Source organism: Amblyraja radiata, chromosome 11 (assembly GCF_010909765.2).
Source record: "Amblyraja radiata isolate CabotCenter1 chromosome 11, sAmbRad1.1.pri, whole genome shotgun sequence".
Classification (NCBI taxonomy): domain Eukaryota; kingdom Metazoa; phylum Chordata; class Chondrichthyes; order Rajiformes; family Rajidae; genus Amblyraja; species Amblyraja radiata.
Window position 1 is genome coordinate 25,645,731 of NC_045966.1, and position 288,358 is coordinate 25,934,088.

Genomic DNA, 288,358 nt, shown 5'->3' on the forward strand with positions numbered 1-288,358 from the left:
ATAAAATACATCAGCTATTTCCAAACAGTTTCACAAATTTTTGTGCCAGGTTTGAGGTCTTGAGATTCAACAATCTGTTCTTCAGACAGTTCAAGCCGTACCGACATGCTGGAGGTGATTGTGTATTTCTTCACCAAGGTCTGCCTTAAAGGTGATTCAGAAATAAGAAATGGCCCACATTTCCAAATTAGTGGAGGATCCTTGTTGGTGTTTTGCTTTGAGGTCCATGCTTGAGTATGCTTGAGTGAATGAGGTGATCACTTGGCCATTCTAACTAATTTGGGACAATATATAGTAGCCAACTAACCCATTAAATTGCATGTCTTTAGATTAAAGAACAAAATCAGAGAAAATGCAAATTCCACACAGTTAGCACTGGAATTCAGGATTGAGCCCGGGTCACTGGAGCTGTATGGCATCTGCACTATTAGCTGCGCCATTGTGCCATGCAGTGAAAGTGCATACTGGAGCTGGATAGGTTGCGTTGACCCTGGTTCTGGAGTGATGGTGATATAAATTGAACAACCTCCCATTTATTCTGTAGATAAACTCTACTCCTACAAGTTATATTCCTCCTTCTGCTCAACGGTACTATTCAAAGAACAATTTAATAATACATTTCTCCGTTATCATCTTACAGATTGCTAGGCAAATATTACAGTGTTGGAGCTGTGGATAGTTGGAGAGTCTAGGACTAGAGATCTCAGAATTAAAGGACGTTATTTTAGGAAGGAGATGAAGAAGAATTTATTTAGTCAGAGGGTGATAAATCTGTGGAATTCTTTGCCACAGAAGGCTGTGGAGGCAAAGTCAGTGGATACATTTAAAATAGAGATAGATAGATTCTCAACTAGTGCAGGCGTCGGAGGTTATGGGGACAAGGCAGGAGAATGGGGTTAGGGGGAGAGATAGATCAGCCATGATTGAATGGCAGAGTAGTCTTGATGGGCTGAAAGACCTAATTCTATTCCTATCACTTATGATCATGATAGTTTACAACTGTGATTGGGATTTCCTAGAAACAGACTCTCAAGATGAGAAAAAACCCAATGATCCACCAAATGAATAAAAATATATCTCTGGAGATGTCACTTCAAACTACTGAAGCTGCCTCTGGAAATCCAGTGTCCTAGAAATGTCTTTTGTATTTTCTCTGCTTTGAGCAATTAAGAAAAAGCCAATAGAATAAAACCTTTGCAGAAAAATCAAGCTGAGTTTTGAAAGGTGTTCCTTCCTTTGGAGTTTTGGCTGAATAAGGAATACTATCCAGAGTGCAATTTAATAATAAATACTTTATCAAATATTTGTCATTCTTCTGCAATGGTGGCTGAACAATGTCCAGTTGTTGCAAAATAAACCATACAAGTTGAAGTTTTACACATGAGCATTGTGGGATCATGATATATCATCAGCAGGACATTTATGGCATTGTTCATGATGTAGCAATGTTACAAAATTTTGAGATTTAAAAAATCAAGTCTGCAATTTATCTCATCATATAAAGCATAAAAAGAAGTTTGATTTGACACCTAATTCACTTTCATATCTTCAGTATTTAAAAAGTTATGGCCATTTTCATACTCGGAAATTAGCATCTTGTTCCCTATTGCTTTTCCATTGACTTAACACAAAAGCTATGATCGAGGACAGTCAAAAGCCCAAAACTTTCTTAAAAATCGAGAACTTAAATAAATTTTCAGTTATTATAGATTTAAGCATTCTGAAACAAATATAAAACATCTTACTTGGATGACCTGAAATTAAAGCATATAATTAGTTAATTACCTAATTGTAGCTAATTCCAAAATTGACCGTTGTGACGGAAATAATAATAAACACCCAGACTGCCTTGAAAATTTAAAAATGTGATATTCTCAAGATCAGAACTTTAATATTATTGTATAATATGCTGTAGGTCCGTAACAGATAGGTAAATAAATTACAATTTCCAGCAATAGACCAAGTCTTTATGGAGAAGATCAGTTGCTAGCTGGTACATTGGCATATCATAATCAGTAGCATCATCATACTCCTCAGATTATAACCAATAAGCAACTCTGTACACCTTGTATTTCCTCAACTTTTCAATTTTGGCTTTGTAAACTACAAGTTTTTGCTCTTCAAACCACACATGACATGCCTTTCTGCCCACTACTTTCCCATTAAGAATGTCCTGTAGATTCAATTTCTTAAGAAAAGGATATATTTTTTAAATAGTCTAAGTATCCAAATAACAAACTAATCCCATTCACACAAGAGTTCACAATATAACATGATTTTTTTAATCTCAATATCACATGAATTTATGTGCCAGATGGAAGGAATTTAATGTTTAATTCCCATAAATTAATCTAGAAACATCCACAATATAATTAAAATAATTATTTTTTTGCACAATACATGGGACTAAAACTGATATTTAGTATAAAAATATTGACTATAGATCGACAATTACACAAAATATAGACGATTTAGATGCTCTTTTGACATGATTGTCCAAAAAAAAGAGCATTTAAATTATCTTGCGAGTGGGTTTTTCTGGAACGCGATCGATTGGAACGTTGCATTTGCGGTGAATTTGAACTCCATATTGGCAGGAAAAACACTGCCGGTTCGTATGGGGCCCAAATCACATTTTCGCAATGTAAAATTAGATTAAAGCCATCCCAAGAAGCAAGTTTATATGTAAACATAGAAAATAGGTGCAGGAGTAGGCCATTCGGCCCTTCGAGCCTGCACCGCCATTCAATATGATCATGGCTGATCATCCAACTCAGTATCCTGAACCTGCCTTCTCTCCATACCCACTGATCCCTTTAGCCACAAGGGCCACATCTAACTCCCTCTTAAATATAGCCAATGAACTGGCCTCAACTACCTTCTGCGGGAGAGAATTCCAGAGATTCACCACTCTCTGTGTGAAAAAAGTTTTCCTCATCTCGGTCCTAAATGATTTCCCCCTTATCCTTAAACTGTGACCCCTTGTTCTGGACTTCCCCAACATCGGGAACAATCTTCCTGCATCTAGCCTGTCCAACCCCTTAAGAATTTTGTAAGTTTCTATAAGATCCCCCCTCAATCTTCTAAATTCTAGCGAGTACAAACCGAGTCTATCCAGTCTTTCTTCATATGAAAGTCCTGACATCCCAGGAATCAGCCTGGTGAACCTTCTCTGTACTCCCTCTATGGCAAGAATGTCTTTCCTCAGATTAGGAGACCAAAACTGTACGCAATACTCCAGTTGTGGTCTCACCAAGACCCTGTACAACTGCAGTAGCACCTCCCTGCTCCTATACTCAAATCCTTTTGCTATGAATGCTAACATACCATTCGCCTTCTTCACTGCCTGCTGCACCTGCATGCCTACTTTTAATGACTGGTGTACCATGACACCCAGGTCTCGTTGCATCTCCCCCTTTCCTAATCGACCACCATTCAGATAATAATCTACTTTACTGTTTTTGTCACCAAAGTGGATAACCTCACATTTATCCACATTGTACTGCATCTGCCATGCATTTGCCCACTCACCCAGCCTATCCAAGTCACCTTGCAGCCTCCTAGCATCATCCTCACAGCTAACACTGCCCGTGTTAACAGCTTTGTGTCATCCGCAAACTTGGAGATGTTGCATTCAATTCCCTCGTCCAAATCATTAATATATATCGTAAATAGCTGGGGTCCCAGAACTGAGCCTTGCTAGTTCTTACTAGCCCCACTAGCCTTGCTAGTTCTTACTAGCCCCACTAGTCATTGCCTGCCATTGTGAAATACACGACTTACCCTTTGTTTTGTCCCATTCTTGCGATCCGTCACGTTGTAGGCGTTGAGGGCATTAGAAGTCGCTTTTTATTTTAATCTAATTATTAAATTGTCTCGCGATTAAAAAAAAAAAAAATCGGGAACGGAAGTCGGATCGATTTTTCTTCAGCAGCTAGCAGCCCGAGGAAATCCGCAGCCGACAGGCAGTAGAAAACTGGATTTTAATCCAGCCCGCCCCCCTCAAAGGCGCCAAGGTCGCGCACATTGCCAGTGGCAGAACTGCAGCGCCGTTGAAGGTAAGTTTTGTAACATCGCTACGTGATGCATCAATGAATTTATAGAATTGGAAAGCTGTGTCATCAGTATTATCAATATTGGAAAGGAACTGAAAGTATTCAATTTCATTACATTTGCAATTTTCATGTAACATGCCTCCGTTTCAGAATTGAAAGATGTTTCAAATATGTTTTTCAAAGATGTTTTTTTTAATCACGAAGAATAAGTTAAAAATTGACAAGTATGATGTTGAGGGATTTACAGAGACATGGCTGCAAGAGGACCAGGGATGGGAACGGTTGCAAGAGGACCAGGGCTGGGAACTGAATATTCAGAGGTATATGGCCTATCAAAAAGATAGACAGGAGGCAGAGGTAGTGCGGTAGCTCTGTTGGTAAGGAATGAAATTCAATCCCTTGCAAGGGGTGACATAGAATCAGGAGATGCAGAGGCAATATTGATAGAACTGAGGAATTGTAAGGGTAAAAAGACCCTTATGGGAGTTATCTACAGGCCCCCAAACAGTAGCCTGGATATTGGGTGCAAGTTGAATCAAGAGTTAAATTTGGCATGTCGCAAAGGTAATATTACGGTGGTTATGGGAGATTTCAACATGCAGGTAGACTGGGAAAATACAAGATACAAGATACATATATTTGTCACATGTGCCAGATGGCACAGTGAAATGTGATAACCATACAGCCATACAATAAAAATAAAGAACACAACACACGATAGAGTTCAACATAAAAACATCCCCACAGAGCAGAATCAAAGTTTCCCACTGTGAAGGAAGGCACCAAAGTCAGTCATCTTCCTCTAATGTTCCCCAATGTTCACCCGTGGTCGGGGCCTCCCCGAGCCATCCGCTGTCGCCGCTACGGGCGGCCCGATGTTAAGGCCCACTTGCCGGGGTGATGTAAGTCCGACATCGGGGCTGGTGGACATCCTCTGCGGCCTAGACATCAGAGTCGGCCACCTCCTCTGGTCCGCGGCTCCCAAAGTCAGCAGGCCGCGCTGGGCGGAGATGCAACACTGGCGGTCCTCAGCAAAGGGCCCCAGGACTTTGCGATGACGGTCAGCGCCGCCCGCGTTGGAAGCTCTCCCAAACCGCAGCTCCACGATGTTGGAGCAGCGGCCCAAAGCTCCGGAGCTCCAAACGGTGATCAAGGTATGCATCGCCCGCTCCGCGGTGAATTCAGCGCTGCGCAGCCGCTGTTGTAGCTCTGGTCCGGTTCCCGGTCCCCGGCAGGAAAGGCCGCTCCGATCCAGCTGGTAGGCCGCGAGGATGGGGGCGAGGACGCAACTCGGACTGGGAAACAGTTTCCCCCTTACCCTGCTCCCCTCCCCCACATAGAAAAGTTAAAGTTTCCCTCAAAAACAGACTTTAAACTAACTAAAAATAAAAAAAAGATTGAAAAGACAAACAGGCTGTAGGCAGAGGCTGCCGTCAATGCGGCGCCCCTAGTGGCAAAATCAGGTTGGTACTGGACCCCAAGAAAGGGAGTTTTTGGCGTGCCTCCGAGATGGATTCTTAGAGCAGCTTGTGCTGGAGCCTACCAGGGAGAAGACAATTGTGGATTTAGTGTTGTGTAATTAACCTGATTTGATAAGGGAACTCAAGGGAAACATAGAAACACAGAAACATAGAAACATAGAATATAGGTGCAGGATCAGGCCATTCGGCCCTTCGAGCCAGCACCGCCATTCAATATAATCATAGCTGATCATCCAAAATCAGTACCCCGTTACGGTTTTTTCTCCATATCCCTTGATTCCCTTACCCTAAGAGTTAAATCTAACTCTCTCTTGAAATAGTCATTAAGAGGTAGTGACCATAATATGATAAGTATTAATCTACAATTTGAGAGGGAGAAGGGAAAATCAGAAGTGTCAAGGGCCTGTCCCACTGTACGAGGTAATTCAAGAGTTCTCCCTAGTTTCCCCGATTCGAACTCGTAGAATTACGGTAATAGCCGCTCGTAGGTACTCGGGGCTCTCGTGGACATTTTTCAACATGTTGAAAAAACTTCACGAGCTTGCCGCATTTCCCAAGTAACTGCCGTTAGCGTTACGAGCCGCTAAGAGACGTCCCGAGCACCAATGTACCCGCTACGTACATTCTATGTACTTACCATGAGTTTGATTTTTATTTAAACTCGGGAGAGCTCTTCGGTAAAGTCGTATCGTGGCTCAGGCCCTTCAGTATTACAGTTGAGCAAAGGGGACTAGGAAGGCATGAGGGAGGAGCTGACCAAAGTTGACTGGAAAGAAACCCTAGCAGGGATGACAGTGGAACAACAATGGCAGGTATTTCTGGGAATAATACAGAAGGTGCAGGGTCAGTTCATTCCAAAGAGGAAGAACGGTTCTAAGGGGAGTAAGAGGCGACCGCGACTGACAAGGGAAGTCAATGACAGTATAAAAATAAAAGAGAAGAAGTATAACATAGCAAAGATGAGTGGGAAGCCCGAGGATTGGGAAACTTTTAAAGAGCAACAGAAGATAACTAAAAAGGAAATATGGGGAGAAAAGATGAGGTACGATGGTAAGCTAGCCAAAAATATAAAGGAGGATAGTAAAAGCTTCTTTAGGTATGTGAAGAGGAAAATATTACTTAAGATAAATTTGGGTCCCTTGAAGTCAGAAAGGTGAATTTATTATGGAGAACAAGGAAATGGCAGACGAGTTGAACGGGTACTTTGGATCCGTCTTCACTAAGGTAGACACATGGCCATGATCAACCATGATGACAATGAATGGCGGTGCTGGCTCGAAGGGCCGAATGGCCTCCTCCTGCACCTATTTTCTATGTTTCTAATTACTAGTGGCCAGAGGACCTAGGGTGATGGAGGAACTGAAGGAAATCCACATTAGGCAGGAAATGGTGTTGGGTAGACTGATGGGACTGAAGGCTGATAAATCCCCACGGCCTGATGGTCTGTATCCCAGGGTACTTAAGGAAGTGGCTCTAGAAATCGTGGAAGCATTGGTGATCATTTTCCAATGTTCTATAGATTCAGGATCAGTTCCTGTGGATTGGAGGGTGGCTAATGTTATCCCACTTTTTAAGGAAGGAGGGAGAGAGAAAACAGGGAATTATAGACCAGTTAGCCTGACATCGGTGGTCGGGATGACGCTGGAGTCAATTATAAAAGATGAAATTGCAACACATTTGGATAGCAGTAACAGGGTCGGTCCGAGTCAGCATGGATTTACGAAGGCCTTCGATAAGGCCTTCGAAAAGGTCCCATATAGGAGATTAGAGCGCAAAATTTGAGCACATGGTATTGATGGCAGGGTACCGACATGGATAGAAAATTGGTTGGCAGACAGGAACCAAAGAGTAGGGATTAACGGGTCCCTTTCAGAATGATAGGCAGTGACTAGTGAGGTACCACAAGGCTTGGTGCTGGGACCGCAGCTATTTACAATATACATTAATGATTTAGGTGAAGGGATTAAAAGTAACATTAGCAAATTTGCAGATGACACAAAGCAGGAAAGAAAGAACAAAATGGGCTTAGCTTCCTTTGAATATAAAAATATAAAACAGTAATGTTACACCTTACTGCCCAGCAAATAGTAAACTAAATGTATAAGAACATAGAATGCTGAGATCCTCTGTTACCTAATTGATTCAAGTACCACCACACTGTTACTTGAATACCAATGATTGATACTCAAAACATTTTTCCTATGGTAGAAATGTCAAAGACTAGAGAACCTAGCTTTAAGGTGAGAGGGGTAAAGTTTAAAGGAGATGTGCGAGGCAAGTTTTTTACAAGGAGGGTGATGGGTATCTAGACCATGCTACCAGACATTGTAGTATTGGCGGATATGAGAGTGGCATTTAAGAGGTTTTTAGATGGACATATGGACAGATAGGGAATGGAGAATTGTGGATCATGTGCAAGTAGATGAGATTAGTTTATCTTGGCATCATGTCTTGGAGCTGAACATTTTGGACTGAATGACCGGTTCCTGTTCTATATTCTATGTTCACATTGCTGAATTGTATTATTAACTGTTTGGACATATATAAGAAACCAGCTCTGAGATAAAATAAAGTAAATACTACATGATCACATTTGGGCAATGGGTGGTGAGTCCATTGATTACCTTTTTGTGCTGTGATAGGTTTAAGCCCCAGGTCCAACATTTAGATCCCAGTGTTTAGTGGCACACCCAGGTTCGATCCTATCTTCGGGTGCTCTCTGTTTGGAGTTTGCAGGTTTTCCATATGACCACGTGGGTTTCCTCTGGGTGCTCAAGTTTCCTCCCCCATCCCAAAGATGTGAGTGTTTGTGGATTAATTAGCTCTCTATAAATTACCTTTGGTGTATAGGGAACTGATGAGAAAGCGGGATAACATAGAATTCTTTTTTTTCCTTTCATTTTTTTAAATATTTACTTTATTTATTTATTTATTTATTTTATTTTTATTAGAAGTACAATAAGTTACAGTAATACACACCACATATATCTTATTACATTTGTTGTACCCCTTCATTTTTTGAGCTTTAAGAGAGATAGAAATAAAAGAAGTAAGGAAAGTGAGAAAGAGTCGTGATAGTGTTGGGAAAAGAAAGCCCATTGGAAAGAGAGTTAGAGAAGAAAGTTAAGAAATAGACCCTAGAAAAGAAAGAAAGAAAGCAAAACAATCGCTCTATTATAAAAAAACTCCGCAAAAGGGGATATACCAACCATATTTTTCACCCCCCGTTACCAGATCCTGGCACCATTTATTTTTTTAATTACTATTGCACCTTATGCTTGTAGTAAGTCCATAAATGCAGACAACGTCTTTTGGAAGTGGTCTTCTTTGCCTGCGAGGAGGAGTCTCATATCTTCCAGGTGTAATGTTTCGATCATGTTTGAAATCCACATTTTTATTGTTGGTGTAGGAGCGTTTTTCCAGAATTTGAGTATAAGCTTTTTTCCCGTTATTAGCCCGTAATTAAATAAATTCTTTTGAAACACGTTTAGTTCAGGACTACCTTCCATTATTCCAAAAAATAATCCATTCTGCTTTTGGTATCAGTTTTATTTTAAATAGTTTTGTGAAGATTTCAAATATTTCGTTCCAAAATTTTTGGATTTTTATACAAAAAACAAGAGTGCGCTATGGAAGCTTCTTGAGTGACATTTATCACAAATGGGTGAGACGTTAGGGAAAAGTTTATTTATTTTGGTTTTTGAATAGTATAGTCTATGTAATGTTTTGAATTGAATTAGAGTGTGTCTTACGTTGATCGAGCATTTATGCACATATAGTAAGTGTTTATCCCAGCTCTCTTTTTAAAATTTTATAGCTAGTTCTTGTTCCCAGTCTTTTCTAATACCGTCAGTTGTAGGTATTTCTATATTTAAAATAGTGTTAGATCAGTATGATATTAGGTTTGCTGATTCGGCCTTTGTCTTCATTGCTTCATCCAGTAAGTCTGGAGGCATGTTATGATAGTCTTTTGTGTATTTTTTCAGATAGTCACACATTTGAAGATATTTAAAATATTGATTATTTCTCAAATTATATTTCAGTTGTAATTGTTGAAATGATAGTAATTTTCCAAATTCATACAAGTCTTCGAGCGTTTTAATTCCTATTCTTTCCCATTGTGTAAATGATTTATCTATAGTAAAAGGTTTAAACGATGGATTATTGACTATTGGCGATAAAAGAGATAGATTTCTTAATTTTAGATTCTGTTTTATTTGTTTCCAAGTTCTAATTGTGCTATGTATAATTGGATTTTTATTGTAATTTTTGTTATTCAGATTAATTGGTGAGAGGAGAGTCGCTCCTATATTGCACGGAGAGCAGTCCTCTCTCTCCATTACAATCCAGTCCAGCTGCTGGGCAGAATTGTCCAGCAGGTGAATCATATTTTTAATATTTACTGCCCAATTATAGTACATAAAGTTAGGGAGTGCTAGACCACCCAGCTCTTTGGGTTTACTCAGGTGTGTTCTTTGTATTCCATGGGATTTATAGTCCCATATAAAATTTGTAATGTCTGAATCCAGTTTTTTGAAAAACTTTTTTGGAAGGTATATAGGGATTGATTGAAATAGATATAGGATTTGTGGTAGAATGATCATTTTTATAGCATTTATTCGACCTATTAAAGACATCGGGAGCGTTTTCCAGAATTTGATTAGAGTATTTAGTTTCTTAAGTAAGGGAATATAATTGGCATTAAACATAGCATGACAGTTTCTAGTAATTTCAATTCCCAAATATTTAAATTTTTCTGTGGCTATTTTAAAGGGGAATTTTAAGAGATGTGTTGAGCCTTTCGGTTTTATCGACATAATTTCACTTTTGTTCCAGTTTATTCTGTATCCTGAGAAAGATCCAAAGTCCTCAATTAGATTTAGTATGTTTGGTATACTAATTTGGGGGTTTGTGATGTACAGTAGTACATCATCTGCATATAAAGATATTATGTTATTTGAATATTTTGTATTATAACCGTAAATATCCGGGTGTGTTCTGATACTTTCAGCTAAGGGTTCAATTACCAGAGCAAATAACAGCGGTGATAATGAACATCCTTGTCTATTGCCCCTTGATAATTGGAATTTCGTAGATAGTATATTATTAGTTAATATTCTAGCCGTAGGTTTGTTATATAATAATTTTATCCATGCGATGAAGTTCTCTCCAATTTGAAATTTTTGCAATACTTTAATCATATAATCCCATTCTACTTGATCAAATGCTTTTTCTGCGTCCAGTGAAATTATTGATAACTCTTGTTCTTGAGGTTTGTGTGAATGCATTATGTTAAGCAGACGTCTCAGGTTATTAAATGAGTGCCTCTTGGGTATAACATAGAATTAATGTAAACGGATGGTTACTATGGACTCGGCTCGAGACCCTTCATCAGTCTGAAGAAGGGTCTCGACCCGAAACGTCGCCTATTCTTTCTCTCCATAGATGCTGTCTCACCCGCTGAGTTTCTCCAACATTTTTGTGTACCTTCGATTTTTCCAGCATCTGCAGTTCTTTCTTAAACAAAACGTCACTATGGACTCGGTGAGCTGAAAGATATCTTTTTCTTTGCTGTATCTCTAAAAAAAAATCAATGAAATAATATAATTGCTAGGTTCTTATTCTGAATGGTACCATCTTTATACCATTCTCAGCATCTGCCTGCATATGATTCTGATGCAGCAGCTGAAAGTTTTTCAAATGTTAGTGCCCTCCAAAGATATCTTATTTCTGCACAATCTATCCATCAGCAGTAGACACAAGGTCACAATTCACAGCTTTTTTTAAAGCACCATCAGTGCATTGCTTCTTAACACTGCAGTTAAATGCCTATCAGCTAACCTGAATTGTTGTAATTCCTGGCTCTGATTGAGCTAGCTGTTATAGTATCTAACATTTGCACGTATATATTTTTGATTATGTCCTCCAATTTATTGATAGGAAATCTAGACAAAACACGGGCAAATTTTCATTATTATCGGCCTATTTCTTACAGTCGGTGTATCACCAATTCGTGATTCTCAGAATGTATAATGGGTCGCCTCAGTCACTAACATGCACAGGCATTGCATTCCTTGCTCAGCACTGAGGTTACAGCTATGGCAACGTCAGCTGCCTTGCTTTAGTGAGAACATGGTTATAAATACGCAGACTTCTCACACTTTGCTTGTTGTTGAAAGTCAGGTCATGGAAAACACTGGGTGGTAATGATTTCCTGCTAAGAATGTCCTCCCCTCTTCCAAAATCTTACCTTGCTCTGCATGTCTGCATGCACAAATGCCTACCAATGAGCCCATCTCCAGAAGCAACTCTCATTCAAATGTCAATGTTAGCATAGGGTGCATCAGCACCTGCTAACTTTTGCCTGTGAACCTCTGCAAGTCTGGGGAGCAATAGATGTTAGTGTAAAATTCACTGCCACAACAAAACAAAACCACCAGCAACCTACCTGCAAGTAATTGATGATTACTGGTGTTGGGAGGTAGTGCTTAACTTTCAACTAGAGTTATAGTCCCAAAAGGCAGTTTTGCAATCAGATCTGTAACCTTCAAACTCCAGTGGCACTTTAGACTTTAAGACTTTAAATTTTAGAGATACAACGAGCAAACACAGGCTATTCAGACCACCGAGTCTGTTCCGACCAGCAATCACCCGTAAACTAACACTATCCTACGCTAACATTATCCTACACACTAGGGACAATTTACATTTTTTACCAAAGCCAATTAACCTACAAACCTGAAAGTCTTTGGAGTGCGGGAGGAAACCGGAGCTACGGGAGAAAACCCACGTGGTCACAGGGAGAATGTACAAACTTCGTACAGACAGTACCCGTAGTCAGGATAGAACCTGGGTCTCTGCCGCTCTACTATGTATGGAGGCAAAGCCTTCACTACAATAGGATGTTTGGTATTACTCACACAACAACTTTGTGCACACTTCTTCTTCTTGCGTATGGCGTGCACAGCCTAAAGTTGTAAGACAACTTGTTCTGTTTGATCTTCTGTTTGTGCACGCCAGGTTGATTGCATTCGTTGAAACAGGGTGGACCACGTGAAGGTTGCAATCTCCCACCCCAACTTTGTGCACACTAAAGAACACAAAGCACTGGAGTCATTCAGCAGGTCAGACAGCATCTCTGGAGAACATGCTGCCTTACAGCAAAAATGCAGCGCCGGAGTTCCGGGTTCGATCCCGACTACGGTTGATGTCCGTATGGAGTTTGTACGTTCTCCCCATGATCTGTGTGGGTTTTCTCCGAGATCTTTGGTTTCCTCCCACACTCCAAAGACGTACAGGTTTGTAGGTTAATTGGCTTGAGAAATTGGCTTGACAAAATGTTAAAATTGTCCAGTATAAAATTGTCCAACTTCCAGTGTAGTCCCTGGTGGACTCTTCGGAAGTAATGACCACAAGGTACAAGGATAGTGTTTTGCAATCAGATCTGCAAGCTTCAAATACCTTCAGTAGCACCTTTAGACGTTAGACTTTAGAGTTACAGGGCAGAAACAGGTCCTTTGGCCCACCGAGTCCACGCCGGCTAGCAATCACCCATACATTAGCACTATCCTATGTCTTGTCCCAAAACATCACCTATCCATGTTCTCCAGAGATGTCTGACCTGCTGAGTTAGTCCAGCACTTTGTCTCCTTTTGTGTATTATCCAACATCTGTAGTTCATTGTTTCTATACTTTGTGCACACAAACACAGGCCTTAGTTTTAATTGCTGTTGAACAATGCAAAAAAGTTGTAGTAGCAATTTTGCTGTATTAACATATCAATAAATGTCAATTCTTTCATTCTTTAAGAAAAACTATCAAGAAGAGCATATGTTAAAATACATTGGCTGATAAAGTTCCTGAAAAAAGAAATATGAAGTCAATGGAAAAGTTCCAAGTATACTTCCAATTATATAAATATTAACTACAAGCAGAGTTAATAGCTCTTGGACTATAAATTTACCACTGCAAGCAGTACGTCTGAATCCTTTTAGTTACAATTTTTAAAGATATAATTAAAATGGGAATTTTTAAATGAATATTTTTTTCTTTGTCCTGATTAATTTGACCTTTCCTTTTCTCTTTTGCTCTATGTGATTGATTAATCTTTGAATTCACGTGTTCTATTAACACTTCCTTTTGAGTGCTAGGGTTGGGTTTCGCTGCCCTTCAACCTGATTAGTCAAGCCTATGCACATGGATCTCGGGCACACTGCAGATGGCGCCCCCTCATTGTCTCCTTCAGGCTGTCAAGAAGCCTTGAGTGTGACATCTTTCACTCGAATTACTTCAGTGTTGTTTCCCAATTCTTTGTAATTTCACATGCCGTTCATACTTTTGTTTTGACCTTTTTTTAAGTGATTCGAATGATAGCAAGCCTGATAGAAGTATACAAAATCGAGGGACATAGATAAGGTAGACAGTCAGAACCTTTCTCCCAGGGTGGAAATGTCAAAGATGAGAGGGCATAGCTTTAAAGTGATAGGGGAAAATTTTTAAGGAGATGAGTGCGACAGGTTTTTTACGGGCCTCTTTATAATGGATTTTGGTTATGGCAGATAGACCTGCCGAACTTCACTGCCAGGTCGGACTGCCGCGTCACCCCCGGCCTGTACCGCCTCCCTGCCGCTTCCAGGCCGCACCTGCTCCTGCCATGACTCCGCTGAATCACGTCTCTCCCCTGGCTGACAGCAGGCTGGGGCCGTCAACTCACCTGGATTCCAGGCCCTGTTACATTACGAGAGTCTGAAGGGCACTGACCCGAAACGTCACCTACCCATGTTCTCTAGAGATACTGCCGGACCTGCTGAGTTTCTACAGCACTTTGTGTCTTTTTGTGTATTGACTAGCATCTGCAGATCCTTGTTTCTACGACTTATAGACTTACAAATGATAATCCCTTAGTTATAGTGGACAATCAGCAATTATGGACACCATTCCCCCCCCCCCCCCCCATGGTCCATTATAATGAGGGTTTATATTCCAAATTCTCTATGCTCTATATTCCAGATGATTCTGAATATTTGAGAGTCCTAACCAAGCTGCTTGTTTTTTTTTTCTTGCTTTCTGTGGGCAGGGCTTCTTTGTTTGTCCAATTTAATTGCAGTATTGCACAGAAGACTAATTCACAGTATAAGATATCACCACCAAGGACCCCTTCCAGCCGTTTCCGTGAAGTTCCTGCAGGGAGTATCGTGAAAGTTACATTCAGATTTATTTTCCACAAAATCCAGGTTATGGTTACGAAAGTATTCAAATTAATATTTGTCGGAGTATATGCCCCAACCAAGATCATTGGTGCTAGTGGAAATGGTTGAGAGCTTCAAATTTCATGGTGTTAATATTACCAATGATGTGTTGTGGACCAACCACATGGATGCGACTGCCAAGATGGTTCCCAACGCCTTTACTTCCTTAAGAGACTGAGGAAATTTGGCATGTCTCCAATGACTCTTACAAACTTCTACAGACACACCATGGAAAGCATACAGTTGGGTCGCATCACTGTTGGGAACAGCTCTGCCCAAGACCTCAAGAAATTACAGAGAGTTTTATATGTAGCCCAGTCCATCACAGACCAGACTTCCCACCTTTGATGCCATCTACAATTCACACTGTCTTGGAAAACATAATCAAAGACATATCTCACTCCATTCATTCCTTCTTCTCCCTGTTCCCATCTGCCTGAAGGTATAGAAACAGCAGGCATCAGGACTAGCTTCTTCCCCTCGGTTATCAGGCTTCGGAATAGTCCTTCCATAAGTTAGAATACTGTCAAATTTGATCTGTACTGCATTGCAGATATTGGACATTGTCTATGAAACTGGTGCGCTACAATGCTGAGAACTATATTCTGCATTCCATGTCCTGCACTTTGCACTATCTATTGTACTTGAGTTTGACGATTGTATATATGTGTAGTATTATCTCATCTGATTAGAAAGTATGCAAAACAAAGCCTTTCACTGCACCTCGATCGGTACACATGGCACCGATAAAACGAACCTAAACCTAAACCTAGCAGGATGGACATTGAAAAAAACATTTGGAAGTCATTAGTGATGTTCGGAGCACATTAAATCCAGGCTACTGAGATTAGTGTTCTCAAATTAATAATATTTGTTAAAGGGGAGGAATTCAGCTTTACCCATTGACACTAAAAACTTGAAGTCAGCAGCAATGAGTTTTTACAGGTGAGTACAAATAGTCTCAATACTAGAGTTACAGAGTGGAGAAAAAGACCCTTTGGCCCTTTATATACATGTACATTGTGACAATATCCATGTAATTTATGCATAGGAGCTGTACTCATTCTTGCACATGCTCAGTAAATCAGTGACCTTTGATTTGGAAATAAATCATTCCTGTTTTTGATTCCAACATGAGTGTGTGTGCAGCCATCTTGCTCTGTATATTATGTACTAGTTTACCTATTTTATAAGCAGACAGATATCAAAACATACGTCATCATTATCCATCTCAATCCTATTTACAAACACTTGAATATTTTCTCCAGCATTTATTGTTATCAACTGCAGACACATTACTCCATCTTGGTTTCTATTTTATGACTTCATCTCCACTTCACAGAGAGATAGTATCATCCAATTCCAACTAAGAAAGGAGGTCATTTATAGGGCAACTTTTTGTTTCCAAATTATCTGTGGGATATTTTAATTGATGGGTTCTGCAGGCACAGTGATATAATTGAGGTTTGCAACCTTGACTTTTATTTTGATGCGCTTTGCAGCTGGGGAAGTCAGAGTATCGTCTTTCATGCCAGATCAGTTCCTATTTTCCATGTTATGTTAATCGTTGAATAGATATGCCTGCTTTTTCCATCTCCCTCTTGCAGATGTACCTATACAAATGTGCTTTCACAAAGCATCTTGACTGCCTTTTTGAAAGCCAGCCAGTCACCATCATAACTGACGCCAGTGACTAATGTAGGTCTATTGCTGTGGCAGAGAGCCAGCTGCTGCATTTATATATAAACACATCACTGTTCTGAAAAAGCATATTACCAGTTCCTTGAGTCTGAACATGTCTTTCTTTTTCTAAAATCAATGCCATTACATGCTGACTTCTGCAGCGACAATTTTGTAGCTTTCATTGGGTGGCAATTAGTATCCAAAGCTGAACTGAAAATAGTATGGCTTAAATGATTTTTAATTAACCCACTCAACTATTTGCATCACAAATCTATACCATGGTGCTATGGCAACAAAACCAAAATAAGCACCGACAAGTTTACCACACTGACATTCTAAGACCTTGGTGGAAACCTAATTCATGGAAACTGAAACATGAAGTTCTATCTGTGCTGCAGGAGTATCGTAACGACAAGCATTAGAAGGCCACTACATCATTTATTAATGCTCAGCTTGGTGGCAAAGTGTTCCTTCCCATTCCTCCCACCTTCCCAGACAAACAATAAAAGAAACACATTCTGAGCCAAAAGATCCACCACAACCATATTACAGGCAGAAAGCATATTCCCACTCCAGCATCTCATCAAAACCGATTGCTTGCAAATAACTACCTAAACATATTCATTTTCCACCTGACAAAAGGGCAGTACATCCCTGATTATCTGAGACTGTCTATGCACATAAAACAGAGACTGAATTAGGGGCCGCTTGCTAGAGTACACCTTTGTGAAATGAAGCTGAGCTGAAATGCTGTGTACACACCTCACCCTTAGTTACCAGAAAAATAATTACAATCTATTAGCCCCATATGTTTCTTTCCTTCCAATAGCATGTTTATATACACACTGAGGAGTCATTTTCTGTGGGCCCTCTCGTGACTCACCATATCACACACATGAGAGAAACAGGTAAGAGAAATAGGACAGCATCTCCAGTATATACACGGTGTCTCAGTCATTCCTTGGGGTGGAAGATTGCAACCTATATGTGTTCCGCCTGTTTCGACAAATGCAATCAAACCGGCATGCACAAGCAAATAATATCAAATAGAACAAGTTGTCCTCCATCTTTAGGCTGCGCACGCCATGCGCAAGAAGAAGAAGAAGTCATTCCTTCCAGTAATTATCTATGCCAAAATAGTTACTTGTGAACGAAGGGACCAAGGAACTCCCAGGTTAGGCAGTTGGTGCACTACTGGTTAGTCAATGTATATCTGACTACCCTGTAATGGTAACCTATTAGGAATTATCCTACTAAAAATAACTTGAGAATCTGCATCCATTATAGGATTTCAGTGTGGGGGCCTCCACTGGAATATTCATTTATCCTCATTCTTGATTCTTGATAATGGTAGATAGTTGTAAAGAAGGCATATGTCATGCTTGCCTTCATCGGTCAGGGCAGTGAGAATAAGAATCAGGAAGACATGTTGAAGCTTTTTATGACTTTGGTTTTGGAGTAATGGGTACAGTTCTGTTCACCCATTAGAGGCTTTAGAACGTATGCTAATGAGGTTTACCAAGATGATGACTGGGTAAGAGGGTATTTGCTTTTTAAGAAGAACTTGGACAAACATTGATTGTTTTCTCAGGAACATCGGAAATTGAGGGGAGACCTGGAAGAATGAGGACAGATATGAAAGTAGCAATGTTACAAAATTTTGAGATTTAAAAAATCAAGTCTGAAATTTATCCCATCAGATAAAGCATAAAAAGAAGTTTAATTTGACACCTAATTCACTTTCATATCTTCAGTATTAAAAAAGTTATGGCCATTTTCATACTCAGAAATTAGCATATTTTTCCCTATTGCTTTTGCATTGACTTGACACAAAAGCTGTAATCGAGGACAGTCAATAGCCCAAAACTTTCTTAAAAATAAAGAGAACGGAATGAAATTTTCAGTTATTATAGATTGAAGCATTCTGAAACAAATATAAAACATCTTACTTGGATGACCTGAAATTAAAGCATATAATTAGTTAATTACCTAATTGTAGTTAATTACAAAATTGACCGTTGTGACGGAAATAGTAATAAACACCCAGACTGCCCTGAAAATTCAAAAATGTGATATTCTCAAGATCAGAACTTTAATATTATTATATTATATGCTGTAAGTCCGTAACAGATAGGTAAATAAATTACAATTTCTAGCAAAAGACCAAGTCTTTATGGAGAAGATCAGTTGCTAGCTGGTACATTGACATATCATAATCAGTAGCATCATCATACTCCTCAGATTGTAACCAATAAGCAACTCTATACACCTTGTTTTTCCTCAACTTTTCAATTTTGGCTTTGTAAACTACAAATTTTTGCTCTTCAAACCACGTATGACATGCCTTTATGCCCACTACTTTCCCATTAAGAATGTCCTGTAGATTCCATTTCTTAAGAAAAGGATAGATTTTTTTAATAGCCTAAGTATCCAAATAACAAACTAATCCCATTCACACAAGAATTCACAATATAACATGATTTTTAAATCTCACTGTCATGAATTCATATGCCAGATGGAACAAATTTGATGTTTAATTCCCATAAATTAATCTAGAAACATCCACTCAATATAATTAAAAAAAAAATTTTTTTGCACAATACATGGGACTAAAACTGATATTTATTATAAAAATATTTACTATGGGTAGACAATAACACAAAATATAGACGATTTAGATGCTCTTATGACATGATTGTCCAAAAAAAAGAGCATTTAAATCATCTTGCGAGTGGGTTTTTCTGGAACGCGATCTATTGGAACGTTGCATTTGCCGTGAATTTGAACCCCATATCGGCAGGAAAAACACTGCCGAATCGTAAAATTAGATTAAAGCCATCCCAAAAGAAGGTTTATATGTAAAATAAATGACTTACCCTTTGTTTTGTCCCGTTCTTGCGATCCGTCATGTTGTAGGCGTTGGGGGCGTTAGAAGTCGCTTTTATTTTAATCAAATTATTAAATTCTCTCGTGATTAAAAAAAAAAATCGTGAACGGAAGTCGGATCGATTATTCTTCAGCAGCTCGCAGCCCGAGGAAGACTGCCTCCGACAGGCAGGAGAAAACTGGATTTTAATCCCGCTCCCCCCCCTCAAAGGCGCCAAAGTCCTGTACACGGCCAGTGGCAGAACTGCAGCGCCCCTGAAGGTAAGTTTTGTAACATCGCTAATGAAAGTGGCTTTTAGGAGGCTTTTAGATAGAATATGGACATGCAGAGAATGGAGTGATATGGATCACGTGCAGGCAGACAAGAGTAGTTTAATCATGTTTGGCACAGACATTGTGGGCTGAAGGGCTTGTTCATGTGCTGTGCTACTTTATGTTGAGTCCCATTATGTGCCCAGGGTGCATCCAATAGGGTGCAGTACCCATGAGAAATATTCAAATAGAGAACGTTCGCCTTGATCTTGCCTCCTGTGGTCAGTAGGGAGCGAAAGTCCCAATAACTAAACTGAGATAAAAGAGGCAACAACTTGGTCAGAATGCATAAAACATTCCTTACAGTTTCACAACAGCTGAACATGGATGGAATTCAATTCCTTGCAATGGATGAATGTCCCTGGTTGATCTGATGCCACTTTTTTTTATCACAAGTCTGTGCTGGCCTAATGGAAGGAACCAAATAAAAAACAACAGGTTCAACAGTAGCTTTCCTAGCATGTTTTGTGTATGACTCCATACTGTATCTAACAGAGGGCAAGGCTTTTTCTAAGAGCTTGCTATTGTCTGAGACAAACAGACTTGACTATCTCAACAATCAGAAGCACTATTCTTCCAAATAGATTGAGTGTTTGATTGCACATTATGTTACCTGGGTGCTGCCATTTGCAAATATGACCACTCATTTGCTCCATTCTTTGCATCTGCCTGGGTGTACCTTCACGTTATGGACCTTCAATTATATATTCTGTTTGTCTTTCCCTTCTAAAGTCCAATCAAATGTAGCAATATCACAGCTTCACCAAGTGCACATTTCCGAATTACACAACATGAATGTTTCACAAGTACATTTTCCAGAGGGAATTGAATAAGCAGCTGTGAGCACTTAGCTTTCATTGGAATCAGGATTCCTGACTTCTAATCATCTTCATGTCTCACCTCCACTTTAATGGCGAGATTTCTGCTCCCACAAAAACACATATTTGAAACATTCCCACAAAATCACATATTTGAAACATTCATTTCAACTTACTATCAATGTTTCCAGAAAGAAACTTCACCAACTATGCATCATGATGGACCCGTCTCTCCAGAGCACGTAGCCAGGATGCAACAATAGTTTTTTGTAGGACGTGAGTGTGGGCAGGATTGGGGTTTGCATGTTTAACATTTATAACTAGTGAACACTTAGACCTTCTCCCTTTTCTTATCTATTGAGATGGTTAAAATCAATTCTCCCTGCAACCCTTCCTCCCAACCCAACAGTCTTTCAATGCGTGTGATTTACAAAATCTTGCCAGGAATCCATGTACCTGTTTAAAAAAACATTTAGATGGGTACTTGGATACAATAGGTTTAGAGGGATCTTGGCCAAATGTCAGTAGATGGGACAAGTGCAGATGAGACATGTTAGTCAGCATGGGGAATTTGGGCCGAAGTGCTGCTTCCATGCTGTATGGCTCGATGACTCTAAGAATCTGACAAGAGATGGCTGAACGCCTACTAACTGCAGTGATGTAACTGTATAAAAATAAAGCAGGAAAACATGCAACAGACTTGTGCAACAAACTAGTTTTCACACAGACTGAAGATGCATGTTAGCTCTTGTACCAAAAGCAGTGAATTACTGTAATGTATTTGGGACAGGTTTCTATGACAATATGCTTTAAAAGCAACACGGAAATTGACCCTACTAATTTAGTAATGAACCCGAATTAGTCAACAATCTGATAGGGAAGGAATATCCTGCATATGGTGATAATGAAATTAATTAATTTTAAATTAAATTTTGGAGGAAAAAGGGCAGTGTCAACGTTTCAAATTTAAGAATGGTAAGCGTTGAAAGCTTGAAGGATGAACCCACCATTATCAGTTAAATTGTTAACGGATAAACCCACTGACAAACCCAGGGATACATGTCAAGGAGTATCTAGTTTAATTCAAAGTTAGTAAACAATCACAGAAGGCAAATGTTTCCTGTGCTTCTATGTAATCATGGTCAACAACTGAATTAAGAGATGGCGCCAAACTGAAGGAGACGATTCACAAAAATACAAGGAAATGTGGAAATCGGCAAACTTGGAAAATTTTGAAACAAAAGAAGCTGCAAATATTCTTGTGCGCTATTAATGAGGGCAAAGGGAAAATATGAAGAACATCCAAGAATGATAGGAAACAGCAAATGTTTTGATAAATATATTAACAGAAAAAGTAGACCAGATGAATGCAGGTGGATTAGGAACAGATATAGATGGCAACATAATAGTTATTAAAAAAATGGAGATCTGTTAAATGATAAATTTTGAATTTATTGTCACAGCTAAACCAAAAAAAATGCATAAAATTGAGGTATTTAGTGGACATTTAGAAGCAAACAAAAATAGGGGAATAGACGATTACAGGACAGTTGATGGGAACTGTAAGGTATTGAGGCTGTTGAGTTGAATAAACCTTGGAAATGGGAGCGGTGATTGAAATGCAATAACCAATGCCCCAATCATTACAATACAGGAAATGTAACATGCATAAATGCACATGCCCATTTACTGTATACACTTTTTTTCAATGTTAATGTATCTTGCAAAGCTATGAAGAATGGTTAATGGAGAAAACGTGCCATCAATGATTTTAGCTAATGTGTTGAGAGAGATGAAGGAGAAACATCACCTATACACATAGAGGCCAGCAGGCTCTCCAATCACATGCGTAAGAGCAGTGAGTACATGTTGCACAAATGTTGTCAATGTCAGGAGAGCTGCTTCGGAAATGTGTATGAAGCAAAGGATGGATCTCAAAAATAAAGTAATTACAGCCCAATTAGTTAACGTCAATCGAGTATGGTTTATCCCATTTTTCTGCTTTTGTCACATATTAATTTCTATTCATTTCATTCCATTCAAAAAGTATTCAGATTAATTTCTTGTCTACATACCTGTCCAAATGCTTTTTTAAACACTGCAATTGCATCTGCTTCTACCATCTGGCAGCTTGATCCATATACCCACCACATTTTGAGGTTATTTTTTTGTTTTGTGATAAACCTGCCTCTCAGATGTCCTTTCAATACTTCCCTATCTTAAACCTAGATAAACCTAACTGATCTGATTGGGAACCATTCAAAAGAAAGCTTTTCACTGTAGTCAGTACACGTGACAATATCAAACCTAAATCTAAACCTTACAGCCAATACCCGTTCCAGTAAAGTCAAACAAGAAATCAATGTTAGACACAAAGTGCTGGAGTAACTCAGAGGGTCAGACAGCATCTCTGGAGAAGAAGGATGGGTAATGTTTCTGTTTGGGGCTCTGAAGACTGACATCCTATTTCTCCAGTGATGTTGCCTGACCTGCTGAGTTACTCCAGAACCTTGTGTCTATCTTTGTTTTTCACAAAGGGCATCAATGTCTTCACTACCCTATTACCTGCGAAACCAGTTTCAGAAAACAATGCACCATATGATCCTTTTATATGTCAATGCTTTTAAAACCCCTCATTTACTTTATGTCAGGCCAGTATGTGATGACCCAAAATATCATATCTTACTAACTAAATGACTAGTCTTGCCGACTGCTTAATTTATCACTCCCCCAACAATCATCTGCGATCAATCCCCATCATACAACTCTATGATTTACATGCCTTACTATTTCTTCATATTATCAACAATATTGTAAACTTCATATCCACAACCCACAGTCTGCATGTAATGGTATATTTTTTTAACAACGGGATCTAAAGTAAAACTCACTGGTGGACTTTCCTCTCTAATGCAAGGCAATTTTGCCCACAGCAGGATGCATAAACATCTTACCAGAGGGCAAACAAGAGCATGTATTTGTCTTAACCCAGGGAGGAGATTGCAATGGCCATCATTTAGATGTTGAATGGTTAGGCAAGTGATATAGATGAAACCATAGAGATGATATCTAATCTTCTTTCTCAAAGCTGGATCCCTCTCATCCCTTGTCTCTTCTGAGTTTGTACACAAACACCAGCATACAAATATTATATACAAAAATACAGCAATATTTTGTCTACCTTTATCAACATTCTAAAACTAACAATATATCTTGCACATAGATAATTAGATCTCATTGCTCCTGGTTTATCCTATTGACATTTTTCCCCTAAGATCAGGCATCACTCGAAGCTCATTTATTGTATGTCCTTATATAAATTTTTATAGTCATAAGATCATATAGGGCGGAACCAAACCCTTTGGCCCAACTTGCCCACACCGACCAACATGTCCCATCTACACTAGTCTCACCACCTGCATTTGGCCTATATCCCTCTAAACCTGTCCTATCATGGACCTTCGAAATGTTTCTTCGAAATGATAGTGCCTACCTCAACCACCTCCTCCGGAAGCTCTTTCCTGTGTGATAAAGTTACCCCACAAGTTCCTATTAAATCTATAAAATCTTTCCTCCTTCACCTTAAACCTGTCTTCTAGTTCTCGATTCCCGTACTCTGGGCATATACCCGATCTATTCCTCTCACGGTGTGTACACCTCTATAAGATCACCCCTCATCCTCCTGCGCTCCAAGGAATACCGTGCCCAACTTCTCCCCATAGCTCAGGCCCTCGAGTTCTGACAACATCCTTGTAAATCTGCTCCTTTCCAGCTTGACACATCTTTCCATTAACATGGTGCCCAGAACTGATCACCATGCACCCTCACCAATGTCTTATATAGCTGCAGCATGACCTCCCAACTTCTTTACTCTACACTCAGACTGATGAAGGCCAATGTGCCAAAAGCCTTTTGGACCACCCTATCTACCAGTGATGCCACTTTCAACGAACTATGTGCCTCGACTCCTAGATCCCTCTGCTCTACAACACTCCCCAGAGCCAGACCATTCCCTCTGTAGGTCCTGCTCTTTGACGTTCCAAAATGCAACACCTCACACTTCTCCGTATTAAATTCCATCAACCATTCCTCAGCCCACCTGATCAAGACCATGAGCTTTGTCTACCTTCATACACATCAGGACCTTCAGCATCTCCTCAAAGCAAAAGGATTTGAGTATAGGAGCAGGGAGGTGCTACTGCAGTTGTACAGGGTCTTGGTGAGACCACAACTGGAGTATTGCGTACAGTTTTGGTCTCCTAATCTGAGGAAAGACATTCTTGCCATAGAGGGAGTACAGAGAAGGTTCACCAGACTGATTCCTGGGATGTCAGGACTTTCATATGAAGAAAGACTGGATAGACTCGGCTTGTACTCGCTAGAATTTAGAAGATTGAGGGGGATCTTATAGTAAATTACAAAATTCTTAAGAGGTTGGACAGGCTAGATGCAGGAAGATTGTTCCCGATGTTGGGGAAGTCCAGAACAAGGGGTCACAGTTTAAGGATAAGGGGGAAATCTTTTAGGACTGAGATGAGAAAAAAAAATTCGCACAGAGAGTGGTGAATCTCTGGAATTCTCTGCCACAGAAGGTAGTTGAGGCCAGTTCATTGGCTATGTTTAAGAGGGAGTTAGATGTGGCCCTTGTGGCTAAAGGTATCAGGGGTTATGGAGAGAAGCAGGTACAGGATACTGAGTTGGATGATCAGCCATGATCATATTGAATGGCGGTGCAGGCTCGAAGGGCCGAATAGCCTACTCCTGCACCTATTTTCTATGTTTCTATGTTTCCTCGGCTGTAATACTGATTGCTCTCCAGACACTTCCAGTGAATGTCCCAAGTTCCTCAGTCCTGTCTATTTCAAGGTTACAGACTACTCATTTCATTTCTCACTGCTTAAAATGGATCTGAATAATTGTATAATAATTCTGGCTACATTTCAGCTATCAATTTTCATTGTGATCTTTACCCTTTGCAAATTAAATATTTTGATGCTCCTGTTTTAGTTATTGCAGCAACTTTTCTGCATTATTTTAATGGAACAGTAATGTTGCAGTTCATCCTTTGTATACACTTTGCTACCATTGTTATTACCATATAACTAACTGATTTTTTTTATTTGTTCCCAACAATAAGCTAAGTCACAGGCATACACAGACCTTTATTTTTCTAATGCTATTAGTTGTTCAAAAAACATTTATTTTAACTTTTATTCCTATCACCCTTCGTTTCTGCTAAATAACAAATTATGTACTATATGATATATGTATATCAAGCTCAAGATAATATCGAATACATTTTAAAATTGGCCATGTTTATATATGATGTTACTATTACAATTGAGGGGAAAGGTGTTTATGTATTCATAAATTCATAGTAAGACTCATTTTTGAAAGCAAGTACCAATCCTTCCAATTACTTGTTACAGATGCTCCTTGGAAAGACGACTACACCATCAGATGCTTTTATTATCTATTTAATCACAGGTTGGCAAGTGTTAGAAATAGAAACAGATTGTCAAAGAAGCTTTATAATCTATTGCATCAAAATGATGAACTCCAGCAAATGTATCATAAATACGGACTGTATATATCCAGTTTCCACACAAAACGTATTTGGTGGTTCAGGTAGAAAGAGATCTACTGGCAATTCCCATCTTCGGTATTTTATGTTGGAAATGCATTGTTAAACTGGATGGTGCATCTGCAGAACTGTGATTGCACAACCCTATAAACAAAGACATAAATTGTATTTTATCTGAAGACCACCAGGACAAATCCACCTGTCTAACTCTTCCTTCTCACCCCACGGAACTTGAAATAGTAAATCCTTTTTGTTTACAAGCATCACAGTTACCTTCCCTACACATGACTAAACTCCTTCCTCCACCACTGTTAACAAATCTTCACAACATCATTGAGCAATTGTCTAGCAGAAGATGTGCTCTGTGAATTTTTATTTCCTCAAATAAAGTCCATGTCATATTATTTTACTCAACAAATGTGAAAGCGTTCTTAAAATGAAGGGGCCATGAAGTAAAATAATATAATTTTTTATTATATTTTAATTTAGTGCAAGTGCAAGAATTACTATTTTTTACTCAGGTTACATTCTGGTAGCCTTGGTGGAAAATAAAAGAAGACATAATTTACAAGTCAGAAGATACTGTTTTACTAACTAAACAGCCACAAACTGTTTCGAGTTTTGTGGACCAGGGAAGCTATAGAAGTATAATTCCTCTAAGAAATCAAGACAACGCATATACAGAAGGGATCACGAGGGCGTCAAAGATTACTGGGAGAAGGGAAGAGAATGGGATTGAGAGGATAAAATAGTTTAGCCATGATTGTATTCCAGAGAGAGTTAGATATGGCTCTTAGGGCTAACGGAATGAAGGGATATGGGGAGAAAGCAGGAACGGAGTACTGATTTTGGATGATCAGCCATGATCATATTGAATGGCGGTGCTGGCTCGAAGGGCCAAATGGCCTACTCCTGCACCTATTTTCTATGTTTCTATGATTGAATGGCATTGCGGACTCAATGGGCCGAATAGCCTAATTCTGCTCCAATGTTTTACGGTCTTATGATTTAAATGAAAGACCTGCCAGTCTTGACCACTTTGTATTGTGCATGGAAATAACATTTCCTTAACAATCAGATAATCATTAGCTTGATTGATTCACTTGCGAAGTCCAGAAGTAAATATTGATATTTAGATCAGTTTATGTTCATATAACAGGGTGTAATAATATTCCTTGTTCATGTGAAGTTTATAGAGCAAACAGTGTACACACAGAAATGATAAAAAAAAACAACAATAAATACAATGAGAAGTGCAAAATAGCAGAATGGTGCAAAATTGTCGTGTGAAATATAGTGCAAAAGCATATTGATGTGCAAAAACAGAATAACTGAATGAGATAGAGTTTAGAGTAAGAGGCTGTGAAAGAAGTGATTGGTTCAGGAGAGGACCAAAAGTGCTGTCACTCGGTAGGTCAGGCAGTATCTCTGGAGAACATGGATATGTGATGTTTCAGGTTGAGACACTTCTTCAAGATTCAATCTGAAACTGAATTCACTGAACTAGAAACTGACTCATTTGGTTCAGGAGTCACATAGTTGGTTCAGAAGGTTCAGGGGATGCAGCTGTTCTTAGGTCTGAACATCTTGGGTTTCAACCTCCTGTATCTTCTCCCAGAAGGTAGGAGAGAGAAAAGGGAATAGCATCCTTAACAATACTTCCAGCCTTCCTGATACAATACACTGTGAAGATGGTCTGGATGGAAGGAAGTGGTGACCCTGTCAAGGCAGTCAAGGGCAGAATATCTGCCTTACCAGGCTGAAAGGCATCCCCTCAGAATACTTTCGATAGCACATCTGCAGAAGTTTGAGAGAATGCTAATGGCATCCTGAACCTTTTCAAACATCAAAGAAAGTAAATATGCTGATGGGCTCTCCTGTATGAACTGACCAGGTGATATGAATGCCTATGATTGAAACTGTCGACCATCTACTGAATCTACTGAATCTAATGAAGCTTTATTGATGAGGACAGGGTTGTGTTCACCCCTTCATTTCCTTAGGTCAACAAGCAACTCTTTCATCTTGCTAACTTTAAAGGATAGGTTATTTTCCTGACTCCGAAGACCCAGGTTCTTGATCTATTTCCTACATTTCATCTCTTTGTTGCTGTAGATCCAGAAAACAATAATTTGAAGTGACAATTGTGGACCAGAGCAGCTATAGAAGTATAGTGATTATAATTTGATGTGAACATTCCAAATGAAAATGGAGGTTTGCCAGGAAAATGGCTCCTTATTATTCACTGATTTATCATAACTATTGGTTCCATTTTGTATCAATGTAAAGATGGAAAAAAATTTCAAATGATGGACACATTTATTCGTGTTGTAAAAGCAGAACATGCTGAAAATACTCAGGAGGTCAAGCAAACAACAAGAGGCACAGTGATAAACCTTTAGATTGTTGGCCTTTCACCAGAACTGGTAACATTTGGAAATATACTGCCTTTAAGATGAATAAAAAGCTGATGGGAAGCTTGCAATGGAGTTACATGCAGGACACAGAAAATAAATGAAATAAATGGCAATGCAAGGTATAATGGGGCTCTGAGAATAAAGAGCAAGAACTTAAAATTCTCAAAGGAAATTAGTAATGCTGGATATTTGGAATAAAAATGTTAGAAATGCTCATTATCTGAAATTATTAAAGTCAGTGTTATGTGGTATAACAGAAGGCTATAAAATGCCAAGTCAGAAGAGGAAGTACTATTACTTGAGCACATTGATTCTTGATGGAACAATGTAGGAACCTGAGATCAGAGCTCAGAATGACGATGAAATAAGGGATTAAAGTAACTGGTGTCTCAGGATCCCACATGTGAATTGAATGGAAGTGCTGTAAAATGGTCACTCAATCTATATTTAGTTTCCCCATTTGCAGGAAACCACATTGTAAACAATGAGTGCATAAAGGCATAAGGACAAAAGGAATAGTAGTTTTAGGCCATTCGGCCCATCAAGTCTACTGCCATTCTCCTGCCTTTTCCCCCATAACCTCTGACACCTGTACTAATCACAAATCTATCCATCTCTGCCTTACAAAAATATGCACTGGCTTGGCCTCCACAGCCTTCTGAGGCAAATAATTCCACAGATTCACCACCCTCTGATCAAATAACTTTTCTTACATTGAATTGAAAGAAGTAGAAGAAAATTGCTGCTTCATGTGGAAAGTATGCTTGGGGTCTGGATGGTGTGAAAGAAAGTTTTAAAAAGACACGCATTGGGAAGGGTAGTGAGCATTGTTGGAGATGTAAGAGTGAACCAAGGGTACTGGTGTTGTTGGAATGCTGGGAAGAGAGGAGGGAGGAAGTGACCTCTGGAGGGCCATCACATTCCAGGAGGAAAGGGGGATGACCCATTGAACATCGTGAGAAGGGAACGCACTTTTGATTCTGGTTGAGGGAAGAGAGGGGGAGACCAGCAATGCAGTAAGTGGAGCAGGGATGTTTGTCACCTGTGGAGAAGGGAAAGGAAAATAGATTGGATACCCTGGTACAGAATCAACAGAACAGATATAACAAATATGGAGAACTGAAATGGAGTCCTTACAGAAGTAAGGTAGAAGGAAGTGTAGTTAGGAATATTGTGTACATATGTGGGCTTGTGGTAGATACTAATCATTAACCTATCCTCTTAAATAATAATAATAATAATAATAATAGGAAACACTAGAAAAGGAAGCAAATTGTTAAGAACATGATGAACAGAGTGGAAAATGTGGAAAGGTGATAGGGTGATTACGTTAATCCTTTCAATAAAGTTTTATAAAAACTGGAGGGGAAAAGGATATGAGTATAGGAAAACATAGAATATTTTAAATTACCCACAAAGAAATGGGGATACTTTGGTTCCTTATAGGCCCATAGCAACATTTCTTATTCGAAGGAAGTGAATACGTTCAAAGAAGAAGTTGTTCTTTTTGTGAGCAAGTCCGCAATGCAGTTTGAGGTGTGTGGTAGAAAATGCCTGGGCTTCTGTTTAAAGAAGAAGTGAAGGGCGCTCAGTTCTCTGTGGGTGGCATAAAAATGATTGGCAAAAGTGATCAAATTGGTAGATATTAGATAGATGGGCCAGGAAACTGGAAACAGTTAAAATGGCTCAGCTGTCAGAAGTATTACTGATGTAGGTGAACGGAGACTGGACTAGGAGTGAAAAGTAAAACCAAAATAAAAAGGTCTGTTTTCTAAGGTAAGAATGGGCACAAATAATATGTTTCTCCAGACAGTCCTACCTAGGAGATGGGGGAGAGAGTAACTTGATACAGTAACTTGAAACAGTAACTTAACTTAGTTGCAACATAGCAATAAAAGCTACTGTGAACCATAAAGAACAGAAGAAACAGTTCTGATGAGAGTTCATTGAGCTGAACATTAACTTTGCTTCTCTCTCCACAGAAGCTGCCTAACCTGTTGAGTATCTTCAGCAATTTTTTTGTTTTTATTTTAGGTTTTCAGCATCTGCACTCTTTTGCGTTCCCAGCTAACAAAATAGGCTAAAAATTCCATCTCAATGTGAATAAAGGTTTATTATACATATTTACGGCAATTGCATATGATTAAAATACATGCAGTTATGTGTGAAATAGTCTGCATAAAAACATGGGCTGGATTGCCCTGAATCTCGGCTCCCGCACCAACTATTTTTGGATATTGAGTGGCAACTATACTAACCCCCTGTGTCTAAGCGACATCTAACAATGTGTTGTGGGCTCCGTTCTTTGAGCACGCCTGGAGCCCTGGATCCTGGAACTCTGTCCCAGCAGCCCTCTGGCAGCCTTTTGACGTAGTGATGTGTGTCTAACAGTTAGAGATACTTAAAAACAGTCCAAGCAGAATTAAATAAAAACAATATTTGTAAATCTCAATTACAAATACAAGAGAAAACATTAGTATGAACATTAATATAACCTTTAATAAAACAAAAATAATAAATCATTTAACAGTGCGTTAAATGAAGCAAAATAAATAAAGCAGCATTACAATGGGATTGCAGCGGAATTGGCAATCAGTTGCCCTGGCTTCCATCCTCCAGCTTGTTTCCCATTTAAATGCTACAATATTGTTAGGGCAGAATTGAAGGCTAAGTGGCAGATAACAGTTATCTACTCCTGCAGTTCTAATAATTCATTTTAACATATTTGGCAAAAACAGAGACAACCCTTGAAACAGGGCTGGTAATGTAACATAGTTCAACACATTGAAAAAAAAATCACCCGTGTCTAATCTCAAATTGTTATTGGTAAGTGGCAGAGTTGAAGTTAAAATCAAATTGAATGCACTGCTGGGGGGAAATGACCACAGAGTGATTAACTTCAACATAATCTGAGATTTAGGTCTAAAAACTAAGAATTGAGCACTTAATTTTAATGTGAAAGAAATGAGGGGCCATATAATCAAATAGTTTGGGAAAGATTGTCCAATAACATTTTAGTACAGGAAAACATAAACATATTTAATAGCATTGATGTGAGATAAGTATATATTTAAAACCAATAGGACTAGAATAAAAAGTTCAGCCCCTCAAGGGATCAGTAAATAAATAAAATATAAAACTCTTCTGCAATAAGAAATTGAATTTTTGTTGGTTGAGCAGGACAACAAAAGCGGCCCAGATTTTACAGGATAATCACAGCAAAACTGTCAACTTTAAGCATTGGTACATCAAGTTTAAATTCAAGTGAGTTTATTGTCATGTGTCCCTGATAGGACAATGAAATTCTTGCTTTGCTTCAGCACACAGAACATAGCAAGCATTTACTACAAAACAGATCAATGTGTCCATATACTATATTATAAATATATACACACATGAATAAATAAAATTATAAAGTGCAAATAACAGATAATTGGTTATTAATAATCAAAGTTTTGTCTGAGCCAGGTTTAATAGCCTGATGGCTATGGCATTGCATAACTGATTGTAATTTATGGACTTCCAAGCATATGAATATGAAGTGAAAATCCACAGATTGCTGTCAGCTATTCACCATTGCAGAGTAAGCTATGATCCAAATCTAGACTCTGTGTGAAGTTTAGCATGGGAGAAAGATCTCGTTTGTTTAATTCACATGTAATAAAATTCTGAGCAAGGAAATGCAATGGGAATTCTCTCTTTGAAATGAATAGAAAGTAATATCCTTATGTGAGAGCTGGGGATGTAAAGACTCTTAGATAGAGTGTATTGATTTAAACATACACTTGCCTTCAAAGGTTTTTTAATCTCAAATGTATGTGTAAATTGTACTTTTAAAGTGGGCATAAGAGGTTCAAATGTATTTAAAAGGGGTTTGAAATGTTTAGTGTTGATATATAGGCGGTCATGGTGGCGCAGCGGTAGAGTTGCTGCCTTACAGGGAATGCAGCGCCGGAGACCACGGTTCGATCCCGACTACGGGGGCTGTCTGTACGGAGGTTGTACATTCTCCCCGTGACCCTGTGTGGGTTTTTGCCGAGATCTTCAGTTTACTCCCACACTCCAAAGACATACAGGTATGTAGGTTAATTGGCTTGGTAAATGTAAAAATTGTCCCTAGTGGGTGTAGGATAGTGTTAATATGCGGGGATCGCTGGTCGGCGCGGACCCAGTGGGCCGATTGGCCTGTTTCCGCGCTGTATCTCTAAACTAAACTAATTCCCCTTGAGGTTTCTAAAATATTTTCAACAATTTTAATTAATTGTGTTAAGTGTTTGAGAGTTCTGCTAAAACTGGGTATTTTCTGACTGGGTTTGTTTTGGCACCCTCATGTGATGGTTCATTTGATGCAGAACACTTTTATCGCGCCGGACTTTATCCCCCCCAAAATTTCCCCCACACTCATGTTGTCCACCATCCCCTAACCTCTTATGCCCACCCAATGCACTGACAATTCTAGCTTAAAGCAATGCTACCTTCTGTCTGCAAGCAAGCTGATGGACAAACTGGAAGCAGTTGCTGATAGCTGCGAAGAGACCATTCCATTAATCGTCACAATTACTCATTAACATTTCCACATTTTTTTTCTATCCATATACACAAACACACAATGATAGGAAGGATGTGGTTGTGCTGGAATGAGTGCAATCATCTAGATGTTACCTGAATCGAAGGATTAGCCATGGGGAGAGATTGGATAGGCTGAAGATAGACAAATAGTGCTGGAGTAACTGAGCAGGTCAAGCAGCATTTCTGTAGAGAAATGATAGGTGATATTTTGGGTCTGAAGAAGGGTCCTGACCCTAAAAGTCACATATCCTTTCTCTCTAGAGATGCTGCCTGACCCGCTGAATTACTCCAGCACATTGTGTCGATCTGTGGTATAACAGGGCTGCCAACATTGGGTGAGAGTTGAGAGTGAGAAATTGCGAGGGAGCGTAGCGACCGATGGGGGGAGGGTGTGTTCCCCCTCCCATAGTAGGCTCCGGAGGTGGCACCAACGCCCCAACTCACCCGGTCCGCTCCTGGCTCCGGGCCTGGGCTAAAACTCCACGGCGTGTGGACAGAGCGGTCGACGGACATAGAGCCACCGGAGGTGAGGGTGGGAGGTGTGTGCCGTGCCTCAGGGGGGAAGGGGGAGGGGGGTTGGTGCTGGGACCACCGCCGCCGTGTCTCACCTATCACACCATCTGTATGGAATAAACTAAACTACTTTTTTTCCCCCCAAAATCATCCCGCAGGCTAGGGACGCAGGCTCTGCTTTAAACCAATCCCCTCTAGTGCTTGAATCACATATCTTGGGAAAAAGACTGCATTCACCTGATATTCCCCTCATGGTTTTTACTCACCTCTCAAACAATATTTGCTTTATTTTGAACTTTCAGCACCCGCAGATATTTGAGCATGAGAAATTTTGTGATCAGCGTGAGAGCATGAGAATTTTGTGAAATGCGTGAGTCTCACTCTCAGTGCGTGAGAGTTGGCAGTCCTGCTAATAATGCAAACATTTTATGCAAGTTCCAATTGTTTGGACAAAAATCACTTATTACTGCTTTATAACAGTTAAATTACTTTAAGACCATTTCAGAAATGATGGCACTCAACAAACAATCAACTAACAAATTAAAGCAAACTAAAAAGAAATAACATGTTCCCTTTCCTGACTCGACCTCATAAGTACTTTAACGCTGTTAACAGAGCAAAGGGATATTAATCTCAAGAATCAAAATGGGGAAAGTGGGGGCAATTTTGCATAAATGGTCATTCTAAGCCCATTCAGATTTTCATAGAGTCAGAGTTATACAACATGTACGTGGCTGTCCCAATTTGTCCATAATGATCAAGTTGGCATTCTGCGTGCCCAGGGACTGGCTGCCATTCCCAGATCAGCTCGCGTCCCAGGGACTGGCTGCAGTTCTCAGGTCGGCTCGCCTGCCCCAACCCAGCGAAGATGAATTGAAAAAAAACGTGGTTTTTCGGGTTACGGGCCGGATTCAGCCCGTGTGCCGTAGGTTGCCGAACCCTGTCCTAGATGTTTGGCCTCATTGTGGTCCTCCCCATGTTTTACAACCGATTCACCTGGTTAGTTTTATCTCCGGCTGCTTCATGTTGTCGGCGGCTGCACATCCAACCAAGAAAGAAGAGAAGAGAAGAGATTCGACGTCACTCACAGCCGCCAACTGACGCGCTTCCCCAGATCGCACAGATTGTTCTGATATAGCGCAAAAAGACGAACTGTGCAGGGACTGAAGACAGCGTGAGAATTCTGTCATCAGTGTGAGAATTGGCTGAAATGTGTGACTCTCACGCTCAAAGCATGAGAGTTGGCAGCCCTGTCTAAGGCCAGGATGTGACAACAGACGCACAGGGAGACACATACACAAAGGAAGACACACACACACACACACACACACACACACACACACACACACACACACACACACACACACACACACACACACACACACACACACACACACAGGGAGACAGACACACACACACACACACAGGGAGACAGACACACACACACACACACACAGGGAGACAGACACACACACACACACACACAGGGAGACAGACAGACACACACACAGGGAGACAGACACACACACACACACACACACACACACAGGGAGACACACACACACACAGGGAGACACAGACACACACACACAGGGATACACACACACACACACACACACACACAGGGAGACACAGACACACACACACACAGACACAGAGGGATACACACACACACACACACACAGGGAGACAGACACACACACACAGGGAGACAGACACACACACACACACACAGGGAGACACACACACACACAGGGAGACACACAGAGACACACACACACACACACACACACAGGGAGACACACACAGGGAGGCACACACACACACACGGGGAGACACACACACACACACACACACACACACACACACACACACAGGGAGGCACACACATACACAGGGAGACACACACACATACACACACACACACACACAGGGACACACACAGGGACACACACACACACACACACACACACACACACACACACACACACACACACACACACACACAAACACACACACACACAGGGAGACAGACACACACACACAGGGAGACACACACCCACACAGGGAGACACACAGAGACACGCACACACACAGGGAGACACGCACAGGGAGGCACACACATACACACAAGGGGAGACACACACACACACACAGGGAGACACACACAGGGAGGTACACACACACACGGGGAGACACACACACACACACACACACACACACACAGGGAGGCACACACACACACAGGGAGGCACACACACACACACAGGGAGGCACACACACACGCACACACACAGGGAAACAGACACATACACCTTTCCTTCCCCCCCCTCCCCCCTCCCCCTCCCCCTCACTCTCTTTCCTCCCCTCCCTCTCTTTCCTCACCCTCCCTCTTTTTCCTCACGCTTCCTCTTTCTCCCCTTTCTCCTTCCCTTCCTTCATCCCCTTTCTACATTCCCTCCACCTGTTTCTCTTTGCCTCCATCCCTCCCTTTTTTTCTTTCTCTCTCTCTCTTTCTCCCCTCCCTCTCTTTCCCGGGCACGGTGTAGCGTGGATTGGCGGCGCTGGCGTTGCCGTGTGAGTTGAAGGGCAGGAGCAAAGATCGTATAGCGGAGTTATAAGATCTTTGGGCAGGAGGGAGGGAGGGAGGAAGCGAGGTTGCCGCGGCAGCCGGAAGGGCAGCGCTCACAGACGGCTAACAAAAGCGCTGGCACCCGCTGCCGGGGACCGACGCGCTTCCCCAATCCGTGCAGATCGCTGTCATGTGGCGCAAAGAGACAAACTGTGCAGCAAAGATCCTATAGCTCCGCTATAGGATCTTTGCTGTGCAGTGACTGAAGACAGCCTGTCAGCGTGAGAATTCCGTCTTCAGCGTGAGAATTGGCTGAAATGCGTGAGTGTCACGCTCAAAGCGTGAGAGTTGGTAGCCCTGGGTATAATCCACCAGTTCTTTGTTTCTACAGATCGGATAGGCTGAACTTGTTTTTCTGGAGCGAAGATGGCTAATGAGTAACCAGATGGAGGCATGTAAAATTATAAGAAGCATAGATAAGGTAGATAATCAGAATCTTTTTTTTTTCATGGTAGGAGTATCAAAATAGGGCATAGATTTATGGGGCTTCCTCACGGGGCGACTTGACGCAAGAGGTAACCAGAGTTGAACATCGTGGGAACCTCGTACGATAACCATACAGCATTCGTGGACCACCGTGGCGCTAACGGCAGGTACTCGTGTAACTCGTTGACTCGGAAGAAAATTTAAGCAAGCTTGAATTTCTCCAAGAGTGACTTGTACACTTGTGGTTGAACATTGAAACATTATATGGACGTAGTGGCCAGTGCGATATCCGTAATAACTCTTGCGTTTACCGTGGGAACTCTTGCGAACGGTGAACCCGGAAGCTGGACAGAGGGGACAGAAGGTGAGTAAAAAAGGTGGTCTCAATATCGCCAATCGAACATGTGTCCATCGAGGACGTCCCACCTCATTGTCATTGTTGGAGAATCTTTTTCACTGGAACACTTGCAGAGATGGCTCCCAGAAAAGCTCAAAGAAAGGGGGTAAAGCATGTCAGAAAGGTTTTTGCCATGCAGGAGAATGAGGAGGAGACGCAGCAAGAGAGACAGGTGGAGAGGCAACAGGAGATGCCACAGATAACACTGCCTGTGGGCTCCTTGGAGCAGGGAGAGGGTGAGCAAGGTGGATTTCAGATTGCCTCCCCAGTAGCCGTTGTAGGAATAGCCTCAACAGACGCGTATATAAAGGGAAGATGGCAGAAGGTAAGGCCATATAACTTCACCAGGGAACAAGAGGGGGAACTTGTAGACCAAGTAGCGGAGGGTGATTGCTATGCGCAACCCTGGTTCCAGTGCCTTTCTCATTACAGTGTCAGTCTTCTTCAGCAGAGGTCCCAAATTATTCTTCAGCTCATTAAAGAGCTTGGGTGAAATTCTGACAAAGTTTGTGAATGCACTTTTATCCTCTTCGCACAGCACATTAAGCAGTTTATCATAATGTCCAAATAGAGGTCTCCGTTGAAAGATGGGCTTCACCCAGTGAGACTTCCTCTTAATTCTCTTTTTAATTAATCTCACCCTTCTGCCTTCACGCAAGCGTCCTCGATTCACATAGAGGGCTGCTGCATACAGCGCGTCAATGAAAAACATCACCATCCTGTACTCGAAACTACTTAGTACAGGCATGTCTCCAAATGAGCCAATTCAACCAAGGGAGGTTATTTATAGTGTGTGAAAAAAAAAGTGACATCATTTGTGCCACGTGATGATTTAACAACACTTCACAGTTCACAATGTTCATTCAAGATTTAACGGGAAAGCTCGGGAGACGGACAAGTCACTCGCACAAATAACAGAAATGCCGAGTACCCGTGGGAACTCTTTATCTACCCCCCGTTATATCGTGTGATATCGTGCTAGACCACGACCAGTTCACTCTGGTTACATCTTGCGTCAAGTCGCCCCGTGAGAAAGCCCCATAATAGGTGAGAGAAATAGGGGACCCCACCTTTCTTTTTCATCTTTCTGTACCACATAAATCTGAACCATCGCTTGTACATTCACTCCACAGATGCTGCCCGACCTGCTGAATTCCTCCAACACTCCAGTACTTTTCTTAAGTTTTAAGTCATCTAAAGTTCCACGAAGCTTAACCCACATTTTAAATTCCAACTATAAGGAAAGATTGGTAACATTTTGGATTTTTGGTTCAAAGGGAGGATGTTTTATTGAGGTACGCAGTTGCAAAACCCTTTTATGAATGATAAACCTAATAATTAAGAACAGAAGCAAAAATATTTCTTTTAATTAATAATAGTTTTTCTTTACACTTTTGTATTGCAAAAAGGAATTTCATTCCAAAATGAAATATGTACTGATCGTGCACGTAAAAGATTTAGTCAAAATATATACCTACTCTTTCCATTGAACAGTAACATAGAAACATAGATGCAGGAGGAGGCCATTTGGACCTTCGAGCTAGTACCGCCATTCATTGTGATCGTGGCTGATCGCCCCCTATCAATAACCCGTGCCTGCCTTCTCCCCATATCCCTTGACTCCACTAGCCCCTAGAGCTCTATCTAACTCTCTCTTAAATCCATCCAGTGACTTGGCCTCCACTGCCCTCTGTGGCAGGGAATTCCATAAATTCACAACTCTCTGGGTGAAAAAGTGTTTTCTCACCTCAGTCTTAAATATCCTCCCCTTTATTCTAAGACTGTGGCCCCTGGTTCTGGACATGCCCAACATTGGGAACATTTTTTCCTGCATCTAGCTTGTCCAATCCTTTTATAATTTTATATGTTTCTATAAGATGCCCCCTCATCCTTCTAAACTCCAGTGAATACAAGCCTAGTCTTTTCAATCTTTCATCATATGACAGTCCCGACATCCCAGGGATCAATCTCGTGAACCTACGCTGCACTGCCTCAATCACAAGGATGTCCTTCCTCAATTTAGGAGACCAAAACTGTACACAATACTCCAGATGTGGTCTCACCAGAGCCCTATACAACTGCAGAAGAACCTCTTTACTCCTATACTGAAATCCTCTTGTCATGAAGGCCAACATTCCATTAGCTTTCTTCACTGCCTGCTGTACCTGTAAGCCAACTTTCAGTGACCGATGTACAAGGATGCCCAGGTCTCGCTGCACCTCCCCCTTACCTATCCTAACCGCATTGAGATAATAATCTGCCGACAAAGTGGATAACCTCACATTTATCTATATTATACTGCATCTGCCCACTCACTCAACCTGTCCAGGTCACCCTGCAATCTCCTAACATCCTCTTCACAGTTCACGCTGCAACCCAGCTTTATGTCATCCGCAAACGTGCTAGTGTTGCTCCTAATTCCCTCTTCCAAATCATTAATATATATAGTAAACAGTTGCGGCCCCAACACCAAGCCTTGCGGCACTCCACTCACCACTGCCTGCCATTCTGAAAAGGACCCGTTCATTCCTACTCTTTGCTTCCGGTCTGCCAAACAATTTTCTATCCATGTCAACACCCTACCACCAATACCATGTGCTCTAATTTTAGTCACCAGTCTCCCGTGCGGGACCTTATCAAAGGTTTTTTGAAAGTCTAGATACACTACATCTGCTGGCACCCCTTCATCCATTTTACTTGTCACATCCTCAAAAAATTCCAGAAGATTAGTCAAGCATGATTTCCCTTTCATAAATCCATGTTGACTTGGATTAATCCTTTTACTGCTATCCAAATGCCCCATTATTACCTCTTTAATAATTGACTCCAGCATCTTTCCCACCACCGGTCAGGCTAACTGGTCTGTAATTCCCCGTTTTCTCTCTCGCTCCTTTCTTGAAAAGTGGGATAACATTAGCTATCCTCCAATCCACAGGAACTGATCCTGAATCTATTGAACATTGGAAAATGATCACCAATGCGTCCACTATTTCTAGAGCCACTTCCCTGAGGACCCTGGGATGCAGACCATCAGTTCCAGGGGATATATCAACCTTCAGTCCCATTAGCCTACCCAATACTATTTCTCGCCTAATGAAAATTTATTTCAGTTCCTCTACCCCCTAAGATCCTCTGTCCTCCAGTACATCTGGGAAATTGTTTGTGTCTTCCTTAGTGAAGACAGATCCGAATTACCTATTCAACTCTTCTGCCATTTCCTTGTTGCCCATAATACTTTCACCTGTGTCTGCCTTCAAGGGACCACCATTTGACTTTGCTACTCTTTTTCCCTTAACATATCTAAAGAAGCTTTTACTGTCCTTCTTTATATTCCTGGCCAGCTTCCCTTTGTACTTCATCTTTTCAGCCCGTATTGTCCGTTTTGTTTCCTTCCTATAAAAGTTTCCCAATCCTCTGGCTTCCGACTACTCTTTGCTGTGTTATACATCTTTTCTTTTAGTTTTATTCTATCCCTAACTTCTCTTGTCAGCCACGGTTGCCTCCTACTCCCCTTAGAATAGTTCTTCATTTCTGGAATGAAATGATCCTGCATCTTCCGGTTATGCCCAGAAATTCCTGCCATTGCTGTTCCACCATCATTCCTGCTAGGATCCCTTTCCAGTCTACCTTGGCCAGCTCCCCTCTCATGCCTTCATAGTCCCCTTTGTTCAACTGCATCACTGACACTTCCGATTTAACGTTCTCCTTCTCAAATTGCAGATTAAAACGAATCATATTATGATCACAACCTCCAAGCGGTTCCTTTACCTCGAGTTCTCTTATCATACCTGGTTTATTGGACAACATTAAATCCAGAATTGCCTTTTCTCTGGTCGGCTCCATTACAAGCTGCTCTAAGAATCCATCTCGGAGACACTCTATAAACTCTCTTTCTTGGGGTTCTGAACCAACCTGATTTTCCCAGTCTACCTGCATATTGAAATCCCACATCACCATAGTGGCATTACCTCTGTTACTTGCCAGTTTTAACTCCTGCTGCAACGTACACCCTACATCTGGGCTACTATTTAGGGGGTCTGTAGATAACACCAATTAGTGTCTTCTTGCCTTTACAATTCCTCAACTCAATCCACAGTGACTCTACCTCGTCAGTCCCTATGTCTTCCCTCGCAAGGGACTGAATTCCATCCCTCACCAGCAGAACTACCCCCCTCCTCTGCCCACCCGCCTGTCCTTTTTATAGGATGTATAACCCTGAATATTAAGTTCCCAGGCCCGATCCTCCTGCAGCCAATTCTCAGTAATCCCCACAATGTCATATCTACCAACCTCTAACTGAGCCTCAAGCTCATCTACTTTACTTCTTATACTTCGTGCATTCATATACAATACTTTTAATTCCTTACGCATCTCACCTTTCACATCGATCCCCATTACACTTGGCCATACTCTCCTATCCCCTTGTGAGCTTCCTTTCCTGTTAATTCTGGGGTCATTAACTATTCCTTTACTCTCTTTCCCTTTAACTCCATCCTCGACTATCCCATTTGACACCCCATCCCCCTTATTCAGTTTAAAACCACCCGTGTAGCAGTGGCAAACCTGCCTGCCAGAATGCTGGTCCCCCACCTGTTAAGATGCAATCCATCCCTTTTGTACAGTTCCCCCTTACTCCAAAACAGATCCCAGTGATCTAAGAATTTAAATACCTGCCCCCTGCACCAGTTCCTCAGCCACACATTCAGGTCCCATAGCTCCTTGTTCCTGCTCTCGCCAGCACGAGGAACTGGAAGCAAACAGGAGATAACCACCCTGGAGGTCCTACTTTTGAGCATTTTTCCGAGCTCTCTCAAGTCACGCTGCAGAATTTTCATCCCCTTCTTTCTGACATCGTTTGTGCCGACATGCACTACCACTTCTGGCTGTTCACCTTCGCCCTTGAGGATTTTCTGCACTCTGTCCGTGACATCCTGGATCCTGGCACCAGGAAGGCAGCACACCATCCTCGAATCCCGTCTGTTCCTGTCCGTACCTCTCACAATGGGGTCTCCAACTACAATGGCGTTGCCTGACGTTGGCCTCTTTGGTTTTGGCTCGACAGCCTTTTTTGCTTTGCATGCCAGTCCGCCGCTCATTGTGATATCATCTTCTGTCCCGACAGCTTCTAAGTGGGTGAACCTGTTCTTTCGTATTATATTTTTAGATTGTTATTGTAAATTTGTTTATTGTTTAATTTGCTAAAACTGGAAAATATTTGCATTTCAAAATGCAAAGGTTACAGATGAGAACACTAGTGTCAATGTTTTGGAGTATACATGACAGTTAATATGAAGCAGCCTCTGCTGTATGTATGCTGTTTGCAGAACTGGATTTCAACTGTATTTCACGATCTTGCACGAGCAAAGATATTTAACCTGGAAATACCTTCAAGTTTATTATTTGGTCCCTTCATTGTCCAGTTAATAGCCAGCATAATATAAATGTTGTTAGACTTGCTCCCAGCACCCATTCTGAACATAAGTCATCAAATGGAGATGACTAGACTGAAAAACACTTCTGTTTATTTGCCTCCATAATGACATAATCAGGAGGTGCAGTCTGAGCTACTATCTCATTATCAAGATCAGTTGGAAGGCTGGTAATTTCCTAAAACATAAAAAAAACCTGCTGTTATTCAATGCAACATGCCTTGAACTTACCCAATACAGATGTACCCTCAGGTCTGTGTCAGCAAGCTCAAACCTGTGTATAGCTGAACAAAACAGTTTAAATAAACAAGTTTTAGGAGACAGAAACCACCTTGAAAAAATAGGGTTACAGTTGTCTATTTTCCTTGTATTTTACAAGGAACTGTGGTTCATCCTCATCAAATTCAACTGCTCATAGGAAATCATTCTCCATTTTCCACTGACATTTTGATTACATGCAAGCCTACAGCTTTAGGATTACAATGTGCGCTTTTAGTGTTTTTCAACTTGTTTTATGTGGGGTGTGTGGGGAGGGTGTTGGGGTAAACTTTTTCTAATCTCATACCTCAACGGAGAGTATCATTGGCACTAATATGGCTTCCTGGGAAAATACAAACTAGGCCCCATGTCTTCTCACAACCTGTTTCCATTTTATGACACCATTGTTCAAGACCCTAGGAACATGGACAACTTCCCATACCTTGACAGCTACATGTCAATGAAGACAGACAATTTTGACAAAATTCACCATTTTTGCACAGCCGTTGCATAGCCTAGATGAATCCTCTTGTATTCTTCAGTCAATAAGTCAACGATGACTTGGTTTCAGCTTTGAGAAAAATATTGCGGAACAGCAAAACATCAATACCCACACAAAACATATTGTCTATGAGGCATCAGTAAACCCTGCCCCTTTGCATGTGAATAAGATTTGGCCTACCTACAGCAATCTCAAATGCTTTCTCCATGAGATCCTCCAAATGCACAAACAAAATATTGTGTGCTCTTCCAATCCAACATCCCCAGCATCATGGTGGTGAATGTGCGGAAGTATTTGCCACAGAAGGCTGTGGAGGCCAAGTCAATGGATATATTTAAGGCAGAGATAGATAGATTCTGGAATAGGACAGGTGTCAGGGGTTATGGGGAGAAAGCAGGAGAATGGGGTTAAGAGGGAGATAGATCAGCCATGATTGAATGGTGGAGTAGACTTGATGGGCCGAATGACCTAATTCTGCTCCTATCACTTATGACTTTATGACGTTATGTAGCAAAGTCCTATTTGCACTCAATCAGTTCCATTGAGCAGGTAACATCCTTTGCATCCTGGATACTGTACTTTCAAAACAGACAGTTTTGAGTTGGGAATCATGGGAAGTGATTACTGGAAGGCAGAGGAAACAATTCACAAGTGCGCTGAAAGCAAATTTGAAAAAATGCTCCATCCACTGATACCTGGAAATCCTCTGCCCATGATCACTGAAAGTGGAAACGAAGCATTTGGGATGACATTGAAAATCTCAAGATCGTGTATTCGGAGCACACAAACCCCCACTGGAAATGTGTAAAGGAACACAGCACCAAGCAAAATAGTCATCCATCCATCTGGTCAGACGCCTGGATCTGACCATCTGTGGCAGAATCTTCAGGTACCACATCAGCTCAACAATCACCACAAACTCAACAGAACCAAAGTGGAAACAAGTCATTTTCAAAAAAGACAGAAAGTCAGAAGTAAAAGCATCTAGACTTTAGAGATGTTTGTTTGTAACACTCATTCCAATAAAAACTGGACTACTTTATGCATAAATCATGCACCCTGTGAGCAAGCAGATTTAATAGAAATTACGCAGGTGTAAGTACTGTTCGCAGTGCAACAAAGCCATATAACAGGAGTAGAAATTGTTCCAAAAAAACTTCTGAGAATTGATACAACACAGCATGTAATTTGCCTACAGTGTAAAGTTCCTCTGCATTCATATTCATGGATGAAAACTATCTGAGTTATACTTGGTTGATATGAAGGTGGAGGGTGGGGGAGGTACGGTTGGTTGGTGGCATTGAGATTGTGCAAGGAGCCAGAGAATTCTATTTAATTGACCAAAGTAAACTTCAACCTTCCCTGAAAAATTCCACTTTTAACTGATGTCAACACTTTTGCCTGTAGTCAGAAATTTCTATTACGCAAAGTCAAATATTTCTAACATAAACAAATCATTTCTTTGGCTCTATTACAGGTCCAACAGACTTTAACGCTACAGCTATGTTTCCACTCCTGATATTATCAAATGTTTGAAACTGTTTAACTTCATACAACATTTTCTTTCTGAGGATCAAACTGTATTAATGAAGAAATGCATCAGATTTTTTAATGGACGTGATCTATAGCATTGATTTACGACCAACAATACAGCTCTTAGATTAGACATTCTTTCTGCCTTTCTAAAAGTACCTGTGCAGATTTGAACATCTTAACATTTATAACAATTTTTTTTAAAGCTACGTTTAATGTATTTGTTCAGTATTGATGAGATCCTTGCTCAATGCAATGAGGTCCGAGGTTCCCACCTGCTTCAAAAGGGCATCAATTATACCAGTGCCCAAGAAGAGTAAGGTGACGTGCCTCAATGACTATCGACCAGTGGCACTAACGCCTGTGGTGATGAAGTGCTTTGAGAGGTTGATCATGGCGCAAATCAATTCCTACCTCGACAAAAACCTGGACCCACTGCAGTTCGCATACCGCCACAACAGATCAACGGTGGATGCGATCTCGCTGGCCCTCCACTCCGCTCTGGACCACTTGGACAATAAAAACTCATATGTCAGGCTGTTATTCATATGTCAGGCTGTTATTCATTAACAATCAACACGGGAGCACCTCAAGGCTGCGTGCTCAGCCCCCTGCTGTACTCACTCTATACTCATGACTGCGTAGCCGGTCAGAGTGCGAACTCCATCAACTCCATCGCTGACGACACCACTGTTGTGGGACATATCACTGATGGGGATGTCAGAGTATAGAAGAGAGATCGAGTGACTGTCCATATGGTGCCAGCACAATAAATTGGCCCTCAACACCAGCAAAACCAAGGAACTGATTGTGGACTTTGGAAGGAGTAGGATGGGGACCCACAGCCCCATTTATAACAACGGGTCGATGGTTGAAAGGGTCAAGAGCTTCAAATTCCTGGGCGTGCACATCTCTGAAGATCTTTCCTGGTCCGAGAACACTGATGCAATTATTAAGAAAGCACATCAGCGCCTCAACTTCCTGAGAAGATTACGGAGAGTCGGTTTGTCAAGGAGGACTCTCTCTAACTTCTACGGGTGCACAGTAGAGAGCATGCTGGCTTGTTGCATCGTGGCTTGGTTCGGCAACTTGAGCGCCCTGGAGAGGGAAAAGCTACAAAAAGTAGTAAACACTGCCCAGTCCATCATCGGCTCTGACCTTCCTTCCATTGAGGGGATTTATCGCAGTCGCTGCCTCAAAAAGGCTGGCAGTATCATCAAGGACCCACACCACCCTGGCCACACACTCATCTCCCTGCTACCTTCAGGTAGAAGGTACAGGAGCCTGAAGACTGCAATGACCAGGTTCAGGAATAGTTACTTCCCCACAGCCATCAGGCTATTAAACTTGGCTTGGACAAAACTCTGAACATTAATAGCTCATTATCTGTTATTTGCACTTGATCAGTTTATTTATGCCTGTGTGGATTTATGTATATAATGGTATATGGACACACTGATCTGTTTTGTAGTCAATGCCTACTATGTTCTGTTGTGCTGAAGCAAAGTAAGAATTTCATTGTCCTATCAGGGACACATGACAATTAAAAAAAAAATTGCGAAGAAAACAACAATTGCGAAGATAAATTGAATTTTCCTTTCTAAAAACAAATCAGGAGGATTGATGGAATTTAAAAACGTAAAATACTGTAGATATTGAAAAAGCAAAACCCTGTAAATCATGGAAATCTATATGTATAGAAATTGCTGGAAATACTCAATGGATCAAGCAGCATTTATTGAGAGAAACAGAATAAATGTTTCATGTAATAACAGATAACAGGCTGTTTTGAACTTGAAACAGAGAAAATAGGGAGAGAACAGAATGGAAGGAAAGTGTGGAAAATAGGTAACAGTGCAAGGTCCTTCACAAAAAGGTCCATCCTCCAAACATTTAAACTCAGATTCCTTTTGCTAAAACCCCTCAATCACAAGCACAGCCTGGCACATGGCCCAGAGGCAGAAGAAGGATAAGGCATGAGAGACCAAAAAACTGTAATATAAATAGTTCTCATATTTCATTTAGTTGGTCTTCAGAAACATGGAGATACTAGGAAATTGGCACTAAATTCTATATTCTCAAATATATATTTTTTCACAGTATAGTCTCCGAATTAAAACAAGAAATTTGATGCTGTTCATTAATTCCCATTGATTTATTCCCTGAACCTCTTCAACAAGTTATAGTTTTCCTGATTTGCACAGGATCTGAGATGGTTGGATGAGATATTTTAGTGGGCCATTTGAGGATGGAGGTGATTCATCAAAAGATCTGGACACCACCACTAAGGATCCCTCTTCTAATATCCTTTATCTTGCTTCGACAGGGTTCCTGGGCACATTCATGTACTGACACTGAACAGGACCCTATTCTCATGGGGCTCATTATATCTATCATGAGAGGCAGGATCATCTGCTAATTATTTATGGGTCACCAGTTCATGCAAATGTCAGCATGCAAATAAACACAACTGTCCCAATTAAGACCCAGAAGCCTGTGAAAATGATAGGGACGACAGATGGCACAATGGGCTAAGTGTTCGGCTGGCAACCGGAAGGTAGCTGGTTCGAATCCCGCTTGGAGTGCATACTGTCGTTGTGTCCTTGGGCAAGACACTTCACCCACCTTTGCCTGTGTGTGTCCTTGGGCAAGACACTTCACCCATCTTTGCCTGTGTGTGTGAATGTAATTATGTGAAGCACTTTGGGGTCAATGCAAGTTGACTAAAAATGTGCTATATAAATAAAATAAAAGAAAGAAAAGGTTGGCACTCACAAATACTACACTGGATCTCACCAATGAATGTAATAATGTTTTTTGCCACCTTGGCAGATCTCTCCTGGACTGTTAAGATCTTGTGTATATTCTACATGTGGCATGAATAACATTCAGTATTGAGTTTATTGAGATTAGTTTATTGTCACGTGTACCGAGATACAGTGAAAAGCTTTTGCGGCGTGCTAACCAGTCAGTGGAGACAATACATGATTACAATCGAGCCATCCACAGTGTACAAAAACGTGATAAATGTAGCAATTTTGTCCCAACAACCCACAAAACCTCTTTCTGACCAGTACAAACTCCACACAGACAGCACCCATAGTGCTCCTAAAAATGTGAAGCCCATGAGATATAATTTTTTCTCCAAACTCTCTGAAGGAACTAATAGTTCTCCATGTTCTAATGCCATTTCCCGGCTTCAATACAGTTCAGCGCTTCACATTGTAAAAGTTCATTTAACAAGCTATCTCCTTCCCCATGAGTTGGTATGACAGTCTGAAGAAGGGTCCCGACCCAAAACATGACCTATCCATATCCTCCACAGATGCTACCTGTCCCACTGAGTTACTCCAACACTTTGCATTTTGCTGAAGATTCCAACGTCTGCAGTTCCTTGTGTCACTTCTTTATTAAATGACAAGTTGGAAGATAGGGCAACATTGGGATACAGGTTCTGCAGCTTTAAAAGCCTGGTGGCTCCTTTAAAATATTTCCCTCGTTTAGCTTAGAATAGCTAAGACATACAGCCTGGAAATAGCCCCATTTGTCCACTGAGTCCAGACCAACCAGTGATCACTTATACACTAGTTCTATCCTACATACCAGGAGCAATTTACAAAAGCCAAACTAACTTACAAACCTCCAAGTCTTTGGGATGTGAGACGAAACTGGAGCACCCAGGGAAAACCTGCAGTCACAGGGACAACATACAAACTCCACACAGACAGCACCCATAGTTAGGATTGAACCCGGGTCTCTGGCACTGTGAGGCAGCAACTCTACCGCTGTGCAACTGTGCCACCCGAAGTAATGGAAGCGTGTAAATTAATTTCCTCTGAAGTTAAAAATGTGGAAGCGTGTTTATTTTAGTAAATGATCATACGGTTTCTTGAAAAAATACAACGGCTGAGTCAAATATTTTGATACTTCACAAAGAGGAACAGTATCTCCGGTTATTATTGTTGTAGGATTGGTGTAACTGCTGTGTGTTCTGTGGCAGCTTGAGTTGTGGAACTTGTATTCACTGCTTCAGCCATTCCCCTCTGTAAACTAGGTGAGAAAAGGTTCACATGCACCTCCTCCAGCCTAACCTACTGCATTTACCTCCTTTACATCGGCAACACCAGATTTAAACTAGGTGACTTTTTGCTGAACATTTACGCTCAGTCCAACAAGGTTGCTGGGTGCCAAGCATTTTGACACCCCTTCCCATACTGACCTTTCTGTCCTGGGCTCCCTCCAATGCCAGAGTTAGCCTAACCACAAACTTGAAGAACAGCCCCTCTTATTTTGCTTTGGTTGCTTGCAACTCAACGGTATGAACATTGTAGCTCCAATTTTAGGTAACTAACATGCAACTTCCCCCCTTTTTCCCCCTGTCTTATCTGTGCGCCAGCTGGATGTGCACGTATTTCTCCCTTTCCCCTCCTTCCATTTCCTTCCCTTTCCCCTCCTTCCATTCCTTCCCCAGCTTCACATTTCACATCTCTTTTATCCGTATCTTATCTCCTACTTTTTGTCTTTTCATCTCTGGTCTTTGTCCAGCTATCTGTCGATCAAAAAAGCTCACGCCTGTCTGCACCTATCAGTTGCCAGGCTTTGTCCTACCCCACACCTCTCTTCCAGTTTTGGCCCACCGAGTCCGTGCCGACTAGCGATCCCCACTCACTAACACTATCCTACACACCAGGGACAATTTACAATTATACCAAGCCAATTAACATACAAACCTGAATGTCTTTGGAGCGCGGGAGGAAACCGGAGTATCCGCAGAAAATCCATGCAGTCAGAGGAAGAATGTGCAAACTTCATACAGACAGGACCCAAAGTCAGAATCAATCCCACGTCTCTGGCGCTATCAGGCAGTAACTCAAGCGCTGCGCCACCCTGCCGCCCAGTTGCTTGTGTCTATAGCTCTGTAAACTTTTCTTTTTCTCAGCATCCAAGAGTACTGGGAGTTCATCACCATTTTGGCAGATGAAACACAACTATCCCATCACCTGCCAGTTATATGCCATGCCCAATTACCAATGGCATTGACTTCAATTGAACTGAATATTGGATGAGACATATGTCTCACACAAGTTTAATTTCATTCCCTTCACTGCTTACCCATTCATTTAAAAAATATGATGTTGACCAATAAAGTTGTTAACCTATGGGACCTACCAACCTCTATCCCCTCTCATCCAAGGCTCATACTTTGTTCTTCAACTGCTTCCATGAAACAAGACAGACCAAAAATAAACAGTAACTGGTGTTCTTAAAATACTTTGACTTTATTGTACCTTATTTTCTTCCTGAAGTGGTATATAATTCAGGAGTGAGTACTCCAGATTTCACATCTCTATTTTACTCAGAAGATAAATTACTGATGTGCTTTCTCCATACCGCTACTACAGATATGTTTTTGAGCTGGACTGATATTGTGGTGCTTCAGAGTGCCTGTAACAGATTTACATTGGTGGTTATAGTACAAAGGATGCCTTAAATGATTGAAGTCATAGAAACATAGAAAATAGGTGCAGGAGTAGGCCATTCGCCCCTTCGAGCCTGCACCGCCATTCAATATGATCATGGCTGATCATCCAACTCAGTATCCTGTACCTGCTTTCTCTCCATACCCCCTGATCCCTTTAGCCACAAGGGCCACATCTAACTCCCTCTTAAATATAGCCAATGAACTGGCCTCAACTACCTTCTGCGGGAGAGAATTCCAGAGATTCACCACTCTCTGTGTGAAAAAAGTTTTCCTCATCTCGGTCCTAAAAGATTTCCCCCTTATCCTTAAACTGTGACCCCTTGTTCTGGACTTCCCCAACATCGGGAACAATCTTCCTGCATCTAGCCTGTCCAACCTCTTAAGAATTTTGTAAGTTTGTCCAACCCCTTAAGAATTTTGTAAGTCAGACAATTTGGCCATATTAATACGACAATACCAGTTTTTAAAACTGAAGAGGGCATATCACTGGCTAGGCATATTTTTTGGGAGACATGTTTTAACCAGCTTGGGTATATTTTATCTGTAAAGTTAAGCTGTTTTGTCTTCACAGTCATCGAGCTATAGAGTGATACAGTGTGGAAACAGGCCCTTCGGCCCAACTTGCCCACATTGGCCGACAGTGTACCAGCAACACTAGTCACACTTGCCTGCGCTTGGTCGATATCCCACTAAACCTGTCCTTTCCATGTATCTGTCTAACTGTTGCTTAAACGATGGGATAGTCCCTGTCTCAACTACCTCTTCTGGCAGCTGGTTCGATACACCCACCACCCTTTGTGTGAAAAAGTTTCCCCTCGGATTCCTATTAAATTTTTTCTCCTTCACCTTGAACTTTGTCCTTGGGTAAAAGACTCTGTGCATCTACTCGATCTATTCCTCTCATGATTTTATATACCTAGAAAAGAACTCACCTCATCCTCCTACGCTCCATGGAATAGAGACCAAGCTTATTCAACCTCTCGCAATCGCTCACATCTTCGAGTCCTGGCAACATCCTCGTAAATCTTTTCTGTACCCTTTCAAGCTTGACAATATCTTTCCTATAACATGGTGCCTAGAAATGAACACAATATTCTAAATGTGGTCTCACCAGCGTCTTATACAACTGCAACATGACCTCCCAACTTCTATACTCAATACTCTGACTGATGAAGGCCAAAGTGCCAAAAGCCCTTTTTATCACGTTATCCACCTGCGACTTGACCTTCAAGGAACCATGCACCTGTACTCCCAGATCCCTCTGCTCTACAACACACTCCAGAGGCCTACTATTTACTGTGTAGTTCCTGCCCTTGTCCGCCGTCCCTCACACTTCTCTGTATTAAATTCCATCAACCATTCCTCCGCCCACCTGGCCAATCTATCGTGATCCTGCTGCAATCTTTCACAACCATCTTCACTATCTGCAAAACTACTCACTGTTGTATCATCAGCAAACTTGCTAATCTTGCCTTGTATGTTCTCATCCAAATCATTGATGTAGATGACAAATAGTACCGGCCCCAGCACCGAACCCTGAGGCACACCATTAGTCACAGGCCTATAGTCCGAGAAACAACCCTCCACCATCACCCCCTGCTTCCTTCCATGGAGCCTAATTTGCTATCCATTCAGCTATCTCTCCTTGGATCCCATGCGATCTAACCTTCCAGAGCAGCCTACCATGCAGAACCTTGTCAAATGGCTTACTGAAACGCATGTGCACAACATCTGCAACTCTGCCCTCATCAACCTTTTTGGAAAAGTCTTCAAAAAAATCGATCAGATTTGTGAGACACGACCTCCCACGTACAAAACCATGCTGACTATCCCTAATCAGACCTTGCCCATCCAAATGCCTGTATAACCTGTCCCTCAGAATACTCTCTGGTAACTTTCCAACTACAGATGTTAAACTCACTGGCTATAGCTCCCAGCATTTTCCCTGCAGCCCTTCTTGAAAAGAGGCACATCATTTGCCACCCTCCAGTCTTCTGTATTTAAAGATCCCATAAATTTCAACCAGAGCTCCCGAAATCTCTAGTTTCCGGCAATGTCCTCGGATATATCTGATCAGGCCCTGGAGATTTGTCTACTCAATAGTCAGATTTATTCATAATGTACATAATAAAGTGCAGTGAAATGAACTTGCCAGCAGCGGTACAATAAAAAAGAACACACAATACACAATAAAAATTTAACACAACCATCCACCACAGCATTCAACACAGTGGTGGAAGGTCCTTCATGCACGACAGTACCTTCAGTACTTATTCGACGGTAACACTGACTGCTCTCAAGACACTTCCATTGACTGCTCCAAGTTCCTCCGTCCTACCGTTTTTCTCCTCGGTAAATACAGAGCAGAAATACTCATTGAGGACCTTGCCCATCTCCTGTGACTCCACACAGAGGTAACCGCTTTGATTCCTGAGAGGTCCCACTCTCTAGTTACCCTTTTCCCCCTTATGTATTTATTAAATCTTTTAGGATTGTCTTTAATGCTACCCGTAGAGCTATCTCCTGGCCCCTTTTGCCCTTCTGATCTCCTTTTACAATTTACTCCTTATCTCCCGAAACTCCTCCAGGGATGCACTTGATCCCAGCTGCCTATACCTGTCCCATGCATCCTTCTTGTTTTTGACCAACGCCTCAATTTTCCTCTTCAGCCAAGCTTCCTTATGTTTGCCTGCATTTCCCTTTACTCTAACGGGGACGTACACATCCTGAGCTCTCTTCAGTACACTTTTTAAAATATCCCACTTGGCCTTTCTCCCACAAATAACCTGCTCCAGTCAACTTGAGCGAGACCTTCTCTCATACCCTCAAAGTTGGCCTTACCAGAGTTGAGCATTTTAATACGTGGACCCTCTCCGTCCCTATCGATAACTATCTTAAACCTAATCGAATTGTGGTCACTGGTCCCAAAAGACTCCTCCACAAACACTTCATTAACTTGCCCTTCCAAATTTCCCAATACTGGATCCAGCGTTGCCCCCTCACATGTGGGGACCTCTACATACAGCTTACAAAAACTCTCCTGAGCACTTTTGAGGAATTTCACCCCATTTAAACACTTCATACTATGATTTCCCCAGTCTATATTGGGAAAGTTAAAAACCCCTACTACAACAACTTTATTTGACCTGCAGCTGCCTGCAATTTCCTGGAACATTTGATCTTCTAATTCCCGTTGACTATTCGGGGGTCTGTAGTACACCCCGAACAAGGTGATCATCCCTTTTTTGTTCCTCAGCTCCAACCATATAGCTTTACTAGGATAACCGTCCATAATGTCACCTCTGATCACTGCTGTGACATCCTCCTTGATCAACAATGCAACCCCCTTCCTCTTTTTCCCTCACCCCTGTCTCTCCTGAAGCTCCTGTACCCCAAAATTGTGCTGCCAGTCCTGCCCCTCTCTTAACCAGGTTTCCATCATGGCTACAACGTCCCAGTCGCTCGTACCTATCCATGCCCTAAGCACATTAGCCATCAGGCCCCTTGCATTACAATACGTGCAGTTTAAACAACCCTCCTTCCTCACTCTCCGCATTTCACCTGCCTATTCTGTCCACTAACCTTTCCCACACCATCCTCCATACCAACTTCTAGCCTCTCACGTGCCTCTGTCCTGTACGAGATCCCACCCTCCTGCCAATCTAGTTTGAACCCTCCCGTGTAGCATTAGTAAACCTGCCCGCTCATGCTTTTAAATGAAAGCTCACTAAAGATAACCTAGTCAAATAACAATAAGGTCAGTGTAAAATCATCCCCAGTGTAAATTTACATGGTTAAAACCTTTATTATAAATCATCAGACATACTCTAACCTGAGCTGCATTTAACATAAATTTACAAGGCTGGTGTTCACAAGCATATATCATATATAATTAATTCTTGCTTGTTATCCTTTTAAATGTAAGCTGATATTTTGCAACTGTTTAGCATTCTGCATAGTTTATTACAGTATATTGCTGATGATGATTTGATAGTCACAACATGCACCATCAGTAATGCAGCCATCAAAAATATGTTCGTTTATGTCTAAGAATTCTTTAAAATAAATTGGAGAATTCAAAACATTTGAATTGATTAATAATTTAGGTCTGAAGTTTCTTCTAGATGTGAGTAGATTAGTACTGCATAATTAATGATATCGTAAAATGGGGCTTGATTTTGACTCCAAGTATTAACTCCACAACAGTTATATTTTGACTAATTCAATACTGCCGATTTCAAATCAATGTGCTGTCATATTCAATCAACGCATTGCACTGTAGACAGAAATCTAAGCTTTGACAAATTTCAAAACAACCATTTGGAAGCAGTTTTGTAATTTTTGTAACCATACTTTGTAATTATATCAATTTTAAGCAGGTTGAAGTACCAAATACTTTTCCTTATGCAAAAAGTCTAGATTGCCATTCAGAAAACCTTATGTTTAAAATGATTGATTTTTAACTTTTATCAGGAGGATGAGTGTTTCTTTGTCAATTTGCCAGCAGGAGCATTTAAAAATACCGAAGCATCTTTATCCCAGGACAAAGTTGTTTTGTTAGAAATCATAGTGAGTTTACCTCACTCTTTACATCATCAGTGCCAACAGAGACATTGTTTACAATGCTGCCTCTCCAATATTAAATAATTAAATGTACAGTGCAGTAGTGAACATCCGATTAGGTAGTCCCTTAACTATCCCTCACAATGCTGAATTACACAGTACCCTTGGAGTGCATACTGTCGTTGTGTCCTTGGGCAAGACACTTCACCCACCTTTGCCTGTGTGTGAATGTATGTGAGTGATTGGTGGTGGTCGGAGGGGCCGTAGGCGCAGATTGGCAGCCACGCTTCCGTCAGTCTGCCCCAGGGCAGCTGTGGCTACAGAAGTAGCTTATCACCACCGAGTGTGACTGAGGAATGAATGAATAATGCGATGTAAAGCGCCTTGAGTATTAGAAAGGCGCTATATAAAATCCCATCCATTATTACTCCAACAAAGTTCAATAACACCAGGGATATTTGGGAGTAAGAACATTTCTTTTTCGGGGTTTTAGGTGGCAATTTTTCATGTTAAAAAATGTGCAGCACCCTTTTGTGCTGCAGGATGAGAGCTCAAGCCATGATCGTCAACTCAGATTCAAATTTGTTAGGTGTGGCTCAGGATGCCCATTGTGGTGTGGCCCTGCCATACTTTCTGCAGATAAAGGCAGTGGACCAAGGTGACAAAATTAGCGGTTTCTGTTTCCTATGTGAATTCGGGTGCTCCAACTGAGCATTTTGTTACCCCTCTCCTCTTTGATGCCCTCCTTTGTGAACATCCATGGCCAGCTTCCAGTCATCTGTGTCAATGTTCTCCAAGTTCAAAGGGAGGGAGGGGGGGGGGGGGTTGGTTCGTGTGAATGTAAAACAGTCTGTGACTCTCTGCTCGCTTACTGCCATAAACCATGTCCAAAAACAGCTCCTGAGCAGATTTTAGAAGGCCTACCCTGCTGTATGCTTTGTAGCATTTGCCAGATGCTCCCAGGCAGAAAAGGTCAAGTGATCTGTCCTCTCCTGTGCTGATAATGCACCTCCTTCAGTTCACAAGAGATTAACATGGAACCTCCTGGCAACTGTCCTTTTTTGGAACGGAAAATTACCTCAGACATGCCCATCAACTCAAGAAAGTTCACAGCTGAGAAGTGTCTTCAGCGTTCCATGTCAATCATCTCTGGCGAAGTAAAAATATTTAAAAAATATGTTCAATACGAGGAATGGTTTCTGTCCTCATTTAATTTTGCAAAATACCTCTGCCATGTTGGGCTGGCAGTTTGGGTAAACAACGGCATAGGCGAAATTCATCAAATTCACTCCCCTCCACACTATCTCTCCAAGAAGTCATGGGCCCTGTGAGAGGACACACTCTCTCTCAGCGAGAAGCCTCTCCTCCTTCAGCCATCCAGCTGAATTGCAAAACAGCAGGAGCCACCCAGCGACATAAAATATGGGAGCGTCCACATCCTCGCAGTGCTGAGAACAGGTTTTGTAAATGAGCAGGGAGTCGACGGCTGGCAATCCTGCTGATATTACCCTTTTCTTACAGAAAATGAGGTAACTATTGGTACTTACTCCCACAGCTGCTATCTCTAGGTCAGCTCATCTGACCCTGTATCTTGTTTACAGTTGTCCTTGTTCTACATCCAGCACTACTTGTATGAACATCCAGCAGGTGATGATCCAGTAGCCAATTCACCATACGATCAATGTGCCCACAACACTGTAAAACAATTGGCTAAATGATGAATATATGCAACTGGATAGATTAATCAAGAGATGCTTAGGATGCTGATAAGAGAGTGAAAGTGAAATGGTTAACCTTTTTCTCATGTGCGTGTTGTCTAAGCCTCACAATTGCAGAGGAGTATTCTAAGGATACTGGCTTGGCACACCTGCTGTGTGTTGTCCTTGTCCGACAGTTGGTCCACATTTTTGTTTTCTCAGCTTGAACAGGACAGCTGCAGCCTTTTCAATGCACCTATTGATTTCAGCAACAAAGCACAGCTTGCTGGTGATTGCAGGGCCTAGATATGTGAAGCTGCCAACAATCTCAAGTAACACATTTTCAGTACTATTTGCTACTTGAGGATAGTATGGTACTGTCCTGGCCCATAGCATCCATCTTCCTAATACTGATTTTCAATCCAAACTCTTTATAGGCATCCAGAGAGTCTGCCTATTAACTCCTAAGATGTTCTTCAGCATGCGATGCTGGTGTGGTGCAATTTTGCTGAACACCTATCCTAATTCTGCCAAAGCCAACTAATGGTTGCTAACCATTTTAACTCCCCTCCCATTTTTCAATTTTAGGTAACCCCTCACTGTCCCCCGCCCCCTTCCCTCCTCTGTGCTCCACATGGACTCTCACCTACCTTTCTCCTACATGCCCCCCCCCCCCTCTCCTTCCTGCCACCTTTACAATCTGCAATCTTTCAAGCCTGTCTCACTCCTTCTTATCTCTAACCTTTGTCCCAACCATCTGCCTATCAACCCCCCTTCGCCTATGTCGACCTATTGCCTACCACGCTCCGTATTGCTTCTCCCTTTTTCCAGCTTTCTCCGCCCCCCATACACACAATATCCGAGGAAGGGTCTCGACCTGAAACGTCACCTATCCATGTTCGCCAGATATGCTGCCTGACCCGTTGAATTACTCCTCCTGCACTTTGTGTCCTTACTGGTATGGTATTTTTGGCATAGAGCAACTGCTATGCTGCTGCCATGATCCTTAGGCATGCAAGACTGAACAATGTAAATAGGTACCTTCTATGGATAAGCAACAGGTACATGATAGCAACTGAAGGAACTATGACAAAGAAGGTTGACTGAGGATGTGCAGGAGTTTTGATGTTTCCCCAACATTACTGACCTTACTCTTTGTGTTGTCATGCAAACCAATTTCAGTAGGCAATCAGTTGTCATTAGCAGTTTAAATGAACTGCTCCTGCTCACACAATAGAGTACTTCAGTAAGGTTGATAAAAGCAAATATGTAATGGTCAGATTAAGGTGCACCCAGTTCTAAAACCACTCTGGGACTTGGGGTGGTGAATTCAACTAAGATCTCAGGGAAGGAATTAATTATCTGGGGGTTTGCCCATGGCAAGTGAGTGGATTGCTTCATTAAACTCCTCCACTGTGGTTCAGGATCTAGCTCTCCTGTGACAGGCAGAATCTCTCTGTGCTTAGACTCTTCTCAGTGATGATGTTTCCATTGGAGAATAATTCAAGGTTGCACTCCACCTTCTCCATCTGTTTATCACGAACAGTGATGACCTCCCCTGCCTAAGCTTTTCATGAGCTGTTTCTCTGCTGTCATCTGCTGCCTTTTTGATCCCATCATACATGCACCTTGTGTTCCTGATGTCAGAGGACAACTGGATGCTCATTGGCACAGTGCCCAGCATCTGTTGGACTTTACTCTGACCAGTCTTATTGCACTCAGATTCTTCTCATTTGGGTTTCTCTTGTAGCTCTTGTGAGCAAATCACTTTCCTCAATGACATGTTCAATGGCAAGGATATTGGCTTGAGCCAGTCATAATATTTTCAGAAGAAGGGTCTGTAGATCATTGCATGTTACTTTAACATAGTGACCTCACCACTACTAACCACTCCCCATTATCTTCAGTATAATTGTAACCTCCCCACATCCAGCTCTCTCTCTAGCTCCAGTGACAGACCACGGACAGCTAGGGCACGAATGTGTATCAATATAAATGTTAGTAATAAAACCAGTTGTGAAGACATCGTGTGTTACATGGTGTCAGAAGTGCAATTTCTGCAGGAAGCTAAATCATTTTTCTGCTGCATGTCACTCCCTTGGAAAGCCTGTTCCTGCTCCCAGGAGAAGTCTAAACAACCTTGCTGAGGCTGATAGCGCAGCCGGTTCCCAGTACCAGTCAGCCGAACTCCCTGATTCTGATACCAGTTCCTCCCATGACGAATCGAGTATTTTTTCACTGTTGGGTGCACCTGCACTGATAGCTGATCCCTCAGTGCGTGTTACTGTGAATGGGACGACCTTTCTGGCGAAGGTCGACACGGGGGCGTTTTCCATTGTTATGTCAGTGAGCCTCTTCAAGCAGATAAGGTCTGGGGAGAAGGTTACTCCCAACGACTCCCGTCTTCATGCCTATGGGGGAGGCGTGCTCGTACCAGTCGGGAAGGCTACTCTTATCTGCACGGTCCTGGAGACCTCTCGGCCCCTCACTTTTCACCTGCTGCAATCTGAGAATGTCACACTGTTGGGCGCCCGTGCGTGCCAGGAACTCGGTTTGGTTTCCTTCCACCGCGGTATCCACCTGGTGCAGACCCCCCTGGACCCCATGAGTGAGTACCCTGATCGTTTTGATGACGAGCTGGGCAAGCTGCCCTGCAATTACAAGATCGCTGTGGACCCGGGTGTCGATCCGGTGATCCGCCCACCTCACCGTGTCTCCTTTGCCATGAAGGACAAGGTGGAGTCGACTCTGCGCCACATGGTGGCCGTGGGCATCCTCAAGGAGGTGAGTGATCCCACCCGGTGGGTCTCCACCATGGTTGTCACTGCAAAGAAAGACAAGAGTGAGATTCGAATTTGTATAAACCCCAAGGACCTGAACCTTGCCATTAAGCGCCCGCACTGCCCCATGCGAACGGTGGAGGACGTCGCTGCACAGGTTGGCCCGGCCACTGTCTTCTCGGTCCTTGATGCCAAGAGCTCTTTCTGGCAGATACCGCTGGATGAACGTTCCTCATACCTGACCACCTTCAGCACACCCTTCGGCAGGTTCCGTTTCCTTCGCATGCCATTCGGGATCAATTCTGCCAGCGAGGTCTTCCAGCGCACCATGGAGCAGCTGTTTGCCGGTCTGCCGTGTGCTATCATTGTCGACGACATCCTGGTGTACGGAAGGGACGTCGCTGAGCACGACCTCCACCTCCGCCAAGTCCTGGACAGGGCTCGTGAGATCAACCTCAAACTTAACTCCAAGAAGTGCCGTTTCCGCGTCCCGGAGGTCACGTACGTAGGCCACGTCTTCACGACTGAGGGTCTGAAGCCAGACCCGCAGAAGACAGCTGCGGTCTCTGAGATGTCCGCACCCGCCGACGTGCCCAGCCTGCAGCGCTTTCTGGACATGGTGAACTACCTGGGGAAGTTCATTCCCGACCTCAGCGAGCTGAGTGCGCCCCTGAGGGAACTGATCAAGAAGGACACTGCCTGGGCTTGGTTCCCGAAACACCAGACGGCTTTCGATGTCCTGAAGTCCAGACTGGTTCGCACCCCCTCCCTCAAGTTCTTCGACTTGAAGCGTCCCATCGTCCTCACCTGCGACGCCTCGAAGTTCGGTCTTGGTGCCGCCTGCCTGCAGCTCTACGATGGCCTGCAGCTGCCTGTCTCCTACGCTTCTCGCACCATGACCCCCGCTGAGCAGCGTTATGCTCAGATCGAGAAGGAGCTCCTCGCCGTGGTGTTTGCCTGCTCGAAGTTTAAAGATTACATCCTGGGCAACACCTTCACTGTCGAAACCGATCACCAGCCGCTGGTCACTATCCTGAATAAACCGATCCACGTCGCCTCATCCCGTTTACAGCGAATGATGCTGCAGCTCCAGCGCTTCACGTTTCGAATCGTGTACCGCAAGGGCAAGGACATGTTCGTGGCTGACACACTGTCCCGCGCACCGCTGGCGTCCACTGCCCGACACCCGTACGAATCGTCTGACCTGATGGTGTTAAACGTTAATATTGTGCCTTCACAGCAAATGCAGTCCCTGGTCCAGCACACTGCCAAAGATCCTGCCCAGCAACAGCTTGCCGACGTCATCCGTCGTGGCTGGCCTGACCATCGCTCATCCTTGCCGGCTGGTGCCGCACCCTACTTCCTGGTCCGGGATGAGCTTGTGCTGCACGACGGAGTGGTGGTGAAGGGCCACAAGGTTGTGGTTCCTACTGCGCTGTGGGACCACTACTTCCAAACCGCCCACAGCGGCCACCCCGGGGCGGAGTCCACTCTGTCCCAGGCCTAGAGCCAGTTCTATTGGCCCGGCATGGCACAGGACATCCGGGAGAGGGTCTCCGCCTGCAATAGCCTCTCTCCCCATCAGCAGCGCCAGCCGCTCCTGCAGCAGCCTGCCCCCGAACTGCCGTGGATGGCAGTCGCCACTGACATCTTTGAGTGGCGTGGCAAGCATTTCCTGGTCCTTGTGGACTCCTACTCCAGCTGGTTCGAGGTGGATTAGCTGCCCTCCCTCACATCTGCTGCTGTCATTGGGAAGCTGCGCCGCCACTTTGCAACCTTTGGCTCTCCTGCGAGTCTGCAGTCTGACAACGGCAGCCAATTTTCGAGCGCGAAGTTCCACGCTTTCGCTGCCACCTGGAACTTTCATCACCACACCAGCAGCCCCGAGTACCCGCAGAGCAACGGCCTTGCTGAGCGTGCCGTCTGCAGTGCCAAGGAGCTGCTGGAGCATTGTAGACTTTCTCGGTCGGATTTTTACTTGTCCCTCTCCTGCGGCATGACAAGTCCTGCCGTCCCCTTCCACGTCTATTCCCTGGCCAGGTGGTCCGGATGCAGTCCCCCTCCGGGCACTCCCGGCTGGCTGTTGTCGTCAGCTCTGCTGGCTCTCCGCGGTCTTACCACGTTGACTACGAGGGTACCATCTACCGCCGATCCCGCCAGCATTTGCTGCTGGTCAACGAGCCCGCTCCGCCTCCTGCAGCCCCTTATGCCCCGCCGGTTCCTTCCTCGCTGCCCACCGCTCCTCGCATGCCCAGGACTCTGCCTTCTCAGCTCTTTGTGCCCCGCCCTCGCCTGCCTTGCCCGCTCGCTTGCCCGCTGTTGTCCCCGTTTCCCCTCCCCGGTCACCTCATCCTCCCTCTCCTGCGCATTCTCCGGGTCGTTCACCTGCCTCTGCTCCTGCTCCTGTCCCTGCTGTTCCTGCGGAGGAGGGGGAGGGCGGGCTGCGTACCCGGTCCGGGCGGTTGGTCAAGCCGCCTGTACGTTACGGGGAATTTGCTTAGCTGTTTTAACTGTTTCCTGCCGGTGTACGCGTTTGTCTGTTCCTAGCGCATGAGTCGTGGTCGCACTGTCATTATTGTAATGCTTTGTTTTCCAAGAGGAAGGATGTAGTTCAGTGCATGTTCCTTTAACATAGTGACCTCACCACTACTAACCACTCCCCATTATCTTCAGTATAATTGTAACCTCCCCACCTCCAGCTCTCTCTCTAGCTCCAGTGACAGACCACGGACAGCTAGGGCACGAATGTGTATCAATATAAATGTTAGTAATAAAACCAGTTGTGAAGACATCGTGTGTTACAACTCCTCTTTACAGGGTCTCGACCCGAAACGTCATCTATTCCTTCTCCCCAGAGATACTGCCTGTCCCTCTGAGTTACTCCAGCTTTTTATGTCTCTGTTTGGTTTAAACCAGCATCTGAAGTTCCTTCTTACACATAATATTTTATTTTTTGTTTCCCACATATTGAGACTGCAGTGTTGTAAATAGTACAGTTATATTCAAACTTTCCTCTGCCTTCTCTACAGGATCGCCAGAGTGGAATCCAGGAACTGTTGATTTTCATCCAGCAGACAGTGTGATCAACGTTGATGTAGGGAAGGCCAGTCAAGGCACTGATGAGGAAGCTGTGACGAGAGAGACTTTGGAATCCCAAACTCTTCAAATTGCTATCTTAACAATTCAAGAATCTTATTTCCATCAGAATACAAGTATTGTTTTATATTCCATATTTCCTAAAGACATTTTCCAGACTTCCTGATGACGTGGAGTGAGGCCATTTGCCCATCAAGTCCTTTCCAGCTCACCGAACATTCTCATTCCCCCACTAATTTTCTCTCCAATTTATTTTCCTTATGTTCCCATCAACTACCATTTTCCAACACTTGGGGCAATTTACAGTGGGCAATTAGCCTTACAGTCTGCATGCCGTTGGGATGTGAAAAGAATGTGAGCAACTGGAGGAAACCCACATGGTCAGGAAAAACATTTAAACTTTATACAGACAGCATTGGAGACCAGGATCGAACCCTGATTACTGGAGCTGTGAGGCAGCAACTCTACCTATTGCTTCACATTCTCTGAACAATTTAATGAATTTCTAATGGGTTGTAAGTATTATTTCTAATGGGTTGTAAGTATTATTGGCATGAGACAAGTAATGTAGTCATGCATGATGTGGTTGAGTTTTGCATCTCATAAATTCATGAAAGTCAAACACAGGACACTTGCACCTGGCAAATTTAATTTATGTAAAATATAGACTATTCAGTATTTGGTTGAGAGAGATAATAAATAAATAGGGAATAAACATTATGTAGAGTAGGTATTACATGTAGACAGAGAAAGATTATTTTATGTTTCAGGTCAAAGACTCTTCATTTATTTTCTGGTTTTATTTAAGTTGGAAAAGACCATGGTAACTTCTAGAACACCAGGTTCTGCTGATTCTCTTTAATCCAGGTTGTTGCTTTTTTATTAACAGATAGTCAGAGGTTAATGTGAGCCGGGACATGAGGGCATTACATAGGCAAGTTAGAGATGGGAAAGATTTGCTTTACTGAACAGATTCCTGTCTGACACCAGACCAGGAGGAGTGTGACCGCACCTTCTGGCCCACAAAGAATTCATAGAGAAGGAACTATTTAAAATTTAAAGGGAACTAGACCAAGTGCAGACTCTTTGAGTCTGCTCCCCCAATGCAGCCGTCCCCTACCTGTAGCCCCCATGGGAGGCGTGGGGGGGGGGAGAGAGGGAGCTGGAGGGGGGCAGGGAGGGAGCAGGAGGGGGGAAGAGAGGGAACGGGGGGGGGGGCAGAGAGGGAGGGGAGTAGAGTTTGAGGGGTGGGGAGGACACGTCATCATAGGGGAGGGCTGGTTCCCGACCGCAATACTCCCTCGCTCCCGGCAGCAGGCTCCCTGCTGCAGGCTCTCCCCAATGCACCCATCCCCTACCTGTAGCCCCCACGGGAGGCATGGTTGGGGGGAGTGATTGGGGGGAGTGACATCACTTGCAGCGCAAGCAAGAAGACAGCAGGTTTTTTTTCAAAGTCTTTTCAGATTTTTGACCATTTTCATTAATAACTGGACAAATAAAATATGAATTTTTCAGATAAGGCGATTTTGGACTCCAGTGGAAAAATCTCTACTGGAATATGTAAACATTTCACCGTTAGTGCGTCATTTTTTCGAGAAGATATGATTATACACACACACACATACAAGATCAGAATTTTAATAGTTACTGGACCAAGTGGGATCCGTTGGGTCCCAGCCCCTCAACGCATGGCTGGGTCCCATCCCCTCAATGCGGGGGGGGGGGGGGGGCGGCCTGCGGTGTCTCACACACACTAACCACCCCACACACACACATACTAACCACCCCCATACACACGCACTAATCACCCCCCTTGATATTAAATTAATATTATTCAATGGCTCCTTTTACCCCATCCCCACCCTATCTGCTGATGCATAACCCCCAACTCGCAGGTGCATCTAGAGAGGGAGGGGGGTAGAGAGAGCGAGGGCAGAGAGAGAGGGGGGCAGAGACAGAGAGGGAGAGATGGGGGAGAGAGAGGGGGGAGAGGGGGGGAGGGAGAGGGGTAGAGAGGGGGGGAGGAGGGAGAGGGGGGAAAGAGAGGGGAGAGGGGGGAAGAGGGCGTCTTTTGAATAATGGGGGAGGAGGGAGAGGTGGGGGGGAGAGGAGGGGGGGAGAGGGGGGAGAGGAGTGGGGGAGAGGAGGGGGGAAGGGAGAGGAGGGGGAGGAGGGAGAGGTGGGGGGGTGAGAGGGCTGCGTCTTTTGAGAAGGGAGAGGTGGGGGGGACATCACTCGCAGCGCGCAGATCCATGACGGCAGCACGCAGTCCCATTGTGACGTCATCAGCGAAAGCCAGACGTTTTTGCCGATTTTTGAACATTTTCATTAATAACTCGAGAAATAAAGCACAAATTTTTCAGATAAGGCGATTTCGGACTCCACCGGATAAATCTCTACCGGAATATGTAAGAATGTAGCACGTCATTTTTATGATAAGATCTCAAAACACACACACGCACACACACAGACACACACACACACACACACACACACACACACACACACACACACACACACACACACACACACACACACACACACACACACACACACACACACACACACACACACACACACACACACACACACACACAATCAGAGTATTAATAGTTAATAGATATGATAGATGACATTTCGGGTTGAGACCTGAAGAAAGGCCAAAATGTTACTTATTCCTTTTCTCCAGAAATGCTGTCTGACCCGCTATGTTATGTTTCGATCTTTGGTTTAAACCAGCATCTGCACTTCCTTCCTACATATTTAAAAAGTATCTTGGCCTCTGTTAATTAGTTACCTCTTCCTGTCAGCTTCTGCAATTGGCAAACAATTATTTTTTCCTTATTATTAATATATCATCATGAGAATGTACGAACTCCGTACATATAGCACCCACAGTCAAGATGGAAACCGGGTCTCTGGCGCTGTAATGCAGTAACTCTACCATTACACCACTGTGCCACATTTCATCATTTTAACATATAGGAATTAAATGATCAGCTCTGTTTACTTCAACATTTGATCATCTTTCTATGTTACATGCACCTAAACACAAAAGACAACAAGCTCTTCTGCAAATATTGATTATTCTTTCCTGGAAATTATTATGATTACAGTTATTCCTAACTAATCAATACTCATTAAATTCTATATTAGCATTTAAACCAGTTTTGCTATTGCTTAGTAATACAAACCTTTATTTCTAACTATGAAATAGACACCACACACTTAATTTTATAAATTAGGTATCAATAAACAAATATGAAAAATGTAATGATATCTTCATCTTTAAAAAAAATATGGGATTACATTCCCTCATCTTTCATAATTTTTAACATAAACAAATTAAATCATCAGCTCTGTTTACTTCAACAATTGATAACAAATATGTATTTTTAGGTTGTTTTATAGGGTCTTTGAGTTAGAGAACATGAAAACCTAGCGAATGCCTATCATTAAGTGTCCATTTATACTAACGCTACACCAACCTCACATTCCCATTAACACAACACTGGGGGTCAAAGACAAATCCAAGTCACCGTGATACAGCAACTCTGCTAGCTGCAGCATTGTGCCGTTTCTGGCATCACTCCAGAAAGGAAAACAAGCACTTCCTGGTGTGACTCATGGGTGTGTGGCTGATGTGCCTTTTGCGCAGACATGCATTATATATTGTTATTTGCCATGCAACACTCCTCTTGGAGCATCAAGTTGTCTTGCAGGCAGCCAGGGATAATCAGGTCTTCTCAGCCCCAGCACCTGAATGGGACCTGTGTCAAATACGTCCTGTGTTTACATGTTATCTTTTAGATAATAGACAATAGGTGCAGGAGTAGGTCATTTGGCCCTTCGAGCCAGCACCGCCATTCAATGTGATCATGGCTGATCATTCCCAATCAGTACCCCGTTCCTGCCTTTTCCCCATATCCCCTGACTCCGCTATTTTTAAGAGCCCTATCTAACTCTCTCTTGAAAGCATCCAGAGAACCTGCCTCCACCGCCATCTGAGGCAGAGAATTCCACAGACATTCCATAAAAGTTTTGATGGACCTTTCCCAAAACAGCACCAGTGCCCATCCCACACTCATTGATCTTACACTATCTTCTACTACTCCACCCACTAATCTCTGCCTCAATAGCCCCCGACCCACAGATCTCACCTTTATTTCTACAATTAATTCAGGGTTCATTTTCCCACCCTTCTGATCGTCCCCTGCACCTCTAATATTCTTTGCAACTATTGATGTTCCTCCCCAAGCCTGACGACTCCATGAGGTTCTGGCCATACTATCTGATTGTTGAATCACCCCACCTCAGGTTTAGATTAGTTTATTGTCATGTAGACCAAGATGCAATGAAATTGCTTGTTTGCACGAAGCTAATAGAGTAAGCAGCATACAGAGAAATAATAAATACAAAAATGAGCACAAAACAACAGTATAGTGAAAAGAATAAAGTGCAGTCTGAAGTAGTGCAAAAAAAAAAAAGCAATAATGTAATAAGGGAATGAGGTAGAGTTAAGGGTAAGATTAGATAGACACAAAATGCTGGAGTAACTCAGCAGGACAGGCAGCATCTCTGGAGAGAAGGAATGGGTGATGTTTCGAGTCACGGCCCTTCCTCAGAAACTTCCAAGAGGAGGGTGTGAAAGAGGTGATTGGTTCAAGAATCTGATAGCTGAGGAGAAGAAATTGTTCATAAGTATGGGCATCCAAGCTTTGGAGCTCCTTTATCCTCTCCCAGAAGGTGGAGGAGAGAAAATGGAATGACTATCCCTTGAGAGAATGGAGCAGCTGGGCTTGTATGCTTTGGAATTTAGAAGGATGAGAGGGTATCTTATTGAAACATATAAGATTATTAAGGGTTTGGACACGCTAGAGGCAGGAAACATGTTCCCGATGTTGGGGGAGTCCAGAACCAGGGGCCACAGTTTAAGAATAAGGGGTAAGGCATTTAGAACAGAGATGAGGAAACAGTTTTTCACACAGAGAGTTGTGAGTCTGTGGAATTCTCTGCCTCAGAGGGTGGTGGAGGCCGGATCTCTGAATACTTTCAAGAGAGAGCTTGATAGGGCTCTTAAAAATAGCGGGGTCGGGGAATATGGGGAGAAGGCAGGAACGGGGTACTGATTGTGGATGATCAGCCATGATTACATTGAATGGCGGTGCTGGCTCAAAGGGCCGAATGGCCTACTCCTGCACCTATTGTCCATTGCCTACTATCATAGGCTGGAGTCCTTAAGGATTTTTCCAGCCTTCCTGATGCAACACGCCGTGAAGATGGACCGGATGGAAGTAAGTGACAAGCCTGTGATGGACTGGGCTGTGTTCACCACTCTCTGCAGGTTCATGCAGTCAAGAGCAGTTGCCATTATCAGGATGAGATGTATCCCTCTGTAGATGTTTGGGAGAATTTTTATGGACATGTCAAATCTTTTTAGATAACTAAGAAAGTGAATAAGCTGATATACTTTCTTGATTACCACATCAGTGTGAAGGGACCAAGTTAGGTCGCGGGTGATATAGATGCCTAGGAACTTGAAGCTCCTGACCATCTCTACAGCAGCTCTGTTGATGAGGACAAGGTTATGTTCAACTAGCTCCCCACTTTAGGTCCACAAACAACTCTTTCATTTTGCCAATGTTAAGGACTAGTTTGTAGTTCTGACACCATGAGACAAGGTATCCGATCACTTTCCTGTATTCTGTCTCATCATTGTTTTTGATCCGGCCGACAAGTGTGGTATCGTCTGCGAACTTAGAAATTGAATAGGCATTGCACTTGGACACACAGTCATGCACACGGAGTGGAACAGGGGACCGAGCACAAAACTATGAGGAGCACCTGTGCTGAGAGTCAGGGTGGGGGAACTGTCATGACCAATTCTAACCAACTGACGTCTGCCGGTCAGGAAGTCCAGCGACCAATTGCGGATGAAGGACCCAAGGTCCAGGGCCAGGAATTTATTGATGAGCTTGTTCAGTATTATGTTACTGTAGGCTGAGCTGTAGTTAATGAATAACATCCTGACATAAGTGTTCTTCGTGTCAGTACTGAGTGAACTGCAAGGGAGATAGCATCCTCAGTAAACCGATTTTTCCTGTATGTTAAACCGATTTTTCCTGTATGCAAATGGCAAGGGGTCTATATTATTCAGGAGAATTTTGCAGATGTGGCCATTACCAGTGCTTCAATTTTTGTCATTATGGTTGATCTTAGAGCTACTGGACAGTAGACATTGTGACAAGTAACTTTGCTTTTCTTAGGGACTGAAATGAAGAACGTTTCCTTGTTACAGATGGGATAGTAGACAGTTGAAGTGAGAGTTTGAAGACATCGGCAAAATCTGTAGCCATTTGAGTGATGCACAATTTTAGAACTCTTCCAGGACCTCCATCTAGGCCGTCCGTTCCGAGTGTTTAACGTCATGAAAGCAGATCTGACCTGACATTAAGATGTTGCAGGACAGAGCCATGAGGGATGGAAGGGCTCACCTTGGTGGAATTTTGTTTGCTTGTTTAAAATGGTCATAAAACGTAACAAGCTCATCTGGTAAAGATGCATTGTGCCAAAGGTTGCATGCAATCTTGACTTACAGCCCTTGATTGTAGTCAGGCCTTGCTACAATCCCCTGACATTCACTTCATAGAAGTGAGCCTTCACCTTATACTGGAATGGTCTCTTGACATTCCACAGTCTTACAGGGATAATACTTTGCCTTCTTGTACAATATGTGATCATAGAAACATAGAAAATAGGTGCAAGAGTAGGCCATTCGGCCCTTCGAGCCTGCACCGCCATTCAACATGATCATGGCTGATCATCCAACTCAGTATCCTGTACCTACCATTATCCATCCGGAAAGCCCAGATCTGGACCTTAGCAGAGAGTGGATCTCCCTGTTCAGCTGGCCTAGGATACCCTGCCCTCCCCATCAACTGGTGACACTATTTGCATTGCTGGCATCAGTTTCATTTAGGCTCTGAGGAACATACCAATATTGGGCATAAATCCTGGCACTATACATGAATATGTACAGTAAGACAACCCTTGCACACTATTTATGCCCAAGCCATTATCTCTACAAATGATGCTATTGATGAGATAGTGGAGGAAATATATTAAACTCTTGGGTAGATGTGGGCAGAACGATACAAAAAATGTAAATAGGTTAATGGTAAAATCAGATGATTACATGGTCAGTTGGAGAAAGGGTTTGGTTGGGTCAAAGATGATTACGGGTTGGAGGTCTGGGGTTAGTGGCTGGTGACATTAACGATTATGGATTTTAGGTTGATGAGCAATTCAACAGGGTTTGTGATTGGGGCCTACAGTGGAAGAGGGGAGAGTCGAGTTGGCAGAGTTAGGTGTACCAGTCAGAGTTGGGTCTAGAATAGTTAATAGTGGAGTGAGGGCGCCTTCTGACAGTATATTAGGAAAAATATTGGGATTTAACACTGAATAAATCACAAAGGATGAATTACTCAAAAGACCGTGGACATATTATAACTCCCTGCAGTGGTTAGGTAAGATCATGCTTAACAAATGACATGGCAGGCCTTCATTTTCCTTTTTTATAGGCAGAAGAATTTTCCATTGCTCGACATAGTGCTGTGCTTGACATGCTGAATAAGGATAAAACGACATTTGCTCATGTTTTACTTGTCTTTTAATATAAACAGTGTAGAAGTGGGGTGGTTGTGTGAGTGGTGCAACATTGGAAAGGAGAGTAACTTTGTTGCCAAAAGTTCTACTGAGTGCAAGTTGAATTTAATCATTAGATTTGCCTTATTTTGTGTCAACTACTGCGATTGGAAACATTGGCTAACTGTCACAAATATATCTTGTATCAAAGCATGATGTGATACTGGTAAAATGTATTTTTAAATGCTTTTTTTTCTACCAGTTATGCATTCTGTTTACTGTTTCAACTTGACTTGTTGCTAGCCACAGGGACACAGCTATATATTTTTATGACAGCAGGTCATTCTATGTTAATCGTTTATGTTTTCTTCTTTGTATTTATTGCAGCATTTACACATAACTGCTACTCTAGATTTGTACTTTTGATTAAACATAAGTATCTGTCAATAGCAGCTAAATTATGATTTACTAGAAATTGAAAAACACTTTTTTTTCAGGGGATATATATTTTTTTGACAGTTGGTCATTGTTACTATATATTCCATAAAAATATCAAGTAGTTTGCTGATTTAAAATGGGATATCAGTGGAATAGTCATCAACTGAGGACTTGCAACAATACTTACAGGCAGTATGTACTATCCATTGGAACAAAAAGAAGCAACTCTCCAGATCACTAGACAACATGAATGCAGAACCTACAATGGATATGTCATAAGCTCTCAAAACTGTTATGATAAAACATCCAGAAATAATTCTAATAACATTTCTCAAAAATCCCATTTAGCTTTTCCATAGGGAATTGTGGTTAAAGCACGTCTTAATTATCATTGGAAATTAACTCTGACAAGTATGAGGTGTTGAATGTCAAACTAGAGCAAGACTTGCACAGTAAATGGTAGAGTTCTGGAATAGGGAGATCTGGGAGTAAAGGTGTATGGTTCCCTGAAAGTGGCAGTTCAGGTGGACAGGATGGAGTAGTACTGGCATTCTTACCTTCATGGAAAAATTGGGCCGAAGGGCCTGCTTCCATGCTGTGTTGCTCTTTGACTTTATAACTGGTTACCTCTTGAACTCGTATCATCTCAGATTAGAGGTCAAGATCTGGTGATTATTCATTGAGCAGAAATAAAAGTGAAATCCGTGTTGGAACCTGCTTTTTACAATAGATGAACTTTGCGGCAAAATTCGTCTTTTCAAAAATCAGAACCAGAGTGCCAGACAGAGTGCCAAAACCAAACCGTCTCTCCATTTTAGCATTACTACCACTTAATCCCTGACCACAAACAATTGTGAACTAAAAATCATCCCTTCTGTTGTAACATGAACATAATTTAAAAAAAATACTTTCAAAAATACTTTAATTTGTGGTCAGATCAGAACCTTTAACACATTATCCAATTTGCTCCATTTTAACTAGAACTAGGTGGCATTCTTTTTTGCAGTAATCTGCAAATATGGTCAAATTGGTTACTTTTTGGGCTAAAATATTTCAGTTTTCTGTGTATGTGATGTTCCATCTATTACTGTTGACATGGATCTCAACCACTGCTGAAAATTCCATAGGCCTCTCATTTTTGGAAAAAAATTGTGTTTTGATTGAATAGCAGAAATGTGTAACCATGAGTTAATGCTGTATCTAATTTGCCATGCAGAATAGCATAGCAATAACTTAATTTATAGTTACAACACGCCTTAAGGAGCAAAACATCCTTAAAGGTATTTCACAGGAACATTACTCAACAAAATTTGACACTGAGCCATATGAGAAGTTATTAAAACTGACGACAAAATATTTAATCAGAGTGCCAGGTTCTAAAGTAAACCTGAAAGAACAGAAAGAGGCGATGAGAGGGAAAGTTGAGCAAAGGATTTACAAAATGTTGGGGCGATCACAATGATCACAACTGGTGTGGTAGTGGAAATCAGGAGAGCACACAAGACAAGAGATGGAGGAAAGGCACAAAACGCTGGAGTAATTCAAGAGGGTCAGGCTGCAGCCCTGGATAGGTGACATTTTGGGTCGGGACTCTTCGTCAGACCCCTGACCTGTAATGTCACCTATTGATGTTCTCCAGGGATGCTGCCTGAGGAACCCTCGTGGCAGAAGCTTCCAGAGGGCAGCAACCTACAGGGGAAGTCGAGCCAGTCCTACATGGCTGAATGCAAGATCCACTGGACCACATCCTGCAGGGAGTAGCTGCAAAGACAGACCCTGCTCGTAGGATCCAGCAGACCACGGCCTGGAATGGACAGGTAACCTTTCGGGTCGACACCAGTTCTTCAACTAATTGTAGTTGGGGGGAGGGGGGAGGGGGGTAGGGGAAACCTAGAATAGAGGGAATGCAGGACAAAGCCTGTCCTGTCCCCACCTCTTTGTAGGTCGATACAGGTGAGGAGCGTTGGATCGGCAGATGGATGGAATAAGTGACAAAAGGCTAGAGATGAAAAGGAAACCATGGAGTGTCAGATGAGAGAGATGAAATGTAAAGCCAGAGGGAGGGATATGTGGAAAGGGGGAAAGGGGGGGGGGGGGGGAGAGCAGAAAAGAGGGGCAGAATAGTGGGAGAAATGGGTGCTTTACCAGAATGTGGAGGTGTGGGGTTGGGGCACTAAAAAAAGTGTGGGGAAGGGGGGGGGGTTACTTACATTAGATAATTTAATGTTCATACCATTGGGTTGCAAGCCCCCCACTGGAGTATGATGTGCTGCTCCTCCACCATCCATGTGGTGCACTCTGGCAATGGGGACGGCCCAGGACTGAAAGGTTGGTAAGGGAATGGAAAGGGGAGGTAAAATGCACAGCAAGCGGGAAATCAGGTAGGCCTTGACCAAGCACAAGTGTTCGATGATATTGTTGCCTCACCTACTCTTGGGCTCATCAATGTAAAGGAGGCTTAGGACCAGGGGAATTGTTCCATCTGGGGGAATGGGAGCGAGTCAGAAATACAGGACACAGAGAGATGGGTGAGGGATGTATCCACAATAGCAGGGGGATAACCATGTTTATTAAAGAATGACATATTGGATGTCTCGAGGGGAAAGCTTCAATTTACGAGCAGATAAAGCGGAGATGGAGAAACTGAGACAAAGGGATGGCATTCTTGCAAGAGGCAGTGTGGATGGAGGCATAGTGCAGATAACTGTGGGAGTCAATGGGCTTGAAGTAGACATCAGAAAGGGGAGAGAGGAGTTAGAGGTCGTTCAAGTGAATTTGAAGTTAGGGTGGAAATTAGTAGTAATTAGTAGTAAAATTGATGAAATCGTCGAGCTCTGGGGGCCCGAATACAATTGTCAATGTGGCGGAGAAGGTGTTGGGGAATGGTGCTGGGGTATGTTTGGAACCGTGTGCGGACGTGGCATCGAAGGACGAGAAGCCGAAGCAAAGAAGTGGAAGCCAAATAACCGAACAGAAACGAAGCCGAAACGCCAACTAACCAAAAGGGTGGGATGCCTAAATGCAAACTAACAGAAAGGGTGGGATGCCTAAAAGCCAACTAACTGAAAGGCTGCATTGCCTAAAAGGAAACTCACCGAAAGGCCGTTCTGCCAAAACGGCAACTAACCAAAAAGCTGCGTCGCCTCCAAGCCAACTAACCGAATGGCCGCTCAGCCGAAAAGTCAATTAACAGACATGACGTCGCCGGGGGGGGGGGGGGGGGGGCGGGACTTGGCAGCGATTGGTCCAGACCCCTGCTTCCATCACATCACTGGCCGATGGAGATGGGAGGGTGGGGGTCATTTTCCCACACAAGCCATAGGTGACTGGGCACTCTGAACCAGAGCACCAAGTTGTAAGTGGTCCATGTGAAAGGACAGCACCTACCAACAATGAAGGCACTATGAAACCAGCTGCCGCAAGCCCTTCCCACAGGATGGGGTTTTAACTCGGCATTAAAAATCAAAAGAGAGTTACATTGATTTAAAAACGAAAATGTTACATATATAAATAGTTCTTAGATTCGGGAACCTGGTTAATTAAGTGGAGGGATTATTTTCCTGTCCCAACTATGCCTTTGCTTTAGCCGGTGGTTACATCCATTCCATCCCTCCCTCGCAAAGATGTGAGGTTTCATTAAGAGCACACTTGGATGAATAGATGCAAGCGGCTGTAAAGTGTCTCTTCAATGCGCGCAATACATGTAGCCGATGAAATGAGACAACTGTCACACCAAAGATAGACACAAAATGCTGGAGTGACTCAGTGGGACAGGCAGCATCTCTGGAGAGAAGGAATGTGTGGTGTTTCGGGTCGACACCCTTCAGACTCAGTCTTCAGGTCTGAAGAATGGTGTTGACCCGAAACGTCACCCATTCCTTCTCTCCAGAGATGCTGCCTGTTCCGCTGAGTCACTCCAGCTTTTTGTGTCCATCTTCGGTTAAAACAGTTTACAGATTATCTGGTGTTTTGTGCTTGGGAGCTTGTTGTGTGCATTACACAGGCAACCAGACGGTAAAGGGCCTCTCCCACGAGCATGCGACTGCATGCGGCAAGCGCGACCAAACCGGAAGCGGGGGCCGCGCGGAGGCCGAGTGATCCCCGTACAGGGTTGACGTGAAGTTCGAGCGAAGGCGTACACTGTCAAGACGCTGTGTATGGCGTCAAGGCGCTGTGTACGGCATTGAGACGCTGCGCACGCCCGTCGAGGAGGTGCGTACAGCCTCAATGCGGCTGCGAGCCGGCAGGTCGTTGCCGCGCGGAATTTTTGGACAGTGTCAGTTTTTCGGAGCCCCGCGCGATGTCGGGACCATCTCCGCACAACTCCAGACGATTCCGGCGATCGAAGTGGTACCGGCCCGGCGAGCCCGTACGGCTCAAGCGACCACGTTAGGTCGCGCTTGCTGCATGCAGTCGCAGGCTCGTGGGACAGGCCATTTAGAAATAAAACATGCTTCTTGTTGTCAAACAGGGGGGGAGAGTGGGAGGAGATAAAATTGTTTGTTGTTATGCACACTTTTCTTCGTCCCGCCAGGGGATTTGTGTCCCCCCAATGTTTTAAAAGCGATTTACTATGGCTGGCAATGCCCCGAGCCATCTGTCCTCATGGCCGGGGTGGGGGTGAATCACCCGGTGTGGTTGTCAGGGGGTAAATCACCCCGTGTGTGGGTCAGGGTCCGGGGGTCGGTGGGGTGAATCACCCTGGTGTGGGGGTTGGGGTCTGATGGCGGTGCATCGCAGTCAGTGACTCTGGGTGGGTGGAGGGGCCAGCCTGTCCCACAGCTCTGCTCCACCTGGCGCTGTTGACACACAGCCCGTCACCATGCGGCCGCATGGGGGAGAAGAGGCGGAGGGCGGCCGTGGCCGTGGGAGAGTGCGGGCTGTCCCGAGGGATGCGCTCCTTCGGCCGCTTACAACTTGGTGCTCGGGTTCAGAGTTTCCAGTCACCCAGGCTTTTAGGCATCGCGCTCTTTCGGTTTGTTTGCATTTAGGCATCCCACCTTTTCAGTTAGTTGGCGTCTCGGCTTCGTATGCTTTCGGTTATTTGGCGTTCGGCTTTGTTTCAGTTCGGTTATTTGGCTTCCACTTCTTTGCTTCGGCTTCTCATCCTTCGAAGCCACGTCCAGGTACCTTTTGGAACAATTTCCGTTCCGATATGTCTCAGAAATTGAACCCTGTAATAATCTAGGGACTTCCTGTACATGGGACATAACATGACTCAGGATTCAGGTAGCTGAGCAGGAGTTCTGGCAGGTGGAAACTCATCAGGAGAGCAATGAAGTAATCCAGCCTCAGGATATAAAAATCATAAACTAGGGTTTTCAGCAACAGATGGATTGAGACAGGACCCTGTTATAACCAATCTACATGCCTGTTTTTATTGTAGATTTCCCCCTATGTAAGTTATGGCTCATTTTTAAACACATATAATTTGGTTATTTCCATCTCCTAATTAACAGAGATTTTAAAAAGGGTCCACAAAATACAATAAAAGCAGAGATATTGAAACATTCAGTGGTTTAGGCACCATTTGTGGGAGAGAAACATGAAGTCAATGTTTCAGCTCAATCACATTTCAGCAGAACGTAAAACATGACCAAAATGTAGCATAACTCTTAGAAACTTGTGCAATTTGACAATTCAAAAATAATTGTAACAGGGAAAAACGCTATGGGAGAAAATCATTATAATTCTTAGTTACTTGTAATATTTGTTATTCTTGCATTTGCTAAGTAAAAATTCTGCAGAAGCCCTTGCTGACATTATAATTTGTTAATAAAACAAACACAGAATGTGAAGGTTTCTATTTTTCCTTTTTTTAAACATTTTGCGCAGTGACATACAGACGTACAGTATATTCAGAATGATGGATGATACATGCAGAGTGCAGTTTCAAATACTCACTCTTCTTACTTCCTGAACAGATATAAGGATGCAGCTTGAAGAGAATTTTACTGAGAAAAACCGTAAAGACATCTTAAATGTTTTCTTGCATTCTATTGTCGGTCTACAGTTAAATAAACAAAATATTTGCGACTTAATTTGCCATTTTCAACATTCGTGCAATCTATTTCTGTAGGCACTTCTGTTGATACCTAGTGCAATGTTAATATGAATCATGCAGCAGCAGTGTCCATTCCTCAGGGTGTATGATTCATCTTCATGTGAGCTGAAGATGGTTATTGCGGGTCTGTCTCTCGCTATGAGCTGTAATGCACAGTACATCCTGTTTAGGAGTACACACATTAAAACCTACCCTGGTCCTAGATTTGGTCCTACCCTGAGATATTATTGAAAATTAAACTCGGTGACAGTTGAAAGTTGAATCAAACCACAAACAGCTTGAGGCAGGCTTCTGCGTTAAGTCTGATCAAAACCATATCTAGGGATTGTTTTATAAGAGAGAGTGATGTGGAGAAAGGAGAGAAGGTGAGAGAAATAGATAGAGAGAGAAGGGAAGAGAAAGAGAGTAAGAGTGTATGTGAGAGAGAGAGTGAGAATGCGTGTGTGTGTGTGTGAGAGAGAGAGAGAAAATCACAATATTTCCTCACAATAAAGAGGAAAACCAAGGTAGCCCTATGCAAATCCTATGCTAAGACCAGCGCATTTGCAAACTGTAGAATCCCTCTCTACCTGGGGAATGGAGTCTTATCCATTGAGGCTTAAAAATGCATAAAAACCTGTTCAAGTTAAATGACTAGTTCTGTGTTTGTTGCATATGCAAGTTCTGCAACATTGCATTCTGTAAATTACCCGGAAATCAGCAACAGCATGTTTCACGTATTTAGTTTCTCACAAGCTAGCACCATATGTTACTGTTAGTTTTAGACTGTGGTGATTGTGAGGACAGATAGTTACCTAAATCACATCTGAAAATTCAGGGCCAAAGTCATCCAACATGAAAATGTATTGCCATTTGTTATGAACAGGTCCTCCCACTGAGCTAGAACTGTTCATCATATTGTCAGAAAATTATGAACCCTTAGAGAGACACCAGAAGGTGTCGGCACAAGAGATTACAATGCTGGAATGTTGAGCAAAAAAACAAAGTGCTAGAGGAACTCGGCATGTCAGGCAGCACCTGTGGAGGGAATGGGCAGATCACATTTCAGGACCATTCTCCAGACAGATGGAATGGGGAGGAAAAGCTGGAAAAGAGCAGTAGCAGTTGGAGAACCCCCTGGAAATTGATAGCGGATACAGGTGGGGAGGGGGTGATTGCCAGATGGGTGGAGATAGTGACAAATGCTAGAGGTGAAATGGAGATAAAAGGGAGTCAGATAAGGAGGGGTGAAAAATAGTTCCAGAGGGTGGGATATGGTGGAAAGGGCCAGGCTTGAGATAAAAAGGGAAATGTGGATCTTGGAGATGGGCGTGTGCTAGGTGATGAGTGTGAGGAAGGAAAAGGAACAAGGTGACTGGGTTGCTGGAAGAAATGTGTGAGTACCAGAGTGGGAAGGGTTTGGGAGGGATGGGGGGATAGAGGAAAGAGAAGGGAGGGACAGTGGGTATTACCTGGAATTGCAGGTCAATCTTCATACTGTTGGGTTGAAGATTACCCAAGTGAAATAGGAGGTGTTGTTTTTCGAGTTTGCAGGTGGACTCACTCTGGCAGTGGAAGAGGTCATGGGCAGAAAGATCGGTGTGGGAATGGGAAGTGGAAGTAAAATGGAGCTCCAGCAGGCCTTCGCTGAGCGCAAATGTTCAGCAAAACAGTCACCTAGTGTATGTTTGGCCCTGCAGACATTGTAAAATGTTTAATTGGAATTTGTATATGTAAACACGCATGTACAACGAGTAGTTGTACATATGTGTTTACATAGGAGTCATATTTCCACGAGTAGTAGCTCTACTCAATAACAAAAAAATCTGTAGCCTCCTTTTGCTCTGGTATTTTATTTAATTCACACGTTTAATCAATAATGTTTTATTATTAATGTTTAATGTTTTATGTATAATTCTTAACTGTCACTGTATGTCATGTTGTGGGCAGAGCACCAAGGCAAATTTCTTGTATGTGAATACTTGGCCAATAAACATTAATCCATTCATTCACAATGGTTTCTTTGAACGGGTTGCATAAGCAAATGGTTGAAGTTTTGTTTGTCAACTCTTACTGGTCAGATTCTTTTGAATTGTCAGCATGGAACTGCCCATTCCAATAAATTATCCATATATTGCCCAATCTATTCATGGTGCCCTTCATTGCCATGCCAATTTGTAAGTATGGTCAAGTATTGACTCATTCGTCAAACATCTTTTCTTATCTAATATGGAAACAAACATGCTCAATGCTTTATATTATTTGTGATTGTCTCTATGATTTTTCTCCCGGATTGCATGCACTAGTTTCCTAGAAACAATTCTTGGTGAGGACAATCTAGATAGTTAGCAACCCAGCCTGACACTTAATACAAGCAGCTGATGGAATTACTGTTCACTGTGGTGTATGTAAATAAACTACTTAATGGATTAAGTAGTTATGTTTGGAGACTTAATCATTTTGATGTTTTTCCAAGTGTGAATTGATTGAGGCTACTCAATGAGGAAAGATTGAGTTGAATGGGTTTAGATTCTCTGGAGATTAGAAGAATGAAACATATAGGTTTCCGAAAGGGCATGAAAGTTGAAAACTGAGAAGTGGAGACACAACAGGCTGCAGATGTTGGAATCTACAGCAACAAACATCTGCTGGAGACACAGAAGGCTGAGCAACATCTGTTGGAGGACACAGGGTGTTGGAGTAGATCCATCGATCATGCAGCATCTCAGGAGAACATTTATGTTCAGAACCCTTCTCAGTGACGTTTATGCTCTTTGCTTATCCATGTTCGCTTGAGGAAATGCTGCCTGACCCGCTGAACTACTCTAGCACTCTGTGATTTATTTTGCAAACACGCATCTACAGTTCCTTGTTTCAACTATGGGAGAACGGAATAGTTGACATTGTGGTCGAGAGCCTGGATTAGGAGCGAAACTGAGACGTGTTACCCTTAGCTAGAGAGTTTAGGATTAGACGGTCATAGTCTTAGGATGTGAAGGCAGACATTTAGTACCATCAGAAGGCATATATTCACTTAAAGGGATTGAATCTTTGGAATTCTCCATTTTAAGGAGCGAGTAGTGTGTGTGTGTAGTATATGTGTACCCTAAGGAAACTTATTTGAGTATATTGTGGTGTGGTGTATGTCCCTGACTTGATAAGTGTGCCAATGTCCACCAATATATGAAATATATGAAATGGTTCACTGACAATTCCATTTAGCAAAATGTCTCTTTGCGAGTACATGTTGGCAAACTATACTCATTTAACCGTTTCATTTTTAACTGTACTCCTATGCTCTTGCTAAGTACTTGGCTATCTTCTTAACTTTGATAGCTCAATGAAAGTGTCTTGTTTTAAGCAAACAAAAATTACTTACGAACTACGTGTACCATGTTGTACCAGGCACTGCCATCAATTGAACATTTATTAATTACTCTAGTTTTAAGGTTTGCATGAAACATGAAAAAGCTACAGACAATATGCTGTCATCAGGATTGGAATGTTGCTGCTTGAGTAGCAAGACCAGGATCCAATGTAAGGATGATAGATTTGTAGAGACATTTCTTTGAGTGGAGAAGTGATGGGGGGGGGGGGGGGAGGTATTAAATGTGGTGCATACTGTATGTCAACAACAATGAGACACATGAATGGACCCTGCAAATGAAATGAATGGAAACATTACAGAAGATGAATAACATTATTAAGGTCTCAGCAGAGAGCATAGAGAAATGCAGTCACACACAAAAGGACGGTAACATCATCAATAATAGTGATTCTATTAGTGCCATGAATTACAGATACATTTGAGACATATGAAAACCATGATGAGATACAGGTCCACCACCAATTTTCCAGCAACTGGTGGTCCAGCACCTCCTTTAATCAGGAGAAAATTATGAGAATTCCCCCCAAAAACGTGCGGCATAGGCTGAGTGAAGCAGCCGATCTCGATCCCATCAGTACTTCTGTGCCGATCGTCAGATCGAATTTGCCTCCTGGGGTCCTGGAACTCTGGCCTACTCGGAGCTGGCAGGTCCATTCATATAGCCAACATATTTGGCTGACTCTGCAGGCCAGCATCTCGGTCCACCAATGCCGTCACTTCCATTAGTTTGGCAAAACGGATAATATGGCAAGACTCTGGAGCCAAGGGCGCCGAAAAAATCAGTGGTGATCCGTATTTTTAATATGGTTTATTGAAAATCTTCAAGTTTGACGTATTACTATGGCCAAAGGAAATGGATGGTGATTATGCGGTTAAGCTGAATACATTGACAAAATGAGGTATTTTCCATTATTGTGGATTTATTAGCAAATGAAGCAATTCAGGTAAAACTATTTAACGCAAATATGCAATGGTGACATTAATGAAAGTAATATTTAATAATGTGAATCAGTTTTATTCAAGATATGATTCCAAAGCAAGCAGGAACAAGTCCACAAAGATTGGAGTGATGACATAGTCTTCAACAATGCAGCTGAATCACATGTATTCTGCATTGGATTTGGCAGGAAGCCAGTAGGTCACATGTTTGCAAAAGGCAGGAAGGCTGCTCGGCATCTGGGTGCTAAAGGTGAAAGCTTTGCTATGGATGTTATGGCCTCAAAATGCCTCAAGTAACATGTGACATAGAGTCAGGCATATTGCAGAGGCATGATGATTGATTGAAGGAACAATTTTATGTGTACACATTGAAACTGCAGCAAGTATGTTGTAGGCCTGGCATGTATTGGAAAAGCCTCATTTTGGGGCGGAGCATGACTGCAGGAAAGTCTCTCCAGGTTATGGGGAAGGTGAACTGTTGGTTTGGTGATGGAGACACTTGGGTCCAGTTATCTATAATAGACATGGGCCATAGGTATTCACCAGCAAACATGCATGTGGATTGAAGATGGACAAAAAATGCTTGAATAACTCAGTGGGACAAACAGCATCTCTGGAAAGAAGGAATGGGTAATGTTTCAGGGCAAGACCCTTCTTCAAATTCTCGACCCGAAACGTCACCTATTCCTTCTCTCCAGAGACGCTGCCTGTCCCACTGAGTTAAACCAGTCTTTGGTTTAAACCAACATCTGCAGTTCCTTCCTACATGTGGATTGGGCTGAATGACTCAAATGACAGGTCTATTTATTTGAAAGGATCTTAAAATTGTCAAGATCTAGAGCCACTGTGGTACACTAGCACCATCCAAACAGACCATTTTCCATCTCACAAATAATGGCAGACAGGCTACAGTAACAAGCTGCAGTACCAATTAAAGACTTATGGGAACATGATGGTTCAATGGCTACTCTGCAGCTATGTGGAATAGTGAGAGAAGGCAGTGAAAGACCGCTCTCCGCATGAAGCCAATTATAGTCACCAAAGAACAAGCAGTGATACACTGGCATCACAGGAGATGAAATTTGATGAGCGTCATCTGTGAGGGTTTGGTTGAATAGAGAAGCAAACAGCTAAACATGAGATCTTCGTGATAGAAGATAAGCCAAACGTTTAGCTGAAACATGCAAGTACTGCATGTTGAGGAAATTTGGAAAGGTTGTTTAATTTAAGAGCAAAGGGGTGTGGTGAAAGCACATGGCAATGATTCTCTGGAAATTAGCTTAGAAATGAATTAACAAACATCAACAAGAATATGCCTTCCCTAGAAAAATGAGAATATTGAGGGCATTTTCATGAATTCACATTGCTGGCTGTTCTTGTGTTAGCCAATTTAGGCTGATCATTTCTATTTTATCATGGATCAGCAAGTGAAGAGGGTAATTATGATGGTTGTGAGACATCAAGGCTGATGATGTTCATCACAGACGTACCTGCAGAGATCACCATGATATATTTAACCTGTGAAGTTATATAACAAGAAGACAGACACAAAAAGTTGGAGTAACTCAGTAGGCAGACAGCATCTCTGGAGAAAAGGAATAGGTGGTGTTTCAGGTCGTGACCATTCTTCAGACTTTTCAGATTGAAAATAATAAGCTGGCCAGAGAATCAGATCAGGCTGAGATATTCCAGGGAAAGGACAGGCTGAGTCTGGAGTCTATGTAAGATGTCTATTATGATTGCATGTCAAGGGCATCACTTGAACAGCAAACTGATTTTTTTCAGAACAAGGGGACTATTATAAACTTTGATGACAAGCACTTTAGAGAAAGAATCCGTTATATGTTGGAACAGAAAGACGGTGCAATTTCAAAGGAGTTTCAGCACAGCTTTGCCATTACAGAAGTCCACAAACATGGTGAGAAGCATAAGGCTCAAGATGTTCTGGAGTAATACCAAGTAAATCTGGCACAAACAATATGATGAAGGAGATTAACATATGCGTTCTGGAAAAGAGCATGGTGTCTGCAAGCCTTTTGCTATTTTCAGAAGAGCTGAATGACCTCTATCAAATATAGACTGAGATGGATACTTTAAGAAAAGACTACATTGCAATGAACAGCCAGCTCAAAAGCTCTTAAGATACTACGTGAGATGTTACAGAGATATAAACTCACATACACTGTAGCTAGAGTGCAGCGAGACAAACTGATAACAGATAAGGCAGAGATAAAAGCCTTGGAGATTATCCAGAAAGAGAAAATCAGAGATGCTTTGTGACTTTAAAAATCACCAGCTAAAAAGAGGAAAGGTCCAGTATGCATGAGTCTCAGTGGGAGTCAGGCCACAAGTTGCAATGGAAATGGATGTATGAAATAAACAGGTTTAAGAAGCAACTGAAATAAAGATGAATATGAATTAGTGTACTGTATCCAGAAATGTACGAAATATAATGTATAATTATGACTACTGTGGTAGTTGACGTTAGCTGGGTGTTGTTTTATTTAAATGGTTTGGGTTTACAAATGACACAGGAAGATGGTGGTCAAGTATGTAATTCCATGCATTCACAGTCATGAAGATGACTAATTAAAGCCATAGATGCTGAACAGGAAGTAAGACAAAGGTTTCATGAGCAAAAAAACAAAGAGCTGACGGAACTCAGCTTAGATCAGTCTGAAATAGGGTCCAGACCCGAAACATAATCTATTTATTTCCTTCCATAGATGTTGCCTACCATGCTAGCTACTGTCAACATTTTGTTTATTGTCAGAGGTTCCAGCAACAGCAGTCTCTTGTGTCTCTGGACTTTCATAAAATCCATCTGAAGAAATAATCTACTAGAATTATAGGAATATAGAGTGGATATTTCAGAGAAGTCAATACATGTTGCAGTGACAAATCCAGTCAACAAAGAGACAGAGTAATCAATTGAATGTATAGTTTGCTGAACCTCAATTATATATTAATAGAAATAGTTAATTGATTACATCCTGTTATCTGTGTAAGGAATTGATAATTTGAATGGGCTTAGTCTCTATAGTGTACTCTTAAAAACTGATTATACCATGTGGTACGACTTTTGATACGTTGTTGTAACAGATACGTTATTCAGAACTAAAGGGAACCAAGTTCAATCAATGGTGATTATACTCCAGCCCCTGGTCTCCCGAACTTCAGGAATCGAGCTGCAGAATACAGAACACACGTGTTCGTACGCACGCAGACACTGAGATCTGAGGTACTCATTCACCAGGGCAGGTAAAAGGATAGATCTTACTCTGAACATGTTGTTATCATATCGTTTATCATATTGTTTACAGTGTACTATGTTTACATATTCTGCTGTGCTGCAGCAAGTAAGAATTTCATTGTTCTATCTGGGGCATATGACAATAACACACTCTTGACTCTTGACATCAATCAGACAGAGGCTGTCTAACAATCTGTCCCTGTTGCACCCAATGTGTCTTGTCATAATAAAGCTACATGATAAGATTCTGGTAAACGTGGACATCTTCCCACATCTTAGGAGCCACCACTCAGTGAAAGCCGACATTAATGATACAATGCACCACCATAGTTTTTGGTCAACTTAGGGTTTGACAAAGCAGTATAGGGCATCAAGGTTCCTTACCTTCCTTTAAGGTTCTCTGGCATGGACAACCTACAACAGATATCTCAAAACACTGGGAAAATATAATCAACGCGTCTCTGTAAAATTCTTTAAATTCATTAGAGGGATAACACATCCAATGTTAGCATCATCTCCCTTGCCAACATCCCAAGTATTGATGGCCTAGTTACTCTCAATGTGCTACATTGGGCAGGTCTTTTAAATGCTCAATGCCAGATTCCTGAAGCATTTACTCTATTTTGAGCTCTGCCATGGGAGATTACCAAACAGAAATAAAAGACTCAAGGATGTGTTCTAAGCTTCCTTGAAGAAATGCAACATTCCCACTGACTTGTGGGAATCTATGGCTCAAAACAGCGGAAAGTGAAGAAGGAGCATTCCAGATGGTATTGTAAAGCTCAAAACCATGAACAGAATCTGACAGAAGCACAGCACAAGCGGTAGGCAAAGTGGATCACCTCACCAACTACCCACCAATCCTTGCCCATCTGAGAAAAAGTCTGCTTCGTTGTCGAGAGTATTCAAGATAATATATTATTGTGATTTAGAATTAGAGGGAAATCAGAGATATGGGGAAAAGGGAGTAAGATTGACAATTGTCTATTTTGTTAAATGCAGAATAAGCTTAATGCAAGAGTAATCTGTTCCAATTCTTTTTCCTATGTCATTAAATGCTTAGGATGCTAAGATCAGAATCTTGTAACAATTCAGATCCTCACATTTCATGCAAATGCAATTTAATTCCTTCAAGTAATCATGGTAACTCCCATTGAGAATTCTATTCTTTTGGTTTATAATGAATATCTCAAGTTTGAAAATTAGTCAAACCAAGTCTTTAATTTCTGGATAACTATTATGGGACAAGTAATCCAGCAAAACTTTTCAAAAAGCATTAAAAGAATGCAGATTCAGAAAATTCCTTCAAAGAGCACACTGAACGGTAGTGCCTCCACTCCCTTTATGGTGGCAAGTATGAAGATGCTGAAATACTACATTAAGTGTATGACTAAAATGAGCAACTGCTAACTTCCTATTTTTATTTTCCCAAAAATGGCTAGATTTTATTTTTTTAATCCATTTTATCTACCATTCCCTTTGATCTAAACATAGCTACTAACAAAAAAGCAAGATTGGCATCAATGCAACAATGTTCAAGACAGTATAAAATAGTGCAGAAGCTGGAAATGTGAACAGGAAACAAAAAATGCTTGAAATACTCACCAAATCAGGTGGCATCTATAAGGAGAGAAACAGAGTTAATGTTTCAGATCAATGATCTTTCCTCTGCTCAATAAATTATACTTACTAGATTCATTTATTTATTATTAATATTCTGATATTTATTCTGAAACCTAAATCTGGTGTTTGCTCCACTGCAGATTTATATGGCAAATTTGTTGAAGCAATGTAATACCTGACAGACACGATGTTAAAATGTTGAGGAAATTAATAATGAAGGATTCAAGTAAAACATTTACAAAACTACAAAACTTCCGTATTGTACAAAACTTCTGTGAAATGTGACATTTTTCTGATCTCTAAGAACCCAGCTCTAATATATTGATACTATTTTTTTGATCCATCTACAAACATAGAATATGAATATGCAAGTTTGTTTTAAATTTAAAAATTCAATTTCTGTGATTCTTTTGTAAATATATTTTTATTTTATTTTTCCTTTCATCTCTAAAATGTTTCTAACAGTTGTTGAAGCTGTCAATGGAGCAGCACTCTCCAAGGATATATTTAGTTTTAAAGGCCCAGTGACTGACATCTAAACAAATGAACACTTGCCTTGGTTCCGTCTGATCGACATTGGCCAAAATGTTGAGGTCAACATCAAAGTGTCACATGAACATTCTGTCATGGGCCATTGCAAATAACAACCTCGTCAGCAAGGGAAAAAATAATGTCAGTAGATATAATTCTGATAGATCTAAATGTTTTTATTTTATAAAATCTATTGCAAATATTGATTTATATATTGGAAATGTTGACATATATTTTGAATTGTGCTCCAGCAAAATCGCCTAAAAAGTTGTTATTTGCAAATACTTGGTGGCTTTATGGCATTACTGTATATTCTCAACGGCACATTTTATTCTTTTCAGCTTAACTTTTCAGTTCTCACGAAGCGTCTTTGATTGGAAATGTTCATTGTTTCTCTTTGCGCAAATGATGCCTGCCTTGCCAAGTGTTCTCTGCATTTGCTGTTTAATCTTCTGCCTTAGTGTATTAGAGAGTTGAAATGAATTGGGTGCCAGATTTGGTGGAAGGGGATGTCATCAGGGAACATTATGGGGTAAATGAGGAGAACACATGAAAGACAAAATTGTGGTTGGAAGATGGGGGATAATTTCACGTGTAGATGATGAAAATGTTTGAAAGGGTATGTAAGGAGTAGGGGAATAAAAGTTCAGACAAGGATATTACCTGAGGGTGTTGATCAGACTGGACTCATTTGGACAGAGGTTTACAGAGATGATCAGAGGGGTCATAGGAGAGATGACTGGGCATGGGAGTTGTTGGCCAGATGATAATTGAGCCTGATCAATAACCTTGGAATATTCCTCACCATCCTCCATCTGCTCCATGATGACATGTAATCCTCAGCAAATGATTCACGTCAGGCTGGTATAAACTGGATCCATATTATCACATCTGTTCTGTTCTCAATCAATTCTGATGAAGGTTCGCTGATGAGGGCGTGTTCCTCTTCTTATCGATGCTGCTTGACTTGCTGAGGCTTTTCTGTTTACGTTTCAGATTTCCAGCACTGATTTTTTTTTTAAATCTTCTTCTTAATACTGGACGTCACCTCCAACAAGCTCCATACTACAATGGAGTTAATCTACAGAACAAGAGGGAAGTGGTTCAACCTTCATCATTTCTGCTGCAGAACAATAGAGCATAGAACAGTACAGCCCAGGAACAGGCCCTTCAACCCACAATGTCTGTGCTGAACACGTTGCCAAGTTCAACTAATCTCCTCCATTTTCATGTGATGCATATTTCTCCATTCCCTGCCTATCTCTGAGCCTACCAAAAAGCCACAATTGGATCTGCTTCCACCACCATGCCTGTCAGCACGTTCCAGGCATTCACCACTCGCTGTTAAAATACTTAACTTTAAAATGTCTCACTCTAATCTTAAAGCTATGCCTTCTAATCAACCTTGGGAAATAGGTTCTCATTGTCTTACCTATCTACACTGCTCTTAATTTTATATACTTCTCACAAGTCTCTCCTCAACCTTAACCTTGGACCTACATCCACTGCTCTACCCCAATCAATCACCTTCATAACCTCCTCAAAAAACTCAAATCAAGTTTGTTACACATGACCTGCCACAGACAGTCATAATTACCCCCATCTTTTCTAAATGCAAGTAAATCCTAACCCAAAGCATCCTCTCCAATAGCTTCCCTGCCACTGAGGTTCACAGGCCTAGAATTTCCTGGATTATCTCTACTTCGCTTCCTTAACAAAGGGACAACACGGCTGCTCTCCAGTCCTCTAGGACCTTGCTTATGATGAGACAAGATACAAAGATCTTCATCAATGTCGTCAGGCCTTGAGATTTTATCCATCTTAATTTTTTTCAAGAGACCCAACACCACCTCCTCCTTGATCTCAAATTACCCTAGCATATTAGTATACCCCACACTGATCTCACTATCTTTCATATTCTTCTCCTTGGTGAATACACATGCAAAGTACTCGTTTAGTACTTTGCCTACATCCTCTGATTCCAGGCATAAATTCCCTCTTTTACCTTTAAGTGGTGTTATCTTCTCCCCAGTTACCCTCTAGTTTAAACCATATGTATAAAAAGCCTTGGGATTTTCTTGAATCTGACTTGCAAATGACACCTCTTGGCTCGTTTTGGTCTTTCTTATTCTGTGCTTGTGATCCTTGACCCAAAAACTCTGCCTAAGAAGAAGTGTGAGATAATTCTACCCATCAGTAAAGTCCTGAATTAATTAAAAAAGCTGTCCAGATTGCAGTTCCTTCCACATCCAGTTCACCAAATTGCCAACTGTATTCCTAGGAAATCTAAATTACAATTTGTCTTTGTGTACTATAGGTGTGTCTGTTTGCTTGTTGAATAGCATATTGACAGGCACACCCTTCATTATGCAAAATAGAATTTTGGGTGTTTAAAATTGATTGTTATTAAATAATAGACCTTATTGTACACCCACAATAAAAACTCAACATTCCAGAAATGCTCAGCAGACCTATCAGTACTTGTGTAAAGATGAACAAAATTACTGGTTAAGACTGGCAATTGAAAAAATATCAGCATTCAAATCTTTCACAGAGTTCACCGATCTATAATGTTACCATCGCTTCCCTCTCCAAAGCTGCTTTCTGACCTGCTGAGTATTGTATTCACAGTATTTCTAATTCTGGTTCATTTAATGTTTTATGCACAAACAAATCTAATATATACACATCTACAAACTGAAGGAATCCACCATTCTCGGCCTATAATTCCAGAAACATATCTCATCTCTTACCATTGACACAGAAACACAGGATCTCTTCAGTCACATAGAATTTTGTTTTGAGCACATTTATCGTTAGTGTTTGGTTTTGAATTATTTATTTTAGGTTAATTTACTCTTTGAATTTCTTTTTAAAATTTGTCTAGGTCTTGATATTGTGATAATGTACCCTTTTAAACGATATTGTTTGTTGACATTAACGTAATAATTTTTTCCTACTTAATTTTAAATATGACCATTCATTATTTGTCATTTGATGCCAGTGAAATGTCTGCATTGTAAACAACGTGCCCAGCCACCACAGCCATATCGTTTTTTGAAATAATATTTTAAATTAAACTTTTATATTCAATTACCCCCCAATTTTATTTATCGTAAAAATTTATTAGAGGATTTCTTCCGGTCTTTTGGAGGCCAAGATGCTTCTGAGATGATTACAAAAATAACACACAATGTTTGAATCTACAGATCGTCTTGAGTGCCTTAGGATATGTTGTTTCAATTCATATGCTTTAAATATAGTCTTAAAGCCGCGAACTTTTGTTTAATTCCCCCTGTACAATTTTATGTATGTTATTTCCTGTTGGGTTCAGTAAGCGATGTATTTTAAAGGGAGACACCTACTGATACGTGCATTTGCTTCACTCGATAATCGGAGAACATGAAGTGGAATGTTCACCTCGTCTGACAGTTACAATACTCCAGCATTTCCTCCGTTAATATCAATAGCACATCACTTCCTGCTTTTCGATATCAGAGAAAAAACAACTGTTGCACTTCCATCCGGCAACTATAACTGACTATCGTTTTTATTTACGATGCCCGCACAACAGCCTGGCACCACGAATCCCAGCCTCTTAACTGGGGAACCCCTCAGCGCACACCGAGCTGCGTTGCATTCACGACGTGCAGACTTGCAGTACCGCCACCATCCATCCACCATGGTCGGGGCAGCGGTGAGGCCACACTGCCAGCTCGGCGAGGATCGCAGCAACCGTGTCACACAGCGCGGGAAGATGGCGGATTGCTCGCTCACGGACGAAGACTTCTCCTCATTCGTCTTCAATTACCTGACAGAAAACGCAGAGTCTCAGGTAAGAAGCCGTGCCCTTGCTGGACTCGGCTGCCTGCTTGGCGACACCCCCGTCCGCCGGTCGGGCGGGTGGATGGCAACGCTTCTCCATGCAGATGCCGGGTGCCGGAGCTGGAGCGAGTTGGACCGTGCATTGCCGGTCTCTGGAAAGTCATGTGCATGTAGTGTAGTGGCGGCGAGCGGAGCACCGGCTTCACTAGTGCTGAGAACTCTGACCCGGGCGCTGCTGACCGAAGACTCGCCGCGGCTGATTGTCTTTTTGCTACATGCTTGCTACATTGTTGCAAGTGTCATTGCAGAGGGCTCGCTTCCTTCCTTCATTCATTCCGGACACGTGGGTGCACAAAGTTACAGCAAATAGCTCATATTCTTCTTACAGCGGGGCCGTGATTCGTTCCAAAGTGTGTGTGTGTGTGTGTGTTCGAGTGTGTGATGAGCCGTAGATGCAAAAATAATATACAACTTCTACTTTTTTTGCCTAAAAATCAGCCGATCGAAGCAATGCTAAAGTCGGGTTGGAATGGGGAATTAAAAACGTATCTTTCTGTTTCCTCTTTGCGGCCAATTGGAGTTGGCTTGTTTTATTTTCACAATTCTTACAGAACAGTGGGACAGATTGATTCAGCAATGTGAGAGCTTGCGTAACTCGGGATATTTCTTACTCAACAACGTTAATGCCTGTGCGATGGATCTTTGGGAAGACAGATGACTGTAACAGACTCTAGTTGTAGCCACTTTATAATTGGTGACATGTCTAAACTCGCATCGTTCGCTCAAAGAGGCGTAACTGTGAATGTCAACTGGGTTGTATAGCGGTTACAAGCCTTACTTTTCCAGCCCTACTCCTCAGCATGTTGGAAAATGCACCTCGTATAAACTTGTATAGTTTCTTGAATGCGTATTATTTTTTTAAATGTCATTGATGTTTGCGCAGGGGATTATTGTTTTTGCATTCTAATCTCCAACATTTGCGTGACCACCGCAAAAAAAATCTTGAGAAATGCTAATCATGCTTACGATATCATTTCATATCATTTATAAACTATAACTCCCGATAATGTACATTGCGTAAGAGATGCGAGCACGGGGTATGAAAGACAGTTTGATAATGTGTCACATGAGAGCTTGCTGCACCGACGAATGCTGACGTCTCTGCTTTACTACTGGGAGCTGAGAATGAACCTGATGCCACTGCATTTCTGGCACCACACGCTGCGCATCTCAAGTAGAGCGGCCACATAGTGCGTACTCTCCAATAATTAAAAACAAACCTCTTGTTTTGATTGTAGAATGTCACTATGTACGGTTATACCAGCCGATCGCGCCTGATCAGACTCCCGCAAACGTGCATGCCGTTTCATGGGTCCAGTGAAGCAGCGATGTCCTGTGCAAATTGAAAGCAAATGATTGCAGTCCCAATAAACGCAATTTTTCTGACATGTCATAACTTTCTAAGTTGTGGCTCGATATATCTAATATATTAGGACAGTGCGAAAGCTTTTTAATGGGTCACCTCAGTGTGACCCTTGACACTGCCATCTAGTGTTACAGTTATTTTTTGATGAAGGTGCATCTGGATTGTAACAGCAGCTGAGAGAAGCAACGGCAGTATTTGAAGTCTTGAAACAATCAAGCCAATATACACATTGACTGATGTGGGTACAGTAACAAAGCCGGTTGCACGAGTTCAATTTAAAGAATGTGCTTAGATGGAAAAGACTTGGAAAATTACTCTGATGTTTGGCATGGGTTATATTGAAAATATTGAGCAAATTTAGAAGTATTTATTTCAAATTGTCTCGGGTTTTATTCTGTGGTCTCAAATTCTTTAAAAGAAAAGGCCCATGAACAGACATCAGAGATGAGCAGCTTGTGTCAGTTGTTGACATGGAATAGTTGAACAGAGCAGGAAGGAACTGCAGATGCAGGTTTACACTGAAGATAGACACAAAATGCTGGAGTAACTCAGCGAGACAGACAGCATCTCTGGAGAGAAGGAATAGGTGTCATTTTGGGTTGAGACCCTTCTTCGGACTGGACAACATTTCCTCCTTTTCCAGATTCACAGCAACTACAATGATTATAGGGAAGGGCTATGATCCAACAGTTCTGTGATTAAAAAGGATACCCAATTTACAATGGTAAGGGCAATCAGAAAAATCATTCAAAACGTCACTGTCTCTTCATCTCATCATTGTATTTGTTGAATATCTTCCCTTGGAAGGTGGGGTCGCTACACTCTGACCCTTGGAATCTTGCATTTCTTACAACAATAAAATGCACTGTTGCTGCATTCATGGATTAGAGTCATAGAGTGATACAGTGTGGAAACAGGCCCTTCCAACTTGCCTGAACCGACCAAAACGTCCAAGCTACACTAGTCCCACCTGCCTGCTTTTGTTCCATATCCCATCAAACCTGTCCTATCCATGTACCTGTCCAACTGTTCTTAACAGTTGGGATAGTCCCAACCTCAACTACCTACCTGTTTGTTGCATACAACAACCACCCTTTGTGTGAAAATACTACCCCTCAGGTTCAAATTAAATATTTCCCCCTTCACCTTAAAACTATGTCCACTGGTCCTTGATTCACCTACTCTGGGCACGAGATTCTGTGCACCTTCCTGATCTATTGCTCTCATGATTTTGTACACCTCAATAGGATCATCCCTCATCCTCCTGTGCTCCAAGGAATAGAGTCGCAAGCTACGCAACCTCTCCCTATAGCTCAGACCCTCTAATCATGGCAACATCCTCGTAAATCTTCTCTTTACCCTTTCCAACTTAACAACATCTTTCCTATAACATGGTGCCCAGAACTGAACACAATACTCTAAATGAGGCCTCACCAACATCTTATACAGCGGCAACATGGCCTCCCAACTTCTGTACTCATTATAAACGTGAGCTATGTCACTGTATGTATAATCTCTATCTGAACTGTTGCCTTTCTGTGGCCAATGTAAACCTAGATATAAATGTCTACATTCATAAATTGACATAGATAAGTTTAACAAAATATATTGCATTGTCACTGAAGTGGACATCAATTTAGTTTCCAGGCAAAAATTTGAAATATCCCAGATTCATTGTTTTCTTACTTCCATTATCAAAACCACTCCTTACACTCAAAACCTGTTCATCCAATTCTAAACCTGTTTTCTTTCTTTTAACAGAACTCAATTTTGTATATTCTCGAGCTAATATTATTTGAACAATATAAGGACTCATCCTGGTATGGTGTCTACAATATGGCAGGAGATGGTGGGCTCTTGAATAGAGATAGGAAAAAAAATGTGCGGTTGCAATTGCAAAAAGAGAACGAGGAGGCTTTAGTTGAGAGATGAAATAACATGAGTTGGTTTGGAAAGAGAGTCCACTGATGTGATAGCTGATGTCTTTGTAAATTCTCCACTTTGCTCCAGCATGAATGTCCCTTTCAATGACAGAAATTGTAAGCTGGATCATGAGTTAATTATGAGTTTGGAGACATTTGTAAATAAGGGTGAGGAATTTGACTTCAGTGTGTGGGCAAAGGATTCCATTTGACAGCACTGGTACAATATGCGGGGTGGAACGAAGCACAACATTGGATATGGTGGTGGAGTTCTCAGTCACATTTTTACTCAGAGCAATGACATGACTATTGCAATAACAAATATATTTTCTCAAGAGAACATTGGCTGTCATCTCACTAAAGTTTATATGACTTTAGCTAAGCAATTGTACTGACAGCCAGTAGGTGTATTGATTACTAAAATGTGTGTAACCTTTTATCACATTGAGGTCATCTGCTTTGTGAAACAAAGTATTGATCACGTTGATCTATATTAAATCACATCAACTTCAGGTTGGTTAAGACACAGAGGATCAACGGGTTAGAAAGTGCACCAAGTAGGTTCTGCTCAAAGGTGACCTCTCATATTTAAGTAATGCAAAGAGGAAATGTTAAAGGACTCAGTTGAGCTGAAGTACAAATGTATAGTATGCTTTCTAGCATGCACTACTGGAGAATCAAATTGCTTCGCCACAGTCAGCAAGTTCTTTGCTTGCCCTACTTCATTTTCCATAAAACCTAGAACTAGCTCAAATGTAAATTACACCAGGAGGGGGGGCAAGACTCATAACATTACAGCAGGCTTATTATATAATATGGATCCAACATTGACCAAGTAGAATATCATGTTTGGACAGAAGGATTATTTTCTGATTTTGCATTCTTAAGCCATAATAAATAATAGTCCAGTGTTTTAAATGTTAGTAATATTTTAATTCAAAATTTAAGTTGTATACTTTGGATAAGCATAGCCAATACACAGCTACTGCCAATGCTTTTGTAGAATGCAAATGGAAATGTTTGAAAGAGGGGATGAAAAGGAATCGATTTGTTCATCAAATTATTTTACTACCTTCATTGTGACTGATTTTTGTTTCAAAATACAGAAAATGAATGTCACCATTTCTATTAAATGCTTGTTACATCAGTCATTTGTTTTATCCTATTGTTTTGATTAATGTTATGAAGTGTGGATGTTAATTTCTTGCTTTTATTTACCTTACATCTCTTCCATAATCAAACATATTTATTAGTTTGTTTAAGATGCCCATGTTGCTTAAGTGGTGGAAGTTATTTGGGGTTGGGGTGGTTTTATTTAGATAGCAGTTTCATTAAATAATGACATGAAGTACTATGTTACAATTGTGCATGGGTGTAGGTGCTGAAGTACAGTAAACATACTTATTAGTTTGTTTAAGATGCCCATGCCACTTAAATGGTGGAAGTTATTTGGGGTTGGGATGCTTTTATATACATACAGTAGAGAGCAGCTGGCATGTAATGGCGACATGAAGTACTATGTTACAATTGTTCATGGGTGTAGAAGTTCTGAAGAAGGGTCTCGACCCAAAACTTCACCCATTCCTTCTCTCTAGAGATGCTGCCTTTCCCGTTGAGTCTGTTCGATTTAAACCAGCATCTGCAGTTCTTTCCTATACAGTAAAGCCTCATTTTAACGGACTTCTTTGCAACAAATTTTGGTTAGATCAGAAGTACCTGCCGATGCCACCCCTAGCTCGCACCACCTCCTTGGCTGTTACAGCCCTGGTTTCTGACACCACCCCTGGCTCACGAGGTGCTGCGAGCCCTTCTTCACCCACTGCATGGTTCGGTTGACGTGGCTGTTGTTGCAACTCACTTTGATGCCCTTAGGGCAGCTCTTTCTTCAGGCTGCCATCAAAGACAAGATGCATGTGGTCACTTAGTGGCTCCCTCTACTTTCACCTGCTGCTGCATGTTCCTAGTTTTTAATGTGAAAGGCCACAAGGTGCTACAGTAGCTCAGCAGACTGAACCAGTCTGAAGAAGGGTCTCAACATCACCTATCCATGTTCTCTGGAGATGCTGCCTGACCCGCTGAGTTACTCCAGCACTTTGTGTCCTCTTGTGTGTTAACCATCTTCTGCAATTCTATGTATTTTAACTACATGCATTGATAATACCTTACTCGGTTATAGCTGACAATCAGCAACAGACAATTCCCCCCGCCCCCTCATGGTCCGTTATAGCGAGGGTTGACTGTGAGGTATCTCAATGATACAACAACCATGGTGAGGTATATAACTCCACACTGTTGAATTGTATCGACTGATACAGTAATCTGATCTATTTGTTCTTATCAAACAAAGAAGAGGCTGGTTTTAAAAAATATCAAGCCACATTCTGACAATTTCTTTTTGCATTAACATGTGGCTAGTTCAAAATCGAAGAAAATATGCCAAACACATTGCGTGTTGTTTAGTGTTCTCCATTTCTGTCTTCAATGTTGCCTTTCTGAAGTTATCTTGGTGAAGACAGTTCATGTACACTAAAATTTACACTTGTCTCATGCTTACTAATCTGGAAATAAAATAATGCGTCATGGGTTATATTTTGCAAAACACATTGTCACATTTTAATTCTCAGGATGCCAACCACAAGCCCATGTTTCACTTCAGTTTGAACATTCTCTTTTGCGCAATGTAAGAAATTTTAAGATTGTGAAATGCAGTTTAAACCATCTTAGAGCAACTGCTTCGTCAATACACTGATGGACAGAGATTTCAAAGGTCAGGTAGATCATTGAATCCATTAAGTTCTGTCAGATGTTCTCCGAACAAACTGGAGTAATGCATAATATATCAGATAAAAAAACAGTTTAACTCAGCCAGTAAAACATTATTTTAGGTTTAGGTTTCTTCTTGTCATGTATACCGAGGTAGAGTGAAAAGCTTTGTTTTGCATGCTATCCAATTAAATCAGACAATACTATACAAAAATACAATCAAGAGAAACTCAAGTACTATAGTTAGACCAAAGGGAAAGACACAGAGTGTGCAATATAGGTCTCAGCACAGTAGTTTAGTTTAGAGGTACTATGCGGAAACAACCCCTTCAGTCCACCGAGTCCATGCTGACCAGCGACCCCCGAACTCTAACACTATTCTACAGATAAGGGATACTTTTACCGAAACTGCACGTCTTTGATATGTGGGAGGAAACCGAAGCACCCAGAGAAAACTCACGGAGTCATGGGGAGAACGTACAAACAAGACAGCATCCATAGTCAGGATCGAGCCCAGGTCCCTGGCACTGTAAGGCAGCAACTTCACCACTGCGCCACCATGCCTACCCCAAAATACACCAGTACTTTGCAGTACATCAGTTCCACAGACAAAGTCCAATGTCCACAATGGTGTCGAGGTGAATTGGACAGTACCCTAGCTTACGGAAGAAGTGTTTGAAGCCAGATAACAGAAGCAAAGAAGCTGTTCCTGAGTGGTGGTGTGTACTTTCAAGCTTCTGTATCTTCCACCTGTAGTTGAAACAATTCTTAAGGAGCTTAAATAATTCAGTTTAAGAATTCTTAGCTATTTATGGAAACCATTGTTTTCTGTGTGGGAACATAAGAAAGAGGAGGTGAAAATAAGGGGAAAAAAATGTAATATCTGCGTACTTCTCCTTATTCCCATAATGCTGGTTAAAATGTTTGTAATGTCATTTGTGGAAAGAAAAATATACTTTGGTTTTGAGAAGTATGATAAGTTTAAAGTACCATGTCAGTGGTAGTAGATGGATCAAATGTCCCCCTTTGGGTTTGGCCAGCATGCTGACAATACAACTTGAGAACCGAGAGTTCTTAATACCAGGGTATCTATTCATCAGAACACTGGCAACATATTACAGATGCCAGAGATGGATGTATCTTCCACCAGCTTGGTTCAGCCTTTGAAAACTTTAGTTGTGACCTCTGAACCTCCCTATTCATATTCTACTGAATAATTGATCTGCACAAGCACAATTTGGTCCCTTATTATGTTATAAATCTCAATCCTATTTCCTTATGTTTTGTTTATCTAACATAGTAGGCATACTGTCTGGCTAACAAAATTGCTCTAAATACTGACATTAATGGAATGTTGTTAAATTGTAGCAACAAGTTTGGAAAAGATTAAAACAGACTGGCATCTTGTGCGTTTCAAAAGGGACAGTGATAATGTGAGTTAATTAATGTTGAAACCAATTCCTATATTCCTCAATAGCTAGTTTCGCCATAGATCAGCGATTAAAATCGTCCTGTTTGGTTTCTTTCTGACAAACAGCACAGTGGGTGTGCTGTGGTATGAACATTTCACTGACAACTCCTTTAGTTTGGAAATTTGTGCGTCAGCTGTGTTGCATAAGTGTTCTGTAATGTTTGATAATGTGGCAAATTTGGCTGGATCTCACACTTGTTCCATATATGCTCTGACTGATCATGGAATCTCAGATATCCTCAAAAATTCTTTCTCCAGCTCTTGTCTCCATTTTTGGTTCTTTTTCAACATACTTCCTTTTATATTACTTAAACATTCCTGTTTAACTCCATACATGTACTTTTATGTTAAAAACATATTTAAAATAAAAACAAGCCTGACTACTTTCAATAGCTCTGGTGAATGTGCAAAAGAATACTTGCACAAATTTATTTCAAAGCATTGCAGTAAAATGTGTTGGAAGTAATCTTTCTGTGTTAATTGATTTCTATGTTTAAAAAGTAATGATTTTGAAATGTGTGATTGTTTTCAGATACAGAGGTGTGCACTTTGGCCTTTGTAAGATCTTTGCTAAAGTTATCAGCAATGTACGGTGAAATATTTAATTGAATAACATGCAAGTACTTAATTATTTTATAATTTTCGAATAAAATCTTGTCATTTCCCTCAGGTCACAAGATGACTTGCTGGTTCTTACTTTGGAAAGGGCCAAGTGAGGGAGTATGGATAACCTATTATTGCCCTGTACCTGCTCTTACTTTTCCCTATGTCCCTGAGAGGACTGCCCACGCTGTGTACGACAGTCTGCTTGATTAGGTATAACCTGGAATTGATAAACTGCTGATATATTTGACTTTAATCATTGCATAAAATCGCCACAACGGCATATTTGAAACTGAATATGGGAAGGAAAATGTAATGAACCACTGACAGGATGACCTGCCTGACACAAGTAATCAACGATAAATCACTGCTCCTTCATTGTTTGAAGAATTTAGCCCAAAAATGTAGTTGTGAGTATCGTTTGCTAACTCCTGAACTGTTTGAGTACCATTTAGTACAGTTTCTTCAGAATCTTACCTATGTTTTTAAAAATAAATCTCATATACCCTTCAAGTACTGGGCCCCATGACCAAACACCCATGTTGCACGATGCTACACCTGGTTCATTATATCAACAGTCTTGTGATAAGGAGAAGGAAGCCACTATTTTGACACTTGCTGGTGAGAATTATCATTGGCAACATTCAGTTCCTGTTATATTAAGCTGTCATTAAATGGAGAGAACTTAAAATGGTAGAGTTCAAGGGTGGATGGTAAACAGGACATGTTAAAGTTGTCCGTGTGTCAAGTCCAAGTATTGGGAAAATTGGGTTAAGTTTTAAATACTTTTCTGTATTACTGATGTTACTATGGTGAATACAATTCCAAATAGCTATATGTGAATTATTGTTGAAATGCCTGGAGGCATAATAATGAGTTAGACAAATGTATGTTCTTTCATGTTATTCCAATAGATAGTTGGTTCTCAGCACAAATGTTTTACCTTACAAAGTACTGTCTGGCTAAAATTACAGACTTTAACTAACAGTGTTGCACTGTCACATTCTTTAGTGTTTGGTAAGCTTTCATTGTACTATAAATATTGTGAAACTATGTCAGGGTATTTTTCATGAAATAATATTTATTCACTACAACATTTCCAATCTTGGAAAACATATAATAGTGTCAGTGTTGCCACTAACTACATTTGTTTCCGTTTTTGATACTTTCACCAAAGGACTGATTAATATTTGAAAATGCTAGCTCTAACATGTCAGTTGTAGGATTATCCTTTCCTGTACAAACATAGACCAGGGAGCTGAATTCCAGCAGAGAGGCGTGAGTGACTTCCTTGGCGTCAAATCAGCATTTGGTTTGTGTGTGGTATCAAGGAACCCTGGTAAAACTGGACACAAAGGGGAGTTGTACCTTACACAAAGAATGGTGATTATAGTTGTTTGAGGTGAATCATCCCAGTCCCAGGATATTGCTGAGGGCCATACACACCTCCATATACAACTACTTATTCAGCGAGCTTCCTTCCATCATGAGCACTAATCTTCACCGGTGATTATAGATTGTTCAGTTCCAGCCACCAACTTCTTAACAACAAAACTGTCCACCTCCAGTCATGGGCTGATTAATTGCCAAGTATTGTGTAGCTTATATGTCAAGCGACAATCATCTTTAATCAGAGGCACCCTAACCACCTACCCTTGACAATCAAGGCATTATTGTTGTTAAGTTAGCCACTGTCAATATCCTGGGTTGTCACCATTAACTGGACCAGTTAATATACTGTAAATATGGAGGGTACAGGACTAGGTCAGTGGTTGGGTATGTTGCAGGAAATGACTTGCCTAGGGAAATGACTCTTCTGGGGAGATGCTAACTGCATTTCGTTGTCTCTGTACTGTACACTGCACAATGACAATAAAGCTTGAATCTGAATCTTACCTCCTGACTCCTTGAACTCATTTGATCTACACAGAACAAGCGAGGAGTGTATGGAATGCTCTCCACCTGCTGAAATAAGTGGAAATCAATGTATATTTACACAGCTTGATTCCATATAGTAGTCACCACCTTAATTGTCTCCCCTTTTTCTTACTATTAATTTGAGACATTTTATGGGTAATCAGTGACAGAAGAATCATTTCACATGATTTTTGGGTCAGGATATCAAGTAAACCCATTCACAGAGATTCCCCTTTCTGTTTGATATCTTTATTATATTTTTCCACCCTTTAGGTTTAGTTTTTCATATAAAATATGAAGCAGTTTCTAATTCTGTGCAAGATATAAATTATAATGCAGCTATTACGTAATACGCACTTTAAATGGTAACCAGATTTACACTGTCAATGTGGAGAATTATGCTGCCTTTACTCTCTGGCCCTTTCAAATATCAAGTCAATAACTTGCCACGAAGAAGGTGACGTGCATAAATCTGCTCAAAAGCCACAAAGTAACTTTAATTGTTTTACAAATGTAAAACATTGTTGCACGGGAACAGGGTGGGGTTAAGCACCCCGTAGAGCCTATTCCAACATAACAGGCAAAATATCTGGACTCCATGTTCTGCCTTTGAGTCTCTTGTCCAGAGTAGGTGCATTGAGGAACAGAGGACATAGGTTTAGGGTGAAGGGGAAAACATTTAATAGGAATCTGAGGGGTAACTATTTCACACAAAGCGTGGTGGGTGCATGGAACAAGCTGCTAGAGGCAGTAGTTGAGGCAGAGACTATCCCAATATTTAAGAAACAGGCAGGTACATGGATAGGGCAGGTTTGGAGGGATATAGACCAAATGCGGGCAGGTGGGACTAGTGTAGCTGGGACTTGTTGACCGGTGTGGGCAAGTTGTCTGAAGGGCCTGTTTCCACACTGTATCACTTTATATCTATGATCCATATCCCTTGATCTAATAGCACAAAATCTGGCAATCTCACATAAATGTTTCAATACATCCAATATCTGGTCTTTGGAAAGAGAATTCAAGATTTCTATTAGACTTCATGCAAAAGTACACTCATGATTTCTGAATGACCTACCAATTTGAAAGAATATCATAAAGAAATACAGACCTCCTACATCCGGATATCTGTTAAATTAGATCAAAGCAGATATTTGACCTCAGCACCACGATCCTACACTAATTCTTTGATTCCCTTTGTATCAAAATATCTACTCCACCGACTGATGTCAGGTTAATTGCTCTGTAGTTCACAATTATTTCTCTCTCACTCATTTCTTAAATAGTGGGGTGACATTTGTGACCGTCAATATGTCAGAGCAATTCATGATTCCGTGGAACTCTGGAAGATAACCAGTGCACTTACTATCTGCACAGCTACCTTATTAAAATAAAAGCCTCTGGAATTTGAAATGATTTAGTTTAGTTTAGAAAGACAGCGCGGAAACAGGCCTTCTGGCCAACCAACTCCATGCCAACCACCATACACTAGGTCTATCCTACACACTTACAAACCTGCAGGTGTTTAGAATGTGTGAGGAAACAGGAGCATCCAAAGATAACACGCGCATTCACATGGAAAACGTTCAAACTCCGTACTGACAGCACCCCTTGTCTGGATTGAATTTGAATCTCTGGCTCTGTAAGACAGGGAATCTACCGCTGCGCTTTTGTGTTGCCCCAAAGGTAGCTGTATACTGTCAGGCAGCCACTGTGGTGGTTAATGGACAGACAATCTTTTTGGGTCGGGACCTTTCTTTATACTGAGTCCTCCATCAGTTTGTTCTTTACTTGTGTTTCTACCTTTTCAAAACTTTGCTCTGCAGGCCATTGGATCTTAGGGATCAACTTTCAATCCAATTATTTTCTTCCATGCTTTTTATTTGCTACTGTTCATTTAATTAATTTCTTCAATCACATTGGGTTGTTGTTCTCATTTGAGTTCACTGTCATTTGTTCCTTCTCCAATATAATATCTCCTGTTTTAATCTGCAAGAGATCCGCATTAACTTTAGATCTTTCCATTTTACGTATCCGCCAATGCTTTTACAGACTGTCGTTATATTTCTCACGAGATTCTTGTATTTTACTGCTCCTCCTTTGACGCATTTTGAAAAAAATGAAAATCTCAGAGATACTGTTTTTTTGTAAACATTGTAAGCCTTTTCCTTGGATCCAATACTTTCTTTAGCCTCTTTTGCTAGCGAGATGGACCACTTTACCTATTATGGTTACATGCTATAAAGGGAGAGATGTTCATTACAAACTACTTGAACTGTTACTATTGCACATCTACTGTCATATTGTCAACGTTGTTTTTCTCAGCCAACTCATTCCCCATATCTTTGTAGTTTCCTTTCCAGAGATATAATTTTATTTCAGATTATACCGTATCACTATCAATTTTTATACAAACCTGTATTGCATCCCTACATTAAAATAAAGCTCTTTCGGTGACATTAGAATAAAGCAGAACTTTATATTTTCAGTATTGATGATAGAAGTTGGAGTTCTGGAATAAAACCAGAAGATGGGGAGAACATGAGTAGGTCAGGCAACATTAGCTGTGAGGAAAACAGTTTACTTTTCAATCAATCCCTCTTCATCAGACCAGTTTTGAAGTTGGTGCTTCATGTTTTGAGGTAAATATGATCTGTTATTATACCAAGAATGCTATTCTGGCATAAGAATTTGATGGGAATACAGATGAACAAATATGATACATTATTTGTAGAGGATTGTAGCCAACTGGTTATGCATAAATGTCTTAAATATCAAAGGGTTGCTTCAGGATCAACATCTTTCATTGTTGGCTTCAGATATATGAATTGTGATTAATGACAGTGTTGAGGAAGATAAAGAGGAAAAGAATGAGTTTTCTCCCTGTTGTGTTCTTTGCAGTAAGGCAAATCTCACCTGCGAGAGATTCTGTTTATGAAAGGATTTTTCCGCATAATTAGCATGAAAAAAATGATCTAGCTCTCACAAGTATGAGAGATAACTGGGCATTTGCATCTGTTTGGGCAGAGAAACTTAAAGATGCCATTTATGGTTTTCATTGTTTACCAGGTATGAATTAACAGCCATTAAAGAAATAGGATATATATTTTTTATTTTAATGTAACAATTTTTCATCACAGTAATCCAAATGTTATATTTTTATAGATATTTATATGGCTCAGTTTAATAGCTGCTGATTTTAAGTATCTTCATATGGCATGCTGAGTTTATAACCTTTTCATAATATATTTTAGATATTTAATGTAATCTTTCAAACCAAATGCTAAAAGTAGTAAATTGAGATAGAACTTTAACTAGCTGTGGGATGTGCTCTTTTAAGATGAAAGAAGCTAAGGCAAAGATTTTTTAGGGATGGTGTTATTCATTGTAACTATCCCAATTATTAAATAAAGTAGGGTGCAGAACGGAAGTCTTTTCAAAGTCTTATAGAATTGATTTATAGAGACTATAACATTGTTCCTGTCTTGGGAAAGTTACACTGACCTATGTGTTAAAAAAAACTAATCTTAAAGATAAGGTTGCTTGTCAGTGAATATTGCTTTATTCTTAACAATTTAATTTACAGTATTCTAGCTGCTGAGACACATTTTTAATGCAAACTGGCTGTCTTCCTGTATAGGAAGGAACTTGAGATGCTGGTTTAAACCTATATCATCTGCGACTTGTGCTTGCAATAAGCAGGTAACCTTTCCCAATCTACCGGGTTTTGTACTTGGCGACCGAGGGAAACATATTTTTTGAAACCAAGATAGTAATGGAGACCAATGGATGTGCAGAGGCAACATTATCTGTGACAGAGACGCACCTAGGCTTTGAGGTTTACAAACCCACTGACTCCCACAACTATCTCGATTACACTTCTCCCCTCCCTGCTTCCTGCAAATAATCTATCTCCGACCCCCAATTCCACTGTCTATGCTGCATCTGCTTCCAAGATGAGGTGTTCCATACCAGGACATCTGAGATATCCTCATTCTTTAGGGAACGGGGGTTCCCCTCTCCCATCATAGATGAGGCCCTCACAAGTGTCTCCTCGGGACCCCGCAGCTCCACCCCTGCTCCCCTTCCCCCTAGTCACAGCAGAGATAGAGTCCCCTTAGTCCTTACTTTTCACCCCATCAGCCATCGCATACACCACATAATCCTCCGACATTTTCGCCAGCTCCAACGGGATCCCATGACTAGTTACATCTCCACCCTTCCGCCTTCCGCAGAGACCGTTCCCTCCGCAACTCCCTGGTTTACTCATCCCTTCACACCCAAACCACCCCCTCCCCAGGTACCTTCCCCTGCAACCGCAGAAGATGCAACACCTGTCCTATATCTCCTCCCTCGACTCTGTCCAGGGACCCCAACAGCCCTTTCAGGTTAGGCAGAGGTTAATTTGCACCTCCTCCAACCTTATCTACTGTATCCGTTGTTTAAGATGTGGATTCTTATACATCACCGATACAAAACATTGACTGGGCGATCGTTTCGCTGACCACCTTCGTTCAGTCTGCCTGGACCTACCTGATCTCCTGGTTGCCAAACACTTTAACTTTCCTTCCCATTTCCACACTGACCTTTCCGTTCTAGTCCTCCTCCGTTGTCAGAGTGAGGCTAAATGCAAATTGGAGGAACAGCATCTCATATTTTGCTTGGGCAGCTTACAACCCAGTGGTATGAATATTGATTTCTCCGACTTCAAGTAACCTTGGCATGAATTCTCTCTCCATCCCTCCCCCACCCAAGTCTTCTCGTTTTCACCCAACAAACAGCTAACAATAGACTTTCTTTATCGTCATTACTTTGTTTGCATATCTTTCATTCATTGTTCTATATCTCTCTGCATCATCGTCCATATCTCTCGTTTCCGTTTCCCGTGATTTTCAGTCTGAAGAAGGGTCTCGACCAGAAATGTTCCTTCTCTCCAGAGGTGCTGCCTATTTGTGTCTGAGGTTTAAATCATATTGCTGGATTTAATTTCATCATAGTCTAAACAAAAATATTGTTTAAAATGCTTTGTGCTAAACTGTGAGGGGCTTGGACACCCCTTTGGACAACATAGCGGTTAGAAGCAAGTATAGTATATGACCTCTCAAATCTGCTCTACCTTTGAATAAAGTCATCGCATACATTTCCGATATTACTTGTATTCCTAGATCCCCTTGGTGACCAAAACTTTATCGATTTTTGGCAGGAATAGACTCATTGACTGAGCATCTTGAGTATGGGTTTTCCCTCTGTAAAATAAGATCTATCAAACAGCACGTGAAAAGTGAGATGATCTTTTAATTTGCTGCTATTTTAAGAAGATTTGTTAATTTAAGAATTGGATGAACTTCATGCTCTTCAGGTGTTGCCATGTATTTTTTCTCCAGGTAAAAGACCCACACATCTGACGTAACTCAGCGGGTCAGGCAGCAGTTCTGGAGAGCCTGGATAGGTGACATTTCGAGTTGGGACCCTTCTTCAGACTGATTGTAATGGTGGTTGGGTAGGGGGAGGGGAGAAAAATGGAAGAGAGTTGGATAAGTGGATACAAGTGAGGGATATTTTGGATTAGTTGATGGTTGGGTAAGGGCCAGAAATGTAAAAAAAATCAAAAGGTAGTGAAATAGGAGACAAGATTAGTTTAGTTTATGATTGTCATGTGTACCGATGTACAGTGAAAAGCTATATTTAGCATGCTATCCAGTCAAAGACAAGACTGTACCTGAATACAATCAAGCCATCTACAGTGCACTGATAAAGGGTACGATATTTTGTGCAAAAATATAACATTGAAGTCCAATTTAAACATAGTTCAAACGTCTCCAATGAGATAGATGGGTGGCCAGGACTCCATTCTAGCTGATGAGATCACCGTTCAATTGACTGATAACAGTTGGGAAGAAACTGTTCCTGAATCTGGAGGTTTACGTTTCCAAACTTCTGTACCGCTCGCCTGATGGGAGTGGGGAGAAGATGGAGTGACCGGGATGAGACTGATCCTTGATTATGCTGGCGGCCGTGTCGGGGCAGGGTGAAGTGTAGATGAAGTTAATGGAAGGGAGGCTGTTCTGTGTGATGATCTTAGGTCATGGATGGAGCTGTTCATAAACCACTCTCTGATGCATCCCAATAAGATTATTTCTAAGGCGCATCTGTAGAAGTTAGCTCCCTCAAAAGGGCAGCTAATATCATCAATGATTTACGATACCCTAGCCATACTCTCATCTTGTTTTACCATTCTGAAGAAGATACAGGGTCTGGGAGCCATGACCTCCAGCTTCAGGAACAGCTGTTTCCCAATAAACATTAGGCTCTTTAGCCACACAGCACAATCCTAACCACAACTCTACCTCAGCAATAAACTACTATGGACTTTGTAGAAGTTATACCACATACTTAAGCTTTCACTATTTACAAAAATTCCAGTGTTTCTGGTTTTATGTAATTATTTGTGTGTGGTTGCTTTATCCAATTTAACAAATATTTTTGCTTGTAATGAACCATACTTTTAACAAAATACTTTTGCTTGTTCTGTCAGTGTTTATTTGTGGCTACGTTTTGAATGTGATGCCAACACCTATGATCCATTATCCTGAATTACGTTATTATGAGAGTGGAGTTGGAAGATTATTGAGACAGCCATTTAATTAACTTCATTAAAGACGTAGCCAGGCCTGCTCCATCTGTTCACATTAAGGATGCTTAGATTGGTAATGTTTTGCCTTGTAATTGCCATTTATAAAAATGCCAGTGGACCATCAAGTACAAAAACAAACAAAAACAGCTTCAGAGATAATATAATCACACACTGGTTACAGCATGAAAGGAGGCTTGTTTGGCTAGTTGCTTCCACACCAACTCTAAGCAATAGCGATCCACATCACTACCTACATTCTTTCCTTTCTGATAGTTATAACAGTTTCCCTTTGAATGCTGCAATTGAATCAACCTCCGTGCTTTGAAAGTGACTTCAAAGTAGTACAAGGAATCTGCTACCTTGTCCAAGGATAGGAACTTTATATTTTACTGAGGGGATTTTGAACACACAGAAAATTACAGACTCTAATTGTGTGTCATGATCGCTCGATTTTCACTGAAAAAGGACCTGACAGCTTACAGCAATTTAGATTGATCTTGACCTTCTAAAATCTTGCTATTTTCCTATTTAAAAAAAAATGTTGCTAATTACAGTGTTTTTCATTAGTCATTTCCTGGCTTTCTCCCACATTCCTCCAAACCAGCTTATTTTCTCACTGGCAAACAGTTGAAACAGACAAGTGTTGCACCACTGTTTAATTTAAAATTAGAATCAAAGACCTGCAAAAGTTTAAAAAAAAACAAAACAGAATATTAAATACAATTAGAATTTACTAAAATTGCAGTATATCAACAAATTTGATTTTAATTTGTCAGGCCTAAAAAATACCAGTATATGCCATTTTGCTGCTTTGTTTCTCACAGTTTATTACCCTTCAAAGTTGAGTTAATGTTATTTGTCTAGTTAACTGAGCATTGTGCTACTTGGGAATGACAAATTAGCATATTGTGAGCAGATTCAGACTAGACAGGAACTAAAAATCAAAGATGTTGTAGATGGTATCGGGTTTACCGATGAACAGATGTAGACAGTTCTGGATTTTATTCTAGATTCATATGCAGTTAATTCTGCATACTAGGTATTCTGACTACTCAAAACATACTAGATCCATAGATTTTTCAACTACACTATACTAACTGGCATGTTTCTAAAATAAACAATTGAGATCCTTTAAGGAGTGATACATTGTTCGCAAGCTTTTGTTTTCTCTAACTTTAGAAAGTGGGTGTCAGTCACAACAGTTTAATTCTGACTTGAGACAAGGTGGACTCTCCATTGAGAGTTTGTGTATTGATCTAGAACAGAGCTCTAACTGTTATTTTCTCTCTTTTTAATTGAAGTATTCCCCAGTACTCCAGCTGAATGTAAGTTTAAGGCAGACACATAAACAAACTTTCCCATTCACTGAATCACGGGAGGACAGAACTAATTAGATTACAAATTTATCTTCAGTTTCTAACATGCATAATTTTGTTGCAGTTACACCTTGTACTTTGTTTCCAAAATTTGATTCCTTTGAAATCAGTTTGTATTTGCTGCTGTTTTGCATTTCGTGCAAAAAACCAAGGGCATATTTTTACTCTGCTTTTTTAAGGTCAAAAACAATTGTTGCAAAATACATATCCGAGCATCAAAAAGCAAATATTTTGATGCATTTGTTCCTACACCGTACATAAATGGAAATAAAAACTATCTTGTGTATACATTCGGGAGAATAAATTAATATCTGTTCCTTCTTCTTCAAACAATTGCCTTGGAAGTTGTCTGTTGAGTGATAGAAGTGATAGAGAATAGTTTTTTGCATAATTCATCCTGAATTTTATGGTTACTTTTCTTTGCTAACTTAGGTTCAATTGTGATAACAGATTGGATAATAGGAAGTTGACCTCTGCACTGTTATGCAAGGAGATAATGAAGGATGGGCGGCCTTTTGTTGCAGTTCGGTGGTTGAGAAGAGTTTTGAATTGTTTAGTTTGAAAGCATGTCTTCCATTTTGGATGTTATTGGCTCATGAACCTCTGCCAGGCTGCTTAGGCAGTCAGTAGAAACATAAGATACCTTCATTACTGAGAACTGGTCCTGTTCAGAGTTGTTGTTCGCTGGTTTTGCGTGGGGCCATTGACAGCGTGTCAGCTATGTGCATGTCTTTGCCTTTTTTACAGACAATGTTGAAATCAAATTGCTGCAGCTGCATCATCATCCATTGCAGGCGAGCCGGAGCATCGTGAATGGGCATGTTCAAGATGGTGACCGGTTTCTATAATCACAGACTTTCCAAAAATAAAGTCTTTGAATTTCGTGCAGGCGAAAACCACAGCAAGTTATTATTTTTCAATCTTGGCGTAACGTTGTTCAGTATCAGTTAGTGTGCAAGAGGCATATGAAACAGGCTTGCAGTCGCCATCGGCAGCAGTCTGCAGGCAAGCCGCACCGTCCATAATGGGACGCATCACATATGAGCGTGGGTTTGGAGGCGTGGGTTCGTATCCCACTTCTGACACCATGTAATAAGTCGAGTCGGACACACATCAAGATACAACACATGTTTATTAAAGTCCACTTACAGCATCGGTCTGCAGTAAGTACAGTAACTAGCAACTACACAGACTGAAATACGTAGGCAAGCTCTTGGTAATATAAATCGAATATAGGCGGAGCAACTACTAACAAGCACTACAATTGGTTAGTAGGAAATAACCAATCTACAAATTGTTGTTGCAATGTGATTTTCTATTGTAAAGGGGCAGCACTGTGGCACAGCTAGTAGAACCACCATCTCACAGCACCAGAAAATCTTGCATGACCCTGACCTTGGGTGCTGTCTGTGTGGTGTTTGCTCACTCTCCCTGTTACCATGTGGGTTTCCTCCAGGTCTCCTGTGTCCATCCACATCCCAAAGACGGCAGGTTTATAGGTTTCTATAACATTGTCCCTATTGTGTTGGGAGTGGATGACAATATGGGATAACATAGAACTCGTGTGAAATGAAAAGCATTGTGCAAATAGCATTTATTTTTTTAATTTATGAGGTCTTTACTACAAAAAAACACACAATTTGAATATTTTTGTATATATTGAGTGGTTGACAGGTGGTATCACTTCCATTTAATTAGCCTTGAGTATTTTCAAAGTGGCCAATATTTTTTTTCTCTTTAATTGAGTTTGTGTATTCATGTATTGACTCAATGCTGAATATTGACTCCTAAGGCAGTTGTTCAAATTATTTTTGAGCTGAAGTAGTAAACATTGGCTGTCAGCTCATACAACATCACACCACTTCAATTTATCATGCTTATCTTTATGGATTTGGAATGGAATTATTATGGAGTGTGCATTACTGTCACCTGATTTACTGGAGTTGGGCGTTTCAATGCCAGCATGCGGAGATGGGGGCTCCACCAGAGCCCTGCCTGTGAATGCGGAGCAGAACAACTGACAGCCAACCATGTCATCTCTGAGTGCCCGCTCTACCACCCACCAAATGGAGCTCAGGGCCTGGCAGACATTGACACAGAGACAACAACCTGGCTGCTCAACACCCGGCTTGAGATCTAACTATTCCTTTGGGTTTAATTATGTTTCATTCGCAAGAAGAAGACCTGATTTAAGAAGTACCATGACTCAAAATTCAAGCTTTTGAGGAGCATGGAATTATCAAGTTCAATCCATTGGCATTATGATGATCGGTTTCCTTTTTACTGAAACTGGTCAGGATTTAAAGGTTTTGATTTTAGGAGACTTTTTCCACATTAATCTTGTCTGTCATCCAAGAGGGCAAAACATTATGGAGCATTGACAGACAATGCAGTATCTAGAACAGCGACATGATTTCAAAATAGCATTTTGCGATCTTAAGGTCACCCACTGATTGGATTGTGACGGCTACAATATTATAAGTATTTTAAGTGACTGTTCTTTTCAAAATAATTTACAAACTCAAAGGAGAATGTTAAGTAATGCTTTATGATGTTGGTTGAAATTAACAGTTGAGCACATTTATTATAAAGCTCAGCCCTTGAGGAGAAAAACACTAACTTGGGTAACGAAGTACCTGAGGCAATGTTTCAATGTTTCAAGTGAAATCATGTACAGGTGAGTTTCACTTTGCAACGTTTTAATCTTCCAGTAGGTCTTTGCTTTGTTTTATCATTTTTTTCTATGTTCATGATTTTATTAATGAATTAATTAATTGAATATATCTAAATATGTAAATATTGTGTCAAATTATGAGTGTTAAATGAATCCCACATAGTCAACATGTTCGCAGAACCAAGATTTCATTGATGTGACAAATGAGTCATTCAGTGCAGCAATTTTGGGGAATATGTCCATTAGCTGTCATATCCAAAGACAGGAAGAAAGCAAACTCTCCAACGAAGAGGCAAGAATGGAATTGGAAAATTCACAAAAGCCAAAATCTAACGAATGATTCAGATCCAAATGATGCACAGGGAGGAAATCATTCAGCACCTTCTTGAAAAGGTGTAGCAAAGGAAAATTGATACATTACTTAACAGACCTTTACTTATACCAATGGATTTAGTGATCTAATGCAATCAAACATTTTATAAGCAAATTTTGCACCAGTTGCACTGAGATATTATACACTTCAATAAATAATGCAATGAGGATTGAGTAAAAAATAAGGTAGGAAATCATAATTCAGACGAATAGCAGGAGGGCAGAAATGCTTTCTAGGAATCAGTGTTGGGAATAGTGTTAATTGTCAAATACACAAATGATTTGGACAAAGTATTTAAAAACAATTTGTCACCAATTGAGCATGTGACTAAATTGGCGGTGTGGTTAAAATAGTGAAAGATTCTGATGCAAATCTGATTTTAGCAAAAGATTTTACAGAAAGAGTGTTGGCATTTCAATATGTGATGATAACGTTTTGTATGCGGCAAGATTTTATCATTTGAAAATTAGGACCTAGAAATTAATCTGTGCAATTCCAGGAGAAACTGGTATTGTGCAGGCCAATATTGAGCATGTCTGGAATAGTAATGCCAGTCATTAATGTCAGATGTTTTTTGTTTGTCAACGGTTATCAGGTATCTCAGGATAATTTCTCTGATGTCGAGCCCATCCAATTAATGTAAGCAACAGTGCAACAACTAAAACTTCTTTCCAGTGAGATTTTCAGCTACTTTGCTCCTCATCGCTCCCAGGAAGGAGGCTGAAGGGTCAAACTTCATATTACTTAAATTGACATTTCTCCTGGAGCAATAGACTGAGTACTGCACAAGCTTCTGGAAAGCAAGCCTCAGATTGATTGACTCAAACTGGATTCTCAGCCATCACACCTCCAGGTGCTTTCTGCAGGTTCGGTCTCAAAAATACAGATGAGAAATACAGAGAAGATTGTGCAAAAAGAGAAGTGGTGCTACAGTATGTTCCACAGGTCAGAACAATTTGCCGCTTGAGGTTTGATTGTGATCTCTGAAAATCGCAAGTGAAACTCGTGCATGTACCTGTGGTGCTCTCAGAATAAAGGTCGGGATCACAATCTCATGCAGGGTCCTTGCAGGGTGTCTCATCTGATATGCGACATGCAATAAACTTTTCTGTTGCTGGTGCATTGCAGAAATCAAGAAAGGTTTTACTGGCAAAGCAGAAATTATTTTTTGGTAATGTGACACATTCACACCTGGAAGGGGAATTTTGCTGCATTTTGAGGCTACCAAAGATCTACTTGTTCTGGACCCAGTGCAAAGGAAAATTCATAAAAAGCAAAATTCTAAAGATTGATGCAGGTCCAAAATGATGCGTCGGACTGAAGTTAAGTCAGCACTTTCTTGAAAAGGTTTACAAAGGGAAAATTGATACATTGGTTAACAGACCTTTAGTTCTACCAATGGATTTGATGAACCAAGCACTGTGCAAACAGACTTTGCACCAGCTGCACTATACTATCCATTTGCAATAAATAATGCAGGAAGGCTGGAGTAAAAATAAGATGGGAGCTAATTGTAATGTTCACATGCACCAAGGCTGGAAAATATTCTTACTGGTTGCATCTTTAGAGGCACAATAAATGCAATATTACAACAAATAAATATACAATAAATAAATTATCAGTTATTCTAAATAAACCAGACCATGACAGTACAAGCCAAAGTTCACAGTGCAGCCTCAGTGCAAAGTCCATTGTAGTTTAATGCTGAGATACAGTTATCATTAGGGTTTTGGAAGGTGGCTAAGCGCTTGATGGTTGACGGGAAGAAGCTGTGCTTGAAGCTGGTGGTACAGGCACCTTGCGTTTTACACTGGGGCTACGTACTTGAAAAGCAGTGTGTAATTAAAAAACGTGTAAATGAACCATATGCAACAATGTTGTCAGCAGTAAATTTGAGCGCGTTATTCCAGAAATATGGGCATGTAACTCAAGCCTTGATATTAAGGGAACAGGTGCATTATTTCAAAAAAGCATAGATCAAACACACGTACAACGCAAGGTTATGTAGTGGTTCTCTGGCTCCTGTACCAGGCTTCTCGATTGCCTGGAAAAGCAGTCAACATAATTAAAGACATCCTACCCTGCCATTCGTTCGTCTCCCTGCTCCTGTCCAGCAGAAGGTACAGAAGCTTTAAAACGCACAACACCAGATTCAGGAACAGCTTCTTCTGCTCATTCATCAGGTTTCTGAATGGTCCTTCCATAAGCTGGGGTATTGTTCAAGTCATATCTACCCCATTGAGGGTTGCATTTCTTTGTCAGAGTTAAGGAAGTTTTGTGCAGGAGCTTAAATTCAGATACTTCCTCTCTCATTTTAAATGTTCTTCGTTTTGCATTGAACTTCTATTTTTGCCTTCTAAAGATTAATAATTTAATTCTATTCATTGAAGAAGAATAGCTCATTAACAAACGTTTTTTTATCGGTTCTGTTGCTATGTTGAGTCGATTACTTTTCAAAAAGATAAGTTCTACTTTCACTGGAGTAATATTTTCAGATTGCAGAAAAAGAGCTATTCTCAGATAAACACAAAAAGCTGGAGTAACTCAGCGGGACAGGCAGCATCTCTGGAGAGAAGGAATGGGTGATGTTTTGTGTCAAGACACTTCTTCCATCTGGAAGAAGTCACACATTCCTTCTCTCCAGAGATGCTGCCTGTTCCGCTGAGTTGCTCCAGCTTTTTGTGTCTCTTTTTGGTTTAAACCAGCATCTGCAGTTCTTTCCTAACAAGAGCTATTCTCACATGGGGAATGAAAAGGAGTTTAATTTGCTTTATTTTGAATCTTGTTCTCTTACACGCTCTCCTTTGCCCCCCCCCCCCCCACATTCTCAAACAAGGTTTTAGCTGTTTTCCTTTTGCAATTTTAATTTTAGTCTAAATTCTGTTGCGACTTGAGCAAATGGAAATAATTTGATATTTAACATAATTTTATTGAATTTTAAACTTTCAATTACATTATTGCCTGAATAATTCAAAGTTTTACTTTCACGTGCAACCGCAACCAATATCTGACCATGAAAGGCAGATCGGGCATTGACAACAACCTGCTTTGGCTTGTTCCCAGAGAGTGCGATCTGCAGTCTCGAGGCCACAGAGTCAGCTGATTGCTTCAGTCATTGTGATTTATATAATGCTCATTCATCTGATTACTTATATGGCATTTGAGCATCAGGGATTTAGAGGAATCTGTATTTGCATGGCGCACAGACACCTGAACCCCTTGAGTATAGAGGCCCGGTATTAATGCCCATGCACTCACTATACACAGAGTAACACACCCTACGTATTCCTACTTTTTACCTCAGCTTTGTTTTGAGAACTTAAATCTTTATATATATTCATTGATGGGAGCACTGGCTTCAGTAATCAATGTCACCGCAATGGTCTGTGTTAAATATTTATGGTATTGTTGGTTGCGTGTGGGATCATTGATATTCTGCCTACTGGTCTGTGCAAGGCCTTTTAATGCTCTCTTCAACTTCTTCAATCCCCCTGCTCATTTTTTTTATAACCCTGCAAAGTTTTTCTTTTTTTAAATATTAGCCTTTTTCTCTTTTTAACGATACACTTGATCTGTTTCATTCTCCTTTTCAGGCAACATATTTAAAGTAATTCACAGCGTCAGAAAAAAAACGTTCTCTTGCCAATTACTTTTAAAAAATCTGTTTCCTCTTAGTGCTGTTCTTGTAAATGAAACTTGTTCCCTATTTTCACTCACAAAACCCTCTTAATTTTGAATACATCTATTAATTGTCTCCTTAACCTTTACTCTGAGGTTGCTGGGAGTTCAACTGAATTTCTGGCAATAGGGTAAGTGACTGCAGAAATTGTTATTCTTATAAGGAGTGGGGCGTGGGGTATTTTGAGATTTGAATGGTGAATAGGCTAGAAAGAGGAAATGGTTTCATTTGTAATAATTGACTTGAAAGATTGGGTCCGTTTTAATGCTATCCAGAATTGACTGCCTTGTTAAAAGTTATTTCATAGAACATACAGAGGGTGGTGAATGTGTGGAATTCATTGCCACAATAGGCTGTGGAGGCCATGTCAATGGATATTTTTAAGGTGGAGATTGATAGATTCTTGATTAGTACGGGTGTCAGAGGTTATGGGGAGAAAGCAGGAGAATGGGGTTGTGACGGTAAGATAGATCAGCCATGATTAAATGGCAAAGTAGACTAATGCCCCTGTCCCACTTAGGAAACCTGAACGGAAACCTCTGGAGAATTTGCGTCCCACCCAAGGTTTCCGTGCGGTTCCTGGAGGTTTTTGTCAGTCTCCCTACCTGCTTCCACTACCTGCAACCTCCGGGAACCGCACGGAAACCTTGGGTGGGGCGCAAAGTCTCCAGAGGTTTCCGTTCAGGTTTCCTAAGTGGGACAGGGGCATTAATGGACCAAATGGCCAAATTCTGCTCCTAAAAATGTGAACCTGTGATCTTATATGCCACAGGAACAGGCCCTTCAAAGCACAATGTCTGCTGACCATGATGCCAATTTAAACTGTGCAGCTCAACATGGTCTATATCCTTCCTTTATATGCCTGTTCATGTGTGCGCTTGAATGCATTTGAAACATTGCTATTGTTTTTTCTTCCATTACTTCCCCCGGCAGTGCATTCCGTCCAACTGCCACTCCCTGTGTGTAAAACACAACTTACCTTATAAATCTCCTTTAAACTTTCCCACTCGCACCTTCATACTTTTCCCTCATATACTTGCCATTTCCACCCTGGGGGAAAAAAAACTCTGACTATCTACATTATCTATGCCTCGTAAAATTGTGTACACTTCTATCAGGTCACCCCTCAGCCTCCAACACTCCAGAGAAAACAATACAAGTTTATCACACTTGTAGCATTTGCACTCTGGGACTGTCTGAGCTGCCTGTCCTGCCTTCTCTCAATCACATTTCTGTTATGACTATAACATCCCAGTCTCCTGAGCCCTGAGCTCACCCATCTTGCCAGTGAAGCCTCTTGCATTGAAATAAATTACTTCATTTGCCCAGCCCCTGGCTGTCTACCGACTACAATATTTGCCCAGCTTCTCAGCTGTCTTTTTTTCTCTTGCACTTAATTTAAAATCTCTTAATTTAAGATCTCCGGAGTAGCATTGGCAAATTTCCCTCCCAGGATATTGGTCCCCCTCTAGTTCAAGTGCAACCCATTCCTCTTGTACAAGTGACCTCGGCTCCAAGAGAATGATCCAAGAACCAGAATCCTTTATCCCTGCACAAGCTCTTCAGCCAAGCATTCATCTGGCTTATTCTTCTATTCCGGCCTTCTCCAACACATGGCATTGCAAGTAATCCAGTGATCACTGCCTTTAAGGTCCTGCCTTTTCACTTTATTACTAAAAGTCTGTTCTTGACCGGTTTTGGCAATCTGGGCTGCGATTTCCGAGAGAACGCCGCCACCTACGGCCGTCATTTTTGGCCACCTCACTCATAGCCCCCCTCCGCCGTATGTGTGCCGAGGATTTTTCCCGTCGATGAAAAAATGACAGAGATATTAATGATTTTACAAAATTCCCCATTCTCTCTGCTGCCCCTGCTGGCGGCAGGGGGGAGGGACTATAAAACCAGGAAGTGGTGTGCCTCAATCAGTGTCTGCAAGCTGGAGGAAGGCAGAGGGTCACGTTCCTCTGAGCTGTGAATAACACTGAACCCATGTCTACTCAAATGTAAGTGTCCTTAGTGGTTCTAAAACGCTTGCAGAATGTGTCTATTGGTTCTAAAATGTTTGTAAAAAGTGTTTATTGGTTCTAAAATGTTTGCAAAAAGTGTCTCTTTTGGTTCTACAATGCTTGCAGAATGTGTCTTTTTTGGTTCTAAAATGTTTTTTTTAGGTTCTCCCCCTCTCCTCCCCCCTCTCCTCCCTCTCCTCCCTCCTCTCCTCCCTCCTCTCCTCCCCCCCTCTCCCCCCTCTCCTCCCCCCCTCCTCTCCTCTCCTCTCCCCCCCCTCCCCTCCTCTCCTCTCCCCCTCTCTCCTCCCCCCTCTCTCCTCCCCCCCCCTCTCTCCTCCCCCCTCTCTCCTCCCCCCCCCTCTCTCCTCCCCACCCCCTCTCCTCTCCACCCCCTCCCCTCTCCCACCCCCCTCCCTCTCCTCTCCCCCCCTCTCTCTCCCCTCTTTTTCTCCCCCCCACCATTCCTCCCCTAAACCCCCTCCCCTCCACACACCCCTACCTCCTTCCCTCCACCATCCCTCCCCCTCCCTGCTCCCCACCTCTCCCCCTCCCCTCTCAGCCCCCTCTTCTCCCCCCGGTCTTTTCTCCCCCCCCCCTTTCTCCCTCCCTTACTCCCCCCCCCTTCTCCCCCCCCTCTTTCTCTCCCCCCCCCTCTTTCTCTCCCCCCCCTTTCTCTCCCCCCCTCTTCTCTCCCCCCCTCTTTCTCTCCCCCCCTCTTTCTCCCCCCCTCTTTCTCCCCCCCTCTTTCTCCCCCCCTCTTTCTCCCCCCCTCTTTCTCCCCCCCCCCTCTTTCTCCCCCCCCCTCTTTCTCCCCCCCCTCTTTCTCCCCCCCTCTTTCTCCCCCCCCTCCTCTTTCTCCCCCCCCCTCCTCTTTCTCCCCCCCTCCTCTTTCTCCCCCCCCCCCTATCCTCCTCTCCACCCCCTATCCCTCTTGCCCCTCTCTCTGTGTCTCTGTCTCTCTCTCTGCCCTCACTCTCTACCCCCGCCCCCCCCCCCTCCCTCTCTAGGTGTGACTGCAAGTTGGGGGCTATGCGGCAGTAGATAGGGTGGTTATGGGATAAAAGGAGCAAATTAATAATATTAATATAATATCAAGGGGGTAATTATCGTGAGTGCGGGGGGGGATAGTTAGTGTGTGTGATGCTGCGTTCCGCCTCCTCCCCCCCCCCCCCCCCCCCACAACCGCACGTTGGGGGAACAGACCCAACGGGTCTGCACTTGGTCTAGTATCTTATTATATTCCTTCTGCAGTATTTTTTTCATCTGATATCATCTGTCCACAACAATTTCTGGATGCTCACCCTCCCACTTAAGAATGTTCTGCAACTGCTCAAAGATGTTCTTGTCCTCGGCACCCAGAAGATAACAGACCGTACCTCATCTCATCTTTATCACCAGAATCTGCTGTCTGACCCCTAACGACTGAATTTCCAATTGGCATTGCTCTGCCTGACTCCACCGTTCCTTGCTGAGCATTGGAGCCGGTCATGATGCCACAGACCGGGGCTGCTGCTGCTGCTGGTCACTGAAACATCACCCACCTCAGCCCCAACATTAGTAAATAACTAAGTAAGTAAGTTTATTGGCCAAGTATTCACATACAAGGAATTTGCCTTGGTGCTCCACCCACAAGTAACAACATGACATACAGTGACAGTTACGAATGACTCAGAAAACACTGAACATTAATAATAATAAAACATTAATGATAAAACACCATTGATCAAGCATGTGAACCAACAAAATACCAGATCAAAGGGAGGCTACAGATTTTTGGCTGTTGAGTAAAGCAACTATTCGTGGATAATAACTGTTTTTATGTCTGGCTGTGGCAGCTTTGACAATCCGGAGTCGCCTTCCAGAGGGTAGTGATTCAAAGAGTTTGTGGCCAGGGTGAGAGGGGTCAGAGATGATCTTGCCCGCTCGCTTCCTGGCCCTTGCAGTGTACAGTTCATCAATGGAGGGAAGGTTGCAGCCAATAATCTTCTCTGCTGATCGGACGATTTGCTGCAGCCTCCAGGTGTCGTGCTTGGTGGCTGAGCCAAACCAGACCATGATGGAGAAGGTGAGAACAGACTCTACGATGGCCGTGTAGATTTGGACCATCATTGCCTGTGGCAGATTGTGCTTCCTCAGCTGCCGCAGGAAGTACATCCTCTGTTGTGCCTTTTTGACTGTGGAGTCGATGGTAGCCCCCCACTTAAGGTCCTTGGAGATGATGGTTCCCAGGAACTTAAAAGACTCCACAGATGTGACTGTGGTGTTGTTGATGGTGAGTGGGGTGAGGGGAGGGGGAGCTCTCCTAAAGTCTACAATCAATTCCACTGTCTTAAGAGCATTGAGCTCTAGGTTGTTGCTACGGCACCAGGATGTCAGCTGTGACACTTCCTGTCTGTAGGCAGATTCCTCCCCATCCTGGTTCAGTCCAATCAGGATTGTGTCTTCCGCAAACTTGAGAAGCTTGACAGCGGTGTCTGTGGAGGTGCAGTCTGTCTGTCAGGAAGTTGGTGATCCACTGACAAAGGGGTTCAGGCACAGTCAACTCGGAAAGTTTAGAGTGTAGTAGCTCTGGCACAATGGTGTTGAATGCAGAGCTGAAATCAACAAACAGGATCCTCGCATAGGTCCCCTGATGGTCTCGGTGCTGTAGGATGAAGTGCAGGCCCAGGTTGACTGCATCATCCACAGATCTATTGGCCAGATATGCAAACTGCAGAGGGTCCAGCAGGGAGTTTGTGATATTTTTCAGCTTGGCCAGCACAAGCCTTTCGAGTGTCTTCATGACTACAGAGGTCAGTGCGACAGGCCTGTAGTCATTAAGACAAGTAATCCTTGCCTTTTTGGGCACAGGGACAATACTGGAGACTTTGAAGCAGGCAGGGACAGTACATGTTTGCAGGGACTGGTTAAAAATGTCTGTATAGACCGGTGCCAGCTGTTTGGCACAGAGCTTAAGAGTAAAGGGGGAAACATTGTCAGGCCCTGGGGATTTCTGGCTCTTTTGTCCTCTGAAAAGCCTCTCCACCTCCTCTATTTTTATTGTTGATATTGGATAAGTTATGTTGTGCAGCACAGAGGGTGTGGATGATTGGGTGTGAAGTGGTGATTGGAGGGGGTGGGTGTAAAAAGGCATAGTCTTTGCAGACTGAGGTCAGGCTGTGAGTGGTTGGTTGGGGTGGGAAATGGTCCAGTCTTTTCATACTGGAGTTTTGCCTTAAGGAGGTGTGAAGTGGTGAATGGGATGGAGAGGGTGCAGGGTCCATTCTTTGTAGACTGGGGTCTGGCTGTGTTGGTTGGGGAGGGGGGAGGGGGGAGGGGATACCAGGGTTACGTTTCTGATTTTCAAACCTGCAGTAAAACTCATTCAGGTTGTTGGTCAGCTGACGATTGTCCAAAGAGTGGGGGGCTTTCCTCTTGTAGCTGGTAATTTCTTGCAAGTGCTTCCAGACTGAAGAAGAGTCACTAGCCAGAGAGGTATACCTGGGGTAATGGACACAGGAGAACTCTGCACTATCTGCCTACCCCCTCCACCTTTGCTGGTGTTCATCCAACTACCTGCTACCTGCACGTTAGGTGTGACCATTTTATTAAAAATATTTATGATGTTCTCCAACATCTTCAATGATCCTGAGATTCAACTCCAGCTGCTGTTCCGTGATGCGGTTAATCAGGAACTGCAGCTGAACACACTTGCCACAGGTGCAGTCACTATGTATAGTGGAAGTCTCCCTGATCACGCACATCCTGCGGGAGGAGCACATCACTGCCCTAACTGCCATCCTGATTGCACAGTCTGAAGAGTAAAGTGAAAAGGCCTTACTTGTTCTTACCTACATCTTTACTCAGCCTCCTTGCTGAAGCCTCACAAGCCAAAGCCTCAGCGTTTATTCCTCAAACATTGCCCTTTGGAACTCACACACAGCCACTCTTTCGATGGTCGTGCCAAAATATTCCAACATTAATTTCCTGTATATATTGTCCTTCGTACTATTTCTCTGATTATCATTTATTTCATCCTTTATTTTACTCCAGAATCATTGTAATTGAAGGTGTCTTAATTATGCCCCTGTCCCACTGAGGAAACCTGAACGGAAACCTCTGGTGACCTTGCGCCCTACCCAAGGTTTCCGTGAGGTTCCCGGAGGTTTTGGTCACTCTCCCTAATGGTTGAAAGTGGTTTCCGTGTAGTCGAGACTTCTTCTATGTTCCTGCAATTATTTCAACAAATTCAAAACCGGCCTCGACTAAAAATAGGTTGTCGTTTGGTCGAAGCCAGTGGAGTGGGGTCGCTATTTACTTACAGGAAGTCGAAGGCAATCTCCTTCGCTGACCGGCCATTTTGATTGGCTCATTGGAGTTTTCAGCAAAGATCCTCTAGGATCTTTGGTTTTCAGGACCTAGAAGATCTGCCGGAAGGTAAAATGCCCACTAACTTTATCAAATTATTAAAAACTGTCTCCATTCGGTCCCCCCTCCTTCTCTCTCCTTCTCCTCCCCCTCTCCCTTCTCTCCCTTCTCTGGACGATCTCCTCCCTCCTTCCCCTCTTACTCCTCCTTCTCCCTCCGGTCCCTCCTTCTCCCTCCTGAGAACTCCTCTCCTCCTTCTCCCTCCTTCCCCTCCTGTCCTCCGTCCTCATCCTCTCCCCGTCTCCCCCTTCCATCCCTTTCTCAATGCTCTCCCCTTCTCCCCCCTGTCTCTAACTATTCTTCCCATCTCTTACATCTCCGCTCTTCTCCTCCCTTCTCTCTCCCCTTCTCTTATGCTTCTCGCTCCCCTCTCTCTATCCTCTCTCCCCTTCTTTCCCCTTCTCTCCCTCCTTCCCGCGCTCTCTAAAGAACTTACCGTGATCTGTGGCAGCCGTTTACCTTCCTCTTCATTGCGCAGACAACGCTGCTCCGTTGTCCCTGGCCCCCACTGTGTGTGTGTGTGTGTGTGTGTGTGTGTGTGTGTGTGTGTGTGTGTGTGTGTGTGTGTGTGTGTGTGTGTGTGTGTGTGTGTGTGGGTGTGGGTGTGTGTGTGTGGGTGTGTGTGTGTGTGTGTGTGTGTGTGTGTGTGTGTGTGTGTGTGTGTGTGTGTGTGTGTGTGTGTGTGTGCGCGTGAGTGGTCGGTCGGTAGCAAAGCTCCTGAAGGATCTTTGGTGATTAGATGCAGCTCACGCTTCGGTCGAGGCTTTCCAGGCGAGTGACCAAAACCTCTGGTCACTCATGGAAACCTTGGGTGGGGCGCAAGGTCACCATAGGTTTCCGTTCAGGTTTCCTAAGTGGGACAGGGGCTTAAGAAGCTAAAAACATCGCAGCCTGACTGGAAGCTAATGTTCCTCTGAAATCATTTTGATTAAAATTCTGCAGAATGCAGATTTTGGTAGAGGGATAGTTGAAATGTACACAAACGTTGATCTCAGTACAGTCTGTTCTTAAATTCTAATCTGATGAACAGCTTGCCCTTGCATTAGACTCTGCTTCATTTATTTAATGGCATTCATTCTTCTTAAGAAGGAATAGGATGAATTGACAATTCCCTGTCTGTTTTATGCAGTTCTTTCATGAAACTAGGGTAACTTTGTGACCTTGCAATTACATTGTGACATTAATCATTTTTAGTTTGCTTCAGTTCCCTAATGTTTGTTAGATATTTAAACTACAATCATTTAAGAATAATTAGCACCCTATCGATTGGAATTTACTGGGAATAGGTTTGGCCTGAACTGCGGTGAATTTCCAGGATCTGCAGATTAAAAAAAATATTTCACATGTGCAGTTGTCACCAGGATGAGCTGAGAATGTGAATTTGATTGGGGTATTCCATCGCAAGAGCTTGATGCTGAACTCACCTCAGCACCCAATATTACTCTTCAAAAGGGGACCTTTAGTAGTAAAAATCCAAACTAATATTTTTGATCCACTGGTCTGCTAAGTATAGAATCCATTTCATTCATATTTAATTAAATGTAATGATGAAATGTTGCACCTGCCTAATTTTTATAATTCGTAGTATATGACATCTTAAAGAGAGGCTCACTGTACTACATTTGACGGATTATCACTGGGTATTAACTCTAAATAGACTTGCCAAGCCCTGTCGCAATAAGTCATGTCATAAGATTTGTGATCCACATGATAACAGTTATCCAAAGCATATGAAATGGACATAACTGGCAAACATTAGGTCGCACTAGCAGGCACCAAAGCTGTTATATCTCTGTAAGAGATATTAATAATCAGTTTGCATATTCTACCAAATTAACTGAATAATTTCTGATTAATATGTACTACACAATTCAATGTCTGTTGTATACTTTGGAATTATCCTTTTGCTGATTACATTTTATTTGAATCTGTTGCATGGATTTATAATGCCCTATCATGATGGTGAATTTGAGTCGGCATCAGGAAGGAAAATATTGGCACAGCAGAGGACATATGCTACAACTTTTCTCTCAGGACAGAAACAAATACAGATCCTCCCCAGGTTACAAACGCACGATGTATGTACAGCTGTACTTACAAACGGCCCTTTGGGAGACCATGGATGAATCTCGGCTACTACCAGGCTCCAATCATCTTCTGTCATGGAGGACCTCTGCTCACAACAAAATCTTAATGGTTGAGTTAACGTACTAGTTTAACTACACGTGGCCATTGGTTGGGCTTTGTGTAATTTTTAAATTAAAAAAAAAATGTTTAATATATTTCCTGATGGCCTTGTTTTACATTGTTATAAACAATTATCAGGAATGGAACCTTGCCGTAACCTGTAAGTGACTTTTGTTTATTAACAATGTGAATTTTCTGATCACTTTTATGAATATTATTTCAATTGCAATTTTGGATTAATTAAGCTTTATTTACTCCTTAGAGAAATACTGCAGTGTGCAAACTGTAGTAAATTTTTATATTCTATACCTGAACAAAAATAATGATTTGCATGCTTCATAATTCTATCGCTCCTTTCTGATAGATTACAAAAGTGAATCCTTCGGAATAAAGTTTGGTCAATTTTACTTCGGAGTCACGTGAGTGACTTCGTGAAGAACCCCGCCTACGGCGCATGCGTGTCATATCGCATACACGCATTGAACGTGTCGGACCTGGGGAGCACGTCCCCTTGAACGGGAGAGTTAAAAAGCCGGTCGACGGCAGGTAAGTGATTCTGCATTTTCACCGTTTTTTAGGAATGGATAGAGGACGCAGAAAGGCTGTGAAGAAGCTGCAGGATGTCGGCGGTAAAGGTGCCGGGGACCCGCAGCAGCAGCCGACGGCACAGGCAGTTTGCGTTGAGCCAGCTGTGCCAGATTCAAACCCCGCGCCGGGAAAAACTAATTCTAGACCGGGCGGGAAGGCGAAACGCAAAACGAACCGCTGGGAAAGTGAGCCCGAAAAATCGCCGGTAAATACTTACTTGTATAGCAGTGATGATGACCAGCTGCAGGGCATAGAGCAGCCGGCAGCGATCGCATCTGCAGAGCTCGGAAAACAGTACGAGTGGCTGCAGCATGTGGGGCCGTCATCTATCTGTTTGGAGGAGTACCGGGACGGCGAAAAACGGCGTTTGCAGCGGCCGGGAGCAACCAGAGCCGGTAGGCATGGCGACGAGTTGCGATTTAAACCGCGTGCGACTAGTGCCCGAGGGCACGAAAGTCGGCAGGAGCGGTGGGCTAAAAAGAAACACCCGCGAGCGACTAGTGCGGGAGAGCACGAAAGTCGGCTGGAGCGGTTGTGGGAGGAACATCTCCATAGTGTCAGGCTCCAGAAAATGGATAAAAGCCGCACACATACAGGTGTAAGTCCCTCAGAGCATGGCCAGAAAAGGCTGCTGGACATATCATCCTCATCTGAAGAGGGTGTTCAAGGGCTGCCTGACTCGGACTCTGAACAAGAGTCAGAGCCACGTTCCCATATGGAGGATGAGGGAACACAGTTGCTGGACATGGTGCACACATATTTCCAGCAAGAAGAAACTGGAAAAGACCTAGAGGCCAGGATGGCGGCCAGCATTGATTATATGACGACCCATCACCTCAAAACTGATACCTTAGCTGAGGTATGGGCAAGACATTTACCTCCGCGAAATTGTGCGGCTCTGAATGTACCCAAGGTGAACCGAAGCATTTGGAGACACGTGGGGCAGGATATTCGGAGTCTGGATATAAAAATACAGAATGCTAGTAAAGGACTCTCGGCGGGTATAACAGCTTTGGCCCGTAGGCTGGAAAATGTGGATATGTCCAATGACATGAAAGACGCTTTAGCACTGTTTTGCAATGTTCAATTTGAACTGAACAACATCAGGAAAGGGGCTATTCAGCCAACGTTAGACCCAAAATTTGCAATCCTGTGCAAACAGAAAGCCATAAAACCTCAAAATTTGTTGTTTGGGGGTGACCTATCAAAACAGGTCAAAGATTTGGAGGAAGAGGCCAAAACGTTGGGCCTAATAAAAGCGACCAAAGGATATGTCGGAAAACGGTATCATCCTTATGGGACGACTAAAAAAGCAAGTACTAGTATGTATAGTACGAAAAATTGGAGAGAGGCCAGAGGAAACCAGCAACAGCGTCCTTTTTAGGGGTTGGCCCGGGACGCCCACAATGGAAAATGCGGAAGCCTCCACTTCAACATTTACCCCACTTTCAACCTCAAGGCCCTCCGCAACCTCGGTTAAGACCAAGAAAGTAACACCACCGATAACCATGGAGGTAGGTGGGTCTGTGCCTCAAAAATTAATAAGGAGCACAGAACTTGGAGGGAGGTTGCAATTTCATTTGGAAGCATGGTGTAAGTTAACTGTGGATAGGTATATCCTTAGCAGTATTAAGGGATATCTTATAGAGTTTATACACATACAAGAACCTCCAGTACAACATACACCGGACAGAACTTATATGCTTACCAAATTAGACAGAGCTAAAGCAAAAATTGAAATACAAAGGTTGTTCACGAAAGGAGTAATTGAAAAGACCAAACATGAACAACAGGAATTTGTCTCAAATATATTCATTAGACATAAGAAAGATGGGGGTTGCCGGATAATTATTGATTTATCAACACTTAATAAGTTTGTACAATATGCTCATTTTAAAATGGATACTTTTAGTACTGCTACAGAGCTAGTGTCGGCAGGCTACTTTATGGCAAGTATTGATCTGCAAGATGCTTACTATACGGTACCCATCAGAGAAGAACACAGACGGTTTTTGAAATTTAATTGGATGGGTCAGCTTTGGCAATACAAGGCGCTACCAAACGGGCTAACGTCAGCCCCTAGATTATTCACAAAAATTCTTAAACCAGCTTTGGCATTTCTTAGACAACAAAACTATAGAGTGATGGCATATTTGGATGATATCTTGATTGTGGGGAAAACTTATGAATTGGCTAGTAGAGCAGTGGTTGCCACAAGAAAATTGATGGAACAGCTGGGATTCATTATCCATCCAATTAAGTCAAGATTAACACCTGCAACTAATATTGATTACTTGGGGAGGCCTATGGAGCTAACAATTAGAGCTATAAAAGAACTACAATGGTGGGAACAAAATGTTATATATAGCTCCAACCCAATAGTTATTCCAAACCCATCTGTGGTATTACAAACAGATGCCAGTGCACTGGGTTGGGGAGCAACGGATACCATCTCGAGCTCTGGAGGGAGATGGAATATACAGGAAACTAACCTACTTACCACAAAGGGTATAAATTACTTAGAAATGTTGAGTGCTTTTTATGGTTTAAAATCTTATTGCTCGGGAATGATTAACCAGCATGTTAGATTGCAGATAGACAATACCACGGTGGTGGCATATATAAATCATATGGGTGGAAATATATCAATATCCTGTGATGAATTGGCAAACCATATTTGGGAATGGTGTATCCAAAGGAATATTTGGTTATCGGCTACGTATCTACCAGGGATACTTAATTCAGTGGCAGACGCCAGGTCACGAAAATTTAATGAAAATACGGAATGGATGTTAGACAGAAAGATATTTGCTGATATCACAGCAAAGTACGGAAGGCCGGATATTGATCTTTTTGCATCCAGGTTAAATCATCAGTTACCTAGGTATATATCATGGGAACCAGATCCTGAGGCAGAAGCTACAGATGCATTCTCTTTGCACTGGGGGAAATGGTTCATTTATGCATTTCCTCCTTTCTGCCTCATCAATCGGGTACTACGGAAAATTCAGCTAGACTCGGCATCTGGGATTCTCATAGTACCTGATTGGCCTACCCAACCATGGTTCTCGGTGCTGCAGGATTTGGTGCTTACACCATATATTACTTTAAAACATAGTCCTCAGTTGCTGGTGCATCCGGTGACTGGGGACAGCCATCCTTGCCATAATTATCTAAATTTATTGGTTTGTAGACTCTGAAGGAACCATTTCGGCATATGGGTTTATCTGATAGAACTGTGGACATGATCACAGCAGCACAGAGACTTTCCACTCAAAAACAATATTTATGTCATGTCAAGAAATGGACTAAATACTGCCTGGACAACAATCTAGACCACAGAAAGGCGGATATTCCAGCTGTCCTAGAATTCCTCACAAGCCTGCACTTTGAAGGACTCAGTTACAGCACGGTCAATAGTGCTAGGAGTGCCTTGTCCAGTTATTTATGGGAAGGCACAGAAAGACAGGGTGTCGGCTCACATCCTCTAGTAATAAAACTGCTACGAGGCATCTTTAACACTAACCCACCAAGGGCTAGATATAGCCAAATCTGGGATGTGAGCGTAGTCCTAAAAATGTTACGGAATTGGTCACCGGCTACGGCATTTCCGCTAAACTATCTAACTATGAAAATGGTTATGCTTATGGCGCTGGTCACAGCGCAAAGGGTCCAGTCATTACAGAAGTTAAGATTGGATAACTTGACGGAGGCGACAGGAAGGCTGATTTTCGTGATCCAGGGCCTTATTAAGCAAAATAGACCAGGATCAGCGGGTCAGGTGATAGAGTTCATAGCCTATCCACAGGATGAACGTCTCTGTGTAGTAAAACACATCATGTTACATATGGACAGAACGAAGGCTATCAGAGGCAATGAAAAGGCTCTTTTAATTAGCCATAAGAAGCCATACCATAAAGTCTCGACTCAGACCATTTCACGGTGGCTGAGATATTGCTTAGTTCAGGCAGGAGTGGACACTAATGTATTCAAATCTCACTCCACCAGGGCTGCATCTACATCAGCAGCTAATCGCCTGGAGGTACCGATGGACAATATCCTCAGAACTGCAGGATGGTCATCAGAGAAAACGTTTCGCACATATTACAACAAACCAGTTAGAAAAGAAGAAACGTTTTCGGGCAAAATTTTGAGTTCTATTTAATTTACACCTGAAGCTTATAAGGTTTATAAATTGATTTAATAAATATTATTTACAATTTTTGCTTAAAAATGTTGGTATCATTGTGTTTTTTTTTTTAAATACCAGTAACAATTTCTCCCAAACTACCAAGGCAGTTGTGAAGATTGGACTCGTTCCACGGCATGAGGTCACAGAGCTTTGAAGTCTTCACGAAGTCACTCACGTGACTCCGAAGTAAAATAGTAAGATTAAACGAGAACTTACCAGTTTGAAGTTTGATCTTTATTTTATGAGGAGGAACGTTGAGGGAATACGTGCCCTCCGCTCCCACCCTTATATGGTCATATCTTAAACTGGTATCTCTTTAATAATCTTACTATCTTAGGTCATTATTTTCTATCTGTGACCTCACACCGCTGCTTTGAAGAATGACACGCATGCGCCGTAGGCGGGGTTCTTCACGTATTCCCTCAACGTTCCTCCTCATAAAATAAAGATCAAACTTCAAACTGGTAAGTTCTCGTTTAATCTTACTATTAGTGTGTATTGTGGGATGTCTTTCCAGGACATTTAAAGTACAAACAAATGTAATCTTCAACGTGCAATTAAATGTAAATAAGAAAAACATGATATTAATCTAGTGGTGTGCCTAATATTGTATACATAAACACAGCCTGCCTCCATTGCACCAGTAGGTTTAGAAATGTGCTGATCCATATGTTTCAGAGCCTCCATTCTTGAAAGGAAATCACATAGATTGCTGCTAAAGCTGGCATTCAGCACTATTCTTGCTGATCATTAAGAAAATGGATATATGTATTACCAGGTGACAGTCTAATTTGTAAACCGATCTAAGGAAACCTCTATCAATGTTCCGGGTTAAAGCAATCGTTAGTGTCACAAAAAAAAAGCCTTTCATCTTTCCTTTCTTTCGGAGAAATGTGTAATTTTAACTTTGCAATTGCCCAGGTTAAAGTTGCAAATGATTGCAGTGAATGTGGGCTCCTCTTACTCTCATTCGGGCATCATGACATACCCCTGTTTCACCGTATGTCTATCTTATCACTAACAACCTACCTCATGAGCAGATGGATTCAATAGATGCTGATGAAAGTAAATACTTTCATTTATGCTCCTGTTTCATTGTTGCAAAAGTTCCCAAAGAAGCTATCTTTTACCATTTTGACAAAGGACTATCTGGCAATATTATCCAAGAAAATAGGGTCAACCTCTAAATGTACATGGATGCTGCTAACTCTTTGAGCTAGACTGTTTAACCTTGGTATGTTAATTGACAGAAACCTTTGTACTTGCTCCACAAATGTTGATATCTCCTACTGTTTATCTTTGGTTCTGCCTTAGATTAGTTGATATTGAAACTTACCAAATACACATTTGATAACTCCAATATTCTTGCTCTCCCATCTAAAATGTTTTGCAATATTTATTTCACCAAACAATTATATATTTTGGTCCAAATCATCCATGACTCTTGACCTTTCTGAACCTGCATTTCATCTCAGAAACGTTGATTTAAAATGCCGAACCTAACAGGCTAATGCAACATTCTCATTATCCAAGTGAAAGGCTATAAGGATGTCCATATCACTTGCGCCATGATAGGTGCCATGATTGCAAAACTGACTACCACCTAACCCACTTAGGCTTGGGCCAAAATAATGGCGACAGCAGAAATGCTGCCACAAGAAGCTCAACATTTAATGTCTCAGGACTCCGCAAAGCTAGATCTTAGTCATAGAGTCATACAGCACAGAAACTGGCCCATCATCCCCACTCGTCCATGTTGGCCAAGAGGCATGGAGTAATGCAGCATGGAAGACAGAATTTCACAGACGTCATGACAATTCCCAACCAACATGAGGTGCGGAGCGTTCACAGTACTTGGACTACCCTGAGGCCCACCATAATTATCAGCTGTGAAGAAATGCTTAGCTTCTCTCCCAGAAGACATCAGGATAGGTTTGATGAGAATAATGAAGACATCCATGAGCTAATTAACCACAAATACAACATATTCTTACATTGGAACCTTCATCATGCCTCCGGGGAAAAAATGCACAGCTCTGGAGATTCTATAGGCTGTGGTCGAACAAAAAGAACTTATGACTTACAGAACAGATGTTGGATGAAATGAGTGCAAGAGGTCCAGCAACTGTAAAGCGCAGACTACACTCTGCTGTCAAGATCATTTACTTCTCATGTCATTGAAAGCCAAGAAGAGAGCAGAACTTATCAAGGATAATGAGGTGAAGATAGTAACTCAGCGGGACAAGCAGCATCTTTGGAGAGAAGGAATGGGCGATGTTTTGGGTCAAAACGTCACCCATTCCTTCTCTCCAGAGATGCTGCCTGTCTCACTGAGTTACTCCAGCATTTTGTGTCAATCTTCAGTTTATATCAGCATCTGCTGTTCCTTCCTACACAAGGATAGTGAGGCAATGAGTTTCTCCTGGATCTCATCTGAGACTTTAGGCTTCAGAGATTCAGCGTGGAAACAGGCCCTTGGGCCCACTGAGTCTGCACCGACCAGCAATAACCCCGTACACTAGCACTATGCTACACACTAGAGACAATTTATAATAGCCATTTATCTACAAGGTTGTACATCTTGTTTAGTTGAGTATAGGAGCAAAGAGGTCCTTCTGCAGTTGTACAGGGCCCTAATGTGACCACACCTGGGGTATTGTGTGCAGTTTTGGTCCCCTAATTTGAGGAAGGACATTCTTGCTATTGAGGGAGTGCAGCGTAGGTTTATAAGGTTAATTCCCGGGATGGCAAGACTGTCATATGCTGAGAGAATGGAGCGGCTGGGCTTGTATACTCTGGAATTTAGAAGGATGAGAGGGCATCTTATTGAAACATATAAGATTATAAAGGGTTTGGACATGCTAGAGTCGGGAAACTTGTTCCCGATGTTGGGGGAGTGCAGAACCAGGGGCCGCCGTTTAAGAATAAGGGGTAAGCCATTTAGAACGGAGATGAGGAAACACTTTTTCACACAGAGAGTTGTGAGTCTGTCGAATTATCTGCCTCAGAGGGCGGTGGAGGCTGGTTCTCTGGACACTTTCAAGAGAGAGCTTGATAGGGATCTTAAAGATAGCGGAGTCAGGGGATATGGGGAGAAGGCAGGAACGGGGTACTGATTGTGGATGATCAGCCATGTTCACATTGAATGGCGGTGCTGGCTCAAAGGGCCAAATGGCCTACTCCTGCACCTATTGTCTATTGTCTATTGTCTTTGGAGTGTGAGAAGAAAATGGATCACCCGGAGAAAACCCATGCGGTCACAAACCAGCATCCATAGTCAGGATCGAACCTGGGTCTCCAGTGCAGCAACTCTACTGCTGTGCCACTGTGCCTCCACTTGAAGTGGTGACTGACTGTAGGGCCTCAGGCTATAGTATAGTCTTGCCATTACCTGAGACAGAGGCTGAAATGTTAATATACCTTTTCAGAAAACTCAAAAATCCGATGGCTCAGGAATTGAAAGAACCCTTGCTCTAGTTTGAAAATGCCTGCTGAAGTTTTAAAACCTGGCAGAGAGCAATTTCAGACACACTTGCATACTCTCACCTTCCACATCTGAGAAGAGGAGGCCATGCCAAGGGATCTAGGAGACGCCATAAAGTGAAACAAAAGTGAAAAATGGTTTTCCTGTGTTTGCCAAAGGGAATGTCATCTTAAGGATTTTCCTCAACCATCAGCTGCTGGTGGCCAAAGAGATACTCCTTGGATTCCATTCATCTAGAGGTAAAATGGACAGGATATCCACCACATAACACCTCTTCAAGTAATTCAGAGCAGCATCAACCACCATCGATTATGTTTTGTGACTTTACAAATGCCTTCCTCTCTGACAACCAAGAGTCACAATGGAAAGTCCTTCTCAAATATGGCTTCCATAAAAATTCCCTCAGAAATTTCCTGCCTTATCCAGCAAAAACTTGTGTAATCAAAAGCATGGTTTCCATGTGAGGTACTGATCAACTCCTGCTCTTGTTTTGTTATGTTCTTGTAGTAGGGAACAAACAAATGAAAATGACTAGTGCAATCACCTGATGGTTGTATTCTAGATTAATCAAACTTTTTTAATTACTAGTGTTTTAGATTTGAAATCCTTGAACATTGTTCTAGCCATTCACTTTTATGAGGCACAGTTAGAAGGCATTTAGCACAACAATAGAAAATCATTATTGCTTAAATATTAATTGTCTACTGTTCAATACCTTAGTTGTAAATCATGAGGAAGCAAAAACATTATTTCAAAGACAATAAGTACTGAAGCAAAGCCACTTGCAAAATTCTGAGTAAATTGCCAAAGGTTAACTAATGTTTCGCAATAGTTTAGACTTCAAAATGTAGCACCGTAAAGTTGCTATCAGGTTTATTTCTCAATGGAATATTCCAAGGTGCAGCAGTTGGTTAATATCCAATATCTTTTATGTGATGTTAATCTGACTGTTGCAGATTAGAGATTCAGAGAAATGACATCATACAGCATTGCTGGAAAACCTTGGACCTTGTCTAAGGATGAATTTTCGAGTGCTTATCTGGAACAAAATGGCAAAAGGCAAAGGTCATTGAAATGGTTATAATCTAAATAATGAAGTATGATAAAAATAATAATATATGTAATTTTTAAACTTGCCTTATGAAGCTTTTTTTCTGACAGTATTCAAAGGCTCAATTAAATTTTTTGAGAAATCCGCAAATTTTTAGTTCACATAGAAACATAGAAAATAGGTGCAGGAGTAGGCCATTCGGCCCTTCGAGCCTGCACCGTCATTCAATATGATCATGGCTGATCATCCAACTCAGTATCCTTTACCTGCCTTCTCTCCATACCCCCTGATCCCTTTAGCCACAAGGGCCACATCTAACTCCCTCTTAAATATAGCCAATGAACTGGCCTCAACTACCTTCTGTGGCAGAGAATTCCAGAGATTCACCACTCTCTGTGTGAATTTTTTTTTCTCATCTCGGTCCTAAAAGATTTCCCCCTTATCCTTAAACTGTGACCCCTTGTTCTGGACTACCCCAACATCGGGAACAATCTTCCTGCATCTAGCCTGTCCAACCCCTTAAGAATTTTGTAAGTTTCTATAAGATCCCCCCTCAATCTTCTAAATTCTAGCGAGTACAAGCCGTGTCTATCCAGTCTTCATATGAAAATCCTGGCATCCCAGGAATCAGTCTGGTGAACCTTCTCTGCACTCCCTCTACGGCAAGAATGTCTTTCCTCAGATTAGGAGACCAAAACTGTACCCAATACTCCAGGTGTGGTCTCACCAAGACCCTGTACAACTGCAGTAGAACCTCCCTGCTCCTATACTCAAATCCTTTTGCTATGAATGCTAACATACCATTCGCTTTCTTTACTGCCTGCTGCACCTGCATGCCTACTTTCAATGACTGGTGTACCATGACACCCAGGTCTCGTTGCATCTCCCCTTTTCCTAATCGGCCACCATTCAGATAATAGTTTACAGATAATATTCAGACCATTCAGATAATAGTCATTAGACAGAAGCATAAATTCCAGTAAAATAATTTTTAAGATAAGTTATCAGTGTTTTATGGTATTATAACATGACTGTTGTACAAAAGGGTAATTTAGCACATGAATGAGCATGAAACATACTTACATTTAGAATATTCTATTTTCTGTAAGAAAATGGTTTCCAAGAACATTTTTGACAAACAAAGGCTCACTTACAAATACTTGATATACTCTAGAATTCTGGTTTGTAAATTTAGGTTGTACCCATTAATTGCCAAATGGAAACATTTAGATTATTTTATTTCAGATATGCTATAACTAATTTTGAATTGTAACAGAGGAGATAAGAGTATAATATAATCATTTTGCAGTGAAAAGAATCCAAAATGAAATAAGACCTAAACAAAATAACTCAATGTAAAACAACACAATGTGAGAGCTTCTACCTCGCAATGCCAGAGACACGGTTCGATCCTGACCTCAGGTTCTGTCTGTGCAGAGTTTGTACGTTCTCCCTGTGACTATGTGGGTTTTCACTGGGTGCTCTGGTTTCCTCCCAAAGAAGTGCAGGTTTGTAGGTTGGCTTCTGTAAATTGTTCCTTGTGTGTGGTATGCAAAAGTGGGATAACATAGCGTTAGTATGAATGGGTAATCGGTTGTCAGCGTGGACTTGGTGGTCTGAAGGGCCTCTTTCCATGCTGTGTGTTTATTGTAGGACGCTCCACGACTGCGTGATACTATATTTGACACTACACCAAGCCTAGAAAGGTATCACGACAGATACTATTAGTGGAGAATATTTAGCTTTTTTTAAAGTATATATTGTTTGAATGAATAAATACCTGGTCACTAGTTGATAACATATCTCCATTAACTATGAATCTATGCCTTTAGTTGCCATTTATTAATAAACCTAGTCAGAGCTTTATGGTGATGATATTACTTAAGAATAGATAGAAGTTATCTTCAATTGAATTACATTCAAACTGGAATTGACTGAAATTCACTGCATTGCTAGCTACCCCAGGGCATATTCAAGTATAAATTATTTGCACCCCACTGTGCATGTGAGATAAGGCTGCATGCTTCTTTCTGAACATCAGGTGATAATCATTTCATTACACTGCAAGTCGGAGTGCGACTTTAATCTGACAGACCTTTATACTACTTAACCAAAGTCGAATGTAAACATTCCAGAGTGGTACACTGCCCTGTATAGTGTAAGTGTCGCGGGTCAAAAATTTAATACAGGATTGCCCTAGGTAGATTATCTGATGAACCAGACAGAATGACAGAGTGATAGACACACAGTCATGCATTCTCGGAACCTGCAGAAATAAAATAGTTTCCTTAATTTAGCAGCCTCTTTTAGGAAGGATCTCAAGTAGATCATTCCCACTCATTAAGTCACCTTTGGGTTTCCACTAACACCCCGGCTGATCTGTAGTTCAACTCCTTTACTTTATACCTTTTGAAAACTTACCTGACAAAATCCTGCAAATTGCTGACGTAAAACATGCACTTGGCCTATCCTGCACCTGGACCACTTGGACAACAAAAACTCATATGTCAGGCTGTTATTCATTGATTACAGCTCGGCATTTAATACAATCATCCCCTCCAAGTTGGTTACCTGGGTCTCTGCGCATCCCTCTGCAATTGGATCCTCGACTTCCTCATTCTCAGACCACAGTCAGTTCGTATTGGTGGAAATGTGTCAGACTTGATAACAATCAGCACGGGAGCACCTCAAGGCTACGTGCTCAGCCCCCTGCTGTACTCACTCTATACTCATGACTGCGTAGCCAGTCATAGTGCGAACTCCATCATCAAGTTCGCTGAAGACACCACTGTTGTGGGACGTATCACTGAAGGGGATGAGTCAGAGTATAGAAGAGAGATCAAGCAACTGTCCATATGGTGCCAGCACACTAACCTGGCCCTCAACACCAGCAAAACCAAGGAACTGATTGTGGACTTTGGAAGGAGTAGGATGGGGACCCACAGTCCCTATTATATCAACGGGTCGATGGTTGAAAGGGTCAAGAGCTTCAAATTCCTGGGCGTGCACATCTCTGAAGATCTTTCCTGGTCCGAGAACACTGATGCAATTATTAAGAAAGCACATCAGCGCCTCTACTTCCTGAGAAGATTATGGAGAGTCGGTTTGTCAAGGAGGACTCTCTCTAACTTCTACAGGTGCAGAGTAGAGAGCATGCTGACCGGTTGCATCGTGGCTTGGTTCGGCAACTTGAGCGTCCTGGAGAGAAAAAGACTACAAAAAGTAGTAAACACTGCCCAGTCCATCATCGGCTCTGACCTACCATCCATCGAGGGGATCTATCGCAGTCGCTGCCTCAAAAAGGCTGGCAGTATCATCAAGGGCCCACACCAACCTGGCCACACACTCATCTCCCTGCTACCTTCAGGTAGAAGGTACAGGAGCCTGAAGACTGCAAAGACTGCTACTTCCCCACAGCCATCAGGCTATTAAACTTGGCTCGGACAAAACTCTGAACATTAATAATCTGTTATTTGCACTTTATCAGTTTATTTATTCTTGTGTGTATATATTTATATAATGGTATATGGACACACTGATCTGTTTTGTAGTCAATGCCTACTATGTTCTGTGGTGCTGAAGCAAAGCAAGTATTTCATTGTCCTATCAGGGACACATGACAATAAACTCACTTGAACTTGTACTTGAACATCCACAGCCTTCTGGAGACAGAATTTCGATACTGTTTTTATTCTAATTTACCCTGATTCCCCTCTCGAAGAGCTGCTACATTGCTAAGGAAATACACCCATATTCTCGATTTCCTTCCCAGAATAAATAATATCCCTTACCTCCCCAATTAACATTGTTATCATTTTGAAGATTTCAACCAATCACTGCCCAAATAATCAACATTCATAAGTTTCCAAATCAAGTTTATGCACCTTGCTTTGATAAATTAGCTCTTTCAGCTCTAATATCAGTTTGGTGAAAGCGCTACGCCCTCAAGGTTAGTTGCTCATACTGAATACAGTAATGCAATTGGAATCTGACCAAACCCTTTTTCAACCACGCCCTTGTGCAGTGTCTTTGTGTACTATATGAAGCATGCAAAGGAAAATCTCAAGTTGGTCTGAGATCAGATATGGACACATTGAATTTGATGAGCGGAACGATGGGGTTTCAAGATAGTCAAGTGTTTCAATGACAGAGGCACCAACTACAGAACAATGAAATTCCTACTTGCGGTAGCTTAACAGACCCGTAAATGCAATAGACACAGGCAATATACAATCATTTAAAAAAAAATTAGTAAATTAATAACCATAATACTAGCTCAAACAAACAAAGTTGTTAGTATAACGAAAGACAGGCGGTGGAAGTTTATAGTTGCTGAGGTTAATGTGTAGTGTTCAAGATGGTTACTGGGAAGAAATTATTCTTGAACCTGCTGGTTACTGGTTTCAGATTCCTGTACCTACTTCCCAATGGTAGGTGCGAAATGAGAGCGTAGCCAGGGTGGTGTGGGTCCTTCGATGGTGGGGAGGTCAGTACCTGTGACGACCAAGCAGACCCTACCATTTCCTGCAATCTCCTTCCTCCCTGGGTTATTGTTGCTGAACCAGGCTGTGATGTAACCAGTCAGTATGCTCTATACCGTACAACCGTAGACATTAATTTGAGTATTTGTCGAAGTACCAACTCACAGTACTATAAAAACACAGTTCAGATAATGTCTAATGACCAGTGCGCCTCAGTGCAACTTGACCTACTTCCCAGGCAATGCTGTCAACGAATATAATTCCACATATATCTAATGCTGAATGCATCAACTGTGCAAGCGCAGTTCATGGCCAGAAATGCTGAGTTGAATTCCACTGAAGCACAATTCAACTGGGAAATCGTTGCAGTTGTATTCCTCTTGTTAAAATCATCGATTTTGACATCCGTATTGTACTTATAAAAACATTGGACTTGCTTGAATTTCTTAACCTCTAGTATGAAAAGCTGGAAGGCATTTTTATGGTAGAATGGAAATGGAATGTATAATGTGGTATGCTTATCTTTATAAACAAAAATCACTATCATTTGTGAATCAATCTCAATAGACTTGTCCCACCCATAAAGTTTAATTGATTTGCGACTCAATAATTAAATGCCACAGGGCATTGGAAAATAATTATAGGAACAGTTGCAGGTGACATATTTATTCTATAACTTTATTCCATACCATTCAGATGGGAAAACACAGTCCAACTGTTTGCTTTGATACCTTGATGGCACCTCTGCATTACAATACCATAATATTAAACCATAATGCAAGATAAAATATTAATGCAAGATAAAATGTGTTACCAAGCTTTACAGACCTTTCCCCACTGTCATTTCTTTCTGTGCTCAAACATAACAGATTTTTCATTCTTATATTTTAATTATAAGACAAAGGTTTGGCATCTACAGTATGTAGCACTCCCAATGTGTATTTTCAGTAAGTCTGGTGTCAGGGGACAAAAAAAATTCTAGACTTAAGATGCACACAAAGAAACTGATGTAATGAGTGACATTTCGGATTGAGACCCTTCTTCAGAAAAAACATCAGTCTTCATTCTGAAGAAGGGTTTTGACCCGAAGCGTCACCCATTCCTTCTCTCCAAATATGCTGCCTGTCCCTTTGAGTTACTCCAACTTTTTATGTCTATCTTCAGTTTAAACCAGCATCTGCATTTATGGAAGTTATGGAAGAATGATGCAGTCTTAAAACACAAATTCAATTTTTGAGCCAACTTCATGCAGACATTTACTTCACAAATACTGCTCTGCAAAGTTCCTAAAATGAAAACAGGACATCCAAAATACCGCCAGCTTCCTCACATGGCAAAACAGCCTTTAAAATATAACAGTAACCGTGAATCATAATTATTTAAGCGCTGTTGTTGCAAAAATGAATCACAAGGCAAATCACAGGAGTGTAGGGTAAAAATAGCTAAGCTAAAAGAAAATTGTAGAAGTGGCCATAGGGGATGGCTTTTAGATGAGACGGAGGTGAAGCAACGGAGGGGTAGCGGGAATTGCTCAGCATGGGATCTGAAAGCAGGACAGTCCCTCATGGGGCAACTGAAGAAGAAAGCTGAAGCCAGAGAGGAGACCTAGGGGATCGAATTGTAGCAACTTGTCCCATTGAGGAATTAGCCCCATAAAGTGATATAAGCAGAAGGAAAGCAGAAATTAGAGTTTAAAATGATAAAAGCCAATAAGACGATAGTCGAGTATGTCCTGAAGTGAACACTTTAGCGCCTGTCCAACTTGGCCGTCATTTGCGCGTAATTTACGCGCCATAATTACATGCGCATGGTGCGTGATGACATAGGCAGTGATGCACGAATGCGCGCGGCGTCGCAGGATTTTGTGATGTACAAAATCTTTAAGTGACAGCAAATGACAGCCAAGTGGGACAGGCCCTTTTCTTCTCAGATAGAAATTCATAATGACATTGATCCAGTCTTTTTACTCTTCCTGGGTTTGACAATACATTAACTAATCACTTTGCAGATAAACTTTGAAACCGAACTTCGAGGTCACTATTGCTGAAAAATTTTATGCAAAATAATACAAGCCAATTATCTAATTGGATGACACAGGTTAAATCTACTGATCTCAACTGCAGTATACACATTTGACATTGAATTGGACAATCTTTGCTGTAGGCTTGCATTGGTCAGGTCAGAAAACGCTTTTGTGTGAGTTTTGCGGTTTTGATCTTGCATGATCTCCAAACTACCCACATGCGTTCAGTCATGCTTCAGCTCCCTCTGTGATTTAGTTGAAGAGTCCATGTGGCCTTGTCAGTCACACAAAAACCCATGCACTTGAGTGGATTCAAGAACAGCACTTCATTGTCTGCCCAATGGCACAAATACTGAACTTTCCAGTTTCATGTAACTCACTCCCCCTGTGGTCCCTTCCTCTTCCAGCAGTCCACCCAGATGTTCTCCCCCTTTGTTCATGTTTCAATCCCTTCCTGCCTTGTTCCCTGGATTTATCACCCTCCCCCACCTGGTTCAATCTGCCCAACACCCATATACCTAACCACCTAGGTTTATTTTCCCTTGGTACATTCTTGCTCTCCCTTCCTCCGCCTGGTTCCACCTGCCTAAAACCCCTCTTATATCACCTACCAACCTGTCTCTACTTTCCTCTTGCCCTCATCTACCTAGTTCCAACGGACTATTTGAACATTATTCTCACGTTTCCACTAATCCAATGGATCCATGTGTCCATTATCTCACTCTCATCAGGTTCCATCTATCATCTCCCAATCTCACCCCTCCCTCTCATTTCTACCTACTGGCTATCTTCCTTCCACGCACACACACTCCTGATACAGGATCTAATCCCAAAATGTTGACCATTCCCTTTTCTCAGCAAATGGGAATGGTCAGCTGTGCCTTTCCAATAGTTTATTGTTTGCTCCAGATTTCAGCATCGGCAATTATAGTCAAATTATTCTTGACTCTGACAGTTTACCTGAGAAAAAGATGAGTTTGTGCAATCTGATCTATGATGTTAGATAATTAATGTCTTCTAGGAGTTTGCAACTTCCCACTTTGCTGAACTAAACTGGTTGCTTAATTTGAGGAATGTGTTAAATTTAGGAGGGACCATGTGGAATTGTAGTTTGCAAGAAGATTCTTTAATGAGATGCATGCAGCTGTGCTTGGAGCAATTCTTCCTCTAGTCTTTTGCTGATTTATCATTTAACAGCTTTGAACAGCTGACAAATAGTTGACCTTCCCACTTCAAAGTTAATGTGAGTGTCTGGCAATAGTTTATTCCTATTTACTACTTACTACTCTGGTTACATAATAGAATGATGCCATTTTTATACATTGAAGGAGTCATAGCGTTATACAGCAGAAAAAGAGACCCTTTGGCTAAACTCTTCCTTGCCGACCAAGGTACCTTCCTGTACTGGTCCCATTTGCCTACCTTTGGTCCATATTCCTCTAAATGTTTATATCTCCCCTATCCATGAACCTATCCGAATGTTTTTTTTTAAAATGTTGTGATTATTCCTGCCTCGACAACTTCCTCTGGCAGTCTGTTCCATCTAACTACCTGTTCTCTGTGTAAATAAAATTCCATTCAAGCTCCCTTTAAATATTTCCCTTCTCATCTTAAACCTATGCTCTCTACTTTTAGATTTTCCTACCCTGGAGAAAAGATGGACATTTCACTGTTGGTTTGTATTAGCACTCAAAACTCCAACCGGAGGTGTTAGAAAATTCGATTATCATAAAACACAGTAGAAGATCGTTTGGTCCATTGAGTCTTTGTCAGGTCTTTGTCGAAGAGATTAGTCACTCATTCACCCAGTTTTCCTTGCAATCCTGCAAAGATTTTCCCTTTTATTACTGACCAAATTTCCTTTTGAATCCACATTGAATCCAATCAAATTAAATATCGTGAATTCCAATTCAAAATATGCTTGCAGTTTAAAAAAAATATTTATTTCCTCAAGTCTCCCCAGCAGCGAATGGTACTTTCTATCAGTAGATATTAAAATCTTGGTTAAAAAATATAAGGGAAATGTTTTTTATGCAGAGATTACATGCAGTCTACAACTCACTGGTTATAGGTAAGGTGATAATAGTGCCAATCAGGGCTTTTGAAAAGGAATTGGATAGGCACTTGAGAAAGAATAATCTGCATGACTATGGGGAAATGACAAGGGAATGGATGTAAATCAAAGAATACTACAGCTCTTTGGTTCACTGAATCCACATCAAATACATCTCATTTTGCTCTCTGTACAAACTCCAAATTAATCTCCAAACTCTGGGAAATAGGAATCACCTTCCCCCTCTGCCACTGGATCCTCAACTTTCTGAACCACAGACTCAATCCATGACGATAGGTGACAACACCTCCTCCACCATAACTCTCAACACTGGTGCCCCACAAGGATGTATTCTTAGTCCCCTACTATACACCCTTTACGTTCACAACAGTACGGCCAAAGTCATCTTTAATTTCATCTACAAGTTTGCAGTGGGCCAAATCATGAACAATGATGAGACGTAGTACTGGAAGGAGAGAGAGAACTAAATGACATGATGCCAGGTCAATAACCTCTCCCTCAATGTCAGCAAGACAAAGGAGTTTGTTATTGACTTCAGGAAGCATGCAGAATACAAGCCCCAAATCAGCATCAATGGTGCGGATGTTGAAATTGTTGAGAGCTTCAAGTTCCTTGGCATTGATATTACCAATGATCTCTCATGTACTAACCACATTGATTTGACAGATAAGAAAGCACACCAAAACCTCTAATTCCTGCTGAGAAAGGAAATTTGGCATCACTCCAGTGAATCATCCAAAATTATTCTGATGCTCCATAGAAAGGATACTGTCGGGTTGCATCACAGCTTGGCGTGGGAACCGAGTACTCGAGTGCATGAAAATGCAGAGTTGTAGATGTAACCCAGTCCATCACAGACCACAATTCCCTCCATTGACTTCCTGCTGCCTTGGAAAAGCAGCTAATCAAAGACCTGTACCACCACAGTCATTCCTTCTTCTCCCTGCTTCCATCCAACAGTAGGTATAGAAGCTTGAAAGCGTGCAGCACCAGATTCAGGATCAGCTTCTTTCCCTCTGTTAACAGTCCTTACATAAGTTAAGGTATTTTGATTCACCTCTACCCCATTGAAGGCATTGAACTTGGTCCAAGGAACTGATGTGCTACAATGTGCTACACTGCTGAGAACTATATTCTGTGCTCTGTAGCTTTCCCTTTGTAGCTATCTATCATACTGTGGTTTGAACTGATTGTATCTTTGTATGGTATAGCCTGCAAAACAAGCTTTTCACTCTACCTCGGTACATATGACAATAATAAACCTAAACCTAGTTATTCCCTTCAATCAATCTCAGAATCTAGAAGTCACCTTCATTCTTTCTTGTTATAACAATAACAGGTATATGAATTTTATGGATATTTAACCAATCGGTCAACCACATTTGTGGGTTGGGAGTCACATATATGTTGGACAGGTAAGGATAGTAGATCTCCATCGCTGAAGGATACTGGTGAAGAAGATAGGGTTTTGCAATAGTAGACGAGCTTTAAGGTCACCGTTAGTAAGTCCTGAATAAAAACAATTCCAAATTATTAACTAAATTTAATTAAAAATAACAGCCATAATAGGATTTTAACTATTCTGGATTATTAATGAAAGCCTCTGTATGACTGGTCTGGTGGTCTAACTTACAGGTCACTACTGGGCCTTAAACCATTTCACATGGAGATCAGTGCTTTCAGGAGTTAATTCTACACTTTCAATCTGAAATGTTCTAATCAAAATTATTATAATTAATCCACTTTGTGTTCAACAGCTTTAATTTTCCTTCTCTTCAGGAATAGCTACTTCCCCACAGCCATCAGGCTATTAAACCTGGCTCGGACAAAACTCTGATTATTAATAACCACTTTCAGTTATTTGCACTTTACCAGTTTATTTATTCGTGTGTGTATATATTTATATCATGGTATATGGACACATTTATCTGTTTTGTAGTAAATGCCTACTATTTTCTGTGTGCTTAAGCAAAGCAAGAATTTCATTGTCCTATACAGGGACACATGACAATAAACTCACTTGAACACTTTTATTCCCATGTAATCACCGGAGTGTAAAACTGGATGGGCTATAATGTGAATTCTCCTCAACAGACGTGACAAGTGGGTTTACATTAAAAATAACAGAACCTGTCTTTGTTTCTTTTTTTTGGATCATTCTAATGAAGTTCAACATAAACTCAAAGAGTAGCACGTAACTTTCTGTTTGGTAATTTGTGTTCTATGTACTTAATAATGCGATGAAACGCTTTTGACTTTACTTGTAGAAACAAGGAACTGCATTTGCTGGCTTACAAAATATGACACAAGGTGCTGGAGTAATTCAGCGGGTCAGCCAGCATCTCTGGAAAGCATGGATAGATGACGATGCTGGTCAGGACCCTTCTTCAGCCTGGAATCTGAGGGAGTGTCTGGACCAGAAACGTCCAGCCAACCGAAACGTCACCTATCCATGTCCTCTAGAAATGCTGCCTGACCAGCTGAGTTACTCCAGTATTTTGTAATTTTACTTGTAGTTTGTCAGGCTCGGGTGGCACGATGGAATGGATGCCTTGGTAGTTTGTGAACTGATTGGTGCCTAAGATGGAAACGTTTCTCTGTGTTGTGGGAAATGTTTTCAACGCTTTCAATGCTTTGTACTTTTTGCTAGTGGTAAGCTATTTGAGTTTGCAGCACTTCATTAGATATCTTTGATTTTAGTTCTACCTGTTTAATCCCCCCCCCCCCCCCCCCCCCCACCCCACCTTAGTTCGGGCACACATTTTCAATGTCATAAATCCTTTTAATTTCTTATGAGATTACCTGTTGATTTCATGGCAAGAAACACCCAATATCTGTGGGGAGAAGCAATGTGCTAATATTTTGAGTGAATCCTTTGCCACGGTTTCTCCACTTTCTAATTTTGTTTTGAATTTTAGAGTTTGATTGGATTTACATTTGCCTGTATGTATGTCCTCCAGCATGCTGACAGGCAAACTATGTCAATGTTCATTCATCTTGACCCTTTATCGCAAGAATGAATCATACCAATCCAAAGCTCCTGGAGTATAGAGCAAGTAGTTAAGCAGAAAGAAATTGGAGGAAATAAATAGATATGGAGATGTACTTATCTTGTCGTGTCAAAGCTGGAAAATTAGTTGTCTCAGGCTAATTGGTGATATTTCTATGCAATATATTTTTTAGGTTGGATCATAATATGGATTTTTTTTAAAACAGGGAGCTGCTCACCACTGCTTCCAGATTATTCTGAGAAAAATGAAAGCTTGTCTTGAATAAAACAATAGCCAAGGGATAAGTTACGGATAAATGTGGAGTACCTCGGTGAATCTGGGCTTGTGCCGAGTGCACTTGTGATTGTATCACATGCACATACTGGCTCACAACCAACTTGGGACTCCATCCATGTCTGTAATTTACCCCTGACTGTCCTTTCTGCTATATATAGTAATTTTTTCATCCAACAGGAACAACCGCCAATGTTACTGCTGAAAACGAACAAGCTTTTTTTGCAGTTACAGCTAAAATTAAGACAAGTACACATTTGACAATTTTTAAATCGAACTTCTATGCTGATGTAACTGCAAACGGTGTCATTCAACCCAGTAAGATAGATGCATTTGCTTTATTTTGTGTAACAATTGACCCAGGCACGTCAGCAATTTTGGAAATGGCTTGCCGTCATTTCACAGTAGGAATTTCACACTCATTTTTTCATAGATAAATTCCCAATACGGAATTCTGTGTATCTGACAAATGGGTTTGCTATATTTAGACATCCTTGATTTTTCAGCAAAACTATTATTAGTTTTCAGTTTCAATCTAGATTTATGTCATTATGTGCATTTGCACCAGCTGTTACCAACAAGAATTTCAAGGAAGAATTGACCTTATCCCAAATATAAATCTGTTAGCATTAAAAAATGCTGTTCACAATATTTTTTTTATCCTTTATAAATTGCTGAACCTGTGCAGGATTGAAAAATTTACCCCTCTTCCCTGTGAGGATTAATGTTGCATTTGAACATTTTGTATTAAGCTATGATTTCAGCCTAATCAACTTACCGCATTTTGTAGTGCTATATAAAAAGGATCCATTTTGATGAAGTGCATTTGAGGTTACTGAGGACCTTTGTATATTTCAGGTCATTCTGATTAAAATAAAGGCAATGGAGAAATCAATTTGTGCACGACAAAATCTCCCGATCAACAACGTGATAGTGACGAGAATTTATTTTAATTGGGAAGATTGAGGGATAGCTATTAGCTGGGAATCTGGGAAGAATAATTCGGCTCTTCTTTGACCATTTAAGGTGATCTTGGAAGTTAAGATGGAGCCTCGGTTTATCACATGCTCCAATATATTGTACCTTTGGAAAGTACAGCAGTGCCTCCGCACTGCATTATCAGGGCACAGAATTGATCAGATCAAGAAAATGGCTGTCCACCACCTTCTTGAGTGCAATGAAGGGTTAGCGTTAAATACTGACAATTTTATTTTTAAATGCTTGATTTTTGTTTTAAGGCTCTTTGATGAGGCTTGAAGTTGTACTTTCTGACGGGTGAGGCAACAACAACTGATATGCCTGATGTATCTGCAGGTACCATGTACTATATCTGCAGGTACAATCATCTCAGCAGGCCATTAAGGTTCCTGTACTTTTATTTGAGAAGTTGTTCTCTTTGATTACAAATAAAAATAACAAACCACATATTCGTTTTTTGATTGACTAGCTAACAAAATAAAAGTCATAGGAAGGGCAAAATATTTTTTTTTAGCCCCTAATATAATGGGGGGGAAATCTCATCTTTTAAAATGCATGGCTTGGCTGAGATATATGAATCATTGCTTGACACGGGTGAGGTGCCGGAAGATTAGAGAGTGACTAATGTTGTGCCTCTATTTGAGAGGGGGTGCAAAGAAAACTGGAAATTACAGTCAAGTAAGCTCAACATCTGTGGTAGGAATGTTTTTGGAGAAGATTCTGAGGGACAAGATATACATGCATTTGGATAAATGGGGATTGATTAGGGATAGACATCATAGTTTTGTACATGGGAGATTATGTCTCATGAATTTCATTGATTTTTTGGAAGAAGTAACCAAGAAGGTTGACAAGAGCATGGCTGTAGATGTTGTCTATAAGGACTTCAGCAAGGCCTTTGATAGATTTTGCGAGATAGGGTTATCTGGAAGATTAGATTGCATAGGATTCAGGGAGAACTAGCTCAATCTGAAGAAGGGTTTTGGCCCGAAACGTTGCCTATTTCCTTCGCTCCATAGATACTGCCTCACCCGCTGAGTTTCTCCAGCACTTTTGTCTAACTGGATACAGAGTTGGCTTCATGGTAGAACGAAGAGGGTGGGGGTGAAGAGTTATTTCTTTGGGCTAGAGGCTTGTAAACTAGTGGTGTGCCTCAGGAATCGGTGCTGGACCCATTGCACTTTGTCATCTATGTCAACAATTTTGTGGAGAATGTACAAGGCATGATTAGTAAATTTGCAGATTACATTAAAATAGGTGGTAGACAGTGAAGATGGTTATCAAGATTTACAATTGGATCTCAATTAACTGGATATGGTGAAGAGACAATTTACAAAGATGTTGGCACGACTAGAGAGGCTGAACTGTATACAGAGGTTGGGCAGGCTAGGACTATCCTTAGAGTGTAGGAGGCTGAGGGAAGATCTTGTAAAGGTGTATAAAATCATGAAGGAAATAGCCAAATGCAGTCATTTCCCCAGGGAATCAAGCATGAGAGTGCATTATTTTAAAGTGAGAGGGGAAAGATTTATTAGGAACACAAGGCAACCTTTTCACACAGAGGGTGGTGGGTATATTGGAAGCAGCTGCCAGAGGAAATAGTTGAGGCAGGTTCAATAACAACATTTAAATGACATATGGACAGGAATGTGGATAAGAAACGTTTGGAGGGATATGTGCCAAACATGGGCAAATGGAACTAGCTTTGATGGGGTATCTTTATCGGCTTGGATAAGTTGGGTTGAAGGGCATGTATTGTTAAAGGCAAATTCTCACAATTCAATGCACAGTATGTCTTGTCATTTAATATTCCACTGTTTGTGTATCCAGGAACAATGCCCTGACGCGGTAACATGTTGCGGGGTATCTGGGTTCTCCATCCTCAAAGGTTTCCAGACCATCCATGTGAATTACTTTGGCCCAACAAGGTTGTAGATATTCAGAGGTGTCTTGGCAGTTTCAGTGTACTCCCATGCAATTCTACAAAGTTATCTATCTGCACTCAAAATGTTAAAGCTAAGTAGGTGATAATAGTAATTGAAAACTGTAGTTAATCATTATACACTAGTTCTATCCTACACGCAAGAGAAAATTTACAGAAGCAAACTAAGCTATCAATCTGCATGTGTTTGGAATTTCAGAAGAAACCGGAGCACCTGGAGAAAACCCATGGGGTCACAGGGAGAACGTACAAACGCCTTACAGACAGCACCCGTAGTCAGAATTGAACCTGGGTCTCTGGTGCTGTAAGACAGCAACTCTACCGCTGCACAACTGTATTGCTCTAATTTGATCATATCTGATGGTTTAAAAATTAAATATTGTAGTATACCTATTGTTTATCATCCCTCCTCCACCCCACCCACCCCACCATTTCAAAATAAGCCCGATTATTGCTATTTTTCATGATGTCTGGTTAAAATGCATGTTAACTGCAATTGGTTTAGTTAATGAATACACTTTGTCAAAGCTGCATGCGGCGTGTTTGCTCTGTATAATTGCGCAGGTCACGATTCATCTAGCATTCTTAGAATATTTTGGTGAAGTGAATAAATTGATAATTTACAAAGCAACACAGAAACACATTTGAGAAGACGGCGTATTAACCCTCTGAGCCCCTTGCTTATTGTCAAATTATTGCTGATATGTCAACTTAACATCAGATAATCATTGTATTGATAATTACAGACAATTTAAACAGTGTAGAGGTCTTCCTGGCAGGTTAGGCTCTAAAATGCCTCCAGTCTAGAGTCAGTGAAATACCAAATACCACATTAGCTTTTCAGATCTGGTACCCTAAACAATCCGTCACTAAATGTGTAACTCTCATCAGATTTTACCTTTATTATATGCATTTACTAACATCTCATGTCCAGAAATATGACAGTAGGGTGTCCATCAATTGAGATGATAAATCATGGCATCATAAACTGTTAAGTTCATAACATTTTATATGTTTTGAATTATTTTGCAGCTATACTTACTCCATCCAGTCTCTTATTTATTGCTGTCAACATGGGTATCGCAGATGCAATACCACAGATATTCCACATCTATGCTATAAACTTTGATGAGTGTGTAAGACTTTATAGTGAAAATGACCAATGACCACATGTCCATATATTAACTGCGATCTCTGGAACACCAACGACGTCAGGAGTTTCCTGAGTGACATTTCTCCTTCACACTGGTTTCTTGAAGGGTCAGAAAACGTTGAAAGTACATAATCCCAGAGGCAGAGAATAAAAATGGTTAGCTGGCGCAACTGAAGTGATTTCTTGCTTGATTGGATAGTGAAGCGACAAACATGTTGTACTGGGCCTGGAATGTGTAAAATGGCATTAACTGCCAGAAGTACTCAACGGATCAGGCAACATTCCTGGAGAAAGAAAGAGTTAATGTGTCAGATCAAGGGTCCTTCAGCAGACCTGGAAAAGTGGGAAGGGAAGTGTGTATTAGATTGCAGCCAAGGATGGGTGAAGCGACCATTATACGGATGCCGACCAAAGTTATCAAGGAAACAGTTACTTTCAAAATCAGTAATGTTAGATGGAAGAGAAACAGGTTGAGAAACAGAACATTATATCTACATCTGGGGAGAGGGAAAAAAAGCTGGCTACCAGAAATTGAGACCTTTAGGATTTAATATCAGCAATGCACCTAGATAAACAATAGGATGGTGTTTCTAAAGCTTTGAATATCACTGGAACGATGAGTCCAACAATTGAACAGCCAGAATAGGATAGATTGATAGATTTCTTTCTATAGAGAACAAATGTGAACCAGATGAGTTTTTAATGGCTCCTGTCTCTTTCTTGATATGTACCCAATTTGCCTTTTTCGGGTCTTATTTACTTTCTGAATTCCATTGGAATTCAAGCCGCAGATATTTGTAAGTGTAGCAATGCCTCAGATGTCTTCTTCTTGCGAATGAAACATAAACCAAAGGAATAGTTAGATCTCAAGCCAGGTGTTGAGCAGTCAGGTTGGTGTCTCTGCGTCAATGTCTGCCAGGCCCTGAGCTCCATTTGGTGGATGGTAGAGCGGGCAACCCAGAGATGACATGGTTGGCTGTCTGTTGTTCAGCCCAGCATTCACAGGCTGGGCTCTGGCGGAGTACATTTCTCCACATGCTGGCATTGAAACGCCCAACTCCATTACGAAGTCAGTTGAGCTTCACCCATGCTCCTCTGGGGAGGTCACACCTTGGACAGCTTTTATCTGGTGAAGAGATATAGCTGTGTAATGGAGATGAGGTTGCCTTCCACTCCTGTGACCACTTGGTGGGTATCCAGGGTGCCTTTGGCTCAGTTGGCTGGATGGATGCTAGGAGTTGTTTTCCATGTGGAGCAAAGAGGTGACGGGACTTCAGACGGGGCGGCCTCTGCTCTCTGCTGATAGCCTGATGGAGGAGGTGATCTGGGTCCATGTCACGATAAGATAGTGCCAGATTTGCTGCTTGCCACAGATGTCCACGGCAAGCCTCAGTATCTATTGCAAACCTTTATAATTGTTCATGTCTGTTGTCTCATGGTCATCATTAATGGTGAATTTATTTGAACGATCAACAGTGCAGGCCTCTGAATAATAGTCCAATAACTAAAGCACACTACATTTTATTTACTGACCTTTTTCATTCTATTTTACCATGTTCCTTTAATAAATTTATTAAGATTTAATGTTTTATTTGTTCAGGTGCTATATAAACAAGACAGTACAGAATACAGTAGTGCCAAATGAATAATGAAGGGTATATAAATTGTAGTCTGTACTTGCCGTACGTATAAATTGTACTCATGTAGAGTTGTAATTAAGTTTGGGGGAAGAAGAATATGAGAAATGAGGGAAATTCACCAAGGTAATTAAAACTTTAAATGGATTAGACAAAGTAACTCAAAGAGTAAACCACCCCATGAATGAATAACAAGGACATACATTTAATTTTGGGGGGGGGGGGGGGGAACATTTTCGAGCAAATATTAACACCAAATTGTAAGAACAAGAACTTCCATAGAAACTGCCTGACCCACTGACTTACTCCAACACTTTGTGTTTTGTTTAAGATTGCAGCATTAGCAGATTCCCATATCTCTATTAAGAACATATTCATTACTGAAGAGATAAATAATTGAAATAATTTACCAATTGCTTAATATGATGTTCCAAATATAACATGTAATGAAAGAGCACGCAGTGTGAAAGGGATGAGTAAAATAGGCTAATCTTACTCACTTTTTTTGCATTCTTTTGATTAGGTGCCCATGTTTTAGACAAATAAAAGCTGCAATTTGTTTATTGTAGTTACACAGAACAAAAAATAGCACTACGAGTTAACGAGATGCAAAAGAAAACTAGGCTCTACTACGTTATGATGGATGTGTATGTGAGGTTTCATAGTGAACATGAATAAGTAATTTGGAAGTAAGCCATATGTGTTCCTTGACCAAGGAACACATATGCATTGATAAACTGCTCTGAGATGGGCAAGATTTAAAAGAAACTCGAGGGACAACTTTTTCACTTTGAGAGTAGTGGGTATATAGAACGAGCTGCCAGAGGAGGTAATTGAAGCAGGTACTATTACAGTTTGAAAAGACATTTGGACAGGTACATGGTTAGGAAGGTTTTAGAGGGATATGGGCCAAATGCGGGCAAATGGGATGAGCTTAGATAGGGCATCTCGGTCGGCAAGGACAAGATGGGCCAAGGGGCCTGTTTCCGCGCTATGTGTCGCGAAGAAGTATGGATTTTGAGGTGATGGATGATGACCTTGTTTTATAATATGAGTTTGCAAACAATCAGTATTTTTTTTTGCACTCATCAAATAGAGAACATGTCCTTGAAGCAATCACCTTAGAAAGCATGAACAGATCGAACAAATTGATCCAGAACTACCCAGACAAATATCATCTGTATCTTGTGCTTACCTGGTGAACTTTTCCTTTATGTGAAGCGAATTCATTATTGAGGCAGGATCTTTTTTTCAATAGCTTCTGTACGTTGTATTGTTTTCTGAAATGCTTTCAGTTTGAAAAGTATGGCATTAAATTCAAATTCAGTGTATATGTAATATGTAGTTCATGTGCAACAATAAATTAATTCAAGAAAAACCTCAAATAAATCTCCATTTGTTAACCTTCCTGTATGAATGCCCATGAAGAACAAGGAACTGCCTTCTTGTGAACTATAAAAGAACCATAACATTTGAAAAGTCTCTGCCTCCTCCCCACTCCATACTTTTATTGACTAGTTTTAGGAGAAAAACAAACCTTTTCTACAGTCACGGAAAATAAAAAGATGTTAACAGCCCCTTTGGTCCATAAAAACTGTACTGACAATCAACCATCCATATACTAATCCTACATTGAGGGTCTGTCCCACTTAGGCGATTTTTTAAGTGACTACAGGCGAATAGGCTGACACCAGGGTGTCGCCTGTCTGGTCGTGAGTAGTCTCCTCAGTCGCCCAAAGAGTCTGAGCGTCTTTCTCGACGCCGCTGGATTTTCATAATGTTCAAAAAATTTCGGCGACAGGCGGCGAGTAGGTGCTGTCGCCAGGTGACATAGGTTGTTGCCGGTGCTGACCTTGGTGAATTCCATTGGCGACTACCTACGTCAACCTACATCAACCGACGACAAGTACCGGCGTCAAGCGACAGGCCTTGTCTTCAGTTATCTTCAGTTGTCGCTGACAGGGTCGTAGCTTGTCGTAGCTTGCCGCGGGTAGACGTAGGTTGACTTTGGTTGTGGTAGGTTGTCGCCTGTGTGTTCATAGGTTGTTGTAGGTGTCGACGTAGGTTGTCGTAGGTGTGGACGTCCTAATTAGCGATGATTGGGTTGCCGGTTGTCGGTAGCTTGCCGTAGCTTGACGTCGACTAGGTGGTAGGTTGTTGGAGCTTGTCGTAGACATTGTCGTCGGGAGGTCCAGTCGCCGGTTTTTCGGCGACCTGCTGCGACTATGACAGTCGGCGGCAGTCGCCTAAAAAAATCACCCAAGTGGGACAGGCCCTTTATAGCACCAGAGACCCAGGTTCGATCCTAACCATGGGTGCTGTCTGTACGGAGTGCCCCCCATGACCTGCGTGGGTTTTCTCCGAGATCTTTGGTTTTCCCCAACACTACCAAGAATTACAGGTTTGTAGGCTAATTGGCTTTGTATAAATGTAAAATTATCCCGAGTGTGTGTCGAGTAGTGTTAATGTGCAGGGATCGCTGGTTGGCACGGATTCGGTGGACCAAAGGGCCTCTAAACTAAACTAAACAAAGTAAAAAAATAATATTAAATGCTACCGAGCCTAATTTCAATAGACAAATACATCAATGCACAAGTTGCAAAAGAGTACACATTTCCCTCTTTTTTCTTTTTAGTCTGTTCCAAAAATATTCAGAAAGGAGACTTACTTAATGGCTGTTATGAATAAGCTATAATTGAGTAGACCTTTGTTGAGCATGGTGAATAGGCATGTTACATAAAAATGACAATTTACTGCAAGGTTAAAATCTAACATTGGACCATAAATTTGTGAATATTTATAATTATAAATAGTATTGGCAAGGAATGTTACTTTCTGATGATTCTTTCATTCCATCATGAGGAAGCTATTAACATCTTCATCGATGCCAATAGCAAATTAATTAAACTGACTGATAATGATGGTAAATATAACTTGGAATCTAGGCTTTGTACCTAATGTCTCATGTAAAATTCCACACACACTCTTCAGTTTCACCCTTGAAGTGCACCGCAGTTATTGCATGTAATCCGTTTGGTGATAAAAATTATGTACATCATTATTGTAATCATCTGTAATCGCAAATGTTTTGTAGTGATGTAATTCATTTAATTTGAAAGGTGTCCCATGTGGGAAAGTGGATATACATTGAAAAGGCAGTAGCGTGGTTGGAGAGGCATCTTTATACTTTGTTTTATGGATTTTAAAACTGAAGAGAATTGGTGGATGTTTAATACCAAATTTTCAGAGTTTAGTTGGGGTTCATATTGTTTAATAGCCTGATATTTGTTGAGAAGAACCTGTTCCTGAACCTGGACATTATCGTTTTCAGGCTCCTATATCTTCTTCCCGATGGCAGAAGTGAAATGAGTGCGTGGTCATGGTGGTGTGGACCCTAGATAATGCTGACTGCCTTTTTGAGGCAGGGTCTCCCATAGAGTGGGAAGGTCAGTACCCATGAAGGACTTGGCAATGTTTGCCACTTTTTGTATTCTCCTTCCTTCCTGAGCCTTCCTGTTGCCAAACCAGGCCATGATGCAACCAGTCAATATGGTCTCTACCGTACACCTGTAGAAGTTTAAGAAAGTGTCCATCAACGTACTGAATCTCCTCAATTTTCTAAGGAAGTAGAGTTGCTGATGGGCTTTCTTTATGAGTGCATCAATGTGCTGTGTCCAGGACAGATCTTCAGACATGTGCATGCCCAGTAACTTGAAGTCGTTGAGTCTTTCCACCACCGACCCTTCGATGAAGATAGGTTTGTGAATCCTCGGCCTTCCACTTTTAAATCCACCAAGCAATTCTTTTGTTTTACCGATGTTGAGAGCAAGGTTGTTTTACTTGCACCATTCAGTCACACAATCGATCTCCCTCCTAAACTCTAACTCATCATCATCTGGAATTCGTCCAACTCAGATAGTGCGTAGGTCAGGTGTCCCTGCTCTACTCACTCTATACCCATGAATGTGTAGCTGCGTTCCAACTCCATGTTTAAAATCGGAACTTAATATTTTTCATACACCAAGTCGAACAGTAATTTCAGCTGTGGGAAGATGTGCAGCTAAAAACAAACAATCCAAAAGATGTTGTCTGAGACAAGGAGATAGTATTTTTATTTACTATGTGATATTATGAAGTGGGAACGGGGTACAGCTTTTGAGCCTGCTCTGCCATTTAATAGATTATATTTTGGTGGTCTGGTAAACGACTCCTGGAGTTTTCAACAATACTTTATTCGAAAGTTCAAGTTGCAGCATACAGATTTAACAGACACGTCTGGCCACATCGGTGGTCAGCGCTGAACTGATGCGCGCAAAGGAAAAACCTCGTGAAAACAACAACCCCACCCGAGTCACGTGACCGCGGTTTCTGAACGCCGGGTTCGATATCTGCGTGCGCTAGCAGGCGCCGCTACAATATCCTTTGATTGTAAGAGCAACCTTTCTTCCCTGTTGGCCTTGTGTAAAATTTTACTCTTATCAAAAATCTATCTAGCTCTGTATTGAAAAGGTTTTAGCCATTAAGCCACTGGTATTAAAATATCTTCCTTGATGTATTTTCATACACGGGGGCAATTCAAATAACAGTAAATTGCATAATGCAGCTTAAAAATGTCAGGCCATAATTTTAATTTTACAGTTTGAGTAAGGGTTTCAAAATGAGTGTTAATATTACTTAAGCATATGACATTTGCACTGATATTCGTATGCATATTCCTGATGTATCATTTTTCTATAACTTATTGACAACATTTCTTCATACTTTTCCACAGTCTTTCAGTAGTTCGTTAAATATTACCCAGTAAGGAAAAACAAAGTTAAAGATGAAGCATGAAGCCAGAAGTATTTCTTCCCCCCCCAGAAACACAAATATATCAAATAGAGATGTTTGTCAGATTCACTGCTGATTCTATGGTGACTTTTTGGATTCCTACATTAAAGATTTTGAGCTCTTACATGTTTTATAGAAACATAGAAACATAGAAATTAGGTGCAGGAGTAGGCCATTCGGCCATTCGAGCATGCACCACCATTCAATATGATCATGGCTGATCATCCAACTCAGTATCCCGTACCTGCCTTCTCTCCATACCCTCTGATCCCCTTAGCCACAAGGGCCACATCGAACTCCCTCTTAAATATAGCCAATGAACTGGCCTCAACTACCCTCAGTGGCAGAGAGTTCCAGAGATTCACCACTCTCTGTGTGAAAAAAGTTTTTCTCATCTCGGTTTAAAGGATTTCCCCCTTACCCTTAAGCTGTGACCCCTTGTCCTGGACTTCCCCAACATCGGGAACAATCTTCTTGCATCTAGCCTGTCCAACCCCTTAAGAATATTGTAAGTTTCTATAAGATCCCTCTCAATCTCCTAAATTCTAGAGAGTATAAACCAAGTCTATCCAGTCTTTCTTCATAAGACAGTCCTGACATCCCAGGAATCAGTCTGGTGAACCTTCTCTGCACTCCCTCTATGGCAATAATGTCCTTCCTCAGATTTGGAGACCAAAACTGTACGCAATACTCCAGGTGTGGTCTCACCAAGACTCTGTACAACTGCAGTTGAACCTCCCTGCTCCTATACTCAAATCCTTTTGCTATGAAATCCTTTTGCTTTATTTCATGTTGACACCTAGAAATAGTGTAACAATTAAGTTCAGCTTAAATTAGTTTACAGATACAGCTCGGAAACGGGCCCTTCGGGTCCACACCGACCAGCGATCCCCATACATTAACACAAGCCTACACAAACTAGGGACAATTTACACTTACACCAAGTATACAAAAACTAAGCCAATTAACCTACAAACCTGTACCTCTTTGCTGTGTGGGAGGAAACCGAAGATCCCGGAGAGAACACACAAGGTCACTGGGAGAACGTACAAAACTGAGTACAGACTACGCAGTCGGGATCGAACCTGGATCTCTGGCGCTGCAAGCGCTGTAAGACAGCAACTCTACTGCTGTGCCACCGTGCTACCCAAGCTTAGTGAAAAATCTAAAATGCAATTAACTCTGTTCCCTGTCAATGGGAAATACATGATGGTGGCTAGGCAGAATTAAACAAGGAGATGGGAGCAGTTTGTTTATCCCTACAAATTTGTCCACATCAGCATTCATGCCAGTGTAACCGTAGCATTTTTCACATGGAAAGAAAACAAATTGCAGACTTGTATATCTGGCAGCACATCCTGCTTTAAAATCAGACAAAGGTACACCCTCAGCCATATAACCTGGTGAACAATGTAGTGGCACTTAGCTGGTTGCAATCTCTGGACCCAGTGATTTGTTGAAACAAATTAAGGAACATAAATTACCAAAATTTGTTTTGAGCTGTTACATATCGTTCCTATATTGTAAGTGCCAACAATTAAAATAAATGTACAGTACCCTCCATAACGTTTGGGACGATGACCCATCATTTATTTATTTGCCTCTGTACTCCACAATTTGAGATTTGTAGTAGAAAAAAATCACATGCGGTTAAAGTGCACATTATCAGATTTTAATAAAGGCCATTTTTATACATTTTTGGTTTCACCATTTAGAAATTACAGCAGTGTTTATACATAGTCCCACCATTTCAGGGTACCATAATGTTTGGGTCACAGCAATGTCATGCAAATGAAAGTCGTCATGTTTAGTATTTTGTTGCATATCCTTTGCATGCAATGATTGTTTGAAGTCTGCGATTCATGGACATCACCAGTTGCTGGGTGTCTTCACTGGTGATGCTCTGCCAGGCCTGTATTGCAGCCATCTTTAGTTTATGCTTGTTTTGGGGGCTAGTCCCCTTCAGTTTTTTCTTCAGCATATAAAAGGCATGCTGAATTGGGTTCAGATCAGGTGATTGACTTGGCCACTCAAGAATTGACCATTTTTTAGCTTTAAAAAGCTTTGTTTCTTTAGCAGTATGTTTGGGATCATTGGCTTGCTGTAGAATGAACCGATGGCCAATGAGATTTGAGGCATTTGTTTGAACCTGAGCAGATAGGATGTGTCTATACACTTCAGAATTCATTATGCTACTACCATCAGTAGTTGTATCAATGAAGATAAGTGAGCCAGTTCCTTCAGCAGCCATACATGCCCAGGCCATAACACCCCTACCACCGTGTTTCACAGATGAGGTGGTATGCTTTGGATCTTGCGAAGTTCCTTCTCTCCTCCATACTTTGCTCTTGCCATCACTCTGATATAAGTTAATCTTTGTCTCATCTGTCCACAAGACCTTTTTCCAGAACTGTGGTTGCTCTTTTAAGTACTTCTTGGCAAACTGTAACCTGGCCATCCTATTTTTGCAGCTAACCAGTGGTTTACACCTTGCAGTGTAACATCTGTATTTCTGTTCATGAAGTCTTCTGCAGACAGTGGTAATTGACAAATCCACACCTGACTCCTGAAGAGTGTTTCTGATCTGTTGGACAGGTGTTTAGGGATATTTCTTTATTATAGAGAGAATTCTTCTGTCATCAGCTGTGGAGGTCTTCCTTGGCCTGTCAGTCAATACCTTTTTTATTTGCCATTTGAACCTCACATGAGGTTCAAACGAAATTTGGTTTCTGCAGCCATACAAAAAAAGAACCAAGACACACACCAACACAATTCAATTCACATAAACATCCATCACAGTGAGTCCTCCTCACTGTGATGGAAGGCAAAACTTAAACATATCTCTCCCCTGCACTCCCCTCTCCCTCCCATGTCAGAGTCAAAGACAGAGTCAAAGCCCCCGGCGGGCGATGTTAAATGTCCCGCAGCCATTAAAGCCACGCCGGGTGATGCAAGGCCACGCACCGGGTCTTGGTGTTGGAGCCCCGGGGGGCGCTCACAAAGTCCCGCGGCCATTCCAAGCCGCGCGGGGCGGTGATGTAGGCCCCGCTCCAGGTGCTCTTCAACCCCGCAACTCGGGCGGGAGAAGTCGCCGTTGCGGAAGCCCCGAAAAGCGGTCTCCCACCAGGGACCCGCAGGCTCCCGGTATTACTGTCCACAGACCTGCGGTAGGAGCTTCCGAATCTCCGGGTGTTTCCCTTTGCGATTAGTAAGCTCACCAGTGCTCTCTTCTTAATGATGTTCCAAACAGTTGATATTGGTAAGCCTAAGGCTTGTCTGATGTCTCTAACAGTTTTATGCTTGTTTCTCGGTCTCATAATGGCCTTTTTGACTTTCATTGGCACAACTTTAGTCCTCATGTTGATAAACAGCAATAAATGTTTCCAAAGGTGATGGAAAGACTGGCGGAAAGACTAGGTGCTAAGAGCTCTCTTATACCTGCATTAAGGAGGCAATTAAACATACCTGAGCAATTACAAACACCCATGAAGCCATGTGTCCCAAACATTATGGTGCCCTGAAATGGGGGGACTATGTATAAACACAGCTGTAATTTCTACATGGTGAAACCAAAATGTATAAAAATGGCCTTTATTAAAATCTGCCAATGTGCACTTTAACCACATGTGATTTTTTCTATTACAAATCTCAAATTGTGGAGTACAGTGGCAAATAAATAAATGATTGGTCTTTGTCACAAACATTATGGAGGGCACTGTAACTTATCTTACCCTATTCCAGCTGTTAACATTGCATTGAAATGAATGAGCTAGTGGATCCCTGGCCAGATTTATCTTGGTACGAGATCAAGACTAGATTCTGCAGTATAATCAGGGTACATAACAGTTAGGAATCTGTCACCATGTTTGAGATGACCATAGATAGACACCAAAAGCTGGAGTAATTCAGCGGGACAGGCAACATCTCTGGAGAGAAGGAATGGGTGACGTTTCGGGTCGAGACTCTTCTTCAGAGCATATGACCATATCAGTATACGCATGTACCAGCACTGAATTTACTAACGTTTGTACAGGTGAATGTCATCAGTATGTTGCATGGTCCTGAATAGCTATTTTGTTGTGCACTGGAATTTCTCTTCTGATCCCCCAAGATGAAAAAAAAGCAATAAATTCAATGTGCAGTCTGACAGAACCTTGTCAGTGCATAAATGATTGATTGTTGTTTCATGCTGAGGATAAATTTCAATGGGAACTGGACCTCTTCTACTCTGGCTTGAGACAGCAGCCTGGATCCCGTACTCCGTGACTAATTCAAGATTTCAATTTAATCTAGGCCCTTTTATTCATGGTAACTCTTTTGGGCCATTGTAGTTTTGCTGTAGGTGTGAGCACCATTAGGGATTGAATGATAGGATGATAATACAGATTGAGAATTACTTTATTTTGCTACAAATTATATCTACGTTTGGGCAAATAGCCATTTACGACTATGGAAAGAAAATAGTAAATGGTATTTCCATAAATTGTGATTGTAATAGGGAACACATCATCAAAAGACTAACTATTTCATGCTATGATTTGGTGACGTATTTTATATACATGATAAAACACAATTGTATCTTATGGATTTCTGATGGAATAAATGTCCCGGAGATTACATTAATATAGTCACCTGCAATCTAACATAAAATTCATACAAATTCAAAGGACTCCAAATCCAATAAATATTTCTGTTGAATAACAGAAGGAACATCTTCTAATTTTGCAATTTTAACAGGCCCATATTGCAGTGACAGTCTTATCACTTCCCTACTGCAAAGGTATGCCGCAAGTATCATTTCCGTTCTCTCATAGGAACACAATTTTTCAGTTTAAAAATAGTGACCATTCCATATTAAAACTTTTGCTTAAACAAGCACAGAAATACTGAGAACATTCAACAGGTAAAACAGCATAAATGAAAAGAGAAACAGATATTGGTTAGGGTTTGCAACCATTTGTCAGAATTGGGAAAGAAAAAAAAAGTTTTCAGTAGGAGAGAAGAAGCGGTAGGGTACATAGAAAATAGGAATGCCCGTGACAGGTAAAATAGCTCCATGAAGTCTTTTCAACTTATCCTATCACACATTCACTTTGTTTTATAATTCCTTCCCCAACTTCCTACCCTACTGAATTTTAACAATTACCCTCGTCACAAAAATCCCTTCGGCAGGATTTCTTAACTTTTTTTGGGGACAAATTTGGCACAATTCGGCAATATTCTCTCGTATTGTGCTAATTCTGTGTTGATTTACTGGAAGACTCAAATTCTACATGCTCATTATGCAGAACAGTAATTCATTAAGACACTTGCGAATTTACAGAGTTGTACATGGCAGCACTTCAAAAGCAACTTGAGTGTATGACTTCATATCACTGTTCGACGGGCCTGGCAAATAACGTGACAAAGATGTGTTGCGTCAAACGAGCTATAAAATGAAAACATATTTTTTCTACACAATGGAAGTAGTTTGATCTACATTAAATTAAATTCATAAATTATTGTAATTATGTAGTGAATGTATTTTCAGTATCTCTGAGATGCAACAAATTTGCATTTGCAATGTTTTAAAAATGCATCATTGCCCAAGCAGTACAACAACAACTAAAGTCAATTAATAGAGTTGATCCAGTATTTTACATTTCTAGAGTTTGTAGGTGCTTGGCATAAAATATATTTAAACTAAAGCCCACAGGGGAGATAAAACTGAGTCCAGTTATATTGGTCGTGAATCATAATCAGTGTTCTATGCTGTAAAATGTTTGTAGGAAGACTGTCAATGAGGACCTTGTATAACGAGGATGGTATGAGCTCCTTGTGTCTCCTGTGTATTTGTCTCCACATTCTGCAAATAGACATTTCATAGAATTCTCAGAAAACACACATTTTGTGATGTGTGATGAATTTAGAACCAATCACCTTATGAAAACAGACAAGATACATTACTTGATGTTAACCTTTAGACTTTAGACATTACAGATACAGCGTAAAAACAGGCTCTTCAGCCCTCCGAGTCCATGCCGACCCAATGATCACCTCAAACTCTAGCACTATCCTACACATTAGGTACAATTTACAATTTAACCCAAGCCAATTAATCTACAAACCTATACATAGAAAAAAATAAATAGGTGCAGGAGTAGGCCATTCGGCCCTTCGAGCCTGCACCACCATTCAATATGATCATGGCTGATCATCCATCTTTGGAATGTGGGAAGAAACTGGAGCACCTGGAGAAAACCCACGAGGTCACAGAGAGAACAAACAAATCTCGTGTAGACAGCACCCATAGTCAGGATCAAACCTGGGTCTCTGCAGTTGTAAGGCAGCACCTCTACCGCTGCGCCACTGTGCCACCCCATGCTGACTTTCTTAGCTGACTGTCTTTTGGAACCTCCACTTAGCACTTTGTAATTCTGTTTCCACAGTGACTCTTTACACTAATATATAAATTCATAATTGGTAACATGTAGTTATATTCATTGAAACACAGCTTCACGTAAAATCTCCACTCTTCAGCTCTATCTTATCTATATCCATGTTTGGAATGCAAGAGATACCCAGCAGCATTTCTCTGGTGACTTAATTTTGAAAATCTTCTGGCAGCAGACGAGATGAGATTGTAAAACAAAATCATCTCTGTTTTAACAAGTTGTGTTGACAAAATGATTGATCAAAAACTCTTGGGGATATTATTTGTGGATTTTCTTTTGTGTGATGAGGTGGGAAGGGCACAGTGGAAGGGAGTTGGATAACAGTAACAATCAGTACCCTGCTCCTGCCTTCTCCCCATATCCCCTGACTCAGCTATCTTTAAGACCCCTATCTAGCGCTCTCTTGAAAGTAACCAGAGAACCGGCCTCCACTGCCCTCTGAGGCAGAGAATTCCACAGACTCACAACTCTGTGTGAAAAAGTGTTTCCTAATCTCCGTTCTAAATGGCTTACCCCTTATTCTTAAACTGTGGCCCCTGGTTCTAGACTCCCCCAACATCGGGAACATGTTTTCTGCCTCTAGCGTGTCCAAACCCTTAATAATCTCATATGTTTCAATAAGATCCCCTCTCATTTTTCTAAACGCCAGAGTATACAAGCCCAGCCGCTCCATTCTCTCAGCATATGTCCTTTTGAACAACATCTCTCAATCTGTCATCATTTCATAAAATTATCTAGTTTTACTGTTTTTAGCTACATATGAACCTCTATAAAGTCAGTGCAAGAGGGCACAGTGAACTGAGCTTTCTGTTAGCATATCACACAATCTGCTGCAAAAGTATCCTGTTAGCAGCCTCTAAGGTTCAGCATCTGCATCCAGCTGGGATGGACAGTTTTGTACCATCTGACAAGATTTCTACCTTCATCGCTGTCTCTACCAAGTGCATTGTGTTCGTATTATATGTGATTAATTGTAGCAAGCCCACCTATTTCTCTTAACGGATCTGCCAACCTGTGGGTGTCAAAACAAGAGCCGTTTGAGGGGAGAGGCGTGCTAGACAGAACTTAAATGATGGTTCTCTTTGAGTAAATTACTTTCCCTGAGAAGAAACCATTGTCATCACAATGCTGTATGCATGCCCTGATGGTGAGTGAACATCTTGCAGAAAGGAGGTAAAAGGCATGAATTAGAATTGTAAACGTAAGCATATTTAAAGTTACCATTTTTCATTCACAGTACTGACATGGTAATCTTAATTGAGAGCAGCAAACAGTTGTGTTGGTGTGCCCGCTGTCCCTGCCTCCTTTCTTCAATATTCATGAATTTGCCTTATTGGTTGCATCCATAATTTTCTGCAGGTGTCATTTAGCTGAGGGCTTGAGGGCCACTTCTGATTTTCTGAATCTTCATCATAAGAGTGCACGTGGTCTCACAAGTTACACAGTGAATTAACACTATTTATTAATGGTGATTGAGATGGAAGCATGGCTTAACAAAAAGATAAGATTCGCATCTCCATGTCTATCTCCCCCAGCCGCCCGGGCACTTAATTGATTGGCAACCACACATGGTGTCCTTGAGACTCTTGAAAGGCGCCCATAAATAAAATGTATTATTATTATTATTATTATTATCCTGGCACTGAATCATTGACCTCCATCCTAATCTCCCTTCTCATCATGTTCCTTCTTCATGCTCAGGACACAAGAAACTGCAGATGCTGGGATCATGAGCAAAGCACAAAATGTTGGAGGACCTTTAATCTGCTTTCTACCAGCACTTTGTGTTTGCCTCTACATGCTCAATGTCTTCCCATTCCATATTTCCACTCTGCCTTTCCATACTAATTCACCCTTTTCGGACTCTCCTTTTCCTTTTACTCCCTGTTGCTTCTTCCTATCACCTACCTACCCCATTTTCAATACTCCCCATCTCCCACCCCCTACCGTTGCTTCCTATTTACTCTTCCCTTCCTTCTCTACTCTTGACCGTCCTCCTCGTTACCTCTCTTCGTCCCTTTCTTGCAACACATTCAATGCATCAAAATGTTATTGAGTATTCCTCTAATTAACTGCACTAATAACCCCAACCAGTACACATTTCAGCCGATGAAGCAGTTTGTATTAACATGTTACATTTTGCAGATTTATATTAACTCATCATATCATGGCCATAAGGCAGTAAGTGAGAAATATACTAAAAATATGTTAATGACTCTAGCCTCACATGATTACTAATTAGGTCGCACATTTGACTCCAAATTGAAATAGTTTTTCCGCTGTAAATCCACAGTGAGGTTTGTTAAATCTTGCGTTTTGCATTTCCATTCATTTTCCACCCGCACTCTACAAATAAAAGGGGACAAGAAGGGGAGGGACAAGGAGATGGGTGAATGAGGTTATATGAACCTTTAAGAGGAGACAGGGAATTTGAAAGGGTAGCTTTCTGGATAATGAGACTGCTTGGACCCTTTTGGAAGACACAAATTTGATTGAATGTTTTGGATTGCAACAATGCTGTCTACACAATAAATCTATTTGATTAGAGTTCTAATAAGTTTATTACTAGATATGTGGGCTCACTGCTTTTTGTTCTGATTATTGCACTTGAATGCAGTGAAAATCAACTGAAGGGTGTAGAATTTCTAATAACATTCATTATATTGCCAAAAGAACACTGGTACTTGATTGAGGCTTGGAGCAGGCATCCATGTTTAAATTATTTTAAAACTCGTAATCCAATGCAATTACAGTGATAAAGGACGTTGATCATCATAGATGGTTAGCAATAGATAATGGGATTTTAACAAGTGGTCTTGGTATATAGAGGATTAGTTGATCTATTATGTCTGAATGCATGGATTAGCAGATCACTAGAGCACTATTTTTTGATGGGATTGCACTTTTAGCGAACAGTTGGAGAACTGACCTGCAGCTACCACAGTCATGCCCAGTTACAGGTTTGAAAACGTGCTTTCATTAATAACACACAGTTTATAATAAATGACAAGCTGGTTACAAACCACATTTTCTCTGAAAACGGGTCAATTTTCAGAATGTTAGCTCAGCATCTGTTGTCAAGAGCTTAGAGATTTAAATATTAGTTCAGTTGAAATTAAAATGATATAGTGGGCTGAAATTATTGCAAATGGGGGGAAGGGGGAGACATGGTGGGGAGAAGGAGTGGAGACAACTTTTTAGAAGCCAGAGATGCACGGCTGTGAAGCTCAGTGGACATTAACATTACCGGTCGGTTATCCTTGTTCTGACGACTACTGTTTTCATTTTTTCCCCAATGAGCCAATGAAATTCAAAGGTCATCAACGGCAGCAACCTACGACCACCTGCCACTACACCTACATCACGAGAATTCTCGCTACTCTCCATGGCGTCAAAATTCTGGTCTTCAACATGTTGACAAATTAGCGGCAACCAGAATGCCGTTATGACTTGTTGCGAATCTGAGTGCACTACTCACGACCATGAAGGCGACTCCTTGGCAAGCACCCACGGACATATGGTGACCATGTGGCGACTGCATAGCCTCCTGTAGTCGCCTAAAAAAACGCCAAAGTGGGACAGGCCCTTTAGTGTGTGGGGATCACTGGTCGACTCAGAAATGGTGGGCCAACGGTCCTGTTTCCACGCTATATCTCTAAACTAAACTAAATTAAAACTAAACTGAGAATTTGATATACGCGAGAGAGAGACAAAAATGCTGGAGAAACTCAGCGGGGTGCAGCAGCATCTATGGAGCGAAGGAAATAGGGCCGAAACCCTTCTTCAGACTGATGTGAGTGTTTGGGGGGGGGGGGGGGGGGGAGCGCGGGAAGAAGAAAGGAAAAGGAGGAGCCAAAGGCTGAGGGAGAGTTGAGAAGAGGAGGAGGCGGTCAGGACTACCTGAAATTAGAGAAGTCAATGTTCATACCGCTGGGGTACAAACTGCCCAAGTGAAATATGAGGAGCTGCTCCTCCAATTTCCGGTGATCCTCACTCTGGCCATGGAGGAGGCCCAGGACAGAAGGGTCAGATTTGGAATGTGAGGGGGAGTTGAAGTGCTGAGCCACCGGAAGATCAGGTTGGTTATTGCGAACCGAACGGAGGTGTTTGGCGAAGCGATCGCCAAGCCTACACTTGGTCTCACCGATGTAGATCAGCTGACATCTAGAGCAGCGGATGCAATAGATGAGGTTGGAGGAGGTGCTGGTGAACATCTGCCGCACCTGGAACGACTGCTTGGGTCCTTGAATGGAGTCAAGCGGGGAGGGGAGAGGGAGGAGGTAAAGCGATAAGTTCTACTCCACTGCGAAATCTCCTTCTTAAACAATTTGATCTACGAATTGGCTTTCAGGATTTATCATATTATTAGCTGCATAGTTTGTTAAAATGGGTTTCAATGACAAATTGTGTTAGAGTTCATAGGAATTTAAACATTTTCAGATAAGTTTGGTCTTTGATATTTCACTTGCGTCATGAACTAAATTAAAATAGTTATAAACAATTACTGTTTTGTTTGAAACAATGGTGATCAAGTCCACTTTAAAATGTTTTCTTAGCATACTGTAGGTCCAAACACAGTACCTCATTATACTGGAACAGCTGTCATCTATAAATGCAATGCAACTTGCTTGATACAATCAATATTGCAAAAGCCTAGCAGCTCGTTTTACTGTGCACATATTGGCTGTTGATCCCTGGAGCACACACAAATTGAAGTTTGTTCTAGAGATGAACTACTCAAAGTATAAATTGATATCTTAACACATGTTATATCAACAAAAAAATTAATTAAAAAGTTTCAATCCTGCAAAGACTTTTAGAAGATTCAAAGACAAGTATTGGATGTAAGAACTGTAGGTAACTGAATCAAAAGTGTAATTCAGCACTTTATATATAACTCCCTGTTAGTACCAACAAAAGCCGTGCAATGTTGCAGAAGGCATCTCACAGTATAATCATGAAGTAATTGAAGATAGACGGAAATGCTGGAGTAACAGCGGGACAGGCAGCATTTCTGGAGAGAAGGAATGGGTGACGTTTCGGGTCAAGACCCTTCATCAGACCCTAAACATCACCCATTCCTTCTCTCCAGAGATACGGCCTGTACCTCTGAATTACTCCAGCATTTGGTGTCTATCTTTAGTTTAAACCAGCTTCTGCAGTTCCTTCCTACACATGAAGTAATTGATATTTGCTTCTCTTAATTTGCATTTTTCTTATTTGTATGATCCCCATATTTTTACTAGACATTTTAAATTCATGAAATAATACATTTGTATGACTTAATTCATCAAATAATCGCTGCATGGATCTAGATTAATATTTTCCATGTTAAAAAGAGATGATCAATTGTTTTCCAATGCCTTGGAAATCCCAGTCAATCATGTTAATTATATTGGATATCAAATATCCACCAGAAACTAGACACAAAATGCTAGAGTAACTCAGTAGGACAGACAGCATCTCTGAAGAGAATGAATGGGTGACCTTTCGGGTCGAGACCCTTCTTCAGTGTAAACCAGCATGTAAAAAAGCTGTATTGAACATTTCAAGTTGAGATTGATTTTTATTCGGTGAAAGTCTCAAGAAATATGAAGTAATGGTGGGCGAATAGAGTTGAGGAACAGATTAATCATGATATAAATAAATGATCTAACAAGCTCGAGCGGTTCATTATCCTTGTTGCTATTTTCCCACATCTTTATTTGTGAACGTATTAACTATTAGTTTATATAGACTGTTAGTACAGTTACAATATGCAGTCATGGAATAGCCATAGAAGGACAAACAATTTGCAGACTATTGGCGAGCAAGCCAGCCAGACCATAATCAGTGAGGGTAGACACAAAATGCTGGAGTAACTCAGCGGGACAGGCAGCATCTCTGGAGAGAAAGAATGGGAGACGTTTCAGGTCAAGATCCTTCTTCAGATCAGTGATGTTCGTTGTGCTCACCTATCCTCCCATCACTCGGTCCACAATAATTATAATTTGTCCTTTCAACCAAGATTACCAGAGTTAAATGCAAAATGACACTCTCCATATAGTGTGTCATTCAACAGTCCCTCTGTCAGCAGTATCACATTTCAAATTAGTACTAATTAAGTGCTGTAGCCCCATCAGCATCCATTGGGAGTGCATGGACAGAGACATTTTGATACTGAAGATAGACACAAAATGCTAGCTGCGAGACGTCACCCATTCCTTCTCTCCAGATATGCTGCCCGTCCCGCTGAGTTACTCCAGCACTTTGTGTCCATCTTCGGTGTAAATCGGCATCTGCAGGTCATTCCTAGACATTTTGATACTAGTTGATTTTAAATTGTCACTGCTAAAACAAAACAGAAACGCTATTGAATTCAAGCCAGCTGGCCAGAGCTGCAATCCTTGGCTTGGTTCCTTTAAACAGGAACTTTTGTTAAGAGCATGAGTTAAATAGTTTTGTTCTATCAGAGTTTCCGTCTGTGCAGTGTTACCTGGTAGATAATTTATACTGGCTTTGATTTGCTTATTCCTTTCAGAAAACCTGCCAAAAAGTAGATAATATACTTTGTTGAGAGATTTATTTAAAATCCAACTGATCTTGTCGCAATGGCAATGTCTCATCAATGTAGGAAATTGCATGTTCACCATAGAAAACAATCTTCTAATGCAGCCTTGCTCTTCCGGACTCAGACGGGCATTGAGGAGATGCAACATTCGCTATTGGACACAGACTCTGGGAACATCTCATCATCTTCTTCTAGAGAGAGTGCCTCTGATGACTTTCTTCAGTATTCCTGAGATGCTAATGAAGGAACTATAGAATCTTTCACAGGCCATTGTCAGCAATTAGCTTTTCAACTAAATTATTGGCACGCAGTTGTAGACTACTGAGCATATGCATTGCATTAAGTAGAGATACATGAATCCATATATTTCATTCTTTTCCACTTTGAATTAATTTCACTCACAACCAGGAAAGTGCCATTAACCTTTTCACAATAAGCTTGTTCCTGCTATTTTGGGGGAAGGAGTTTTATCAAACTTCACACCGAATAAGGAGAGTGTTAGTTTAAGCACAACTGATGGAAGCTTTGTTACTGGCCCTGTTTGGCGGGGCCATAATCGCAAGAGCTGTATAGAATCACATTTACCATTACACCACTCCTAGGAAGGACCTCAGCTCTATAATATTATTAGAGAATGATCCTCTGACTCTTACTTGCTTTGCTGTTTATAAGGCATTATATCAACCATCAGATCAGGTCACATTGCTTTTAATTACCAAAATACAGATATATGTTGCTCCAAATTCTCTTTCTGCTCATGTATTCTCTTAAATGTTTCCTCCAAAAATCAGATTCTCTTCTGTCATGGTCGCACATTATCTTGGTCAAACCAAAAATGTTCCACTTATTGTAAGATTCAATTTGTCATGGCCTGAAAACTTTGGGACTGGCTTGACACCATTCATTGACATTGTGTATGAGTAGAGCTTGTTGTGCACATTGATGGTCAAATAATACTGACCACCTTGTGCATTGGTATGGGGTAGTTCAAATTTGTGAATACATCAAATCCTTCAAAACGCTAAGTACAGGTGGGTTTGATCCTGACTATGGGTCTTGTCTGTACGGAGTCTGTATGGTCTCCCTGTAACCGCGTTGGTTTTCTCCAGGTGCCCCTGTTTTATCCCACAATCCAAATACGTGTTGGTTTGCAGCTTAATTGGCTTCTGTAAATTGTCCCTAGTGTGTAGGACAGAACTAGTGTATGGGTGGTTGCTGGTCGGTGTGGACTCGGCGGGCCAAAGGGCCTGTTTCTATGTTGTATCTCTAAGCTAAGCTAATGTCATGCAAAATGGTTAATGGATGTTGTGTCTCTCTAATTCTCCATTGAAATAAGTCACGCTGTTTTATATGCCTTGAGCCAAACCACTTTTGACATGACCCTAAATCATCCATTTTCTTAAACACGTTTTTGTTCTAATCTATTCAGTTCCTTCTCAGACTGACTCTGGGAAGGAACTGAATATGTGCATTGGACTACTCTGCACATGCAACAGATTAGATTGCATTGTGACTGATGCAGTGTGTGCATTGCACCCCATCGCACCAGCCTAGCCTTCGAAGAGCAAATCAATTTACCTTTCCAACAGGGTCAAAGTATGACTTTGAAGTTGCAAACGTTTTTCCAACCCAGTTTAAGTGTCTTAGTTAGATTAAAGTTGGCCTGTACGCTTTGTACTGTAATGGATAAGCTTTAATCATTGTCTGCTGTGTTGTAAGGAATTTGCCCTAATGTATATAAAACCTGATCAAAGTTGGTTTTCAATTCGATAGTACTTTCTATAAATGTTATCTGGTCGAACTTGCTGGCGTGAGTGTCTTTACTCGTTATCGCACAACGTTCAGCAGTATCAGTTTTCAAGCCAATGCAACACTTTTACTCAAAGGTCTAACTAATTGGTGTTGCAACAGCTTGTTGCACAGGTACTATACAATCCCATTTCCTTGTTGTCTAAATGAACCTGGAAACTATAAACTCCCCAACACTGTTGTCATTTTGAATAGCCACAATGATTGCTATTGCTGCATGCCTTAGCCTTGGATCTGCAGGCTGCCAAGAGTGAACTTCTTGCCAAGAGTGAACACTCTATTTGGTAACAAGAATATTTTTTTGTCATTTTATGACGAAACTATGATAGGTCATACTATAGACATTGTAGAGATGGCAATTGACTGAATTGGTCACACCAGTACAGTTTGGACCTGGTTACATCTTCTTTGGCAAGGCTGATGGTAATTTAGCAAATTACTTGTAGTAGACACAATCCTCACAGTGTTTCAATTGACTTCACAATTTTACATTCAAGTTTTAATGTTAGTTTTTGCATGCACAGCAGCTTTGACTGAATTTGTTCAGTTACCAGTACGCACATAAATCTATCATAGATGGCAAGATGTAAATGTTATCAAATTTGCAATTGCATCAAGTTCCTTAACAAAAGAATGTACTCACTATATATAGCCCCATATGTTTCTGGGCCAATCCCCGTCGGGAATATTGCTATTTTGCACTCACTTGATATTATTATAGGTTCTCTCAACATCACCATCTCCTTAATTCTCCAGAATATTGTTTTCTTTGAAGAACGTATCCATTGATTAAGATCTAGGCCTCATTTGTACATGCAGGAACTCTTGATATAGCCACATAGAATGCCCTTGTTATCCCCTTTCTGTTCAGAGAGGCATGACTACACTGGGTATGGCATTGGCCAAAGATACTTGGGACCACTTTAATGATTAAAAGAGATCATTTAATTGAGTAAAGCATTCAAATGGATCCAATAGTAATGCAATCAGTTACATAGAAACAATCTATATCACACAGCAACTATTAAAAAACCACATTTTACTCAATGTGCCATTCCCAACTTTCCTTGATTCTTATATTACACCTCCAGGCTTGAAAGACTGATGCAAATGTACCATTAGCTTTGAACAGGAGAGCCAGCTAGTTAGATCCAATGTTCGAAGGGTATAAATATTGGAGAGCACTTCCTAATCTAATATTTATTTTGTTAATTTGAAAAACATAATTATATTGATTGAGATCCTGCTTTATGTTGTACTAATAACATTATCCCTCTTTCATATTCTGTTACAGATATTATAGAAATATAATAGTTTGTAATCTTGTCATAAAATACATTTTCTTAACAAGCAGTTTATGAAAAAAATATTTATGAAATAAATTGCTGAGGGTTGCTGAATATTACTCGATCCATTCGTCACTGTGGTGTACTTTGCCACCTGGACAGGATTTTTACTGAGACGGCCAGGTGGTTACTTCATGCTTTGTATTTCTTTACTAATTGCAGATGATCAAAATGAGAGTTGTAAGTGAGAGAATTAGATCTTCAAGCCATTCCTAGAAAATTATTTCATTATAGTTTATTCATGCAATATTGGACCTGGTTTGGTGGAATTAACTTCAGCCTGCTCATCATGACAAATACCATTAAATCAATGGTTAGCGTGCAGGCTTTGCAGAACTACCCCATTTAGTTTTCATAGAAGGACTTCAGGTCATTGCTTTGCGATGTGCATAATGTGTTTTTAATTTGAATGCCCGTTTTCTATAATATCACTAATATCAGTGTAAAATATTACGTGCAGACTTAACTTAAGCATTAACATTAAAAAAAATAATAATAACAGGGTGCAAAGTGGCTATTGTCCTTTTTGTACTACTGCTGAAGAGTGTTTCAGCACCATTATGTGAATCATTTTACCACAGAATGTATTAATTTTAGAACGTTATTTAAAAGATATTGCTCCTGTTCCAGTAACCCCATTATTATCGAATTTAGATAACAATGTTCTATAGACTAAATAAACGGGCGTCATGTTCCATGCTGTAATTGGAATTGTTTTAAGATTTGTGAGATGCTATGCTTCACTTTTGTGTTGGTTTTGTTGTACTCCCTGTTCAGGTGACGCCAACATTTAGCATGATCGGTCACAAGGTTCGTTACCTTGTCAGTTTTACAAAGGTTGCATTTCAATTCCAGTAAACGGATTTGCTTCAGTTTAATTGCTCAACATTTATCAAGAATGCTTATCCTTATCAACCCTATTCAGCAGTTCTGTGGCACATAAAATACAGATTCATTTTTACAATTATTTTATGGTCCTTTATGTCTGTGAAGCCGAAAACCAGTCAAGGTATGTCAAGTCAAGAGTATTTATTTGCCAAAGCCACTGCATATGAACTGGAACAATGAAACCCATACTTCCTGCGGCTTTGTAAGCACATTAGATGCAACAACAATAACAATAAATATACAATAAATTGCCTGTTATTCCAGGTAATATGGACCATGATAGTGCAATAACCTAAATCTGTTGAGCAACTATCATAGTGCAAAGTCCGTCGTGGTTCAGTACTGAAATAGACTTATGGTTAGGGTTTTGCAGGATAGTGTAATTTAAGAACCTGTTGGTTGATGGGAAGAAGCTGTTCATAAACCTGGAAACATTGGTTCCCAGTCTCTTGTACCTTCGATCTTATAATGGCAGTGAGCGGAGAGAGTGACCAGGGTGGTGTGGGTGTGTGATATTAATAGCCTTTTTGAGGCAGTGCTTTCTGTAGATCCTTTCAATGGTGGGGAGTTCAGTACCTGTGAGGGGCTGGCCAGTGGCCACCACTTTCAGCAGCATCCTCTACTATTGAGCATTTGAATTTCCAAACTAGGCCATGATGCAACCAGTCAGAATGCTCTCCACCATACACCTGTAAAAGTTCAATAAAGTTTCCGACAACAAGCTGAAGCTCCTCAAACTTCCGTGGAAGTGGAGGAATTGACAAGCTTTCATAATTATAGCATTAATGTGCCGGGCTCAGGATAAATCATTGGAGGTGTGCAGGAATTTGAGGCTGTTGACTCTCTCCACCACTATCCTGCTAATTAAGCCAGGTGCATGATCTCTCGGCTTTCCCTTCCGTAAGTCAGCAATCATCTCCTTGGTCTTGCTAGTGTTAAGAACCAGATTCTTGTTCTCGCACCACTCAACCACATTACGGACTCCCTCTTGTACTCTGACACATTTTCACCCGTTATTCAGCCAATGAATATCATGAAGTTAAAGATGGTGGTGTAGCTGTGTTTGGCACCACCGTCACGGATATAGGAAAATTAACACATTGTGGTGCCTTCATGTTGATGGTCAGTGAGGTGGAAGTGTTGTTGTCAATCTGCACTGATTGAGGGCTGCTGACGGGGAAATTAGGGATCCACTTGCACGGGGAGGGGATGAAAACTAGTTGTCTGAGTTTGACAATAAATATAGAAGGGATAATGATGTTGAATGCCAAACTGTAGTTGATTAAAAACAGCATGACATATGTGTGCCTATTGTCCAAGTGGTCCAATGCAGAATGGAGAGCCAGCAAGATCACATCCGCTATCACTCTTCTGTGGCGGTTGGCAAATTGAAATAGGCCCAGCTCATTACAGAAGCTGGCATTGTTTCATCATAACCAACCTCGTGGATCACAACCACCTGAAGCATCCCATCATAATGTACATGAGTGCTACCGGTCGGTAGTCATTGAGGTATGTCAGCTTGATAAAGATGTTAGAGTTCCAAATCCAAATGAAATGATCTAACAAAGAAACACAATCTGAAAAACCTACCGAAAAAAGCATTTGGGAGACACAAAATGCTGGAGTAACTCAGCGGAACAGGCAGCATCTCTGGAGAGAAGGAATGGGTGACGTTACGGGTCGAGACCCTTCTTCAGACTGATGCCTTTTTGAAAAAGAAAAAAACATTTCCCTTTTCCTTGCACTATCATAAAATGACCAGCAAAAAAAAAGATTTATGTAAAATAGCCAGTGTTTCACGAGTAGAATAAGATTATAAATACTAATAATATAAAAATGTTATATTAATTATTAACCATGCTATATATTTTAAGATTAGACACCACCGTAGGATTTTGGGGGTCACTAAAATTATTAACTCTGGGGAGCATTTTAATGATTTTTTTAATCCAACATACAACTTTCCTTATCAATATTTATTATTGACAAGAAAGTGAGATTAAAATAAAGAATTTAGATTCATATAGTGCCTTTTATGCCCTGAGAATATTCCAGAGCACTTCACAATGCAGCTTGAATCCATAGCTTGTCTGCTCAGAGGCAAGAGAGTTACCACGGTTTCCTGCAGCACAAAGACCATTTTCAATAATAGAAAAGTTCCAAATCTTGTCATGGTGATGCCACGTTATTAGTATTTTAAAAAAAGGATCCTTTTTTTACATTCTGTTTTATTGCCAGCAAGCAGCCTGTGGCCATATCTCACTGGTGCCTCCACTACAAATTGTAAAGTAGAATATGAGAAGAGCAAATGAACACTGTTTAAAGGACCATTCTTTAACTTTTAACTTACGTCCTCTTTTCTTTAGAATTCTCACCCCAGCATTGATACTACAAACATTAATCACATGAACGATCCCAGCGTGCAGTGTGCTCCATTTTACCAGTGCATGCCACATTGCTTTGATATAACATGCCATCACTTTGTGTGCATTTCTCCTTTGATCACATTTGGTGAAAAACAATTTTGTACTTGAGTGATATTTTCTCTTCTGCTCCCATTCTGTTCATATTTTATAATTGTATTTTGAAGGTAGATTCTGCTAGATTTGATTAGTTTATTGCAATTTAATATGAGGAAGGAGGCAAAATACACTTATGACCAAAACTGTAAATATATGTTGCAATTTTGGAAAGAATTCCACTGTGGAGCACTGAACTTTTAGCTTATTTGTACTCCAGAGACCAAGGTACTTTACAGTATTACTCAATATTTGAATCAATTCAACAATGCTAAATTCTTAAGCTGCAGTTGATAACTGGAAGATTTGTACTGTTGAACAACTGATACAGATCTGTGGAATAGTTGCGGCAAAGTAGATGATTTGTAAAGAGAGCTTTATCCTTTAAAAATAACTACACATTTCAGATTATCACATGTTTTTCCAGTAACCAGTTATAGCTTAAGAATATTAACAGTTTCTGAACATCACAGTATCATTTGTTATCATTAGCAGTTTCTCACAAATACATCTTCAAACAGAATGTTCAGTTATCAATTATAATGGAAATAGTTCTTCTTGGATTTACATATATTTTCACTATAATTTATCAGGAATGAAGCCTGTTCCTAGCTCATTGTTTAAATAACCAAATCTTCCCTCTGCTTTAAAGATTGCTTTTTGAACTGAAGAATTTATTGTTAAAGATAAGTTAAAAAGTACTTAAATTTATGTAAACGTTTTAAATTTGTTTATGCTTTATGATTCACAGTTAGCATTAAAAATCATTATACTCGTGATATTTTAATCCTTGTGCTCAAAGCAGAAGATTCCTCTCACAGGCTAAATCCTTGTTCCCAGTGAGCCAAAATAGAATATTTTGCATAAACTGAGATCACCAGGTAAACAATGAACCCCTTTCCTTGGTACATAATTGAAACCAAAATAGATTGTCACTACACACTCCTGATTTCTATGAAATTATGAAAATAAATTGGACTTTACTGACATAAATAATGTGGCAGTAAAATTAACATAGTCTTGCAGTTCTTGGCTATTATTCCCTGAAAATAATTTCAAAATAAAGTTGTAAAACACTTTTATCTATCAGTCTTTGGCTGCAATTTGTTTTCAATTAAGGAGGACACCCCATGGAAACCTTCATTTGCTTCGAAGACATGTAGTGATAATACAAGAAGGGACTACAATACAGCACAGAAGCAGGCCCTTTGGCCCACAATATCTGTGCTGAACACGATGCCAAGTTAATCTCCTCTGCCTGACTAAGTAATATAAAGTCGGGTCACCGGCCGTACTTCCTTTAGATTTGCATTGGAGCAGAAGGAGATGGACACTTACGCATGCCTAATTAATTAAACTCGATCTATTACGAAAGACTTAATCAGTACTTGATACCACAATTGCCTAGATTCCATTAAGTAAGAGAGCTGAAAGTACCCATGCTCATCTGTACTTTCTAAATTTGTGGGTTTTTTTAAGTGAGCATCTGTGGAAAGAGAAACAGGGTAAATGTTTCAGGTGGAAGACTATTTGTCAATGGTTTGTGACACATTCTATTACTTTCATGCCTCGTTTATATTGTGGAGCCATTTCAAGTGGAAATGGTTTCCCAGTGTGGATGGGAATTTTCCCTGTTTGTGTTATGTTGTTGAATTTGACAACTGGCGGCAATATTAAAATAATGATGTGCACTGATGTGGAAGGAAGGAGATTGCGCATCAACCATCTGAAAATTGGATTACAGGTTCAATTTGGCAGTCTCAGTACTCGTTCTTCTGTGACAACTGCCATTTTGTGTACCTTCGGTGATGGTTATTAACATCTGCTAACGTAACACTTTTCCTGGGAACCTAAAATAATGCTTGTGAGATAAAGCTTGTTACTTCCATAGGCATGAATGCAGCCTTATAATAAGAATGAAGTATGTAACCAATATTTAGAGAACATGAAACTCTATTGAGAATTGTTTATTGGTCAGTGAATTTGGTCATTCAAGATAACCCCAAATTGTTCATGTATATAAATGGCAAGTGTGTTATAAAGCTATCTGGTGGTTTTGTATTCTAAGTTGCAATATTCTAAGTTGTATTCTAAGTTGCGATATAAAATACTGCAGATTCATTTAATTAAAGCAATTGCATTATAATGCAGAAGAGGCAAAGAGGATTATGTCAAGCCAAACTACCAGATATTTGATAATCAATATAATGTTAAACCTTGAAATGTGAAAAGAAATATTATGAAAATCACAATAGACTGCAGATGCTGGTAATCTAAAATTAAAAAAATAGAAAATGCCGAAATATCCAGGCAAATATCTCTTTGTGTTTATACTGGACAGCTCTCCAACCTTGCTATTGTTAACAATATTATTTAACACTCAATTAATTATTCCCAATGGGAAGAAACAACAACAGCAAACAAAGCTCCAATTCTTCTACTATTCTGAATGACCCCAGGCAGCAATGGCCCAGGAGTTCTGTCCAGACCAGCATACATGGTCATCAACAAATTGTTAATAATTTCTGCTGAAGAAAGTTTTCACACTCCTTGCACGGTTCTCCTATTCTGAAGTTGAAGTGTGGATGCTGCTGAAGAGGTTTAGTGAGACTCCAGCAAGTATATGAGCACCAAATCTTTATTATCTGGGTCATGCCCAAACAAGTCATCCAAATAAATCAAGAAGAGCAGTGGTCATAATCGAATATATCCAAAGGAAACATTAGCAGAAATAATGGAAGAACTCAGCCAGTCAATAAATATCTATGGGGGAAAAAAAACAATTAACTTTCGGGTCAGAGACCCATCCTCAGACATGGGGATGAGTGGTGGGAAAACACTTCTGAAGGAAACAGCTACATTCTTCGTTCCAGTTTGAAAAACTTGTCAATTGGTAGTTTTTTGCCTCCCAGCAAATTTCTACCCATATTAACGATGGTCCTTTAATATGATGAGTTTCAATTCTGATAAAATGTTTATTATGTAGAATTTACTAACCCCAATATTAAGTTACATGCTCACAGCATCAACTGCAATACTTCATTTGTAATTTCTGCTAATTTATCAAAGAACCGGAACAAATCAATAAAACAAATATGTCAGTAACAATTCACTTCGATTATTCAGCCGATGATTTTTGTAAGCACCATTCAATTTAGTTAAAATGTACTATCTCTTACTTGTTTTCCTAACCTGAAGGATAGGCTATTAGCCTTACACGTGAATTGACCCTGTATTCATTTTGAAGCAGTTGTACAAACTGTGGATTCACTTCGCTGCCAATCATACCTTCTAACGTAGAGGCAATTGTCTGGGATTTTAGTCACAGTTGCAAGAAGAGGAAAAAAAGTGAAGCTGTGCACTGCAGTTACTCGCACAGCAGCAGACTTCATAACAAAGGCTGAAGGGCAATACATAAAAAGACGTAGGTTGACAAGGATGCTAAGGCTGACCTGTATTGACCTCTCGATGAAGATTTTTGTGGGCAATAAATGATTTCCAACAAGAAACCAGTGAAGAAGTGAATCAGCAATATGTGAGGAATACTGCAGAATACTTCAAGAAGCTATCGCTAGGCTAAAGGAATGGGCAGTCAGGTGGAATGCTATCTAATGTGGTCATAATAGGTTTTACAAGGTGTGCATAGAAAGGGATTTGGTGAAAACCTGCTGAAAGTTGAGAAGATACAAGTATCACAGAATCATGATTTCAATCATGAGTTATGAATTGCACAGATGGAAATCATTTGGCCCAATGAATATATGACAGCGCTATGCAAGGAGTTTCAAGTAGTTAAGTTGCTTGTCTGGGGATGAAACATAGGCCACCGCCACTCTGGATTAAATAAGTGCGGCTATAATATAAAAGCATTGTGAAGTTACGAAATTTGCACAACATTTGAATTGAAATGAATGCCTTTATTGTCATTCAGACCTTACGGTCTGAACGAAATTTCGTGCCTGCAGTCATGCATACAATCATACAATAATAACAACAATAAACACAAATTAACACCACCACAGTGAGTCCTCCAAGCACCTCCTCACTGTGGTGGAGGCAAAAATCTTAGGGCTGCAGTCTCTTCCCTCCTCTTCTCCCTCTGCGCTGAGACGATACCCCACCGGGCGATGGTACAAACAGTCCCGCGGGTCACCGAACCCCGCAACGGGCCGGCTCAAACACCGGGGTGGTCGAAGCTGCCGCCCTCCAGTCCAACGGACGCAGCCGCTGGCCCGCGGCTCAACCCCGGACTCAGGTCATAGCCGCCAGAACGCCGTCCCAGCCACCGGAGCACCGTTCCAGCCCCGAGCCGGATCGCCCTCACGTGAGTGCCGTTCCTCCCTCGAGCTGGGCCACTCCGACGGGAGTGCCGTTCCTCCCTCGAGCTGGGCCACTCCGACGGGAGTTCCGTTCCTCCCTCGGGCTGGGCCACTCCGACGGGAGCGCCGTTCCTCCCTCGGGCTGGGCCACTCCGACGGGAGTTCCGTTCCTCCCTCGGGCTGGGCCACTCCGACGGGAGCGCCGTTCCTCCCTCGGGCTGGGCCACTCCGACGGGAGCGCCGTTCCACCCTCGGGCTGGGCCGCTCCGACGGGAGCACCGTTCCAGCCCCGAGCTGGGCCGCCCTCACGGGAGCGAGCCCAGTGCAAGTCCTGACTGGCTCTGCCTCCGGAGTCTCGAGGCCGCCAGCTCCGCCATCAGGCCTCAGCGCAGACGGAGGCAGAGAAGGGGGATACGATAAAAAAGTCGTATTCCCCCGAAGAGAGATAAGCCCCGTTTCAACCCCCCCCCCCCCCCCACCCACATAAACACAACCTAAAAAACAAAAACTAACTAGACAAAATGAAAAAATGTAATGTATTATATGTAATACATGTATATGTATGTTGGTTAAGCAGCAGCTGGAATACCGAGTTGGACACAACATTATTGTGGTAGTATTGAAATGTAAGTGAATATTTTAACTAGTATTCTCCTGGGTATAAATCATAGCTTTCTGTACCATTTCCACTGGGATAAAAATGGGCAAATTTTTAAAGGCAATTTCCCAAATCACAGATGCTCAGAAATTAATCCCGTGTCAGCTGTGCATTGACTCTATTTCTGAAATGTTGTTGCATTATTGGCAAAACTGAATTTCAACACCGAGTATGAATTTCTAATCAGGCATGTTTAATAATGTGAAGTGGGAAAGGCTGTTTCTTCTTTTTTTAGGGACTCATTAACGTGCTCATCAGGAGTTTATGGCACATTTCGACTGGAAGCAAATTGTTAGAACCCGGCAAGCTTTGCAACAACAAGTTAAGGCAGAAGACATTGTGTCTCTCAAGAGAAATTTGGATGAATATTTGAAGAGATAGCATATCTGTACAGAAAGTTAAAATGGTGCAATTAGTTTAGATAGCTGTAGCAAAGAGCAAGCAAGCAATTCTGTGGTGTAAACATCTGGAGTTCAATTGTGAAAGGTCATCATTCCAACCGTTGAATCACAAGTGCTTTCGTAATACCCACAGGCTGGGAATTGGTTTGATGTATTTTACCGAGAATTGTCCTTTATTTTCAGCACAATGAAAGACTGCAGGATATATTACTGAAAAATTAATATTCAGTTTTGCAAAGCTGGTAATATATGCTTCATACATTATAATTTCAGAAGGACTTCATTAGTTACAGAGTATTTTGCAATATCCTCAGGCAATGAATGGTACTGCATAAATACAGGCTTTTCAATTGGCATAACTAATGCATTATCTTCAATAAATGCAGCCTACTTTGGATGCACCCTACTTACAGTTTTTTTCCTTAGTTAAGGCAATTCTGTAGCTCTTTAACCAAAGGTTGTAAATAGTGAAGCTACTCAGTTTTGCAATGATTCTTAATGGAGCTGCACATTGCATATTAACTAGAATTTGACTAAAAATATTGTGTATTCTTTCTGCATTTAGTAACTTTAGCTGCTCAGATTGAATAATATCAGTTACTTAAAAGCACAACTTTGGTTATGAACATGAGTTCCAGATATTAGATCTTTAAACTTTAGGGAGCTGTACAAACTAAAGACTCCTTTCCCTATAAGCTGGATTTCATTGTGTGGTAAAACAAAACACTTGTGTTAAGGTGAGAAAGGTTTCTGGTGAGAAGGAATCTAGGAAAGAGAATGATGAGATGGGGTACAAGAAGGAGATTGAGAACCTCGTGTCCTTGTGTCGAGACAACACCCTTTTTCTCAATGTCAGCAAGACAAAGGAGATAGTAATCGGCTTCAGGAAGCAAAGCTGGATATATACCCCAGTTTGCAATGAAGGAGCCAAAGTAGAGATGGTTGAAAACTTCATATTCCTCAGAGTCAATATCACCAACAACGTCTCCTGGACCACCCATATTGAAGCAACAACCAAATTAGCACACCAATGCCTCTACTTCCTTAGAAGGCTTAGGAAGTTTGGCATGTCCCCAACAACGCTCACCAACTGCTACGATGCGCCTTAGAAAACATTTTATCGGGATGCATCACAGTTTGGTTTGGGAACAGCTCCATCCAAGACCGCAAGAAATTTCTGCGAATTGTGGACGTAGCCCAGACCATCACACAAACCAATCTCCCTTCAATTAACCATCCAGAACCTTCCAGAACTATCCAATTTCCCTCGACTAACACTCTACTCCGCCTAGCGGACGGAACTGGTCCTCACCCTCAACAACTCCTTTGACTCCTCCAACTTCCTCCAAGTCCAAGGTGTAGCAATGGGCCCCAGCTATGCCTGCCTCGTTGTAGGCTACGCTGAACAATCCCTGTTCCAGGCGTACACTGGTCCTATCCCCCCAACTCTATCTCCTTTACATTGATGACTGCATCGGTGCTACCTCCTGCACCCATGCAAAACTCATGGACTTCATCCACTTCACCACCATTTTTCATCCTGCACTCAAATTTATTTGGACTATCTCCGACACCTCCCTCCCCTTTCTTGATCTCACAATCTCCATCACAAGAAATAGATTATTGACATGTATTACAAACCCATTGACTCCCACAACTATCTCGACAACACTTCTTCCCACCCTGCTTCCTGCAAAGACTCTATCCCTCTACTCCCAATTCCTCCGTCTATACTGCATCTACACCCAAGATGAGGTGCTCCATACTAGAACATCCGAGATGTCCTCATTCTTTAGTAAATGGGGGTTCCCCTCTCCCATAATAGATGAGGCCCTCACTTGTGTCTCCTCGACACCCCGCAGCTCTGCCCTTGCTACCCGACCCCCTAGTAACAACAGAGACAGTCCCCCTAGTCCTTACCTTCCGCATACAACACATATCCTCTGAAATTTCCACCTACTCCAACGGGATCCCACCACTAGCCACATTTTCCCATCTCCACCCCTTTCCGCCTTCCGCAGAGACCATTCCCTCCGCAACTCCCAGGTTAACTCATTCCTTCCCATCCAAACCACCCTCTCCCCAGGTACCTTCCCCTGCAACCGCAGAAGATGCAACACCTGTCGCTATACCTCCTCCCTCGACTCTGTCCAGGGACCCCAGGTTAGGCAGAGGTTCACTTGCACCTCCTCCAACCTCATCTACTGTATCCGTTGTTCAAGATGTGGACTCTTATCGGCGAGACCAAACACAGACTGGGCGATCGTTTTGCGGAACACCTTCGCCCAGTCCGTGTGAACCAACCTGATCTCCCGGTTGCTGGACACTTTAATTCTCCTTCCCATTCCTACACAGCCTTTTCTGACCTCGGTCTCCTCCATTGTTAGAGTGAGGCTAAACGCAAATTGAAGGAACAGCATCTCATATTTTGCTTGGGCAGCTTACAGCCCAGTGGTATGAATATTGATTTCTCTCACTTCAGGTAGCCCCGGACCCCGGCATTACCTCTCTATCCCCCCCCCCCCCCCCCCCACTCACCCAAATCACACTAGCTTCTCATTTTCGCCCTACAAACAGCTCACAGTGGCCTGTTCCCTTTATCATCGTTACTTTTTTGCATATCTTTCATTCATTGTTCTTTATCTCTCCACATCATGTCCCTTATCCCTAACCATTCTGAAGAAGGGTCTCGACCCAAAAGGTTACCCATTCCTTGTCTCCAGAGATGCTGCCTGTCCCACTGAGTTACTCCAGCTTCTTGTGTCTATCTCCCTTCCATTAACTCCATTTATACCTCAAGCTGCCTCGGTAAGATCAGCAGCATAATCAAAGACGAGTCGCACACTGGACACTCCCTCTTCTCCTCTCTCCCATCGGGCAAAATGTATAGTAGTGTGAAAAGGCACACCTCCAGATTCTGGGACAGTTTCTTCTCAGCTGTTGTCAGGCAACTGAATCATCCTACCGCACCCAGTGAACAGTCCTGAACTACTATCTGCCTCAATGGTGACCCTCAGAATATCTTTGATCGGACTTTACCGGTTTTACCTTGCACTAAACCTATTCCCTTATAATGTACCCATACACTATAAATGGCTCAATTGTAGTCATGTATTGTCTTTCCACGGACTGGTTAGCACGCAACAAAAACATTTCACTGTAGCTCAGTACACGTAGCAATAAACGAAACTGAGCCAAACTGAACTGGTTTGCATTAGTGAAAGGTATTTGGAGCCTGAACCAAAGATCCTGCCATAATAGTAAGAATAACTCAAAAACAAATGATCGCTGTTTTACAGAGCATAATTGAGGCAACAATATTCTATAAGCTTTCGATAATGTTGGATAGTTCTGCAATATCTGGTGCCTTGCAATTGAGAGAGTGCAGCCTAAGAATCAATCTAAATATAGATTTATCATCTGAGGAGACATTAAGTAGATTACGCTTGTATTCTCTTGAGTTTGCAATAAGGTGATTACATTGAAACATTTAAAATTTCTGTGGAATTTGACATGGGAAGATGCAGAGCTGATGATTCTCCTGGCTCGGGTATTTAGAACAGATCGGCATGGCGGCGCAGCGATAGAGTTGCTGCCTCCCAGCGCTTGCAGCGCCGGAGACCCGAATTCGATCCCGACTACGGGTGTTGTCAGTATGGAGTTTGTACGTTCTCCCCGTGCCCGTGTGGGTTTTCTCCAAGATCTTCGGTTTCCTCCCACACTCCAAAGACGTACAGGTATGTAAGTAAATTGGATTGTATATGTATATTGCCCCTAGTGTGTGTAGGATAGTGTTAATGTGCGGGGATCGCTGGTCGGCGTGGACCTGGTGGGCCGAGGGGCCTGTTTCCCCGCTGCATCTCGAAACAAAACGAAACAGGACATTGCAGTCTTAAAATGAAGGTTTGGCCATTTGCGATAGAGATAAAAATAAATGTCTTCACCTGGAGGTTGGTAAATGTTTGGAACTCAATACCGAGAGAACGAAGGAAATGAAGTCAAGAGCACCTTCAATGCGGAGTTCATTGGATTTTTAGATATTAAGGGAATCTGTGGAATTTGTGCAGGACAGTGGTGCCAACATCAGAGATCAATCACAATCTTCTGGAATGGTGGGACAGGCCTGAGGGACTGAATACTCCCCCATTTCCATTTGTCCTCTTCATATATTCACAATTCTTTACTTTGGACAGATTGAATTTTCTTCAATTCCTGTGAATATCTGAGCCTAATTTTAATCTATCAGTTTATGCAGAAATAAATGATAGCAGTGTTCTGGCCCTGAATCTCTAACTTTGTAAAAGAGACGAGGGGCTGTCCATTTCCTTGAAACCCAATAACCATCAATTTACTTAAGAGAACATTACTTTTTGTTTTGGCGTGTTGTTCGTAATGTATTTGTTTTTAATTTATTTAGTAAGATTTAAATCTTGGTGATAACATCAGTCATGAGAAAGCTGGAAAGTAAGATTTGCCATGGAAGGAAATTAAGTTAGCTAGATATTACAAGAATCAAAAAGTGCTTGCTGCTCGAAAATAAACAGGCACGGGGTTGAAAGGTAAACAGAGATATATTCCAGATTCCTATGAAATCCCAATGAGAGGCAGCTGTGATAAAAAAAAAGTCACATACTGTTTGTTTGCTGCAGCAGGCAGTCATCACAATACATTAAGGAAAATGCTGTCTTGGTAGGGGATTTGATATTGAGAAAGAGGTGGGGATTTAAGTGCATTTACCTGTCAACAACACAAACTGTATGCCCACAGTGTGATAGCAAGATTGCTGCCAAAGACTGGAAGGGAACTCACTCAGGTTAATTGCATCTCCACTGTATCCAGAATGTGACTTTCAACAAACTTCTAAAATTGATTACCTCAGGTCCACAGATTCAGCGGACCGATTAAAAGAACTGATGTAGACAAGCAAAATAGATTTAAATTGATTTGATGAGGGAATGTTTGTTTGTTTTATCGAAAGTATCATTCAGTCCTCACAGTGCATAGGCTGCTTTGACCAGAATTTCTCCTTGTACTTTGCAAAGTGTGTTAGTACAACAAAACAAATCTTCTGGATAATAATGCATTTAAAATGTACACCATGATATTTGGTTACACTTCTTATTCAACGGTTTTGCCATTCGGAGGTTGTCTGATGCACCCAGTGAAAGGAATTCTTCTTTATGACTGGAATAATACGCTCCAGGGACATGGGTTCATGTCTAGTCTCTGATGCGGCTTAACATGGAATTTGAGCGTTCTCTGTGACCCCATAGGTTTGCCAAGATGCTGCAGTTGCCCCAGTGTCAATGGTGAAAGGAGAATTTGGAAGGGGAGTTGATGGTCACATGAAAGGGAATAGCTTACAAGGAAATGGGTGGCACATAGTCAATAGACAAAAGACAATAGGTGCAGTAGTAGGCCATTCGGCCCTTCAAGCCAGCACCGCCATTCAATGTGATCATGGCTGATCATCCACAATCAGTACCCCGTTGCTGCCTTCTCCCCATATCCCCTAACTCCGCTATCTTCAAGAGCCCTATCTAGCTCTCTCTTGGAAGTATCCAGAGAACCGGCCTCCACCGCCCTTTGAGGCAAAGAATTCCACAGACTCACAACTATCCGTGTGAAAAAGTGTTTCCTCATCTCCGTTCTAAATGGCTTACCCCTTATTCTTAAACTGTGGCCCCTGGTTCTGGACTCCCCCAACATCGGGAACATGTTTCCTGCCTCTAGCGCGTCCAATCCCTTAATAATCGTATATGTTTCAATAAGATCCTCTCTCATCCTTCTAAATTCCAGAGTATACAAGCCCAGCCGCTCCATTCTCTCAGCATATGACTGTCCCGCCATCCAGGGAATGAACCTTGTGAACCTACGCTGCACTCAATAGCAAGTTGGTGGTGGAGAGAAGAATTTTTGCACGATGACGCAACGGTAGAGTTGCTGCCTTAAAGCTGCAGAGACCTGGGTTTGATCCTGACCATGGGGGCTGTCTGCATGGAGTTTGTACGTTCACTGCCCTTTGAGACAGAGAATTCCCTGTTCCTGCCATTCCAGCTCCGTTCCTCCCCGTTTCTGCATGGAGTTTGTTCGTTCTCCCCGTGACTGCTTGGGTTTTCCCCGGGTGCTGCGGTTTCCAGCCACACTCCAAAGACGTACAGAATTGTCATTTAATTGACTTCGGTAGTTTCTAAATTGCCCCTAGTGTGTCTGTACACGAGTGTAATGGGGATTGCTGGTTGGCATATTTTGGTGGACCAAAGGGCCTTTTTCTACGCTGCATCTCTAAACTAAACTAAGCTAAAGTGGGGGGGGGGAACAGACTCCGGAGAGCTGGTATTGACTCGATATGCTGAATGGCGCCTGCTATAAAACACAGCACTACTGCGTCATGCTTTATTGCTATATATCTTTCCTCTGAAAGGTTTACACAATCCATGAGATAATAACTGATTCATTTGTTGAGTCTTCGAGTGATGCAAAAATCCTTCTCTCCACCAAACCTAAGAGTATATTGATTCTAACTGAACAAATGTGTGTATAATTGTAATGGTTTTGTAGGTAGTCATATTGTCATTAAATAGAATAAAATAGAAGACCATAGACACTAAATGCTAGAGTAACTCAGCAGATTAGGCAGCATCGCTGGAGAAAAGGAATAGGAAGAGAAAAGGAATAGGTGGAGAATAGGGTCGGAACCCCTTCCTCAGACCTTTTCTCATGAAATGCTGCCTGACACTCTGAGTTACTCCAATAGTTACTTCTGTGTCTATCTGGTATAAACCAGCATCTGCAATTCCTTCCTACACTAAATCAAGACCGTGTTGAAATTGTAACTTTATTCGGGCACAGCATGTGAGATGCATCCCCGCAGAGCTCGCAGTATAATTAGGGATTAACATGGTGTGAGTGGAGACAAGAGGCATTTATGCTTTTTTTAAATTATTTTCTAAAATTGGCCTCTAATTATCTTGATTTCAGAACATCAGTTATGTTTCATAACATATTAAGCTATTCAAGGGACGTGATGACTTATTTTAAGAGACCATAATTCCACAAATCAAAATAGAGTTTGACATTTTTTCAGACACTGTTAATTGGTTGGCTTGCTAAATTAAATGTATTTGCCTTCATAAACTGCAGGGACCATGAACAGCAAGTTCCAATATAATTCTCCAAATGACGAATAAACGTTCAACTCCTTCCCCTACTCCACTCCACACACACCATACGCATGCATACCCTTGATAATGAGATCCACTAAATTGAAAACATACCTTGTACCATTTAGCCATCATACATTTAATTCTCAAAAAGTAATATTGAAGAAACCAAGAATAGATAATAGGGATATTTTTGTACCTCAAATGCATTATGTGTATGAGCACATAACCTTGTAATTATATAACATCTTTCACTCTTTCAAGGCAGCCAAATTCATCTCACGGTGAATGATTTTTATTGAACTGGCGTCACTGTTTTTTCGTAAGCAAGTACAACAGCCAATTTATGAACCTTAAGGTCATACTCATAGCAAACGAGCCAAATAGCCAGTCAATCTGTTTTGATGGTGCTGTTTAGGTGTGAATGTTGGTTAGGAAATAGAGGCTGAAAAACATTTTATTTATTTATATCGTTCTGATGGGTAAGATTGTAAATTGCCAGCGAAAGGCTCATTACAAAAGAGTACAAAATGATCATCCAAAAATTGATATAATCTCCAGAATCTTTCTAACCTATCCTGCTGGAAATAATTTCCTATTGATCAAAGGCATTTAAAAATCCTTTTCACCTTTTGCAGAATTCTATTTGGATGGAATGGCAATAATATGCCTAAATTGAAATAAAAAGGTTCATGGAAAAAGAGTTGCTTCTTTTGACTTTAGTGTAAAATTTGTAGTCTCAGTAATTAGGGACAAGGTATTACTACATGGAGGTGTTTAAATTATACTTATATGTATGACTGAAGTTGAAAGCAGCCTAACTCTGATTTTATTTATTTTGCAGTATGGTTCAGTGGCTGGTGAAGACCGTTTATATTCAGATTTTCCAGAAATTGACCTTTCCCAGCTGGATGTGACTGATCTTGATTCAGTTAGCTGCCTTAGTGAACTTCAGTGGGACAATGACCAAATGGAAATAAGTTCCAGCCAGTATAGTACAGATGATTCTGAGCTTTTTGAAGTAAGTAATGCATTTGAATTCTGTACTCCAAATGTGCTAAGCAACTTTACATTTGTGGTTAAGAAGGAACTGCAGATGCTGGAAAATCGAAGGTAGATGGTCCTAACCTATAAAGGACCGAAATATTTTGTTGACAACAGAAATTCAACTGAATTGTCCAGACAATGTCATCTCTTGCTGCTGCCCAACACTTTCCTCCTTCCCCTCAACGGCACAGTTTATGAATTACCAACAAACTTTGTTTTCATGCCACTTACATAAGCTGAATTCATTAACATGTAGAAACAAAGAGACTGACTTTTGAGTCTTGTGGAGCACCACTGCTATAACTGCACAATTCACATAAACACTTGTTAACCATTAGTCCTTGGTTCCTGCCAGTGAGCAATTTCAGATCCAATTTGGAATTATTTCTTGAATCTGATGAGCCTTCATTTTTTTGAGCAGGTAATAAGATCACATAATCTACAAAATAAACACACCAATCCTCCTTGTTATCACCTTAAAAAGTTCCGTCTAATGGGTCATAGAGTTATACAGCGTGGAAACATGCCCTTTGGTCCAACTTGTCCACACCAACCAACATGCCCCATCTACACTAGTCCCACCTGCTTGCGTTTGCCCCATATCCTTCTGAACTTATCCTATCCTATTCCTGTCCAAATTTCTTTTAAATGTTATGATAGTATCTACCTCAACTACCTCCTCCAGCTCGTTCCACATACCACCACCATGAAGTGTAGGGTCGCCCCTGCAGACTGATGCAGGTGTTCCGCAAAACGATCTTCTAATCTCCGTTTAGTTACTTCAATGTAAAGGAGAACATGTGAACACTGAGTGCAATACGATAGAATGGGTGATATGCAAATGTATAACTGGTTCAGCTGGAGAATATTTAGTTCTCTTCCTTTTAACAACGGCATCATTATTGTCCCTCGCTTTTGTGAAAACAGCTAAAAATGAAAAATTAAGAACCTTATCCTGTTTTTTCCTTCTTCACATCTGTTACCATTTTGGTCCCTAATAGGCACTATCCTTTCATTTTGTATCCTCGTGACCTGTATATACTCACGTGGATTTGCTGGTAATTGTTATATATGCTTCCTTTACTTTCCTCTTTCTCGTTTTATTTCTCTGCAATGTAAATTTTCTTTCGGCTCCCTGAAGTATTAAACTCTGTAAATCTGATGCAATGTTCTTGTTTTATTGCCTTATCTCACTCTCTGCATTTTGTCATCCAAGTAACTCCTGTTGAGCAGTTTCACCCTTTCGTTGGAACCTGTTTAACCTAAACTCCTTGAATCTCCTTTTTCTCTAGCTCCCATTACTTTGACATTGATATATATTTGTAAGTTCCAGTCCTTTCTTTGTCAAATTATTTCTTAATCAAATAAATCTGGCCTTGCCCCAGTTTAGAAACTTTACTTATTTTACCTTCGTCCTTTTCCTATCAAACCTACATTTAAACAAAATATGATCATGCTATATAACATACATCTCAAAAATGACAGCAAAGAGCTTCATTCAGAAATACACAACCTCACCACTCACATCTGAGAAGAGAGGAGAGGTGACCTCAGAGATCCCATGATCTTCAAGAAACAATGTAAATCTGACAGTGGTAACCATAGAGGAGTGTCCCTACCACAGGGCCATTCATCACTAGGGTTCTCCTCAACCACCTCCATACAAAGGGTATAGAGCTCCTCTCCAAATCATAACGTGCATTCTGTCCAGCTTCAGGCACTGTGGATGAAGAAAAGTGTAGGAAGCTGTACCAGGTGCTATAGCTGGTCTTTTTCAACCACACCAATGCCTTTGACTCCATCAGTTGGGAGGTACTGTATAACATGCTCTGTGACATTGAAACATAGAAAATAGGTGCAGGAGGAGGCCATTCGGCCCTTCGAGCCAGCACCGCCATTCATTGTGATCATGGCTGATCGTCCCCAATCAATAACCCGTGCCTGCCTTCTCCCCATATCCCTCGATTCCACTAGCCCCTAGAGCTCTATCGAACTCTCTCTGTGGCAGGGAATTCCACAAAATCACAACTCTCTGGGTGAAAAAGTTTATTCTCACCTCAGTCTTAAATGGCCTCCCCTTTATTCTAAGGCTGTGGCCCCTGGTTCTGGACTCGCCCAACATTGGGAACATTTTTCCTGCATCTAGCTTGTCCAGTCCTTTTATAATTTTATATGTTTCTATAAGATACCCCCTCATCCTTCTAAACTCCAGTGAATACAAGCCTAGTCTTTTCAATCTTTCCTCATATGACAGTCCCGGCATCCCAGGGATCAATCTCGTGAACCTACGCTGCACTGCCTCAATCACAAGGATGTCCTTCCTCAAATTAGGAGACCAAAACTGTACACAATACTGCAGATGTGGTCTTACCAGAGCCCTATACAACTGCAGAAGAACCTATTTGCTCCTATATTGAAATCCTCTTGTTATGAAGGCCAACATTCCATTAGCTTTCTTCACTGCCTGCTGTACCTGCACACCAACTTTCAGTGACTGTACAAGGACACCCAGGTCTCTGCCTGCACACAGAAATCTACTGTATCTCCCTGCTCCAATTGCTCCACAATGGTTTTCCTGCCATGATATTAACCAACAGAACCATTCACAATAAAAAAAACTGGTGACCAACCAAGGCTGCCTCAAAATGTATTGCCGCAGTATTACATCTACCATTTATGAGAGTGGATCTGATCTTTTAAACTAATAGGAAGTTGTTCAGTCTGCAGCCCTAGTCCAAGACAATACAATGGAGATACAAGCGACTGCAGATACTGGAACCTACAGCATAAAGCAAAACGCTGGAGAAACTCAGTATGCCAGGCAGCATCTGTGGAGAGAAGTGGACTGACATTGTTTTGGAGTTGGTACCCTTCTTCACAGTGATCATGAAATGGAGGGCTAAGTTTTCGGAAGTGGTAAGATTGGAGTGGGTGAAGAGAATGGAGAACTTGAGATGGCTAAATTTGTGATGGCTATTGGAGATGAAAGATTGAGAGATGGTAGAAGGATGAGGAGGTGTGTTGGAGACAGGAGAAGATAATGTCAGTTATCGAGTTGCGGTCTTCAGATGAACTTACAATTGCACATGCTCAAAAGCCGAGCACCAAGTCATCATTGACACTCCCACAGAATCATTTGTGAGAATGGGCCTTGGACGCAGTGATCCTTGGGGCACCACACTGCTCTCTGAAAATAATAGTTTGTGGCTAAATGTCGTACAACTTACACTACTTCCGATATCTCAGAAGCCACTTCTTAGTAAAGGCAGATGTCAATGAAGAAGTTCACCAGTGCCTTCATGGAACGACTACATCCATAAGTGAATGAAAGGAAAACGGTTTGCCAATGTATCCCAGCTGCTGATACCATTTTTGTCTGACAGCTTTCTGCCTCTCACACCTCACATACCTAACCTAATGGAAAACCACTGAATATTTGACCGTTAATGGACAGGATATTCAACAACAATTGTTCAGCATCTGCGAATTCTCAGTGCAACATGAATGGTGCAGTCAGAACCAGGCAAGTTGACACATCGGTATGTAGGAGAATGCAAAGCACACCTAAAACAGACAATTTTGTTACCTGTCAAACAAAGAGGCCAAACCTGTTCAATGAGGTGTGTAGAAGATCACATTAAGAGCAGCCTCTGCTGATTCCAACTTGATGATGCCACATGCATCTTAATCTGCAGAAGCAACATGCTGCAAAAATGGGCACAGGTGCATTAAAATGCATGCAAACTGAACTTTATGCATGATTTAGCACAAAAAACCCTTTGCATAACCAGTGCATCTGAATAAAGCTCTATAATCCTCCGACACAGAGTTGTGATGGTCTGTTTTGATCTACTCATTATGCATAAATATAAGACCTATTGCAGTATCTGTCCCATCTACCCAGAAAACACTTTTTCACACAGAGAGTTGTAAGACTGTGGAATTCTCTGCTTCAGAGGGCGGTAGATGCCGGTTCTCTGGATACTTACAAGAGAAAGCTAGATAGGGCTCTTAAAGATAGCGGTCAGGGGATATGGCGAGAAGGCAGGAACGGGGTACTGATTGTGGATGATCGGCCTTGATCACATTGAATGGCAGTGCTGGCTCGAACGGCTGAATGGCCTAATCTATGTCCATAAAATTGGAACATGGCAATTAACAGCTGTGAAACACCTTAATATTTACTGTCATTTTTCTGGCATCATTCATATACATGAAGATGTCAATCATCAGCATGGCACTCATTTTGCTGATATGGCAGAGATTAGATCCTAAAGTTGCAACCTGCTAATTTCAATTTTATTGTCCAGCAAGGAGATCTTCAAGTTCACCATGGATTTTATGGGCTGAAGGACCTGTTCCTGTGCTATATGTTCTATGTGCTAATTTGTTCCAGCAGCCATGACATTTCTGTGGCTAGATTAGTTAAATTTCAGGTCCAAGGTCACTACTTATCAATCCAAACTTGGATGCTGTCCAGGTATTTACATGCGTATATTTAAGCTGCAGCAATAAAACTTGAAATTTGGCAATAACTTTGAAGGGTTTGGAGCCACATTCTCATGTTATCACTTCTCTGCTACACCCTGGTTCCATTTGTATCTCAATGTACCTCCAACTTGCGAATGAAGCATTAAATACCTAGATTTAATTATGCAAATTTTAATTGAGTATATTTAAGACTACTATAGGAAACTCTGAGGCCAGATGGAGCAGGCAGGAAAGTGGAGTTGTGGTCAGTGAGTGGATCAAGCATGACCTTATTGATTGGAATCTCAATGCCTATTTCTTCTATTTTTCTTGTGTTCATCTACATTGACTGATTCTGCAAATATACTTACTATCAATGTCACTTTGAAACAGGCCCATGTGCCCAACTTGACCATGCCAACCACGTTATTCCATCTAAGATATTTCTATTTACCCTTGTTTGACATATCTCTCTAAACATGTCCTATCAATGTATATGTCTAATGGTCTTTTAAATGTTGTTATTGTACCTGCCACAACTACTACCTCCAGCAGCTCGTTCCATTGTCAAATGTCCTTTGTCTGGAAGAAGTCGCTCCTGTTAAATCTTTTCCTTCTTCCTTAAACTCATGCCTTCTAGTTCTTAATTCCCCTATTATGGGAAAAAGACTGTTTGCATTCACCCTGTCTATTTCCTTAATGAGTTTATATACCTCTGCAAGATCACCCTTCAGCCTCCTGCGCTCCAAGGAATAAAGTCCTTGCCTGTAAAACCTCTCCCTGTAGCTCAGGCCTTCGCGTCCTGGCAACATCCTCATAAATCTTCTCTGCACTTTTTCCAGCTTAATGGCACATTTCCTCAAGCAGGATGACGAAAACTGAACACAGTATTCTAGGTGTGACCTCATCAAGGTCTTGTACAACTGTAACATAACGTCCCAACTTCTATGCTAAATTCCCTGGCTGATGAAGACCAATATGCCAAAAGTTACCTTCACAACCCTTTCTACCTGTGATGCAGCTTTTAGGGAATTATGTACTTGTACTCTTAAATCCCTTGGCTACACAACATTCCCCAGACCCCTACTGTTCACTGTGAAGATTCTGTCCTGTTTTGACTTCCCAAAATATAACAGCTCACACTTAACTGAATTAAACTAATTTTTTCATTCCTCAGCCCACTTGCCAAGCTGATCAAGATCCCACTGTGATTCTTGGTAACCATCTTCATTATCTCCAATATCATCTTCTTCTTCTTCTTCTTGCGTATGACGTGCACAGCCTAAAGTTGAAGGACAACTTATTCTATTTGATCTTATTTGATTGTGCACGCCGGGTTAATTGCATTCGTCGAAACAGGGGGGACCACATGAATGTTGCAATCTTCCACCCCACAATATCACCTATCAGCAGAAATATGAATCATGCCATATACATTCTCACCCAACCCATTGATACAGTCTGCAATGGAACAAGCACCAATCCCTGAGACACACCAATAGTCATAGACCTCCAGTCCAACAACCTTAAAACATATAAAACAACCTTATACCACCACCCTTTGTTTCCTATCATGAAGTCAGTTCTACAAGAAGACCAGTAGAGTAGAGTTTGATTCACTCCACATAAATCTACACCAAGCAATCTGTCTTACGTCGAGGAGCTTGCTTTCAATTTTAAGAAGCTCTGAGTTTTGGTCTTCTGATTAATCTTAGAAAGTCTCTTGAGCGTTGTTTGCTACCACCAACCAGCAGAGCAATTATTTTGGTTGGGCTATTTTGCTTATTGCCATTATTTTCATCCTGCATTAATACATCAAGGACAATACGTATTGTGTACTACTCCCATCAGGCAACAGATTGGAAGTTACGTAGAAGATTGAATGACTCAAGATTCAATCCTCTTGAGGCAGTACGGTGGCACAGCAGTGGAGTTGCTGCCTTACAGCGCTGGTGTGTTAATGTACGGGGATCACTGGTCGGCGCGAACTCGGTGGGCCAAGGGGCCTGTCTCCACACTAAATCTCTAAACTAAACTAAATTCCGATCCCAAATGCATTCAAGGGATCGGAAATTCATCCTGCAATAGACAAAAGAGAATAAAATGCAAACTCCTCCATTCTTAGAATTGGGAATTCAAGCTCCATGCAAATATGTCCAATCGTATTATCTGCTTTTATCTTGCAGACTATTGAAGATGAAAATGAGGCCTTGCTGGCTGCTCTTACTGAGACACTGGACGATATCCAAGTAGATGATGTGAGCCTGTCTGCGTTCAAGGAACTCGCAGAAGGAGTTGTGACTGATTTGTTGGAAACTGCCTCTTTACCAACACCAGATGGCAGTCCCCCCACCACAAAGGCTGATGAACCGTCTCTAGTAAGAATCCTTGCTACTGTTTAAAAGGAATTGGATGAGCCTCTGGTTACCCGCTGCATGGGTATAATGTAGGCAAAATAAGGTCTGAATTTTTTTAATTTTCAGGTTTAAAAATAGCAAGATAAGCTAGTTTCTTTTTTTTGTTTCTTGTAAAATTGCATGTAACAATAATCACATCTGATATTAAATAGATTGCTAAAATTCAAAATGCATGGATGGAGTGAGATTATAAAATATATGCCTTTCATTTAAAAATGTTACAAACAATGGCAGCATTTTCCTTAAAATAATAAGCTAATAAGTTTCTATTGTCTCCTTGGTGACCGACCATGTTTTACCATAAACAGCTTATCTGAAATAAGATGCTCAGACCTTCCCACTCTCACCTTACCAGCCCCTATATTCCACTCACCTTCCAGCATTTGCTTCTCTTTTGCCTTCACTCAGGATTGTAAAAGCTCACTGCAACTGCACCTGACATATTTGGCAAAGGAGACAGACAACTGAAACAGAGACACAAGGAACTGCAAATGCTGGTTTATAAAAAAAAAGACACAAATTGCTGGAGTAACTCAGCAGGTCAGGCAGTATTTTTGAAGAGCATGGCTGGGTGATGCTTTGGGTCAGGACCCTGCTTCGGAAGGATCTGAAAAAGTGTCCTGACCTGAAATGTTACCTATCCATGTTTTCCACAGATAAGGCCTGACCCACTGAGTTACTCCAGCACGTTGGGTCTTTTCTGTACTGAGAAAAACAGCCTTCGCAATCTGTTACATTTTGCTGGGACGCCATTTTCACAGCAATCAGGCTATTTCCCCCCCCCCCCCCCCCCCCCTCTCCTTCAATGTAATATCTAAATTTCAAATTATGTGTCTAAACTAAATATAATATATCCCAGTAATATTTCAGGTTGGGTAGATTGAAAATAATTCTCATGTGATATAGATAATTCATTTAATGATGTGTTTTAATTTTAATATTTAAGGGCCTGTCCCACTTGGTCGACCTATTCCGCGAGTTCTGGCGAGTTTGCCCTCGACTCATACTCGCAGCATGGTCGACACGAGGTCCTAGGAGGTTTTCGTAACTCTCCTTCATGCTCAAGAGTGGTCTCCACGCACTCGAGGCCTCAGCTAGGTCGCGGCGTTTTTTTCAATACGTTAAAAAATGCCTTTGAGTAAAAAAAGATCGCCATTGATTTTTTTTTTACTCGTAGGTTTAGTCGTGGTAGGTCAGCATGGTAGTCGTAGGTAATCGAGGGTAGTCGAAGGTAGTTGAAGGTAGTCGTAGATAGTCTTCATCATAGTCGAAGGGAGGTCGAAGGAGGTCGTCTTCACTCTCCACTATTCGGTCTCCAATTTTCCCGAAGTTAGTCGTAGTTAGTCGTAGCTAGTCGAAGCTGGTCTTCAACATAATTGAGGGAGGTCGAAGGAGGTCTTCAACGTAGTCGAAGGAGGTTTTCAACGTCATTTTTTCAAACTCATCTAAACTCGCCAATTAGGTCGCCCAAGTGGGACAGCCTCTTTAGCATTAAAGTGGCTAAGATCATGCATTTGACAATGGTTCGGTCAATGATACATGACATTCTCTTTGTATTGCATCACGTTCAACTTTAGTCCCATTTTTGAATTAGAAGAGTATGACCATTCACTTAATTTTTTGAAGTATGAAATTTTGCACCAAGCATTTTTATGCCAAAAATTACCTGTTTTTGAAAAATCATTCTAGCAAATGAATCAAAATTTGAAATAATTTTGGTGCAAAATAAAAGTAACTACATTGGATCATTGACAAAGGAAGTTGAATTACATGACTCAGATGATGCTGTTAACCATTCTGCCAACAGTTTGCAATCTGTCATCTGAAACGCAAAATTTGATTATAGCTTTTATATTGTTTCCTGGTGTCTGTTATTATTTATAATATATACTGTTTCAATTTTATTCTGTTTTTGATCAGGTTTTGGGTCAGGAGCAGCTGTCAGTACAGACACCAAGTGTCAGTGTGTTCGTGTCTTTGATGTGCTTTGACGTTCATACGAGAGGATTACTGCAGGTTTTTTTAAGACGTGCTCTGCAGTCAGTCTTCTGCCCAGTATATATTATAAAGATCTAACACCAAGAAAGTTTGAAGTGTTATACACATTTAAAAATCTGTGAATGAAATTTATGCTGTAGTGGTGTGATATTCTGACTTGTATTTTTTTATAGTTAAGGAAGCTGCTTCTGGCTCCACAAAATGCGCAGTTAAACTATGAACGGCAAAAAGAGAGCAACGCGGTGCGCCATGCATCCAGTAACCAAAGGTCAAAATCACATCGTTCTTCTTTCAAGGTATTCTCATTATGAACGTTACACCTACCATAATTATTTATAACTGAGCAATCTGTATGTTTGTATCTTTGAATCATAATTTCAGTCTTTTCTTGAGTTATAAAATGTATTACTTAATTAGAACTAATATCAGGGCTGTGTAGGAAAGAACTGCAGATGCTGGTTTGAATCGAAAATAGACACAAAATGCTGGCGTAACTCAGCGGGACAGGCAGCATCTCTGGAGAGAAGGAATAGGTGACGTTTCTGGTCGAGACTTTTCTTCAGACTAATATCAGGGCTAATGGGTATCAGGGAAAGCCTGGTGCATTTCTATATCTATTCAGGCACCTAGGGACTAGTCATGCAAATGAGGTGACAGATAGCGTTTTGTACATTTGAAACTATCCTGTGCATTGTCAACATGTAGAACAGAGTAAGTTCTGTTCTATAGTATGTGATGTTTTAATGTGATGACCTGTTTCATCTTTATTATACTCCATAACACTTTCTTTGTTTTGTTAAAAAAAAAAAAGGTGGACGGCCCACAGGGCACTAAGCCACACGGCATCTGTCAACATCAGCATCGACCGCACACAGAATTGCACAAGCACCTGACTTCAACTCTCCGCCCTCCCCTGTTTAAAACAGATGATTCCAAAATCCCTAAAAAAGACCAAAGCAATCCAGTGTGGACCTCACAGCATCATCAGTCACATCACCAGCAAGGTGAGAGTGAGGACGATGGTGATGTTGATGATGATTGTGTTAATGATGGTGCTAACAAAGAATTGGATTGCTTCAATGATGGGAATAGGGAACACAAACAAGGACACCACATTCTGCAACATAGTGCTTCTTGCACTGCAACCATTAAGTCTGAAGATGTGGTTGCATCAGCAAACAACATTTGGACCAAAAGCTCTCAGTTTACCACAGAAGCTGAATTGTGTTCAGTAGTTGAGCTTATTAAGTATATGCACACCTATTGTCTTCCGCCTAGGAAATATCCACTAGTCACAAATCAGCAAGGTGATGACAGGAATGCTGGTAACAAAAAGCAAGCAAATGACTGCTCTTTGCAGAGGTTGATGCTCCCTAGTATAGAAAAACAGAAGCTGTCAAATTCTTTAAAGTTAAACATCGGTTCTAGGCAAGGAAGGAACACTCCAGATTTGTGCAAGAGGAATGCAAGAAAACTTTCCAAAAGTTCCATACTGAGGGAGCTGTTGGAAAAAAATATTGCAATAGATGTAAGCAAGCCTTACAGACTTCACAATCCTTTATATCCTGTGCTTGTTTGCACTCACTTATCATCTGATGTTAGCCAGATTGCACTGCCGCAGTTGGCACCCAAGCATGAAGGTGATATTGAATCCATCAACAGTACATTGAAAAAGGACAGAAAGAAATGCTGCAAGAACAAGGCTGCTAAAATGGGGCATACATCAAAGAAACAAGAAAATACATGCCTTGCAGTTCGGCGCTCGTTGAGATTGAACCCTCAGGTTAGTGGGATCCTGAGCATTGATTTAGAGTCAACTTCAGCTGGGAGTTTAACTAAATTAGATGTGGAGGGAACACCAAAGGAGTCTGGGACAGCAGATGTGCAGATGAGGGTTGAGGAGGAGAGGGGTGAACGAGCGGCAGAGATTGAGGTAAATTATTCTGGACAGCAACTCTGTGGCAGTGGGACACATATTGTGCCAGATGACCAGCGGTATCTGCAATCCAGTAACCGTGTGCAATGGACTGAGGAGAACAACAGTGAAGAAAATTTGTTTACTACTGACCTTCCTGCACTTTCCATGGTTCCATGTTCTAATATAGTTGAGGACTACCGAGCCTTCACTGCACAGGACTTCCCATTAAATGAAACCAAGATGCAAGAAAACAAGACTAGCAGAAAGCTAGGTAATCCTGTTTAGCTTCTCTGCTTCATTCTCTTTAATAATTACACAAAACTATGACCCTAAGCCACTTTTAAAGCTTATTATGGAATTCCTGCAGTCTCTTGGAAAAATACATTCATTTTCATTAATTCAGAGTTAACTTATAATCATCTTCAGACTGTTTATTCTCGCTGTTTTATTACCTTTCTCAAGAGATATTTATCTGCTGATTACTGTGTACAATGATTCTATTGGCTTTTGCTTGTTAATTTTCACATCTTCTCTACTGGGAATAGAGAATGCCCTTCAGATACAAAGGGATGGCATCTTATTTCAGGGTGTCAGATTGTTGCGTTCTTTAATGTTAATCTGGAAAAAAATAAGTTAAGGCTATTTAAAATAACTCTACAATCCTCTATTAATACAGATTTGAACTTACTTGGTATGGAAGTGCTTAAAAATATAAACAGGCTTCGCATCTTACACCAATTTAAGTATAAATAATATTGCCACGCTTATTTTAAAAAGGCTTTCACCCCATCTCCATGTCCTTGCATTTCCCTGATTTATCTTTAATATAAACATTTTTTTTTCTTTCTGGAAAGTTGCTACAAATTGATAGGGTACCAATTTTTTGCCAAATGCCAATTCTTTTTTAAATACTCAGATTTTTCTCTAATGATGCCAGTATTTGGTTTACCATATTCAGTGTTTTAATTTACACTGAAAGATATTTAGCTGAATGTAGATCTGTGTTGCAAAGGTGCAAAGAACTTGCATCACAAATTTATCTCCATCGTTATGGGGCAGAGGATATATCAGAATATAATATCTGATAATGTTTGTTCGGGCATTTCAAATGATAGTTGAAAACCATAAAGTTTTACATTTTCATTCATTGAATGAAAGTGATGAGGAACAAGCAATTTTATTAGTAGCTAATTTTAACATAATCATAAGATCACCTGTACGCCTCACACCATAGCAGTGGAGTTTAGGAAGCTTATGCCAGTAAAAAGCTGCCTTACACAAGTTTGTTCAGAGGATGAATTTGTTTTACAGTAGTTTCAAAAAAACAAAGTGCCGTTGATAATGGATTTCTGAAATAAAATGTTACATATCCTTTCCAGCTGAAGGATAATCAGGAACACCTTTTCACTGCAAGTGAATGCTTTTAATTCATTTCTGTTCTCATCTCTGGCCCAGCTCAGTGTTGTGTTTTAAAGTGTCTTAAAATTGTTTCTATTTCCCTTTTTTTGCCTTGTCTGTGTGTCTTTTGTTCCTACCACAAACCGTGTTCTGACACATACTCTTAGACTGAAAATTGGTATCATTTATTTTAAAATATCCATCGTATTTAATATCTAATACTTGGATGATTTGAATACTTTGGTAATTTACACTTTATAAACATTTATTTTTTGCAGCTAAACCTACAAGTTTGTTACTTAGTCCAGAGTCTGAAAGGTAGGTGGTGCATTTTCTTCTGTCAAGATTCAGCAAATTTAAAACGCTTTTAAAGCTAGCTCTTAAAGTTTGAATTCTTAAAACATCACCCACCGCCATCTTTATTAGCTCTTAATCACTTCAGCCACTGTTTGGTAATGTAATTACATGCTCTTCTAGTTTGTATATTTAATATGTAACTTAGAGGATAATAATCGTTTAATTCATCTCATATTTCCTATTTTCAGTGATTGCAAAGAATCTCCGATTGATAACAAACCATTCGAACAAGCACTGAGTGTAGAACTGTGCGGGACTGCAGGTAAGCGGTTGATCTGTTAGGTTCGGGTTACCACTGTATTATCATAATTATAATCATCATCATCATCATAATCATACTTTATTAGGCAAGTATGTTTTGCAACATATGAGGAATTTGATTTGCCATACAATCATACCATTAAAAAACAACAAAACACACAAAATATGTTTTAACATGAACATCCACTACAGTGACTCCTCCACATTCCTCACTGTGATGGAAGGCGGAAAAAAGTTCAAGTTCTTTGCCCTCCCGCGGTCGGGAGGCCTCGAGCCTTCCGTTGATGGGATGATCTCGACTCCCGTAGCCGGCAATCAGGCCCACCTCGTGGGTGCGATCAGGGGGATCACCTGCATCGGGAGGACGTCAGCTCCCCGCGCCGGATGATCGACCCCGGGTCGGGGCCGGACGATCAACACCGGGTCGAAGCTTCTGCGACTCTGGAGCTTCCCGACACGGTCTCTACATGAGACTACGAGCTCCTCAATAGTGAAAACCGCAGGCTGCAGTTGGAGTTCGATCCCAGGCAAGGGATCGGCTCCGATGGTAAGTCCACATCTCCGTGGTGGGGCTCAAAGTCAGTCCCAAAGTTAGCTCCATGTTGTTAGGCAGCAGAGTGATTGGAGATACGGTCCCGAAAACGATCGTATCTCCGGCAAGGTAAGAGATTGAAAAAAAAGTTTCTCTGACCCCCCCTCCCCCACCCCCCACATAAAATAAACCGGAGAACATTAACACAAACTTTAAAAACACACTAAAAATAAAATAAAAAAGACGAAAAGACAGCCAGACTGTTGGCGGGGCTGCCATCGTGCGCCCCCCCCCCCCCCCCCCGGTTATCCTCACCGAATCAGAAGGGAGAAGAATTTTAAATTAGACCAGACCATTTTTCATTGACACTTGTTTTCAGCAAGAAAATATAATTTACAAGTAGCTGTTAAATTCAAAGACAAGGGGAAAGGCAATTTCTTATATTCATACGAAATGTTCCAGTCCATTGAGCTTGCTAAATATCTGACGCCTGCTTAAAATAATAATGTGAGCATGTGCTGAAATATGTTTTATCCTTCGAGTGTCCACAGTGTATCACTGTAAATATCTCAATTCTTTAGTAAGTACTTTGTAAATTATTTTTCTGTATCTGCTGGGAAGGAAATGGCATTGCGATAATGTGACCAACATGATCATTTCCCACATGTTTTACAGTCTTCAAATATTAATGAGCATCGCTTTGGACGCTAGTCTATATTTAGCAAAAAGCTGGAGCCAAATTTTAAATGAGGAAATTGTTCTAAAAAGGGATAAAGTAATAGGCTATCTCGGGCCGAAAGCACACGCTGTTTAAGTAATGTATTTGCAGAGTTCAGGGCCAAAGCAGAAGCAACCATGTTGTGGCCCTGGCATCTTTCCGACAGTTCACATTCCCTTGGCCATTGCATTTAAAAAATATAAACCTCCTTTTGCCATTAAAACAATGAAATTAGAATTTTGAAATTAGAAAAATATCAGTTACTGGGAACAGAGAAAAATAAAAAAAATATGGGTTCCACATTAAGCAGATTAAAGGCTTCAATATTCAAATGGATATGTTTTCTTGTGCCTTTGGGTCATTCAGCGTGCAAGTTCTTATTATCATTTCATCGGTGATTAGTAACTTGTAAGTAGCAAGTCAACATTTATGTCACCAAAGTAAGGGCAAGACAGCAGCATATTGCATCTACTTCCATATCCACAGATTGCAAAAATACAACACTATTCATGATTCTGGCCTGTAATGACCACATGCATAATTGCTTTTCCTTTTGTCATTGATTTAGATAGTTACCTCAAAATTGTGTTTTCAATGAACACTAAAATAACAACATTCAGCGGATTCTTTAAATAAACACATTTCCTTCGTAAATGTGTTTATTCTATTTCTGGCCAGAGCAATTATCTTCAGAAATGTCAGATTTATTTTGAATGGCTACATCATGCTGACTGAGAAGGCAAAAGATGCACTACTGTAAGGCATTCTTTTCATAGTTTTGTCAGGTCTGTAATGCATTTTGTTGTGCACAGAATATAACCACACAGACTGCTTGTACTTTACCTGCAGACACAGACAGCATATTGGATTTTGTTTTTAAGTGAGATGCCAGCTTACTGTGTAGCTCAAGGCTTTTATGTTATTTTGCTCGGTGTTAGTTTGTTTTATTCGATGTTTATGAATAATATAGATTAAATGGGTTTCTGATGGGCTTTTCACATCTGAAGATAGCTCTGGGTGGACAAAGTGAGAGCTGTCTCAAACAAAGTCGCATGGAGCTATGCCCATTATTGACCTTACAATTATAATATAGGAATGTAGAAAAAGGCCTTTTTTTTTTTTGCCTGTTTCACATTTTACTTGGGAATATATATCATGCCATCTTTCAAATTTTAAAGTGTCCAAATTCCACATTCATATTGTCAAAACCTTTCCTTTATGTTCATAAAATAACAATCATTACATGGATATCAATGCTAATTACTCTTTTTCTAGGACTTACACCTCCAACCACACCACCACACAAAGCAACGCGAGATGATCCTTTTAAGACAGCAATAAAAATTGATTCATCCGTTAACAACACCATTAACCAATTACCAATAAAGAATCACTGGAGTTCTTTATCGAAAAGTCTTGTCAATAAACACCCCGAGCAAACTGAGCTTTATGCTTACCTTAGCAAGGCCACCGTTGCCCCAATTCAGATGGAAGGCAAGAAAGTTAAAAGGTCGTATACCAGATGCTTTGGTGATCATGACTATTGTCAATTGTACAAGTCGGAAACTGAAACCGAAAAAAATGTTCTGAGACTTTATGAACTTCCAAACTCCAGTAGTCATCAGAATGGAAAAGAAAAGTATGATGATGATTTACTTTGCAGTGATAAAAAGCAGAAGATGTCTCCCATTCCAAATACAGGACCGAATGGTAAGAAAGTGGAGATAAATAAAAAGCTTTCAGATCAAAGCAGCAATAAAAAACCAATGAGAGACCAAGAGATAAGAGACAAATTATTCAAACACTTTGGCTACCCTGAAGAAGCCATCACGGATGAGGTGAAACAAAGTTCACTTGAAGACAATGATTGTGTCCCTAATGAATGCTGCTATCATTCTGATGTAGAGCTGCAAACAGGGATGAAAAAACCTGGAACTAGTTCTCCAGTTCAATCTTCATCTATTTCCTTACATAAAAATGCTCAGTCACTGCCAAAGGACCCTTTGCAAGCTCATGAACATCAGTTAGACGTTGAAAGAACGAGGCCCTGCTCGAACCAACAGCACAAAATAATCACTGGATCTACATATGCACAATCCCGATCTCCAGTGAAAAGGGAATTTGCCAGGTAGGACATTCAGAAGAAAATAAAGTTATAAGCAAGAACAAGCCGTTGCAAAAAGAGCTTTCTCTTCACACCTTTTTGCAATTTCCAAAATATAATGAATGATATATTTGAATTTTTTGTGTACCTTCGATTTTCCAGCATCTGCAGTTCCTTCTTAAACACATGAATGGTTTATTGTTGAGTTAGGTATTGTTTCCAATCGTAAACTCTCCCAATAAGAATAGTATACGTGAGGCAGATATAAAACCCATGAAGGAATAATCAGAATCTGCCTCAGGTACCTTGTGTCGAAGAAACGTCTCACTCACTAATCCTGCCACTACTGCAGGAAAAGGAATTTAATGCTGATCTAAAATGCAGTGAGAAATAGCACACATTGTTGTAATGGAGGAAACCTGCAACAACCTCTAGGGACAGTTATGTGAAGAAATCTATTATGGCTACCAGTAATATCCTATTTCTGCACATTGTGCATTATTTGCAGTCTTCTCCAGCAACAAGTAAACTGATAAGTTCAGGAGACACATATAGATGCTGGAGGCTTGAGCAACAAAAACAAACTACTGGAGTATTCAGTGGGTCATGCAACATTTGTGAAGGGAAGCTTAACAGGCAACGTTTCAGATTGCGACCTTTCTTCAAAATGATGGTGAAAAGGAGCAATAACTGGTAGAAAGAAGTGTTAGGAAGGCATGGTGTAGGAACTGGCAAGTGACAGGTGGATCCAGGTGAGGAGGGGTGAATTGACAGATCAGTTAGACGGGGCGAGAGAAGGATAGAGGTAGTAACCAAGGCAAAAAGTAGAGAAGACAAAAGGGAGAAATCTGATAAGGAAGGTGAGAAATGAAATATAGAAACAAAGGGTTCTGCAGAGGGATAGTGGACAGAAGGGGACAATGGGAAGAAGTAAAACGGGGAATCCAGAGTAGGGAGGGTTGGGAGACAAGTGGATGGAGGAGGAGAAAGGAACTGGCAGGTGGCTGCAAGGGGAATGGAAAGAAAATTATGACCTGACAGGGGGTGACATGAAACAATGTAAATGAGAGGTGGGGAAGGGGTGGCACCAGAAATTGGAGAATTCAATGTTCATGCCATTTGGTTGTAGACCAAGAGAAATGTGAGGCGCTGTTCTCCCACTTTGAATGTGGCCTTACTTTGGCAGTGGAGGAGGCTGAAGGCAAGGTTGGTGTGGAATGAAGGAGTTTGGTGTGGAATGAAGGAGTTGTAGAGGAGCCCCTATCAAAATCATTGAATGCAATAGGCAAGGTTGGAGGAGATGCATGGAAAACTTTGTCTCAATTGTAAGGGCTGTTGAAGTCCCTGAAAAGAGATGAATGGATTGTTGTTGTATTTCCTGCGGCTGCAGGGGAACGTGCCTGGCAGGGTGCAGGGATGGGTGGAGAGTGAGGAACGATGGGTGGGGAGTGAGTCTCTGCCCTATCTACGCCTCTCATAATTGTATGTACTCTTATCACATCTCCCTCGACCTCTTACAGTCCAGAGAAAATAATCTTAAATTTATCCAATCCCTCCTTAAAGCTAATGCCCTCTAATCAACGCAGTATTCTGATAATGTTTTTCTGTCCCATCACCAAAACCACCATATCCTTCCTGTAATTAATGCCACAGAATATTCCAAATGTGGTCCGTACCAATGTTTTATAAAGCTGCAACTTTACTTCCTGACTCTTATACTCAGTGCCTCGACTGAAGTACAAAGGCAAGCATTCCATACGCCTTCTTTACTACTCTGTGTACTTGTGTTGCCACTTTCAGGGAGCTATGGACTTGGACCCCTCTGTACATCAATGCATTTAAAGGTCGTGCCATTAACTGTGTACTTTCCATTTACTATTGTCCTCCCAAGTGGAACACCTCTCACTTGCACAGATCTGGCATTACTCTGGCCTTATCCGAAACAGATCTAAATACCACTGTATCCTTTGATGGCCTTCCTCACTGTCCACAACTCCACCAATTTTACCAAGGTTTACGAGAATGCTTACTGAAATGAGGGACTGCAGTTACAAGAGTGAATTAAAGAGGCTTGTTTTCCATCGGGAGATTTGATAAAGGTACATAAAATTATAAGGGCAACGGCAGTGCAGTCAGTGGGAGGATGTTTCTGTTAATGCCAACGTCACAAATCTAGAGGAACAGAGCAGAGAATGTTTGGAATCCGTAATATAGTGCTTGCAGATGTGATGGCTGCAGGTTTCATTACGGCCTTCAAAAGAGAGACAGATAAATATGTAGCGAAGGAAAATTCATCGATTGATTGAGAAAGAGCTGGTTGAGAACTGGAGAGTTGTTATTGTAGGAAACCAGTGTGGATAGTATGAGCCATCTGGCCTCCACCTACACTGTAGCCATTTATAACTCTCGGTGCATGCCACATTCTTTTACTTTGCTTTCCTTCAATTGTTTAAAAGTTATTTAAACAATTGGCCCTTTTTATGATTGTTTCGCTTTCCGAGAGAACTCTTCAATGTGATTGATTAGCTGCCAAACCTGTCTGTTGGCAACATTGGCTCAGTTGACCAATGGTGTCAGGAAAGGTGAAATGCACACCACAGGGATTACTGGATCATTATGGGCAGCTTTCCTCAAAGTCAGGGATGAGTGACTGTTCTAGAAAGTCAGGGATGAGTGCCTATTCTAGAAAGGCGCTATATAAATCCCATCCATTATTATTATTATCGCTTCACTGCTGACCGGTAAATGTTGGCTCCCACACTACAGCAATTTATCATTGTAAATTCCTTTCACTGCACCATCCAAAAATGTAACAAGTGTTACAGTTATTTAAGATGAAAAGCCTTCGCGAGACAGTTAAAATAGAGCTTTTCAATTAAATTTGAAATAGAATTTAGTGAACAATCTATCATTTAAAAATATAATACATGCAACAAATGACATGCCCAACTCGATTCTGATGGCATATTTTTAATGTCACAATATCTATCAAATCACCTGTTCATGGTATTACAGCTTTTTAATTTTCCATTTTTTTCCCTTCCTAACTTAAGTGAGATACCAAGAGTACTGATAACATGCTGCTTTTGTTGCCAAAGAGATCTTTCTTTGGTTTGAGTCCAGGAGACAGATGTTGTCACTTGTTAAACTGCGTACAGTATTACAGTTGAACCTATTGCTTGCTAATATATCCTTAACAATGGGGTTCCACAGGAGAGGTATAGGACCATTCCTATCATCTCTCCCCCCCCCCCCCCCCCCCTATTCTAAACTCCACCCCACACCCAATGTGGCATTCCAGCCACATGATGTGAACAAGTTGTTCACTGTGTCATTTTAAACACCAAATAGAGTATCAAATGTTGATTTTCCCTTCAACCACAACCTATTATATCACTGTTTAATTAAATATGCTTTTGTTTGTTATTTCATTGCCACAAGTTTGGGTAAATTGTATCTTGAAATGTATTTAATGAGCTAGCTTAGTAAACAGATTAGTTGCCTGAACATTAATTCCATACCACCAGGGCATCCAACCCACTGTACATGACTGGACTGGTCCTCCAGTCAGGGTTACCTAATCACTTTAGGATTTATCAGTGTAAACAAGGAACTGCAGATGCTGGTTTACCAAGGAAAGACACAAAATGCTGGAGTAACTCAGCAGGTCATCCTGTCCTGCCCCTCCAATCTTCTAGCTTTCTTTCCCTCCCACCCTTGAAATCAGTCTGAAGAAGAGTTGCAAAGTGAAACGTCACCTTTCTATGTTCTCCAGGGATGCCACTTGACCTGCTGAGTTACTCCAGCTCTTCGTGTCTTTCCTAGAATTTATCGATGATATTTGAGATTGACTTATTGGCGGATTTTAAACCTCTTGCTTTCTTTCTGAAAATTCCATAGGAATACCAAGCATGACAAATGTTTAAATGGGAGACAAATTTGGAATGAAGAGGACTTTAAAAATGCTAACCCAAGGGATAGAAGGATTAAAGCCATGGTAAGTCACGCCTGGAAGAAAACAATGATTCTGGTACTGGGCACTTATTTTAAACGTGGTCTGATGGGTGCCATAAAGATATCTCTATCAGTATAGAAAAGAGTAAATTAAGTTACAGCCACAAAGACTGACTGTGCCAAATATTTCTTCATTAGGTTGCCAGTAGGGAGAACAGTTGAAAATGATGGAAAATCAAATGCCAAAACCTACCATATGATTCCTATCAGTGCCTCAGTTTTCTTTCCCCAAATTGAACTGGAAAGATCTTGACCTGTCCATTTCCCTGTTTTGTAATGCCAATCACACTGACGTTCTGCATCTGCCAATAATTAACTTCCTTTAAATCACTTTAGATATCACTCACCTTAGATCTGACAGAGGTCCTGCTGCCTATTTCATCACCCCAACTTTCATGTGAGGTAGCCAGAAAGTTAGCTGCTGTTTTGTGGAAGGAAACCCCAATCACACTCTTAGTTTCTCAACCTAACCAAGAAAATGGTTATGTATTATCCTCCAAGTCTCCAACCCCTTTCTGTTTTTCATAGAGACAACCATGTTCCACTTCCCATAGGATTCAACATGATTTCCCTACTAGTCACATCTTCTACATCCCCACCTCTTTCTGCTTTCCGTAGAGTTCATCATAATCCTACTATCTGTCACATCTTCCTGTCCCCACCCTTTTCTGCTTTCTGTAGAGACAACTCCACATCTAATTTGTTGCTCATTCCTTCCCATCCAACCCATCCCCTTCCCAGGCATTTTCCACTTCAGCCACAGGAGAAGTGACCACTGTCACCTCCTCTCTCACTTCTATCCAAGGAGCCCTTCCAGGTGATCAGAGGTTCATGTGTACCTCTTCCAACTGAGTAGTTTGCATTTGATGCTTTCAATGTTGCCTCTTTTAATCGACGTCCAACTGTAGACTGTGACCATTTCACCAAATCTTGCGCACTCTGTCCACCAAAGCTGCTGGATCTCTGAATTGCTTACCATTTTAACTCCTCTTCCCATTCGGCCCTTTTTGTTCTGGCCTCCACCATCGCCAATGAAGCCACACACAAAGTGGAAGAACAGCACCTCATTTTCCACTTGAGCATCGTACAACCCAATGGTATGAACTTTGAATTTTCCAATTTCAAGTAACATCCCCATATCCATTTCTTCTTCCCTTGCTCTCCCCCACCTGACCCACTGAGTTATTTTGTGCTTTATCTCCAGAAAGTTGATTGTTAGACATAAGTTGCACCGTTACAGGCTACTGAACAACATCATTATGATCTGATTGTCAAACAGGAAGAATAATAGTCCGATCCCAGGGCGATTGTGTCATTGCCTGATCTCAGGGAGTGTATGATTTATAACCCAAAGGCCATTGTGTAGAGGGATGGGGGCATTGTGTCTGATAGCAATATCACGTGAGAAGGAGTGTTTGACTGAGGCAGTTATCTGCTTAAATGAGGCTGTCCTAACTCTCTCCAGTTGACAAATTTCTTGAGGCCTGCAAAATCCAAATGCCCATCCTTTATTGTGAAAACCAGTTCATATCTGAGGTTAGTAGCATTTAAACTCTGACACTTCATCGAATTACAACTAATGGGCAAATGGACCCTTATTCCTAAAAGCTGAATGTTGGTTAGTTAGAGGTTGGTTTGTTAGGGGTTCTGGTTTTTAATTCAGCCATTTTGAATGGTAAAATTTGATTGTTCATCTTGAAAGACAATATGAACTTGGATCTTTAAGTATCAAATGTTTGAATGTAAGTTTGAATGCTGTATATTTAGTTTAGTTCAGAGATACAGCATAGAAACAGGCCCTTTGGTCCACCGAGTCCATGTCGACCATCAATTACCTTTACGTTGTCCCACATTCGCATCGTACACACTAGAGGCAATTAACCTACAAACCTGCATCTGCACAAACCTTTGGAATGTGGGAGGAAACCAGAACACCCGAAGAAAACCCATGTGTTTACAGGGAGAACGTTAAAAACTCCGCGCAGACAACACTCATATTCAGGATCGAGCCCGGGTCTCTGGCGCTGTCAAGCAGCAGCTCAACCACTACACCACTGTGCCACCCTTATTGTATTTGTTGATTGCTGCCTTTCTAATACTGGAGGGTCACTATAACAACAACACAGTAGCATTGCTCACTATGCTTTTAGAGATCATATTCGGAAAGTGTCTGCTGTTGCCTCAATGGTAGAGGGAGACTACGTGCCCACTGCAACACCCTGCAGTGCCACAGGAGCAGTTGTGACCCTGTACCCATGCGTGTTGCTCAGACGTTTGAAGAAGGTTGCAAAAAGTGGCAAACACTGCTCAGTCCATCACGGGTACTGACTTCCCCACTATCGAAGGGATCTACAAGAGTCACTGTGTCAAAAATGCACCCAGCATCATCAGAGACCCACACCACCATAGCTAAACTCTTATTTCAGTCCTGCCATCTGGAAGGTATAGTAGACTGCAATGTCCAAGATCAGGAGCAGCTTATTTCCTACAACCATCAGGCTACTAAACACATCAACCTCCATATAAGCTCCAAACTACACAGACTTGGGAGCTTTGTTTTTGTCTTTGCACTAACAGAAATATATAACTTTTTTTGTTCTATTATGGTGTTTACATATCTGTTATGCTGCTGCAAGTAAGAATTTCATTGTTCTATTTTGTGCCATATTCCAATAAAACACTCTTGACTCAATGGACTCGAGATCGTGTTTCAAACATTTGCCCACCACTGCCCCCTGCAGTACTTATATGTGGTTAGAGATACAGCGTGGAACAGGCCCTTTGACCTGTGGTCCTGCGTAATATGATCACTCAGTCAGACTGATCGTGATCTTTTCATCTGCTTCAGAACTGTGAAAAAATCTTAACATTTATATTTATTTAAGTGTGACAAGTATAAATATTTATTGATTTGGATATTTCCAGCAGTGTTCAGCCTATCTCTAATTTGCATTAGGCTTACTGTCTCTGATTAAACCAAGATTACCATGCCTACTAATAACGAGTAGGACTGCACTCATTTCCTTGTCTAAGTAGGATTTATGCTCAGGGCCTCTATCATTTAAATCCTTTGCGTCAATAGTCCCCAGCTTTAATCTCTTCACTGGCAAGAAACGTGTTGCCTGTAGATAGTAACTAGCTTTGTCACTCATTCAGTTTCTGTCCACGCTTATAATTAATGGAATGGAATAATTATTGTCACCTACGGCGCTGACAAAGTTACAAAGCATGCCAGCTCCTACTTTTGTTCCCCCCCCCCCCGCCCCACAGCAGTTCCCCCACACTGGGTCCCCCATGTGCGGACGTGGCGCCGACGGACGAGAAGCTGAAGCAAAGAAGTGGAAGCCAAATAACCGAATGGAAATGAAGCCGAAACACCAACTAACCGAAAGGGTGAGATGCCTAAAAGCAAACTCACCGAATGGCCGCTCTGACGAAACACCACCTACCCGAAAGGCGGCGTCGCCTGCAGGCCAATGGACCGAATGCCACTCAACAGAAAATTCAAATAACAGACATGACGTTGCCGGGGGGCGGGACATCAGCGATTGGTCCAGACCAACGTGTCCATCACATCACTGTGGAGAGATGAACATTGTCCCACACCTCCGCTCCACGCGACCCACAGCCCGCGGAGGGTGGCCGTGGGAGAGTGGGGGCTGTCCCGAGGGATGCGCACCTTTGGCCGCTTACAACTTGGTGCTTGGGTTCAGATTGCCCAGACACCTATGCCTTGTGTGGGAAAATGACCCCCACGCTCCGTTAGTTTGCATTTAGGCGTCCCACCCTTTCGGTTAGTTAGCGTTTCGGCTTTGTTTCCATTTGGTTATTTGGCTTCCACTTCTTTGCTTCGGCTTCTCATCCATCGGCGCCACGTCCGGGTACCGGGTCCTCATTGTCCTTTGTTCTCCCACCCTTCCCAATTGTCCATTGTTCGTCCTCACCTCCCTCACGGCGGTCCCCCCACGCCGGTTCTCCATTGTTCTTCCCCCTTCACGGTGGTCCTCCACGCTTTCACCGACCATCGACCATAGATCGACCCACGAGGCATCGCTGCCGCGAGGCTTCGCCACTGCCGAGGCCCTATCGCCGCGAGTCTTTACCGTTACCGCCGCCGAGACCTCACTGCTGTCAACGCCCCACTTCGCGCCTCTGTGGTGCCGACCCGGCCCCAGCCGCAGGCTCCTTCGGCTGCACCGCCAACCCGTGCGGTCCGGCTCCTCCGTCCGACCCACGAGGCCCTGGCCGGGCCCCGACCCGGGCTTCTACATGCCGATCTGGGAAGCAACGAGACTGCGGTGATTCGATAAAGGCCTCCGACCGCATTCCCAGTCCACAGCCGCGGCCCATCTGGAAGCTTTCTGGCCGCATGGCCCATCAGGAATGCATTAGATTTCAACAAACTCATTCATGCCAGTTTATGACAGTTAGTTTTTAGTGCTTAAGGTTTCATCACATTATATTTTCACAATGTTTCTCAGAAAAGCAAGAGTTTTATTTTTAAATTCCATATCACAATGTGAGTGCTTAATTTCGAACATAGATTTTTCATTTGTCAGTTACGTATTACATCTGCCTCAACCTAAAAAGATTCATACACTCTAATCTAAAAAGCACTAAGCTATGACATCGTCAGTTGATACGTTGTCATGAAGACGATTCCTCAAAAATGGCTTTGGATTATAAACTGTTGACATGAAAATGGGCTTTATAATTTGTGGTCCAGCTGTTCCTTTGTTAACATCAATGTCATAACTATATGAATAGAGAAATCCAGGTGTTGATGTGCCAAAATTGATCAGTCATGTCAGGAGAGTCTAGAGGCATGTTTCCTGAGAGAGAAAAACATGCTGCGTGAAGAGTTTATACCTTTAATATAGTCATGAAAGTCAACTGCCAGCATTACAATTCTCAGTAGACTAACTAAGCCATGAAAACAACACAACAGTAACTTTCATTTGTGTGTATAGCTCTGACAGACGAGAATTGGATAGCTTTTGGGTAAGAAGTCCATATCTTCGGCCCTGGTTGTTTGAAGGCGTAGCAGTGGGTGTTCTAGGGTGAAACTAAGGACCTACACAAGAAGCCAGAACCAGACAGGGCAGACTCCTGGGAGTGATTGGGATGGGGAATATTAACAGAAATAGGGATGGGTGGGTGGGGGGGGGGGGGTGGGGGGGGGAGGTTGGAGGAATAAGACAAGAGCCTGTGTAGATCAGCAAGCACTGAGCCAACCACGGTTGATATGAATTCAGTAATGGCACTGAAGTTTGGAAATTTACCATTTATATTCTGGCAGTTTAAGACTTCCCACTAGGCGTCACAGGAGGCACACTGCTTCTTTTAGGTAAATTTTAGGTAAATTCTTACATCTGACTTTTTTTGCTGGACGTCAAGCTGTCCATGTCCATTCCTTGTACATCAATGGGTAGGAAGGAACTGCAGATGCTGGTTTAAATCGAGGATAGACACAAAATGCTGGAGTAACTCAGCCGGCAAGGCGGTATCTCTGGCGAGAAGCAATGGGTGAGTTTTGGGTCTGAAGAAGGGTCTCTACCCGAAACGTCACACATTCCTTCTCTCCAGAGATTCTGAGTTACTCCAGCATTTTGTGTCTATCCTTGTACATCAATAGTATTTTGTATTGATATAGTGCCTTTAGCAAAGCAAGGTGTTCCAAGACAGTTGTGTAAGAACAGAGTCAAATGTAACTGTTGTAAACAATAGATACAGTGCATTCAGAAATTATTCACACAACTTCACTTTTTCCACATTTTGTTACATTACAGCCTTATTCTAAAATGGATTAAATTATTTTTATCATCAATCTACACACAATACCCCATAATAAAAAAGCGAAAATTGGTGTTTAGACATTTTTTGCAAAGTAATTAAAAAGAAATAACCGAAATATCACATTTACAAAAGCATTGAGACCCTTTATTCATTACTTTGTTGAGGCACCGTTGGCAGCGATTACAGCCTCAAGTCTTCTTGGGCATGACACTACAAGCTTGGCACACATGTATTTGGGTAATTTCTCCCATTCTTCTCTGCAGATCCTCTCAAGCTCTGTCAGGTTGGACGGAGAGCATCGATGCACAACTATTTTCAGGTCCCTCCAGAAATGTTCGATCGGGTTCAAGTCCAGGCTCTGGCTGGGCCACTCAAGGACATTCATAGACTTGTCACAAAGCCACTTTTGCATTGTCTTGGCGGTGTGCTTAGGGTCATTGGCCTGTTGTCCTGTTGGAAGTCTGAGGTCCAGAACGCTCTGGATCAGGTTTTCATCAAGGATCTCGCTGTACTTTGTTCTTCTTTCCCTCGATCCTGACTAGTCTCCCAGTTCCTACCGCTGAAAAACATCCCCACAGCATGATGCTGCCGCCACCATGCTTCACCATGGATATGATATTGGCCAGGTGATGAGCAGTGCCTGGTGTTCTCCAGACTTGATGCTTGGCATTCAGGCCAAAGAGTTCAATCTTGGTTTCATCAGACCAGAGAATCTTGTTTCTCATGCCTTTTGGCAAACTCCTAGCCAGCTGTCATGTGCCTTTTACTGAGGAGTGGCTTCCGTCTGGCCACTCTACCATATAGGCCTGATTGGTGGAGTGCTGCAGATATAGTTGTCCTTCTGGAAGGTTCTCCCATCTCCACAGAGGAACTCTGGAGCTCTGTCAGAGTGACCATCGGATTCTTGGTCACCTCCCTAACCAAGGCCCTTCTCCCCCGATTGCTCAGTTTGGCCGGGCAGCCAGCTCTATGAAGAGTCCTGGTGGTTCCAAAGTTCTTCCATTTAAGAATGACAGAGGCTACTGTGCTCTTCGGGACCTGCAATGCTGCAGAAATTGTTTTATACCCTTCCCCAGATCTGTGTCTCAACACAATCCTGTCTCAGAGGTCTACGGACAATTCCTTTGTCTTCATGGCTTAGTTTTTGCTCTGACATACACTGTCAACTGTGGGACCTTATATAGACAGGTGTGTGCCTTTCTAAATCATGTCCAATCCATTTAATTTACTACTGCTGGACTCCAAGCAAGTTGTGGAAACATCTCAAGGATAATCAATGGAAACAGGATGAACCTAACAGGTCAATTTTGAGTGTCATAGCAAAGGGTCTGAATACTTGTGTAAATGTGATATTTCAGTTATTTCTTTTTAATTACTTTGCAAACATTTCTAAACTCCTGATTTTGCTTCTTCATTCTGGGGTATTGTTTGTAGATTGATGATAAAAAAAAACAATTTAATCCATTTTAAAATAAGGATGTAATGTAACAAAATGTAGAAAAAGTGAAGGGGTTTGAGTACTTTCTGAATGCACTGTATGTGCTAGTAATATATGCCATTCTTAGGATTTAAAGCACCTCACTGCATTAAGAAGTAAACAGCTGGAGGAGATTGCACAAAATGATTCAAATTATATTTATTTGTTCAGGATGATTGCCGTATTATCTACATTGGGAAGTTAGCTTACAATATAACTCCAGCAGAATTAAAGCGTCGTTTTGAAGTTTTTGGAGAGATCGAAGAATGCAAGCTACTCACTCATGATAGGGGGTAAGCATTTACTGAAATCATGACATATTTACATCTATCTCATATTTATAAGTAACAACATGTCTTGTTCATTCTTAATTATTTTAATGTAACTTTTTAAATTCACAGTGTTAAGTATGGATTTATCGCGTATCGCTATAGTGAGGATGCTGCTTCCGCTCTCAAGAATGGACATAAATTGCAGAAACGGAGTGAGCCTGCATTGCATTTATATTATGGGGGGCTCAGGCAATTCTGCAAAGCCAATTACACTGACCTGGGTAAGGATCGACAGAAACTTTTACTTCATGGTCTTTGCAATTCACCTCTGTCAATAACCTTAATTTGTGATGTTGATCAGGACAAAACTGACATCTACACCCTACTGAAAAATGCATGATCGCGTGGATATTCACTGGAGCTCATTGATAGTATGTGTGATAAATGAACTGCAGATGCTGGTTTACACCGAAGAAAGGCATGAAAGGCGGGAGTAACTCATCGGGACAGGCAGTATCCCTGGAGAAAAGGAATAGGTGACGTTTCGGGTCGAAACCCATCTTCAGACGTCGACCTGAAACGTCACCTATTCCTTTTCGCTAGAGATGCTGCCTGATTCAATGAAGAGATAGCACTGATTCAATGCACTGCTCTTGGTCCTCCAGCCCAAACATTCATAGATGCACACCTCCTTGTACGTTAAAAAAGCACATCTACCTGAGCTATGCACTGACGTGTCAGAAACCTGGTGCACATACACCTGCCCTCCCCTGCTGCTGTGCTGGGATCCTGGGTGCCAGGGGGTAGGCGCAAATCCAGCAACGTGTTACACCACAGCACAATGTGGAGAAGCTGCCTGCTTTTATTAGATGTGATAGAAGTCACTGTTTCTCCCGCTTGGCTGCACAGCTCTGCCAAGAGATTTCTTGAAGGTAACAAACTCAGCGGCCAACGAACAACATCAACCACAGAGAAATGTCCAGGTGGATTCGGCAAACTGGATTTGTGCCAAACACCTGGCACAGCTTTGTCACTGGTAATCCATCTCTTGTGTAATGCAATGATGGCTATTTTACCGTTGATTCCACAAACAAGCTCGTTTCTGGGAACACATCTCCCCCAGCAGGCGAGATGACTGTGTCTATGTTCAATTACACTTTCGACTTGACTTCATTATGGTGTGTCTCTCCTATTCCTAAAATCCGAGGTAATCCCAATACCTTGATTTATCTAATCAAGACTAATTCTCCTGAAGACCTATCAAATGTAAAAATCACAGCTTTTATTTCCCATAAGCCCCATCTCTTTGCTGCATTTCTATTTGAAATAGAACATAGAATAGTACAGCACAGGAACGGGCCCTTCAGCCCACAATGTTTGTGCCGAACATGCCTGTACATACATGATCCATATCCCTGTATTCCTGCACTTCCAGGCACATATCAAAAAGCCTCTTACATGCCACTGTCGTTTCTGCCTCCACCACTGCCCCTGGTACTGTGTTCCACGCCCCCATCACTCTGTGTAAAAAGGCTTGCCCTGGACATCTCCATTAAACCTTCCTCCTCTCACCTTATTGCTGTGTCCTCTAGCGTTGGAAATTTCCACCTTGAAAAAAAGGTTCTGACGGTCTATCCTATCTATGCCTCTCATACTTTTATATGGGTCTATTAAGTCTCCCATCAACCTCTGACGTTCCAGGGAAAAACAATCCAAGTCTATCCACATACTCTATCGCTAAAACACTCGAATCCAGGTAGCATTCTGGTAAACCTCCTCTGCACGCTCTCCAAAGACTCCACATCTTTCCTGTAATGGAGTGACCTGAATTGCACACAATACTCAAACACAGCCTCAGAATAAAAGGACGTTCCTTTCGAAAGAAGATTAGGGGCATTTCTTTAGCCAGAGGGTAGTGAATCTGTGCCACAGTCGGCTGTGGAGGCCAAGTCATTGGGTATCTTTAAAGCAGAGATTAACAGATTCTTGATTAGTAAGGGTGTCAAAGGTGATGGGAGAAGATAGGAGAATGGGGTGGAGGGTAGACTTGATGGGCCAAACAACACAATTCTGCTCCTATGACTGATGACTAACATTGACATTCTGACTTTAATATTCAATCCTCATAGCAATAAAGGTGAGCATAATATATGCCCTATTTACCACCCTATCTAGTGCTGCCACTGTGAACTTGGACTCCAAGATCCCTCTGCTTTTAAGAGCCTTACCGTTAACTGTATACCCTCTCCTTACAGTCAAACTCCCATTGTGCAACCTTCCATTTGCTGACCTACTGCTCTGATTCTCACCCCACCTGCCATTCTAGTTGAAAACCACCCAAGTAGCACTAGCAATCCTCTCTGCAAGGATGTTGGTGCCCCTCCAGTTCAACTGCAACCCATCCCTCTTGTGCAGGTCACGTCAGCCCCAGAAGAGATCCCAATGGTCCAACAACCTGAATCCCTGTCCCCTGCACCAACTCCTCAGCCACGCATTCATCTGTCCTATCCTCCTATTGCTACCCTCACTATCATGAGGCACCAGTGGTAATCCAGAAATGACCACCCTCAAGTAAGTGTTTAACACCCTATATTCATTCTGCAGGACCTCATCCCCTTTCCTACCTATGTCATTAGTTAAATAGTTCAATGTCAAATAATTCTGCATCCAAGCTTTTGCAGTCGTATTTTGAACTTTGAATACCCATAACACACATAAAGTAATGAGTTTGATAATTAAGGGTTCATTACAGTGCAAATGTTTCTCCTTAGATTTGGTTTGTGATTCAATGAATGTTCTATCACACTTTACAGAAAAGTCTGGGATAGTTAGTGCATACTTAAATGCGTTTTGTCCTCACTGGCAATTAATAAATGAGCATCTTTAACAAATCTTTCATCTGTGAAGAGAGTGATCGTACCCATTACTCATATTGAAATTCTTTTGAATACATAGACTGAAACCTGGAATTGCAGTTGTCCCTGTAAAATATTATAATGAACAGATATTGTGTCGAAACAAGCAGAATTTGTTCGGGAACAACATAATCCTGAGTTTATTGAAATGCTTGTTTTACAACACAGAAGTAATACTAAACTCAAAATGTCCTGGTTAAATTTAGATTCCAGTGCTGAAGACTTGGACCCTGCACCAATGAAAAGCAAGTATGACACTATGGATTTTGACAGCTTATTGAAAGAGGCACAGAAAAGCCTGACTAGGTAACAGCCTTACATCTTATTGCCTGCAGAGGATGCCAAAATACCTCAACCAAGGCACTTTTCATTTGTTTACCTCTGTCCATTAGAACAGGACACTCATCCTTTAACAGTGAAATCAAAATGAAGTTTACATGAACTAAGCTGCTTCTGTCTGTGATTCTTTGGTAGATGTCAAATGTCACAAGTTTGGGCAGTTTGGTGGAACTACTGCTCCTTGGTTGTTGTGTTCCCATAAGTAAACATAAAATCAATAGTGGAGTTGCAGCTGTGTTCACCACTTTTAATGTCTGTAGTTTGGGATACAGTGTTAGTATAATGGGAATTGGGGTTATACACTCGGGTATTTTATGTGTTTTATGTGCTGCATTTTAAAATGTAATAGTTTACATGTATCAAAGCGTTTTCTGTTGTAATTTATTGTGTGCTTCCATTGTTTCAACTATGCACTGTAACTGTAGCCTTGCCTTTTCAGTCCTGAAATTTCCTAACCAGAAATGTTTACATGTAATATTATAGACTTTACTATCATTATAGTGAACTAACATATCTAGATTGACAGAGCTGTACTGTAAGTCATTGAATAAGTGCATATCAAGAAAAAAAATTATAGCTGGGTGCATGGGTGATTATTCCATTAATTGGTGGGATCATCAGAATGTTATAACTACCTGATGAAAGTAAGTTATTCTAAAATCATACACTGACACAAATGAAGAAATAGTTTTATTATTTAAGTATGTTCAGTATGTGTGCGATTAATTAAAAAATGTATATGTGGGAAGGTATGGGGAGTTCAGATAACAGTTTGATTATTTCTTTCAATTTTTTTAATTTTTGGAATGCCTAACTTGTTTCATTACTGTTTTATAATTAGATTTTTTCAGGCAGTTAAAATACAGTTCACTTTTGGTAATCTAATGTACTTTATTTATGATCTTAAGATTGAAACTTTGGAACCTTATACCTTTCCACGTTAGCTTTAAGTGTGATTAAATAAGTCTCTAGCTTCTAAGCAAATGGCATATTATGTATTTTTAAACCATATCTTAGTTTCTTAGAGAGTAATTCAAAATCACAGACTGTATTAAACATAATATTTTAATGTCTTGTAAATACGTTGAAACCCTCCCAAAGCCCCTTCAAAGCACTTGTTTACATTAATAAAATCGCAGAATGTAACCACGTTCTTTTAACAATTGTATTTTATTTTTCGGTATTTCAATGATTTGCCACTGAATAAAAATAGCAATAAAACGATGTTGGAATGGAATTCTTTTTTGCAATTGTTTCTTCTGACTCAAATCTAAATCCTGCAATTGAAAGATTGAAAATTAATTATTTGTTCTCGGCCAATGAAAAATAAATATAGGACTGCTTTACAGTTGAACTCAGATTTAAATTGGTGATCTTTCTATTTTGAACATTTGTAAAGTGTTTGATATTTAACCTTCACACTCCATACCGACCTATTAGTCTGCGGCTGTCATTTCCCAATGTTATATACACGTGGTGATGACAAGTTGTTATTTTGGGACGTGTTGCTCTTGCATGATCACCTTGTTGGGGGTGTACTACAGACCCCCAAATAGTCAACAGGAATTAGAAGAGCAAATGTGCCGGGAGATTGCAGACAGCAATAGGTCAAATAAGGTTGTTGTAGTAGAGGATTTCAACTTTCCCAATATAGACTGGAACAATCAGAGCGTGAAGGGTTTAGATGGCGTGCAATTCCTCAAAAGTGTTCAGGAGAGTTTTCTTAAACAGTATGTGGAGGCCCCCACATGTGAGAGGGCAATGCTGGATCTAGTATTGGGAAATTGGGAAGGGCAAGTTAATGAAGTGTGTGTGGAGAAGCCTTTTGGGACAAGTGACCACAGTTCGATTAGGTTTAAGATGGTTTTGGATCGGGACGGAGGGTGTCCATGTGTTGAAATACTCAACTGGGGTAAGGCCAACTTTGAGGGTATGAGAGAAGGTCTCGCTCAAGTTGACAGGAGCAGGTTATTTGAGGGGAAAGGAACATTTGCCAAGTGGGATGTTTTTAAAAGTGTACTGAAGTGAGCTCAGGAAGTGTACGTCCCCGTTAGAGTAAAGGGAAAAGCAGGCAAATGTAACAAAGCTTGGCTGACGAGGGAAATTGAGACGTTAGTCAAAAACAAGAAGGATGCATGGGACAGGTATAGACAGCTGGGATCAAGTGCATTCCTGGAGGAGTTTCCTGAACTAAGGAGCAAAGTAAAAAAGGAGATCAGAAGGCCAAAAAGGGGCCAGGAGATAGCTCTGGTGGGTAGCATAAAAAAACAACCCCAAAAGATTTAAAAAATTCATTAGGGGGGAAAAGGGTAACTAGAGAGAGAGTGGGACTTCTCAGGAATAAAAGCGGTCACCTCTGTGTGGAGCCACAGGAGATGGCTGTCCATTGGATAGGTATATGGACGGGAAAGGAATGGAGAGTTATGGTCTGAGTGCAGGTAGATGGGACTAGGGGAGAATAAGTGTTCAGCACGGACTAGAAGGGCCGAGTTGGCCTGTTTCCGTGCTGTAATTGTTATATGGTTATATGGTTATGGGCAAGGTCCTCAATGAATATTTCTCCTCTCTATTTACCGAATAGAAAGACAGTAGGACGGAGAAAATTGGAGCAGTCACTGGAAGTGTCATGAGAGCAGTCAGAGTTACTGTCAAGGAAGTACTGAAGGTACCATCAAATCTCCGGTGCCTGATCAGATATATCCGAGGACATTGAGGGAAACTAGAGAGGAAATTGCGGGAGTCCTGGTTGAAATTTATGAGTTGTCCTTAAATACACGAGAGGGGCCAGAGGATTGGTGGGTGGCAAATGTTGTGCATCTTTTCAAGAAGGGCTGCAGGGAAAATGCTGGGAACTATAGGCCAGTGAGCTTAGCATCTGTACTTTGTAAGTTACTGGAGAGTATTCTGAGGGATAGGATATACAGGCATTTGGGTGGACAAGGGCTGATTAGGGACAGTCAGCATGGTATTGTACGTGGGAGGTCATGTCTCACAAATCAGATTGATTTTTTTGAAGACGTGAGCAAAATGGTTGATGAGGGCAGAGTTGTAGATGTTATGTACATGGACTTTAGTAAGGCATTCGACAGGGTGCCGCATAGTAGGCTGTTCTGGAAGATTAGATCTCATGGGATCCAAGGAGAGATAACTGAATGGATAGTAAATTGGCTCCATGGAAGGAAGCAGAGGGTGATGGTGGAAGGTTGTTTCTCAAAATGGAGGTCTGTGATGAGTGGTGTGCCACCAAGTTCGGTGCTGGGCCCATTACTGTTTGTCATCAACATCAATGATTTGGATGAGAACATACGGCAAGATTAGCAAGTTTGCTGATGATACAAAAGTTAGTGGTTTTGCAGTTAGTGAAGAAGGTTGCGAACGATTGCAGCAGGATCTGGATCGATTGGCCAGGTGGGCGGAGGAATGGTTGATGGAATTGATGGTTAATACAGAGAAGTGTGAGGTGTTGCATTTTGGGATGTCGAACAAGGGCAGGACCTACACAGTAAATGGTAGGCCTCTGGGTAGTGTTGTAGAGCAGAGGGATCTAGGATTACAAGTGTTTGGTTCCTTGAAGGTCGAGTCGCAGGTAGATAAGGTGGTCAAAAAGGCTTTAGACACTTTGGCCTTCATCAGTCAGAGTATTGAGTATAGAAGTTGGGAGGTCATGTTGCAGTTATATAAGACGTTGGTGAGACTGCATTTAGAATATTATGTTCAGTTCTGGGCACCATGTTATAGGAAAGATATTGTCAAGCTTGAAAGGGTTCAGAAAAGATTTACGAGGATGTTGCCAGGACTATAGGGAGAGGTTAATTAGGATGGGTCTTTATTCCTTGGAGCACAGGAGGATGATGGGAGATCTTATAGAAGTATACAAAATCATGAGAGGAATACATCGGGTAGATGCACACAGTCTTTTACCAAGAGTAGGAGAATCAAGGACAAGAGGACATAGGTTCAAGGTGAAGGGGAAAAGATTTAATAGGAATCTGAGGAGTAACTTTTTCACACAGAGGGTGGCGGGTGTATGGAACAAGCTGCCAGAGGAGGTTGGGACTATCCCATCGTTTAAGAAACAGTTGGACAGCTACATGGATAGGACAGGGGACAGGTTTGGAGGGCAATGGACCAAGCGCAGGCAAGTGGGACAAGGGTAGCTCGGACATTGTTGGTCGGTGTGGGCGAGTTGGGCCGAAGGCGTGTTTCCACTCTGTGTCACTCTCTATGACTCTAGCCCTGAGCACTTGTGTAGCCGCACTTGCAACATTTAGTCATTTGTTTCTGGTTTAAAGTACTGTTTCCATGAAAACAACATTTGATTGTCGTTTCTAATTTACAGAGTCCATAATGCAAAGATGACAAAAAAAAGGTCATCTTAATGCTCAGTCAATGGTAATATTTGATCAGGGTACTGAATCAACAAAGAGCTGCAATATATGGTAGTCTCTCAACTATACCTTCAAAAATACATTATTTAATATCTTGAAGGTAGTTGCAGTCTCCAAAACTGATATGGCATGAGGAAATTAGGGGTGGCACAGTGACTGTGTTAGAGTGCTAGGGACCCAAGTTCGATCCTGACTAAGGGTACTGTCTGTACGGAGTTTGTACCTTCTCCCTGTGCCCGTGTGGATTTCACCGGGTGCTCTGGTTTCCTCCTACATTCGAAAGACACACAGGTTTGTAGGTTAATTGGTTTCAGTTAATTGTAAATTGTCCCTAGTGTGAAGGGTAGTGGTAGCGTATGGCATTATCGGTGGGCAGAAGGGCTTGTTTTCGTGCAGAATCTCTGAAGTCTAAAAGCTTGGTGCTTTAAAATTAATCAACAGAATTCAGATATCCGACACCAATCAGAATGGCCATGATTTAGTCCTTGTGTGACTCTACGTCTCTCCACGCAAATGGCAGCGATGCATGGTTTCTTTTTTAATTTATCATGGAATATGTGTAATGCAGTCCAGAAATGCATGGGAAATTGAAAAACCCAACCTTGCAAAACCCCAAGATCACTTTGACCAAAAAGGGAATAAAAACTGCCAAGAATACCCTTCATACTGTAGAAACAAGGAACTGCAGATGCTAGTTCAGTGTGGCGGCGCCTTGTGGCAGTGGCTCGACTGCAGTGCATCTGTCTTTTCTTTCTTTTTGTCCCGTTAGGTGTATGTTTTTGGTTTTAGTCTTTAGCTGTGTATATGTGGGGGGAGCGGGGGGGGGGGGGGGGAATTTTTAAACGTTTAAATCTCTTCCCTGTACGGCGACCCGACCATTTCCCTGTCGGGTCTCCGTTGTCGTTGGGGCCTATTGCCTCCAACCGGAATCGACCTGGATCTCCAATCACGGAGCCTGCAGACTCACCATCGCGGAGCTGGCCGGCTTTGGGGCGTGGGGAGCTGTGGTGGCGCGCAGCTGCGACCCGACTCCGGAGCTCGGAGGCTCCAGCCACAGGCCCGGTGGACCGTGACATCGGGAGCTCGTGGGTCCCTGGTGGGAGACTACTTTTCAGAGCTCCTGCAATGGCAACTTCTCCCACCCGAATCGCGGGGTTAAATACGACCCCGAGCGGGGCCTTACATCACCCGGCGCGACTTTAACGGCCGCGGGACTTACCATGACCCGCCGGGGGCTCCAACATCAAGACCCGGAGCAGGGCCTTACATCGCCCGGCGCGGCCTTAACGGCCGTGAGATTTACCATTGCCCGCCGGGGTCTTTAACATTGGGAGAAGAATAAAGTACAGGGGAGAGACAAGACTTTACCTTCCATCACAGTGAGGGGGTGTTTGGAGAATCACCGATGGATGTCTGTGTTAATTGTGTGTCTTGGATTTTTTCTTGTTCGTATGACTGCAGAAATGAAATTTCGTTTGAACTTAGGTTCAAATGACAATAAACGGTATTGTATTGTAGTTTAAAAAATAAGAAACAAAATGTCGAAGTAGCAGGTCTGGCAACATCTCTGGAGAATATGGATAGTGATGTTTTGGGATGGGACCCTTCATCAGACCTGAGACGTCACCTAACTATGTTCTCCAGAGATGCTACCTGACCCTTGATTTACTCTAGCACAGTGTGTCCTCTCCTAAGTACTCAGGCTTTGCAGTGTGTACTGGTTGGCATTTTCCAAATTAGCTTTATTCATCATTGTCACGACTGTACAGAGAGTATTTGAATGCTGACAATTCAACACTTTAACATCACATCTGTATTCTGCCCCTTGCCTTCCTTCTACTTTCATAACCAAATGGATTCAGTGCAAGGGAGGGCTAAGTGTATATAGATCTCTGAGCTATTCAAGGGGGGAGGTGGTGGCGTGTTAGCAATAATTGAAAGGTTAAACATAAAGAGACTGTGAGATAGGAGGTTGTAAGCTACCATGAAACTCACAGCTAATATTCTCATAAATTATTTTCATATCAGAGCCGGTAGAACAGTTGAACTGCAAAAGCATACTGACCTTCCAGCACATAACTGAAAACCTTATGCAATGTAATTGAAATTACAATTTGATCACCTACGTTGAATATTTGACTTTACAGGAAGGGAGGAATGGAATTGCTTTGCTGATGTGCCCACCTCAACAGTATATCCACTATTTCAAATTATTATTGCAGAATGTACCACAGAGCCAGTGAGTTGGGTGAAATGATCACTTAACATTGGCTAACAACAGGTCGGATAGTCGGCGACTAAACCGTCTCCCCAACCTGGTTTACTAAGTGAGAAGGGGGCTGTGGACCCCCAGCAGGACCAAAAACAAGACCTGTCAAAGGGTGAATGAGCTCCTAGCGAGCCAACGGCTATCCACAGTAGGTTGCGATCACTGTCGTACATAGCATTGTATGGCACCGTGCCCGTGATGTTTTCAACGATGATGATGATTCAAAAGAATTAACCTCTTTAACCAGGTGGCGCCAGCAATAGCTGCCTCGCCAACACTGTCTGCCCCTTCCTTCTTTTGTATGTGTTAAATGTACACAGAGTAGCACTTCGATGGCAGCCTTGCCTACAGTCTGGCCTTTTCATCCTTTTTTTTGTTATTTTTAGTGTGTTTAAAAAGTATGTGTTAATGTTCTCTGGTTTGTTTAATGGTGGGTGGGAGGGTTGGGTGAAGGGTTTTTTTCATCTCCTACCTTGCCGGAGATGCGATTGCGGCCTAACATCATGGAGCTGAAGGCCTTGCTCGGGACTGACTTTGAGCCCCACCGCGGGGTGTGGACTTAGCATCGGAGCCGATTCCTTGCCTGTGATCGACGCTCCAACCGTGGCCTGCGGACTTTAACATCAAGGAGCTCGCAGTCTCGGGTAAGAGACCGACGTCAGAAAGCTCCAAAAGCCACATGACATTCGACCAGGCCTGACCCGGGGTAGATCGCCCGGCACAGGGGAGCTGAGATTCCCAACGGATGCAGAAGCTTGATCGCCCCGACAAGGAGGCTCGCCGCTGGCTACGGGAAAAAATTGCCCGTCAATGGAAGGTTAGAGGCCCCCGACTGCTGGAGGCAAAGAAGGGAGAGATTGAACTTTTTTTTTGCCTTCCATCACAGTGAGGAATGTGGAGGAGTCACTGAGGTGGATGTTTATGTTAAAATGTGTTTTGTGGGTTCTGTTGCTTTTTATTGGTATGACTATTGCAAATTAAATTCCTCATATGTTGCAAAACATTCTTAGCTAATAAAGTATGATTATGATGTATGTTTTAGTGTTCTTTAGCTTGTTTTATATAGGGAGTGGGAGGGTGGGGTTGGGGAAACTTTTTCTAATCTCTTACCTCGACGGAGAACCGATTTTTTCCCGTATCATATCACCTTCCGCACTGCGGCCTAACATCGAGGATTTGGCGGACTCTGCTGGCGACCAACTTTGGGATTCCTTTGCCAGGGATCGACATCCGAGCTCCAACTGCGGGAGCCTGCTGACTTAACATTGTAGAGCTCGCAGTCTCTGGTCAGAGACCGACTTCAGGAGCTCCAAGCCGCAGGAGCTTCGATTGCCCCGATTCGGGAGCTTCAATCGCCCCGATGCGGAGGCTTCGATCGCAGGCTGCGGGAGCTTTGATCACCCCAATTGCGGATAGTTCGACTGTCCCGACCACGGGAGAATAAAGAGGAAGAAGATTAGACTTTATTGCCTTCCATCACAGTGAGGAATGTGGGGAATCCACTGTGGTGGATGTTTATGTTAACTTTTACGTAGTTGTGTGCTTTGTTGCTTTTTTTTAGTATGGCTGTATGGTAATTCGAATTTCACTGTACCTTAATTGGTACATGTGACATTAAACTGACCTTGTATCTGGTTGAACAAAGTGCTCATCTATCATAGAACCTTTGGAATCTGACGTTTAAGGTCTGATCAAATGCAAAGAATATCAGCTGGGATTTTTAACATGACAACAGTGTCTACATTTCTCATGATTCATTGGTAATAAAGCTGGTTGTAACACTGAAGACATGAAAGGTGCTAAATGATTGAAAGCCTTTCATCTGTGTCTTATCTACATACCAAGTACACTGCTTAGTTAAGGGCCTGTCCCACTTGGGCGTCATTTGCGCGTCAAGCAGGTGGCGAGCGAAGATTTTGCAAATCACAAAATCCTGGGGCGCCGCGCGCGACTGCGCGTCACTGCCTACGCCACCACGCCTCGCCACACTCCATGCGTGCGTAATGCATGCCATGTGCACATCACGTGCGCGTCACAATGCGCGCGTTGTGCGACGTGACGCTTAAATTATGTTGCGTAAATGATGCGCAAATGACGCCCAAGTAGGACAGGCCCTTTAGGGAAAGATGGGGATTTTTTTAACATTTGTTCTGGAATGGTCTTCTGCACAATAATAGAAAGATGAAACAAAAACTTACCGTTTGCAGTTTGATCTTTATTTTATGAGAAGTTGAAGTGAGGGATTGCGTGATGAGCCCACCAGCCCGCATGCGCGTCAATCTTCAGAGCAACTGTTTGAAACCACAGACCACTTGCACAAACTTAAACTATAGAAAGATTAATAACTGTTGAGTTAACGAATGATCTTTATGAGATTCAGAGTTGGGAGTGGAGGGCATGTAATCCCTCACTTCAACTTCTCATAAAATAAAGATCAAACTTCAAACGATAAGTTTTTGTTTAATCTTTCTATTTTATATCAAAGTCACGTGAGTGACTACGTGAAGCCTTCGAAGCTTTGTGGTTTCATGCAGTAACCCAATCTGTGTGTGAAACAAACAGATAAACCATAAATAGTAGAAAAGACATGGGTTATTAACAACAAGATGCTAACTCACATACATGTCCATTGCCCTTAATCGGACCACAATCCCAATTGGCTTTGAGTTAGACAATAACTCATGCAACACTGTTCAGAATTCTATCTGCAATCATCCAGGCATATTCAACCAAATTTTATAACTTCTGAAAACGCACTATGTAAGCCTCCTGCTGTTTGGTAGTAAAGCACTTTTTCACATATTGTGCATCTATTAGTTGGCATTATTTTTTATTTTCCCAATGGCAAACATTCGAAATTACACTGACAACTGAGCACTGAGATTTTCAAATTCATTATTGGTATGAAAAACTGTTCTGTTTGCAGACAGAATGGGTATCCATGCAAGATATAAAGTGCTGGAGCAACTCGGCGGGTCAGGCAGCATCACTCAAGAACAGGAACAGATGACGTTTCTAGTTGGGACCCTTCTTCAGACAATTAGTCCTTCTTTGAAAACCAGCGTCTGTAGTTCCCTGTTTCTCAGTTTCTATGCACTTTTTTCCCCCCTCAATTTATTTTATTTTAAGGGTTGATTGTTAAACTTTGTCCTACTGAGATGTATAACCTCAAATATAGTCGGACATGTTCCCATTGACTGCTTTACCCATGGGTGTCAAGATCAGGTGTCCTGGACACATGATCATTCCACATTACTAATCAAGATTTTTTTAAACAGCATCTCACAGTCACCTGTTACTCTTATTGGTAAGTTCACCCAAATTCTATTCTCAAGGAAAGAAGGCCTACTTCTGTGTGGACATTCATAGATGGCTCTCATACCATTACAGCATCTTTCCTGGCAACCTCCCCCAGAGCACTGAATATCCTCCATGCTGTACTCTACAATCCCCCACCCCACTATCACCTCTGCCTCTCAAAGAACAAGCATTTATGTGCATTGTCCTTCAGCTGTTTGTCCAGGAGAGACTCTCCCATCCTCCACCTATTACTGAAACATTCAATCACTCAGTGGCCATTAATCCTTGTAACTCAAAAGAGTATTGTTTGCATTGTATGTCCTTATATGATATGATACGATAGAACTTTATTTATCCCAGGAGGGAAATTGATCTGCCATAAAAACACAAAATACATGAAACATGAAATTAAAGTGACGAGTGGAAAGGATTGGGGAAGTGCAAAGATTGGAGGGGGCGGGGGGAGTCATTCTCAGTCTCAGTCTACCCCACGACAGAAGGGGAAGGAGTTGTACATTATGATAGCCACAGGGAAGAAGGATCTCATGTGGCGTTCTGTCCTACATCTTTGTGGAACCAGTTTGTTGCTGAAGGTACTCAGGTTGACCAGTGTGTCATGGAGTCATTATAAGAGCTGACTACAGAAATAATTCTGTGTGTTTTTTGCTGGCAGCTGCAGGAACCTGCAATAGACCTAAAGGGAATGCCATGCTGAAATAATGTTTGAAGTATTATCTAATTTGCCTTCCTCCTGAAATGGGTCGTTATGGCACTAGGTAGAGCAAACTATATTATGTTACCTTGGATTTTCGAATATTTCCTGTCAGGTTCAGAAAGCCCAGGATGGACTTTGAGAAGTGTAGTAATTGTGTACAACTGAATATAAAATAAAGTGCTAGGATCCGTGTTTCAATTTGACTAGCTGGAAAGAACCAAGGGCCATGCCTTTACATTAAAAAATTGTTGGATGTCAAGCTGTCCTTAACCCAGAGTGTAGTAATCCTTTGGAACATGTTGCTTGTGTGTTGTCTCAGCAACCCCTCAAAGTGGCTGGATAGATTATTGGCTGAGCTTGCAAGATAGAGAAGGCAAAGAACGTCATAATGATCGGGATTATCCAAGGGGATTGCTGAAGAATTTGACACAATATGATAGTGGACGGAAAAATAATCGCATTGCTTCTGGCCATATACGTTTGTAGCACCCTTGATGGGATTGCTAGGCGCAGTGCAGTGGTGCAGCAGGAAGAATTGCTGGGTTTGATCCTGTAACTGGTTTGATCCTAACCACAGGTGTTGTCTGTGTGGAGTATGCATGTTCTCCCTGTGAAAGTGTGGGTTTCCACTGGCTACTCTGGTTTCTTCCCATATCCCTTAGATGTGGGGGTTTGTATGTTAAGTACAAAATGCTCCTAATATGTAGGGAGTGGATGAGAAAGTGGGATAAATTAAAACCAGTGTGAATGGGTCAGCGTGGACTTGGCATGTTTCCATGCTGTATCTCTAAAACTAAAAAGACTTCCCAATAAACTTGCACAGATTGTCATATTCATAAATCCTCTTGTGTGACTGTCAGCATGCATTAAAGAAACAAAATGAACTGGCAATGAGTGTTGGCACAGAAACAGACCTAAACTGACTTACGTAGATGGCACAGAGCAAAGCAGGCCAGATGGTCTGCTGATGTACTCCACATGCGTCTCCTCCCATTCTAAATATCTAATCCCACTGTGCTCCTGATTCACGGAATGGATTCAGCACAAAAGGAAACGTTTGGCCTGCAGAGTCCATACCATCTCATATAATAGCAATGTATCACATCCCACACCCACACCTGTCTTCCATAATCCAGCAAATTATTTACTTTCAGATACACATCCAGCACCTTTTTGAACATTATACTCGCTGTCTCCACTCTATTGCCCCAACATGCCACTGAAAACCACAACGATTCTTTGGTTTGAAACAAATGTTCTCAAATCACATTAGGTTATTTTGCTCAGCACTTTCATTCCCTGTCGCCTACATCTTGAACCATAGCCAATAAAAACTGCTTTTCCCTTTCCATTCTGTCTATATCCTTCATGATTTTAGATATTATTATCAGATCCTCTTGCAACCTTGTGTTTTTCATGGACAACAACCCCAGCTTCTCTTTCTACTCACGTAACTAAAGTCCCTCATCCGTCTAATCATTTTGATGAATCTCTTTTGCAACCTCTCCAAATCAATCACACTTTTACTAAAGCATTAGATCCAGAACTGGACAAAATACTCCTGCTGTGGCCAAAGCAGTTATAAAAGTCTATCTTGATTTCCTTGGTCTGGTACGCTATGCTTTTATTTGTAAAGCCCAGGGTGCTGTGTGAGGCTTTTCACTAATTTCTCAGCCTGTCCTGATATTTACAATGAACAAGCCACATGGTGGCGCAGCAGTAGAGATGCTGCCTTATGGGCCTGTCCCACTTAGGCGAATTTTTAGGCGAGTGCAGGAGACTCTGCACTCGCCACATGTTCGCTGGTGGACTCTGGTGAGTCTCCTTCATGGTCGCGAGGAGTTCCCGCTTTCTGGGAACTAGTCGCGGCCTCAGTATAGGGACCGCATATTTTTCAACATAGAGAAAATCGATAATCCTGTAGTTGTAGGTGCAGTTGTAGTGGGGTCGCCATGTAGTTATGGGTAGTCGAGGTAGTCGTAGGTAGTTTTAGTTAAATCGCCTTTGCTGACCGGTCATTTTCATTGGCTCATTGGGGAAAACAAAACATAAGCAGGAGTTTTCAGAACCAAGGATAACCGACCGGTAATGTTAAATGTCCGCCGAAATTCACAGCTGTGTATCTCTGGCTTACTAAAAGTTGGCTGGCTTCTTAAAAGTTGTCTCCACTCCTTCTCCCCCCTTCATCCCCTTCTCCCCCCCTCCCCCCCCCCCCTCCCCTCTTTTAAAGGACTTACCGTACTGTGCTAGCCGTCTTAATTACAGCGCCTACCTTCCTGTTCATCGCGGTGTGGCTTTGTACCGTGTGAATTTCAGACAGCGCTCCCTGGCTTGCCCTGGCACCCGTCTTAGCGAAATGTTTGTGTGTGTGTGTGTTCCACTCTTGACAGTCGCCGTTCCAGTTTCTGGTTTTTCAGGCGACTGCCGGCAACTTGACAGTCGCCGGCAGTCCGCTCAAATATCGCCTAAGTGGGACAGGCCCATTACAGTGAATGCAGCACCGGAGACCCAGGTTCGATCCCGACTACGGGTGCTGTCTGTACGGAGTTCGTATGTTCTCCCCGTGACCTGCGTAGATTTTCGCCGAGATCTTCGGTTTCCTCCCACACTCCAAAGACTACAGGTTTGTAGGTTTGTAGGTTAATTGGCTTGGTAAATGTAAACATTGTGCCTAGTGGGTTGTAGGATAGTGTTAATGTGCGGGGATCGCTGGTCGGTATGGACCTGTTGGGCCGAAGGGCCTGTTTCGGCGCTGTATCTCTAAACTAATCTAAACTAAACTCACAAACTCCAAGATTTTTCTGCGCTTCCAGCCCGTTGTGAAATGTATCTTCTATAATGCCTCTTCTCATTCTTCCAACTAAAGTCTAACACTTCACACTTCAGCATTAAGTTTAATCTTATGTCTCTCTGGCCATTTCACCAAGGCTGAATATTCTCCTCATCAACATTCAATACACCTCCAAGTTTTGTGCCACCTATAAATTTAGAAAAGTTCCCAACATTCAAGATTCTTCTGTAATTGTAAACTTCTCAACATCAACCCTGCCATGCACTCCCTAATCTCCACAATCTTCATCATCCCTCATTCTTCTAAACTCTAAAGGAACTAGAATATTAGTTTTAGTTTGGTTTCGAAATAGGGCTCGGAAACAGACCCATTGGCCCACCGAATCCACACTGACCAGCGAACCCCACACGTTAACACCATCCTACGAACATTAGGGACAATTTTACATTTTATACCAAGCCAACTAACCTACAAACCTGGATATCTTTGGAGCGTGGCAAGAAACAGAAGATCTCGGAGAATACCCACGCAGGTCACCGGGAGAACGTACAAACTCTGTACAGACAAGCACCTGTAGTCAGGATGGAACCTGGGTCTCTGACAATGTAAGGTATCTCTGCCTTAACTATGCTACCTTGGAAAGAATTGCTTGGAAAAAATAAATGCTGGATAGAGAGAAAGTATCTATGTCCAAATGGAATGGTCAGTCAAGGAGCTGACATGGTATGATGCGCTGAATGGCCTCCACCAGTGTTGTATAATTGCATTCTGTTGTTGGGTTAAATGCATGGACAAAATATTGTAGGCAGAAAGACGCTGATGTCCTGGTTTTTGCATTAAGAAGACAAAGCAGGAGCATGGATTAGTAAAAACAGTTCTCTAATCCGTACTAAGGAATATAATATCTATTATAGTCTATGTACATTTACCCCATATGATTTGTTCCTTCCTTGTCTCCAAAATAATAGGTATGTGAAGAAATAGCTATTGGCTATAATTGAATAATTACATTTAAAAAACGGTGAACCATAAACTGCAAACAAATGAAATATAGCTAACCCCTAACATTATTAATTTTGAAAAGATGTGTTTGCTTGTAAAATTGGAACCCAAAGGTGGTAAACCAGACACAGCACTCATTTTGTCTTCAATTAATATTATCGTGCCCTTTAAGAGCTGAAGGATTACTGAAATGTTCCCAGGTTAATAGATATGATTTCTGCCACCACAGTCCATTTTCATTTAATGATGAATTTAAAGCTGTTCTTTGCATCTAAAGTACAGTAGTGACAAAATAACTGCTGGTAACTGTGAACAACATATAGCATGTAATGGTTAAACATAAACCAAGTTGCTAACAAGATACAGTGGAATGGAAAAGCAGCAAAACCTGGATGTACATTGATATTCTTGAACTTCATCCCTCTTAGCTCTTTCCTTTCTCTCCCCCAGTGAAGCCAGTGAAGCCTATAATGAAGGTCAGTTTCCAAGTAACGAAAGAATTGTAACCAAAAATAGACTGACCTTGATGTGAAATTTAAAGAAAGGGTTAAAGAAAGACCATTGCTTGGTCCCAGTATTTACTAACCTTGCATGATGTTGCAATGGGCGGCATGGTGACGCAGAGGTACAGTTACTGCCTCACAGCATGAGAGACCCGGGTTCGATCCTGACTGCGGGTGCTGGGTGCTGCCTGTACGGAGTTTGTACGTTCTCCCTTGGCCACCTGTGTTTTCCAATGGTACTCCAGTTTCCTCCCACAGTCCACAGACCTACAGGTTTGTAGGTTAATTGGCATTGGTGAAAATTGTAAATTGTCCTTAGTATGTAGAATAGTGCTAGTGTACGGGAATCGGCGGTTGGCGCGGACTTGGTGGGCCGCAGTGCCTATTTCCGCACTGTATCACTAAAATAAACTAAACTATTCATCAGGCTTTTGCTGGAAACTATAAGAAACTGAAAAGCCTGCAGTATCTGTGCATTGTCATATTTCCTAAGTGTAAATTGGTAGCCACACTTCTTTCAGTGCACTATCAACCACACTTTAAAAGTACCGCAAAGCCTATAAAAGCTTTAAGATATCAGAAGTTGTGGAAAACATTGTAGAAATTCAATAATTACATGGAAAAATTACAATACTGTATATCAGCAATTGATTAAGCACCACACATTTAAAATAGCTGGTATTTAGGGTTAGATATAGAGTGGTGTGGAATTCTGAGATGTCAAATTCTACAAGATATAAATTCAAAATGTAGTCACAATGTGCAACAAAGGGTCACATTCATACAAATGATGATAATATTATTTTAATTGGTTAATTTATGCATGTTGTAAGACCCTATCTAGTTCCTTCAGGAGAGGAATCGCTGTTTTTTCTTAATCTGGTCACCGTGCAATTATAGACCAACATGGTTGGATCTTAATCACCCCAGCAATCCATTCAGCTGCAGGTCATTGTGGAATGGACAATGTACACCTATCTTGCGCAAAGGCTGCATGATGTCTGAAAGTTGTCATAATGGGGTCTCGCAGTCTCGGGAGAGACTGAGTCGGGAACTGCAAAACCGCACGACATTCGACAAGCCCCGACCTGGGGTCCGATCGCCCGGCGCGGGGAACTGACATCTCCCCAATGCAGAAGCTTGATCGCCCTGACGCAGAGGCCCCGCCGCCGGCTACGGGAGTCAAAATCGTCCCGTCAACGGAAGGCTCGAGGCCCCTGACCGCGGGAGAACAAAGAATGGAAGAGATTGAACTTTTTTTCGCCTTCCATCACAGTGAGGAATGTGGTGGAGTCACTGCGGTGGATGCTCATGTTAAAATGTATTTTGTGTGTTCTGTTGCTTTTTATTAGAATGACTGTATGGCAAATCAAATTCCTCGTATGTTGCAAAACTTGGCTAATAAAGTAAGTATGAAATGCTGGAAACACTCAACAGGTCAGACTACATCTGTGGGAAATGTTAACTCTGCTACTCTTCCCACAAATGCGGGCTGATCTGCTGTTTACAGCTATTTCTGATTTTTGTTTCGGGTTTCCATTTTCTGTGTTTTAGATCATTTTTACTTTGATGTAATTCTAGATTTTCACATTTAGTGATTTGAGTCTGATTTATAGGTCTAGATACATACTAGATGTGGGTTTGTAGGTTAACTGGCCTCTGTAAATTGCCCCTAGAATCGAAGAGAAAGTAGCAAGTAGATTCCTGAATCTTTTCAGTAATGTGCTGTGAAGCAAGTTTGTGCTGTGGACAATGAACTACAAAGAAATAATGATTTTTTCTAAAACTACAAGAAGCTATTTTTGGAGATAAAACAAACTGTATATCCTGGAATCTTGAGCAAAACAGTGCGGGAGGGAGGAACTCAGTCTGAACAAGAGTCCTGATTTGAGCGCATCTGTCCATTCCCTCCATAGATGCTGCCTGACTCGTTGAAATCCTCCACCACTTTGTGCTTTGCTCAAGAAGGCAATATTAGTATTTCCAGAATATCTTTGCCTTCTCATCCCTATTTTTTTTCCATAAGTATGTCCATTAATATAAATATTCCTCCTGTCTAAATGGTCATTCATTATGCTTAAATGTCTGTGAAAAGAAATAATGTTCTGGGAATTGTTTCTTTGAACAGAATGTTCTGGATCCAATCGAAGATCAGGCTATTTTGCCCCTGGTGCTTTGCAATGTTATAATATTAATTAGTGACCTTGTCATGAAAGCACACTAGGTAGCAGGAGTCATAATAATTTTACATTCAGTTTGAGGGGAGAGAAGACTTAACCATTGAGAGCACATAAGATCAGAACCAGTGAACCAGCAAATCAGGTTAAGGGAACAGTCAGTCAAGATGTGAGGGGGGACATTTAAGGGGATCTTTCAGAATACACAGAATAGGTATTCCCTTCAAGAAAGTAAATTTTATGGAGAACCAGTCATCCATGGTTAAGTAAAATTGTTAAAAATAACAACGCACTTAAATTAGAAAAACATCTAATTGCACGTAAACTAGAGGCAGGCCAGAAGATCTGACAGAATTTATAAACAGCAAAGAATGACATGGATTAATTATATTTTATTACATTTTTCCTTATGAAATAACGGAGGCCATTCAGTCCATCGAGTCAATGACAACTCTCAGTGCACTCCCATCAAACCCATTCCTCCACTTACCTTAAACTCACAAGCCCATCAACTCACTCCAATTCTCCTCCCACCCATCTACAACAGGAGCAAATTACAGAGGAGAATTAACCAAACCAGTACATCTTTGAGACCTAGGAGAAAATTAGAGCACTCAGGGAAAAATCCTGTATTAATCCTGTGGAAAAACACCATATTTTTAAAATCCATTTACCGTTTTTTGATCCGTTGGTTATGTTATTTGTTGAGTATTGTTTTTACAAATCTGTTGTGCAGCTGCTGCAAGTAAGAATTTCATTGCTCCATCTTGGGACATATGAGAATAAAACACTCTTAACTCTCATGACTCTTGATCCACACAGTGGCAGGGAGAAGGCACAAACTGCACAGAAAGCATCTGAGGTCATGATCAAACTCTCCATGCTGAAGCTTTAAACAGCAACGTTAACTGCTGTGCCACTGTGTTTCCTGAGGTAAGAATTAAAATGTGAGATAAAAATGGACAGAAATATTAAACTGCTAATAAGACTATCCATACATATTTTAAATGGACGTGATGCTGGATAATTAATAATGGAAACCAAAGAAATGGAAAAATATAATCAAACAGATAGTTTTCAACAGTCTTTAGAATAGAAGAATTAAGTACCATCCCCAAAAAAAGCTCCAAATCTAGAAATGGATGGGGAGAGGAACTCAGGAATTACAATTTGTAGGGATACGCAGCTGAGTAAATTGATGGCGCTGTAGGGTGACAAGTCTCTGAGTCCTGATTAACTTTATCCCAGGGTCGTGAGATAGTTGATGTGTTCACTTTAATTTTCCTAAATTCTGTAAGTTTGGGATGAACCATTAAATTGGAAAATAACAAATATTATTCCTTTGTCAAAACAGGAAGAGAAAGGGAGAAGACAGGAAACTACAGATTGGTTGAGCTGAACATCTGACATAAAGAAAATGTAACGACATTATAGCTGGGTGATTCAAATTGTTTTAAGTAATCAGATAAAGTTTTATGAAAGCAAAATCATATTTAATACATTTATTGGAGTTCTTTCAAAAATAACATGAGGGGAAAAGGGAACCAGTGAATATTTATATCCTGAAGGTGTTTGATATGATACTGCAACAAAAGTTATTGTAGAAAATTAGTTAATAAAGAAGCAGATAATCAACTGGGTTGGATAGAAGACTGGCAAGACAGAAAGCAGAGAGTTGGCATAAATGAGCCAGGTTCTGATTGTCAACGTCTAATGAACAATGTGCCACAAGGATTAGTGCTGGAACTCAATTTTCACCAATTCATGTAAATGTCCAAAATGAAGGCACCAAAAGTATGACTATTAAATGTTCTGATGACCCAAAGATAGGTAGGAAAGTAAATTGTGAAAATGACATAAAGAGACCACAAAAGGGATATCGATAGGGTTGGTGAGTGAGCAAAATATAGGAAAATATGAAATGTTCCATTTTGGCACGAATAATATAATTGAACCACATTATCTAAATAGTGAAATATTCCAACACTCCGAGATACAGAGGAAGCTGTGTATGCAAGTACATTATTGTGAAATGTTAATATACTGGCACTGTATGTGAGTAGGAAAGCAAACAGGATATTATCATTTATTGCTGGGTTAATGGAGTAGAATAAGTAGAAATATTATGTGTAGGAAGCAACTGCAGATGCTGCTTTACACCGAAGATAGACACAAAATGCTGGAGTAACTCAGCAGGTCAGGCAGCGTCTCTGGTGAAAAGGAAAATAAGTATTATGAAGATTATGAAGAAGAAAGATTATGTTTCAGTTACTGAGGGCATTGGTGAAGCTACACCCAAATAACTATTTACAGTATTGATCTCCTTACCTAAGAAAGTATGTTAATGGATTGGAAGCAGTTCAGAGGTTTAATAGATTAATCCATGGAATGGGTAGGTTGAATTATAAGGAAAGGTTGAACAGGCTAGGCTTGAATGCACTGGTGTTTAGAAGAATGAATGGTGAATTGATTGAAACATTTTGAGAAGATTTAGTATAAGGGATAAGGAGAGGGCAGAGACAATAGACAATAGACAATAGGTGCAGTAGTAGGCCATTCGGCCCTTCGAGCCAGCACCGCCATTCACTGTGATCATAGCTGATCATCCACAATCAGTGCCCCGTTCCTGCCTTCTCCACATAATCCTTGACTCCACTATCTTTAAGAGCTCTATCTAACTCTCTCTTGAAAGCATCCAGAGAATTGGCCTCCACTGCATTCTGAAGCTGAGAATTCCACAAATTCACAACTCCTTGGGTGAAAAAGTTGTTCCTCATCTCTATTCTAAATGGCCTACACCTTATTCTTAAACAGTGGCCCCTGGTTCTGGACTCCCCCAACTTCAGGATCATGTTTCCTGCCTCTAGCATGCCCAATCCCTTAATATCTTATGTGTTTGAATAAGATATCCTCTCATCCTTCTAAATTCCAGTGTTTACAATCCCAGTCGCTCCAATTTATAAGCATATGACAGTCCTGCCATCCCGGGAATTAACCTCGTCACCCTACGCTGCACTCGCTTAATAGCAAGAATGTCTTTCCTCAAATTTGGAGACCAAAACTGCACACAATACTCCAGGTATGGTCTCACTAGGGCCCTGTACAACTGCAGAAGGACCTCTTTGCTCCCATACTCAACTCCTCTTGTTTTCTTCACTGCCTGCTGTACCTGCATGCTTACTTTCATTGACTGATGAACAAGGACCCCCCCAGATCTCGTTATACTTCCCCTTTTCCCAACTTGACACAATTCAGATAATAGTCTGCCTTCCTGTTCTTGCTGCCAAAGTGGATAACTTCACATTTATCCACATTAAACTGCATCTGCCATGCATCTGCCCACTCACCTAACCTGTCCAAGTCACCCTGCCTTCTCATTGCATCCTCCTCACAGTTTACACTGCCTCCCAGCTTTGTGTCATCTGCAAATTTGCTAATGTTACTTTTAATCCCTTCATCTAAATCATTAATGTATATTGTAAATAGCTGCGGTCCCAGCACCAAGCCTTGCGGTAACCCAATAGTCACTGCCTGCCATTCTGAAAGGGACCAGTTAATCCCTACTCTGTTTCCTGTCTGCCAACCAATTTTCTATCCATGTCAGTACCCTACCCCCAATACCATGTGCTCTAATTTTGCCCACTAAATTCCTATGTGGGACCTTATCAAAGGCTTTCTGAAAGTCCAGGTACACTACATCCACTGGCTCTCCCTTGTCCATTTTCCTAGTTACATCCTCATAAAAATTCGAGAAGATTAGTCAAGCATGATTTCCCCTTCGTAAATCCATGCTGACTCGGACCGATCCAGTTAAGACCCTGACCCACTTTCCCGAGTTACTCACAAACTCTCCTGAGTTTTCCCCTTGATTCGAACTCGGAGAATTACGGTAATAGCCATTCGTAGGTACTCGGGGCTATTTTTTTTAAACTCGTGGACATTTTTCAACATGTTGAAAAAACGTCCCGACTTACCTGATGCCCCGAGTTCCTACGGCTGGCATTACGAGCCGCTACGAAACAGCTACGGACATCTGCGGGCTCCTACGAGCTCGCTACCGACATTACCCGACATTCCCCAAGTTCGAATCAAGGGGAAAACTCGCGAGAGTTCGTGAGTAACTCGGCAAAGTGGGACAGGGCCTTTACTGTTATCTAAATGTGCCGCTATGTTATCTTTTATAATTGACTCCAGTATCTTCCCCACCACCAATGTCAGGCTAACCCCTGATGTCTGATCTGCTTGTTATCTCAACTTCCCATTCCCAACTACACCTGGTAACCCTTTCGATGTAGCCTGTACCTTTTTACCCTAGTGGAAGCCACGATCGGCCAGCCCTCCGCTGCTTTTCACCATCCTCAGATTGCTCCGGGCCTTGTTCTGGTCCACGCCGGCCGCAGCCTAGCTCGGACCCAGCGCCTGGTGGGGGGCCTGCTTTAAGACCTGGTTAGGTGCTGCCTCTACCCCCTCCCCCTCCCTCTCTAGCCCCACCCCGGGGCAGAGAAAGAGAGAGAGAGAGGGTGGTGGGGAGAGGGGGGGGGAGAGAGAGGGGGAAGAGAGGAGGGGTGAAGGGAGGCGGGGAGAGGAGTGAAGAGGGGGTGGAGAGGGGGGGGTGGAGGGGGGATGAAGAGGGGGGAGGAGAGTGAAGTGAAGATGGGGGGATAGGGAGGAGGAGAGGGGGGAGGAGAGGGGGGAAGAGGGGGGAGGAGAGGGGGAGGAGAGGGGGGGAGAGGGAGGAGGAGAAGGGGGCCCTCCCTCTCGGCCCCCCCTTCTCTGCCGCCCCTCCCTCTCTGCCCCCCTCCTCCCTCTCTGCGACCCCTTCCTCACTCTCTGCGACCCCTTCCTCTCTGCCCCTCCCTCCCTCTCTGCCCCCTCCCTCTAACCTGCCCCCCCCCCCTCTGCCCCCTTCCCTCTCTAGGGAGTGGTGAATATTGGGACCTATGGGCGAGTGGTGGAGTATTGCGTTATGAACCAGCCCTCCCATGTGATGCTGTGCCCCACCCACCCTCAATCTCTACCCCCTCCCTCTGCCTCTCTACCCCCTCCCTGTTCCCCTCCCGTTCCACCCCCCCCTCTCTAGCCACGCCTGCGCAGTTGGGGGCTATGCGTGTGGATAGGGCGGGGGATGGGGTAAAAGGAGCGAATGAATAATATTAATATAATATCAAGGGGGTGGTTAGTGTGTGTGACGCCGAAGGCCGCGCTGCCCCCCCCCCCCCCCCAACCGCGCGTTGAGGGGACGGGACCCAACGGGTCCCATTTGGTCTAGTACTCTATATTTCTAAGCATCAAATAAAAAGAGAAAATGTTGAAAATGGAAGGTTACGCTTGACCCATGGAGTTCTCATCAAGATCACTGACCTGCAATGGCAACACTGTTTCTCAATTCACAGAAGCCACCTGGCCTTGCTAAGTATTTCCAACACTTTCCATTTTGATACCAGAAATTTGAAAGTGCTTTTCTTTTCCTCTCCTTGACTTGGGCTTACCAACTGCTGCCAACCCACCTGAAATCAGATGACCCAGCTCACACCTGGAACAAGCCAAACCCTTCCATTGTCTTCATGGCCCGTGAGCATATCGCTCGGCTGCCATGCCAAAAGTGTCCGGAGGTTCCTTTGATTGTAGGATGTGCAGGTCAGAGTATCCTCAGAGTGGTGTGCCTGGGTGGTTAAACCAGAAAGCAGGAAAGGATCATCAACCAAGCTTTCAATCTTTAATTGTTTTCACTGAACAGTTGGAATATACAATCATCGACCTTAAAGGGATGAGAACAGTTCGGCTGTGATGTGCTCAGGCACTGTGACAAGTTCCCAGGAAATAAGAAGTGGGTGTGTCACAATAATTCCAGCAGTATCGGTCATTTATATGTACAAGAATCACTGAACTTTGTTGACAAAATTAGAACCTTCTCAACCAGAGTGCAGTCTAAGCTATTTGCACAATTATAACTTGAAAAAATCTATTAAAAATCACAAAATGTTGGAGTAACTCACAGGTCAGGCAGCATAGAAACATAGAAAATAGGTGCAGGAGTAGGGCATTCGGCCCTTCGAGCCTGCACCGCCATTCAATATGATCATGGCTGATCATCCAACTCAGTATCATGTACCTGCCTTCTCTCCATACCCCCTGATCCCTTTAGCCACAAGGGCCACATCTAACTCCCTCTTAAATATAGACAATGAACTGGCCTCAACTACCTTCTGTGGCAGAGAATTCCAGAGATTCACCACTCTCTGTGTGAAAAATGTTTTCCTCATCTCGGTCCTAAAAGATTTCCCCCTTATCCTTAAACTGTGACCCCTTGGGACTTCCCCAACATCGGGAACAATCCTCCTGCATCTAGCCTATCCAACCCCTTAAGAATTTTGTAAGTTACTATAAGATTCTATAAGTTTCTATAAGATCCCCCCTCAATCTTCTAAATTCTAGCGCGTACAAGCCGAGTCTATCCAGTCTTTCTTCATATGAAAGTCCTGACATCCCAGCATGTCTGGAGAAAAGGAATAGGTGACGTTTCAGGTCGAGACGGTCTGAAGAAGCGTCTCGACCCGAAACGTCACCTACTTTTCTCCAGAGATGCTGCCTGACCTGCTGTGTTATGCCAGCATTTTGTGTCTATCTACAATATAAACCAACATCTGCTGTTCCTTCCTAGATATTAAAAGTCACATCTCAAGTTGCACTCTTTGGCAGAACTTCTACCTCTGAGACAAGGGTCAATCATTCCAGCACTGATGCAGCAAATGAGAAAAATAACGTTGCCTTTCAATGCAATACTGAGATGGTCCAGCACTATTGGAGTTGTTATCTTTCCAATGAGGTTTATCTACCATCTCAGACATATAATCGCAAAGCATTCTGTGAAAGATTCCTCCTGACATTCCAACCAATATTTATGTTTCAACCAATGTAATTAAAAATATATATCTAATTCATATCTTTGCAGTTTGAGGAACCCTGCTGCTGTTATATTAACTGCTGACTTGCCTTGCATTGCAAACTATCTTCTTGATTGTGACCTGCCTTGGGCCATCTTAGGGTCTTGAAAATAGCTTTATAAATGCAAGTTTCTTTTTGTTTATCCTTGGTGCCAGCAAATCCGTTGACAGACCGAAATAACAATTCATAACTAGATCAGCAACCAATGTAGGTATCCAAGGGATGTATTTTTTTTTACATACAGAATGCTGGGCAGATCTCAAGCTCAAACATTCAATAGAATAGAAATGGAACCAAGAGTTCTGTATGATGTCTTAATCAGTGAGAAAGTACCAACATTTGCTTTGAAATGTATCAATCAATTCAGCCTATGTATTTCTTCTCTAAAAAGAAAATACACCAGGGCTTTGTTTAAATATTAACTTTCCAAAATTGATTTTCTGTTACATGGACAATGAAGCTGGAAATATCATTTCCTCTTGTGCAAAACCAGGAGCCGGGAATGCAAATACTTGCTGAATGCTTACAGTCACAATCACTGGTCGCCTACAGTTAATTCAATTTCACGAACATAAATTGAAGAGTACGGGCACAAGAACATAATAAAATTGAGCACGCAAAACAAATCATAATTTTGTGCATGCAACCCCATCCGTTGCACTACCGGATTGGAATTATGGCCTTTATGTCAATGAAGTTAATTTAAAAAAGCATGTCCAGGGACTTCGAAGTGAAGAGTCTAAAGGCAGTGATGTTTGATGAAATTAAAAAAGAAATATGATTTCAATTCTACTAAACCTTGCTTATTTTGACTGAGTTTAGAGATTTTCAGAAAATGAGTTATCCATAAAAGGTATGGAAGATGCAAGGGGCTGTTGCTTAGAGAGGGGAGGAGTCAATAGATACTTTTAAGGCAGATATAGATTGATTCTTAATTAGTACGGGTGTCAAGTGTATGAGGAGAAGACAGGAGAATGAGGTTCGGAGGGAAAGATGGATCAGGCATGATTGAATGGTATAGACTTGATGGGCCTTATGAATCAGGTGACTGGATGTGTGGTATGCTCACATGTATGGAATAATGAAGTCCTAGCAGCAATTATTTAATCCTCACAGGTGAATTAGTGGAACCAAAATATATAGGGACAAGTATGGTAAACAACAGGGATTTTTCAAAAATGTTGCTTAATTAGCAAGAATTTTATATTAGCCATTCAGACAAAATACTTCTTAATACATAGCGCTAAACAGAACAAGGCTACTACCATAATAAAATAATTAGTAACACCAATTTTAATCTTGAAATTCTTTAAGATAGAGAACAACACGGAAACAGGCCATTCGGCCCAACTCATTGTTAAAGGTGAATAATTCACTTTGTTTCTGAATTCATCTTTTCTATTTCTAATTTAAACTTGGTGGATCCTAGATTGTTAGAGGTATCCTTGTACAAGTGTGACTGAAGTTCTTTAGAATTGACAGTTCTGACTGTGATTCATGATAATGGGCTCTGCAGTTCTGCAGTGTCCACTGAATCAACTTCTTGGATTCAGAAAAAAACACAGATTTTCAATTTTATCTACTTTTAACCAAAGATAAATTACTTTGGATATGAATACAGCACATGGGCACAACAGCAAAGTAGTTAAGTCACTGGATTGGCCACCAGAGTTTTGGAAAACTGATTTTGGATGTAAATGTTAATCCCATATGGTAGATGGGCAATTTAAATTCATCTAATTGAATAAATCTGAAATTAAAAGAAAAAGTCTCCTCAGTAAAAGCCATGAAACAATCCATGAAATTGCCACATTAAAATAAAATTGTATCTGGTGATTGAATGGAAGGCTCGCCTACCTGATGCTGTCCCATCCTAAACTGAATGTGCAAGACGACCCCATCTTTTACACAATCTTTGTAGTTCCCTGGCCACAGCATCTCACTCCTAATATCAAGCACACATAGTTTACTAGTGTTACCCTCTTGTGCCTCCTCATTCTGGTATACCCACAGCCGAAGTGACATTATTGGCCACATCATGCATGTCTCATTCCACTCTGTTCTCACCCAAATGCCTCTAAAGCAATTGTTAATTCCCTTTCTGCTGCGGAATTACTCTCATGCCCATACTTGCTTGTAGCCGTTAATGTTGGCTCAGTAATGCCCCTGTCCCACTTGGGGGATTTTTCAGGTGACTACAGGCGACTAGGCTGTCACCACATAGTCGCCGATGTGTCGCCCAAAGAGTCGTACCTTTTTTCTGGTCGACGCTGGATTTTGAAATGTTCAAAACTTTTCGGCGAGAGTCGGCGCCTATGGGCTTGATGTCAACGATCGTAGCCTGAGGTAGGTGCTGTCGCCAGGATGATGTAGGTTGTCGCCAGGACAACGTAGGTTGTCGCCAGGATGACGTAGGTTGTCGCCAGTGCTGACTTCGGTGAATTCCAATGGCGACTACCTACGTCAACCTATGTCAACCGGCGATAGGTACCGGCGACTGAATTGTGTAGCATGACGCGGGTGGACGTAGGTTGTCGTAGGTGTGGTCATAGGTGGATGTACGAATGGGTCATAGTGGTAATGTAGCTTGCCATAGCTTGCCGTCGACTAGGAGGTAGGTTGTTGTAGACATTGTCATAGACATTGTCGTAGGGGGGCCCAGTCGCCGTTTTTTCTGCGACCTGCTACGACTATGACAGTCGCGGCAGTCGCCGAAAATATCGCCTAAGTGGGACAGGCCCATAACTGTGCAAATGCCTCAAACTTTGCTGCGATCAACATTGCCCGTATTCAAGCCTGAAACATTTATAGTCACTTAGGAAGTCCATTCTTCGTATCCACATTCCCAGTTTTTTTAATGTATGCAAAAAAAATGCATGGCCCTTTTTCCAACAATGTTTAATGCAAAGAATATGGAGAATCATAGCTATTAGAACAAATGCAGCTCTTACATATACCACACCTGCGTGTTTACATCAGATACATATGGCATAATTCACTCCACAAATCGAGGATTGGTGATGAGGCCAAACAAGTAAATTTAGTGAAATAAAATTTAAAGAAAACCCCTAATTTATATAAAATGGTAATACCATTTAAAGGACTTATTTCATGAACATGGATGGCATCAGAATTAAAGTCACTATCCCAAAAAATCACCAAGCCGTTTCCCATTAAGCAGCATCCTGCTTAAAAAGATAACCACTGCTACATTCAATAAATTAAATACTATATGGGAACGTTACAAAATGAGCAACTCAGGATAAGATTTGTGTACCATTTGTGATGACAATCATGCCCAACTTATGACATTCCCATTCACTAGTTATCTAATCAGTCCACCCACAATGAAACAGCATCAACAGCTTTTTATCCCACAACCTCTGTGTCACTCTCTGTAGGTCAAAGATATTAAATCATTCCAGACAAGCAGTTAAAAGAAAGAAGATTCACATAAATTATGTTAACAGCACCAGAACCATTCATTACAAACTGGAGAGCTACTCGATCTTCTCTGCAACTTTTATCCTTGTACCAAACTGTATATCCATAAATAATTATAATTATATATGATAAATAATATCCATAAATAATCAGTAATTCCAACGGGTGGATTTAGAGTGGCAAGGTGGCACAGCGGTTGAGTTGCTGCCTTACACTGACAGACATCTAGGTTTGATCCTGACTACGGGTGCTGTCTGTATGGAGTTTTACGTTCTCCCTATGACCGTGTGGGTTTTCTCTGGGTGCTCCGGTTTCCTCCCACACTCCAAAGATACACAGGTTTGTAGGTTACTTGGCTTTAGTAAAATTGTAAATGTTCCTTCGTGTGGAATAGTTTTATTGTACAAAGCAATTGCTGGTCAGATTGGACTTGGTGGGCCAAAGGGCCTGTTTCCACGCTGTTGAGTCTAAACTTTAAAGGCGATGTTGCACTGGCAACTGTTTGATTTTTCAGATGGCAAGTGGGCTGAAAAGTGTCAATTCTTCACCATGTGGAATTAATGAAAGTCTTCCAGACTGTTAAGACCCAATGTACTCAGTGGAACAATACACCGGGCAGTACTAGTTCGTGAAAACCTCAATCTATCAATCACCATCTTGCCCTACTTTCAATGTCTTCATTCCAAACTATTACTTCTGAGTCCATTCCTCTTAGCAACAGCTTGTGTCACAGGCTGACAATGCTAACAAAAGGTGGCATGTCAAATTCTTTTAAGCTTGTGGCTTCCCAATTTTGCAAGGAATTAATTCAAAAGCAAATTGCAAGCTTCCACTTATTACTTAATAATTACCTTATTACTTCAATATCGTGATTCATTTCTTGCACCTTTGTTTTGCTGCGGAAACTAATCTAAGTCTATTTATCCTCTCTTTATAGCTCATTGATCCAGATCCTCAAGGAAATTGTTCCTATTCAAAAGCAAACACGTTATTGAAACATAATAGGATTTTTACGGTTTAAAATAGCTTAAAATTAAAAAGCCAATATCATCAAGAACTTGCTTTTTTACAATATCTTCCGACCCTTTGTGAATTAGTTCCGTGCTTGCTAATTTATCCCTTTCCAAAAAATATAAAATGAAAGACAAAAGAAAGGTCATTCAGGTCTTCAAGGGTTACACTAACTTAAACGACCATGGCTAAGTAAAGTATTTGATTTATATCCGTTTCTGTAACGTTATTTCCCCCTAGTGTTCACTAAGGGTATTAAACAAAAGCTTTACTAGAAATCCATCTTTATATGCAGGATGATGTGAATCTGAGAACACCATCAAGAATACGTCACTGATATGATATACATAATAACAATTACAATTCTGTGCTTTAAACAAGCAAAACTCAAGATCTAAATACAAAGTGTTGGAGGAACTCAGCAGATCAGGCAACACCTGTGAGGGAATGGACAATGTCACATTTTGAGACCGAACCCCCACCTTCAGACTGATTTAATTGGGGTTGGGGAGAGAAAAAAAGGATCAATGTGTTGTTAGGAAGATTGTACCTCCTGAGCCTGAACAAGACAATAAAAACATGGTGTTGGAAGGAACTGCAGGTGCTGGTTTACACCGAAAATAGACACAAAAAGCTGGAGTAACTCAGCGGTCAGGCAGCATCTCTGGGGAAAAGGAATAGGTGATGTTTGGGTCGAGTCCTTTTTTCAGACTGAGAGTCAGGGGAACGAGAGATATAGCAGGTAAATAAAACAAATTAATGAAAGATATGTACAAAGCAATGATAATCGAGGAAAGGTGGAGCCCACAATGGTCGATTGTTGGCTGTGGAGTAGGTAATAACGAGTTATACAGACAGTGAGACTCAACAGGATGACAGTGAAACTAATACGATGATGAGGGTGGGGGAAGGAAGGAGAGAGAGGGGATGCAAGGATTACTTGAAGTTAAATATATCAATATTCCCTGTCCTGCTGAGTTACTCCAACTTTTTGTGACTATCAATATTCATACCACTGGGTTTCAAGCTGCCCAAGTGAAATATCAGGTACTGTATCCAAAAAAACATGGAGTTGCTTGGATGAACTACAGTCCTGGAAATATAATTGAACATCTATATATGGCTGTGAGGGGAGAAAACATGTTGAAATCCATACAATAATAAATTTTAATAAATTTTATTTGTGGGCGCCTTTCAAAAGTCTCAAGGACACCTTACAGAATTTAACAAGAGTAAAAAACATATAATCGGAGTAAAAAAAAAAATAATAATAAAGACATCACCAATACACAAATTAAAGACAGAATTCGATCCAAAGACAAAAAAAATCAAAAACACAATGTGAAGAGAGAGCAGCGGCAGCTAAAGCGCGCCAGCGTACACTCTCCCTTCCGACAGCCATCTTGGACACAAACTAAAATAATCACTTACACACAAAAATCATCCCCCCACAATCGTTACCACTGTGGGGGAAGGCACAATGTCCAGTCCCCATCCCCAGTTCTACCAAAGTCAGGCCTATTGAAGTCTCCGCTATTGCCTCTACGGAGGCCCGATGTTCCTGGCCGTTCTCGCCGGGTGCTGTTGCCCCGGCTTCGGGAGAGTCCTCTCAGCGGCTGGGCCACCTGGAACGGCAGCTTCCTTACCGGAGACCGCGGCTTCCGAAGCCGACAAGGCCGCGCCGGTTTGGAGCTCCCAGGCTCCCGATGTTGAAGTCGGCGCCGCCTGCTCCGCTCCGCAGACCCGCAGCCCGCAGGTGTTGAACTCGGCGGTCACAGCTCACCGGAGCTCCAGCGCGTCGATCCAGCGTGGCGACCCAGGCAAGGCATCGCCCACTCCGCTCCGCGATAGCGCTCCAGCGCTGTGCCGCCACTGTAGCCGAGGTGCTGGGCGGTCCCCGCCAGGAAACGGCGCTCCACGCCCGCTGGTAGGCCACGAGTACGGGTCGACGGGGCAGCCCGGAGAAAAAGCTGCCTCACCGACCAGGTAGAGAACTAGAAATATAGTTACCCCCTTCCCCCCACATTAAAAAGTCTATTTCTCCCACAGACAAAACACAGAACTCACTAGAACTACAAAAAAAAGTGAATTAAACGGACGGCTGCTGGTTAGCAGCCGTTCCCCAAGATGGCTCCTCCTGCTTGACCAAAACCAAATAAAATTAGATTATACAGTCTGCTTCCAACAGTGCCAAGGATTACTGGAAATAGCTCATCAAGGCCTGAAGCTTAAAATAAATCAACAGATGAATGGGTCAGCAGGCACATTATATTCAGATACTGCTCTTTATGGAGCCACATGTTAGCAACAGAAAGGAAATATTATTACACTCAAAATATGTAAACATTTTTACAGCACACACAATCAATCTAATCATGTTTAAGACTATTTTTATGTGATGGCTTGTTCTCCTGTTATTTTTTACTTGCGCTATTTTCTCTCAAGACCCAGCCTAGTCACCTTCATGTTTTTTTTAAGAGACTTTACTCTTTTAAAATATATAGATCAAGTCTGAAGAAGGGTCTCGACCCGAAACGTCACCCATTCCTCTTATTCAGAGATGCTGCTTGTCCTGCTGAGTTACTCCAGCATTTTGTGTCTATCTCCAGCTAAAGGGCCTGTCCCACATCCACGACCTCTGTCGCATTTGCACTTGACTCATACTTGCAGCATGGTCGGCACAAGGTCGTAGGAGGTCGTAAGTAGGTTGTAGCAGGTCGTGATGCTAGTCGTAGGTACTAGTGGCATCAAGTAGGTCTGCGCGATTTTCTAGCATGATGAAAAATGTCCACGGGTAAAAAAGGCTGAGAATTAGGTCGAGAAACTGGGACAGGCCCTTAAGGCTCGTGTTTTCATACATGAAGGATTGTCCTCTGGTCTTTCATCATTTTATGGAAGCTATCACCATCCAATTCAAAGCTCATCATTAAAATCAGTGTCTCCCATTTGCTAATGATTATTTGCACTGTGAGCTTTGTTTTCAAGATTTAATGAAAATATTGACATTAGCGCACAGATTAAATGGTTTAACAGTTACTTGAGAAGCATTCACTGTCATTCTTATAGCTTTGTCAAGGTTGGCTATTCTTTCTATTCTTTACTGCTGAGAAAATGTGGTTCTAAGTAAGGTACAACTGTTAATATCCGCAGTGTTTTCTGCGATTTTGTTAACTGCGGGGAAAGGGGGTTGGGGGGAGGGGTCTTTTCTTTATCTTTTTGGAAAAGGAAACAGCCCAGATATGAGAGGGATTGTCAGAATAGCATAGAAAGTACCTAGATATTTGGAAGGATGTGTGAATTGTTGGTTATTCATGTTGTCACAATGTGACACAGTTAAATAGTGATGTCATTACACGGCTTCTAATAGTGTGTGACCTCATAATGTCCACTTGTTCACAAGGCAGAACTTGATTGGCTGAGGGGAGATCTACATAAAGCCACTGCAAGGGTCACTATTTTTAAAGAGGACATTTAAATTTGAAGTTATTTAGTGAATAGCTATTCTCCTGCAAGGTTACCACAGTAAACCCAATGTGATTTAATTTTGCACTAGCTTGTGCAATAACTATCATTTGATCTTATGACATCATAAGTATCATATTATGATACAATTAAATAGTTTGTAGGTCACTTAGGTCTCAAGTTCATTGCTACCGATTATGAGAATCAATGACACACTGTCTCCACGCAATATTTAACACAAATTCGGTGAGTTATCTCATTTCTAATGTTCTTACTGTGCATTACTTATGTGTTTTCAGTTACATAACATCAGAATAAAATGTTATTGTGACAGAGAAATGCTGATATTTTCTGTGGGAGCAATGCTTATGCCAAATTCCTAAATAATCTAGGTCAAATGCAGTTCAGAGCATCCACTATTCTTTGCCATCAGTGGATCTTAATGTCAATAACAAATTGAATTGGTGATAACCTTCCGCAAAGATTAATCATCCCTTTAAAATCTACACTCAAAATGTATATGCCTGGAATCTAAATCCTTTTATTATCCACATAGGCTTACAGTTTTATTGGGATTACAAAGGCACATAGAAACCTAGCACAGGATTAGGCCCTTCGGCCCATTATGTCTGCACCAACCATGATGCCAAATTAAACTAATTCCTTCTGTCTACACATGGTCTGTATCCTGCTTTTCCCTACCTGTTCATATGTCTGTCTCAATGCCCTTTAAACATTGCTATTGTATCAGCTTCCATTACCACCCATCCCAGCGCATTCCAGGAGCCTATTGTCTTTGGTGTAAAAAGGATTTGACTTGCAAATCTCCTTTAACCTTACCCACTCTCACATTTCACATTTCCAGTATTTTAAAATTGTCTTCCTTGTGCAAAACAAACCCCTATTACGTTTCCCATAACTGTATCAGATATTTATATATTTCTATCAGTAATATTGACATGTTTTCACATTAGATCCATCATCTTATATCTACTGTTTTGGGATGGCTATGTTTTTGTTAGCATAGTAAAATATTATAGGAAGTCTATTTTCAAGGGTCTTCTGTAAGTGAACAGCAGAGCTGCACCAGAAGCAAATTGTTTACAGTATTCAGCAGGACAGACAATGTCTTCGAATGAGAGAAACGTTCCTTTTGTTTTCTCCACCTCTCCCTGCCCCTGCAACTTAAAACATCCTTGTTTTGCACTTTTCCCGTTCCAATGAAGAAACATTACTATTCTGTAAGTGATGGCCAGTGGCAAACTCTTCAATTGAGATGTCTACATTTAGATATAACGGTGGCATTTAAAACACATTGTTTATATTCATAACATATATTAAGTTATTTATCTTAAGCAATTGTTAACATTAGAACTGAAATGTCACCAAATTTAAATGAAAGAATTAGCTATTTATTATCATCAAATTTTTTAAACTACTATCACAATGTAATAATCTAAAATCGTATTTAGAACCTCCTGCCAAAGCTTTGACAAACAATGATGAGAAAAGTTCAAGAGATTGTGTTTAAAAACTATTTTACTTATTTACATTATTTTACTGAAGTCGGGGTTGGGGATTAGGAGATATCCTAAAAAAAACTTTCCTACGATGCAATTGCAGCTGTGAATGATCTAACTCTCTTACGCTTGTGAGAGTATATGTGCAATATGGTGGTTTATCTGGTCATGTGACCCACATCGAGGATATTATAGGCCAGTGAACCTCACGACAGTGGTAGGGAAGCAGTTGGAGAGGATTAATCTGGAGAGAATTGACTGCCATTTGGTAGAGAATGGGTTACTTATCGACTGCGAACATGGCTTTATATGCGGCATGTCTTACTATCTTGATCAAGCATTTTGAGGAAGTGACAAAGGTGATCGATGTAGGTAGGGTGGTGGATGTTGTCTACATGGATTTTAGCAAGGCATTTGATAAAGTCTCCCATGAAAGTCTGATGTAAGATACACTGGATTAGCGGTGACCTGGTCATATGGATTTACAACTGGCCTACTGGAGGGGCACGGTGGCGCAGCTGTAGAGTTACTGCCTGACAGTGCCAGGGATCCAGGTTTGATTCTGACAACGGGTACTTGTCTGTACGGAGTTTGTACGTTCTCCCCGTGAACAGCGTGGGTTTTTTCCTGGATCTCCGATTTCCTCCCACACTCCAAAGGCGTTCAGGTTTATAAGCTAATTGGCTTAGTATAATTGTAATTTGTTCCTAGTGTGTGTAGGATGGTCTAAGTGTGTGGGGATCGCTGGTCGGTGTGACTCGGTGGACCTGTTTCTGTGCTAGAGATCTGTGATCAATGGAGTTCTGGAGGAATCTGTGCTGCAACCTGTGTTGTTTGTGACATATATATATATAAATGACTTGGATGTAAATGTGGATGGGTTGGTTGGTAAATTTTCAGGGGACACCAAGATTTCTGGAGCGCCAGATTGCGAGGAAGGATGACAAAGTGTACGGTGAAATATACATCAACTGGAGAAATAGGCGGAGAAATGGCAGATGGAGTTTAATCTCAGCAAGTGTGAATGTTGTACTTTAGGAGGTTGAACCTAAGGTGAAAATATGTGATTAATGACATAACCCTTAACAGCAGTGATGTACAGAGAGATCTTGGGGTCTAAATCCATAGCTCCCTTCAAGTGGCAGCACATGTGGATAGAGTAGTAAGGAAGGCATATGGTATGCTTCCCCTTCATTGATCGAAGCATTGAAGTATAAGAGTCAGGAAGTCATGGTTTATGGGACTTTGTTTATGCAGCATTGGAGTATTGCGAGCAGCTCTGGTAACCCCAATACAGGAAGGAAGTGGAGGCTTTGGAAAGGGTGCAAACAAGGCTTACAAGAATGATGCCAGGATTAGAAGGTATTGTAAGGAGAGGTTGGACAGACCTGGATTATTTACTCTGGAATGCCGGAGTTTGAGGGGTGACCTGATAAAAAGTTTATAAAATTATGAGAGACATGGATGTGGTAGACAGTTAGAACCCTTTTCCCCCGGTGGAAATATATAAGAGGGCATTGCTTTAAGGTGAGAGGGGCAAACTCTAAAGGAGATGTGTGTAGGGCAAGCTTTTTCATAGAGGGTGGTATATGTCTGGAACATGCTGCTTGGGATGTCGATGAATTTGGCTTGGCATCATGTTCGGCACAGACATTATGGGCTGAAGTGCCTGTTCCTGTATTGTACTGTTCTATGATCTATCTACTAAGTGTGTAACAATAATATCTTCTTGTAATTTTAGTTCGGTCTACAAGTCTTTCACGCAAATGTACTAATCCTTTCAAATGAGAATTCAAAAACCATCAGATGAAAAGATTAAAAATGGATCATTAATCTACTTTATTTCACAGAAAATAAATAGAATAGGGACAAATTAAAAAATCGCCATGGCTGTACTATTTGCATTCATTTTTTGTCAACATTCTACATTTAATTGCATCAAAAATCAATTATATCGTGATTTTCTTTTCTCACGTTAGCATATTCTGGATGTGAGATATAATCACTAGCCACATATCACATATTTTTAAATGAGACATCTTTAAAAGGTTGCAACTTACTCAGGATCATTACATTGATTACCTTGTGATTTTATGCAACATAATAAATTAAGACAAAATGAACATCCTTCAGATTTAGTATAGCTAGACACTAAATTATGAGAAAATGCAGCTTCTGAATCCAATCAATGCAATCCACCGAAGATCTGTTAATTTGTCATAGTAGTAATGTTAGTATGCCTGGTCTCATTCAAATGAATGTCAGTACTCAGGAGTTGATTATGGTGGACTCAGCAATGGATTTCTGTTGAAAATCATGGGCAGATTTGGGGTAATTTCTGTTGTTTGAATTTGCTGATTAACTGGTACTGACCTACATTGTGTAAATGTTACATCCTGTCTTGCTTTCCAATTTGGCAAAATAAGCATTGTTATCAGAGAACTTTTGAATGTTACTGAATTGTAAAGGGGCTGTCCCACTGGGGCGACCTAATTGGCGAGTTTAGAAGAGTTTAGGAGAGTTTGAAAAAAATGTCATGTTGAAGACCTCCTTAGACTATGTAGAAGACTTCCTTTAACTATGTTGAAGAATAGCTTCAACTAGCTACGACTAGCTATGACTAACTTCTGAAAAAATTGGACACCAAATAGTGGAGAGCGAAGCCGACCTCCCTTCGATCTCCCTTCGACTATGATGAAGAATATCTACAACTACCTTCAACTACCTTTGATTACCTTCGACTACCCTCAACTACCTACAACTAACATACTGCCGACATACTACGACCTACTGCGACCTACTTCGACTAAACCTACCAGTAAAAAAAGTATCAATTTTTTCCATGGCAACTTTTTTACTCGTGGGCATTTTTCAACATTGAAAAATACGCCGCGACATAGCTGAGGCCTCGAGTACACGGGGACCACTCTCGAGCATGAAGGAAAGTTACAAAGACCTCCTTGGACCTCGTCTCGACCATGCTGCGAGTATGAGTCGAGGGCAAACTCGCCAGAACTCGCGGATTAGGTCTCCCAAGTGGGACAGTCCCTTAAGTGACCAATACCACTCAAAATGGGCAATACTGGCTGGAAAGATGAAGTACGAGGGGAAGCTGGCCAGGAATATAAAGAAGGACAGTAAAACCTTCTTTAGATATGTTAAGGGAAAAATAATAGCAAAGTCAAATGTGGGTCCCTTGAAGGCAGGCACGGGTGAAATTATTATGGGGACCAAGGAAATGGCAATAGAGTTGAACAGGTACTTCAGATCTGTCTTCACTAAGGAAGACACAAACAATCTCCCAGAAGTACTGGAGGACAGAGAATCTAAGGGGCTAGAGGAACTGAAATACATTTTCATTAGGCGAGAAATAGTATTGGGTAGGCTAATGGGACTGAAGGATGATAAATCCCCTGGGCCTGATGGTCTGCATCCCAGGGTCCTCAGGGAGGTGACACTAGAAATAGTGGACGCATTGGTGAGCATTTTCCAATGGATTCAGGATCAGTTCCTGCGGATTGGATGATAGCTAATGTTATCCCACTTTTCAAGAAAGGAGCGAGAGAGAAAACGGGGAATTACAGGCCAGTTAGCCTAACTTCGGTGGTGGGAAAGATGCTGGAGTCAATTATTAAAGAGGTAATAATGGGGCATTTGGATAGCAGTAAAAGGATTAGTCCAAGTCAGCATGGTTTTATGAAAGGAAAATCATGCTTGACTAATCTTCTGGAATTTTTTGAGGATGTGACAAGTAAAATGGATGAAGGGGAGCCAGTGGATGTAGTGTATCAAGACATTCAGAAAGCCTTTGATATGGTCCTGCACGGGAGACTGGTGACTAAAATTAGTGCACATGGTATTGGGAGTAGGGAATAGAAGAGAATGGGTCTTTTTCAGAATGGCAGGCAGTGGCGAGTGGAGTGCCGCAAGGCTCGGTGTTGGGGCCGCAACTGTATACCATATATATTAATGATTTGGAAGAGGAAATTAGAAGCAACACTAGCAAGTTTGTGGATGATACAAAGCTGGGTGGCAGTGTGAAATGTGAAGAGGATGTTAGGAGGTTGCAGGGTGACCTAGACAGGTTGTGTGAGTGGGCAGATGTGTGGCAGATGCAGTATAATATAGATAAATGTGAGGTTATCCACTTTAGCGGCAAAAACAAGGGAGCAGATTATTATCTCAATGGGAGGTACACAAAAATGCTGGAGAAACTCAGCGGGTGCAGCAGCATCTATGGGGCGAAGGAAATAGGTAACGTTTCGGGCAGAAACCCTTCTTCGGACCAATGGGGTTAGGTTAGATAAGGGGGAGGTGGAGCGAGACCTGGGCGTCCTTGTACACCAGTCACTGAAAGTTGGCGTGCAGTTACAGCAGGCAGTGAAGAAAGCTAATGGAATGTTGGCCTTCATAACAAGAGGATTTCAGTATAGGAGTAACGAGGTTCTTCTGCAGTTGTATAGGGCTCTGGTAAGACCGCATCTGGCATATTGTGTACAGTTTTGGTCTCCTAATTTGAGGAAGGACATCCTTGTGATTGAGGCAGTGTAGCATAGGTTCACGAGATTGATCCCTGGGATGGCGGGACTGTCATATGAGGAAAGATTGAAAAGACTTGGCTTGTATTCACTGGAGTTTAGAAGGATGAGGGGGATCTAATAGAAACATATAAAATTATAAAAGGACTGGCCAAGCTAGATACAGGAAAAATGTTCCCAATGTTGGGCGTCCAGAACCAGGGCCAGTCTTAGAATAAAGGGGAGGCCATTTAAGACAGAGGTGAGAAAAAACGTTTTCACCCAGAGCGTTGTGAATTTGTGGAATTCCCTGCCAGAGGGCAGTGGAGGCAAAATCACTGGATGGATTTAAGAGAGAGTTAGATAGAGCTCTAGGGGCTAGTGGAATCAAAGGATATGGGGAGAAGGCAGTCACGGGTTATTGACTGAGGACGATCAACCATTGAAACATAGAAACATAGAAAATAGGTGCAGGAGTACGCCATTCGGCCCTTCGAGCCTGCACCGCCATTCAATATGATCATGGCTGATCATCCAACTCAGTATCCCATACCTGCCTTCTCTCCATACCCCCTGATCCCTTTAGCCACAACGGCCACATCTAACTCCCTCTTAAATATAGCCAATTAACTGGCCTCAACTACCTTCTGTGGCAGAGAATTCCACAGATTCACCACTCTCTGTGTAAAAAATGATTTTCTCATCTCGGTCCTAAAAGACTTCCCTCTTATCCTTAAACTGTGACCCCTTGTTCTGGACTTCTCCAACATCGGGAATAATCTTCCTGCATCTAGCCTGTCCAACCCCTTAAGAATTTTGTAAGTTTCTATAAGATCCCCCCTCAATCTTCTAAATTCCAGCGTGTACAAGCCGAGTCTATCCCGTCTTTCTTCATATGAAAGTCCTGCCACACCAGGAATCAGTCTGGTGAACCTTCTCTGTACTCCCTCTATGGCAAGAATGTCTTTCCTCAGCCATGATCACAAAGAATGGCGGTGCTGGCTCGAAGGGCTGAATGGCCTCCTATTTTCTATGTTTCTGTTTCTATGTAAAATATGATTGAGTATATTTAGATAATTAATAAAGCATCAAATCGTGGGACGTCCAGAATGGAGGTGACAGCTGTAACAGGCCTTTGTGGCCAGCTGCAGATGGGACTGTAAAGTGGCGCCAAAATGGCACCTCTTGCATATGGATTCGGTGGTCTGTTCTGTGCTGACCGGGGTGATTGTGCTTATGAACTGGGGTCGTCATGCAAATCTGTATACACAAAATGTACTTCACTGTACCTGGTACACGTGACAATAAAGCAACCATTGAACTATTGAACCACACTAGAGAAAAAAAATATATTTTTACCAAAGCCAATTAACCTCCTATAACCTACACACATGTATGTCTTTGGAGTGTTGGAGGAAACTGATGCACCCAGAGAAAACCCACATGGTCACGGGGAGAATGTACAAACTCTGTATAGACAACAATCGTAGTCAGGATTGAACCTGGGTCCCTGATGCTGTAAGGCAGCAACTCTACTGCTGTGCCACGGTGGCACCTCCTACAAGCTAACTTTTCCTGATTTGAATTACTCCCTTTAATAACAGATGAAGTGCAAAAATGTCACATGGAGATGAACTATTTCTTCTTGTTAAAAATTAGTTCACAGGCACAAATGTTAGGAATGTTAAGACTTGCTTTACAGTCTGTCGTGGGATTATAGTTCTGTTGCACCTTGCTTATGCTTTCTTGACAAGTTCATTGATCCTAAATAATTTCTTATGTTTTATCTTTCCACTCCGGAACCACGTCTAATATGTTCTATGCTCTCCTCATTGCAATAGTCAAAACTTCCCTATACTTCACTTTTGCTCTTTATACAAATAAGGGATGAGGAAGTGTCATGGATGGGTTGTTCTTCATTTTCTCTGTCTTCCCATTAACAGAAGGTTATAATATTTGGATGGTGGTAATGAAAATATTTGGAGAAATCACTAATGCAAATTTTGTAATTACTTCCTTCAATGTTTAAAGAAGCATTCATGAATCAGTTATCAGTTATAATGGGAAAGGGAAATGAGAGATATAGAAGGAATATAATACATAGGAAGTATATAGTACGTGATTAATAGATTTTCAAAAAGCAACGATGATTAAGGATAGTTGAGCCCACAATGGTCCATTGTTGGCTGTGGACTAGGTGATAATGAGTTGTACAGACAATGAAACTCAACAGTATGACAGTGAAACTAGGTGGGGAAGGGACAGAGAGAGGGGGGAGGCAAGGATTACTTTAAGTTAGAGTAATCAATATTCATACCGCCACGTTGAAAGCTCTCCAAGTGAAATATGTGGTGCTGTTCCTCCAATTTGCATTTGGCCTCACTCTGACAATGGAGGTGACCCAGGACAGAAAGGTCAGACATTTAGGATTAGGCTGTGAAATTTCTTCATTCAGTGTGGTGAACCTGCGGAGTTGTCTATCTGGAAGGCAGTGCAGTCCAAGTCACTGATTATATTTAAAAAGGTAGATAGATTTCTAGGCACCAAGCACATCATCGGGTGGAGAGAGTAGAGAATCATGATCTTGAGATCAAAGATCAGTTATGATTGTATTAAATGGCTTGAATGGCATCACTGCTCCAAATGTTCTATGTTCTTCTGTTTTAGGCAGGAGTAGAAACAACTTTGCCAAGGCAAATCCTACAAGTAGCTTTAGTTTTAGTTTTAGTTTAGAGATATAGCGCAGAAACAGGCCCTTCTTCCCATCAAATCTGCACCGACCAGTGATCCCCGCACATTAACACTATCCTACACACACTAGGGACAATTTACATTTATATCAAGCCAATTAACCTACAAACCTGTGCGTCTTTGGAGTGTGGGAGGAAACCAAAAATCTCGGAGAAAACCCATGCAGGACACGGGGAGAAGGTACAAACTCCGTACAGACAAGCACCCGTAGTTAGGATCGATTCCGAGTATCTGGCTCTGTGAGGCAGTAGCTCTACCACTACGCCACTGTGCCACTCTTGAAATAGTGATACAAGATCTAACATTTATATTCAACCAGCCACTGGAACTTCAGTTTAAAAACGTGGAACCACTCCCAGTCATATACATACAAGAAAACTTCCAATGCTTTGTTTATATAGACTGATCACAATTATTTATATTTGTACGACTACTATAAAAATTTCATCCATTCATTGAGGCATATTTGACCTTTCAGTGTATTACTGTTTTATCAGCATATTAGTTTTTTGGTTACCAGATTGAGTCGTTACCTTATTGGTTACCTTGATGTTTTGAGGGCATTGATGACACTTGTGATGCTGCACAGTAACTAACGTAATTAAACAGTGGTACACCAGTGGTATTTCTGGTCAGCAATTCAGCTAGGAATTTTAAGCCAAAGCCCATGGGATACTTCTTTGTCATACCTTTGCCTTATCACAGACAGTATTTGGCAAAACAAAAGATCTGCAAGGAATTATTCATTTACGGGGTGCAGGATGGATAAGGTATTGGTTTCTTTAATTAACTAAATGGATTTAAGTTCTCAAGATACATATGGAGATAGCACAGTTCTTTACTGTGTATTATTGGAGAAAATATTTTGGCAGGAATCAATCAGTCGTACAACATGGAAACCGGCCCTGTGGGTCAACCAAGGTGGCTGTCTAAGCTGGTCCTGTGTGCCCGTGTTTGAGCCATATCCTAAACCTTTCCTATCCATGTAAATATCCAAATGTATTTTAAATGTTGTGACTGTACCTTCTTCAACCACTTCCATTGGCAGCTTGTACTGTATAAGTACCACCCTCAGTGTGAAAAAGCTGCTCCTCAGGTTCCTGTTAATTCTTTCTACTTTCTACTTTCACCTTAAACCTTAAAGTCCTCCAGATCTTAATTAATCAACTGGAGAAAAGACTATGCCATAACCCGAGTTATGGCTATATATATTTATTTGCAGAATGTGGACATACTGACAGGACCAGCGATTTTGCCAATTCCTAATTGCCATTATGAAGGCAGTGGTGAGACATGGCCTGTTGTGATATAATTTAATGATTTTTCTCCCTGCTACCCGGGCAGTTGAGAGCAAAACATGTTAGTGGATCTGAAGTCAGATATAGGCCAAATCCAGTACAGGTAGCAATTTTCCTTCCTTGATGGACATTGGTGAAACTTGGGTTTTTTAACAACAATTTGATCATCGACTGAGACGAGCTTTTTGTTATACAATTTGAAATTTAATTAGCAGTGTTTAAATGTCATGATGGTATTGAAATTCACATTTCATCATTGAATCAATGGTCCTGTACCATAATTGGCAAAGGCTACCCTAATTATAAACACAATGCTGTTTTTCAAACTTTCAGCTCGTTATTATAGACCCAAAATTCGGCATGTTTCAGGTCACTTCCATTTTAAGACATAAAATAAATCTTTCTCCACTGGCGGCCACAGAAACATAATTTGATGCAATTTTCTGCAGCAGAATCTATTCTCAAATAAAATAGATCAGACTTTTAGATTAAGCTATTTTAATATAAAGATTTATTACCTCTCACCTGACCTGATGATTTTTTCCGGTATTTTCTGTTTTTATGAAAAGACACTCTCTGCTGGAGGAGAAACTTGGAGAAAATTACAATTACCAGGGCACTGATACTGAGCAAACAGCTGGAGCACTAGATGTCAGGTCTCTACGGGTTTCAAGGGAGTGCCTTAAAAGAAACAGTTAATGTAGTGGTTTATGTTAGACACAAGGAACTGCAGATGCTGGTTTATGAAAAAAACATACAAAGTGCTGGAGTAACACAATGGTCAGGCAGCATATCTGGAGTATATGGACAGGTGATGTTTTGGGTCAGGATCCCATTTCAGAGATAGTTTATGGATAGGTTTTAATTTTCCAAAATTCCTCAGATTTGTCGAAGGTTCCCTGAGATTAGAAAACAGAAAATTGATTCAAAAGGCGTTGAAACAGGAAACAGGAAACAACAGGCTGGTTAGTTTGTAGAAACAAAGAACTGCTGATGCAGGTTTATACCAAAGGTTAGCTTGACATTTGTCATATTTTGATTTTTCACTGAAGGTATGGTTACTAAATTTGCTGATGATACTGTAAATAAGATCTTTCTAAGCTTCCCCCCAGTCTAGGTCAATCAATAAACCACTGATTCAAGCACTGGAACATCTAAACTTTATTTTTGGAAAGCACAACAAATCACCCTATACGATACTTAAACCACTGCAGGTTCGATCCTTGTATCTGCCTGGCCAAGCCCTTTTGCCTCGAGCAAGCAGAAACACTCCAAAAGGTCATGCAGTCCCAAGCGCTCGTCCAGAAGATCAAACACGGACTTCGTGAGGGCTGCCTTTTATAGGTCCCCGAAACTTGAGGGGCCGAACTACAGAGGGAAGATATATTTACAATCCAATCAAGTATAACAAATTACAATAATATATTACTGACAGGTATTCAGGCCAATTACATAATCTTCTTACATTGTTGCAGGTGAAGCTTCTGGAAGACGCACAGAACCTTGAATAATGCAACATTTCCCCTGGGATTCAAACAAACCAGACAGGGCTTAACATTTCAACCTATCAACACTTAACAGGGTAATTGTCTCGCAACATTATTTACAATATATACAAGGCGCTTGCAGAGAGCCAATAAACCTCATGCATTTTACATTTCCTATGATGTCCTTTGCAGAAATCTCATCCATCTGTCAACTGACAATGCAACACTGATCTGGGCCCCAGACTTGCTGGCACCATTCAGAAGCTTGTCCCATTTCTACAGAGCACACCAGACTTGACCAAAATGGCCTAGCAATTCATAAGTCCTTATAATAGTGTGGGTACTAAGGCTGCTCGATTTCAGCCAGGATTAACAATACCAGGGAAAGAAAAAGGGTTTGGAAATGGACAACAAGACATTGCAGAGCGAGATGGATCGATTAACTCATTGGCAAAACAATGTGAAATTGTCCATTTGACAGGAAAACATATAAACAAAAGAAGCTTCTTATATAAATCGTGAGCGATTGTAGATCTCTGAAATGCAGAGATCAGCGTGTTCTAGAGCATGATTCATAAAAGGGTGTTGTGTAGGAGGAACAATTACTTAGGGATGCTAATAGAGTGTTATCATTGAAAATCGAAAATACTGCAGAGGTGGAAATCTAAAATGAAAAAAAAAAACAAGTGCTGGAAACGTGTAGAAGGTTTGGTGAAGGGTCATTAATTCTGTTTTTCTCTCCACTGAATGTTATCATTTATTGCAAGGTGGAATTGATTAAAAAATTAGGGGAGTTAATAATACAAATGAAGCATATCATCTAAATGATGAGAGATGGCAGAGGTATAGGATACTGAGAGCTGGGTGTTCTCATTCACGATTTGCTAAAAGTTACTAAGCAGGCGATGGTAATTAGAAAAGCCAGCTGAATATTAACATTTATTGCAAGGGAAATTGAATACAAAATTATGGAGATATATGGTAATGATTTTATCATTTCTGGATTCCACACAGTATTTGCCTCTGTCTTTCACAGAGGATACTAATGTGCTGGAAGTCATTTAGAGAATCATTATGAGAGATGATAATAATGGATTTGATGATTTATCTTATGGGGAAAAGTTGAAGAAGCTAGGCCTGTATTCTCAGGCCTTTATAAAAGTGAGAAGGGATCTTGAAAGGGTGATGTGGAAAACATCTTTGCTTTTATGGGACAACATTTTTTGTCACTATTTAACAATAAGAGATCACTAATTTACTTCAGAAACATCTTTTTTATTCCCCTCAAAAGATCAAACGTCATTGGAGTCTCATCTTCTAAGAACAGGGGAAGCAAAAGGGAAAACTTTTACGAAAGTAGACAGAATTGGGAAGGTCATGCTTGTCAGATCAGCCATGATCTTATTCCGTGGTGGAGTTGAGTGTCCCACCGCCTGCTTCTGATTTGTACATTCATAGTTCCATGTAGATACTGCTTTTGCATATCACTCAAAATTCACCTAACTTTCATAAAGGTTATGTGCATCTTCTGCGACCAATTTAAAGTAATAATTGCCTTCTAATTATTTCCCTTTGATGGAATGTTGAATGCAATTTATTTTTATGTATATTTTTCTTAAATGTGATTGGTGCATTTTTTTCTTCAACTTTGGCTTTCAGCAAATTTCCTGCAGTATTGTAGCGTCCATAACTAAATTAATTATTTGCAAATATGTTCTAATAGTGTAATATGTGTCTTGTGAGATACATCAGAGAATCCTTATTGCATATTTGTTAGGAAACCAGGAAAATACTTTTTGTTTTCTACGTGGAATCAGTACGTTGCTTTTAGTGATTGCAACTGATCACTAATTATGTGTCTGTCCTATGTGATTGCTATATGGTGGTTTTGATTTGCCACAAGGAAAAATATTTCTTGCAGCTATTTATGCATGCTATCATGGGCTTGTTATCAGAGAGGCCCTGGGATGTACCTGTAGGAACTGTACATCTTATAAATCTTATATATATATATTATCCTGGAGTGATGCCCAGCATTTCTAAACATTACTACACCTCAGGGATGAGTTTGCTTACTGCCTCGCCATTGACTTGAATTGGCCCTCTTGCATTCTAGTGGTGGTTGCAGGGTTTTTCCCCCTTACTTTTCTCCTTTCCATCTGTGTTAGCTGATGATAATTAGCTGTGTTCATGTGATCTGCAAGCAAGCATGAAGCAAAAGGCAGAGCATTAAAGATGTGAAGGTACAGTTCCCAAGCCATCTGCTATGAACAGACCTTTGACAGAATGGCTGGATCTTCAGCCAGTTATTGGAACAGGATAATCTTTGACCATTGCCTAGGATTTGGCTTAGTGTTATTGCACCACAACAATTCATATTCATGCAGTGCCTCTTGAATAATAAAATGGTCCCGGGCTCATCATGTGAGCATTATTCAATAATGGTTTCAGAAAGTTTAGTTAGGAGAGGGGATTAGTTAAGTCAGGTTAAATCCTGTTAGAATTTTGTCGAGGCTAAGATGGTACTGCAATCATCCATAACAAGCGCATGTATGTGAATTTGCAGTTTGCTGGACTTTTGGGAGGTAAATGCAACAGGGAGGGTGATAGTGGATTATCTTGAGTAGTCTGCAGAATGTCTTGGAGGGATAAGTGGGATAACATGGGTCAGTCCTTGTGTTTGCGCTGCATAGGACCCATCAAAAGAGTGAATTGGAGCCTTCGGGTTCCTGCACAAGAGGAGGCAGTGAAGTGTGTTGGGCACTCCTGAGTGGGCGCTCTGGAGGAACCATCAGCAAGTACAGAAGGAAGTTGTAGACTCGTATAAGATGGTGTCCATATTGCTCAAGATATTTACTTGGGAATGATTACATGCTGTGCAGAAACGATTTTTTGGACTTGGACTGTGTCACATGGAAATTGCACAGGACTAGGAAGAGGCCAGCTGACTATAATGAGCTCTCATGTTTTTTTCCAGTGTCTGTGGCTGCTATTGTTGATTGTGTTCAATGAACACTTTGACTTCTCTGGATCTCTGTAAAAGCTGGATTGCATAGAGGGTGATTTGGATTTTGAGGACTGCACATGGACTTGTTGAATCCCAAACAAAATTGCAAAGAAATGGGGTGCTTATCACTATTAATACCTTCATGCAGTGAAATGAAAAATGGCAATGCTCGCAAAATTGTGCAAAAAAACTACAAAACAGAATGGAACAGATTGCATATTTGTGGGAGGAAAACCCCCCAAAAAACCCAGCAATTTAAAAAAAACACAACAGTAAAAAGGTACAGTAAAGTTAGTCCCTGGACAGATAGGAGTTTACAGTCCTGATGGCCTCTGGGAAGAAACTCTTTCTCATCCTCTCTGTTTTCACAGCATGGCAACGGAGGCGTTTGCCTGACCGTAGCAGCTGGAGGGTTTCCCATGATCTTGTTGCCTCTGGAATTGCACCTTCTGATGTATAGTTCCTGCAGGGGGGCGAGTGTAGTTCCCATAGTTCGTTTGGCCGAACGCACTACACACTGCAGAGTCTTCTTGTCCTGGGCAGAGCAGTTCCCAAACCCAATCGTGATGTTTCCGGACAAGATGCTTTCAACAGCCGCTGACAAGACTTATTATTGACAAGACTAAGTGGGACCCACTGGGTCTCATGTTCACACGGGAGGGCTGGTCCCCCAATGCAATATTCCACCTCCACCAATTCCAATATTGGTGACCAGTGGGAGGGGGGGGGGGGGGGGTCTGGAGGCCTGGTGGGCTAGCAGATCAGTCACTCAGGCCTGGTGGGCTGGCAGCTCAGTCACTAAGGCCTGGTGGGCTGGCAGCTCAGTCACTAAGGCCTGGTGGGCCAGCAGCTTAGTCACTCAGGCCTGGTGGGCTGGCAGCTCAGTCATTCTGGCCTGATGGGCTGGCAGCTCAGTCACTCAGGCCTGGTGGGCTGGCAGCTCAGTGAAAGCACTTTCTCTGGACTTTTCCTGGCCTGGCACGGGCCTTTTGGGCCCAAATGCTCCTCCTGAGCTAATACGGGCATTTTGGGTAAAAGGGACTGGTTTCTTAGCTATTAGGGGCCTTGTGGGCTGAAATTAGTGGCTTCAGGCAAGCCAAACAACACATTTCATTTCATTTCCATTGTAATTTCAAGCACAGGGCAGGCCAAACAACTCATTTACTTTCCATTTCCATTTCCATGTCACGTTCAAGCACAGGGCAGGCCAAACAACATTTCATTTCATTTCATTTCCATTACCATTTCCATTGCACTTTCAAGCACAGGGCAGGGCAAACAGCTCATTGCATTTTCATTTCATTTCCATTTCCATTGCAGTTTCAAGCACAGGGCAGGCCAAACAGCTCATTGCATTTTCATTTCATTTCCATTTCCATTGCATTTTCAAACACAGGGCAGGCCAAACAGCTCATTGCATTTTCATTTCATTTCCATTGCAGTTTCAAGCACAGGGCAGGCCAAACAGCTCATTGCATTTTCATTTAATTTCCATTTCCATTGCTGTTTCAAGCACAAGGCAGGCCAAACATGTCATTACATTTTCATTAAAGGCTAACAAATCATTTATTGCAGACTCACAGTTCAGTTGATTCACAGCGTAGAATCACAGTTGTGGACTCTCCCTCGCGATCTTCCACTCACGTCCAGGCATCCGGGCTTTTATAGTGCTGCCGCCCCCCCCCCCCCCCCGGAAGGGGCGTTACCTTCATCGGACCACATTCCAACATGTTGAAAAATTAGCGGCGACTAGAATGAAGCCGCCATGGAGAGTAGCGAGAATTCCCGAACCGTAGGTGGATAGGAAGGAGGTCCTAATGGGTTGCCAGGAGGTCGAAAGTTCTCGGAGGTTCTCGTAGGATGTAGCGGGTGAATTTCATTGGCTCACTGGGGGGAAAAAAAGTTAAGCAGTAGTTTTCAGAACCAAGGATAACCGACCGGTAATGTTAAATGTCAGCCGAGCTTCACTGCCGTGTACCTATGGTGTTGTCTCCACTCCTTCTCCCCCCTTCTCCCCCTCTCCCACCCCCTCCCTCTTTTAAAGGACTTACCGTACACTGTGCTTTAGACGTCTTTTTACAGCGCCAAATTTCCTGTTCATCGCTGTGTGTGTCTGTATCACCGTGGCTTGCACCGTGTGAATTTTTTAGACGGTGCAAGCGAGGGAGCGCTGACTAAAACATTCACATGGGCTGTTGAAGGAAGCGATGTGTGTGTGTGTGTGTGTGTGTGTGTGTGTGTGTGTGTGTGTGTGTGTGTGTGTGTGTGTGTGTGTGTGTGTGTGTGTGTGTGTGTGTGTGTGTGTGTGTGTGTGTGTGTGTGTGTGTGTGTGTGTGTGTGTGTGTGTGTTCCACTCTGACAGTCGCCGTTCCAGTTTCTGGTTTTTCAGGCGACTACTGGCAACTTGACAGTCGCCGGCAGTCCGCTGAAAAATCGTCTAAGTGGGACAGGCCCATTAGTTTAGTTTAGTTTATTGTTACCTGTAGCCGAGGTACAGTTAAAAGCTCTTTGTTGCATGCTATCCTGACAGTGGAAAATCTGCGCAAGATTACAATCAAACCGCTCACAGTGTACAGATACAGGATAAAGAGCTGCTGTTGGTGTAGAGGTGTAAAAGAGTGGAGTAACTCTACTGAATGATCACAGATCCACTCTGGGACCAGCACCCAGAGTATGTTCTTGAATTGCAACAATGACTGCACTTCATATTGTATGTGAAGTAATTTTGCAAAGTTTTGAGGTTGTAAATCAACATTAATTATACCATTATTATGTGCTCTTTCTGTTAATTAACCATTTCGCAAATCTGTTACAGCTGCTTGACTTACTTTGGAGAAATGAAAATGGCTTCTACTTCAGCTGTTGGTAATTTAAAAGAAGAATTAAATTGTTCAATTTGCTGGAATATATACACCGAACCAGTTTCACTGTCCTGTGGGCACAACTTCTGTCGTAGTTGTATTGAAAAGAACTGGGACAAAAAAGATACTGGACCAGGGTACTCCTGCCCAGAGTGTCGCGCAGAGTATGCTCAGAAACCTATACTACACAAAAATTTGAAACTAAGTAACATAATAGAACGTTTTGAAGCCACCCAGATGAACGAAGAACCACCTAAAATCTTCTGTGATTTCTGTTTGGATAGTCCTCTCCCTGCCGTGAAGACATGTATGAACTGTGAAGCCTCTTTATGTGAACACCACTTGAGGAAGCACTCTGAGAAAGCTGCTCAGAAAAACCACCTACTGATTGAGCCTGCAAGTTCACTGGAAGACAGAAAATGTTCTGATCATGAGAAACTAATTGAATATTACTGCTTAGATGACCATTCCTGTATCTGTGTGACATGCTATGTTGCTGGACCACATAAGAACCATGACATACGCATTTTAAAAGACATACACAATGAGACAAAGGTGAGAGATTTTGTAAAATGTCAAGTGGTAAAATCACAGGTATGCCACATTGATTATAAAATAATCCGTTGTACACATTTTAATGTTTAACAATACATTTTACTATAACTGGTGCAGTGATCTTTTAACAGGCCAGCCTTTCTGAGAAACTGGAGAATCTGCAGAGCTGCAGACTAACCTTAGAGGAAGCTACAAAAGAATTGCAAGGAACTGAAGTGAACTTAAAGGTAAATCTGTGGTAATATGCTACTTTTTAATGTATTGTCTGATTAGTGATACATTTCATATATTTCTTGTGAAGTGATAAGCAAGTACACCAACGTTGGTAACCATTGGTAACCCGATCCACTTACTACAAGACGTATATATGAGAAACCTCTTGATAATTCATAGTACCAGAAAAAGCCCAGAAATAACATTCACAAGCAAAACAAGAAAAATACAACGATTGGATTTTTTTTGTTGCTTCTTTAAATGCTGTGAATGAAATGCAACCATTTACAAAACTGCCAGTGTCCCAGCGCGATAATATAATCTCTCTCCACACCAACATGTTACTTGATGGAGCTTATTACATCCTACATCCTGTCTCTCGTCCCTGAATGTATAATGTCCATGTTTGTTCCTAGTCTTTACTTAACCCATTGTCTCGTACCCCAGTTCCGGATCCCTTATGTTTTATATTTGCCTCACCGGGCTATTACCCCACCCATCTCCAACATTTGTCCACACCAATTTCCCGAACTGATTTCCTTCCCGCATGGCGGTGAGCCATCTTAGTGGTTTGCACCACACCTCGGGTGAAGGTGCTCTCACAATGCATCTGGTGAAGGAGTTCCAAGGTTTAGACTTACCATTGATGATGGAATGGTGATATATTTTAAGTGTGAGACATGGAGGGGTATAAACAAGATTGGATTTGTTCTGCTTTTTGTGAATAGGATATGCCTGGGGAATGTTCGATATTTTTGGAAAATGCTGTCAATACAAATGTACTGGAATATCTTGGCTACAGAAGCGACCAGTTCTAGAATCTAAGTGATCAGTACCTTAGTCAGGATATTATCTGGTCCAAGATACACAAAAAAGCTGGAGAAACTCAGCGGGTGCAGCAGCATCGATGGAGCGAAGGAAATAGGCAACGTTTCGGGCCGAAACCCTTCTTCAGACTGATAAGGGGTGGCAGGGAGAAGGAAGGAAAAAGGAGGAGGAGGAGCCCGAGGGCTGAGGGATGGGAGGAGACAGCCCGAGGGCTGAGGAAGGGAGGAGACAGCAAGGCTAACAAAATTGGGATAATTCAATGTTCATACCTGCAGGATGCAGACTCCCCAAGTGGAATATAAGGTGCTGTTCCTCCAATTTCCGGTGTTGCTCACTCTGGCCATAGAGGAGACCAAGGACAGAGAGGTTGGATTCTGAGTGGGAGGGGGAGTTGAAGTGCTGAGCCACCGAGAGGTCAGGTAGGTTCTTGCGGACCGAGCGGAGGTGTTCTGCGAAACGATCGCCCAACCTCCGCTTAGTCTCACCTATTATCTGGTCCATATCCTTGGCTGCATCCAATGTTCCCAGCATTTACTTGGCTCTATGATGGTGGCATCTCAGACGGAGGCCAGGATGGACCATCCACTCAATACATCGTGCTGAACATGGTTATGAATATTTCAGCCTAGTTTGTAGCACTTACTCACAAAATGAGCCCAACCATCATTGAGGATGCAGAGGTCTAGGAATGTCTGCCTCCCACTATCCAATTATCTATTAATATTTATGATTAGAGGTTGCAAGAATGCAGAGCTTAATGTGATAAGCTGGTTGTGGGTTCATTTAGCTTTCTCTATTGCAAACTGCTTTTGTTGTATGGTGCACTTAGAGCCTTGTACTACATTTCAACAGGAGCCACCTCTTTTTAAAGAATGCCTGGTGGTGTTCCCAGCATGACCTTCTACATTCCTCATTGAATCAGGGTTAATCTCCAGGCCTGATATTAATGACAGTGAGGGGTATGTTGGGCAATGAGGTGACAGATTGTGGTGGTGTACATTTCTACAGGTGATGATGTTCTTCAGTCCCCACGGATACTCGGGTCAATGTAGTCATCCAATCCAATCCAATCCAACTTTATTTGTTAAGCACTTTAAAACAACCAATGTTGACCAAAGTGCTGTACAGAAGAATAACAAGACATCATAAACAGACAACATAACAGAACATAACATAACAGCTCACATAAGGCGCAAAAATTACATATGAAATACAACAATAAATTAAAAGACATAAAACATGAGTAAAAATAATAGCCACGCAATAAAAGCAATCAAAATAAGAAATTAAATCAAGTAAATAAAGTCGACATCTTACTGGGTATCAAAGGCCACGGAGAAGAGATGGGTTTTAAGAAGTGATTTAAAAGCAGACAGAGAAGAGGCCTGTTTAATGTGGAGAGGCAGATCCTTCCATAATTTGGGTGCCGACACAGCAAAGGCACGGTCCCCTCTGAGCTTCCGCTTAGTTTTAGGCCCACTCAGGAGCAGCAGGCCCACTCAGGAGCAGTCATGTCTGTTTTGAGTCCATCTAACTAAACACAGAAACCTAGAAGTGGAAGACACCGATAAGGACAGACAGTGTCCTTAAAATTGAATTAATAAATTGGAAAGAAGCTGAGAAATAGGTGTAATGACAAAAATATTGAGAAAACAAGATTCTGGTGGATTCTCAATCAATTGAAATCTTCAAAAATGTCACAAATAATTGTTCATACTGTTTCCTATTGGAGATACGGCCACAGGTCTGAAGAAACTTGCAGAACCTCATGACCAGTTTTACTTGATTTATAAAAAAATGCCACGGAAAATCAATTCATTATCTATTCATATATTTTTCATTCATGATATGCTTTTGTCATCAACTATTAAATTTTTACTCCCCTTTTTTGACCAATGAATACATTTATAGTAACAAGTAACAACATGAGGAAAGGCATAACAGTGATTAATAGTGTACATTTATTATTGGAAGGGGAATATTGAAATTTTCATCCTAATTTATTCTTCTTCAAATCACCCCAATTAATAATTTTCAAAAGGAATTTCTGCAGCCCCAGAAAATCAATTAGAATGCAACTTTATTTCATTTCTTTATCACCCATCATCCTATTTCTTGATGCCAGCAACAATCTAGAGAAACAAATCAAGAGAAAGAAATCATTGTTTCTGAATGTGTAGGAAGGAACTGCAGATGCTGGTTTAAACCGAAGATAAACGGAAAATGCTGGGGTAACTCCGCGGGACAGGCAGCAACTCTGGAGAAAAGGACGAACTCTGAAGAAAAGGACCCAAAACATCACCTATTCTTTTTCTCCAGAGTTGCAGCCTGACCCGGGAGTTACTTAATCTTTTCTGAACCTTCCTTGTAGCGTAAGATGAACAAAAGGAGCTGGTGAAGGGGAATAATAAAACAGGAAGACAGAAAGCACTTAGTATCATTGGTTCAGGTAGAAATACTGGTTTAATCACCGAATGGAAAAAATAAGGGACGGAAAAGCCTGTGCTATGTATCACGGTTGTAGCAAAGCTTCTGAAATGTAATCAATGTCATAATTTGGGAAATATAGTTGAAAATTTGCACACGAACAACAATGTGATAATGACAAGATTATCTGCTTTGGTTACATCAGTTGAGTTATAGATATTGGCTAGCATATTAATGAAAACTCTCAAATGTTCTTTTAATTGGAAATGGAGCAGTTACATATATATGTGTGAATAGAGAGAGCAATGATCCTGCTGAAAGCTGATATATACATTAAATAATTCACAGTAATGAAATTGAAATGTTGGGTTTCTTTTTAGTGCACTACCGACTGGGCTCCAACCATATTTATAAAATCCAGTGCAGTTACTCATCTAGGCTACTTCAACTGTACCTCTTGAACCTATGACTTCCACCATCCAGAAGATCAGGGGAAGCAAATTAATAGGGAACATCACTACCTAGATGGTCCCTTCCAACCATCCTGGCTTGGAAATAAATTCAAAAAAAGTGATGGAGAAACTCAGTGGGTCAAACAGAATCTGTGGAAGGAAACTAAAAAACAACATTTTGTGTCAGGACCCTTTTTCAGACTGGAGTAAAGGAGAAACGGCTGGTAAAGGGAGTTGGGGTGGAATAAAGCCTGTCAAGGGATAGGTGGATACCGCTGAGGGAGTTGATTGTCAGATTTGGGGGAGTTAAGGGCCTGTCCCACATACTTGTCCTTGGCACGCAAATTACGCGACCTCGTGGTCGCGTTGAGACACACGGACATCGTATGGCCGCGCAGGACCGATCCCACTGAGAAGTGCGGAGAAGTATGTGGTTGTGCGCGACATCGCGCGGGGCTCCAAAATGTTTGTAGCGAACAAAATCTTTGTGCGCCAACGGCCTGTCGCGGAACTGACGGCCAAAGTGGGACAGGCCCAAGACCCTGGCGCGACACAACGTCTCACCTCCAACAGCAGCCAAGGCAGGTAAACGATCGCCAAACTCGGCCTGAGCCTCACGGCCTTTGCGGATCCGGATCTTCTACTCCCAGAACGGGGCCAAAAATATTGAAGTTAGACACAAAATGCTGGAGTGACTCAGCGGGGATTGGCAGCATCTCTGGACAGAAGCAATGGGTGACGTTTCGGGTCAAGACCCTTCTTTTCAGACTGAAGAACTCGACACGAAAGTCTCGACACGAAACATCACCCATCGCTTCTCTCCAGAGATGCTACCAGTCCCGCTGAGTTACTCCAGCTTTGTGTCCATCTTCAAATGATGTCACGTGCTCCAGACGGCTGTGCGGGCGAATAAAGTTGCGCGCGACCTTCGCGGGACCGTCGCGGCTCAAGGAGACCACAAGGTCGTGTAATTTGCGTGCCAAGGAGACGTAATTGGGACAGGCCCTTAACTGACAGAGGTGAAAAGGAGACACAAGGGGATCAGATAAGGAAAAAAGTGGAAGGGTGAAATATAAAGCTTGAGGAATGATATGGGGAAAAGTAAAAAAGAGGGGGGGGGGGGGTGGGGAGAAGGAGAGGGTGATAAAAGGTAAATGTTGATTCAAGGTTGGGAGCTTACAAAGAAGGGGAAAGGAGAAGGATGACTGAGGTAGTGAGATATGATGGAAGGTGCTGGTGGTAGGGGAGGTGCAGGAGAACGATAGGAGGGGCGGCGATGGTATGAGGTGTTGGTCTTCCAGTTTGCACGTGGCCTCACTTTGGCAATGGAGGAGTCCAAGCACCGAAAGGTCATTATATGAATTGAAAGGGGGGTTAAAATGATTAGCTACTGGAAATTCCAGCAGGGCCTGGTGGACAGAGAGCCAGTGTTGAGCAAAATGGTATATGGTAATGGTAAATGGAAATTATATTTTTTATGACTCAAGGGTGAGAATATAAGGTACTAGATACTAGAAGTTATGGTTTTAGCGATACAAAGCTATACAAAGCTTGAGTTAGAACACAACTATAGCACTGTGATCACTACTGGGCAATGCAGCTTTGGAAAGATATATGAGGCTTGAATAATTACAGATGATACGGGTCTCCAAATGTTAAGTAATGAAGATGTATTACACAAATTGAGGTTGGATTCGTTAGAATTTAACAAGTTAAGTTTTTCTCTCATTGAAGCTTTAAAGATATTCACTTCTTCTTCTTGCGTATGTCGTGCACAGCCTAAAGTTGTAAACTTGTTCTATTTGATCTTCTTTGATTGTGCACGCCGGGTTGATTGCATTAGTCGAAATAGGGCGGACCACGTGAAGGTTGCAATCTTCCACCCCAAAGATATTCACTGATACTGAGGGAAAAGAGATCAAAACAATTTCTACTCAATGAGGAGTCTAGCATTAGGGGATAGAGCCCAGAATTGAGACAGGCCTTGCAGTAGTGAAATATCTAACACTTTAAAATGTTGGCCACATAAAGTGATTGTTGCTAATTCAATTATAAATTTCAAATCTGTACAAATCTGAGAGAAATGTTGTATTAAGGGATATTTTTATTTTTTTATTTTTGAGATACAGCGTGGAAACAGGCCCTTCAGCCCACCGAGTGTGCTCCAACTAGCGATCACCAAACACTTACACTATCCTACACACCAGGGCCAATTTACAACCATACCAAGCCAATTAGCCTACAAACCTGTATGTCTTTGGAGTGTGGGAGGAAACCAGAGCCCCCAGAGAAAACCCACACAGGTCACAGGGAGAACATACAAATTCCGTACAAACAGCACCCATAGCCAGGATTAAACCTGGGTCTCTGGCACTGTAAGGCAGCAACTTTACCACTACGCCACCATGCAGGGAGTGGAAAATGGCAACCTTTATATGGTTTAATGGGCATCAACTCAATTGCTTTGATCAACAATCATCAGGGTAATGGCCCAATCTTCCCAATAAATAAGTTTACAATTAGAATCCTCCAAATTAATGCCGAAGGACTTTCCTGGGGAAAGTGTGAGTATCTGGCAAACATGTTGGACTCAAAACACAGACATCCTTGCAGTGTGATAAATCAGCCTACCATTGCCATATCTTAGTAAATGATCTTGTGACTAATCTTAACCAATATAATGCCTGGAAGTTCACACAAAGAATGCCACCACAGATTTCCAAGTGATCTGCAATACATCAAACCCAAACCTGTGTGTTGACAAGTTTACCGGCCACCATAATATATGGAGTTAGGGCACAAATGCTGAGATTCTCATGGACTGTGGAACATCTATCTTTGATACCAAACAACCGGAAAATGGCATGGTAGGCTGCTCTGGAAGGTTAGATTGCATGCGTTCCAAGAAGAACTGGATACAGAATTGACTCAATGGTAGAAGCAGCGGGTAGTGGTGGAAGTACTTCCACTGGATCCTTGACCCAGATCTGTCAAGGACTGTGTGGTGGCTGTTTGTGCACCAATCTCCCAATGTTAAACAAAGTCAGCACAAGCGTCCTCCATGAGAGGACAGTCATACTCGTTTTGTGTGACCGCCGATGATGATGGTGGAAGTGCAGGCCTGTGCCCAGTAGTGTGCCTAACATGCTTATACTCAGTCCATTGCTTTTTGTCATATCAACAATTTGGATGAGAATATACAAGGTATGATTAGTAAGTTTACAGACTACACAAAAATAGGTGGTATTGTAGACAGTGAAGATGGATGTCACGAATTACAACAGGATCTTGATCCACTGGACAACTGGGCTGAGGAATGGCAGTTAAGTTTAATTCAGTGTGAGGTGCTACATTTGGTGAACAACCAGAGGAGGACCTTCAGATTCAGGGACAGTTTCTTACCACAGCTCGGGCGGAAATCCCGGGGGGGCAGGGGGGACATGACCCCCCCCCCCCCCCTGTTTTGAAGGTTGGGGGATGATACCCCCCATTTTTTGTAATCCGGATTTTAAAACCCGGTGAAATCTCTGCTTTCCGCGAGACAGTGGGGGTGGGACTGCTGATTGAGGGTGCCGATTGGACGAGAGAGACGTCAGTCAGCAGGCAATGGGGGCGGGACATGATGATTCAGCGCGATCATTGGAGGAGGGAGGTGTCGGTCAGAGGCGGAAGTATGGGGGATGGGATTAAGGATGGAGCAGCCCTGGACACAGACCTGCGCCTCATCAGCAGCCAGGATCGATCCCGGTCTCCGGCGCTGCAATCGCTGCCGAACCGCCAATGGACCACCCCCATCCCCACCCGAGTGCCCCCCCCTCCCCATGCCCGGGAGTGGCCAGAGACGTCGGGAGTCAGACTGGAGCAGTGCCCCTAGGCCCACAGCCGGCGCAGAGAAGCAGCACTAAACCCAGCTCAACTCTGCCTGTCCCGCCAGGTTAACCTACAACCCTGCCTGGACTTACGGGAGCGACAGCCCAGGTTTACAGCCAGCGCAGAGAAGCAGCGCTAGCTCCACGACTCCAGGCTGATGTCCCGCCAGTCCAGGCAGGGCTGTAGGTTAACCCGGCGAGACAGGCATAGTTGAGCTGCATTTAGCACTGGATTGAGCTGTAATTACTGTTCACAGGGCCCACGGTTGAAGCCTCGCGCGTGTGTGTAAGTGTGCGCATGCGCGAGCGGGCGCCAAGAAATTGTGTCCCCCCTGTCCCCCCCATATTTTGATAGCGATTTCCGTGCCTGCCACAGGTAGAGAGTGGTCCTAAACTACTATCTACCTCATTGGTGACTCTCGGACTATCGTTGTTCGGACTACAGGCTTTACCTTGCACTAAACGTTATTCCCTTCCCATGTATCTATACACTGTAAATGGCTCGATTGTAATAATGTACAGTCTTTCCGCTGACTGGTTAGCATGCAACTATCACTCGCCAGGCTATGTGCTTCTCTTCCAGCTTTCCCCTGCCCACCATCATCAGACTGGAAAGGTCCCAACTAAAAATGCCACCCATCCATGTTCTCCAGAGATACTGCCCGACCCACTGAGTCACTCCAACGATGTATGTCTTTATCTATTATAGATTAATTGATTCAGAGAGTAATACAGCATGGATATTCACTAAGCACCCATGTACTGCAATCCTACACTAATCCCACTATATTCCCCACTATATTCTCCTGACATTCTCCTGACATTCTCATCAAACCCCTTTCCCCAGAGGCTTTTCGCTAATCTACAAATTAGAATAATTTCCAGTGTCAAGTTAGCATGCCAACTATATGTTAGCATTGAAATCCAGCCAACTGAAATTGTTACAAGGAAGGTGATGAAGAAGTATTGATTTAAATTGATTTAAATTCCAGGTAAATCAGATTAAGTTACATTAAGGATCTCAAGGGACTAAATTGTCTTTTTTTGATTTGATGTCCCTTTATTCTTGTATGCTAATTGGAGAACCTTTGTCTGAAATAACTGGAGTGTTTTCATTTCAATGTATTTTATGCACATAGAAGAATTCTGGTAAATGTACTTAAAAAGTGCATAAAGATTATTCTTTTATAATTAGGTTTAATGACCATTAGACCTGTGTTTTTACAATGCAGGTATTAATCCAAGTAATTAAAACTTACTTTAAATTGCAAAGCTTCCAGTGCCCGTTATTTTGTTCCTACTTGTGAATTGATTTTTTTTTTTTTTTTTACAGAAAGACAGTGCTATTTTGAGGAAACAAATTTCAGACTTGTTTCAAGAAATTAGAATGCTATTAACCAAGCAAGAAAAGCAAATCTTGGACACAGTTATAACAGAGAAAAACATAAACCTTTCAAAAGTCTTGAAGAAAATCCAAGAATTAGAAATTAAAAGAGAAGTTATTACTCATCTTATTCAGGAAGTCCAAGACCTGAAAAATCAGAAAGACCCGCTGTTCTTTATTAAGGTAAAAGAGGACTTTAATCAACTTGATATATAACATGTCAAAAATGCTCTATGAAGTTGCTGGTTTTAAGATTATAGTCATAGGAAGAGATAGCATGAAAATGGGCCTTTCAGCCCACTAAGCCTGCTCTGACCATCAACCACCCATATATATTATCCCTACACTAATCCCATTGTATTCTTTCCACATTCTCAAGAGGTTGACATGGGTTGATTAAACAAGAATGCCATAAAATAAATCAGAGTTCAGCTGAATGTATCGATGCCTTTATGAAGTCTAACATTGAGTAAATCTGCCTTCCCTGCTTTTACTTTTCCTGAAATCTCCAAAATGGTAAAATCCAAATTTGATACAGCTGATTCCCTACTGTCTAATTTACCCTGCCTTTTCCCCCCACTTTTCTAAATGGCAACATATTCGCTTTCATGAGTAAAAATATATAAATAATTGTGCATCATCTTGTTGAAGTGGCACAAATGGCACAAACTTGTTCAAAATCCCTAATTAGAGCTTTGTAATATTTCTAATAAGACAATGCTATGTGTTAGTTTGGACATTTATGCTTTTTAAGATTGTGCACAGCTATGTTTGAAGAAGGAGAGTTTGTTTGCATGGAAGATGGTGTTGGTGAGACGGTGTACATATATCACGTTGGATAAACCAATTGATCTTCTGTACAATCTTACACAATCTTACAGAAAGGGAAAAAGATATGGAAAAGCAAACTTGTATGCAGCTGTGAAATCATCAATTACGCAGTTTCATTAATTTTCAGACTGGGCTATTTATCAAAGATCCTATATAGCTCCGCTATAAGATCTTTGCTATTTATGAAGTTATTAACATTATCACACAACGTTTGTAATTTTTTTACAGTTTTAAAATGAGACACTGGTGCATTTTCTAAACAATATGGAAGAGTACAGCATGACTTTTCTATGAAGTACACAGTTCCTTGAATTTCAATATGTAATAAAGTGAATGATGGTTTATTTATTTTCCAGGATTTCAAGTCTACTTATGAAAGGTAGGAATTTGCACAACACAAACAAAAAGATGAATTTTAACCTAGCCTGTTCAGTAGAATAATGACAAACTGAAGAAGTGTCTTGACCCGAAACATCACCTGTTCCTTTTCTCCAAAGATGCTGTCTGACCCGCTGAGTTACTCCAGCTTTCTGTGTCTATCTTCGGTTAAAACCAGCATCTGCAGTTCCTTCCTACACAATGATAAATTTCCTGTTGCATTCTAACCGTCTTGGTTTATCGATCAAGACCAAGCAACCCATGTATCAAGTGACTTTTGTCTCCACAATAATGACGAGAGCAAAACTCACTCTTCCCTTCAATCTATGCCCAATCCATGACTACTTCCATAAAAAGTCCTTTCCTAGTTTCAAGCAGGGGGTGACGGATTGTGTCAATGTTGTATCAGTCAGAAGAAAAATTGTTTGGGCTGATCCCTTCAGGTTATATAAGTCAGGTGCAGCATGGCATAAAGTGTGGCCTCAAAATGTACTCAGCAATCTGAAAACCCCTCCTCATGAATAAAAATACAAAATAGAACTACAGGGCTCTCACTTAACGTTTTTACCCTGTTGCCAGCCGGGCAACCTCGGCAGCTTTTTAGGTTGCCAAATGACAGTTTAGGTGGTCATTTAAGACGGCTTGCATGACGCGTGCGATAATGTGCTCGGACGAAGTGCATAGTTACCAGTCGGAATTATGGTCAATGAAGCATTCACATATTATTTCTGCTTCAAGTAAAGTCACAAACTAAACATATTCACCAATCAAGACATGATATATACCACAATAACATGCAGCAAAATTATAATACAGTATCTGAACTCTTTTTACACGTTGCAATTAATGCAATTTCTATTATCTCTTTCCACTTCCAAACAAAATTCTGGTTGGATTATTCAGCGTACGATCAACCTCGATGAGACCAAGTGCAGGCTTGGCGATCACTTCGCACAACACCTACACTCAGTTCGCAATAACCAACCTGATCTCCCGGTGGCTCAGCACTTCAACTCCCCCTCCCATTCCGAATCCGCCCTTTCTGTCCTGGGCCTCCTCCATGGCCAGAGTGAGGCCCACCGCAAATTGGAGGAACAGCACCTCATATTTTGCTTGGGTAGTTTACACCCCAGCAGTATGAACATTGGCTTCTCCAATTTCAGGTAGTCCTTGCTTTCTCCCTCCTTCCCCTCCCATTCCCAGCTCTCCCACAGCCTACTGTCTCCGCCTCTTCCTTTATTTTTCCTGCCCCCCACCCCTCCCGACATCAGTCTGAAGAAGGGTCTCAACCCGAAACGTCGCCTATTCCTTCGCTCCATAGATGCTGCCCCACCCGCTGATTTTCTCCAGCTTTGTCTACCAACGGGATCCCACCATTGGCCACATCTTCCCATCTCCACCCCTGTCGGCTTTCTGCAGAGACCGCTCCCTCCATAACTCCCTGGTCAATTGGTCCCTTCCCACCCAAACCACCCCCTCTCCTGGCACTTTCCCTTGCAACTGCAGGAAATGCTACACTTGTTGCTTTACCTCCCCCCTTGACTCCATTGAAGGACCCAAGCAGTATTTCCAGGTGCGGCTGAGATTCACCTGCACCTCCTCTAACCTCATCTATTGCATCCACTGCTCTAGGTCTCAGCTGCCCTACATCGGTGAGACCAATTGGAGGCTTGGCGATCGCCTCGCCCAACAGCTGCCCAACTCGGTTTGCAATAACCAACCTGATCTCTCGGTGGCTCAGCACTTCAACTCCCCTTCCCATTCTGAATCCAACCTTTCTGTCCTGGGCCTCCTCCATGGCCAGAGTGAGGCCCACCGCAAATTGGAGGAACTGCACCTCATATTTCGCTGGCCATAAAGTTGCGGCCTAAAATTGCCAGAGACCCGGAATTGATCCTGAATATGGGGCTGTCTGTATGGAGTTTTGTTTTCTCGTTTATAACATTGTTTACAGAGTACTATGTTTACATATTCTGTTGTGCTGCTGTAAATAAGGATTTCATTGTTCAAACTGGGACGTGAGAGAATAACACACTCTTGACTCTTGACTTACGTCGCTAATGTGTGGGATAGAACTAGTGTACGGGTGGTCAGTGGTCGGCGTGGACTCGGTGGGCCGAAGGGCCTGTTTCCACGCTGTATCTTTAAATTAAACTAAAAATACTAAAACCAGAGGAAATCTAAAGAAGGGTCTCTACCCGAAACGTCACCCAATTTCTTCCATCCAGAGATGCTGGCTGCTCCATGGAGTTCCCCCTGCACAATTAAAGCATGGAATAGTCTTCACCCTACCATAGGTACCCAACCAGATGCAACTAAATTTAAGGTGGCTGTTATTTCCCACAAACCCTTTTTTGCTTAAGTTCAAGTCAAGAGTCAAGAGAGTTTTATTGTCATGTGGCCCAGATAGTGCAATGAAATTCTTGCTTGCTGCAGCACAGCAAAATATGTAAACATAATACAGAACAGGAGATAAAAGTTCAGTGTGTCTATATACCATAGACAATATATATACACATTAAATAAACAGATAAAATGCAATAGGCTGTTATTTTTCAGAGTTTGGAGTTTGGTGGTGGTGGGTCCATCAGTTTAAATTCCATTTTGAATATTTTTGGAGGGCCAGGAAACCAAGAAGCAAGAGTTACTCCAGGGAGTTACTCCAGCTCCAGGCAGTGATTCTGCGTTGGTTTTCAGCTTCGCGATGAGGACAGCAATGGCGGCCAGATTTCCCACAATGCAAAGGGAGGGAGAAAGTGGCCGACGCCAACCAGTTGCCGTGGCAGTGCACATGTGCAGGGTGGCACATGCGCACAACCACAGCCGATGATGTGCTGGCCGTGGTTGTGCGCATGTGCAGGGGGAGGATGTGCAGGCCGTGACAGTGCGCATGTGTAAGGCGGCTGCCATGCCGAGCGGAGACCAGAGAGCCGAGAGTCAAAAGCCAAGCGGAGACCCGAGAACTGAGCAGAGACCCGAGAGCCAAGACCCGAGAGCCGGACACGGATGGCGGGCGGAGACCGAGAGTGACAGAGAGAGAGAGAGAGATAGATAGGGGGCCCACTCAGAATTAAATGATAGGTGTCTCGGGTGCTTTCCAAACCGGGCAAAATGGCATGGCTTTTAGGTTGCCCGGCAGGACTGTAGATTACCATTGGCACCCGGGCAACCGCTAATTTCAAGTCCTGAACTATTACAACAATTACACAATATAAAACTATCTGTACAATTTTGACTTCATATTTGATTTTTTTTAAGGCAAGAAAGGATGCAAAGCATAAAAGTTCAATAGAATATCCATAATTGGTATCTGGAAAGTCAGATTTGAACCTGAATTTATCATTGTATGAAAATACTGAACATCTTAATAGGTTTAAATAATTGCATCAAAGGACTGCAGATGCTGGTTTACAAATAAAAGATACAAAGTGCTGGAGTAACTCAACGGGTCAGGGAACACCACTGGAGAACATGGATATGTGACGTTTCGGGTCAGGACCATTCTTCAGGCTGATTATGGTGGGTTGGAGGAAGCTGGAAGAGAGATGGGGCAAGACCCCACTATCCATGTTCTCCAGACATGCTGCCTGAGTGCTGGGTTACTTTTGCACTTTATGTCTTTTTTTTTAACATACTTTCGCACTTTATGTCTTTTTTCTACATCAAAAGAGATTTTTTTAAATTTTCTATCGTCTTTGTGTTTGTAGGTTATGCTCTTTTTGTGTGAGGAAAGACATGGGAAGGGAACAACAGGCAAGATTTCCCATAATATTTATGTATAGATGGTGCAATGCATCATTTCAACATGATCTACATTAATCAGAGGACTATGTGAACATATAGGGAAAAAAAAACCTTTATAAGAAGTTTCCACAAAAGGACTTAATATATTTGAAATTTATCTAACAGGTCGTGTGATAATTGATAGGGGTAGAATTAGGCCATTTGGTCCATCAATTTTACCACCATTCAATCATGGCTGATCTCTCTCCCTTCTAACCCCATTCTCCTGTCTTCTTCCTTTAACCTCTGACACCTGTACTAATCAAAAATCTATCTATCTCAACCTTAAAAATATCCACTGACATGGCCTCCACAGCCTTCTGTGGCAAATAATTCCACAGATTCACCACTCACTGACTAAAGAAATTTCTCCTCATCTCCTTCCTAAAAGAACATCCTTTAATTCTGAAGGACAGGTTGACTATAATAAAACAAATTGTACCAAACAGTTTGAGGTATAAAGGATTTTAGAAGAAACTCTTGTTTTCAACCTAATGGCTGTAAAACTATTTCAGGATTTCCAACAACAATACTGAAGTGGAAACACTCAAGGTTTCCTGGAAGAAGCTTGATGAATCTACAATATCGACCATTAAACAAGAAACTAAACGGATTTTTGAGATGTTAAACACACTAATTTTTGATCACCCTGGTACGTACTTAACACTGGTTGTGAAACCTATTAAGGCAGCACCTATTTGATATGTAATAAAAATATGTATTAATTATGTGAGAAATACAGTACAATTCAGAACTATGGTTTATAATGTCCCATGTATTGCAAAGGTTCAAAGGTTGAAAGGTTCAAAGGTCAGTTTATTGTCGTGTATCAATTAAGGTACAGTGAAATCCGAATTACCATACAGCCATACTAGAAAAAGCATCAAGACACACAACTACATAAAGGTCAACATAAACATCCACCACTGTGGATTCCCCACATTCCTCACCGTGATGGAAGGTAATAAAGTCTAACCTTCTTCCTCTTTATTCTCCCGTGGTCGGGGCAGTCGAGCCATCTGCAGTTGGGGCGATCGAAGGCCCTGCAGGCGATGATCGAAGCCCCCGCATCATGGCGGTCGAAGCTCCCGCACCGGGGCGATCATAGCCCCTGCATCATGGCGATCGAAGCTCCCGCACCGGGGCGATCATAGCCCCTGCGTCGGGGCGGTCGAAGCCCCTGCATCATGGCGGTCGAAGCTCCCGCACCGGGGCGATCATAGCCTCTGCGTCGGGGCGGTCGAAGCCCCTGCATCATGGCGGTCGAAGCTCCCGCACCGGGGCGATCATAGCCCCTGCGTCGGGGCGGTCGAAGCTCCCGCACCGGGGCGGTCGAAGCTCCTGCGGCTTTGTGATCCTCAAATTGGTCTCAAACCAGGGACCGCGAGCTCCACGATGTTAGTCCGCAGGCTCCCGCAGTTGGAGCTCCGAGGTCGATCCCCGACAGAGATCGCCAGCTCCACGATGTTAAGTCTGCAGGCTCCTGCGGTTGGAACTCTTGAAGTAAGTCTCCAGCAGAGGCCACCAGCTCCTCGATGTTAGGCTGCAGTGGGAAGGAGATATGATACGGAAAAAAATTGCATCTCCGTCGAGGTAAGAGATTAAAATAAAGTTTCTTCCAACCCCCCTTCCCCCTCCCCCCACATAAAACAAGCTAAAGAACACTAAAACATCCATTTAACATATACTATAAATAAACAAACAAAGAAGGAAGGGATGAGACAACCTGTTGGCGAGGCGGCTATTGCTAGCGCCATCTGGTGGTTGTTCACTGATTCTCAAAGTAAATTGGAAAGACATAAAAAAAAGGTTAATGAATTAGTATATCATGAGTACAAGGGTCACCACAGAGAAATTATAATTTTTTTTGCAATTTTGTTGCACTGAAGTTACATTATTTGATATTTAGTAGGCAATAACCAAATAAATTACTAAGCAATAAAATAGGAAATAGGCATATAGAGAAAAACAATCCAAGGAATACATGCTCTTGTATATTTAAATCAAGAAATGGTTTATCTAGAGAATAAATTGTAACATTTTTCATAAGATAGTATTGATAAAGTCAGGTGAAGAAGTGAGGAGTAAGTTACTGCCAAGACAGTGAAGTAATTCCACAGCAATTGAGGATGATGAATTGAAGGATAGAGCTGGTATTCATAACAGGCAAGAGACACTAATGGCGAGAATGAAAGAAAAATTCTCAGTGGCAAGATATCAAAATTAGCCAATAAAGGATAAGTAATTGTGACCAAGGAGGTATCTGATTATAGTTATGAAGTGTATTTTAACGATAAATTCAATCATATGTTTTATTGTGACTGGAATGATATTGGAGAGAATGGAGCTCAATAAAGAAACTGGAAAAATGTTACATCATGTGATACAGAGCAATAAATATGTTTCAGAATGTAAGAATCCTTCACTATGAAAGAGAAGGGAAGACTGACAGCAGTCCTTCATTCCTCAAAATTATTTGAATGATGGTTTTATTCAAACATTTTCTATGAGATATTGTTTTATGTGTCATTTTTATCCTGACAGCGTGGGATAAATTTAAGATGACATAAAATTAATGATTTAAGGGAAGTGGAAAAGTTGAGGCGGTTTATATCCCGTTGGCAGTTGGTAATAAAAAGTTCTAAAGAAGGGAGAGGGCCATCCGGGGGTCCAAGAGGTGGGGGTCTGGTTGAGATGGGAAAAGGGGTCATCACTGGGTGGTGAGGACTCCTTCCCAAAGAAAACCTTTAGCTGCCTAGAGTATGCACCTGAAGATATCCCCCCAGGAGTTTTGGGACTGGGGCTGCAGCTCCGACACACACCAGTGCAACTTAGAGTAGGAACCTCAAAAAAATGCATATGGCTGTGACATCGAGCCAGTTACATAGAAACATAGAAAATAGGTGCTGGAGGAGGCCATTTGGCTGATTATCCACTATCAGTAACCCGTGCCTGGCTTCTCCCCATACCCCTTGATTCCGCTAGCCCCTAGATCTCTATCTAACTCTCTTTTTAAATTCATCCAGTGAATTGGCCTCTACTGCCTACTGTAGCAGAGAATTCCACAAATTCACAACTCTGCGTGAAAATGTTTTTTCTCATCTCAGTTTTAAATGGCCTCCCCTTTATTCTTAGACTGTGGCCCATGGTTCTGGACTCCTCATTGGGAACATTTTTCCTGCATTAGATTGTCTAGTCCTTTTTATAATTTTATACGTTTCTATAAGATAACCTCTCATCCTTCTAAATTCCAGTGAATACAAGCCCAGTCTTTCCCATCTTTCCTCATATGACAGTCATGCCATCCCGAGGATTAACCTCATGAACCTACTGCCTCAATAGCACGAATGTCCTTCCTCAAATTAGGAGACCAAAACTGCACACAATACTCCAGATGTGGTCTCACCAGGGCCATGTACAACTGCAGAAGGACCTCTTTACTCCTATACTCAAATTCTCTCGTTATGAAGGCCAGCTTTCTTCACTGGCTCCTGTACCTGTATGTTTACTTTCAGTGACACCCAGGTGTCGTTGCACTTCCCTTTTTCCTAATCTGACACCATTGAGATAATAATCTGCCTCGTTGTTCTTGCCACCAAAGTGGATAACCTCACATATATCTACATTATATTGCATCTGCCATGCATCTGCCCACACACTCAACGTGTCCAAGTCAACCTGCAAACTCCGAGCATCCTCGTCACAGTTCACACTGCCACCCAGTTTTGTGTCATTGCAAATTTGCTAGTGTTACTTTTACTCCCATCATCTAAATCATTAATATATATTGTAAATAGTTGCTGCCCCAGCACCGAGCCTTGCGGCACTCCACGCGCCACGACCTGCCATTCTGACAGGGACCCATTTATTCCTAATCTTTGTTTCCTGTCTGCCAACCAATTCTCTATCCATGTCAATACCCTACCCTCCAATACCATGTGCTCTAATTTTGCCCACTGATCTCCTGTGTGCGATCTTATCAAAGGTTTTCAGAAAGTCCATATAAACTACATCCACTGGCTCTCCGTCATCCATTTTATTTGTCACATCCTCAAAAAATTCCAGAAGATTAGTCAAACAGGATTTTTTCTTCATATATCCATGCTGACTTGGACCAACCCTTTTACTGCTATCCAAATGCGCCGTTATTACTTCTTTAATAATTGACTCCAGCATCTTCCCCACCACCAATGTCACGTTAACTGGTCTATAATTCCCCATTTTCTCTCTCGCTCATTTCTTGAAAAGTGGGATTACATTAGCTACCCTCCAATCCACAAGAACTGATCCTGAATCTATAAAAGATTGGAAAATGATCACCAATCCATCCACAATTTCTAGAGCCACCTCCTTGAGTACCCTGCGAAGCAGACCATCAGGCCCGTGGGATTTATCAGCCTTCAGTCCCATCAGTCTACACAATTTCTCGCCTAATGCAAATTTCTTTCAGTTCCTCTGTCTCCCTAGATCCTCTCTCCTCTAGTACATCTGGGAGATTGTGTCTTCCTTAGTGAAGACAGAACCAAAGTACCAGTTCAACTTCTTCTTCTTCTTATCGAGTCCACACACAAGATTAGAAGTTGTTCAGCCAGAGCTGAACACACTTCTCGGCATCTGCACAATGGTGTCTGTCTTGCGCTTCTTGTGCTTCTTGTGCGTGGTGGTGGAAAGATTGGTTGAAACAGGGCCGCAAAGAGAACGCTCTTTCCTTGGCCCCAGTTCAACTCATCTGCCATTTCCTTTTTCCCCATAATAATTTCACCTGTTTCTGCCTTCATGAGACCCACTTTGTCGTTACTAATCTTTTTCTCTTAACATACCTAAAGACGTTTTTACTTTCATTCTTTATATTCTTGGCCAGCTTACCTTC

The 288,358-nt window shown here is 41.6% G+C and overlaps 1 protein-coding gene across 2 annotated transcripts; it reads left to right on the forward strand.

Moving 5' to 3' along the window:
• Positions 1 to 89,698: 89,698 nt before the first annotated feature.
• On the forward strand, positions 89,699 to 220,544 carry LOC116978443 (peroxisome proliferator-activated receptor gamma coactivator 1-alpha-like). Of its 2 annotated transcripts, none has more exons than XM_033029577.1 (12): positions 89,699 to 90,055; positions 188,132 to 188,308; positions 194,991 to 195,182; positions 197,393 to 197,515; positions 198,031 to 199,408; positions 200,814 to 200,853; positions 201,081 to 201,154; positions 203,679 to 204,531; positions 208,408 to 208,504; positions 215,966 to 216,087; positions 216,196 to 216,347; positions 219,188 to 220,544. In XM_033029577.1, the coding sequence occupies exons 1-12, from the start codon at positions 89,780 to 89,782 to the stop codon at positions 219,289 to 219,291; spliced, it is 3,588 nt and encodes a 1,195-aa protein (XP_032885468.1). In that variant the 5' UTR covers positions 89,699 to 89,779; the 3' UTR covers positions 219,292 to 220,544. The 2 variants fall into 2 exon arrangements, with proteins under 2 accessions (XP_032885468.1, XP_032885469.1); XM_033029578.1 differs by having other exon boundaries at positions 89,707 to 90,055; positions 198,031 to 198,223.
• The last annotated feature ends 67,814 nt before the right edge of the window (positions 220,545 to 288,358 follow it).

Bases quoted from the DNA above. Each gene is read 5' to 3' on its own strand.
- LOC116978443 (XM_033029577.1), top strand. From the start codon at position 89,780: ATGCCCGCACAACAGCCTGGCACCACGAATCCCAGCCTCTTAACTGGG. The intron at 90,056-188,131 runs GTAAGAAGCCGT...TTTATTTTGCAG, and splicing joins CAGAAAACGCAGAGTCTCAG to TATGGTTCAGTGGCTGGTGA. The intron at 197,516-198,030 runs GTATTCTCATTA...AAAAAAAAAAAG, and splicing joins CACATCGTTCTTCTTTCAAG to GTGGACGGCCCACAGGGCAC.